Genomic DNA, 243,793 nt, shown 5'->3' with positions numbered 1-243,793 from the left:
TTTCACATCTCCCAACAGTGCCATCATTGCCACAGTAACTGAGTCCATCTGCCTTGCTATTGCTTGTCATCCTCTTCTCTTTCTTCCACTTTTCCCAGCATTAGAGTGCTTTTCAGACAGATTATTTAATAAATAATTTATGATTTAATAAAGTTGAATACATTATTATACATAGCAAAATATTCTATATTTCTACATAGTGATTTTGCTTCTTTCTCGTGGATTAACTTCATAAAAATTCTCTTTCTTATGAAGTATCATTGATTTTATGATTCACTTTATAATGAATAGAGTATATGTGTAGTTGTATAATAAACTCTCTTTCTTTCTCCCTGATGGGTATGTGGTGCATTTCATTGTATAGCTTTCAATTCGCTGTTTACCATATCCTGCTATAATTAAAACATTGGCAATTCTTCCCTAGTGCTTTCAGTTTTACTCTGTAAAAATTCTGCTGTTAATTTCCTGTTAGATACCTACTAAAGACATACTGTAGTTTTCTTTGTAGATCAATCTCAATGAAGTTATTTTCAATACATTATGCTTTTGAATATGTACATCTATTGAAATATTTTTCATATCTGAATATTCCATTTCGATTACTTTTATATAAACACAGTTTTGGCTCACTTACGTCTAATAGTGTGTTATAAATCCATTCAAAATATCCCTTAACTGTAGGAAAAGAGAACAGGCGACCTCTGCTGATCAAGTGATGGAGAATAACATGAAAATTCATAAAAGAGTTAGATTTATAATATTAAGTCATTGAACATTATACAAAGTTACTACAGATTTTTCAGGGTCAGCAATTAGTTATTGGCCAAATTGAATATACGTACGTACGTATATATATCCTTTAGTCTTTCCTTCTACACCAATCCAACCAAAGGTGGGTTCATAACTTGTAACCGGTAGTAATTTGGCAGCCTAGGGAACTGGAACTGGCAGCGACCCAGGCCTGCCACATATCCCGAACTGGTTCTCTCGGCAGCACCATTGGTGCCACCAACTTGTTTTTGTCTTCTGAACATGCGCAGAGCAATTTTTGTTGCACTGTGAAAAGTGTGTGCACGTGCACAGCGCATCCCTGAGCAAACCAACAGTAGCGGCAGCTAGAACCCACTCCTACATCCGACCATCTCCTCCTATTTTCTGGAAGTGGGGGCAGTGTTAGTCTGGGTATTCTATGTTCCAAACACTGAAAACAAAGAACAGAAATTGTTGCCATATTCCAAGCTGCCATGGATCCTGCAGTAATAAACAAACAAATAATTCACTCCTACTACTTCCACTCGAGAGGACTGTCAACAAAATGCACTCTATTGCAGGAAAAGCAAAGACTCATCTTATTGCATCGTTACAGAAAATATAGGATTATATTACACATTGCCTATTTTTTGGCTTTCCACTGACATATCACATAAGCTATGAAACTGCTAATTTTTTACATATTTAAGTCCCATCATAGGCTACTCTTTTTATATTCCTTGCTATTTCATCTTTAAACTTTGCCCCAGTGTACAAACCACTGTGAATATATACTATATACACTATTGCACTCCAAGCATTTGGTGATAGGATTTCATTTTTCATTTCATTTCATTTTTTTTAAAGCACAAGATAGCAAGCAAAAGCAAATAAACTTTGAAGGAAATTTTGAGTGTGTATCAGGATATCACATCCACTTTTAAGTTGCTGGGATGTAGGTACAAATGTTGGATTGCAATGCAGCCTATTGATTCCAGACTGCATAGAATTTTGTGAGAATGCTTGGGGCAAAATGGCTTTAGTTGCCAGTTTTGACATTCTGGCAAAAAAATATAGCCTCATTTCCAAGGTTCTTTGAGAATCACCTAGTGTGCTTGGAAGGACTTCATGCCCATTAAGTATCTGCCTGTGAAGTAAACTTCACAAACTCCCAGGACCAGACATTACCGAATTATACTGTACCCTGTTTTCCTGTACTGCTAGTGTGGAGTAAGGCTGGTAATGTATATATACTTTTTTTGTTTTACTAGAAAGCAGCATGTGAAAGCTTCGTGTGAAGGAAGTCACAATGGGTAGCAGTGATCAATGTGTATGAGGCCATCTGATGACATTTATGTCACATGAAACATTGCAGATCAGAATCTAAAAGGAATAAATTGCAAATAGCATTAATTAAAAAGCAAGATGAAAGAAAACAAAGCTGTGTGGGTATGAAAAGAAGAAAAGGGGTAATATAATAGGCCCAGTACTCTTCAACATCTTTATAAAAGACTTAGATGAGGGAATTGAAGGGAAATTTGTGGATGATACTAAGCTGGCAGGAATAGCCAACACCCTAGATGATAGGCTCAAGATATAAACACATTTCATCAAGAAATAATGCCAAATAGCCGAAACGACTATTACATGTGCTAAATTAAAATTCACAATTTAGGATGCTCAAGCATATGCCTGCTCTGGACTTATTCTACAAAATCCAATACCAGTGAAGAGTATCTAACAACATTTCCTATAATCATTATGGGACATGCACCTTTATATAAGCTATATGGAATGGTATTTATTTATGACAATTGTGTCCCAGATTCCTGTAAGGAAGGGGTGTCAAACTCATGTCGTCATGGCGGCGTCACATGACATATCATGCCTTCCCACCCCTCCTTTGCTAGCATGGGTGTGGGTGTGGCCAGCGTGTGACATATCTGGTCCATGGGCGGTGAGTTTGACAGCCATGTTGTAAGGAATTCAGCATAATATATATCAAGATTCTGCCTATCCATTAATACTCTCAACAACAACTAGGTTGAGATATAATCATTTAGTTCCCTCAACCGATAAAACTATAAGATGTTTAACTATACTTTGTTAAACAATCTAGTTGGCTGGATTTGTTCAAAACAACCACCTATAAATCATGTTCTACTAACTCCATGCTGAGTTCACACAATTTTTAAACTAAAGGCAGATAAGCTGTATTAAAGTCACATGTTATGTGAATTAGGCTAGCAGCCAATCTTTAGAAGCTTAGTGATGTTGGTAGTCAAGTGGAATTTGAACATAGTCCTCCCTAATCCCAGTCTGATTACACTAACTCAATGTTTCCTCAACTTTTTATAATTGTGGATAACTAAAGATTCAGGAAAGGTGGGGATTATCCAAATCAATAACCCCTTTGTCTATCTATATCTTTAACAGAATTTGTTAATGAAAATATATTTAAATAGAACTCTGAGAGAATTAAAGGATTAAAAGTCTAGTTTAGTCTCATTTTTTATTATTCATTATTTTACTTCCTATTCATGGTTCATTTTTCTTTATGAATTACTTGTGCACATGGGACTCATAGTTAGTAACCACACATCTGTCAATTTTCTGAGATTTAATGCTCGCGTCGCTACTTTTGTTATCACTTGACTTTTGGAGAATCCTTTTTCATATAGGGAAACCATCTGATTGTCAAGACACCTGGGAAATGAGGCAGCTTTCACTAATTGACTGTCAGTACATGGATAGAGGTAAGGACAGAGACAACTCTCAGACTCACCAGCTTTGGTACACTTAGGGAGAAGAGGCTGTGATAGAGTTCTGCCATGGCCATGAATGCAGGGACCAGGCCATCTAGGAAACCCAATAAATTGACCACACATCTTAGCAGGCTAAAGTCTGAATGGCTAATTTGTGATTTAGTGTCCTATAAAAATATAATCCACCACTGAAAATAATTGCTATCATAGCTCAATGGGTGAATTAATCCGTCACAGCATCTACCCGACTTGGCTTTTCTTGTGATTAAGAAGGATCAGACCTAGTTATTACTCGGATGAGCAAATAGCTGGAAAGCTGTTTGGGCTATAAACTAAAACAGTCTCAGAAAGCAGTCAGACAAACCGCATCTGGGTCGTGCACTAAAGCGTCACGATCTATTCACATAGGAACCAAGCGTGATTGGGAGGATTCTTATTAGAACTAACTCCAAGCAGGTGCACCTTTTTTTTTCAACAATGATTTTCAAAAGAAAGGCAAGGTCAATTAAAACCGCGCAAACTGATGTTCCCCGGAGCCCAAAACATTAAATCCAGAACCTCCGATACAACGCGTGCTCCCCTTAAGACCATCTTCCTTTCCGTTACTTCGGCGCTTTATTCCCACGCCCCGCCTCTGATGTCCATCAAGATGATGTCACCAGCCTCCTCCCGGTGAGAAGAAGCCGACAAGCGGCTAGGTAGAGGCGGGCTCAGAGCGTTGCCGGGGAAACGAGATAAGTTCTGTGCGACAGCTGCCTGTCCTTGGCAGGCCGCTTTTCTTCTTCGCGTGCAGGTTGAACCGGGATCCCCGGCGTGGCTGCCAATGCCTCCCTTCGGGCAGGTGGGAGCAGACCGGGAGTAGAAATAGAGCCACGGCGAGAAGAGGGAGACCCAGGTGCAGGAGAAAAGCGGAAACAAGCAGCCATTGGAGGTACCCAGAAAAGCTGGGGAGGGAGAGCGTATTTGGTTGCCCTTCTGCTGGTTCCTCTGGTCTGGAACCCAACTTGAGTGGTGAAACCTTCCTATCAATCATACTGGAGTTAGGAACTCCCTCATACCTATCAGGGAAAGGTACAGTGAAAGCATTTCATCAACAAGGGTTTACAACTTTTAGTGGGGTAGGGAGATTAAAATATGTATCATGTAATGGTGCTTGTGCAAAGATTTCTGTCAATGGATTTTGTCTGGTGGTATATCATCCCTTAGTGTTTTGGAGTATGCCAGGTTTGAAAAGGAATAAGAATGCATCTAAGATTTTTGTTGCATTAGTAAGAAGAGAAGTGTTGTGCTCAAAGGTTCAGCATACTTGAAGAGAACATGAAGTTGTTAGGGCATTGTGTCAAGAAAATAGGAATCTCAACATAAATGAATTGTAGAATGTGTATTGGTGGTCTGTCAGGTTTAGGTTTTAATTTATAAAATACTTTTCACAGTATAACCTCTTTAAGATTCATTAAAATTACTTGTATGCTGCTTACTACTCTAGTGACTTCTTAAGGTAGCTAACAAAATAATACTATAAAAGGTTGTGTCCTGGGTATTAATAGCATTAATAGTAACACTAAACAGATGCTACGATTGCTTAGATGCCACAACTAAAAGGAAAAGTCTTAATACTATACCTCATTATAATGTGTATATTTGTGTTAGTGCCTTTTAGTCGATATGGATTCCTGGTGACAACCCGGGCTAGTCCATGAAGTTTTCATGGCAACATTTTTAGAAATTGTTTGCCATCATCATCTTAATAGGGCTGAGAATGACTGATTCAAGGACTCTCAACTGGCTTCATGGAGAAGAAAGGACAAGAATTTGCATTCTGTAACCTGGTGCCTTGAACACCATATATCAAACTATTTCTCAACATTATAATTAGACACATTTAAAAATATGTTAAAGGAAATGTAAAAAATGCCATGTTATAAAGCAGTATGTGAAAGAACATTTTTTATTATTACTATGTGATGAAACTTGCTCTGTTTTAAATGCAAACTGTTTTTGCATGGAGATCAAGATTCAAATTCTTACATATTTTTTTCTTGCAAAAGAAAAATAATGGATAAGAAGCTGTTTTCGGTTGGGAGTTACTGATGATTTCTACCAGTCTTGTTTTGGCAATGTGCTAATTAAGTATCAAGTTATTTTTTTAATTGACAAAAGTGTCTAGCTGCATTTCAATTGAAAGCTGAGGATAGTTTAGAAAGTGGCATTAGCTACTAGTTGTCTACTGAACCAGGTTGTTTTGCTTATGATGTGTAAGAGCTAAACAATTTGGAACTAGTATATATTGTATGATGATTTAAGATAATTGTATTAATTTTTATTGTGTATGTCAAAAACTACAGAGTGCCATTTTGCAGTTGCTTGGGTAAGATTTTGGTGGCTTCTTTTCTGGTGTGATAGGCATCTGCAGGCAGAAAGGGAGGCAAGGAATAAAATATACATCAAAAGATCAAATTGCAAACTTGATTACTGGAGAATTTGTATGAAATATTACAACTCAGATATGAAAGGACAGTTTGTGTTTTGGCATTTTGGTGATCAGAATATCTAGAATATTCTAGAATATATAGCATATACATAAATCATATACATATATCTAGAATATTCTATCCTTTAAAGTTTATTAAGTGCCTGATAAGTATTTTAGGTACTGCTGTAGACTTATGTCTTAACTACATAGTAGTGCCCTATATAACAAATGTGCCAAAATTGTAGTTCTTATTTCTGAATGCTAATCTTCCTGCTAAATAATATTAGCCTGATTCCAGTCTTACAAAATATAACTACTTGATGGAGGAAAAACTATCCTAAATTAGGCTAAATTCTGCCTCATAAGAAAAAATCCTCCAGAGCAGAAAACATGGCATATAAGCAACATTTACACAAAATGTACTAGCCAATTTTGTCAGTTAGCTATCCAAAATCACATCCCAATCATACTTATTTGTTTTTCATTACAACCTTAGTTTCATTCAAGCAAAGTACATTCTGATAGGAATAGGGATGCTTTATTGTGGCTTTTGAAGCATGTGTTCTTTTTCATTTTTGGATTTGTTTACGTTTCCTTCTCTTAATATTAATTTGCAAAAGGTTCTGCACTGTAACAAGTCCTGAAGTAATGTAAACATTCTGAATTAGAAAAATTACATGACTGAAAATATTATTTGGAAATTTTATTCCATTGAAAGTTCAAACTTGTGAATTCCTAAGATTTAATTCAACAAATTTGAGGAACACTAATTGGAAAGATTAGTCTAGAGTCGGGAACCACTATCACATATGTGTGAAGGAATCCTTTAGCTTTACCTTAATTGGAAATAAATCACAGGGATATATCATTTGTTAGTTTTATATAGAGCTAATAGTCTTTAACTTTCATGTATAGGCTGCTAAAACTGTTATGATGGTATTAGCTGCTTGCTCTATATGTTCAAAAGCTGATTATAGACGATTAAGTTCTAAGATAACTTTCTACAGCCTATCTGCGGAAATATTGAACTTCAGTTTTAAAAAGGCATAATCTATACAATATAAAATGCTTGTAATTTGAAGATATATATATATATATATATATATATATATATATATATATATGTATGTAGGTAGGTAGGTAGGTAGGTAGGTAGGTAGGTAGGTAGGTAGGTAGGTAGGTAGGTATACGTATACATATATGTATATATGATTTAGGAGAAAAAATCAGTTATGATATGGGCAAGTTTGAGCTGGGAAATTGCTTTCTTTTCATCTTACCTATTGGTATCATTGGGATCTCTGGTCATGTAGGGCAGAGATACAAAACATGGGATTCTGAGTTAAATGTTCTCAGATTCTATCACTATATTGATACTACTTAAAGAAGTAAGCAGCTAGCATTAATAGTGGATTAGATTTGTTATGTGTGTCTTACTTGGAAACAATTAGTTATATTCGGAAGCTAAACTATATACTACGAACAAATAATAAATTTTCCCATTCATTTGTCTTGGGATTTTGAATATGGGAAACAATTTAAATTTGCTCAGACTATGGTAGTGATTCTTTAAAAAGATGTAAGAAGCTATGTAGAGCAAGGGTGTCAAACTGGTGCCTCTTGGGCTGGATGCTTCATGCGCAGGCCATGCCCACCCTGGTTCGTCAAAGGCAAAAATTATTGCAATACATCACATGACACATTTTGCATCCGTGATTTAGAGCAAACTAAACAGAAATTGTGATAGAATATTATATACTTAAAATATCAATACATGTATAATTTGCTTACAAGTTCAGTTGTTTATGCTCAGATCCTAAGAGTTTTTTTAGCAAGTAATTTCAGGAAAGTTCAAAAGTTAGAGGTCTAGTGTTTTTCAACGCTTTGAAACTTTTCAATGTGTCATTCCTTAGCAATGTTTTTAACCCAAATTGGTATTTAAGTTGGAACAAATCACTGTGTATCAGGAATGAACAAGAACAAACTTATTTACAAAGGTGTTTTTTTTTGGTGAAGTTTAAACTTAGAACTTCAAGTGTTAACCCTTAAAACTGAGTTAGAGGGGAAGCAGACTTCCACTAAGGATAGCCCAATTCAAGGAGAAACCCATTGTAATCCAATCTGTCACCATTCTGAAGACAAAGTGATCAAACCCAAAATGACAGATTGTATTCTCCTTCCTTGATCTGACAAAAAGCAGAAGCTGTGGCAATGCTTTTATGAACTGCTGAAAACAGTAGACTATATTAAAAATATACACTACTTTGCAATACTCAAGAAAACATTAGGTGGTTTCAATGGTTCATTGGATCAAGGAAAAAGAACATTGTATACCATTTTGAGTTGGATCATTTTGCTGGCCATTCATCCACCATTTTGTGATTTATAATAGGTCAGTTGTCATTTTGTAACAGGCAGACCCATTTATACCCTGGGTTCTCTTGAAGTTGAATATTCTTAACCTGGGGACTTCCTGCTCCTTTTTCTGACTACCTTAATGTCTTTTCTATAATGCAAGGAAATTTATGCTACACCACATTCACTGTTCCATTTTTCTGGTCTAGTCTACAGCAATTAGATTAAGTGAGTGTGAAATAGAAGTGCATACTAGATTTGAACATGGAAAGAACCACTTCTATATTTTAAAATTATGCAAATCAGGAGATGTAACAGAGTTTATCATTTCTACTCTCGAATCTATTTCCTAAATCCTTCATATCTGTAGTTTGCTTTCTTCTACCAATTCTCTTTCAACCAGGAAAGAATTTTTCATATCTGTAATAGGAAACTGGAGCCAGCTTCTTATAATGGGTTAAATTTTCAAAAAGAAACTTCACAAAGCCTGATACTGTGGTAAGGTTTCATGTAATGAGCTAAACATTTCTGCTGTGTTCTAGGTAACCTCTTATTTATTTATTTTATTTATTTATTTATTTATTTATTGCACATTTATAGGCCGCCCTTTTCCCTGAGGGGACTCAGGGCGGCTTACAATCAAAGGGGAAAGGGAGTGTAGGACAATACAAAAAAAGATGTGAACAAAAATAAATTAAACAGTAAAACTCAACATTCACTCGGCATTCGGGAGGGGCGAAAATAGAAAATAGCTTTAGTTTTAAAGCTTATTGTATCTACAAGAAATTGAGCCCTTGGGAAAAACATTCTTATTTTTTGCAGTTCTAATTTTGCAAGCCTAATGGAAAAAATAATTTCAGAAACCAATTTAAGTGGAAAATTAGAGTTCTACAGCATCAATAGTATATTTCCTAGCTATAATTTTAGTAATTTTTATGGACAGTCTATTTCATATGTTATTTGGGTTTCTGAGTACTATGGCAGTAATTGTATCCATATTTCAACTAAATAAGATTTTAGTTTACTGTTGTCAATATAGTAGACACTGCATGAGATAAAAGAAGTGCTGCTCTTGAAGCCACAGTATTGTCCAATTTTAAAGCTGGCCAGCCGAGTTCATTGGGACTTGGCTGGAGTGTATACTCACGCTTACTTGGAAGTAGATCCATTGGGCTCAAAAGGACAAACATGGGCGGCGTTTTATACCATATAAAAGAAGTACTGTATTGTTATTTATAATTTAGTTCTCATATTCTAGTTTAAATGCAATATCTTGATATTTATATTATTTATATTTCTTACAAGCTTGAGGCTTGTTATAAAGCAGTTGATTTCACAGAACAGAGGAGTTATTTCTGTGTAGTGTCAGTGAATTTTCACACAGAAACCATGTTGCATTAGCATTATTGAAGTGCTTGGTAACCTAGTCAACATCTTTATTTTTACTATGGCTTGGATGACTTGTATTTCACATTGGTTTGATGAAGAAGATTGGTATGAAGAACAACAAAGAGTAAGGTGTTTTCTTCTCTTTTATTTTTTTCAATTGCTTTGCCTTTGGTCTCACTGCAGCTTTTTTTGTTCTATTGTGTGTTCTGGGCACAATCTGCATTTTGCAATGCAGTCCCGTGATTGGATCAGAAATATTTGAGAACTAAAACCAGATCATTGTTTTGTTTTGTTTTTCATTGCAGTAGAGTACAAACCTCGGGAAATAGTTAAGAAATGGTTGTATTTTCTGTGGTTATATATCCTTAAGAATATTGTATATTTTTAAAATGCCTGTTTTATTTAGATCGATGAAATGATCCATAATAGCTAAGAAGTAAATAAGAACAGTTTACAGCTTAATGGATATTAAGCTTGTTTACAGAATTTTACTGATAGTATTCTGAAGGCTGCTGTATTCTTTAACAGTATTTTACTATAAGAAATAGTGTTGCTATGGCAATCTTTGTACAAAGGAAAACATTTAAAAGATAATGTACACTTTCATTTTATTATATTAAGTGATATTATAATTTTTATGAGTTTAAAATATGGTAAATGTTTTCAGATACTAAAGAGAAATTTGCATTTTGGTGCACTGGAGCATGTGTGATCGTGAGTTGCATATAATACTGCACACATTGTTGAAAGGTGTGTCTGAAGCCTCTTCTGTTAGTAACCTACCTCATACCTGTGTATGTATGTTGAACAAAATAAAAGCAGAAGTACTAGGGAACAATTTAGTAAATAATTGATTTCAGGGAAAAATGCTTACCTTCTACTCATTAATGTTTTCATTAATTCTCTTCCTAGCATCTTTTCTTTGCAGAGCTTATGGAAGCTTTATCGAGATACTCCTGCTATCTTTGATTGAAATAGTGATGAAAGGGTTAGTTAACTTCAACAAGGTGGTATCATTATTTGACTTCAGTTCACCATCTGAGCAACTGAATTAATCAGATGGAGATATGAACAGGCAGAAAATATTCAGATTTTCTTCTCATTATAAACAATGTAATATATTCATCTGCTTCTATGTGCTGTGAACATAAATGGACATTACTCACTAAGGAATGGATGCCCAAACTTTCTTTATAATACTACAAAGCTTTTTAATGTTGAATTTATATTTACAGACAAAGAAATAAGGGAGACTAGTATAGATCTATTTCAAGCTATTTAACTCTCATCAGCTAGTCATACCCTTCTGGGAAAGGCGAAAATGGAAGCAGTATCCTCCATCCCATATTTGGGTAGACCAGGTTGCCCTGATAGACTGGTCTCCGGGCAGGGGGGAAGCTTTTTAATGTTGTTTGTCTTTTGATGCTCTTACGTTAAACATGTCATTTTTACTCAGATGATGAACTATTTTGTGAGAGCATGCAGAAATGTCTGTATAATATTTTTGACATGCCCTATATTTAGTTCCTAAATGTAAAAAAAATTATGTGCTATTAATTGGCTACAGATTCTTAGATCCATTTTTGTTTTTCACTCTCCTTTGCTCACATGTTTTCCCTTTGAGGTAATCCAGACAAGATGCACAAACTATGAGTACCTTTATTTTAAGGTTACAGTAACTGAATCTTGAAAGTCTGAAAGAACTTCTCTTCTCCTTTGCCTTTATTTTCCAAAGAACTAGGAAGGGTCCTTTCTTTGACACTTTCTCCATTCCCATTCCTGAGTCATCTCTTTTCAGACAATTGTCTAGGCTGTGGTCTTTATCCTGATTCCCAAGGTTATTCTCACAGCCCATTATACACACACACCCATCCCAACTGTCCCTTTCTGGGCAGAAGGAATAATTGTACGAACCAAAATAAAGAATAGCTATTAAGCTATGTATATAACAGTAGTTATCAAATGATGTAGACATGCATTCACAGAGTTAACAGGGATTGGCTGACATATGCATTGTACCTTTCTACAACTGTCTCTAATTTCTCACATTGTCTGGTCATCAGTTTCTATCCTTTACTGCTTCAATACCAACTTTTAAGTCTGAAACAAATTTATAGATTTAGAAAGGTATAAAATGGGCATTCTGTTCATCCTTTTTCTAAAACTCAGCAGTATTAAAATTAGAGTTAGAATTCTTCATTAGTCAAGTGTTATTGGACACACAAGGAATGTGTCTCCAGTGCTTAAGCTCTCAGTGTACATACAAGCAATTGATAAATCATGATCATAATGATAAAATATAACACTCAGTGACAGTCATAGGATACTGAATAAACAACCAACATAAATCATACTAGGATACTAAATAAAACAATTAATATAAATTGTAAGATACAAGCAACAAAGTTATAATCATAAGAAGATGAGGAAATAGGTAATAGGAAAGATGAGAAGGATAATAGTAATGCAAACTAGGTAGTTTGACAGTGTTGTGGCAATTAATTGCTTAGCTGAGTGATGGTATGGGGGAAAAACTGTTTTTTGTCTAGTTGTTTTGGAGTACAATCCCTATAGCAGTGATGGCTAACCTTTTTGTCGTCATGTGCCAAAAGCGTGTGTGTGCGCACACCCATAATGCAATGCAGCACACCCCATGTGCCCTGCGACACCCCCCTGCATGCACCCTGCCCCCACACATGTGCACGCAATCCCAGCCACCCGCACATGCACGTGCATCTCCCACGCATGCGCACGCAACTCCCACATGTGTCCCGTGCATGCACAGCAGAGACCTAAAAACCAGCTGGCTGGTGGGAGGCACACACACATGTGCAGTGGAGTTGAGCTGAGGTGATGGCTCTCAGGCTCGCAGAGAGGACCCTGCATGCCACCTATAGCATGCATGCCTTAGGTTCACCGTCATGGGCCTATAGCATGATCTTGAGGGAAGAAGTTGAAAGTTTATGTCCGGGATGTGATGGATCTGTAGATATTTTCAGCCTTCTTTCTGACTCATTGAGTATACAGGTCCTCAATGGAAGGCAGGCTGGTAACAATGTTTTTTTATGCAGTTCTAACTACCCGTTGAAGTCTATGTCTTGTTTGGTTACAGTGCCAAATCAGACAGTTATAGAGAGATGCAAATGACAGATTCAATAATTTCTTTGTAGAACTGTATCAGCAGCTGAGTTGGTGAAGGAAGAACATTCTTTGTTCTGCTTTTTGATGACATTTTGATGTTAGGTGTCCCTTTTAAGTCTTGAGAAATTATATAGAACCTAGAAATTTGAAGATCTCTACTGTTGATACTGTGTTGTCTAGTATTGCAAGAGGTGGTAGAATACAGTTTTGAGTGTGTTCAGTTCAAGATTGTTCTGGACGCACCACGAGGCTAACTGTTCAACTTCCTATCTGTGTGCAGATTCAACATTGTCTTGAATGAGACCAATGGGTGTTGTATCATCTGCAAACTTCAGTACTTTAACAGAAGGATCCCTTTAGATGCAGTCCTTGGTATAGAGAGAGAAGAGAAGTGGCAAGAGCACACAGCAGAGTGTTAATTGTACAGGTATCTGGTATGATTTTTCAACTTGCTTCTTCCTCTCTGCTAGAAAGCTTATCATCCACTTACAAGTGTGGTCAGGCATGACTAGCTGAATTAGTTTAGTTAGAAGAATATCTGGAATAATGATATTGAATGCTCAGCTGAAAAGGACCCTTGCATAGGTCCATGGAGATTCAATATTTGCCAGGTATGAGTTTGTGTAAGTTTTATTTACACTACATTAAAATAAAATTTTGTTGTTTGGAGGTAAAATTCAAGATTATTATTAATAATAAAAAAATTATAGAATTTAAATGCTTGGATCCTGATTAATTTTAAGAACATCTCTCCCATATAGTTTAAATGGCTTGGATCCCATATAATTTTCAGAACATTTTTCCCAAGAGAAACAATGTGTCTGTTGTCTATTATGAACTAGGGGAAAAATCATGCTTTCTTTATTGGAAGATGAATAATTTGAGTCTGGAACAAGCTTTCTCTATGGTGGTTGCCACTAACAAATATTCACATAATAAGTTAAATATTGATCTTCTTTCCAATGGCCTATTTTATAAAGCCCGTATTTTATTGTTCTGCTGTTATTGCTTAATTCAGATAATGCCATCATATTATTTCCTATTTAGGGTAGTAAATGAATTTTGCATTCTTTTGTCTTGGAACACCTAATATCATGATGGTGAACCTATGGCACGCGTGCCACAGGTGGCATGGGGAGCCATATTTGCTGGAACACTAGCCATCAGCTCCGGTGCACATGTGCACACCAACCAGTGGATTTGTGGCCTTCCAGAGGGCCAGGGGAGGCCATTTTCTCCCTCCCCAGGCTTCAGGAAAGCCTCCAAAGACTGGGAAAGGCAAAAAATAGGCTCAATGGGCCAACCGGAAGTTCGTTCCCAAACTTCCGGTTGGCTTGTTGGGCCTGTTTTTCACCCTCCCCAGCCTCTGGAGGCTTTCCTGAAGCCTGGGGAGGGCGAAAACTGCCTTCCTCACTCCCCTGGAGGTCCTCCGGAAGCCAGAAATGGATTGGTTCCGAACTTCCGGTTGGCCCCTTGGGGCCGTTTTTCACCCTTCCCAGCCTCTGGAGGCTTTCCTGAAGCTTGGGGAGGGCAAAAAACAGCTGCAATGGGCCAACCAGAAAATCCTCCATTTCCACTTCCAGAGCGCCAAAGGAGACCGTTTTCGCCCTCCCCAGGCTTCAGGAAAGCCTCAGGAGCCTCGGGTGGGGTCGTGCATGCATGCGCACATGGGGGGATTGTCACACATGCATATGCAGGTGGGCGGGGAGATTGAATTGGTGTGGGTATGCATGTGCATGCGATAGCGTGCACGTGCACAATTTTGGCACACCATAAGAAAAAGATTCGCCATCACTAACCTAGTAGATAAAAGGAAAATGGAAAGACTTAGCATGGTGAATTGGACTTTCATTATGGAAGAAAGAGGGGAAAATAGGATCCCTTTCCATATCACATCACAACCAAAATAAGAGGATGGTGTATCTACTAACTGGGTAATTTGTTAATGTGTCCTTAGGGAAGGAATATAAAGAAGTCTCACAGTGCTTGACTTTTTAGACTGAAGCACTGATTCTTTGTTAGGATGCAGCACTGTCAATTTAATTTCAATTTCCAGCTTGGAAGATGAGAACTTTACTATAGTTCTGTTTAAGTTCCTTTTGTTTTAATCCTTTGGATCAAGTGTGTTATACTGTAGTTTTAAGATATTTTCTTCATTGTGGTTATTTTAAGTTTAATAAGTTGGCTACGTTTAACAAGCTACACACACATCATATATATCTACACACACACACACACAAAAAAAATAGTATACGCTGTGCAGAAATAACTATATTTTGAAGATTATTCACATTAAAAATAACCAGAGTAGTACTCTTAATGAACTAACAACAGCTTATAACAGCAAATCAACACTTAATATAAGATTGTATTCTTTCCCTTTGAGGCACAGCAGGCATTCTTACTAATGCTAATGCAATGGTGGTATATGAAGTTAGTGTATTTTGTAAATAAAGTAAAAATTGTCATTTTATAAAAGCACACATGCTTATCGAAAAGGTATGTCAGGGAACCAGTAAATTACCAGGCTATTGATATTGCTTGCCTTCACAAGACGTGCACTTTTCTTTAGCACCTTCTTTAATGTCAGCATTATTACAATTTATGCTAGAATCAATATCTTCAACAAGTAAGGTTCTTTTATTTTATAGTCAAACTGTGATAGCATAGCTGGAATCTGCAGAGTTTTAGAAAGGAAGTGGAAATCCTTAAATGGCTTACATAAAACAACTCTATGATTGTAGGAGTAATTTAGTCAATTAGCAATAAAATTTCATCATTCCAATTCATTTTATAAAAATATAATATCTACATAAGAAATTTGAAATAACTTGCAGTTTTATTACTTTTCTTTATTTGACAACTTAACATACTACTACTACTAATGCTGCCTATATTTTTCTCTCCCCCCTCCCCCTTTTCATTTTTATTTTCTTGGTATAAAAATGTCCTATCAGTTTTGTCTTTATGTGTTATGAGTATAGCAAAATACTTTCTTATTAATATATGCAATTCTGATGACACAAAATATTTATCTTGTCTGCTCACAGTTGGGGACCATAATGCACTACCTCTAAGGTTCTTTCTATGGTACCACACTAAATTAAGGATTTGTTGATTGTACATGCATTCTTTACTTGAAATTTCTGTGAACTTCAAGCCAAAGCGGCCTTTATATTTTTATTTCATGTTAGGTGACCAAATCTAATAATGGATAAAATGAACTCAATACAGATAAGTAGTATATAAGAGTTCATATGGATGTATATTCTGTTCTTGCTTAGCAGCTGCTAAAATTTTCCTATGAAAGGGGTAATTACCTTTGCTTATGATTAGCATTGAGTTCTCCAGTATTTTAATAAACAGTGTTCTTGCATGCATATATAAGGATTGATAGAAATTGATAGGACATTCATTTTTTCAGTTTAAATATAATAAAAAAACCTCAATGAAATGATTTTTAAAAATATCATGTGTGTCAAAGCAAAGATGTACCTTTTGTATGAGCAGCTATTGGTGGAATGCATTTGTACAGTGATTATCCCTGTTGTATTCAAAAGTTAGTCTTTAATTTGCCATTTCTATATTCACTCAAAGGCTTGATAATTATGAACATGATATGATATTGTCTATGAATATAATTTTCTTAGATTTTAAATCTGATTTATAGAAAAAGAGTAACTGAAGTATTTGTCTTGGAGTCATTTCCTGAAAATCCTTGTTTAATGCTTTCCAAATGTAAGTTTTACAATTTTCAGTGGGATTTACTCCAGACTTGTTTATTAGATTTCTCTTTTTATTTTTTAGGCAAAAATGGCACAGGTTAAACAAGTGGGTCTATTAGCAGCTGGCTGTCAACCATGGAATAAAGATGTATGTGCTGCTAGTGGGGATAGATTTGCCTATTGTGCAACCCTGGCTATTTATATATATCAGGTGAGAAGTATTTTAGATTTTCTTTTTTTCTTTTCTTTTCTTGCTGGTATATGAATATTTATTACACTTTTATAATTTTATATTTTTAAAAAATAACTTTTTAAAAATTATCAAATATCCTTGCTTATTTTTTCAATTCATATTATTTCTGTAGAAAATATAATAATAAACAATACCAATTTAAAATGCATCATATTTTAGTAAGCTCTCCTGAACCATATGACTGGTTCTGAAGAATGAATGTGAAACCTAAAATAGGTGAACTAAAAGGGAGCTATTCCTTTCTATGTCTGTAATCTATATGGCTCAGGACCAAGGGTGGGCTGCTGGGGGTTCACACGGGTTTGGGCGATCCTCTAGCTAGGATTCTGCCCAGTTCAGCAAATCCCCAAATGCCACCCCTGGCTGGCCAAAACCACCCCTCTCTTCCCATCCCGCCTCACTCTTCCGAAGAGTATCCATGCACCAGGTAGGGGGGAATAGGTCCACCAGTGGTTCCAAAAGTCTAGAAATGTGCCTGTTTCTAGCCTCTGGAGCCCGGGGGAAACAGCCTGGAGAGGGCGAAAAACACCCCCACTCGGTGGTGCAGGAGGCCGACAAGGCCATGCCTACCATGGCTACGCCCACCCAGCAGTGGCACAGCGAACTCATTGCTGCAATGTTTGAAGCCCAACCCTGCTCAGGACCACACTTTGAGTCTCTGAACAGATATTCCAGAAAGTGCCGAGAAAATAGAGAAAGGAATATTTTCCCAGCAAAATAGATACTATGATATTTAATTTTAATATAGCAAGATAAATATTTTATTTAAAAGTATTTAATCATTCTTTTTTTATTTTTTTTTTATTTTAGTTGGATCATCAATATAATGAATTCAAGTTATGGGCAATTATGTCTGAACACAAGAAGACCATCACAGCTATTTCTTGGTGTCCCCATAACCAGGATCTGTTTGCAAGTGCAAGTGCTGAAAACCTAGTAATAATTTGGAATGTAACTGAACAAAAAATTGCTGCAAAATTACACAATACAAAAGGTATAATATTTATTTGCAGCAAAAGCAGTCTTGTACAATACACTATGGTTTTAATGCAAGGTTAACTCTTCTGATTGAAAGAAATTTGATTCAGCAAAAGAAAATCAAAAAAGGAATGAGAGAGCTTGACTGTTTTTCCCCCAGTAGGTCACTGAGCAGGAGGTACAGATGGCAGTTTAGAAGTCAAGTAATTTATCTCTTAGCAAAAGCTAGGCTTGATCAGTCTGCATACGTAAAAAAGACATTCCATAAACAGACTGCATCTTTTGCATGCAACTTCCATTCAAAATAATATATTCAAGAACCTATCACTGCCCTGCTAATATAGTATTATTATTGTATGATAAAAAACAAGAGTCCCTCTTTTTTCCCCTGTGCTGACAAATAGTTATGTTCATTTTTGCTAGGATAATGCCAAATAAAACTATGTTTTCCATTATATGGTACAATATAATGTTTTATTTTATTACTCTGCTCTAGAAATATTCAACTATAATTGATTCCTGATTCTGAACTTTTTCATGTATTTTCTTATGATATGATTTGGCAGTAAAGTATAGATCTTTCCTTTGCCAGTCTATTTATAGTATCTGTTTTGCATCCAACTCCTATAGAATTGTTATTTAAAGTTTAAGTAATGAAAACATCTTTTTTTTAATCTTTTCAAAATGTAAATATCTTCAAAACATAAATCTTGGAAATCTCAAGTTAAACTACATCTCAGAATTTATAGCAAAGCAGAAATAATTGTGAACTGGCATTTATTTAAAATCATAGACCTAATTTTCTTTGTGTTTTATTTAATAAAGCTGGCATGTTTTGACATATTTAAAAGACTGTTATCTTTAATTCTCTAAGAGAAGTTACTCTTTAGCTGTGTGAAAAAGAGGGTGCTTGATTTTGGAAAAGAAGTACATTAAATTGGATTTTTAGTTAAATTCAGTGGAGATTTGGAAGTATATTTATTGAGTATCTTTTTATATTTCAGATATTCCTGCATCTCTTAGTTGGTGCTGGAACATACGTGATGCTGTTGCATTTGCCTCCCATAGAGGTCCATTGTATATTTGGACATTTTCAGGGGCAGAGAGTGGTGTAACGGTACATAACGAAGCTCATAGTTTTATGTCAGATATTTGTCTGTTTAGATGGCATCCAAAGAAAAAAGGAAAGGTAGTGTTTGGTCATACTGATGGAAGTCTTTCTCTGTTTCAGCCAGGTAAGAAAATTTATGCCAAGACAAGAGTCAATGCATCTTCTGATTAAAACAAAGAAAACTGTTATTATGAGATAATGTATTAAATGGTTTCCTTTTTTCAAATTTTATTCCCTTCACTCAAAATCCCAATGCCATGCATCCTTACAGTCATTTCAGATTCAGATTAAGAAGTCACCATATTTCAATAGATTTCACAAAATATAGAATGCAAGTACCATATATGCTTACTGTCAACACAAAATATATACAAATAAAATGTACAAATACAAATTAATTAATTGGCTATTGATAGTGACAGTGATGATGATGTGTGGTGTTGGAGAAGATTCTTGAGAGTCCTTTAGACTGCAAAGAGATTGAATTAGTTAATCCTAAAGGAAATCAATCCCAACTGTCCTGTGGAAGGTGAAGCTGAAGCTCAAATACTTTGGCCACCTATGAGAAGAAAGGGCTCATTGGAAAAGACCCCAATGTTGGAAAAGATTGAAGGCAAAATGAGAAAGGGATGGCAAAGATTGAGATGATTAGATAGGGTCATCAACACAGTGCTCTTGATTTTAGATAGACTCGGGGAAACAATGGAGGGGAAACGAGGATGGGGGGCTGGTGTTTTATGGTCTGTGGGGTTGCAAAGAGTTGGACAATTTAGTGACTGAGCAGCAGAAACAACTGGCAGTGAAGCAAGAGAGCTAGTTTGGTATAGTGATTAAAGCACCAGGTTAGAATGCTAATCTTGCCTCAAACACAAAGCCAGCTGGGTGCCCTGGTTCAGTGATTGTCTCTCAGCCATAGAAAGAAGGCATGGTCAACAATATCTGAAAATCTTGCCAAGAAAACTGCAGTGTCGAATCCAGAAAGTTGTTAGCAGCCAACATTGACTCAAAGGCACACATGCATAAAAACATAAAACCCACTTGACAAGGAACTTAAATTCACCTTATATGATCATTTGAGTTGTGTGATTTCATATTATGCATTAGAATGATTTAAAGAGCCGCAGTGGCGCAGTCGTTAGAGTGCAGTACTTCTGCTGATCACCAACTGACAGCAGCTTGGCAGACCAAATCACACCAGGCTCAAGGTTGACTCAGCCTTCCATCCTTCTAAGGTCAATAAAATGAGGACCCAAATTGTTGGGACCAATATGCTGACTCTGTAAATCACTTAGAGAGGGCTGTAAAGCACTATGAATTAGTCTATAAGTGTGATTGCTACTGCTAAAAATAGTGCATATGATAACCTATATTCCATAACAACTTAATTTTAACTACCATATTTTTCAGAATATAAGACACAAAAAAGAGGGTGAAAATCTGGGTACTATACACTGAATACAGCATTTTTGGCCTCCTGAAACCCCACCCCCTTTGCAAAATTTGTTATGCAGAGACTTTGGGAGGCTTGCAAAGTGCTCCTGGGGGCTAAGGAGGACAAAAATGAGCAAAAAATGGGCTGGTTTTGCTCGTTTCTGGCCCCACAGCCCCCAGGAGCATTCTACAAGCCTCCCAAAGTCTCTGCGTGCCCTTTCCCCCCCCCAAAAAATGGGCTGTTTTTTGTCATTTTTGCCCCTCCCCCATCCCCGAGGAGCACTCTACAAGCTTCCCAAAGCTCTGCATGCCTTTTGTATATGTGTGTGTGTATGTCCAAAACGAGGCATGCAAAGGGTTTGGGAGGCCTACAGAGTGCAAAACGTTTTTTTTTAAATTACCTCTTCAAAAACATGGTGCATCTTATACTCCGGTGTGTCTTATATTCTGAATAATATGGCATTTTCTCAGGCAACATTTTTTCTTTACTTATGTCAATATCTTTCAGTACTCTGAAATTGAGGAATGCTAACTAAAATCATCTGAACCTACTTGTTCTCATTCAGTACAAAATGTATGCTTGTCTATATTTAAGTTCTTACATATAATCTTTTTATAACATAATTTTGTTTTAATGTATTTTATTTATTTAAAACATTTATTTAGCCACCCATCTTATAACCAACTTTGCTTGCTTCCAATCTAAATGTACAACATGCAAAACCACATCAAAACTATAAAACTATAAAATGTATTAAAACATTAAAATAGAGATGTGTGATCATTTTTTTCTTTATTATTAAAGATAAGCTGTCTTTTTTTAGATATAAAAAGGAAATAACTAGATTTGATAGGAAAAGTCACATATTCAAAGAGCACAGCATAATTTGGAATCATATTATGTTAAAAATAGTAGATAGAAATGTAAATTATTTTGATACTACTATTTTAGGATTCAATTTCTAAATTGCTGTAATGAAGATTTGTAGGCAATGAAGCATCTGTTTAAGCATGATAGTCTCTTGAAGAGGAGAGGATTGCACATGAAAGTACCTGCTTCTTCCATTAACATCTGTGTACATATTGTATTGGGGATAGGAATTCCCCACATGTAGCAGGAAGAACACATTGCAAATATATAGTAAAATAAAATGAACAAATAAATAAATAGAATAAAATCATTCAAATATAATATGCTGCTGCAGAATTGCATGTGTTAATGCGAGTCTATTTTAAGTAAGAGATTAGTTAAAAATAAAGTGAATGTACTTTCTCATTAGGAACCCAGCATTACCAAGTATTATTTTGTCTATTCAAAATAAAAGAAGACCTCTAAACCCTATCATTGCTATAGTTTGTACCCGAGTCATTACTAAACAATTAACAGATTTAAGGCTGCCTTTTAATTATTAGTATTTAACATTTTATTCAACATGTTTACTTTATTTTAACTAATTAGACTATAGCAACTACCAACAACTGAGGCATCCAAGAAAAAAAGGGCAGTAAGTTATTTTTGAAATACAAGTAGACTTACTTCTACAATTGAGCCCAAAATTTTAGTTGCTAAGTGAATTGTTAGGTGATTACACTGACTGTCCTAAATATGACTCGTAACTGCTGAATCTTGATCACGCAACCATGGAGATGCTGCAATCGTCATGTAAAAAATGGTCATTAGTCACTTTTTTCAGTGCCATTGTAACTATTGTAAGTTGATGAGTATCTATACTAAGTGTTCTATATTTTCAGCATGAAAGTTCATAATATTTACTTGATTAATATTCTGTCAGGACATGATTTGGAGGAAAAACCAATTCACTGTATAAGGAAAATTAGTTTGCATATTTATATTTCAAATATTTGCAAGTGTAGCCATTTGAACACAGTGATTTCTGTAAATGGATAAATTGCATTTCTTTTTTAATTTTTCAAGGTTGTAAGCATCAGAAACATGTTCTGAGGCCAGAATCACTTGAAGGGACAGATGAGGAAGATCCTATTACTGCTCTGGAATGGGACCCTCTGTCAACAGATTATCTTCTTGTTGCAAATTTGCATAATGGAATCCGTCTTGTTGATTCAGAATCTTACTCCTGTATCACGGCCTTTAATCTTCCTAGTGGAGCAGCATCTGTGCAATGCTTAGCTTGGGTCCCTAGTGCACCTGGAATGTTTATCACTGGAGGTAAAAAAAAAACATTTTTTATTTATATTATAGTAACAGTAAGCAGGGCACACAACAGACTTTTTAAAGTCAAGGTTCAGGTAAGTTAAGTTTGTACCAAATTATCAAACTAATTGCATAATGTTATGTAAAGGCAAGGATAAAACTAATGTTTTAAAACAGTAATGATAGTTTTCTGACATCATTATCACTTCCTTCAGAAAGAAAGAAAGAAAGTTTTGCTTTCGTCTTTTTATCTTATCCTTAATCCAACTGTAGAAAACACAATCTGATGGGTTCAGAATGTTGGGTAAGACATTGGCATTAAGTGGACAGTATGTAAATTGGGAGAGAACTTGCATTAGCAAGTTAATATTAATATTAGCAGGCTAAATAATTAATATTAACACTGAGAGCAGAATTTTCCTACCATATTTTAATCCCTATTTCTGAAGTTCTGCTTAATGCTAATTAAAAATTCAATTAGATTTTGACTTTTGTTTTTAATTATTGCATTATGTATTATTTGATTAAAATTAAGTTAATCTTTTTTTAAAAAAATATAGATTCTCAGGTTGGTGTGTTGCGTGTCTGGAATGTATCACGAACAACACCAATAGATAATTTCAAGTTGAAGAAAACAGGTTTCCATGGCCTACATGTGCTTAATTCTCCTCCAAAGAAGGATAGTAAGTATACATATTTATTTTTGATTTGGATATATTCGTGTAAAGCTGTGTGCCAGATCAATGAACCTAACATTTAGCTCATAAGTGATTCTGTATGGCAACAAAATATGGACCAATTAATTTGTGATAGTTCTTTTGAACAGCCAGGACTTGCACATAACGCAGTTCCTAGAGCAAGGCATTCTATATGTTCCTCTTGTAATGTATCAGTAAGATCGTTAAAATTAAATTTCTTATTACAGATGAGACATCCAAACTAAATAAAATGTAATCAAATGTAGAGAACACAGTTACAAAATAGAATGTTTAAAATAGAATAGGTCATATTGAGATAAATGATGTTGCACTTATTTACTATATCAATACTAATACTGCATGTGAGTTTTACAAATTGCAAAAACAGATTTTGCAGTGGTGACGATTACCTTTGAATCCTTATCTGCCAATAAAAAATGGAACATAAAATTTTTCAGTCTATCCTGAAATTGGGGTTAGAAGAATTGCTAATAGTTATGTCTAAATGAAAATTGTAGTATGACAGAATATTAGTACAGTCTGTATTCCCTTCTTAAGAATTGCAGAGCCTTTCTGCATGTACTATTTTATGAAATGTTTCACTCAGCTTTGTTGTTCATACAACATTAAACTATAACATTAGAAAGCTATTGAACATAACATATCAAGATGCTTTCGGACAGCAATAACATTTATTGATCTCTGTGTACAGCATCATACATTTTGCTCCATCTTATCTCTGAAAGTTCTACCACACAAAAGAAAAAACAATGTTGCTTTGTTATCCTTGTATTCCCACTTGCAATCCAATGACAGGTTATTTTGGGCAGCCAAAATCTTAGGGAGCTCTGCAGGTTCCAGAAACAAGACCAAGAACACATGCAAAACTATCAACAACATATTCAAAGGTATAAAATTCACAAGCAAAGAAAACAACAACAACCCAAAATCCTACCTGGATATCCTCATTATCAGAGACAACAATGGCAAACTAGAAACCCAAGGTTATCATTAAACCACATCAGGGGTGGGTTTCAGCTGGCATTACTACCAGTTTTTTCGTGCAGGTGCTTGATATGTGCTGTGCGCGCATGTACAATTCAGTGGAAATTGGAAAACTAAAAAAAAAAGATGGTGTGACAGCAGCAACCGGTGAACCAGTTCAGGGGTGTGGCCAGCCTGGGTCGCTGCCAGTCTGTGACCCAGACTAGCATGCCACTACCGGTTTGCCCAAACTTGGCTGAACCGTTAGGAACCCACATGTGATACACATCAACCAGTGCCCCACTACCAAAGTAACAATGCAATATTCCACATGAGGAGCTGGATAAGAACACCATTCAACTGAGCACAAACCCACTGCAGCCACCCTGACCATCAGGAAGAGTAAACATCATTTATACAACAAAATGGATATTCACAAAACTTCATCAAAAAGTGCCTCAGCTCTCAACTCAATATAGCACAATCAACACAAGTTGTTAAAACAATAACATTGCCATACATCAAAAAATCTCAGAAACCATCAACAAGCTATTACAACCACATGGCAGCTTAGCACACAAACCAACTATAACCCTCAAAAAAATCCCAAGTAAACCAAAAGATCTAGCAGCTCCAGAAGAGTCATCTACAATTTACAGTGTAAAGACTACAACAGCCAATACATAGGACAAATAGGCAGAAGACAAATACAATTAGCAGAAGATTAAAACTCTTTAATTTCACAAGACATGGACAGGCTTAATCATGGTTTCAACTGGGAAACTGACCATCCTAGACCAAGCCAAGTCCAAAAAAGGCTACAGAATTCCTGGGATCCTGGCATTCTGGTAAATTGGTCATCAGCAAGCACATAGATATACAAGTGAAACTCAAAAACTCAAAAAATTAAAAAATTAGAATATCGTGCAAAAGTTCATTTATTTCAGTAATGCAACTTAAAAGGTGAAACTAATATATGAGATAGACTCATTACATGCAAAGCAAGATAGTTCAAGCCATGATTTGTCATAATTGTGATGATTATGGCTTACAGCTCTCTCTCATATATTAGTTTCATCTTTTAAGTTGCATTCCTGAAATAATTGAACTTTTGCATGATATTCTAATTTTTTGAGTTCCACTTGTAAACAAAATCTATATAGGACAAGAAGCAATGGGTAGAAACTAATCAAGGGGGGAAGCAACCTAGAACTAAGGAGAAATTTCCTGACAGTTCGAACAATTAATCAGTGGAACAACTTGCCTCCAGAAGTTGTGAATGCTACAACACTGGAAGTTTTAAAGAAGAGATTGGATAACCATTTGTCTGAAGTGGTGTAGGAGTTCCTGCCTAACCTAAGCAGGGTGTTGGACTAGAATACTTCTAAGGTCTCTTCCAACTCTGTTATTCTGCTATATACCATTCAAAAAAGGGAATCATGAAGTCACAAATGGAAGAAAAAGACCACACCACCTCCTCACCAGCAATCAACACCAGATGAGCATAGATTAACACAAAGAAAGCAAAGAAGATCCCAATCAAGGACTGCCAAGCAAGCTAACAGTAAACAGCTCAACCAAAGTACTACCTAGACCACACCCACCAAGACTAATAGGGCAAGCCACTAGAATATAAAATGAGAGCAAAACCCACTCCTTATTACCACTGATGATATTACCTAGTTTGGGTAATGCAATATCTGCAAAACAACCAAGCTCAGAGAGCACCAAGGACCCCTCAGAAAGAAGGAAGTTTTCCTCCTGCAAATGCAGATCTAATGTTTTATTTAGTGTCTGGAGATCCAAAGGAGCTGCCATATTCCTGACTTGCTCTTGGTTGTCTCCTGGACAACGGTGATGTCACCGGCTAACTCTTTCAATCTGGAAGCACTTTGGTGCTTCTGACACGAGTGCAAGAAAACCTGATGAGATCTAATAAGATCTCTGTTGTCATGTCTGTCCTTTGAACAGTTTCCTTATCCCCCAGATCTCAGCTGGATCTTGGCTGGGTTCTGTATGGGATTACATGTATTATATCATAGCATAAGGGCATTATAATTTCTTGCATCCTAGTTTGGTTTAAGGACTGTTTTGGATAGTTAGGAAATTAAACAGATAATCATTTTATAGCATCCTATGTCTCTTGTCATCCTATTTAGGATTTTTTTTTTCAGTTTCAGTATTCCAAACTTTATCCTGCTGCTTTTAAATAAAACTGATATAGGGTATAGATTGGATGCAATTCACTATAAGAAGAAAAATCACAGAGATAATCTTTGAGAAACTGCAGAAATAAAAAAGATTACAAAGATACGCAGGATAATTCCATTATAATTCAAAGTATTTAAGAAGGGAAAGAAAACTACTAGTCAATCTTCCAAGATTCACCCACTAAAGCCCATCTGAATAAATATAGTTCCAATCAAAGTTGTGAATCTTGTTTCCTGACCTGGTCTGGTTGGAAAGGTTGATTTCTAGCTGAACGATTTGTATCTTTAAACGAGCAGCAGTTAAACCTATTGTTCTCTTAAACTAAATTAACTAGGAGAGGACTTCACAGAAGCAACAAAAAATACCTATAAGAAACTCGTAGGTATACTTCCAGAAATTGTATTTCTTGCCATCCAAAATGGTAAAATCCCCAGGCACATACTTTGCTGTATTGTGCTGCTACTTCAATTTATTGTGAAATAAACCTGAAACATACTAATGAGTTTCCCTCTCCTAATTATTCCCAGTGGCCAGATATTGCATCATTCTTTGTATTGAGTTACGTTTTTGGTGTTGCCTTGTCAACTACTTTTTCATCAACATTCTTTAATAATCTTTGTTTTGATGCATCTCTGACATAATAACATGAGAATAGTGGAAAGACCATTGAGATCTTGCATTATTGCCAGTTACCCAGGCCAAAAAGAATTTTTCAGTAGCTTCTTGTTTGCATGTTTTTAGCAAAAGATGTAGAGTGATTTATTGGTAATATTTTTTTTATCTATAGTTAGCAGCAGATTTAATGAGAAGGAAGGAAAATTATGCTAATAATATTTTACCTTTTCATTCAGAATTCTTTTCACGGTCTCCTACCAAAAACCATCATACATCATCTACAAGTGAGGCTGTTCCATCTCCAAGTCTAACCCAAAATCAAGCATTTTCACTTCCTCCTGGACATGCTGTCTGCTGTTTTATGGATGGTGGAGTGGGGCTTTATAACATGGGAGCTAAGAAATGGGAATTTCTTCGAGATTTGGTATGTTTGATCTCTTACCTAAACAACAGATTCAGATCAGTTCAGCTGTGTTTTATGTAGTAATGTAATCTTATTCTAGAGATTATTTTTAGAACAGTATGCTCAATATAAGTTGTGCTTGTATACAGATCCCAGTCCTCATCTGTTGTTTCTGTCACCAAAGTTCCATTACCATGTTTGCATCTTCTACGATCATACTATGAGAATCATTCATAGGCAATTCTTGGTAGCTCCTTGCTATAGCCATTACATGTTTGCATAGTAGCTGTTCTTTTAGATATGATTATCTAATAGAAAATATATTTGCATATGTGAAACACTGTAATAAAATTACAGTCCAGTATATAGCACATATAATGGGACGCAGTGGCTCAGTGGTCGATCAGAAAGGTCAGTTGTTCAGTGGTTCGAATCCCTAACACTGTGTAACTGAGTGAGCGCCTGTTACTTGTCCCAGCTTCTGCCAACCTAGCAGTTCAAAAGCATGTAAAAATGCAAGTAGAAAAATAAGAACCACCTTTGGTGGGAAGGTAACTGTGTTCCATGCACTTTCGGCTGGCCACATGACCACAGAGACATCTTTGGATAGTGCTGCTCTTAGGCTTTGAAACGGAGATGAGCACCACCCCCTAGAGTAGGGAACAACTAGCAAGGGGAACCTTTACCTTTATATAGCACATAAAGAAAAATAGAAGAAATATAGTTCCCATTTTGATAAATATAATAAATAACATAGTGGAAGAATAGTGTCTAGTGTGATACTACACAGTAATTTTGCAGCTTTTGTTAGCAATAAGTTAACATAATTGATGTAATGATAATCAACAAGAATATTGAAAGATCCTATGTAGTTGCTGTGATGAATACTGTGAAACTTACAGAAAGCCCATTTAGTGAATTTCAGTCAGTGATGTGCGGTGAAGTTTATGGCTTGTGAGGCAAGTGGACAAAAGCTGCCCTGCTGCCCCAGCGCTATGTCTAGACTAAATGAGGCACATGGTTCTCCCGCCTCCTCCTGTAGAGGGCACTTTTTTAGAGGCTTTTTTAAACAGTCAAGCACTAAGCAGAATCATCCACTGTGACTCTGACAGCAACTACCTCAGCTTTTTTCCTTTTACATTTTTTTTTTCTTTTCATGATGACAGTGGTGAGGCCCTGCCTCCCCTGCCTCCCCTGACTGCACATCACTGATTTCAGTAGACCAAATTTCTATCTGGACAGCCCCCTAAAATAGAGCAATGATTATTGAATCTGTAGTAGTCTCAAAATAAAAGTGTGTCAATTTTATTTTAAATTAAATTTATATTATTTATATAATGTTCATATTATTTGGATCTTCAAAAGTATTTTATTTGTGCATATAGTTTTATCCGTGTGGAATAATCTGATGAAGGGCTGCCTAGAAATACAACTTCTGGTCACAAACACTTTTGACCACAACCAAATCGGATTCCAACCCAAAAAATAATAATTTTTTTTTCGCAGCCGATTTCTTCTTCCGTGTCATTTTTTTTATAAGTGCCAATTTTCCAAAATTAAGTTCGGGTCACCACCAAATTGGGTTGTGATCAAAGTTATGGATATAATTATGATCATGACCAGAGGTTCTACTATATGAGAATTAATAAATAGATTTATGCTTTGAGGTGCATTTATTTTAAGAGATAAAACTAAGAGAAAAGAAAACAAATTCTATGATATAAAGTATGCAAGAAGTGTTCTAATGAGTTTATTTTTGTTCTAGGGTCACGTTGAAACCATCTTTGACTGTAAATTCAAACCTGATAACCCTGACCTTTTAGCTACAGCATCATTTGATGGGACAATAAAAGTATGGGATATAACTACTTTAACAGCTATCTGTACCTCCCCTGGCAATGAGGGAGTCATATATTCACTTTCATGGGCCCCAGGTAAGAATATTGAACTTTAAAATTTTTGGTACACAATTGAAAAGAAAATTCTCATTGGTTGTGGGAGATGATTTTTTTTTAAAAAAAAAGTAGGATAGCTGTGTTAATATTTTGCAGAAAAACAATGTATGTGCAAACCATTAATTACTAACTTAGCAATGTTACCAATATTTCCCAACATTAGGCCTTCAAGAGATTCCCTTGAAATATTCATAGCAGATTTTGTGAAAATGTTGATATTTAGCAACAGTTCAACCTATGTATATTATGGAAAGTATATTCCAATCTGTTAAATTCATTTGCGTAGGTTTAGGATTTTTAATGTTTAGGATTTAATTTACCATTAACTATATTTGCAATGTATTGTGAACATTAATATAGTTCTTATGGATTACATGGGTAATCACAAAATATGGAGATGTGGTAAATTATTCAACTTGATTGCAAAAGAATACCAGTCTCATAAAATGTTAATAGATATATATCTTGCTTAAGAATAGAAGTTATTGTTCTAAATAAACCTTGAAAGGCAAAACAATAGTCTTCCCCTTTCCTACATAATTTTTTGACCTTATTTTTTTTTAACAATGTGACATTTTTATTTGAAACTGAACATAGTACAACTTTCTAAATCTTGTATCAATACAAAGAGAAATTAAGTCAGTGACCACATGGATACATTTTCTCCAGAAGGAGCTAAACTTCAGAACTTACAATGGTATATCCATCACTTCTGTAACTGAGCACAACTTGCTAATAAACAATTAGAGGAAGGTTTTGTCAGGTAGAAGAATGTGGGTTAGAAGTGCCCTTTAAAACTTTCAATTCAAGAAAGTCTACTTTTCACAGTGTTGCTGACTAAAATACTGAAATAGGAAAGTAAGGATAAATGTGTGTACAATGAATATTCTGTATTTTTATTACTTTATTCTATAAAGGAGACTTGAATTGTATAGCTGGTGCAACTTCAAGAAATGGTGGTTTCATCTGGGATGTGTCACGGGGCAAAATGATAGCTCGCTTCAGTGAGGTAAGTTCTTTATTTTGCTTGTTTTTACTAAAGTTTATTCAAAAAATGATGTCAATTTATACACAGTGTACTAATAATCTATTAACTAAGTGTGAATAATTGAAGGTGTCTGTATTTCTCCCAAAAAGCCTAAATATTTTACTATGTCTTTTTAATGAAAGGATTCAAGCATTTCCTGTAAAAAGAAACAGAACTAAAGTAGCTTGTAGAGGTGTCTAGGATAACTCTGCGTGGCCCATCTCAGCGCAGCCATCTCAGTGCAGTTTGGAGTATCACTGTGTTTTGCTTGAATATTAAATATTCTGAGGCTTTACCCAATATTAGTACTTTTAAGATTTCTTTTAAGGAGTTGTGGTGGTGCAGTGGTTAGAATGCAGTACTGCAGGCTACTTCTGCAGACTGCCGACTGCCTGCAGTTTGATAGTTCAAGTCTCACCGTCTCAAGGTTGACTCAGCCTTCCATTCTTCTGAGGTCGGTAAAATGGGGACCCAGATTTTGGGAAGGCAATATGCTGACTCTGTAAACCGCTTAGAGAGGGCTGTAAATCACTGGGAAGCAGTATATAAATGCTATTGCCAGTGCTATTGGTCTAATCTAATTATTTACTGGTATTCTATTTTATTTTGGCACATCTTTTCGGCTAGTTAAAAGATCCCATAATAGCTACACTGGATATTAATTCCTACTTAGCTCTATTTTACTGTTCTATTTTATTTTTAGATTGCTGAATGTGAATGGAATTAGTTTTGATTGGCAATTTTTCCAAGGCCTCCCTGGCAGGCTAATATAAGGGTTGATTATTAACGTAATAGTTAAAGTGAAATTAAAAGGATTCCACATGGTATTAATGGTATTTTTTTCTGTGTAAAACTGTTGTCTGGTCTGATTAACAAATTGGTACAGTATTTAGACGATGCTGAGAAGTAACTTGTAATTCAAAGAGGGAAATCTTTGAATAGCTTGTAGTTCAAAGAAACTTTCGGAATGCAAAGGTTTCCTGACTCTTTCAGGCCACTGAAACAAATAACCAGAGACTGCAGTTTAGCAAGGAATTCAACTGATAAGAAAGAGGACAAAGAAAAAAGTGTAATTCACAAGAAGATGAAAAAGCAATTGATTAATTGCTACTGCTGGCTGTTTCCTAGTTACTACTGATTGCTCATTGCATGTGATAGGAGCATTGTATGCTGTGGATTAGTTCAGTAATTTCAGGATGCATATATAGGTGATCTTTGATTTACAACTATAATTTGGATCAGACTTTTTATTGTGGTCATTAAGTGAGTCACATCTAATTTTACAACCTTTCTTTAGTGTGATTGTTAAGTGAATCACATAGGCATTAACTGACTTTGCTCATAACAACCCCCTGAGAAGGTTGCAAAGGGTGGTCACATGACCCAGGATGCTGCAACCCATCAGAAATACATGCCAGGTACCAAGGTGCCTGAATTTTGATCATGTGACTGGGGACACTGCAACGGTTGTAAGTGTGAGACTGGTCATAAGTAAGTTACTTTTTTAAGTGTCACTGTAATGTCAAATGGTTGTTAAACAAATAGTTGTAAGTTGAGGACTATTGTAAGGCAGCCAGTGAGCTCATTAAGACAAAGAGGAGCTTAGCAGGGCAGTTGCTTCATTCTTTCCCCCCACCCAAAAAAATATATGGTGGTGGTATTTGTTGGCCAGATAAAATTAATTTCCATTCTGAAAGAGTAAAGTAAAGAAATCAGAACCAAAACTGTTCATATGCCAGTATTCTTAAGGAAGGTAAGGCATTCTTAAAAGAGACACGGAATATTTATAGAGAGACAATACTCCAAGAAGTGTCACTAGGGATGGAAGAAAGCCAAGTAGGAGAAGTTTAAGTAATAGTCTAAGTCTTATCAAAAACTTTTAATTTTAATCACATTAAAAAATTGGGGGGGGGGGTTGTTTCTGGGAGTTCAATCTAGAGCAAGTCAGTAGAAGTAAACAGAAAGGGAGAAAAAAATATTATTTGTAGAGTAGTGCTAGAGATTATCACTTCTCTCCAAACCAGCCATTATGAAACTTTCAAGAAAATAAGCACATCGTGGGACACTTCAGTTACCTTGGCTAACTCATCCAAGTTTTCAATTTGCCCTAAATTCCCCAGACTTTGCTGATTATTTCATTTTTCAGGCAAGACGAAAAGATAAGTCGCATGGATTTTATCCTAATCAGTAGGGAAACTGAAGTAACATCACAACACGTTGAGAAGTGACAATATCACCTTGAGATTCAGGTTACTATAGATTGTGAAAGAGCATAATATACTTGTTACATATGCACTAGATTTCAGGGCAGTCAGTGTCAATGACTTTAGATAAATGTTAGGCAGGCTCAGTTGTATTGAAGTTTTCAAATCAAAGGGACAACACAAGACTGGGAACTTCCATTTCTTCTGTATGTTGTATTCCTTTTAATTCAATCAAAAGTTACCATCTACATATCCACAATGGTTTTCCAATATGTCCCTTCCTAATTTCTCATTGGAGTAATAAGCAGTTATACTTCCAGAATCTGTCCAAGAAGTTTTTTAATATGTATGTTTCTAGTTAAAAAGACATGTAACTTCCTTTATCTTATGCCCGAGTACAACATCTGCATATGTTATAAAGACTTAAATGTGTGTTTCCACCTATCTGCAAAAACCATTATTAAGTATCCATATTTATTTTTAGAATTTTTGAAATTATAGACAGAAAGTAGGTATTTACTGCATATTGCTTACATACTTGCACATTCCATTTTATATTTTGTTACTGGAATATAAAAACTTCTGTAAGAAATTGCCTCAGTTCAAGCTATCTGAACTTCCATATCAGTATGAATTGCAGATTTTTAACAGCACTCTATATACCCCAGAGTTCATTACACTCATAGGTAGAGTCTGTGAGAAAAAGTCTATAATTTAATTTGAATTTCATTGAGTAAGTTTTTTAAAGAACATCTTGTACCTCTTAAGATGCAAACATCTTCCTAAATGACAGAGTCTATAATTAGGTACTTCATTCAGAATATAGTAAAGTGTCAAATTTTTGCAGTTTCAACTAGCCATGTTTCTGGGTCTCATATTGGAAAGCCTAGATATATATATTTAAGACCCACCACTTCATCTCAGAATAAAATACTATTGTATTTAATCAGTAATTATATTTTAAATATTAATTTAAGAATTTGATAGTATTATGTATTGTATCTTACCTGACATACAAATTCCAAGTTTTGATAGGCAATTATGTGTTTTAAACTATTTTATTAAGAAATGTAATAAATGAGTATGTAACAATATCCCATAATTATAACAATTTGGGATCTGTACATATAATTGTGTTCTAATATTATTTATAAGATTATGTACAACTTTCAAAATAAGTGCTTTAGACTATATGAGAACTCAAGTAAAGCATATGTTCCAGTAATTGAAAAAGTCAGCTCTTTTTCCAAGTCCATGTGGTGGCTTCAGATATTGCTTGTAATCTTCTCATGCCTTCTCATGCACAACTGATATGCTTCATTATTTTTTGCTTCTCATATTGAAACAGCTACACATGTGTTTGCATGCCTGTATAACTGGAAACAGCTTCCAAGGCAGCTGTGTTTCCCTGAAAAAAAAGATGGAACTGTTTCCACATTTTAAAAAGAAGTGTTGTATAAATGTGCTTGGAAATGCTCACTTTTAAGAATTTTTACCACACTAGTTAGTTAGTAATTCACTTAGTCTTTTATTCCATTCAATGACTAGTATTCGGTTTAGAAAACATAAATGTTAGAACATACCAGATTAAGGATGATGCAAATATTATAAAATTGGCAATAAAATAATAAACAGAAATGTCTAAAATGTCAGTGTAATTGACTTTATAGACAATAAAACCACATTTGGCCACTTTTAAAGAAACAGAACCATACTAGTGAGCTAACAATTGTATATAAAATAAATCTGTATAAATCTACACAATTAATTAATAAGGGGATTACAAAATATAACAGTGCCTTTCATTGAATGAACAGTAAAGTAAAACATTTGTCATTTCTTCCACTACCCCTTTACCACAAGAATAGAATCTAGAGTGAAAGGACTTTCCCAAATTTTCGGTCAAACATAGCTGGTGAGAAATGAGAAAGACATATCAGCATATCAAAATCAATATGGTAATAAAGATATTTCTAAGACAAGGGAGAATGTTCATAGATACATAGATAAATAATACAAAAAGGAATGAACTATTTCTTATTGATAGGCATTTTACTTTTTTTTTTTTTTTTTTGAAGCATGGGAAGAGTGGAATCTTCTGCATTGCATGGAGTCATAAAGATTCCAAAAGGATAGCAACCTGCAGTGGTGATGGATTCTGGTAAGTCTTATAACCTAGCAGTTTGAAAGCATGTAAAAATACAAGTAGAAAAATAGGGACCACCTTTAGTAGGAAGATAACAGCGCTCCGTGCGCCTTCGGCATTTAGTCATGCCAACCACATGACCATGGAGATGTCTTCAGACAGTGCTGGCTCTTCGGCTTTGAAATGGAGATGAGCACTGCCCCCTAGAGTCAGTAACAACTAGCACATATGTGCCAGTTTACCTTTATCTTTATGGCATTTTCGGAAATAAAAAATTGATAAGGCATTTCATAACCAGGAATATCAAGTTTTTCTTCCAAATTTGCATATAATGTTAAAGAGTTTATTTGTATGTTTGTTTTATTAGACTTATACCTACTGCAATCTTACCATATGTCAGTACAGATATAATATCTCTAAAATAATTACCATATTTTTCGGAGTCTAAGATGTATATACCAGAGTATAAGATGCACCAAAGTTTTGAAGAGGCAAATTTTTAAAAAAGTAGGTAGGTAGATAGAGGGATAGAGAGGGAGAGACAGAGAGAGAAATAGAGTAGGTAGGTAGGAAGAGAGAGAGTAGTTAGGTAGGTAGGTAGATAAAGGGAGAGAGAGAGTGTCGGTAGGTAGGTAGAAGGATAGAGAGAAATAGAAAGAGAGAGAGAGAGAAATACAGTAGATAGGTAGAGAGTAGGTAGGTTGGTAGGTAGAGGGATAGAGAGAGAAATAGAGAGAGATAAAATACAGTAGGTAGGTAGGAAGAGAAGGTAGGTAGATCGGTAGATAAAGGTATATATATAGAGAGAGAAATAGAGAGAGTGTGTGTATCAGGTAGGTAGGTAGGTAGAGGGCTAGAGAGAAATAGAGAGTGAGAGAGAGAAATTAGGTAGGGAGAGAGAGAGAGAGAGTGAGTAGGTAGGCTGGTAGGTAGAGGGACAGAGAGAGCGAAATAGATAAAATACAGTAGGTAGGTAGGAAGATAGAGTAGTTAGGTAGGTAGGTAGATAAAGGGAGAGAGAGAGAGAGAAATACAGGGCGGGGCATAACCTTTTCCTAGGGGGTCACAGCAAGATCGACAGCAGTTTACAACTTCCGCGACACCTCATTTTAAAGCCCATAAAAAACTGAATTGAATGAGCTATTAAATGTTAAATTTGCTTTAAGAATGGCTGGAAAATTCGATTCGGAAGAACAAAGGATCATTGACAGAATAAAATGCATTGCCTTTCAAGAGGCTCGCGATGCTGGAGCGACGTTTATCAATCGAAAATGGATTGCAAACAAATTGAAACGTCATCCGGATTGGGTTACTGATAATTGGAACAAAACAGCCCAAGAATGTTTCACAAAATTTGGAGAAGGGCGTCCTCTGCAACTGTCCCAAGAAAGCAAAGCCATCATTGCAACTGGCAGTCGCAAACAACGAAAAGGAAACCGAAAAGTGGCCCAAGAAATCCTTCAAATTCGTGGAAAACGAGTTGATCAAAGGACAATCGGCCGATATCGAGAACGAGAAGGTTTGAAGCCATTCCACGTCATTTGCAAACCATTGAAAACTCAAACACACGTTCAAGATCGGCTTTGGTTGTGCGATTGGTTGTCTGAATGGACCGAGGAAGATTTTCTTCATTTGGCGCCATCTGACGAATTCTTCGTTTATGCCATTCGAAAACCGAATTTCCAGAACGATCGAATTTGGGCTAAAGACGTCGACGACATCGCCAAACATGAACGATATCGACAAATCGTTCGCAATCCGACTTGCATCGGGATTTTCGTCATTTTCACAGCCAAGAAACTGCATTGGGTTTTGAAGGATAAAGGGGAATCCTGGGATGGCAGTTATTTCCGTGAGAAAATTTTATTGGAGAATGTCATTCCATTTCTCAGTGATCCAGACAATGTCTTGGTGGTTGGTGAGGCTGTCTTTCTTCATGACAAAGCTCCTTGCATGCGTGCAAATGCGACTCAGCAATTGTTAAAGGAAAACAATGTCGAATTTTTGGGCAATGACGTCTGGCCGGGAAATTCGCCAGATCTCAATCCGGCAGAGAACATTGGGGCCATAATTAAGGATGAAGTGGAAGCTCTGATGATTCAGGAGCAAGGTCAAAATCGATATTCGGTTGAAACTTTGAGAATGAATTTGGAAACTGTGTTGAAAAATCTGGAAAATCGAACGGAACTGTTTGAAGATTTGTTGTGTTCTTATCCACCTCGTTTGAATGCTGTTCGAAGGGCTAATGGTGGTCATACTGACTATTAAATCGTGTCAATAAACTCAGTTTTTGATGGGCTTTCGAATGGTGTATGAATTATTTGTGTTGTTATTACAAGTGTTGCTGTGACCCCCTAGGAAAAGGTTATGCCCCGCCCTGTACAGTAGGTAGGTAGGGAGAGATAGTGTGTGTGTAGGTAGGTAGCAGTGGTGGGTTTCAATTTTTTTTAGAACCTATTCTGTGGGTGTGGCTTATTTTGTGGGCATGGCTTGGCAGTCGTGATTGTGCAGGTATGGACAACTTGACATCACTCATGCACACTCAGTCACATGACCATCACCCCCAAGCCATGTGGCAAAAAATTTTGGGACTCCTATGAAGGGTGGGGAAGAGAGGGGAAAACCTTCCAAAAATAGACAACTGGAGGATTAAGGGCCGAAATTAGTAAGATTGGAGAAGGCAGGACAGAGGGGAATCCAGTAGAAAGCTATCACACGCTGGGGAAAGAACTTTGGGAGATCGGAGGAGGCAGGACAGAGAGGAATCCAGGAGAAAATCCTGAGCTTGCCGCTGCTGTCTGGTGGATTGTGCTGCTGAACCTCTCCATGCTTCTCCGTTCACCACCTCCACTCTCAGGTATGGGACTTGACACCAAATTGGGCTGGGCTAGTGCAGAGGGTGGGGTGAGCGAGCGACAGGGCCGGGGCAGGTGTTCCGGAAGTTACTTTCGGGTCCAGTGATCGAACCTCCACTCACCGGATTGGTAAATTTCACCATCCGGTTCTCCCGAGCCAGTGCGAACCGGCAGAAACCCACCACTGGTAGGTAGGTAGGTAGGTAGAGGGATAGAGGGAGAGAAATAGAGAGATAGAGAAATACAGTAGGTAGGTGGGGAGAGAGATAGTAGGTAGGTTGATAGATAGCGGGACAGAGAGATAGAAATAGAGAGAGAAAGAAATACAGTAGATGGGCAGGTGTTTCTGCTGGCACAGCACTTGATCAATGTAATTCTCATCAATCAGTTACAGAGCTTTCCAAAAGGAAAAAAAGTTTTCGCACTCTGCTAACCTCCCCAAAACGGCCAGTTTTTCACGAAAATGGGCCCACCTTCTTTTCAAACAAAGGCATGAATAGCCTTGGGAGGTCTTGCAGAGTGCTCCTGGGGGAGGTGGGGGGGCCAAAACGAGCAAAAAAGGCCCGTTTTTCGCAAAAACTGGTCTGTATTTTGCAAAAAAAAAATGCATGCATAGCCTAGTGAAGGCTTATAGAGTGCTGCTGGGGGCTGGGAGGGCAAAAATGGGCTCATTTTGCCATTTTTTGCTCATTTCTCCCCCCCACAGCCCCAGGAACTCTCTGAAAGCCTCCATAAGGGTATGCATGGCCATTTTGGTGAAGGGGCGGGCCTTCGGGAGGCAAAAAATGCTGTATTCGGTGTATAAGATGTACCCAGAATTTCAGCCTCTTATACTCCAAAAAATATAGGAGATTTTTCCCTTATGGAAAGGTAACACAGTGGGGGCTGATCAAATTTCTGAGGAAAGATTTTTTCAAAAGCAACTGAACCAACAGGAAATCTATTTGCTTCACTTCATGGAAGTAGGTTATCACAAGCTCTTTTTTGCACTGATCAGATATATCAAAACTGATTAGAGAAGATAATCTTGCAAGTATTCTTGTGCCAAGCAGCATAGGGATGTAAAGCCAAAACTATCTTTAGCTTTGGCTTTAAATTGCATCGAGAACCTAGAGATAAGCAGTAATAGTCTCATAATGGTGATAATGAATGTAATTCTGAATTCCATTTTTTACAAGATTGCAAAATAATGGCATTTTCTCTATTAATAGGCGTGTATTGTGAAACAAAAAATATGAGGCATAGAATTTCAGCCCTTGCATGCCTTCGGATAAGTAGAATTGAAAGAAAATGAATGGCCCAAGTTGACCCAGTAAGCTTTCTTGGCTGAAGATGAACCTGGAACTCTCTGATTCTAAATCAACATTTTTTATCCCCTGCCTCTTTTATGAAGTTTATTGTATAGGCACTATTTCATAATATGATGCTCACTTTGGGATAAACTAGAGCTCCATTGCTAAATATCCTTGTCGCTTAAAAAAAAATAAGGCTATATTTTCTGATGAAATGCAGACTAATAAAAGATCATAATGCAGAATTGCATGTTACTTTGAAAAGACAATAATACAGATTTACCAATAATTAATACTACAAAAGAATGATTTCTATGTATTCACATATAAAATGCATCATAGGATTGTTTGGTTTGTTTCATGCGGTTGATAGAATAGACTTCTTTTGTTATATATGTCTAAAAATTGATAAAATTAAACATTTATTGGAGTAACTTTAGTTGCATATTCTGATAAAAACTCAATTGATGTCTGATATGTTTTTTCATGTTGTAATTCAGCATTATTCGGACAATTGATGGCAAAATTCTCCACAAATACAAACACCCAGCTGCAGTTTTTGGCTGTGACTGGAGTCAAAACAACAAGTGAGTTGTTATTACATACATAGTTCCTTATATATTAATGTCATAGCACTAAAGAGAACTAATACTAAAATCACTGTCACTTATATAATATATATTTTTTCTAGTATTGTAACATTGTTAGATAAGATCAACATAAACTTTGCTTTGTATTACCTTTTTTCCAGTGTTACCACTCTTCATTATTGTTTCATTAAGCATTACATGTTCCAGTTACTTAACAATTATGAACAAGCATTCTCTACATTTTACCATGTTCACATGTAGCATCAAGAGTTAAGGTTCATATTGATAAAAGTCGACTGAAGTATACATGATATAATTATTTCAATTAATTAAAATAGTATTCGCTGACCTAGTTAATTTAATTTTATCTTTGTCTTATGATGACTGGCAGTTAGTTATAACTGCTTGCTTAGCATCTCAGATTAGAATAGACGCTATGGGAACTTTCATTATAATACTTTAAAAAATAACAATGTAAAAAAAATGGATGCCATGTGCTGTGACATCAGAATTTTTAAAGTATGCTTTGTTTTGCCACTTGAAAGCAGATTTGCAAGCAAATAAAATCGGCTATGCTGACAAAATTATTCAAAATTATGTTTAGACTTTAGCAGCCTGATTTTTTTCTTTTTTCCTTTTGTTTTTTGGCATTGTTTGATATTCACAGTTTTGACAGAGGGTAAAGATGAAAAGAAATTTTCTTCTGATATTCTTTATTTTATTTATAAACATTTCTTAATTTTGTTCTTCATCCATGGCCAATTATAATATACAAAAATCATAAAACATAGTGTAAACACAAATAAGTATAGCAACAAATTTTTCCACTAAGGAAATTACTATTATTTTCAATTGCATGTGGCAAAAAAGGAGTTGCTGTCAACTATTGTTGAAAACTATGCCTTCCAATGTTTGTGCTGGACTAGCCTACAGAAAAAAAGTCATTTAGAAATGCTAGACTTAATTTGGTTCGGATATAACAAAAAGGAAATAATGGGATATATAAGAAAAAACTGAAAAGTGTTTCTTTATAGAGGAGTTCCTCTGTGCTTTTATATATCAGAGCTTTCAAACTGAATTGGATTAGATAATAAATAGGGAAGCTTTTGAAAAAATAGTTTTCTTTATGTTTTCAACATTATTTTAGGGGGGGGGGATTGTTTTAGCAATCAAGATCATATGCCAATAGTAAAACATTTTGTAACAATTTTGGGATTTTTCTTTCATATGTGCTGGCCCCAACAATATTGGAAAATGATTGATTGTGTGTGTGTGTGTGTGTGTGTGTGTGTGTGTAATAATTTGTATATTTGACTTATTAAAGCAAATAATGTTTCAAATGAATCTATATTTACTTTTATAAATAGTCATAGTACTTTTTCTCTATAAAGCTGAATAGCCTCAAGTGTGTATATTGTGCTGGAAGCTCAGAAGATCACTCTAAGCAATAAGAAATAGTAGGACTTCTCTGCTTCCAAAATATTTTGAGGAGGTACTTTGGAATAAATAGTGCAGTATCTCTTTAAAATACTTGCCTTTGTTTTTTGGGCTTTTCTACTTATCTAAAAAACAAATACAGTTCCTATAATGAGTTAGTTAATTAAAACTGCTATGTCTTTAAGGCACTCATTAAAATAGTGCAACTTTTTTCAAGGTTGCAGGGAAACCTGAAAAAAGATGTGGCAACTTTAATTAGATGCTGCAGTTGTATACCCGTGCATCCTTAACCACTTCTAAAACATTTTAAAGCACTTATAGTCCCAGAAAATAAGTATTACAAAGACAATTGGACAAAAGCCATTTAATAGCAATAGCAATAATAGCAATAACAGTAGACTTATATACCGCTTCATAGGGCTTTCAGCCCTCTCTAAGCGGTTTACAGAGTCAGCATATTGCCCCCAACAACAATCCGGGTCCTCATTTAAAATTATTTCCACACTGGTATACCCTTCTAGGAAAAAATATCAAAATGTCAGAAATGATTACTATGAGATAAACACAGTTTCTCTTCAATTTGGTCATCTTTTTTTTTCTTTTATTTTTTAAATGCTTTAACTTGTGAGCCATCAAGAGTCATTGGGAGTTCAGTGGCAAATCTCTCTTTTTATGACCCTGTAGGTGTGGTAAATAAAATGAATAAATAAAAAATAAAGTTGAATTTCTGTATTGTTATTATTTTATTTTATTCCACTTAATATAGGCTCCTTTATTTTTAAATATCCAAATAATGATTTGTAACAATTCATGCTGTGAATAAGCAAAATATCCCCCTTTCTATTTTCTGTCGTAAACTTGTATAATTGTCTATCCCACATCTCTTTTCATATCTGTTGCTAATACTTAGTAACCTTTATCTCAGCAATTTTAAAAGGTGAAATTCAAATATGATAATTGATTGCTGTGATTTTTCTTATAGAGATATGATAGCAACCGGATGTGAGGATAAAAATGTCCGTGTTTATTACCTAGCAACAAGTTCTGATCAGCCACTGAAAGTATTCAGTGGACACACAGCAAAAGTATTTCATGTAAGATGGTCTCCCCTAAGGGAAGGAATACTTTGCAGTGGTTCTGATGATGGGTAAGTATATTTCCTTTAAATGTAGGTCACTACATAGAACTAAATGTTTGTCTATTGCTTATATTGTAGCCTCATCATGGTCATCCAGGAAACGGATATTTTTTACTACAGTGTCCCTACAGGGCTTGCGATAGAATAAAATGAATGTTGTAATGCATTAATATTTTTGCTATAGAAGCTATTTACAGAATTTCACTACCACAATCATTTATCTCACTAGCATAAAGATGAAATACAGTATCTGTGTGTGCGCGCACACATACATTCAAGCATTTGGCTAAAATTTGAATATCAGGATAAATTTTGTGGAATTCAAATCTAGACTGCAACCAAACTGCTTTCATTAATAAAAAATGGGATTGGTGCCTGTTCTTTATATTGATACTGAATGAAACATATTAATATTTGCAGTAATGTTTTAATTATCTGAATTCTACACTATACAATAATTATTTGATGATTGACATAACTAGCCTATGTTATAAATCAGATATCTATGATCTATATGTAAGAGGCAAAAACTGGTTTCTCCAATGATTGCAAAGAAGCAAATCGTATTGTAATTTTGGCCTTTTTAATGCAGGTACCGTGATTTCAAAGGATGATTTATTTATTTACATTTCATAGTATGCTGCCTATCCTAGCAACTTAGTATTCTATAGTAATGCAGCCAATTACAATTTGGTGCGATATGATACAAGTTATTGGGAAGATGGATGTCATCAGCTGAATGCTTTTCACTCAGCATCTTTCAAGGCTACAAGAAATTGGCTGTTTGCCTCTAATTATGTCAAAATGAATGCTGGGGAAATGTTAGAAAGGCATTGCATTATTTTATATCAGGGTGAACTGCCAGAAGAAGAATAGACAAATTGGGCAGATAAAGATGGCATATAGCCCATACTACAATCTGCATTACTGGTATTTAATGTTACTTATAGCTTGAACAATGCAGTTCTATAATAGATAGTTCTGTTATAAGTATGTAGTTTTATATTACTTTCATCAGCCAAGTCAGAACACTGGTCTTATATAATCAGCTGTCCTTTTGTGGAATATCCCAATCTTTATTGCATTTGTTTTGAGTTCTAAATATGGTATCTATTCAATAACCTTAAAGCAGGCTTTAGAAGATTTCAGCTGCATTTCTACATCCATTTATAGGTCTCACAATCAGTAGGACTGAATAGGACTCAGTAGGATTGTAGTATAGCATGGCAATAGGAAAAAGCAGCAGAGAAAACCATGTTTCTTTTCCCTCTAGTGGAGAAAAGTAAAGGGGGGATACTATAAAATGGAGAAATGCTTCACATAAAATTGTGAAATGGTGATTCATATATATGTGAGTAATTATAAGATTAAACATAAATACTTCATATCATCTTTGACGGAATGAATATCTTAAGTTCCTTTAAAAAAACAGACTTTATTTTCAAATACCAGTGTGGTTATGGCAATTCCAGTTACTATGAAAAACTATTACTTCGGAACATTAGGTCTTAGTTTTTCACTAAATTGAAAAACTAAAATAATGTCCCTTAATTTATAGTAAGATAAAACTCAGAAAACAGGGTGCTGTGACAAATTCTCATCAAGATTCTTCCATGCACCACAACTAAGTTTGTGGTTTTATCTGGAGATGATCAAAATATTGCAATAAAATGCCATCTTTTTTTTATAGCACTGTTCGGATATGGGATTACACACAAGATGCTTGTATAAATATTCTTAGTGGGCATACAGCACCAGTACGAGGATTGTTGTGGAATACAGAAATACCTTATCTATTGATATCAGGCAGTTGGGATTATACAATCAAAGTATGGGACACAAGAGATGGTACATGCCTGGACACTGTATATGATCATGGTGCAGATGTTTATGGTAACATGTTTGATTTTATGTTTTTGCACATTTTATATTCCTTTTGAAAATCCTATTTTAAAATATTGCATTGAAATTCCTTAATTCTTTTTCTTTAGGATTAACTTGTCATCCTAGCTGCCCCTTCACTATGGCCTCCTGTTCCCGAGACTCAACTGTGAGACTTTGGTCTTTAACACCTCTGATAAATCCTCTCCAATTATGCATCTTGGCAGACAGATCATGGGATGAGATAATTGGAAACATTGGTGGGTAAATGATAGCCGATTATATACAAAATGATCATATTTCCACATACTTTTCTATGGCTTTTGTGAAAGGCTGTGGAATATCTCTAATAGATTTATAATCGTATCTTGGTACTCATCATTATTTGGTTCTGGAAGGCACAATGAGTAGCAAAAATGATGAGTACCAAACAAATTTTTCCCATAAGGAATAATGTAGTGAGTTACAAGGCAGCCAATACTGACAAGTTCTAGTGTGCATTGCGTACCAAGCAAATGTTGAATACCAGGACACCATTTTCACATTAAAATGTGTTGAGTTCCAAATTCGATGAGTTTCAAAACAGTTGAGTACCAAGGCATCACTGTATGTTCTTCAGGTCATACATGAGTTATATTCTCTTTTTTACTCTAAGCATCACACACAATTTCTATAGATATTGTATTTTCATTATCCCCCCAGGTCTTGCAGTTTGCTATAAGTATGTTGATAATTAAATGTGTTGATAAATTTGATACACATTTTATATCCATATTAGATACATACCCTTATTAGAGTGAACAACCATCTTGTTCTCACTGTTTGGAATTGATTTTCCTTTGAACTATTTTTAAAGTCAGATTTCCTGAAGTTTTAGAGACTTATTCTTCTCTTTAAGAAGTAGCAGTCCCTGATAGTTTTAAAAATAATGGTATTACTGGGATAATATAATGCTGTAAAATAATTAAATAACTGTTTTTATATATTTATTTATATACAAAATTAAATATCTTTAAATTTTATTGCTTTATTGTTTGTGCTTAGGTATCAACAGGTACCAAATAAAAATACTATTTTAAATACACCTTATCATTAGTGTACAAATAAATAAGAACAAACAAATTTGACAATTTCAGCTGACATAGTTTATTATGTTCATGAAGGTATACAACTTGTATCACAAATGGTTTTGCATAATTAATGGTGAAACAGAATACGAATTCTTACTGAGTAAGAAACTGTACTCAGGAACTGATACCCATTAAACATTCTATTTTCTTGTGTGAAATAAGATTTGCAATACACAAATCGTAATACCTGAAAGCAGATTTAATAGAAACAGACATAAGAAATGTTCAGGATAATTGCCCATACCACAGAACAATATAGATAGTGAAATATGTGATATGTTACTGTAGAGTACCTAGGTGAAGTTGAGATGGTAAGCAAACCAAGTTTGGCATATAATTGTCTTAATCTATGAGGTAATATATATATTGATATTATGTTCAATTCTCTTTTCAAAACTTATTGGTTTTCAATAGATCGTGCGGTTGAAATAGGCGCTCCTCCTTTGCTATGTGGGAAAGCATCTAGGGATATTAAACAAGAAATAGAGAAGCTAAACAGTAATCCTCGAGGAAGAAAACTAAGATGGTTTTCAGAATGTTTATCAGTAAGTATTAATTATTTTTAAAAAATGTATATATGCAAAATAAAATTTCCATTAATACTCTATTTACTGCATATAGATTAATATTGAATTTAGGTTCACTGAAATCAATTAGCATAGTCAGAACATAGGAATATTGATTTAAGTGGGAATTAAATGCTGCAGATTTGAATCATTCTAAAAATTAAACTCTTTATATATAATATAAAAGCCCTTGTTTAAATTAGGCAAATAATCTGCAGTTTTCTTTGTTATTTTCTATCTGTTGAAAGATTTTATTATGAAATCTTGATATACCTGAAAAATAGAGGGAAATTTGAACTGTATAAAGACTTTATTATGGTTTTAGGCTAGAATAAACTGTACATAAATAATCCAAAGGCCATATTATGCAAGTTTCATAAATCAAAGTACAATGCCAGTAAACACTTTTAAATTATATAATTTATTTATTGATATCTTCCCTATATGACTTTTACTGAGCAGCTAGTTCTTATATTATCAGCATGCGCAGAAAAATTAGTTCCAACTTAAAATAATAAAATTTTATAGTGACAGAAATTGCAAAAGATCACAGGCACTTAGAAATAAAGAGCAACCTATAGAGCCTCTCTAAAGGCCCCACATGGAATTCAGTTTTGGTCGCCACGATGTAGAAAAGATGCGGAGATTCTAGAAAGAGTGCAGAGAAGAGCAACAAAGATGATTAGGGGACTGGAGACTAAAACATATGAAGAACGGTTGCAGGAACTAGGTATGTCTAGTTTAATAAAAAGAAGGACTAGGGGAGACATGATAGCAGTGTTCCAATATCTCAGGGGTTGCCACAAAGAAGAGGAAGTCAAACTATTCTCCAAGGCACCTGAGGGTAGAACAAGAAGAACAGGTGGAAACTAATCAAAGAGAGAAGCAACTTAGAATTGAGGAGAAATTTCTTGACAGAACAATTAATCAGTGGAACAGCTTGCCTCCAGATGTTGTGAATGCCCCAACACTGGAAGTCTTTAAGAAGATGTTGGATAGCCTTTTGTCTGAAAGGATATAGGGTTTCCTGCCTAGGCAGGGGGTTGGACTAGAAGACCTCCAAGGTCCCTTCTAACTCTGCTATTGTATTATATTGTAAATACCATGAATCAGCCAATAAAATACTTTCATAAGAGCACCTTGAAAAAGACTTTAATTGCAGACTGTATTCTAATATGGCATAAACAATATTTTCTTTTTTCTTTTTTTTAATAATTCTAGCCTCGAGGAGGCAGTAAAAACTTATGGGATCTGGTTGCAGTAATAAAGGGTCAAGATGACAGTTTGCTCCCACAGAATTATTGCAAAGGAATTATGCATATGAAACATTTGGTTAAATTTAGAATGGTAAGTTAAATATTCAGACTGAATATCTTTGTATCATTTTTGGCAGTGCATATCTATGTAGCCATAGTTTTTCGCGCAGACTTGCAAAAATGAATTTGCATTGCCATATGAGACTCCTTCCCTCAGTTTGTTGGGATTGGGGAGAGAGAGAAGACAAGGCAATAAATGGAATGTCACTGAGCAAAAAAAAAGTGGAATTTCAGCTAGTCCTTATTTCCTCCTATTTCTGATTATTTCCTCTCATTATTTTCTTTGATAGCAAAGGAGAACAAATAGTAACTTAGGCAGCAAAAATGGCAAAGTCCTTCCTTTGATCACTCATTACGAATTAGAGTGATGCACTTTGGGGACTAGAATAGTTTAGCTTCAGTCCTGTAGGGAGTAATCCAAGGGGCTGGGAACTCTTGCTAATTGGAGATTATCTGCCCCCACATCTCTAGAGAAAATGTTGAAAATTGTCTTCTCAATTAAACTGGGCAGAAGTTTAATTAACAACTTCATTGGCACTGTGGGGACCCAGAATGTAACACCAATTACAGACCGGTATAGCTTGATAGAAAGAAGGCTCATAATTACTAAAAATGTCATACAAAAATTTTTTGCAAAAAATATTTATAACAAAATTCTCTAAAACAGTATGGAAGGAAGAAACATTTGAAACCCATTCTTGGATATTAATTCCGCTCTCTTTTTATATATCTCTTCTTGCACTTGAGCCATTGAATGGCAGTGATTATAGAGCTAAATGTTTTTTAGGCTATATTTAGTTTAGCTTATGTTTTTCCTTAGTAGATTAAGCATGGCAGTTACAGATGATAATCAAATCCTTAGTGTACAAATGTCAAAATATATAACAACTCTTCTCAATTACTATGCAAATTTTATTACTTTAGTTATACAAGAATAGAAATGCCATGTTTATTTTTATTTTTCAGAAGAATTTTCATTGTAATGAAACTTTTTTATTATAAAAACTACAGTATTGAGTTGAATTAATGCAAATTTTAAGAAATATTTTAAACCAACAGATCAAGGATTAGCTTTTTAAATATATGCTAGAAATTAAAGAAACCTTACCTTTTTGCATAATAATAATGTATCACCTTTTCATATATTTTAAAGTATTTACATCTGAAATATTTGGGATGTTTCTGCAAACACATCTGCAAACTGAGTTGAAACAAAGAGATGTACTTTTCTTCAGCATGACTTGCTCCAATGAATTCCAGTTAAGATTTGCTATAAATGTCCACAGAAAAAAAACATTAAAAGAAGACAGTTCCTGCAAATCAGAAATGTACTACCCACGAATATACAAGGAGCCACTGGTCATAAGGCGCACGTATTATCTTCCAGACAGCTGTCTTTGTGTAACTAAGCGATCTACCAGAAAAGATTTTGCTTAGAGGAACAAAAATAAGGTTCCTTTGAATCACAGATAGAAGCAGATTTGTTTGGATACCCATTTATATTAAGCATTCATTCTCTCTCACACATATTTCACGCATAATCATAGGAGTATTAACTACTGTATGTGATGGGAATAATTATGTTAAATATGAAAGATTCTAGAGATAAGAAAAACCTAACTATAAGACAGTTGGTCATATATTAAGAAAACAGCTATGCATGAAATGGAAAATACAGTTTCTTTCTAATTTGGTAAAAAATATAAAGTTCTACCGAACTGTTTCTTTGATTAAAAAAAACAAAACAAATATTTTTGGTTGTCTCCCACATCAGATCATATATAGAAAGATTCTGGAGTGATTTTTCAGGGTAGATAGGTTAAGAATGATAGGGCAAGACTCTCCAATTGTTTCCTCTTCCAGCTAATTTTCCCAGCACCTTGTCTTCTCTATCTGCTCTTATCCACCAAAACTGCTGATGTCCTACTTTTTCCTACATTTCTTTTCCTGAATTACTTCTATACTACCCATATTTGTATTTGTTCCCTGAACAAAACATCTTCATTTTGTTATGTATGTAAACCAAAGCACATGTATTTAAGCATGGCCTTCCGAAATATTTAAATGTTCAGAACAGTTCGTGCCTGCAACATGTCTTAGAAACAATTTATTTTGGTTTTAACTTTTTAGTCCAAAGCACAAGAACTTACAACTGTAAAGATGTCTAAATTTGGAGGAGGCATTGGTGTACCTAGCAAGGAGAAAAGGCTGAAAGAAGCAGCAGAGATACATCTGAGACTAGGTCAGATTCAGAGATACTGTGAACTTATGGTGGAGCTTGGAGAGGTAAACATCTGGACAATTTTACAGTACATAAATATATTATACTAATACTAATAATGTAAATCACTTTAAAAGAAAATATTGGAGAAATGAGAGCAAAGGACATTGCAAATAGTCTAAGGAGTAAGTTTTAAAAACTGATTGGTGGGCAACCTCTCAATTATTTTTTTATATATAAATGGTCTTCTGTTTCTATTTTTTGCATTACTTTTAACCAGAAATATTTGAGTAAAATATGTCTCTGACTATGTATTATATGGTTACTCTTAATAATTTATGCAAAAAAGATCAATTCAATTCAATTATACTCTAAGCATATAATTCTTTGATGCTTCCAGAGAAAAAAATTATTGGATATTTGACTTGTCTCAAATACTGTCAATTTATTATAGTTGTTAAGATATTAGACTACAAACTGGGAATTCTAGTCCTGCTTTAGGCACAAATCAAGCTGGGTGATTTTGGGCCAGCCACTCTAGGAAGGAACCCTAGGAAGGAGGTAATGCCAAACCACTTCTGAAATCTTGCCAAGAAAGCTGCAGAGACTTAGCCAGGCAATCATTAGGAGACACTAAATATTGTATGGACATTCCGAGACAGTTCAAATATTTTAAACTTTTATATTAATTGTTTCTAAAATATTACTTTTTCTATCTTTTTTATTATTAAAAAAGTGAAACTAACTATGTAATGATTATTAGAAGTAATAATCCATCAGGAAATTCCTAATTGTCCATCAGATTACCCCTTGAAGTAAACACAGGTTTTTTTTTTTCAATTCTATCTTGGACAGTGAGAAATACCAATTTCTTTACTGACTTTTGTTTTCCTATATAATATTATTTCCTAAATAATATTCCTTATTCCTTTTATAAGTATAACTGAAAATTTAATGTTATATATTAGCTGTCCTGTTAGAAATAAATAACACAAGTAAAAGTAAAGACTATTAAACACACACACACATACACACACACATACACAATATGTGGCAGAAGTAATATTAGGAATAATGTATTGTTTCAGTGGGACAGAGCACTATCAGTTGCACCAGGAGTATCTATGAAATACTGGAAGAAATTAATGCAAAGGTAAGATTTTGTTTTTAAAAAGTACTGCATGTTTACATTGACTGCCAAGTTTTGCAGCTGGAAGTGTAATGCTTAAATGTAGGGGTTCTTTTGCACAGTTAAATGTATACTTTTGCATAAGAAAATACATCACTTTTCACTAAGAATTATAAAGTACGCATTGTAATTACTCACTTTTCCCATCCGCCTCTATAAACACACACACACACACACACACACATACATTTTGATGAATGCTACTACAATGGTAGATCTAATTAAGAAAGAATATATGAAATGTTTGAAGGAAACATGGATGGTTAAGCCCTACATCCATACTAACTGAGAAACAGCTTGTTAACAACATTTCAACACAGTGAAGGGAAAACTGCTCTCAGAACCTCTGATCGAGCAACTACACATTATATCCTGATTGAAAAAGACCTGGAAGAACAATTGGAGGTGTAACCAACATTATCACCCCTACATTAAAGGTGAGGCATTGAACAGTAGATCAAGAACCTGAAGAGGTGGAAGGTACCCAGCCTGGACATGAGACACACCTGCTGGCTAAAGAAACTATAGCAATGCATGAACACCTAGCACCACAGATGTACCAGCTACTAACAGCAATCTCTACCATCCATAATGGGTAACACAAAGAAAAACTGCTGATCATGAAAGACCCCACTCCCCCCCCCCAAAAAAAAGACAGCATCATTCAATTATCAGAAAATAACCTGCCTCCCCATAAAATAGAAAGTCCCAGCAGGCATTATAGTTGCCAAGCTACAGGACCAAAGAAGCATCTAATATGAGCAGAGCTCAGAAGGACATTGGGTATAATACTAGAGGCTCAAAACACCAGCTGTTCATTGATAGAACAGTTCTTCAAGATTCAAGGTCTATATAACCAATCTGAGTACAGCCTTGATTGATCACGAGAAAGCCTAGCTCGGTACCACATCCATGGATCTGTGTATGCTTGGTATTATACAAAGTCAACGGAAAACTAATCGCAAGGACTAGATATAGATCCAAGGAATTACCACCAGCCACCTCTACACGGATGATCTCAAGCTGTATGTTTATCAAGATGTGGAGGCTGTCGATGTGAAGCTCCTCACAATGAATAGTTTCCATCGTTAGTTCAAAACCCAGAGACTGTACACAATCGAATAGAAAGCACTGTCAAAGCAGTGTCCTTGAATAAACCTAGAGCATCCAGGAATACATCTGTAAGATGTCATCCAAAGATGAGCTGCTGTCAACAGTAGACATGGGAGGAAGAGCAATCAGAGGGGATGCTATGGCAAGAAAAGACACTGCATGGAATGTATGAGATTTGAAATTTGAAATTGAGTAATCCTACCAAAGACTGGAAAGGGCTGAGGCACTGATCACAACAGCAAAACAATATAGTCTTCCAGACTATATAGAACCGAGGGTGCAAACTATGCAGTGATGCTTCAGAGACAATTTAACACATAATGGTAGGATATGATGAAGACAAGAACATTATACACTGAATGGCACAACCAAGTAGCTGGCATTATGTACAGGAACATCTTCACAATATATGGCTTAGATCAGGGGTCCCCAAACCTGGACCACTGTCCACTACGGGGCCATGGCCCATTCAGAACCAGGCCATCAAAGCTGCAGGGGAGTGTGCACATGTCTGCAGCTCCACTTGCATTCTCAATGGGTGAACACATGCACACAGCTTCGTTTGTGTGAGCAGTGGTCATGCATACAAGCAACAGGCATGCATGCCTGCCACTGGCACAAATAGAGTTGCTGCTCTTGCCTACCACTCACATGGAACTATCCCCTCTTCCCCCCAACTAGTCTGCAAAACTGGAAATGTTGGAGACTACTGGGCTAGACTCTCCCAAATCCAGATGGGAAATTCCACAGACTGTCTTGGAGAACAACATTAAGAACTAAATCCATACCAATGTCCAATCAACTAGACATCATAGAAATAGATATGGAACATAACACAATGGTGGTGATAGATATGCCAAGTGACAGCAACATCATGAAGAAAGAATACAAGAAGCTGGAGAAAGGCCTGAAGGAGGAACTAGAGGGGATTTGGAAAGTGAACGTCAAAGTGGTCCCACAAGTGACAAGAGTTCTTGGTACTATAACTTCTAAGCTGGACGAGTGTCCTCAGCAGACCCCAGGAATAACACCAGAGCACTCACACCATGTCAAAATTTATTTTACAAAAAGAAAGCCAAAATGGAGAAACCATATTGAAAACCTAAGTATACTCTCATTGCTTCCATAGGTATTAAGAGGCTAAAAAGCAGCCTGTGGCTGATAATCAAGTGGCCTTGATCAATTGAATAGGCCAAAATTCCTGAAAAAGTTCTACAGAAAATGATTACTTCATGCTATTGCTGCTAAGGGTGGGATAGCTTAATAGCTTTACAAGCTATTAAATCATAAGGTTTATTTATTTTTTCAGAAGGGCTTCTCCAATTTTTGTAAAATAAATGACATGGTATAATAAGTCATATGCTGCTGTTCTTCTGAGGTTGTATTTTTAAAAACTAATAAGAACCAGATGATTTTTAATGTGTCATGTGTAAAACCATAGAACTCAAAGACATTGTATTTTCTTTTTCACATGACTGTAAAAATGTTTGTGTGATTATAGCGTAAATTTTTCACTGTTCAAAAAAAAAAATACAGTTAGAAAAACAAAGGGTGACCTAAATGATAAAAAGATTGCAGGAGTTCTCTATGAAGAAATTGTCCTGTTTAGAACTTTTTAATTTAAGGAAAAGAATTAAGCTGATGTAATAGAAGTTTATTTTTTTTAAAAAAAAAACATGATTTGGAGAAAGTGAGATATAAATATATCTACTTAAAACATTACTATGTCAACATTATCTACTGAAGCTGATAATGATTCAAAATAGATACGAAAAAGTCTTTTCATTCAGCTACTAGTTAAAATGTAGAATTCCATTTCTGAATAATGACCACTACCAACTTAAATAATTTTAGAAAGGTAAGGTAAGGGTTTAAGGATTAAATACATTTTACCTTTTGGTAGCAATGATTTATGGATTTCCTTATAAGTGTTGGACATGCAACTGAAACAGTAAAAGTAATTGATGATCTAATCTTGGGACAACAATGTGATTTGTCATTAAAAAGCAACTTGCAGTGGTCATATAAAATGTTTTTCACAAGCCTATGTTCTTTAAAACAACATTAGTGAAAATAATTTTTAATTAGAATTTCTGGGTTTTTTAAAATCATTTTGAAAAAGAATAGGACACATTTGAGAAGATAGGAAAGTTATAGCATATATAAAAACTTCAAGTTCTGCAAATGAATAGATATAATATTAAACATAACTAAAATGAAAATAAATAAGTCATTTACTTTTGATTAGGAGAGCTGACCAATTAATTCAGGAAGAAAACGATGAAGTTATTCCATACTGCATAGCTATTGGTGATGTGAAGAAGCTTGTTACATTTTTCATTTCAAAAGGTCAACTTAAAGAAGCTCTATTAGTTGCACAGGTACTATTTCATGTGCTTATCATGGGCTAATAAATATTGTATATCTTACCACAAAATAAAACTTTAATGATACACTATTTACCTAGAGATTCTAGCACTTTTCTTATAGGAAAACTCTAGCATACTGTATAAGAAAATACTGTATATGTATAAATTATCTAAATAATTGAAAAATAAGCTGAGTACAAAGCACAACTGAAATAATATTTATAAAAAATACTTAATTCAGAACCTATTTGGTGTTAAAACTAATAGTAAAAAACTGATTTGCAAAAGTTAATTTTGCAAATGAATTATAAATAGTTAGTTATAGATAGAACTATCCTGTATTATTGTCACTGTGGAGTGGTGCATGTTTTAGCTATTTCATTATAAATATGGCAAGTGAAATAATGCTGATAAGTGGGGGCAAGATCTCAGAATGCCAAACTTTAAAATTCAGCATTTATTTGAGCTTCTATGTAGGCTATAAAACAAAACTTGAGAATTTGGGTTAACAATATTGTATTGTAGATAGTACTTCAGTGGAAGTAAATTGATGTCTCCCCACCTTTGATTGATAATGAATAATGTATCGTTTTGGTTCATACTATTTTATTGATTGCAGGCAGCATGTGAAGGAAATATAAAAGCATTTCAGGGTTCAGCAGCAGAAGAATCAGAACATTTTGAAGGGAATAGCATAGAAAATTACAATGAGTAAGTTTATACAGAAAATAGAAAATTCATTTTTCATATATTTTATCTTGGACATAGATTGAAAAACATTGTAGAATAATGGGTCAGTTAAAAACAAAACATTTCCTTACCTAGTCAGAATAGAATATTTATAAAAGAATATTTTCAGTGTTAATGGTATGCTAATTGTCTTTATGTTTTGTTTTAGTTAAAGTTTTAAAAAAATGTAAAAATAGCATATTTAAAAAATGTTTGTAGACTGGCAGATTAAGACTTTATATGTGAATTAATTGGTCCAAAAATAAAATGAAATCCCTCCAGGTTGGAGCTGGAAAGAGCTTAAGTGGTTCAATTTTTATGAATCTGAGTTGATTTAATCTTTTACAGTTACCACATTGAGGATATTCGTGTACCACTGAATTTGGACAGACAGATAGATTTTGTTGATTTGGTTAAAGAGTTTAAGCTAAATGTTGGTGCAATCAGAAATAAATAATCAGTGGATTTAGGAAATTTTAAAGTGAAAAAACTTGTTACATCCTTGGCTATTTTCGATTGTAATTATTAAAATAATTTCTTTCCTATAGTCTTCTATATAAAGTCAGTAAAGAACTCGCTGAGTGGTATTTTCAGGATGGCTGTGCAGTGCTGGCTGCTTGTTGTCATTTAGCTGTTGAGAATATTGAGGTAAATGATTTTTTTGTTTTTCAGAAATATGTGTATACTTTCTATGTAAGAAGTAATGTTGTTGCTTTTAAATTGTTGTTACATCCCAAGGGTATTCAGGATGTGACCCATGGGTAATATAAAAGTATACATAGAAGATTAAACCCAGCTTGGTAGACACTATTTCCAAGTCACTTTTTGTAGGAATAAACACAAAGTTACTGTTATAGGGATTAGTACTTTAAAAGTAAATATCTCTCACTGATCAAGTTTACATATAGGATTTTCATTGTTGCATGATACTGCACTTGGATCATACTATTGTCAGATAAACATGTGCTTGTCATACAAATGTATGTAAAACCATAGACAGAAGCAAGGGGAGCAGAAAGTGAGATATGGGGCATTTTGTAGGGAAGGTGCATTCTACTTTTGATGCTGTTAACTAATTAAAGATGCTTAGCATACACTCTGAAGATGAAAGTTTCACATCCATTAAAAAAATATTTAAAATGCAATCGTCTCCTAGTGGGTATTGATTGCCACCTCAATCAAACAATGAGGAAATTTGGTGAAGCTGATCATCAGTATTATAAGAAGGTACTGAAATTTATTGTTTTGCACTGTTCTACATTATAAATTTTATTTATTCATAAATATAGATATTTTTCTCTTCAGATAGCATTGGGAAGGATGCTGGTCTGAAAACCTCAGAAACTATTATGACTGCATAGACAACACTTTTCTAATGGATCTATGATCAGACTAGCAGTTACCCATCATGTTTTAAAATATGGGATCTTTTCTTTACATGTGAATCTTCTGACATTACTACATGATGGAATAACAACAACTAGCTAGTGGTTAGGATTTGGGGAGGAGAGACTCAGGAATGATAAATATCAGTGATGAACACAGTATAATAACTCATACTTTTATGTGGGCCATTATATAAGTGTGCTGGAAATATCTACATGTATTCTTTGCCTCATACTTACTTTAAGGGGAAAATATTTCCTATTTTGTATTTCCTAAAAAAACATCTGCACATTTCAAATTAATTTGAGTATTCCATGCCTTAATGTATAATTAACAAGTATGTATTAACCCTAAAATCATTCAAGGTAGTCATGTTTTTGCCAAAATTCACAAATGAAAACTTCCACTTCTGTTAAATATTCTTGCTTTTTAAAAAGTTTCCAGATCAATTCATTATATTAAAAACTTTATTTTTTAAAAATAGCCCAATGCAGTCTGTGTAGAAACCTATGGTGTTGAACATTTCATTCGGGGGATCCACAATTTTGCTGTACGTACAATTAATTTGAAATGAGTGCTTCTGGCTGTCATGCCAATAAAGTATTTATCTTAATGCTTTCTATGTGGAGGTTTGCTAGGATATTTCTATATTTCAGAAACACAGCATGTGTTCAGTATAATGGATTTATAATAGTCTGACATCTAAAAAAAGAACATACAAGTAGTATGTAACAGGAAATACACATTCAGCACCATATATAATTATTGTGGCAGCTATTTTATTCATGAAAGTATCTGAAGTTATACAGTTGCAATTAATGTTATTATTTCTGCCAGTAGTAGCAAGTGAAGTCACTGGAATAGCAGTTCTCAGATCTCCATAATGCTAGGTTAGAGATACATTTTTTTACACTTCAGCTCTCAAATTTAAGTCACTGGTAGGTGCCATAAATGTATGTATTTCAGGAATTGAAAGTGTCTGGAGAATCCATATATACAGACTGTTCCTGAAACTGCCATGCACACAGATAAAATGTTTAGTTATGAATGGTTTGGGAATATTTCCTGCTCTTTAGTGATAATATTATTACCATTGTTGTTATTAGTGATGAATAGGATGATTTGATAAGGCCCATATGAGAAGATTTGTTAAGGCTGCTATGGTAAAAACCCATATTTAGAACTGGCACTAATATTTCACCTGAATATGTCCTGGATATATAGTCTGTAGTTCCTTCCCTTGAAATATCTTTTCTGATTTGACACTCTCTGGTCATCTTTTTCTTCCTTCAGAAATTTTCATTATATTTGTTGTGTAGGTGGTGGATATAAATATGAAGCTTAAACATTTGCTAAATGTTGACGTCTTTGTGCAGGCCAACTGCTTTTCAAACCAAGTTCCTCATCTGAAAAGCAGCTGGTCTGAAAGCTGATACTTATAAAGTAAAAATTTTGTAATAGATCATGTGGAATACTTTTCAGCAGACCTTTATAAAGGATCATTGAGTGGAGAAACTGCTGTTAGGGGGAACAGTATCATTCATCCCAGTTGATAATCTCTGAAAATTGAGATGTTCAGGTCTTCACCAGTAATTCATATTTATTTGTTACAGCCCTGAGACTAGATATTAATAAGATATGGAATAAAATAAGTATTACATCCCTCTATACATATGTATATGAATATAAGAAAAAAATAATAAATTATGGACCATGAATTCTGTAATGGATTCATGGCATATATTTTGCAGTAAATAATGGTATATAGATATTTTACCTGCTTTTTATAATGTGCATGTCTTGACTGATGAGAAACCAACTTAAGGGGAAGGAAGCCCCCCCCCCAAAAAAAATCCCTACTAGTGCTGATCTAGTCTTTCTCGTTGCCTTTCATCTTATAAAAGTCAGATAAATAAAAGAAGTTCTTCACTCACTCTAGAAAGTCCGGATAATGACAGTAACTTGGCTCTAGCTATCTCTCCCATTGAAATGATTTATTCATGGTTTGTTTAGGTTGCTAGGCTATAAAGAAAAGATTTAGCCAAAATGTGTGGATCAGAATCAGTGATGCATGTTTTGTCACCCTAAAATGTGGGCTTGAAAATGAATGTTAATATGATGGTTACAATGAATCCTTGTTAGGCTTAATGGTTTTTTTTTTTAATTGAGCAAGCTTGCCATGGCAAACCTGATTCGAGGAAATGAACTGGAGTTGGCAGTCAGTGTGGGCACTGTCTTAGGAGAATGTGCAGCTCAGGCAACTCATTATGCACTTGAGTTACTGGCAAGAAAATGTATGACTATTCCAACATGGTAAGAACTGTTTAGTCCAAATTATTATTTTTTCTTTAGAAACTGGACATTTTACAGAATACAGAAGCCTCGTATATTCAAAATTCGCTTTTAAGAAATCTGTTTTTTATATCCTAGGATTTAAGCTACAGTGTCCTTAGAACAGAGAAACATTGTATAAGATTAGCGAGAGATTGTCATTTGGCTATTTTCAAGCACATTGAAATAGTAACTAAAATACCAGTAGGAAGAAGTAAGTTTATTAGAATTCTAGGACTGTGCTCTGCTTGCATACTTGAAATATATTATAATCACATTTGTCTACTAGGTTTGTTTCCCTGTACTTCTAGAATTAATTCATATACACATATTTTGAGTTTATTATTCCTGTGGTGGTGTTAAAACATTAACATGATTTTCATGGAAGTAGAAAGTGCCTGTTCATAAATAGCTCATGTAATTCACTTGTTGTAAGATTTTTCTACGTTCATTAAGAATATATTAGAAAAAAATCTATACAAATTTAAATAATCCACAAAAGTGGCCCACAATGAATATTTTATTTCCTACAGGATAGAAATAATCACTATTAATTGCTTTTCTTCCAGTGCAAATATAATTTGCATTTTTAATTTTTTCCTTGCCTCCCTCTGGTCTTTCATTTTTGTCTTATTTTAGCAGGGATTGTCATGGAGTAGCCAAGGGCAACATTAATTTGAGAAAGAGGGAATTAATCAGAAAGGTCGCTTATAGTAGGAAACAATATTTGTTTTTTGAATTCTTCTGCCTTGATTCTTTGGAGCGAGAATGTGGTACTATATAGAGCCACAGTTGCGTCAACATACCTGTAAGAAACACCCAGGAAACATAATACTTAGAAATATGAACTTTCATATGAGAAAATGTATTATATTTGCCAGTTGGCTATATCAGTTTGTACATACTGGCCTGACTTATCTAGTTATATGCCATTTCACATTATATATTTGGGTCAGAACCAAACTGATATCTCTTCATTGCTGTAAATATTTTATGATCCATTTGAGGCTTCTGCAATGAATTTTTCTTCCATTTTCTCTTTTCCAGGAGTTTCCAACTCCCATTTTATTTTGATTTCATGGGATTCTGCAACAGTGTAGGAAGTAGAGACTGTAAGGGAAGATAAAAATGATCTATTTCCCATTCTGCTAGATCATGAATCTCCTTTTTAAAATGTCATTCAAAGTGATAAGTATTTGGATCATAATCTGGACCAGAACTTTATGAAAAGACAATGTTTTCCTGTTTCACAGCTTAGTTTCCTTTCTTGGACATGTAATATTTTTAGTATTTTGGTCTCTAAGTTGGGAAATTTGATAATTTTTCTTTTTATATATAAGAGATAGTAAATTAACTTCAGTTCAGTTCAGCTGAACTGAAATTTAACTGAGTGGATGTCGATGTTAATATTTTAGTACTATTTTGTGTATTACAACTTGAATATCTTTATTATAGCTTTCCATCACCTGGATACAGGTACCTTTTTTGTTTCTAGAGATAAATATTTTAATGTCTTTTGATTACATTAAAAATAACAGTAACCCATCAGACAGATATTGATTTTTCAACTTGAATATTGAATATTATTGGTATGAAATGTATAATAGATTAGTTGGTAAAATTTTAGAAGGTATCATATAGATTCCAATGACAGCTTTCATTGTGAGAAGATGAAGGACAAATTCCCTAATACATACCATTACCCATAAGGGGCATCATTAATATTTATACAATTTAATCATTGCAATTTTTGTAGCATAAAACTACTATAATTAAAAATACTCTTGCACTGTAAACATGTCAAACCTAGAATTGAGGATTCCAATAGTAATTCTGTATGTATGTGTGGTATATGGCTGTAGATATCTAAGAAAGTCAGTTTGGTGTAGTAGTCAAGGCATCAGGCTAGAAACTGAGAGACTGAATTAAAGTGCCACCTTGGCCCCACACTAACTAGGTGACCTTGAGTCAGTCGCTGTCTCTCAGCCCTAAGAATGCACTGGCAGAAACACTTATGAAAAAGCTTACCAACAAAACTGCAGGGACTTGACCAGGCAGTCTCCAAAAATTAGATCCAATTGAATGAAAGAAAAAAAATTAGAAATATTAATATCAAAAAAAAATTGGGCTTTCACTATAGTGTCATTTATTTGTACAGAAAGTGTACAATATAGTATAAAATGCCTCAAGATCAAGGTTCAAAGGAATATGATAGACTTGAACATTGAGACCTATCCAACAAAATACAGTTCAATGATAGTTGCAAGACATATCCGGGTGTTCAAGTAGACTACAGCTTAAGCATAACCCAGACTATGAATCTAACGAAAGAGCCAATGCAGTTTTGGACCCCATCAGCAGAGATATACTGTCAGTATCTTGGGAAGTGATAGTATAGTTCTATGTTGTATTAATCAGACTGTGCCTAGAATATTATATTTAGTTGTAGTCCCTATAGTACAAAAAGTACGCTGAAGAATTGGAAAGAGCATAGAGAAGAGCAAAAAAGATGGTGAATAGCTTTAAAGCCAAAGACCAAAGAAACTTATTATAGTTAGAATAATCTTGGAGTATTGTAGACTAGAGTAAAGATATTTATTCTCCATAATTTTGGAGCATATGATAAGAACCAAAGGGCACAAAGTTTACCAATGGAGATCTAAACTTGAAAGAAGAAGGAATTTTCTGTCTGTCAAAGCTTTTAAACAGTGGCACAGCTTGTCTTCTGAAGTCATGGGTGCTCTATCAGTTGAGATTTGAAGGCGGGGAAAAGATTGGACAGCTATTTCTTCAGCATAGTATGAGAAGTCTTTCCCTGGCAGAACTTAGATTGGAAGACTTTTAGCATCCTTCCAACCTTCTGCTTCTATAATTCTAAGTTATTTATTTACATACAATACCTATTAGTATTTACTAATACTCCTAGGAATACAAAGAATGGCTTTGTATAAAAACAACACACTACCTAGTAACTTAAAGATGTCTATGTGTATTTTATGCATTAATCCCATCTAGTGTTTATTGTTTTCTGTGTAATTATTTGTGAACTGCCCAGAATTAATTGGAGTGAGGAGGAGGAGGAGGAGGAGGAGGAGGAGGAGGAATGTCTAAATTGAAATAAATAATTAATACAATTCTACAAACTCTGCTGAAAAAAACATGGATTCCTTTGTGCATGTTACTATATTATGATGGGTGGATATACATTAAGCCAAAAACATAAGATAATTTTATATGCAGAAGAGGCCAGTGGAAATAATTATTGGTCATTTTGATTGAATTGTCTTTTATAATAACAGTTTGTTTGGCTTGTGTTTTATTGGTTACACAATGCACAATGTATAAATGGATTGCTTGCAGGAAAATGTCTGCAGTCATAAAATTCATGGTTCAAAAGCATGAATTTATTTTCCAAGAGGCCATAAGAAGCTTCTTGTGTAAGGGTAAAATAAAGGTAAAATAAAATAAATTGCCTGTTTTGTAATGTTGAATATAAACTTAATTAAGCTAGCTTTTATGTATTCTCTATACTGAGATTTAAGTGAAGCATTCCTAAATAGAATAATGTTCTAACTTAGGATCAGAAAAAGGAATCATGCAAGTAGCTCAGTTATAGATATTAACAGAACAAACATTAAAGTTTATTTTTAAATGCAAGCTCTATTGTTGGGTTTGCATTTCTGTCTCTTCTATCCAAGAAAGAGAAGATACCTGCTTCCATACCAGAAAACATTTGGATAAAATGTTTTAGAACATAGTATGGTGAAATTATCCCAGGATTGCTGAAAAATTACATTTTAAACAAATAACAATTACTTGTGTTTATGTATATTAATATACTGTGCAATTGTGATTGCTCTAAGAGAAAGGGTTCACTTTCAAAAATGTAGAGGGGGAGTATGTTATCATAAGTCAATCTGAAGCTTATTCCTGGTCTCCTAGTTTAGATGCTCATTTGAAGAGGATCTGCATGTGTTTTTAGCATGTTACAGTTTAATTTAATTATCTTCTAAACCAGAATTCTGGGAGTAGAAATCCACACATCTTAAAGTTGCCAAGTTTCAATAACATTGTCTTAAATTAATCATGCTTTCTTTATTTCAAAAATGTTGTTTCGCTTTTATTTGCAAATGAATAAAAAGAAGTACAAATAGTCTTATCTTTGAACTTTCTTCTTCATTTTTGCACATTATGAAATGCCTCATTTGAGTATATTATTTCATAGGGATTTAGCAGGAGATCTTCTCAGAATGATTCCTGATAATGAACTACAATTAATAAAACTATGTGCTTTTTATCCTGGATGCACAGCAGAGATAAATGACCTACATGAAAAGGTACACTTAAGAGGCCAACTGTTTCTTAGCTATTTATGTGAGTAGCAGAAGAGGTTTTATGCTCATTAATTCCTAGTTATATTTGTTAGAAGATTCCTTCGATTACGGAGAACTGTAGATTCACTTTCACATTATTTAAATTATCCCACTTTCATTTGGTATCAAAAGTGCTGGGGAGTTAAATTAAGAATGCATGGAAAATGAATACTTCCATTTGAATTACAGAAGCAGTAGGGAAAAATATTTCAGACTATTTGTACATATGCAGTATTTGCAAATGATATTTTACTTTAGAGATTAATTCTTCAGAAATATCAATATATTCAGGACAAATACTTATTGCCCACTGAATTGGTCAATATTTTTGTAGCATAAGGCAGTGGAAAATGCCTGTGCATATTTATGCTATTGAACTGTGACCATTAGAGTTAAAGGTAATTATAGTAGTGTGAAAAGTAGATATGCAAGTTTACATCTGACATTAAACAGATTACTTTTCTGGATACATAGTATAATATACTGTATAGTGTGCACTTAATACATTTAGTCCAATTAAGCTCAGGAACAATCATCACTTGAAAAAGAGTGGCTGCACATATTAACAATGTTGTCTAATTTCTCTTCTAAAACAAATGCATAAGCATAGATGCAGTGCAAGATGGTATTATAGAAAATAAGGACATTAAGATTATTACACTGCCCTGAATTACAAGGATAAAAGGTAATTAAGGGTGCATACGCACTATATTCATCAGTAACTCCTTAAAGAGGCTACAATAAGTATAATCTTTATTGTCATTGTACTTAAATACAACGAAATTTGTTGGAAATACACCCTCTCCTGAGCTTGAAAAATGAACCTGGGAAAATGTTTGATTTAAGGTGGCACTAGCAGGTGCGGAAACACGTTTTCTTTCCCTCTTCCTCTCTCAAATACACACACACATGCACGCACACACATACAAAAACACCTCTTTGTATATGGACCGCTACACAGTTCTGAATGTTATGTTCCCAAAGCCCTATTAAATTTTTGTTAGCGTGCAAATTGTACAGAGGTACAATAGTGGCTGAAGATATGAGCAATGCAGCCACACACTGCTCTTCTGCATGGTTGGCCCACATGCTCTTGGGCCTCTGTGCTAGATGTTAGAGAAGGAAAATGGAGTTGCAAGAAAGAATTGCACTTTGTTTCAATTGTATCAGACTCACTTTGTGAACATGAACAATTCTACACCCTTCTCTGCTGATAATTGCATTAATTTTGTTTGTTTCTATTCACTATCATTTTCAGTGCAGATTACCAGATGTAGAAGAATGTATGCAATTAGCAGAGAAAGCTCAGACAGATGGAAATATATTTGAGTCAATAAAGTATTATCTGTTAACTGCAGAACCAGAAAAGGCACTTCCTATAGGGATTCAATATGTCAAAGGTAAGCCTTTAAAATAATTCTGAACCATTTTTAGAAAAAAATACTAATGTGTTTTGCTTATTTGTTCCTCTGTTCAACTTTTTAAGCATTTCCCCCCTTTTATACTGCTATTTAACAGAACAAATTAGTAGTTCAGATTGGACACTTGATGCAGTCTATCCTTTTTTGGATCTTCTCAGCTATATACGCACAGAAAAATTGTTGCTGCATAAAAGTAGTGAGTAAGTATTTTAATAATAAAATTGTGAAAATGAGTATTTTCAAATTTATCCATTGATTTTGCTTCATGGGATTTACAAATATACAAACATTCTACATCATTTGTGATCTTTAGATAACCATTTTTATTAGTCTCCGAGGCCTGGAGTGGTATCTCTTCTTATCACTCCTTTTCTTCCCTTTCCTCCTCTGCATTAAGTGTCTCACACAAGAAAGTATTTCATTAATCTGACAAAGTAGACAGAATCTGTGAAAGCTAATGTAGCAGGAAAATTGGTTAGTCTTTAAAGTAACTTTCTTAAAAAGCAGGTGAATTTGTTTTGTATTTGCAAAATACAATATGAATAATTCTTTGGAGGTTTCCTTTTCCAGATATGCCTTGTGTTATAAACAGGTGTAATACATTTTTATGCATACTTTATTTTAGCATTGTTAAACTATAAACAAGAATGGCTGTTTTACATTTCCAGATGGAGAAGAAAAACTTTAGATACTTCTAATCAAAATCAAAGTAAAATTCAGTTAGAACAAATAAAACAATTTTTTGCATTTTTTGAAGTTTATTATATATTCATTTTGCTGCTTTTAGAACATTTTGAAAGGAAATCTTTTTTTTTGACAAGCTTTATAAGGTGTGTTGTAAGGTAGTAAAATAGTACAATTATCTTAAACTCTATGCCCTCCAAATATTTAAAATTACAGTCCCATTACTACCAGCAGATACAGGCACCAACCATGCTTTCTACAAGGCATATAACTTGGACACATGGTTCTAAGGAAAGCAAACTGAATCTCTCCTTTACCTGATAAAATACCTGAACTAGTATTTTTCAAGCTTAGCAACTTTAAGATGTAATGACTTCAATTCCCATAATTCCCAGTCATCGTGGGCAATTGGCGGGGGAGTTCTAGGAGTTAAAGTCCACACATCTTAAAATTGTTAAGATTGAGAAACACTCACTTAACACTCATTTAAACCAATATTTTTTTTAAATTATTAGGCAAGCAACTGCCTTAAAAAAAACCAAAATAGATTTTATTCAAATTAAATAACTTGTTAGCACCTCAGATTAACCAAGAAAATAGATCTAACATAAATAATCAGCACTCTAATTACACGATTGTTTTTTTAGTATATAATGATGGTAGAAAATACTCCAATTGTCACAACACAAAATTTCAAAGTACTCTGAAGACACCTAGAATTAATGTTGAGATAAAACAAATATAATGTTGAAGGCTTTTTTAAAAAAAACCTATACGAGCAAAATAAAATATATGTGGAAAGACATCTGTAATTTCTCTCACTATCAGCAGGATAATGCAGCATTGACATTTGCTTAAAAGTTAGCATTTCATTAAAAGCAAAAACAACAAAAATTGTTGTTCGTACAGTATCTGAATAATCCATAAAATACCATGATTGTAAATATCTACTGACATATGTTATTGTCATATCCTTTGATAAACTGTACCGTGGTTAATATCAGTTTCAAAAGAATGAAATGACCAGAATAATTTTATGACACTGTGTAATAAAGAGAAAGAATAACCTTATTAAACATATATGTGCAGTTGTGTATGTTTTCAAGCTTTTCAATTATTCTACTTTGAGTGTTCTTGACATCTCTGGCATTTATAAACATATTCCTGTGATTTCTATGGAAACTGATACCTAAAAATGAAAAAATAATGTAACCAGATTTTTTAAAAGAATTAGAATTACTGTATTTTTCAGAGTATAAAGTGCACCTTTCTTCATTCTAAAGAGGGTGAACATCTGGGTGTGTCTTATACAGTGAATACAGTATTTTTGGCCTACTGAAGCCCCGCCCCTTTGCAAAAATGGACATGCAGAGGGTTTGGGAGGCTTGCAAAGTACTCCTGGGGGCTGAGGAGGGCAAAAGCGATCAAAAAATGGGCCATTTTTTGCTCATTCCCCCCCCCCCAGCCCCTAGGAGCACTATACAAGCCTCCCAAGCTCTTTCCCCCCCCCTTTTTTTTTTGTAAAAACGAAGCGTGCAGGATTTGGGAGGCCTGCAGAATGCATTTTTTTTAAAAAAAAAATTACCTCTTCAAAATCATGGTGCATCTTATACTCTGGTGCATCTTATAGTTCGAAAAATATGGTACCTTTTAATCCATGTTAATCTCAATAACACAGAATACTGTAGTTTCTTTTTCTTATATTCTTTTTTTGCCTTCCAACTATTGTTTTTATAGCTAGATTCCTAACAAATAGAACAGAACAGAACAGAACAATAGAACAGAACAGAATAGAATTCTTTATTGGCTAAATGTGATTGGGCACACAAGGAACAGTAAATGAACTGTATTAAGATGCAGAAAAGAAACAGTGAAAGGAACAAAGCAATACTAAGACAATAAATTACAACAAAACAAAACCACTAAGCAGTACCAAGAAATAGAAAAGGAAAAAAAATCCAGGTAGTAATACAAAACATGCCAATCTCTTATAGAAATCACTGTTTACAAAAGATATATAAATTGTTATCAAATAGCAAAGTTTTAAAAAACTAAAAACACTACTCTGTTTTAAAATACTGTAAACTCTATATTAAAAAAATCACCAAAACAGTAAGTTGCACATTTCCAAAGGCCATTATTCAAATATTTGGAATAATAACAGTGGTTTAATTTACTGAACTTGCAAAAAAAAGTCATTGGTCTTATATTTTATCAACCAAAAGTAGAACGAAAAATTATTATAATATACTTCTCTAAGGATCCTATTACCTTCTTGGCAATTTCTTGGATCAACATGTAGGTGTTTTATTTCCTGGAGAACGTGCTGTAAGAAATCTTTGGGATTTATTATAGTGTAGATTGGATTTTAATATTGAGCCTCATGAATATATGCGTAACTCTTTGCTAAAGAGAAAAGATGGTAAATGTTTTCTTCAAAGGTATGGGAGGAAGTCAGGGTTAGCAGTTTTAAATCAATTCTATATAATAACTACATTAAGGATTGTTTTCACCTTCAAATTCAATTTGGATCCCTAGTCCACAACAATGGCTTCAAGATCCATATGATCTTGAATTTACAGTGAGTATCTTGTCAGCATTTCAAAGTACAGAAGTGTATGCATTTCAAAGTACAGAAGTGTATGGGGAATTCCAAACTAATAAAGATGTTAATATAATGTTGAATTATGTCCTCAAACCTTGAGATCTGTCTTTGATAAATTATGTTTGTACCAGGTATGAGAGATTACTAAAAGCATTCCAAGAAATTAGGAAAGTGGTATCATTCCAGAAGTCAAATACATGGAAATGTCAAAGCTCATTTAAAAAGATGTCTTTAAGATAGCATAAAAATAGGTTAGTTTGGGGTTGTTCGTTTTCATTTGAAGAAAATATATTCTAATAACCTAACTAGATTTGTTTCTATGTGCTTAACTTTATTTATACCAGTAGTAACTTCATTTTTATGGCATATTTGATTTTGTTCATTTGTCTGCTTTTAAAATATCTTTTTTAATGTTCTGTACATCCCTTAAATTTCTAATGTGAATAAGACATATACATGCATGCAATAGTAATTAGGAAAAGTAATGAAAATATTTTTTCCAGATTTAGAAATGAATTGTTAATATTATGTGGCTACATTGGGGCTTTACTGGCTATTCGAAGACAATATAACAGCATTGTACCAGCTCTTTATGAGTATACAAGGTAATTCTTCTGTAATAACTTAATTAAAAGTCCTCCTAGGAATTATGAGAGCTCCATTTCTTTTTTTATTTCTAAAATCTGTCATTCTAAATGTTCTAATTTTTCACATCTGTGTGGACAGTTTGTGACTGTCATTAGTATTTGATCAATGTACCTTCCCTTTGAAATGTATCTAGTTTTCCTAATGAAAAATACAGTTTGAGTAAAAGAATGACATTTGTTCAATAGTTGTTCACAGTTGTTTTAAACCTTGTAGCAACGTTCCGACTGATGAATCCAACCAAAGCAAGCACAACTGAGACGATCCAATTTCTTAATACAAAACTTTATTGACTACATCACTTTAGTACCAAAAAGGACAAAACCAGATCTGACCATTTCCCTCATAAACCTACACAGTCAAAATTCAGGTTCTTCTCCCCACAATTAGATCAGGTCACATTGTTCAATGGAGTCTCCTGGTATTGTGAGAAAGTCTTTTGGCTCTGATAAACACCTGCCAAAACATGCTTGGTTCTCATGGCTGGCATCTTGACGTTTAGAATCTAAGTTCTAGCTCCCCCTTCCCTCCCCCCCCCCCCATAGTTCATTGGCAAGTTAAGAAGCAATAATAGTTGCAACAGAAAAAAGGACCTTTTGAAGCTTGACACCTTGTTTGAATTATTATCAAACCCCTCACTTTTATATTAGATAGAAATTGAAACAAGAGTATAGACAAACCTTCTTCAATTCTACTTTCCAGTATGTTGTATTTGAATTTCTTTATCTCAGCTTGAAATCACTAGATTGGGGAAAGTTGGAAAAAATTGTCATAGTTTAGGTTCTAAACATTTTACATTTAAACTTTTTTTGGACTATGACAGGTATTGATCCATATAGACTATATGTTGCTATCATGGATCACCATCCATATTAAATGTATACTGATCCATATGGAATGGAGTGTAATCTATATAGAACTAACTTGTGTTACTCTATATTTTTTTCCAGTCAGCTTTTAAAAAGAAGAGACGTATGTGTACCTCTGAAAATCGAGCAACTCTCTGAGGAACTAGATGCTTGGAGAGCTTGTAGCCAATCATTAAACAAGTAGGTGTATGGTACTTTATTTAACATGGTGTGAATTTATGACATTTTGCTTTATGTGGAAAAATTGCATGGCATTTTTAAAATATTATTTTTCAATTGTGAAATTTTATGATTATTCTTACAAATACTAGCATGCCTACATTTTATAGGTCTTCTGATGAATTACTACAGATACCATCATCTGAATTGCAACAACAGATTTATGCAACAATGCTTTCACGAATTAAAGAAGAGCCTCTTCAAGTAACCATTGGAACAAATTACGTTTCTGGATCTAACCTTCCTGGTCATTCAGATATTCATATCTCTTGTTTGACAGGATTAAGAATACAGGTATTAGAACTGGAGTACATTCTGTAAGAACTTACAAGTATTAGTATTTCTGGTTATGTCCAACCATAACACAAATGGAAAGTCACTTACACTCTGGTGCTTCCCCATCTCCCTATTTGGCAGTGGTTAGAATGCAGTACTGCAGGCTACTTCTGCTGACTGCCAGCTGCCAGCAATTTGGCATTCAGCCTTCTATCTTTCTCAGGTCAGTAAAATGAGGACCCAGATTGTTGGGAGCAATATACTGACTTTGTAAATCATTTAGAGAGGGCTGTAAAGCACTGTCAAGCGGTATATAAGTCTAAGTGCTATTGCTATATTCTTTCAATAGAAGATTTTGAATCTCCTGCAAGGATAGTATCCTAGATAGCATTATTTTAGTGCCTGGAGGCAGTTGGGTCTAGATGAGGATAAACAGGCTGAAGCATAACTGTTCATCCGGGCTGTGCATGGATGAATCATTTGATTTCAGGAATTTAGCAGCTTTTGTTCTTGGCAGAGTTATATTTCCTCAGACAGATCTGATATGCAGTTTGGATTTTTTTTTTTTTTGAGCAGGTGGCAGTTGTGGAAACCCCTTATTTGCATTTCTACCTTTTCCTAGGAGGCTTTACTCAGTCACTCACACCTTGTAGATGGTCCACTGCAATGTATTCTGAATACAGCTGCCTTGGAGGCCACTCAGAAGATATAGTTGATCAAAAATATGATGGGATGAGCAATGAGATGTGTACCTAATGCCCATGTAACATCTCTGATATATTAATTGTAGTGGTTATCTGTGAGTTTTGATCGGAATTCAAAGTGTTTGTTGGCATCTATTAAGCTTTACCTGGTTTTTGTAGGACTTCTTGTCGCCAATTGTACCTCCTTCTCTGATAAATTCTGAAGTTCAGCATTCTTCAAGTTCCAATTGTTAAAAAATGTGTGACCTAAGAAATGCATCTTCTCTGTCATTGCCATTGCAATATTTCCCCTTAAATCTATATGAATCCTGTCAATTGCCTACCTGCTTCAAACATTACAGATAATTCTTATATAAGATTTTCTTGAAAAAGATGAAGAATTATCCTAGAAGGGAATCCTCTATATTTGAGGGTGATTGTTAGAAGAATAAGTTGCAGTAGAAATCTCTTACTTGATTTCAGGAAACAAATATCTTGTCCCCTTGTTTCATTACAATGTATTATGATGCATGTGTTAGATTTCAATTAAAACACAGAATTTTAATTCTCTAAACAAAGCTTCATGAAATGAAATCTGCTCACCTTTCCTTCCTTCCCTTCTTCACTTGTTCACTCAAAATCTGCTCATAGTAGCAAGACTCTGAGGCATAAATACAGAAGGAAGCTATATGTGTTAGCATAAAAGATCATGTTTCTAGGCATAAACAAGAAATTATTTAATATCTAAACTTTTTTGCTTTACTAATTATTTCTCCTAAACTTGTAAAATATTTTATTTTTAAAGTTGTAAATGAATATATACTTATTTTTAATGTATTTTAATACAAAAAGTATAATTTTTGTATGTCTTATTTTATAGGGTCCTGTATTTTTCCTTGAAGATGGAAAGTCAACAATTTCATTAAATGATGCATTGATGTGGGCAAAAGTGAATCCTTTCTCTCCACTGGGGACAGGAATACGACTCAATCCATTCTGATAAAGAAATCTTTCTATCAATAATGATAGTTGCTTTTATTTTATTTGTGGAAAGATTTGAGGTTGATACTTGAACAGTTTTATAAACCTTGTGAATTATAACTTTAATTTTTTATATTAAAATAGATAACCCAAAGAGAATTTCATATATCATTGGCAGCCACGGGCTTTTAGAAGAAGATTGAAATTAGGTATCTGTGAACACTCTTGTGAAGCACATTGCTGGGTCATACAATAGCAATTTATGCTTTGAATTATTCCTTAGATGACACATGCATCCTATTTTAAATGAAGTGTATTTGTCTCCTCCTAGTGGAAATTAAGGGCATAGCCTAACGAGTACTGTTTTGGAAAAAAGATCCATTGAAACAAGTAGACATTTTACAGCTGTGATGCATGATGGATTGTGTTTTCATATTTATAATAAATTATTAATGTGTGTAAATTTAATAGTTGTATAGTAAATTGGGAAGCAGGTATTTTGGGATACTTAGCTTATACTGAGCATAAGAACGTTTTTAAAATATATTTTGAATATCTGGATTTGCATTTAACATTATTTATTTTAAAAGATTAAGCATATTTCTAAAATTTATTTTCCAATAGATCTCTTTTAAGTAAACTATTCATTGTATCAAAATAAACTATGTAAATTTACAAGGAATTAACTATTTTCATTTTAGTGTTTGTAAATATATGACATTTAAAGTTTCAGCATCTAAATAAATTAGGTTTGTTTTAAATAAAAGTTTTTTTCTGAACATATGTAATTAAGTTTCAGTTTATTATCACTATCTCTTCTTTAGGTTACAACTTCTACAGGACCTATATGGTCAGGATATTGGGAGGAAGAGTACACTTTACCAAAGCATTCTGTCTGTGAAAGTGAAACACGATCTCTGCTAAAATAAGTTGCTTTTCCATAGTGGATGTGTGTGAAGCTCCTTCCTGAAATTAAATACTGAAAGATACCTAACAGCAAGTAGATAAATGTGCTTTATTGCACATTGGATGTGTTTCTTTTCAGCTTCTATGTTGAACATACATGAACCATTGACTTTTACACATTGAAAAATGTGCAAAAGTCAAAGGTTCATGTTTGTTCAGCACAGATACCAAAAAGAGTGGTTCAAGAATCAGCAATGACTAGCTTTAGTTAAACTTTCTTTAGTTCTAGATTTTACTTAGCAAGGCTTTTCATCAGCATTCCCTAGAAAAATGTATTACGGTAATAATATGCAATGGTTATTTTGCTTTGTTATGTGTTCAGTTCATTAAACTTTTCAGTCAACAAGCCCTGTTTCTTGCTGTCTACAATTGATTTTTTTTATCCTTTTGTTTCTAGAATTTTCTTTGTAGGAATTTAAGACTAATCTGTACAAAACAGTTTAATTGAATTTCTAGTTTTAGTTAAGATAAGGGGACCTTTAAAACATATTAAAAGAATAAATTTTACTTCTTTTAAACTTAGATCTTCAACATTTTGTAAAGTATGATATTTTGTTCTATATACAGACAGCTAGTTTAGTGTTGTGGTTAAAGGTGCTGGCCTAGAAACTAGGAGATGTGAGTTCTAGTCCTGTCTTTGGGACTAATTTTCATCCTCTTTTTTTCTTACTTCCCAAGACATTAAAAATGTTTCAGAGCATTTAGAAACTGAATAGTGGCAGAAAATTTGAACATTCGGTTTCCTGATTAACAATTTTAACTGACACCACACAGTCAATTGTCTATTAAATTATGAAATGGACAGTTTCTCCACAAATATACACATGCATTAACAAGAAACACAGGTTTCTTGTTAATGCATGTGTAAATCTGATAGCCGCTAATTGTTTAATAAGTCTTCTCATTTCAGTCTTTTCATTTGGAGGCATTATATGAAACTATTATTTGTATTATATGAAGTAAATCATAAGATTTCCATGATAATGTAGTAAGTCTTCGGTTAGGAATTTAAGTTAGAAAAACAGCCCTACGGGCAAACTGGAAGTCTGTTCCTGAACTTCCAGGTTGCTTCTAAGGCCGTTTTTCACCCTACGGGGGGTGGGGGAGGCCATTTTCGGCCACCCCAGGCTCCTAGAAAGCCTCTGGCACCTGGGGAGGGCGGAAAACGTGTCCATCAGGTGCCAAAAGCGGGGGGAGGGCGGGAGTCACATCTGCATGCGCACGGGAGTGGGTTGTGCACATAGAATTATGCCTGTGGGCACACGTACGACACCACCACCCCTCGCTCACCACGCTTTTGGCACGTGATGGGGAAAAGGTTAGCCATCACTGCTCTAGCCCATTCAATCTAACATTCCATTGGTGAATTAATGTTGTACACTAATGTAACATACAAAAAATAATTTGACTGGTTCTAAAGTTCTGAAAGATTAATTCTAAGAAGCTTCCTTGGTTGATGATAATTTTTTACAATGACCAATTGATTTCCATCAATTTATAAGTGTACTCTAGAGCAGTGGTCTCCAACCTTGGCAACTTTAAGACATGTGGACTTCAACTCCCAGAGTTCCTCAGCCAGCAAAGCTGGCTGAGGAACTCTGGGAGTTGAAGTCCACAGGTCTTAAAGTTCCCAAGGTTGGAGACCACTGCTCTAGAGTATATGTTTAGCTATATTGAACATTTTACATTGTTTCTAAACGATTAAGAAAACACTTGACAATGAGACTGGAGCTGATTCATTTTATTAAAATTATATTGACTAAGAGTTCTAGGTTCTGCATTACTGTATAATAAAAATTTACATTATAGCATGACGAGGTAAACTTCCAGTAATTGATAAAATTATTTGGATTTGTTGTATTTTCTTATACCTGTGTAAATAACATGTTAGCAATATGTCTTTTATGTCAATATTAATTTTTGCTGGCTTATCTGTAAGGTTCATGTTCCTCAAAATAGGACTCATATTTGATTATAAATCTTCTTTTGTATTTCTAAATTTCTTTTCTGTAGTTCTTTAAAATGTGTACTTGAAACTTCAGTATTCATGTTCACATCAAATGCGAATTTCTCGGGTTGTTTCACTTGAATAGTTTTGAAATGAACATCTGTTTTACCTCTGATTTTTGTGGATGGTACATCTAAGAAAGTGGGAGGGGGATTTGAACCACACAATTTCATTAATAACATAAAAAACTGTTTTAGCTTCTAAAACATTTTTTAAAAATGTGAATTATTAAGATTCCTCTACCTGTGAATATTTGAGAAAATTAAATACTTGGGCACACATTTTCAGCAATATATCAGTTTCTAATTATTAACACGATCCATTTAAACTCAAAAATGGCTCATTGAAATATGCTAAATATTGTTAAAAAAATGAAAATGTAGGACATAATTTCAATAAATACATTCAAGTGCAGTTCACTCTAAGAACATTAGCAGGAGAGAATATAAAATGCAGTAAAATATTAATTTAAAAAACTGTCAGAAAACTAAGTTTCCATTTCAACCAAGTTTATTTCTGATTACTAATCAGTCCTAACAATCCAATTGCTGGTAAGACTGGGTAAACAATTTGATCTAAGAAGTGAGCAGTGCAACCTACTTTACTATACATAATGATAAATAGATATTAAGCATTAATTAGGAGAAGATTAGAGAACAAGAAACAAATAGAAATTCTATTTCCCTTGATTTTCAGTAAAGGATGAAAGGGAATGAATATTTACTCATAAATTCCTGGGAATCTCTTCTCCAACCTCCAAATAGTGTCATTTACTATCAATTGCTGGTGTCCAAGAATAAATAAATTTATAGGCAAGAATAAGATAAGCTTCTTTTTGGAAACTGGCATGAAGCAGTTGGCTAGTTGAAGTGAATTCAAGATCTGTCTGCTAATTTATATCCACACAGAGAGCTCACACTGAAAAAGCAATTTCTTCTTCCTCTTACCTGCCTGAAATTATCCTTCAAGGGGTTTGACACAACTAGAGAAAGTAACCCTTTTTATGTTTCATAAGAATGTACAAGGGGCAACATGCAAGAGAAAGTAGTAATTGCTTTGTCTCCTGCTTATATCTCCTGACATGAAACAAATAGGTTCAACCTGTGAGGTTGCCTGAAATGATATTCAGAAGACAATTCTGACATTTCACTCAATAGCAATAGCAGTTAGACTTATATATCGCTTCATAGGGCTTTCAGCCCTCTCTAAGCGGTTTACAGAGTCAGCATATTGCCCCCACAGTCTGGGTCCTCATTTTACCCACTTTGGAAAGATGGAAGGCTGAGTCAACCTTGAGCCGGTGAGATTTGAACCGCCGAACTGCAGTTTAGCAGTCAGCTGAAGTGGCTGCAGTACTGCACTCTAACCACTGCGCCACCTCGGCTCTATACTATACAACTATTAACCTCCCTTTCCTTTTCTCCCTAATAATACAAACGATAGTGGCAGTTATGGAAGGTGCAGCTATATTTTTCTTCTGCTAGAGAAGCAAGAGATGAACTCAAAGAGGTTGCAGACGCTTTTTTGTGGTAAAAGCCATTGTCTCAAAACTACTTTTGCCTCTTCTACCTTCATAGTCATTATATATATGTTTGTATCCTGTTATAAGCAACAAGGACAACTTTGCTTTATAGGGAAAGTGGGAAAGTGACCAAGCAAAAAGGGCTTATCACATTTCCAGCTGATTATTGTTCTTTCACTGAATGGCTTGGTAGATGAGATATTGAGAGAATAAAGAAGGCTGATTACTAAGAGGCTCATTATTATGGGTAATTTGAGACCTGTATCTGCTTTCCAATAAGTCAGAGGCAGCCTTAAGATACTTTAATGAGAACAATCTTTTCTGCTCCACCTTTAGGGTATGCATAAATAGGTGTGTGGGCAGATGATCAGTTATGCAAACTCACTTCAGGAATCATTATGGAACCAACACTCCCTACTTTGATGCTGACAGAGGATGAGTAACCTAGAGGCAATAGTGGAACTCACTCTTCATCAGCTTTCAATATTGCTCCAAGAAAAAAGCTCAAAAGAAACAAAATGGGGAAAATAAATGTGTAGACATTTCCTAAATGGCTGTCGGGGGGGAAAAAAGATGAAAAGCAACTAATTGTAAATTAAATAAAAATATGAAAGAAGAAGTATGACATGGTAGGAAAATAAACATTCTAGAAAGGAAAAAAGGATATAAGTATAGAATGAAAAAAGACGGATAAATCACAGATTAGTATAGAGAAAGAAAGACAGAATTAAGAAATGTGGAGATGAATTATACAAAAACAAAAAATGAAGTATATTCTGCTCAAAGTTTTGTTACACTGTTAACAGAAGTTACAATTCGGTTAAACGTCTAAAAGGAAAAAAGACATAAGCTTGAATCAAACCATGTATATTCAGTAATAACTATTTCAATAGAACTTATTCCTTTAAAAGTATTTCTTAAGTTTATCTAATCCATTTGAATAGAACTGTAACCTTTGAGTTTCAGATCGGAAATAGAATGCTTACTATTTAGCGCAGGAATAGATTTTTCCTTTGGAAGTCTAGTTGTACCAAACGAACGAACCAAAATAGAAGAGTGATCAATGGCAAGTTGTCTCGGTGTTGGTTTAATACCAAACCGTGCTACAAAATAAACAGAATCATTTATCTTAAGCAACAAGTATGTTATTACATATTCCAGCTACACTGTATAAAAATTATATTTCTAAACTACCCATCTCCCTCATAAATTATTAAATTCTAATTATGATTATTAAAGAAAATATTTCATTAATGAGACAATTGAAAAAGATATAGCTGGAGATTTTGCAGACATTGATATTCTAAGAACTCATAAATCTATTAAAATTTAAAAATAAAGCAAGTCTAAAGTATATACACGGTGATAATATTTTTAGTTAAGATCTGCTCTTTTTAATGCACGAAGTTTAAAATAGAAAACAAAATTAATAAAATGAGATGATAGAAAGCAATCTAACAATGCAAATAAATAGTCAGCTGATCAATATTAAATATTTTCCATTTCAAATGTGGGCCTTCTCAAAACAAAACTAACAAACTAGAAAACCTGTACCCTGTTGTGTCATGGTTTCAGAAATATGTCATTACCTAAACTGAAAAAGAATGATCAACAGATGGTCCCCAAAAATAAGAGCAGGAGTGACTTCCAACTTCCCCACTGATTTTCTTTGTGGGTAGCTGACAGGGAGCATTGGAAATCTTCCTTCATGTTCCTCCCTCCCTCCCCTTGCCAAGAGGCTGGTAAGTAGCTGCTGCCAGGTAAGGTTGGAGTAAGGGAATGCATGAGTGGCCAGTGTGCTGCAGGTTCAAAGAGACTGGTGGTGTATGCATCATTTCTCTATTGGCTTTTTCCCTGCAAGATTGGAAGATGGTAAGGAGTATCAACAATCGTATCAGTTCCTTCTCAGTTCTCACTGACTTGTGGAAAGCTATCAGGAAATCATCAAAATCATGTGACCACAGCCAAGTGCAGCCGTACAGTGTCAAAGGGGAACCAGCAAAAAATATCCCCAAATTTTATTCTCTCAAGACTAATGGGTCCCAGTGTTCTGTAAGTTGGCCTATTTGAAGTATTTCTTGAAAATATTTTGCTTTATGTAGAGTTTCAAAGAATTGAAGCTTACTAAGTTTCAAACAGACACAAGAGTTTTTGTAGTATATAGATGAAAAGCAAACCGGATCTCCTGCAACAGGTAGCCCTATAACTCTCTGAGTTCTTATCAAATTGATTCGGGATAAAGGGCAAGCCATGGAAAGTCCTTTTAAGGTAAGTTTGAAAAGTGCAGCTAACTTTATTGTTTTTTTTAAAATACATGTATTCCTATTAAGTTATGCTGACGGAAATTCTTATGTTATTCAAAAAGATGCTCTCAAAAAGATACTTACATGGATGTTGTTCTCTCTCTATTAACCTTCGCTGCCTATGTATATCAAGGATGGCATTTATTTTTTGTTTATTTCTATAAATATCAGGTTCTGCCATTATTTCTGACAGACCGATATTGTTTTTAATAGCCCTTGAAGCAGTTGATCTAGCAACTAGTGGTAAATTGTCCTGGTAAATACGATCAGTAAAATCAATCTGTTCATCTTGAATATGTTTTATACTACAAGAGAAAAAGAAAACATATTACAGTTTCTTTCGCTAATGAAGCAATAAGGCAATGCTGGGTTGTCTGTGTGCTTATATATACAGGTGAAACTCAAAAAATTAGAATATCGTGCAAAAGTTCATTTATTTCAGTAATGCAACTTAAAAGGTGAAACTAATATATGAGATAGACGCATTACATGCAAAGCAAGATAGTTCAAGCCGTGATTTGTCATAATTGTGATGATTATGGCTTACAGCTCATGAAAATCCCAAATCCACAATCTCAATAAATTAGAATATTACATGCAATAAAACAAGGATTGTACATAGAACAATATTGGACCTCTGAAAAGTATAAGCATGCATATGTACTCAGTATTTGGTTTGGGCCCCTTTTGCAGCAATTACTGCCTCAATGCGGTGTGGCATGGAAGCTATCAACCTGTGACACTGCTGAGGTGTTATGGAAGACCAGGATGCTTCAATAGCGGCCTTCAGCTCTTCTGTATTGTTCAGTCTCATGTCTCTCATCTTTCTCTTGGCAATGCACCATAGATTCTCTATGGGGTTCAGGTCAGGCAAGTTTACTGACCAATCAAGCACAGTAATCCCACATCAATCCCACCTGGTCATTGGACCAGGTTTTGGTGCTTTTGGCAGTGTGGGCAGCTGTCAAGTCCTGCTGGAAAATGAAGTCAGCATCCCCATAAAGCTCATCTGCAAAGGAAGCATGAAATGCTCCAAATCTCCTGGTAGATAGTGGACCAATACCAGCAGATGATATGGCTCCCCAAATCAACACAGACTGTGGAAACTTCACCCTGGACTTCAACCATCTTGCAGTGTGTGCCTCTCCATTCCTCCTCCATACTCTGGGTCCTTGGTTTCCAAATGAGAAGCAAAAATTGCTCTCCTCAGAAAAGAGGACTTTGGACCACTGAGCAACAGACCAGGTCTGTTTTTCTTTAGCCCAGGTGAGACGCCTCTGACGTTTGAGCTGAGGTGGCGCAGTGGTTAAATGGAGCACTGCAGGCTACTTCAGCTGACTGCAGTTCTGCCATTCGGCTGTTCAAATCTCACCGGCTCAGGGTTGACTCAGCCTTCCATCCTTCCGAGGTGGGTAAAATGAGGACCCGGATTGTTGTTGGGGGCAATATGCTGACTCTGTAAACCACTTAGAGAGGGCTGAAAGCCCTATGAAGTGGTATATAAGTCTAACTGCTATTGCTATTGCTATTGTTGTTCAGGAGCGACTTGACAAGAGGAATATGACATTTGAAGCCCATGTCCAGGATCCGTCTGTGTGTGGTGGCTTTTGATGCACTGACTCCAGCCTCAGTCCACTCCTTGTGAAAGTCCCCCATACTTTTGAATGGCCTTTTCCTGACAATCCTCTCCAGGCTGCGGTCATCCCTGGTGCTTGTGCACCTTTTTCTTCCACACTTTTTCCTTCCACATAACTTTCTATTAATGTGCTTTGGGAACATCCAACTTCTTTTGCAATTACTTTTTGAGGCTCTCCCTCCTTATGGAGGGTGTCAATGATGGTTTTCTGCACAACTGTCAGGTCAGCAGTCTCCCATGATTGTGATTCCTACTGAACCAGACTGAGAGACCATTTAAAGGCTCAGGAACCCTTTGCAGGTGTTATGGCTTAATTAGCTGATTAGAGTGGGACACTTTGAGCCTAGAATATTGCACCTTTTCACAATATTCTAATTTTCTGAGATTGTGGATTTGAGGTTTTCATGAGCTGTAAGCCATAATCATCACAATTATGACAAATCACGGCTTGAACTATCTTGCTTTGCATGTAATGAGTCTATCTCATATATTAGTTACACCTTTTAAGTTGCATTACTGAAATAAATGAACTTTTGCACGATATTCTAATTTTTTGAGTTTCACCTGTATATTTTTAAACTGAAACTCAAAATAACTTGAAATTCTATAGATTCACAAATCAATGATGACATTTATTTGGCTTTTTCCCCCTTCCCATCTAATTTAGTTTTTCCTGGGAAAAAGTATAGTAGTTGATTATCTTGTCTTTTATGTTATTTAATGCTAACATTTAGGTATTAACATACAAATTTCAAATATAGCACTGAAGAAACATACCGACTGTTTGTCAGCATTGTATAAATATCTTGTACAAATATTTCTGCAGCTCCTGGTTTACAATGAATTGTCCCATCTATTAGCTCTCGTACAGGCTTCAGGTTTCTTTTTGTAAAAAACTTTAACAAAGGATAAAAATACATGAATTCATTTTCTTATCCTCAGTTATTTATCACAAAGGGATAAACAATTTATTTTACATAATGCAACAATTGCCATCAGTATAGATTACAATGCCTGACATAATATCTATGTAACAGAACTGGAAAGACACCATTATTAAAAATATAAATATGTAGTACTTCCCTGGAGTCGCTATAAATACCATTATTATATTCCACTTGAAAAACAATAGCATAGTAGTAATTTGTCAATTACTACTGACTGTATACTGATTAATTGCCAGTAGTCTAAACAAGAAATAAGAAACCTGTCTTTTATTGTAACTTTTAAATACATTAAAAATGATAGAAGATTGATAATTGCATTTATTATTTACCTTTTCCAGCATTGCCCAGTTACTGAGTTTGATACTTAGGGAGGTTCCATTTACAAAGGAATGCATATGAATGTCTTCTGGGAAGTACCGAGAGAATATTTCAGCAATAAGGTAGCCATTTGAAAAATCCCTATTTGAAATAAAATTAAAGAATTGAATGAAAGACTAATTTTTGTAAGATTTGTCTTAATTTAATTATGTCATTCCCTAACTGTAGATTCTTACTTAAAAAGGATGATTGTTTTTGGTGACTTGTTCAATTTTTATACTTATTTATACTTTCTTTTTCTAAAGGAAATCAACCTTGACTGTTCTTTGGAAGGACAGATACTGAAGCTGAAACTCAAATACTTTAGCCACCAAATGAGAAGAGAGGAGTTTTTGGAAAAGACTGATGTTTGGGAAAGATTGAAGGCAACAGAAGAAGGGGATGGTAGAGAATGAATAGTTATTGTAGATAGTTTCATTAATGCAGTGGGCATGAGTTTGGGCAGGCTTGGTGAGACAGTGAGGGTAAAGAGGCCTGGTATGCTTTGGTCCAGGAGGTTACAAAGAGTCGAACATGGCTGAACAATAGCAAAATACTTCCTTTTAGAAAAAGGACTAATAAAAATCATTTCCCATTGTAGTCCTCATATCTCAGATAAATAAAACAATTTATTTTGTTATACAACACCAAATTCAAATTTCCCTTCCTGAAAAAGGATCAGAAAGCAAGAATTAAATGATAATAATCATAAGATATAACCAATTTCCATTTTTTTCCTTCCTATCATTTTCTTACAAGTGCAAGGTCCATTTTTTCCAGATCAATTGAGTTTTGATCCAATGTTTATAATAGGAACTGACCAACTGGCTCGGTATCTAAGCCCTTTCTGTGTCTCCTAAAAGTTCACCCTTTGTCTTTGGAGTTAAGACCTGCATTCATCAGGAATCAGTTCAATACAGGTACAGGGTTTAATCTGAAGGAAAAAGTTCTGGAGTCAGTTTTTCAATAACTGCATAATGGTTTCAATAAATGTACAAATTGCCTTCAAACACCACAAGTCTCAGGTCACACATTTTAAAGAAAACTTGCGTTTTAAAATAGCCAAATTGTAGAAATTCGATAACTAGCGAAATAAATTTCCAAGTAAACAACTTAAAAAGTCACTATGGTTCATTCAAATAAGAACACAAGGACACTATATGCAAGGATAAATCTATGTGTTTCTTTGTAAAAAAGAGAAAGTATATTGGGGTCAGAGCACAACTATGGGACATATGTGAATTTTGTTGAGATTCTTTGGCTATTTCTAACAAACAAACCTATTAGCCATTTTGGATTTTAAAAAAAAAACCCTGGCATTTAAAATATATTTTCTATTTCCTCAGTATGCCAAGTACCATCAGATTCTTGGCCATCTGATCAAGAGCAAGGCAAGTCTTCAGGAGGAAGAAAAATAATGCCAATCCTCTTCCTGAAGTTATTTGTCTTACCTACGGAAGTTCCTTGGTGAAAAAGTGAGGTCAAGACTCTGAAGCCATCGCAGTACTATCAGGGGCAATCCAGTACGCCCTGGACATGTGGAGTATGACATGAAGGCAAGATAATTCTTCCAAACTGAGGACTTCTTAAGTTCTTAATATTTTTTCCACTTGTTCACCTGTCACATTTGTCATTAAAACACCACAAGAATTAAGACACTATTACAGCTACCTACTTTATCTTATCAATTTTGTCACATTACTTAAAACATTTATAAGCTATAAACTCTCCTTAAATTGGGCAGCATTGATTCCCAAGGTTTTTTTTATTTAGACATTGTCTTGCATATGAAATTATATCTTCCTCAGCAAATATTTAAAGAAAATAGTATCTCTCTACTTAGCACTACCACTCCTTATAGTGATTCTGAGAATTACAATTGCAATATAGCTGATCATTATCACAGTACTCTAGAGAGGACCAGGCGGCCATTCCTGGTGTGACTAGAAATACTTCCTCGGTACCCACTAGACTTCTTTACCCCGTTAAATTTTTTTTTTAGAAAATCATAAAAAATTGAAATACTGTAAAAATAAGACAAGATTAAACTAGTGTGTGGTTTTCATTTTTTTCTTCTTTTCTTCTGATAGATATTCATCTATAGAGCTCAGTCATTCCAAAATAAAAATGGTGAGTGGCTACAGCACAGGGCTTTGTTTGAATATTCGCCCAATTGCTTAGCAAAAATATAAAAGATTAAAATGTGATGATAGAAAATGTCCTGAATGTTAAAAAGAATCTTGGGAATAACCTTGCTAATTTATGTACAATAAAAGGGGAAAAATAGAGAAAAATAATAGAAGAAAGAATGTTTTGAGATAGGAGTGGCAATGGGAAAGAATAAATATGAGAAACATTTTTATTTAGAAATTATGGGTTTGTTCATTCTGTCTAAAATTGAGAGCTGAGACATTTTACTCTCTTCTGTATTAAACCAATGACTATATTTAATTTGGAGAACAGTGAATTGTGGATCCCTCCAACATGTGAAAATAGCTGCAGCAATGAATTCAGCAAGTTGCAAATATGTATTAGATCACAATAGAAAAAGCTGCTACGGTAGCAGGAGTTGCTAGCCAATTCTGTGAGCCCTTCCTTTATCAAATGCTAGTTTATGATTAGAATATCACTGGATATTTTCAGCTCTTTAAACAACTAAAGAGTTAAGTGCCTTTCACCTGTAAGTTACCTGATCTATTATTATGTACTTTATTGTTATTATTCCTTTCAAAATCACTCCAAGAATTTCCTAGACTTATCACATCCATTGAAAGTTTGCAACATTCTCCAAATTGTAAAAGCCCACCAAGCAAAGCTTAACAGACCTTTGTTGAACCCCTAAATCTTGCTAGACCAAGATCTACTTATCATTTGCAAATCCTAGTGCTGTAGATTAAGCTAGAGACCTTAGTAGGGAAAAAAAAAACAACCCGGGAAAAGGCGATAGTAAATCACGTCCATCCCAGAACTCGAGCTGGATTATTTGAAATTGGCTTTCTCCCCTCTCCCTGTAAGAAAATTCAACTTTGCACCCCGATTCAGCCGCTTCTTCCTTTCGAGTCCTGTTCTGAACTACCCCATTCTCGGTCTCCAATCTCGGTCTTTCCATCTACACGCGCGATTCCAGCTCTTACTTGAGAAGGGCCTCAGGCTCCTCGGTTGCCGCGTCTTGGATTGCCATAACAACCATCACCAGAGCAACCTCTGGAGCGGAAGTCCCACCCACCAACGCTAAAAAAATTCAGAAGGGCAGGTACGCATGCGTTTGAATGACGACTGGGCAAGTATGTACCGTTTTGAACCGTAAACTTTTTTAGTCGTTGCTCTCTTTTTCGTAGCAGTGGGTTCGTTTTCGATATCATGTTGTACTAAATCAGGAAGTCGTTTACCAGGAGTGCAAAGTTAAACGAACCAACCCACCCACTCCTACCGCTTAACACAGTCAAACTTCCCGGTCACTTGTGTTCCAGTTATCTTTTCTTGGGGTCGCGTGTTTCTTTTTATTTTCCAAATCTAAAAAGCGACTTTTCCGACTCCGAGTCAGTGGTCGCCTGGCCGTCTCATTTTTTTTGATCTGACAATGCTCTGGTTCCCCTCCTTTTCTGTATGTAGGAATAACCTGTTCCCAGTCAACGTGATAGTTGTACAGACTGTTCAAACTCCGTTTCTGCATTGTCTCGAAATGCCGAAATACTTCCCGTGAAGAGGAAAGACAAAATTGGCTCTGGGATTCATTTTTAAAATCAGTTTCAGGGAAATTGAAAGCAGAATTGTTTCTGTGACGCTTTGCTTTTGTTTTAAGTTGGGGAACTAATTTGATAAGTAATATGATACAAAAAGTTTCATTGTACATTTTAAATTGATAAAGGACTAAAGTTATCTGAATTTTAGTGCCCTCCGAAGTTTTGCCCATTCACGTGACTTTGGAAAATATTTGCTCTTGAACATACAAATTTCCAGCTCTGATGCTTGTAGGAATTATTTTTAAAAAAATATTTTCTACGGGTGTGCCTGTCTGTCTTGACTCAGGGTGAAAAAAGCCTTTCTTTGACAATACAAAGGGTGTGGAATTATGCATACTATTGGAGGTTTTTTGAGACTTGCAAAAAAGAAAAAGCTGCATAAAGCTTCTTGAAAACCAGTTTCTAATTGATGGGAACAAAAATTGTCAAATTTCAAACCAATCTGCTTGGGGGGAGGGGGTTGGACTAGATGACCTATATTCCTACAAGGAATATTTCAGCTCTTGTTAATTTGTATCTGTATCAGACTAAAAGGTCATAAATACAGCAGGTGAAATTTTTTTTTTAGGAAATATTCCTGAAGTTGGAATAGATACAAACCATCTGTCCAAAGGTTCAAATTTGGCCACATTTTGTTTGTATTGTTGGAAGGTGGCTTCCCAGAGTTTAATGAAATTTTTAACCAGGCATTCAGTGATTGCTGAAATGTTCTTGTCCTAAGGGATAAACTGTTGGAAAGTTATAGCATTATATTAGTTTAAAAACATGCAATTTTATATGAATATTATATTTCATCTGACATTAAAGTGCGGCACTGATGTAATTAATTTTTGGGTTGAAGAGAAACTTGTTTTTGTTTTAATGGGAGATGATAGGCTTAATTGGTGGCATTAAACATTAGTCTCCATAGAGCAGTGATAGCTAACTTTTTGTCCTTGCGTACCGAAAGCATGTGACAAACCCCACCCCCATACATACACCCATAATGCAGAACTCTCCCTGGAGGTCCTGCCCCCTTGAGCATGCCTGCTAGGCCCGTTTTGGGCCTAGTAGGCCTCTCTGAATCCTCCTGGAACTAAGCACGGAGGAGGGTCCCCCCATGGCCCATTTTTGGTTTCAAGAGGCCAAAAATTGGGTGCCAGGTAAAGTGCTCCACCCCCACCCACCCCGTGTTCTCCCGTTCCCCCATGCATGTGAGTGTGACCCCCACACGCATGCACGCACGTCTCCCACATGCTGGCCGGCAGGAAATGCAGTGGAGCTGAGGTGGGCGACGGCTCGTGTGTCCATAGAGAGGGCTCTGCGTGCCATCTGTGGCATGCGTGCCATAGGTTCGCCATCACGGCCATAGAGCATGAATGAACCACACACCCTTTGGCCTTAATAAATTTAGAGGAGAAGTTTGAAAATGAACAAAAATCATAGGTATGGAAAATAAAAATAGAAAGTACATCCAGATAACATTAACAATAGCTGTCAGGCTACAGGTCAGAATCCATTCTGTCTTAAGCAAAATATTTCAATAAATGTGGATTGGATGGCATAATGATAGATGTTGGTTCAGAATACATAATTCAAGTATGCTAATCAGTAGTTCTTAGAGAATTAACTCAGTAGAACTTAGAGAGAGCTATGGGACAGTCCTAGATCTTATATTCTTCAATATTTTCATTAATTGTTTGGAGAAATATGTGTCAGCCTCTACTTTCCTTGCCTGCTATCGGCTGTCATAGAAACAGGGAGTGGGGAAGCGTGAGATATTTGGGAGGGGGAAATTACTGGTGATGGAGGAGTTATGAAGAAGGGAGTTTAGTTCTCACCATCTTCTGTGCATGCTGATGACTGATGTTTGGACTTGGTCAAGGCCAACCGTCTCACATACCAACTTAATGAGGCTGTTTGAAAATGCACCCCACATGACACCTTAGGGAGTTGCAGATTGGACATTGGGTTGGGGAATTGGAGGGAGGGTGCTGGGTAACATTTGATATGTACATGTTCATGCCTTTTTGGCTCAGATCTTGCTTTCCTTTTTGCTGCTTTCAATTCATATCTAGTAAAAGTTACTTTATTTCTATTCAAATGGAGTTGAGGTTTTTCTTGCTTGGATATTGAAGGAGGCATGCCTGACAATATGCTTTTAACTGGAGATGACACAAAATAGAGTGTAATAGCTCATGGACTGCTGGAGAGTAGCTACTGGACAGAAATCCAATCCAAAACGATCTTGCTAGGAAGTATGGCCTGACATATGCAAAGCTCTTCATATAGGAAACATAAATCAAATGTAGATGTATAAGATGGAACACTAAAATTTTAAAGATTTCCCATCCAGTCATGACCGACTGAAGGGTGCAGTGTTTATCTGATTCTCAGCCGAGGGAACCTCTATTGTCTGAGAGACGTTTCTATCATCATGTGGCCAGCATGAAAATATGGAATGCAGTAACCTTCCCAATGAACTGGTACCTATTTATCTACCGACCAGGGATGTGCAGTCAGGGGAGGCGGGGCCTCACCAGTGTCATGAGGAAAAGAAAAAAATTAAAAGGAAAAAGGCTAAGGTAGTTGCTGACAGAGTCGCAGTGGATGACTGCTTAGTGCTAACTGCAGGGGTAGGCGAGAGAACTACGTGCATTTGAAATCCAGTGGCATCAAATCTGTTTTGTACTATTTATTTATTTATTTATTTATTTATTTATTTATTTATTTAATCTTTTATAATAATCTTATTATTTATAAGTGCCCATATTTAATTTCTGTGCATTTTAAAGTAATATGCAAACATATATGATATTCTTTTGTAGTGACTAAAGTAGTAGTAGTTAAATCCTTGTTTTGTCCTGAAATTTCCTTGGTGACCCCAGGACAATTAGGGGCTAGATGACAAAAGAAAAACAAACACATTTACAATAGTAGATCTTCATAAAGTATGTATGCCAGAGACGTCTGAAAATAAAATGACACTTATTTGTTTAACCATCTTTCAAGTTTTATATATGTGTTTCTGTTTTAGAGAAAAAATAAAATAAAATGTACTTAACACATAGTCATTCATCTTTACTCAGTATATATCAAACAATAATTAAACTAAACAATAGATTTTATGCAAAATTTACACGTTCTAGACATTCTCCCCTATTCCCATTATCTACATTATTACTTACATAGCATTTCATGAAATTTTTAAAGACAGGCATACATTGTAGGATCATTCCATTCCAGCTCTCAAAAGACCAAAAATCTAAAAAGCAGTAGCTACTCTCATTCTTTCAACTGCAGTAGGAACATAAAGAAAGTAGCTTCTGTGGGAACAGCAGTATTTGAATAGGCAACCTGCTACTAAGAGCTGCATATTATTTCTTTACAAATGAAGTAACTGAAATTTTTTCAACTAAACTTAATTCTTACAGAAAATGATGATCTTTATTAGGCCAAAAGTTTGGGCATATAGCAGAAAATGGGCACACCTAGGACAAAAATTGAGTGATCTGATTTCATTTAAATTTAGCCTTCTAGATATGAATGTTACTTAATGGCTGTTCAAAGTTACGACAGACCTCCTCCCTCCCAAAGCTACTTATGACCCCTTTTAGAAGTTATGGCCATTGCAGCCCCTGTGGTCATTCATCCTTACACCCAACCTCAGGGATATTGCAGTACGTTCCCCCACCATCCCATCCCACCCACTGGGACCACACAGGCTTTGGGCCTCTTCTTCACACAACCATCATCCATTGCACACTTAGCTTTTGAAGATCTCCAGATGTCAGGCTATCGAGATCACATTAAGAAACAAAATGGAGTGGTTTGTCCCTTGCTCATGGCTTTGTGAAAGCAGTGGAGAAAATGATGGGCACTTCCGGGAGGCATGGCTCACCCTCTTTCCCCATGGAGATCTTCAGGGGACAGCAAGCAGAGCATAAGATGATTTATTGGGGGGGGGGCTTTGGGACAGGCAGGCAGGCCTGGGCATATGCTAGACCTCCAAAGACCATTCCCACTTCTGCTTAACAACCCAAGTGTTGATTTAATGGCCCCGTCTGGGGGGACAGAGGGTGGCAGTTGTTAAGCAAGACCATTTCCCTTAATGGCCATCACCACTTGCTGGTATAATGGGCAGCTGTATCTCAAGGATTACCTGTATTGCAATTAAATTATTAAATGAAATTAGTATAATCATCTCCCAATCTTATGCCTAATAGCCTCTTGTTTCAGTTGCAGTTTAAGAAGAAGAAAAAATAGTCTAGAACTGCATCCAAACCTTGGAAAGCTCCTTGTGACCTGGGATCACAAGTTGGGGAATTTATACAGAGAAGAAATATGGAAACGATTAGAGGCATTAATTTATTTGAAATCCCGCTTCTCTTTCTCTCCACTGCCATTCCAATACTTTTAAGAAAGAAAGAAGATATTCAAACAGAATTTATAATTTGCAGTGCAATATACAGTCTCCTGAAAATAGCAATAGCCCTTAGACTTATATATTGCTTCACAGTGCTTTACAGTCCTCTCTAAACAGTTTTACAGAGTCAGCATATTGTCCCCAACAATCTGGGTCCTCATTTTACTGATCTTGGAAGGGTGGAAGGCTGAATCAACCTTGAGCCACTTAGAATCAAATTCCTGGAGTGAACAGTGAGTTAACCTATGATACCGCATTCTAACCACTGCACCACCACAGATCTTAGACTGAACAAAAGTAAATTTTGAATGGAGTGACTAATCAGTAAGGACTATATTGTAAAAACAAAAAAATACAACATTTTCAAAATATTAGGTCTGTGTAAGTCCTTCCTAAAACATGCTTCGGAACAGGCAAAGGAGTGCACAAAGCCCAACTTTTTAAATTGCTAAGATAGTTGTGGAGAAAGTTGCTGCCTCCTCTGTCTGCATTTGTGTGCATCTATAGCCATTGCATAAGTGGAAATGGTTGAAAGCAGCTTCTTAAATATTTGGTTGCTATAATCATTTAAAAAAGGCCTTCACACATATTTGCATTCAAGATTACTTTTTTCAAAAGATTTGTATAGCTCTGTAAAATATGAACACATTTATGTTTCATTTTAGTAGTACTTCAAGGAATTCCAAATTATGTTTGGCATGATTTTAAATTTTAATGAGCAGGCAAGCTTGTTTAGGCTGCTCCCTATCATTTAATTTTCATGTGTAACATGTTGTAGAATATTTCTTTAAGTTCTGATTCGATTCACTATTTTATTGGTACTGTAAGAAATTTTTCAAGATGTTTGGCAGTTGAAGTTGTGGTACAAGATGCAATCTAGACTTTCCTATATAATTTCGGATTCGTAGTCGACACAGCTGGCAAAGAGAACATGGAGTAACTGCAATTGAATAAAAATGACATTAGGTATCATTAGATAGTATTCTCAAGAACTTACATTTTATACTTACTACATTATATATTTTTATCATATTCAAACAGACATTTTAGTTGAATAAATTTCTTGGGTGCACTGACATGCATCTAAGAGATATGTAGTACATATGTATATTTTTCACAAAGAAAATTAAGGAATGTTTGCAAAGTTCAACAAAACCTTGAATGATTTGGGAAAGAAAATAGATTTATGGTAAAAAAAAAAAAAGTATTTCCAAAGAAAGTGAAGCTTACAACCTGCTGTAGTCAGAGAGGAGGATGAAAAATTCTTCTCCCCTCATTCTAAATCTAATATATGTGCTTCCTCAGCACTGAGAAAGAGAAAAATAAGCAGCTTGGGCTTGATACTGTCATCCAAAACCCAATAGCAACAAAGAAAGAAAAAATACAAACTTTACCTTCATGTAATAGCAGTATTTTTTCCACCAAGCTGCTTGAAACAGCGACATCTACAGGTCGTTCAAATTCAGAATTTTTGGCATTTATATCTGCTCCAAAGTCAAGAAGTATGTTTACTATTTCAGTATTAGGTAGCCTTGCAGCTGCATGCAATGGAGTTTCCAAAAACTTTCCTTTTTGAACATTTGCCCCTAGGGATTTATAATAAGAGCACATTTTACATTAACTTAAAGATATTTTAACAAAGAATCATAATCAAATCACAGTTTTGTTTCTCAGAAATAAACAATTTGTTAGAAATTTATTTCATTTATATTCTCTTTTTCCACATCAGTGAGTATTAAAGACAGTTAATATAACTTGGAAATAATAGTAAAACTAATTAAAGTATAAAAGCCCAGTAAAATAGATGCATATTAGTTGCTTTTCTAAAGCAGAAACTAAAGAGAGCTTTGCCAAAGTCAGATAATACATTAAATATCTTGGGAAAACTGCAGGAGTAAACCTCCTGTATGTCAGAGAAATGAGTCTAGCTAGTGGGGACATCTTTAGAAGTGTGTGTCTTATAGGTATTACCAGTCACATAGTTTCGTATCAGAGGTACTTACTTCAAGAATCTAGGTATACATCACATCAGACTAGATTACATTAGACTAATATATCTAGCATTTTGATATATAATGATGAGTAGAATGTGTGCATATGCAGTGGTGAGATGAGGGATTGAAGAAATCTATTGATGGAAGTGGGGAACCAATCACAAAAATAATGGGTTCAGGAAGATATGGAAGGGGACACATTGGTGACAGGCCCCACTTCTGGACCTGTGGTCTTGATGTTTAGAACACTGATAACCTTAACTTCTTGCTGCTGTTAGTAAATAATAGGTCTGACTGTAGATATTGTTCATCCATAACTTGATGAATAAAGAAAGTAATTGGTGTGTATATTTCTAGAACCTGGTTGGGTTAAGGTAGCAATGTCACTCTTTTGGAGATATGGCCCAACCCACATTAAGAATACATGTTCAATACTCATATTACAATGATATCTTGTTGTTGATAAATAATTTTAATAAGGGAATAATTGAAAATTGGTATATATATGTAGCGACTATTTAGAATATTTTGTTGAAAAATGAAGGAATAAGATTTCTGTTTGAATGTATGATGTACAAGGATAATAATGAACATAAGCATACCTGATAGTTGATTGGTGGAATTATGCATAATTGAAAATAGTGATATACAAATATAAATGGTTGGTAAAAAAAATTTTTTTTCTATTACATGGGATAAAGGTATACTGTTATCAAATAGACAATCAAGAATGTAAGGGAATCATGATTTACTGGAAAAATAATAATACTAATTGTAACTGAACATATACTGTACAATGAAAGTGAGGTATTTAGTTATACTAGATGAAAAATCTGAGATGGTAAATATTATTCGAGAATATGGATGTTAAAACACCTGTAACCAAACGACATGCTTTATGTGATGATGGTTTTTTTTTTTTGGTTTTCTTTGTTTTGTTTTTTTATTATTGTGTGTATGTGTTGTCTATGTAATAAAAATAAAAAATTATATATAAAAAAAAGAATACATGTTCAATTCCTAATTTGTTAACTGGTCACCTTGAACTTAGATTGTTGGACATCAATTAACTTAGATACTGCTGCCAGACAAAGGCATTCTTCGGCTATGAAAGATTTTGTTCCTGTTTTTTTTTTTAAACTCTTATGTTTGTTTTGGTTTTTACCTTGATATTTTATTTATCACACTAGCTGGCAGCATTTATATACTTGATTACATTTAAAAAAATAAATAGGATCAGACCTGATATTAGATGGGAGATCAGCATGAATTCATTCCCAAGAGTGTATACTAAACTGGGAAGTAAAGAAAACATCCTAAAAATGTATTGATAAATCACTTGGAAATTATTACTGAGGAAGTTCTTGTGCATGTGGAAGTTCTCCTGCAATCTCCAAGAACCGAATTGAAGGAAGACTTTGCTTTTTTGTTATAGAAATAAAATATAATCAGTCAGACAATATATAGCCTGAGCTGATTTTGCAGAGGTATAACAATCCTAGCCAGAGTAATCAGACAGAACAATGCAAGTTTATAAATAAATAATCAATGAATCTTAAAGAAAAATGACACTCCGTTAATAAGAATTAAGTTATAAAAGTATGGGTCTTTAAAACAAGGGACCTCACTATATTTTTGTAGATATAATATGGATAGTGATCCATGTATTGCTGAGTTGCATATATAACTGAATTAAAAAGTGGCTAAATTTGAAATACACAGTATATTTGATATCATAGGGATTAATTATAACAAGTATCATTTGAAACATATTAAAATAATACATTTTTTATCATCTTTGTAAATTAATGACTTCCAGAAATCTTCTGATAATGTTGATCATAATGAGAAATAAGTAATATTTTTTTTCAGGAATAAACTACACTTAAAATAATGTTCTTTTTTGTTTATCTTAAATCAATGCAGAGCTACTTAAAGTGGCCTAATTTAAAAAATGTGTTGGTTTTATTTATAGCAAATAAACACTGTAAGAGGTATAGTGAAAGCCTGGTTGAGTTCAAGAAGAAATAAAATAAAAATACATCAAACAATATATATTACCTGAATGCAGAAGTTTGTGAACACATTGTTTCTGCTGTGAAAAGCAAGCCACATATAGAGGTGTTCCTAGGTGAGGAACATCTAGATCAACTTCTATGCCCCAAGAAATCAGCAATTCTAGACAATCACTGTGACCTTAAGAAAGCATAATGTAATTAATCCCTAAAACAAAATCTTAATTTTTTTAATGGCTGATACATTTTGTAATGTACCTATTCTAAGGCTTACCTCTACTGGCTGCTTCATGAGTTGGTGAAGGAAAACATCTCTCCCATTGAATTGTTGCACCATATTCCAATAGAAGTTGTACACAAGATGCACTTCCTCTTGAGCAGGCATTAAATAAGGGTGTTATCCCATCAATAGTTGTGGCATTCACCTAAAATATTGGTTACATTTATTGGTGGGGATAAAATACATGTTTACAAATTATACTTTGTATCTATTGCTCTCTTGCATCCAAATAAGGCCAGGGTTTGCAGGGTAACATTTTGGTAACATTGCATAATTTTCTCACCTCAAGATGTACCAAACATCTAGGTATTGTACCTCTTTTCCTATGCTCAAACAATTCAGAATGCAATTAAGTAAAGTAAACTGATGTATGTAATTTTAGTAAAATGTCATTTTAGTAAAAAAATAAAAACAAATACGGTAGTAATAATTTGGACTTCCAGTAGGTATGAAACATTTTACCTAATGTTTCTAAAAAAAGCTTTCTAGCTTTTAACCACAGTTTAAAGTAATATCAGTGTGATCACTTACATTTGCTCCTGCTTCGAGAAGTATCCGAGCACATCCTACATGATCTCCAAGGCATGCCTCGTGCAATGGTGTCACTTGATCAATAGTTAAAGCATCTACATTGTATCCCTAAGCAGAAAACAAAAAATTAACATTCAAAACAAGTCTCCCAACTATTCAGTTTCTTAATGAAAGATAAATTATATAACAAGAAGTCTTTATTCAATATTTGTGTAACATATACATTTAACAATTTTTCAAGAGCAGGGGTGTCAAATTCAATTTCATTGAAGGCCGCATCAGGGTTGTGGTTGACCTCAGGGGGCCGGGCAGGTTTGGCTGACTTGGTGGGTGTGACCAGCTTGATGCCACTCCCCAAATTGCTGAATGTTTCCTCTTACATTGGATAGACCGGGACGAAGTGACATGGGCTGGTTCCTTATATTTTCCAGGATGGTCCCATGGACCAGATCCGACATCATGGGCCACATCCGGCCTGCGGGCCTTGTGTTTGACACCCCTGTTCAATAGGAATGTAATTATGAAAAAAAAATCATACTTCAAGACATTTTGGGGTTTGATTAAATACTGGAAACCACAGTATAAAAACCATGTTGTTTACCAGCTAATACTATTTTTACAGTCATTTGGCTTACTCTTTGTTTTTTGTCCCATGCCAGATTTCAGAAAAAATCTGATAGAGGTTCAAAGCAAATCTGTCTTTTAATATGTGGAAACAGAATCAGTCACACAGAATCCAATTGCTTTGTCTGTCAAAAAGACAGTCTGGGTTGTGCTACAACATGATTTATTTAACCACAGATTATAGGAGAAATCAATGATTCAGTTCAGGATTCTCAAACTTTTTTCTGAGCTCATTTATTTGTGGCTTCCCCTCATTGTCACTGATAGCTGAACACAAGCAATTTTACCATTTGCATTACTTATTAACTAAATTGTATCGTATAAAAACTAGAAATGCTCTGAGGCCCACACTCAGACCACTTCTAGTTTCTAGAAGTTATAGAAACAGATTCTACTTCATTTATAATGCCAAGTCATAAATGTTGACTTATAAATCTGAGTCCACAGATTGTGCTAAGCCAAAAGTAAACTACCTTAGGACTATACGTGAACCCAGCCATACTGTCATTTCTGGCTTGCTCAATAAATCATGGCGTATATGAATGCAAATAGCCAAAGACCATGATTCTGCATTGCTAAAATCTAATTCACAGCAACAAAGAAAGATTCAGCAGGGATTCTCAAACTCTTGGCTATGACTCCTAGAAAAAAATGGCAAATATGAAGGGAGTTGTAAGTTTTTGGATGACCAGGATGATTGAACGATAGTTGAGCAAGGAGTACAACATCTAAGAGATCTGATTCCCAGAAAAGATAGGAGGCAAGGAATTTGTGTCATATATAGCACATGACATACAGGGAGAAGCAGCTCATCCCAAGTGGAGGCTCATTGTTAGAATTAGGAAGAGAGGGCACTACCAAGCTCACCTCTAGGTATCTCTAATTAAAACACTGCAAGGTGATGCAGCATTGGAAGCCAAATGGCTTACTCAAGACCAAGGTTTCAGCAGCCGCCTTCCCCACATCCAGCTGGTTCAGACATGGGGAGGACCTCAGATCCCATCGTATTGACTCAGCTGGCTGGAGGGCTTGGCCTGTGGAACCTCTAGAACTGCAATGTATAAACCCAAAACTACTGCAGAAATGGTAATTCTGGAAACAGATATCAGTGTTGTTGATGATAATGTTGTTAGCGGCATCATTACTCATGGAGGTAATTACATACATTTTTGACATCAGGGGAGTTCCCAGCACTGCAAATTTGGAGATCCTCTGAAATATAGAAAATTCTAAAGTTTTACTGCCATGGGCACTTAAGAGTTTTTCAAGCTTTTAGCTATCTTAAACATGAAAAGATAGCAGTCTATACTTAGAATATTTTTTGAGTTGGCTTGTGGCATGGGGATATGCATGCTGAAATTGTTTTAAGTCACCTTAAAGATTTTCCCATGCAGAATTATGGGATGTAACTTTAATAAGAAAAATAAAAATACAGTGAAAAATCTGTTCCACAATTTAAACTAGCCATAAATTGCACATAATATCTACAGCAAATATTTAGTATATGAAGCGCAGTGTCTGGGTATTAAAAGATTCAGTAGTAGAAGGCAGAGGGGTAAGTAGCATATCCTTCCTCATCAATTTTAACTACTTCAACTAGAAAGCAATTCTTGGATAAATTGGAGTAATGAGCAGTTCTGGGTTATGTAGCCTGCAGAATCATATTAGAGTGTCATCCAACCTGAGACCACATTGTGGTTAAGATAATCTCATCTGTAACCACATCATGATTCTGGTTACCTACAGCCTTGTACCTGTTGGGTGTGTGGTTGTTATTTAAAAATCATGTTGGGTGGCTATGCCCTGCAAATGTAGCTAGAATACTGATTTTAGAACAGGGATACGTATAAATATCTATCACAAAACAAAGCTCATGTGTACAGTTATCATAGAACCTGTAACAACAATATGAATTAGATGATTTTATCACCTAAGCCTAGATAGCAGTTACTTGATTAGTTTTTATATTGTAAAATTGATAGTGTTCAGAGCCCTAAAACACTATGCCTGGATATTTATTACTTCATTAAAGTTGGCGCTTGGAGGCAATGTATCTACCATATTTTTCGGACTATAAGACACACCGGAGTATAAAACGCACCATGATTTTGAACAAGTAAATTAAAAAAAAGTTTTTGCACTCTGCAGGCCTCCCAAATCCTCTGCAGGTCTCATTTTTTGCAAAAAAGAAAAAAAAGAAAAAGGGTGGGGGGCAGAGCTTAGAGTGCTCCTGGGGGCTAGTGCAGAGCAAAAACAATCCATTTTTTGCTCATTTTTGCCCTCCTCCACCTCCCAGGAGTACTTTGCAAGCCTCCCAAATCCTCTGCACCTCCATTTTTGCAAAGGGGGCAGGGTTTCGGTGGGCCAAAAATTCTATATTCAGTGTACAAGATGCAATTAGATTTTCACCCTCTTTTGGGGGGGGGGGAAAGGTGCATCTTATACTCCAAAAAATATGGTAATCCTGATCACTGTCATATTTACTGTGGCGAGATTCTTGGAACTGTATAAACAAGTAAAGAAACCATAGAAACCAAAACTTGTGATTAATGAAGAATGAAGTAATATCTTTTTCATGTTTAACAAAGCAGTAAAATGCTTTTACAGTTAACAGAATGAACATTGATTTTAGTTACATTTTCACATTTTACCTGTGCAATTAATGTTTTGAGAGAAAGAAGGCGCCCTTGGCTTGCTGCTTCATGCAGGGGTGAGCGGTCTGCCCAAGAGCCTATGGAACAATATCATGGCATAGTTTAAATTAAATAACTTTCATTAATATAAAAGAACTAATACAAACAATGTACCATACATAACTATGTGAATCACATTAAATGAACAAGCCTGTTCCCTGCTCTCCCCAGTTCATTCATTAATCGAATGTGTAGGTCATTAAGTGCACATGGGATACCGCAGAGGTGGGGAAGACCATGGGAGGCCCTAGTGCAGGAACAAGACCACTTGCCTCTGGTCACCCATCTACTGAAATACCTCATGCTCCTCTTCCCATCATTTGGGGTTCCCACAGCTGCTTGGAGCTTCTCCACACAAACGCCTTTATCATCAATCACTCACTTACTTTTCGAAGGTCTCCAGAGCTCCAGAACTTGCTGAGCCACATGGCAGAAAAGGCCTTTTTTCAGATGCTAGCAAAGCTGTTTTCCTTAAATCTCGTATTCTTAACACACACTCACATTTGTTCAGAGGATGGTATCGTCTATAAGAACACAAAATCTATTGCATCTCTGAAGGCCTTGTCAGGTCCCAGCCTGGGCAGTGCGCAGGCACCCTCTGTACACTGCTGGGCAGTTTGAATGAACTGTTTCAGGGATTGTAGTGCAAAGGCGGCAGAAACAATCAATTCAGAGCATTTTTCATGCTAGTTTTGACTGCGAGGTGGATGGGCAGCTGTAGCAGGAGAGTGAAACGAAGCAGCTGCACTGTCACTGGGGATGGCTGAGCACCTCACAATGAGCCAGTTGAGGGCAGTTGTAGAGCACCATGCCTGGGAACTCTGTACCGTCTGTTCTCACTCACCTCCTGCAGTGTCTTGGGTACCAGAACCTTGGGCGTACTCCCTGGTCTGGTGGGTGGGTACCCCCACAACTGCCAGTATTGCCAGAAAAGTCCTCTTACTCTGGGTAACCCCTGCAGCCTGTAGTTGCCTGCCTATCCAACTGATCTTCCCCAGGGCGCACCTGGCAAGTGTGCTGGTGCACCAAGCTCTCCATCCATCTCCATGGAGGCCAGCATTTGAGAAAAAGACAGCTGCTTTTTTGTCATGTTGCCCAGTCTTTTCTGGAGCTCTAGATATCTTCGAAAGTGAGGGACCAGTATCAGGTTTGGGAGGAGCACGTGGAACCCAGTGCGCTACCAAAGCAGACTGTGGAGACTGATGGGACAGGATAGAGGGAGTGAAGAGGTGGGGGTATGTTGTAGTGCCTCTGTGATTGGTTGCAAGGGCAAATGATGCCCTTGATGCTGCAATGTACTAACTTAGGGACTTTGGGAGGGTTATCATAATTTTGAACTGTCACTGTCATAACTCAAGGACCATCTATACTATCAAAGCTCTCATTGTCACGACCTTTAACTGGTTGAAACAGTGCATCATAGGGCAACAATGTTTGAACCAAGTACCTTCAAAGGACTAATTTACAGACTATATATAAAATCTGGGATCTGTGACTCCCTAGGGAATAACATTGAGAATATTTGAGGTACATTGTTCAAACATTGTTGTCCTGCTTCAGTGCTACTAACTGCTGCTGTGCTGCTGTGCTCACATCATTTTCATTTTCATTATTCCATTTCCCAACCAGTTTTGCAATCCTTCAATCCTTGCTCCATCTAGCAAAAGCTACTTATTTGCCTGCTAAAAAAGAAAGGGAAGAGGAGGGGAAGGGGAAGGGGAAGGAAGGATTTCTGATGCTCCCTGCCAGATCCCCACAAGAAAACTCAATGAAGCAGCCAGTGGGAAATTGGAAGTTGCTCCTGCTCCCACTGCTTTTTTGCGCAATCATTCTGTTTCTTTTTTTAGGAAATGAAGTATCTCTGAAACAATGATCCAATGGGCCATGGGGTTGTCTAGTTCTTACTAAATCTAAATCTCAACCCTCAGTATACATCTGGTGAATCATTCTCTGAATAGAAAAAGATGCTAATGGTATTCACTTTTTTTCATTTATCCACACATGGAAATGCTTTCAAGTTGTTAACCTAAGAATGAATGAAATATTAGAACTGAGCTGCAAGTTCCATTAGCTGCAAGTCAATTAATGGAAATCACTTAATATAGTGCTGTAGCCAGGGGGAAATGGCGCCTATTTCTTTTACCATATCAAAATACTGGTGTGTTATTCAGCTCTTGCCCTATTGCGCAAACTAAGCAATTCAATGCATGGGTTCAAAACATATTGCTAAACAGCTGAAGAGAAATCCACAAATACATATGAGCTTTCCAGTGTTCATTCCCTGCAGTAAATAAACTTTCTGATTTAAATTAGATGTACATGTGTACATAGTATTTGATTTTAGCACTGCACAAAATTCTACCACAGTAAAAGGAACAATATACTATTTATATCAGAAAATGAAATATAAGCCACATATCTTGCAACAAATTATTGTGTGAGCAACAGACCCCAAGATGTATGGTTGCTATTTACAACTTCCTTCATCCATCTTCTGCAGAGAATTCATTACACTTTTGTGCCAATTTGTTTTGCTGCCAAATTAGCTTTAAGAGCTGCAGCATTGGGGAAAGTGTACCAAGCATATAAAGTGCCTGATTAGTATCCCTAAGGCATTCCGAGTTTGCACTGGTACTATTAATTTTGTTAAAAGTAGAATACTGCAGTCAAAATCTTTCCTACTGTTTTCATTTCATTTCATTGTTTTCATTTTCTCTTGCAAGACATATTGATTCATGTCCTCGCTAACTTTCTGTTTCCTCCCATGCCTCCCTTTAAATGTACATACTATGCTTCTTAGAAAATTGTGGCATGTGCCATTATTGTAAAGCCATGACATTCATTATCTCAATGTCAGGATAGAATCCAAAACACTACACTGAACTAAGCCTCCATGTCCAGGGTCTCTATTGTAGCTATACTAAGAGCAAAGACATCTCACTTCAAAAATACTCCCTGTGGGTCTCCTTTTCCTATTTATTAGAACTAAAGGTTATCGCCCATATTTTATATTGGATTTTAATCTACCTTGCAGTACTTTGTTATGTTTACATTTACAAAGAAAAAGGGATTGTAAAATGTTCATATAATTCATTTGAAAATACAGTAAGTTACTTCTTAGAGGAATGATTTATCCTGCATTCCCTCCCCCTTCTTCCATTTAATTTCTGCAGGCTATTGGAAAAATATGAATATAAAGCTGTACTCTTAGTATTTTAAAACACCATACATAAGACGCCAAAACAATCATGATTTCTATACTTCTAAGACAAAGTGCAACAAGAGACAGATTTCATCAGTTATGTGATTAATTCTTGTAGTTTAATGATTGGTGGCAGAATTGTAAGTACGCTAGAAGTAATAGATGTGATTTTTATATACAAAAGCCTTTCAGTACCGTACTTGACTTTATCAAGTTTTCACAGCATGGCATGCACTGTATAATAATGGAAAGAGAATCAAGTTCCAATTTAATCTAGCTCTTTAAATTTAAGGAGAACATATTAAAGGTTAGTTGGAGAAAAAAATACAATCGCTAACATTTCCTTATGATTTTTTTTTCTCAGTGACTGAAATGCAAAGTACTAGTGGCTATATTTAGATTCTGCATTGCAAGTCATATGGTATCTAATTTACCAGGAACAAGAGCTACAGTTCTGTAAATATTGCAGAGATCAAAGTTAAAATGCTACCATAAACAGATAAAAATAAGGAAAGTTTTAAACACTGTATACAGTACCTAAATCTCCATCTCCCCATGGCATTTCCAGCCAATTTTGACTATAAATCCTGCTCATTTTAAATAAGAAACACTGTCTCTTTAGCTGACTCTTGTTAATAACACATCAGCCATATTTGGAAAGAGCTTATTGCACTCAGTACAAAATGAACTTTCACCTGTAAAGACACTGCAGAAAACAAATATCCAAAAACCTAAGTTTAATAATATTTCAGCTTTCATTGCCAAGTCCTGTATAGTAGAAATGCTATTTGCAACATTGCATCATTTAAAATATATACAGTATTTCATTTTATAATCAACTATGTGATCTAAACTATAATGATTTGAATTTGGCTATGAATTCAAATATCTTCTGTGAATTTATTAAATAAATTTTGAACAATAATCTCAAACTCATTTACATCTTTAAAAGAGAAAGATGTATTTTATTTTATACAACTTTGTAATAAAACAACTAATCATTACAGAAGTTAAATGTTTAATTAAATTTAAATGTTGCAATATCATGTTATGAACTCATAGACTAGATCTCTATCATGTATTGTAAAAATGGTCACATGTAATTGGAGAATAAACTCAATTTCCTAAAAAATGTCACTTGGATAAAAGTATTTCTGAAAAATTCCATGCCCTCATATTATTACACAAACAACCATCTACAGTATTATCTTTAAATATTTTGTAAGAAATTACTCTTAATTTCCTGATTTATACATAAGATATAATTTTTCTATACTTCAGAGATTGATTTAAGGCTTTGTGGTAACTTATATGTTCTGTCAATGAAACATTACTTATTTGAATAGACTTTTTTGACTAAAATATCTGAATCAGTCTAAGAAAGGAGAGAGAAGGGCATCTTCCCTACAATCCCTAAAAATGGAAATGTATTTAGCATTTTAACAAAATTTAAGAGCTTACAAAACTTTTTTTCTTTTTTGCTTTAAATGATCTGACACTTCATCTGAATACAGATGAGTTAGTTTACAATAACAAAATGGACATACTGCTTACAATCTTCAAGTTTTCATAGTAAAACCTCACTTCTCAACTAGAGTAACTCTTGCTTCTCTTTTTCAGAGTTCTCCTTCCCAGGGAAATATTAAAAAAATATTTGGTGACTAGAACTTAATTGTAGTGTAGATCTTATTACAGACCTACAAAATAATAGCCCTGACATATTTGGGAAGTTTTGCAACAGCATAAAGAATACATTATGAATGTGACAGAATTATGATTTTTCAATGGACTTTCAGAATGTTATTGACTAATCATTCAGTCTCTTTTTTATTGATTGAATATATGTTAAAAGAGAAAACATTACAAAAACACTCTGGGAAATACTCCCAGTCCTACCCAGGCAATATTTTAAAGATACAGAAAATGATTTATGCTAATATTTAAATACATTTTGACCACATAAAATAATACTGATTAATGTATATATTATGTTGACAAATAGAAGGTCAGAAACACAATGCATATACATATTATGTATCAATGTTTCAGGTAAGCATCTGGGATTGCACTGTCTTTCCAAAATTGAAGGATATAGAAACATAACAGGAAGCTGACAGCAGAAAAAGTCCCAGTGGTTCACTGAGACTGCCCTTTTTGTTTTCTTTTTAATTTATACATTTATTATTTTAAATTATTATTTATTTATATTTTTTGGATCATCATACAATCACCCAGATGTTCAGACTGGATCTGGCATTTTTGTCTACTATCGAGTTCTTTCCAAGGACCTCGGATAGGCAGATCTGGATGTCTGATGGTGTTGCGATATTGTCACACAATGGAAGCTGTTCCAAGTAAAGCCACCTTTTGCAATTGACTGGTGAATTTTGTCAATGTTGATGGTGCTCAAATGGTGCTCCAGTTGTTTTGGGATTGCATCCAAGATGCCCACATGTTGTAATATAGTTCCTTGTGTAGGTGTGTGTCCTCCATGGCCTAGTTCATACTAGGGCCTGCAGGGTCACGCTGAATCACACAGGAGACAACTGGCGCCGAGAAAGCCATAACATCCTGATAGTGAATAACATAACATTCTGAGATGTGCCCTACCATTGACGTCCAGGATTTGACCATATATAGAGAGAACTTTCCTGAAGCAGTAGATTAGAAATTGTACTTTTACAGGCTGTTTTCTATCACATGTTATTGCTCCTCCTGCCTTTGTCCTGTCTCAATAAAAGGGGCTCTCAGGTTCCCATCTGGGTCGCTCCATCCCGAGAAAATTTGTCTCCTGTCTTTTCTCAACATTGGCCTCATGGACGACCCACGGGAACATCACATTTGGTAGCAGAAGATGGTTACTTCACACCCACTACCATTGGAATTACACCATTGCTCGCTTTTGCCACAGTTGTATTTCTTTTTGCAGTTCTTTGTACTTTGTTATCTTCTCTGGTTCTTTCTTTCTATTCTGCTGTCTCCAGGTACTGTTCCATCCACTAGCCAAACTATTTCATCTTTGGTTCTAGCACTATACCCTCTCTGGCGCTGGATGGGATTGCCTTGCCACAAACAGACCCAGTGCAAAATCTGGGGGTCCTCCTGGATTCAGAATTCCTGTTCAAGGAGAAGGTGGCAGTTGTGGCTAAGAAGGCCTTCATACCCTGTGCCGCTTGCATCCATTCTTTACAACATTCTCCAGAAAGGGAAAGTTAGAATCTGTACAGCAGCAATTTAGATAATGGAAGGTCTGCTGATGATCACTCTGTCCTTCAAAACCAGGGAAACAATACTCTCCTTCAAAGAAACCAATACAATCACATAAGCCTATCAACTAGTCACCTTATTGGCTACGTAATAATCCAGAGAGACCAGACTAACAAACTGGTGTCTGAATTTACAATTGGAAGGATATTGTCCACTTCATCATAAATGTGTGAGACTAGGCTGAAGCCACCATATCTAAAAGCGATGAAAGCATGTAAGCAGGATCAACAAAAGTCAGGAAAAGTTCCCTCAGAGAAAGGAACCAAGTATTTAAGGAAACAACTGGACAAAAATTGGGCCTCAGCACATAGGAATGCCCTCCCCAAATCGCACCAACAGCTAACAAACAAAGGAGCACATGAAAGGCCCCTCATGACCACGAAGCAAAGATTTGGAAGGATAAAAGGGGTCCTGAAGCCTGCCCAGTTTTTAAAGTCATTTTTGGATCCAGACTTCCATCCCTGGCAACCTAGTGAGGAATTTTGGGTAAAGTGGATGAGCACAAGTGTGTGTGTGTGTGTGTGTGTGTGTGTGTGTGTGTGTGTGTGTGTGTGTGTGTGTGTAAGAACAAATATACGGTACATTAACCAGTAAAGTTGCTGTTATTTTATAGCAATATAGCAATAGCAGTAGACTTATATACCGCTTCATAGAGCTTTCAGCCCTCTCTAAGCGGTTTACAGAGAGTCAGCATATTGCCCCCAACAATCTGGGTCCTCATTTTACCCACCTCGGAAGGATGGAAGGCTGAGTCAACCCTGAGCCGGTGAGATTTGAACCGCTTTTAAATTCACTCCGAGTCTCTGTGTATTCTAAAGAACCATTTGTTTCTCAGTATTCAGTTGAAAATGATTTAAATATGGCAATTTTCCAGGGCTGTGAGTGTGTAAGTGAATGCCCATAAACTGAACTTGAGAGGACATGTGTGTAACAAGTCACAGAACCAAATTGAATCTAAATAACATCCCAACAATGCAACTCATTTGAATCTTTCTAGTGAAAGTCCTAGTACAATTCCAAGTGAATTCAAATGATTTTAACTGCCCAAATAATGTGAGTGTTCCTTACTTAGCCCTGTAGAAGATCCCGAGACCAATATTTCCCCAATAGGGAATGGATCACTATAAACAGAGCCCCTGAGCAGTTATAAAAAGTGGAATAAGAATAGAGAAATAAACATTTTGTCCACTTTATCCCCATGATGTAGGCCCAAACATGGATACTTGTGTTTGGTTGGATTCACTTTTTGTCTTTCTGATGCTCATCTCTTGGAGCTCTTCAGAAAACCAAGGTGTAGCCCAACATTGGCATAAAAACAAATATAACCTTAAACAAAAATAAACAATATCCCCACTTTGACATAGATCTTTCTCAATCTCCCACAAGGGCCTTCCTGTACAGTCAGCCCTTAATTGTTTTCTGGAAGATCATACTGTAAGATTGGATACTATTCTCACCTCAGGTTAAACTATCTCAAAGTAGGAAGAATTAAGAATGAGCTTCCCTAGTCTCACTTCTGCTTGACTAAGATAGATCATTTTAATTGTTCCAGCGTAGTTCCAGAAGACAACAAATATCAACTAAGGTTAGAAATGATTTGACTGACAGAAGTTTCAGAATAACATCCTCCATCTTTAAATCAACTGCTCTAAAGTAATGATGAGATCTAGCATATGTTTAAATGTGCAGTGATCCAGGCAGTGGTTACCAGGAAAGCAATTAATTTCTAAGCCTTCCAGGTGCTACCTTTGAGAATGGAGGTTGAAGTTCCCATTACTAGTAGTATTGGGGATTCCAATACCAATCCAGAGACAAAACCTGGGGTTTCAGTAAGGGGCTATGCTGAAAAGCAGGTTGGACTGTACTGTACATAACCAAGATCTCCAGCTGACAAACTACAGTTTGAGTAATCCCTCCAAAACAAAGATTGCAAATTGGGACCAAATTGTATTTTGCAATCATGATTTAACATTGGAGGAGTGGGGGAAGAATCTCTGCATTTAGCTTTTCCCCAACCCTTAAACTATGATTGAAGGAAATGTCAGTGTCTTTACATTTCCTTATTTAGTTTATGCACTCTAAATGATCAATTTACTAAAATGAATGAATATAAAGTATTTAAATGAAAACATGTTTTTCTACCATTTATTAATCTTAATCAGTGATAATGTAAAATATTAAAAACAACTTCTTTTGAGATGAAAAAATTACAATGCAATTCTATAAATATCAGTTAACAAGTAATTTGAGCTCAGTGGCATTCTAGGTGAATTTGTGCAATTTTAAACATTCTTCGGATGAAAAGGAGTACCCATATTAATGTCTTAAATACAAAATAAATGTGATCTCTAAATTAAATATACTTCTATTCTGGATAGTAAAAGGAGTATCTTCTATACATAGTTTTTACTTTAAAGACAAAAAAGTAGTGGCAATACCTGATTATTTTAAGGAAGGTTTCTATCAAGAAAATGGCATAATGGAAAGTATTAAATCTGTTTTCCTTTGCAGGTTAATATTTCTCTGGATCAAAATCTGCTTTTAAAATATAATCATTCAGCTATATGGTTAACATATCTGGTTTTAATCCAAAATGAACAAAGTCTGTAATAATCTTTATATTTGAACAATGACTATACAATTTCAGAATATCTTAAATCAGATCAGTTGAATTGTGAAATACAAGGAGGTAGATTTGTTGTTGTTGTTAAATATGTAAGCAATAAGCAGTGCAAGATGTACTGTTTATAAGAGGTTTCACAGCTCCATGCTGTAAGACTATTTTACAGAACAGCTTAGATATTGACTCATTTCTGCAATTATATTTACCTGCAGTCCTTCTTTTCATTTGCACATAAGATATATTTATTACTATATTTGTATTTACATGTAAACATTCTCCTTCCTTCTTCCCTTTAAATATTACTTAGCAATCTTACTTAGCTATATTATATATTAATGCACATGGACATACATAAACACACACAAATATACATTTTGCCTATCGCAAAACCATCTCATACAAAATGCACATGGCTTGTTTTTAAATAGTCTACTAAAATTGCACATTTGTCCTAACATATACAATAAAAATTCATATTTACATTGAAATTTTACTTGAGTCTTAACAAAAAGTGGACATGCCAGTAAACACTAGTGTCCTACAAGCTGCTAAAACAATGAGTTTACTAACCTTGACTGGTGAGAATGCCCCAGTTAGCCTTCCGTTTCACAGGACGCTCCTCTGTGCATTCTAGGTTTCTCTTTGAGAGATTCTGTTTAATGCTGCGTCTCTCAACAGCAGCATCTGTGGACATTTTTTTTTTAAACTCCTGCCAAGGCCTGTGTCATCAACACTATTCCCTGCAGAACATTCATATCTGCTAACTAATTTCTTTCTTCCTTGACATTCTGGCTGTACTTATTTTAGAATAGCTTCCCGTAGAACAGTCACTACAGTTAAACTCATTCAGCAACATTTACTAACAGAACAGGCAGCTAGCATGAGGGAAAGAAAAGATTGCATTGGCATGTTCTATTTATAAAGTAAGAAAGAATCAGCTTAGCTATGACATGGGTCTGTTTACATTATTTAAATGGAAGACACTCTTGGATTTTTATTCAAAGCTGTGCTAGAAACACTGGCCCATGATGACCCTAATAAAGACCTATCTAATCCCAAATATCCTTTGAAAAAAATGGGATTAACACCCCCCCCCCGCATCTAAATACATGTTTGTATACAGATACTGAGCTTCTAACAGTCCCTTAACACTTGGTTATGCCAGCAAGGCTGGGGACCCCAGGAGAAAGCTGAACTTGTAATGTAGCTCTGCTATTATTAACATCTCTTTACCTATCATTTTTCTTTTTGTTCTGTTTTTATAGTTTTAATATTTTTATAATTAATAATAAACATTTTTGTATTTATTCGGTTTTAGCTTTGTTACACTATCCAGAGTTGCTTTTGATGAAATGAGCATCTAGGATGGATCGATAGATGTATGTATGTATGCATGCATGCATTCATGCATGGACATACGGATGGATGGATGGACAGATGAAGGTAGGTATGGCAGAAGAATAGATCTACTATCTTTTCCTTGAACTTGTTGCTGTTGGAAACAACTGGTATGTAAATTTTCTGAGTATTGTCTGGTTTTCAACCTATCTCAAATATTACATATATTTTAAATATATTTTAAAACATATGCTTATCCTGAATGACCGGAGGGACTTAAAGGATATATGCATATTTGTAATCCCAACATTAGAACAGACTAATTCAGATTAAGTGAAATGATTTATATACTACAATCCCAAATTTTCTAATTTCCCAACAGAATGTCAGGTTCACTGTTCTACTGTTAACTGACTTTAGATGAGGGTGAAGTAAAACAGTAATTAGGTGCAGAGGAAGCTCAGAAACTGGGCTGCTTGACTGACATATTCTACTTGCCTGAGCCAGCAAATCAGCAGAACTCTTTGCCTGCTCTCCACCTTGTATGACTTAGCAACCACTTCTGTCTTACTTAGCAAAACCACATGTGTGTGTAGCATGGGTGCTCTTTGTAAGAAAATTGATTCTCTTGAAAATAAGTGTAAAATATATTTTTACCATGTATTTAAAAATTTAAAAAAAATGTTTTCTGGAATAGGTAGAGAGACTTCAAATGTTAAATTCAAGTCTACATTTAACAGCCAGAGCCAAAGGTCAATATGGTGTTTAAGAAAGAAAAGCAGACATATGTTTAAAATTAAGGAATATGGCATCTCTGAAATGCATCATAGCCTAGGAATTTTCCATAGCAGAATTCTTTTGTAGTTCCTTCTCATAAACACTCTCTTCTATTTTTTTATTACAGCATATAGGGGCGACACTTATTTTTATTATATTTAGAACAACCAGGACTCAGAAATAATGAGTAATCTACTTTAAATAACTCTGAGGTCTACTAATAGATTCCAATCTACCTCTTGTTCTCCATTCTTCTCAAATACACCCATAATGCTTATTTATGAATAATATGTGGCATAGATTTGCACTATATGTAGGGCTTGAGACAAATTACTTGTTTGTTTAAAGCATTTATACTGAACACTTAGTTACACATTAATAGACAAATCTAAATATCTAATTTACTATCAGGCCAGTCAGCCCCATGAAACCAGGACAGTCTGGGGTAATATAGCTATGGTTGTTTCCATAGGTTTTCACTGAAAAACCTTTTTTTTTGCCTCCAAACATGGAGGAAGCAAGAAATATAAAATATGGGAAATATCTTATATCACTTATACAAAAAAGGAAAGAAAAAAACCTAAACAGCAATTTAAACTCAGGCATCCATTTAATCTGGGGAGCATTAGGACATTTAATATATGTGGCCAGATGATACCCTCCGGGGGATAACCTGGCATAATAATTGTCTGATGGAAAGTCTTAGGCTATCCTAATCATCTTATCACAGTATAATCTCCAAGACACAAACTGGCACCAAAATGGTACATTTAAAATAGTGTATGCTTTATTAGAAAACACAGCAGCAGGAAAAAAAATACAGATGGGTGACGTATGAGCCACGGTGGTGCAGTGGTTAGAGTTCAGTACTACAGGCTACTTTTGCTGACTGCTGGCTACTTGTAATTTGGCAGTTCAAATCTCACCAGGCTCAAGGTTGACTCAGCCTTCCATCCTTTCAAGGTGGGTAAAATGATGACCCAAATTGTTGGGGGCAATATGCTGACTCTGTAAACCGCTTAGAGAGGGCTGTAAAGCACTGTAAAGCGGTATATAAGTCTAAGGGCTATTGCTATTTGCAGAAAGGGTTTGAAGTTCATTAGCAGCGGACATAAAGGGACTATAGATAGTTTCCTCAAGAATGGAGATGGAGCTTCTGGAAAAATAGTTGTGAGATGAATCATAGGAAGCTTTGTACACATCCAAAATTATCTAACATAAATTAACACTCTTTCCCATTGGCTCCTTACTACCTATGGAAGCCAGAGTAGGTTGAATTTATTCAGCCACTCCATCTTTGAGTGGGTTGGTTTTCTTCCCACTACCATGTTGCTCTCAGAAAGACTGAAGAGAAATATCTAGCAGGGTCCTCTTTCCTGTTTTACTTGAGGGAAGAGGAAGGAGATATGTTTTCTCAAGCTGTACAACCAACTATATCTCTTGGGCTTCCTTCCTAGAAGTAGAACATGCTAAGATACAATTTTGTGTGTGTGTGTGTGTGTGTGTGTGTGTGTGTGTGTGTACACACACATTGATTTAATAGACTTGCTTCTAGAGACTTGCTTATGCAGAGGTGGCCATTACAATCACGCTTAAAATCTTAAGTGAGACAACAAAAAAAGAAAACAGAACTAAGGAGAAAAAACAAAAGCAAAAATTATTCTGTATAAAGTCTCAGTGTTAAGATAAAACTGACAACAGCTAGCTATAATTTTAAAGCTATCATACTGCCAACAATTGGTCTCACCATGATGAGAAAGGAAAAAAGCTAATGGGTTTGCTTAACAAACCGAGTGTTTGCTTTACAATAGCAGTATTCACTTAACAACCACCACGAAAAAGATTATAAAATTGGGTGCCATCATGTGTTGACCTGCTTTATGTCTGTCATTATTATACCACTGAAACTACGTTCGATTTGATTTGAATGATTTGAGGGAATCTATTGACCATCTTGCAGCCTATTCTATTTCACAGGGTAAAAATATGAAAGGAGGATAAAACTGGAGAGTAACTGTTAAAACTGTAGTTGCAGTACAATATGCTCTAGGGATCAGCCTCACAGCTGTGTGGGCTGCCTGAGCACCTTGACTTCATCTGTAGAGCTTTTGGTGTCCTTCTTGTCATGGTTAGATCACATCCTGATTACTATGGGATTATCTGGTGCTACTACCCACTACGGAAGCTAGACCTATTAGTTTGAGCCACATGCAGCTACTGATGGATCTGGATTTCAGAGAGAACTGGGGTTGTTCCTGTTGGTCTGTTGCATGATCTATCCAAGGCCTTAATGGTGGCTTGGAATGGGGGAGGGCAGTGGAGGCTTTTGATCATATCCTTATGGGATTACTTTTCCCTCTCGTGGAACAGATCCCTCCCTGTAATTTACAGAAGCGATACAATAGACATCTAGAGCAGTAGTTGAAGCAATACAATAGACATCTAGAGCATTGCTGGTGATCTACAAGGGATGAACTTAACCATACATGGGTTATTGCCGTGATTAAGGCTTTCACCTACCTCAGAGTGTTAACAATGGCGAAGTGCCATTTTCTGCCCTTATTACATTGATGGCTAGCTGTCCTACACTCCTGTTTGACACAGTATCTCTTGGCTAAAGGAACTCAGAGAGCCCTTTGTAGGGCTATGTGTAAGAATCTGTTAAAGTTTGCTCACAATTGGTTGCCAGCCTTGTTATAGCTCCAAAGCTATAATGAGTAAAGTATATAATAATAATAATAATAATAATAATAATAATAACAACAACAACAACAACAACAACAACAACTCCGCCGTTGCCGGTCCCAAGCCCGGATGAGAAAGGAGGAGGGTTGGGGTCAGGTTGGCAACTGGCCCCATAAAAAACCCCGCCAACCCATCATACAATATGGTGAAAGAAACGAATAAAATTTTTATTCCGCATTGGTCGTCGTGCAGGTTAACAAGGGCCGTGGCGGATGTTGGGGTCCCTGGACATCCGTCAACAAGTGGGCTACAAGTGGACCAGCCAACAAAATGACAAAAATATAGTGCAGATGAAAACCGTGCCATAATGGCCTATTACTACAACTCAGAGCCAGAAAAAAAGAGGTTATTTAAAGCGAATGTATGAATTATGGAAAGAACAATATCCAGATTCAAATGTTAGTGAAAATACCAGGACTTAAAAATCGAAATTCAACTATTATGGCACAAACCAGCAGTGGTAATTCCAGTGGTAATTGGCACACTGGGTGCTATTCCAAAAGCACTGGAATTACATTTAAAACAGTTAAAAATTGACAAAATCACCATCAGTCAAATGCAAAAAGCTGCACTGCTTGGATCTGCACACATATTACGAAAATACGTTACGACGTCCTAGGCCCCTGGGTGAGGCCCGACTAGTAACCAATGCCAAATCCGGCGAAACAACTGGCCGCTGTGATACAATTGTATAATAATAATAATAACAACAACAACAACAACAACAACAACAATAATAATAGCAGCACCCAGTGTGCCGATTATCCATGGCATAAACCAGCAGTGGTAATTCCAGTGGTAATTGGCACACTGGGTGCTATTCCAAAAGTACTGGAATTACATTTAAAACAGTTAAAAATTGACAAAATCATCATCAGTCAAATGCAAAAAGCTGCACTGCTTGGATCTGCATGCATATTACGAAAATATGTTACGACATCCTAGGCCCCTGGGTGGGGCCCAACTAGTAATCAATGCCAAATCCAGCGAAACAACTGGCCACTGTGATACAATTCTGTTGTTGTGATAATAATAATAATAATAATAACAACAACAACAATGATGACAGCCATTTATTTTGTGAGAAAGATAACTAAATAATATGAAATATAAATAAAAAATATGCACAGTTTGGACTTGGGGAATGGTGGCATATAAATACAATAAATAAATGATACAATAATAAAATCAAGAAAATAATCCCATATTGAAAGGAAGAGATAGTTATCCAGAGATTATATCAAAACACATTTCTTAGGCACTTGGACTAGATACATCATTTTGCATGCATACTGTATGCTAGTTTAGTAGCTCAACAGTTCATCATAATGCTAGATAAAAAATATACTGAATCCTTAGTATCATATATATTGAGTTGAATAGTCTATATGGCATTCCTTTCATAGCCATCAAAACTTATTGTACTTAGAAAGCCTGGGTGAGTCGCTATTGTTTTTATTAATAGAACTCTGTTCCTTCTGGAATGTGAATTGAGAAAACATGTACTATTTTCATTCTCCAAGCAACTGTTGTTGAGTGACATTATCAGTTGCAATTATTAAATGGTACACTATGAAAATATTTAGAGCTGAAGGGTCAGATAATTGGGCATGACCATAAAAGGGAAAATGGTAGAGAGGGCAAACCTGATCCTTTATCAGCACACTTCAATACTTTAATATTTCTAAATCCCTGTGACAAAAAATACCTAGATTTAATCAAGACTTTTAAGTTTCCAATTTTTTAAAAAAATAAAGAACAGTAAACATTTTTCCTTACATATGAAATCCAACAATTAGTCTGAATTTCCAAGCCTTCTCTGGCATATCTCCTCTGTCATTTATTTTCCTGATAAGGAATAGTTGGGAAAAAAAACTTGAGCAGAGTTTATTTTTCCTTCCTGCCTATATTTCAAATCAGTACATGAACAAAAAACTGTAAATAAAAGAAAGGGAACAGAAAAAAAATTGCACTAGAGCACTGCTAGAGGAAAATAACGCTTGGGAATATAGAAGTACATGTGTAATCTTAAAAAATATAGAAAACTGTAAAACTTCCATATTCAATATTTATGCCTAGAAAGATTAATAGCATGCAATTTAGAGAAATAATTATAAATTATTCTTATAAAAGATTTGAGGGATCACACAAGGAATTCCATATATATCATACAAGGAACTCCATAAGTCCATATTTTCTAAGTATGTTCAAGAAAACACAGCTTATATGTCTTTGTATGTGCACATTGAGTTTTGTAAAGATTCATTTGTATTCACTATTATATGATACTTGCTAATACACATTGTTTATAACATGTGATATTAATATATTTATGAACTTGTGACCAATTCATTTATATGATGTATTTCCAAAAGATTTCCCACCAATAATCAAATTGGGAGGTCTGCTCTTCACTTTTAGTTTTCATATTGTTGTTAAGCCACTTCATTTACTAGCTAACATAATAAACACGTGCATGACTTAAATTTTACACTACGTAAGTTGTTTGAACTGCAAGGTCTTACATCTGCCAATTTTTCAAAAATTTTCACTCTAGGACCCACATAATATTTTCCTATCCATCACAAAAATCTTCAGGTATGAAATGAATTAAGTTCACTTCCATACTTAGTCAAAATAATGCATCTTTAGGGCTTTCTTAAAGGTCACCGGAGATTCTTAGACCTCTTACTGCAGCAGTCCCCAATCTTTTTGACAGCAAGGACCAGTTTTCTGGAATGTTGTACAATTTTTTTCATGGACTGGGGTGGTGGGGGTTTTACTTCTGCTTGCTTGCACGCAGTTCATTTCCAGCTGTGTGGCCTGATTCCTAACAGGCCAAGGACCGGTACCAGCCCGAAGGACCCATCTTACAATATTTTGGTTGAGTACTTACAGAAGTTCAAACAGCAACTCTAAGCAGCTCTTCCCCAAAGTCCCCCAAAAGTCTTAATGAGTAGTAGTGATCATGTAGAACAAAGTACTCTCTGGGCTGCTTTGGATGGAGACTTTTAAGGGCGTTCAAGATAATTATTTATATTATGCTGCAAAGCAAACTGGGAACCAATCCAATCATTTTAATAGTGGAATAATCAGTCTTAGTCACTCTAGAGATCAACCAGTTTAATTAACTAGTTTATAATAAACTAGCATTAAAACTCATTGTAAGAAAACATACCTGAGACATATCTCAGCTGAACTTAATAGGAATATACTTTTTCAAGTATTCACACTATAGAGTGGCATTGTTGTATAAGAACAGTGATGGTGGACAAGATTTATTTTGCTTGTATGCATGTTTTTAGCAGATAAGCGCAAGACATTTAAGTGGTATCATAAGGCATTCAGTAGTTTTTAAAATGGAAGAGTATGGGGAAGGAATCACTTGAGATATCAATTATGCAATTAATATGTTTACATTTAATTGATATAATTGAACTTAGTATATAGGACTATCAGATCTGGGATGCAAAACTCCAGATGGTCACTAGATGGCAATACACAATAGGTTTTTAATCTGCATATTTGCCACCTAATTCTGGTACTCCTATTATTAGGTTGGAGAAAATACCAGGATCAAAAGTCAGAGTTGAACGGAACCTCAGAGGCCCTCTAATCCAACATAGTGCTCAGTACAGATCCACTATGCATTTCACCAACAGTCACCAATATCTTTTCAAAGTTATCAAGCAATAAGGAACACAGCACCATGAAACACAGCTCCATGAAACAACTTATTTGATTGGTTAACAGTTCTTAACATTAGAAAGCTCTCTAATATCTAACCTGAATTTATTTCCCCTTCATTCCAACATATTCCTCTCAATCTTTTGCAGGTTAAACATATCCAATTCCTGAAGCTGCTGCTCTTCACATTACTTTGTGCCAACCTCCTCAGCAGACATTCTTGGTCACCTTCCTATTGTGAATCAAATATTAGCAGATCCCTTTGTTTCTTCTTTCACCTTCTGACAAATGAAGTTGTCAGTAAGGGAACACAGGAATTATTGGACCTCTGCCTCTTCACAGTTAGATTTCCAGCTGGAATTTGGAAACCTTTCATTGTTGTCATCATATGCCTTCTTGGAAAGTGGGGTCATCTATTAAAGAAAGGCCATATCTTCTGCTTGCCCAAACCATCTATAATAAACTTACAGAAAAATTTACTTTTGTTTCTCTAGGAGTATCTAGATGGAGTCTGATATGAGTTTTATTCTGTTCATCAATTTGATCCAGTTCAAACCTTTTGGGAAAACTGAATCAACTTGATTCACTGCTTCAGTTTGATATGACATTCTGTTTTGCTTCAGAAATAACATTTAATTTAACATTAAATTAAAGCATTTTCAAATTGAATGAGAATTTTCCTATAGTCTTATAAATAATATTTCCTGCCTCGTAAAAATATTTTTGCATGCTATGGAGAAATTTGTATTTTTAAAGGTAAAGTGTTGATTATAAAACAGGCATATACATAGAAATACTCTTGCAACATTGATGACCAATTGTGCATGTATTGTGTACAAAGCAATATTCCAAGGATTAAAATAGGATTCATTCTTCTGATAATATATTATTAATGGGAGACACATAGTTTCAGAGCAACCATGAGTAGAATCTGGGATATATGATAGAAAATTTCTCCCCAAATTGACATTCGTCTTAGGATTTTTTTCATAAAGGTTAAACATACATACATTCATTATATTCTACCAAAAGATATGTTCTCAACATTTTAGCATTTGCCCATACTGTTAATTATTGCTGTCAGTTCCCAGGCAACACTTGTTCATAAGAACCTGCATTAAGTTACATATAAATTATAATCTTGCTAATTTAATCATTTTGCTACATACTTGTCAGATCTTTTTGAATATTAGAATATATATTTAAAATATTTATGATTTGCTGTGTTTTTAAATTTTAACACAACAGACAAAATAACTGTATATATCCATTGAATTGACTCCTCAATTCAAAGGCTTGTGCGGGGAGTTTATTTGGCAATAATAAGAAAGCCCTGACATTCCCCCCCCCCCCAAAGACGTATAGACTACAATGCAGCCTATGAGATTTCCTCGTAGTCTCCCATCCAAGTACCTACATACAGTTATGGGAGAAGATACTGTCAAAAAGTCAGCTATAAATCTAGTATAAAACTATATGGCTATTTATTAGAATGAAATAATTGGCTATTCTAAATTCAGCACTTACTAATAATTCTGAAAGATTGCAGTATTGCTTGCTATATATATATAGAAGTAAGACTTGAGGTGGATATTAACTGAAAAGATGATTAATTAAATTTTGGAAATTTTATTAATGCCAATTATTAGTATATTTTATAGAAAATTAATAAATATATATTTACAATACACAAAGAATAGAAATATTAGATTCTATCAGTTTCATTTAAGTTCTTTCCTATTAAATGGTCTGCTATACATGAGGAGCAGAACACTGCATGAAGACAACTGATACTTCTGAGTGTAAAAACAAATGTATGAATGCAGATAACAAAAATCGATATGGATAGTATGGAGAACAAATGCTTAACAAGGTATTTTTATAAACCTGGCAGATCAGTAACAACAAATAATAGAAAGAAGCATACCTTGTCCTTGAGGAGTTCCATAAAACTCAGCAGCTATTCTTGCTGCCTCTTTACGATTCCCCTTTACAATATAGAAATGACTGAGTATTGCAAGACTGATTTTTACAAAAAGTTTAAAGCAGAAAAGTGAAAGTATTGTAAAGTAGACATTGGATAGTTGTTGGGCAAAAGGCCGATTTTCCTCTACAACAGTCATTGCTGCACAAGTGTCTTTGTCAGTGTTTAGAAACAGCTCTGAAATATGTTGCTAAGATCATATGGCTCCAGCCAGACACTCCTAGGGAACAGCTGGTCCTGAGGAAAGAAAATATCAGCTGGTCATGATGTGTGCAGCTCAAAATATGAGGATTATTTATACTGTAAAGAGCATTGAGTTCAGTAGCACTCCCACTAGCTTGGTGGTATTCAACTGAAGAATACATACAAACAGCTTCAAGAAATCAATTATAAGGGGCTGGTTTAAAAGGATAAGTGCAAGTACATCAGCTTTTGTGCTGTTGAAGAATGGATCTCAAATTGTATTATTTACATTATATAACGTCAGAAGGAAGAGCAGCCAAAAATGTACCATTCTCAGTTCAGCTAGCATTCAATTCTCTTTCTCAAGATATTCTAGCTCCCGTTGTTCTTTTTAAGTATCCTGTATCCATGAGAACTTCTGCTTCATCGATCAGCTATACACATTTGAATAGCATAAAGCATATTAAAATGCCCCTTATGAGCTGTCACTGTTGTTTTAAATCTTTGGCCTAGATGAGAATGTTCTCAATGAGTTACTCATACAGATACAAGTATACCTACTCTGATACAGGATTGTCTATTCTTATATTGCTGTGCATAGTCATGGTTTTTCTCCATGGTCTTAATTTTACTCACCAGAATTTTAGACAGGATTCCTTAATACCCTCAAAGGATGGTATGGCAGTTGATGCTGAATAGATCTTTTTTTTGGCTACATTCTACTGCTTATTTTATTATAATTTTAAAATGTATATGGGATCCTTCAAAATGAAATTTTCCTTGCAACTTAAGCTGCTGAAAATTCCAATAACAAAGGTTATTGCACAGTAGATGATTAAGGAAAAATTAAATAAAAGAAGGCCAAACTAATGACAAAAGATATAGTTACCAGCTTCAGAACTAATAATAAAGCTATTGTGGTGGATATCTTCTGTCTTTGGGATTGACTATTAACAGTAAATGAATCAGCAGTTAAGAAATATGCAGCAGATTAGCCCTCAGTTTCCAAGGCCTAGCAATGAAGGCCTTGGAAAAGATCAATATGTCAAGAGGTACCAATACCTACAAAGATCGGGATCATGCAGGCAATGTTTTTTGTGTACTGCTATATGGAGGCAAAAGTTAAGACTTTGGAAAACAAGACAAAAACAGTATTGGCACTTCTGCAGACTAATGAGAATTCATACTGAGAGCCAGTTTGATATAGTGGTTAAGGCACTGAAAGCAGAAAACCATGACTTCGTGTCCAATTTAGCTATGAAAGCCAGCTGGGTGACTGCGCCAGCCACTCTTTCGCAGCCCAACTCACCTCCCAGATGGTTGTGGGGAAACTAGGAGAATGAAAGGGTATTAAATGTTTGCTGCCTTGAGTTACTTTTATAAATAAAAAAAATAAATACATACATGCTACATATCTCTAAAATCGTGGGAAGAGCACTGTAGCAGAGATAGATGGCCACAGGGTAAAATTTTGGCCATGGAAAATTCTCTGGAAAAGGAGAGATAATGAGATTTGCCCACATGTAGCTTCTAATGTAGCCTGTATGGATAAGATTTGCTGAATTTCATTTCTTAATTGCTTTTAAAAGTTTCCCCTTAACTGCTTTTTAGACACTTGGAGCCTTTGAAATGGCAAGTTCTAGAACACCAGGGGAGTTTCCTTCAATCCTTACTGAAAGTAATTTTAAATAAATGGTTAATAAAAAAATAATAATAATGTTAGAATGAACAACAAAAGGGTAATTTAGAATGCTGATTTTAGGTTATAAATGAACTAAGACTCCAGATGAATTTGAAATAATTATAAAATAAATTAAGTAGTAATTGATTATAAGAATCTTCTAACGAAAAAAATGATATTGTTTTGAATTATTTAAAAAAAACATAAGATGGGGCTTTGAAGTTGGATACTAGAAGGAACCAGAAGGAACTAAAGAGTATAATTAAATTTTGCTTACTAATATAGAATGGAGGAGATCAGTTGTATTAGAGGATATTTGTGAATATGGACCTATGTGTTAATTTTAAAAATGTCTGCCACTACATATACTGTAGATTGTGTTTAAAAGATATTATGGAAAAGGAACATGTTTTATTGGACAAGACTGAAACTGATCTGAAAGCAGATGTAAAAGTGATAGGTACAAAATGATACAGAAAAAGACCATGGGATAATTTCCCCCAGCCAACTTCCTGTGGCTAACTCACCATGGCCAACTCGTCGCAGCCAATTCAATACAGCCATTTCAGCTGGGACAACTCGCTGAGGGACAATTTAACAATTCTATTAAATTATAAAATAAAACATTTTAAATTTTGCCATTCACATTTCAGTCTGTCCCTCCTTTTGCACCTTTTTTAAAATGATTATTCCACCATTTCTTTGATATTAATGTAACTCTTGTCCCGCAGAGACTTGACCATGGCAAGTTGGCTGCAACAAATTGTCATAGACCCGGAAAAAGATGCTACAATGGATATACAAATGAAATTTGCTGATAACTTAATAATCGAAATAGATTTATTCTCATAATTGCAAATACAAGCAAGATATGGAAAAGATAAGTGAGAGTTTTAATATGGGAAGCAGAGTTGATACTCATGGGAACAGAAGAAAAAATGATCAAGAAGTTATTTAGCTATCTATTACAAATTAGATTGGAAGAAGAAGAGGTTAAGGAAATAATGATAGCATAGGCAAAAAAAATTTGGTTACATGATCAAGTTAGAAAAATGGCAACAACTATGGGAAAGGAATTATAAATTAACTATGTCAACAGCATATAAAGAAAATTTGTATAAAATGTTTTACAGATGGCACATGCCACTTTAAAGATTAGCAAAGATGTTTAAAGATAAATCAGCAAAATGTTGGATATGTCAATAACTTCCAGGCTAGTCCACATGTGGTGGACATGTTCAAAAGCAAGGAATTATTGGATTGAAATAAGAACATGGTTAGACAAAATGTTACATTAAAGTATAGAGTTAAGACCAGAGGCATTTTTATTAGGTATCTTAGCAAAGAAATATAAGGAAGAAGATACATATTTTTTATCATACACGGTGGACATACAATGAGGCCAAAAGATAATGGAAAATGATTCAATCATGGTTGGAACAAATGGTGGGAGATCAAATTTTGTTTAAACCAGAAATTTTTCTCCTAGGCATAATACCGGAGGGGTTTAAGAAAAATGTACTCTATCTAATTATACATGTACTAACTGCGGCGCACATAACTTTTGCGCAGTATTGGAAAAAAGAAAATACACCATCAGAGCTAGATATAATCAGAAAAGTGTTGGCCTGTGCGGAAGCAGATAGCCACACTCTTGAACTTAAAAATAAAGGGGCATCAGAATATTTTGAAGTCTGGAACAGATTTTATGACTGGTATAAGACAAGGTGGCAAGACTGGAACAAACTGTATATATTGTGATTGGACAGAAGGATAGATAATGCACTAAGTAGGCTAATAGTTAATGGTTGAGACTAATTGTGTATAATGTGAATGTATGGTCACTTCGACTCTGCGGTACTGCATTGTTTTAAATGTAAAAATAATAAAAAATATATTTTAAAAAAAGAATTGTATTTGCACAAAATTGGAAAGCAGATAAGATCCCTTTGGAAGGAAAGATAATTTTAAAAATTGGACTGTGAAGAATTGAATAGGTTAACTCAGAGAATAAAGGATATAGAGGAATCAGTATACTTCAAGACGTGGGGAAGATTTTATGATTGGTTAGAGAAAGAATATGAATAAGATAGAAAAGGAAGCAAGAGAGAGGAATAGAAACTCAGACAACAAACTATTAAATGAAAAAGGGTGGAAGAGGGGGAAACTAGAAAAGTAGCAAAGTACTAATATATAAGTATATATTCAAAGAATGAGACACAGGTAAAAAAACAAATTGGAAAATATAATAAGGAAAAAGGAATGTAAAATGGCAAATATAAAGTCAGAACCGGGTTTGCTGGAATACCATCCCAAAAATACACCAGATGGAAGAGGAAAATAGGCAACCACAACAATAGAAGAGAAAAAGGAAGAAAGAGGAGAGGAAAGAGAAAGAAGAAAGAGGAAAGGAGAGGAAGATTGGGAGGGAAAGGAAGAGGCGGAGAGAAGGTATGAAGGGGAAAGGTTAGAGAGGAGTAGGGGAGAGGAAGGAGAAGAAGGAAAAGGAAAGGAGAGGAGGAAAGAAGAAAGTAGAGAAGGGAAGGAGAAAAGGAAAGGAAAGGAAAGGAAAGTAGGGAGGCAATAAAACAAAATAGGTGTATGGGATGGTAAGCAAAGCAATCCCGATGATATATTTTAATTTTTTATATGGAAAAATGAATGTTTAAAAGTGTTAAAATGTGATAATAATAACTATGAGAATGTATACTTGTAAATGTGTGTATGAGACTAAAATAAAAAAAACTTTTAAAATAATAATAAATGAAATACATTTACAAATAACAATCCAAAAAAGTGACCTGGATAACTCTCCTATATTGGATTTGCAAAAGTCTTGCTAAAGCTTTGAAGCGTTTTGTGGGAAGAGACAAAGAAAAAATGAAAATAAATAAATTCTAGAAAAATAGTTGAAAGATGAAAGTTCAAGATTGTTAAAAGGAAGGTAATGTTGCTTTATATGATCAAGATTAAAATAGTTATGTTAATTCTGATAATCCTTATATATAGTATAAAGAGAATTTATAGTGTATTTGCATAATACCCAGCTTTTTTGAGGTAGGAAACTTGTTTTAAGGGAAATCCACTTCAGTGGTTGACAGGTAAATGATGCTTCAAGTGGTGGGTTACCATTTTTTTTACTACTGGTTTGGGCACCCTTCTGGGAGCACTCACGCTCGCAATGCTTCTGCGTATGCACGGAAGCGTCTAAGCACGTGGGCGGAGCCTCCTGCCACCGCTACTATCGGTTTGGCCGAACTGGGAGCAACCCACCTCTGGATAGTTTCAATGTCTCTGATTTCATTCCCCTTTATCCCAAGCTGTCCTTTATTTGACATATGTTTGCATAATTCTGTCTTGGGGCAAGAGTTGCCAAGCATTCCAGCAATATCAGATCAGACAGGTGACTTATCTATACAGATAATCCTCGACTTCCAACAGTTTGTTGAGTGACCAAAGTTGCGGCACTAAAAGTGTAACTTATGATCATTTTTTACACTTTTAACTATTGCAGCATCACCATGGTCATGTGATCAAAATTCAGACACTTGGCAACTGACTCATATTTATGACTGTTGCAGTGTCTCAGGGCCATGTGATCGCCTTTTGCGACTTTCTGACAAGCAAAGTCAATGGGGAAGCCAGATTCACTTAACCATGTTACTAAATAACTATAATGATTCACTTAACAATTGTTAACAAGAAAGGTTGTCAAATGGGACAAAACTCACTTAACAAATGTCTTGCTTAGCAACATAAATGTTGGACTCAATTGTAATCACACATTGAGGGCTACCTGTATGTGATGAAGGAAACAGGCTTTTAATCAGATCAAGGTCATAGAATAAATAAATTTAGACTCTTAGCTACCCTTAGCTAAAAAAAGCATGACACCAATTCTATTTTGGACTTTTCTGCAAATTTCATGGTGGGAAAGAAGAAGCTGAAACATGGGAGAATAAGTTAAAGACAACAACAATAAAATTGTCTCACGTTAAGACTGTAGTGGAAAGGATAATTAATATTCACCAGAATGAAGAGGAAATTGCTCCAAGAAGAAAACTAACTGAAATATCACAAGGAGGATTAGCCAATCATTTCTTCTGAAACTCATGGATATGTTTTCTCTAAAGATATTCTAATGTTCATCCCTCTTCCTACAAACTTTGGAAAAGTCTTCTTGAAAGATTGGACTGAATTATTCCTTACAGATATAGAAAAGGCACTATTGTGTTCGTGGACACTCCGCTGCTAGCGAAGGAGGAACACTTTTTTTCTTGCAGAATTACCTCATAAACATAATTTGTTGCAGAATCACACACCCAGATATGTTGTGACTATAGCCCTAAGAATGTACAAGTCAGCTGTCATCAATATCGTATGTCTATTGTTCCACTCAGTTTCCATCTGTCATTGGCTGGGTAGCAAAGAAATTTTTCACTGGTGTATCATGCCACATGGAATTTTCTGAGAGCTTTCTTTCCCCCTAGCATTAGTTTCCTCTCTACATGTAAAAAATGTTGGACTATTTTCTTTTTTAGTGGACTTCAGTTGTACTTCCTGCTCTGTACTCTGGTCTACCAGCTATTATCAGTGTGTATGTGTAATTATGTTTGTTATAGTTGTCTTTTTAGTAAAAGACAATTCCTTTGAGATGTTATTGAAACAGATTTTCCAGTAGTTTTCCAGTAGTGGTCAATATGTAATCATAGTCAGATCTTCAAAACCTATAGCTAAGAACTATTGCTTTAAAATATAAATAAGAAGCCAAAGTACTGTGTCTTTGTTGGCAAAACTTTAGGTACGTTAAGATAATCTGAGCTGTCCAGATCAACAGGAGATGGCAATTAATAGTTTTCTGCACTTCTTTGCTACCATCTGGTGTTTATTTGGAGTTTTTCTGGGTAACTTCTAAACCAGTTTAGTGAGATTGACAGGTGTTCCCCTTTAAAGCATATGAAAGGTTGAGAAAAATTAGAGTAAAATACAAAATCCATTTTATATGAGCCATGGTCACCCAGTGGCTAGAGTGCTGTACTGCAGGCTACTTCTGCCGATTGCCAGCTGCTGGCAGTTCAAATCTCACCAGGCTCAAGGTTGACTCAGCATTCCATCCTTCTGAGGTGGGTGAAATGACCCAAATTGTTGGGGGAAATATGCTGACTCTGTAAACTGCTTAGAGAGGGCTGTAAAGCAGTATATACGTCTAAGTGCTATTGCTACTATAACTGTGCTTTATATTTGTGAGATATAACCTGCCCCCCCCCCCAAAATCTTTCAGCTAATGGAGTTTTTCTCCCCCCAAAGTATTTAGGATTACATCTATAGTCTTAACACTTACTTTGGCAAGCATAAAGGTAGCACCACCGGTTCCTGGAAAACTATTTGCCTCCTTACTCGATTTCCATAGTTACTTTTGACACCATGAGAAACTACAGTATTAATGCATTGCAGTACTGTATTAAAAAATATCTTTTTAAAAGGAATATAAAGTTCCATTATTTAGTAAGCTTGCAACCGAACTCTCCACACCGAAGTTGGAGACAGATTTCTTTTCTCTTTAAAACGCATTTTATTGTGCCGAGAAAGATAAGTAGCTGCGTTCCCTGTCGAAAACTTGCCATTTCAATGTCAGCATGTTTAACTGGGTTACTGCAGCAGTGAACATAGCCGGGAGGGGGGGAAGCTCAACCACAACTTCACAGTAAGCTCCTCCTCGCTATTTTAGATTGAGGCAGGTCCTCCCCAATAAGCTGCGCCCAGTGTCTTTCCAGGAGCATCCCAGAAATAAACGAAAGCAAGGCAGTTAAGAGCCTTTTGCGTCGCAAGGGGGTGAACTTTCCGCTACGACCCTGCTCGCGGCAACAACCCTCTCCGAGGGAGAGAAAGAGGCCGTTCACAGGCGGTGCAGACGGTGTAGAGAAACTCCGCCTTCTCCAACCAGCGCCTTCCCAAATGTGTTAGGGTAAATAAAAATAGTCTCCAATGAGCCTTAATGCGTTTGGAGTTTTTAGTTTTCTTAGCAATCATTCCGAAATGACTTGACATTGTTTCCCCAATGCTGTTAAGAACTCCATAGCAGCGAAGCAAGAGATCTCAAAAATAAACCTGGGGCTGTATCAAGGGCAAATACCCTGGATTTCCTTATCTGCCAAAAGCTTCCTTACTCAATTCGGTGTTCGCGCAGGTCGCGTCTGGGGTCACCTAACTAAGCTTGAAAGCAGTATTTCGCTTCAGGCGGACTTCCGGTCATTCTTAACTTTGCTATCTCTATGGAGGAAGTGGAGCGAAAGATGGATGCTGAGGCTCATGGGACTTGTAGGCAGTGGAATCGAGAGGGGATTTCCGCCTATGGGCGGGCTGAGGCGGACGAGTGCTCTTTGGGCCCTCCTCTCGCGGGGTGGTTGGGCGGGTTCGTTACCAGGCAAGGTGCTACGTTTGGCCTCCCTTTCTCTTCAATCGCAGGCAGCGGCGGTCCCAGCGGCAGCCTTTTCCTTTCAGATTCAGGTCCTCGTGCCTCTGCCTAAGTCGAGCCTGCCTGCCTGCCTCCCTTTCCGTTACTCCGGAGCTGAGGCCTGTCCTTCCCGGAGGGCAAGAAGCAGCAGCAGCAGCAACGGGCAATTAATTGCTAGCTCGTACGCGTGTGTGTCGTGAGGGCTGGAGGGACGGCGGGGAGATGAACACCGTCCTAACTCGAGCCAACTCGCTCTTCGCCTTCTCGCTGAGCGTGATGGCGGCGCTGACCTTCGGCTGCTTCATCACCACCGCTTTCAAAGAGCGCTCCGTGCCCGTCAGCATCGCCGTCTCCCGTGTCATGCTGTGAGTGTGTGGATGAGGGCGGGCAGCGGCACAGGCGGCCCTTCTCTGTCCCCAGAGACGGAGATCAGCAGCCCTTGTTCCCGCGTGAAGAGGGGGGGAATGGAGGAAAAACACAATCAGATGCGCGTTTCTGCTCCTCAAAATTCTTTAGGGCGTTTGTGAGTCTTTGTGGAACCATGATGCTTCGGCTGCTCCAGCTGTCATAGAGTGACCTGAGTTTTCCGGCTGCTGAGTTGCATTGTGGAGTAACGCCCCCCCCCTTTGTTTAATCCGTTTTCTAGATTTCTGTCCTTGCCCGGTGCTTGCTTTTAATATAAAGCCTTTATATAGTCTCACAGGAGTTGATGGAGAATAATACTGAGAACAGCCTCTCCTCCTGGTTGGTTGTTGACTTACATTTTATTCCACTTCTTTAATCTATAGCTGCTTAGTTCACATTTATATATTGCCCTTGCAAACTTCTCTAGCTCTTTATTTTCTTTCAGTTAGGTCTTTAATCTAATTTTTCTTCAGATTGTCAGTTTCAGAAGTGTGGCCTTTCCTTCCTGTTCTGTCATTTCCTTTTTCTTTAAGCCAATGAATGAACAACACGAACCCTCCAGTGCTGTAATCTGCCTTCTGGCAAGCTCCCTTGAGAGTGTATGCACAGAAAGGCAATTCAGTTTAAACATCAGTTGCTGTTTATATTGACAGCTTATTGGCTAAGCATATCCTAGTTTCTAAGAAGTTAGAAAAGTGTAAGATGAGTGTTATTTTGTAATATATTAACCACTGCATGAATGAAACAACGGAAATGCAGAGAAAATACCTTTATGATCTTTTCTTATAGTGAGCCATTTGGGTGAAAAATGTAAAAATATGTCCAGATTCTGATTGTATAGTAATAGTAAAAATTGTAAGTGCTAAGAAAACTAAATTATATGCTTGGCTATCACAGATATTAAATTCACATTTACTTGGCATGTTTTGAATAGGTTTTTTTAAAAACAGCTGCTTAATTTAATGTTGATTCCCAGTTAACTAGCAATTTACATTGTGTTGATTATACTGGATATTTATAATTGCTTGTTGATTATAAGAAATATTTAAGATATTTTACAAAAGCAAAAATTATTTTTGCCTACAAATCTACAAATAAATGTCATGCTTCTTAGGGTTATTTAACAGAATAAATTACATCTAAAAGAGACTGTAAGAAAGGAATACATGAATAATATTGAATAATACTTTTATTTTATTTCATAGAAAAAATGTAGAAGATTTCACTGGACCAGGCGAAAGAAGTGACCTTGGAATCATTACTTTTGACATTAGTGCAGATATCCTTTATGGCAAATGTTAGCATTAAGAGAATAGAATGTCTTATTAGCTTGAATAGAACAGGTAAACTGACATAAACTCTACCTCCTTCATTTGTAGCAAGCAGTGCGAGGGACACATCCTCCAAAATTGACAGATGTGAATATTAATGTGTGAACAAAACTCTATAATGTTTTTAATTTCAAATGTGATGGTCCATTCAGATGCTTATGAAGTTTCAAATTGGTTGTACTTGAAATCTTATATTGAGTTTTCTGCAATATGTAATAATGGGAATTGAACACTTGGATTTTGCTTTCTCATTTATAAGAAAAAGTGGAAGCAATAGTTAAGCATAATTCTTTGATGCCATAACCATAGAACTGAATACAGCAAAGATGCAGTAGTAGTAGATTTATTTCTATGCAAGTTTAGTGAACAATATAACACCAATATTCATTTCTTTGGCTATTGTTTTGACACTTTTTCCTGATGAATATTCTTACACTGCATACTTCCTGCATTTGACTGTCTGCTAACAAAGTTCAATGAACAAAGTAACAAAGTTTTGCACATGGCAACTTGAAAGTTCAGCAACATAATAGCATTGTTATTAATCATGTTTGGAAAAAAGGAGGAAAAATAGTCAGTTGCATTCATTGTAAATAGAAAATAATGCAAAAAAAAGGAAATAGCACAGAATTTAAAAAGCAGAAAAATTGAAAAATAATAATCTTAATACCAACTAGATAACAGTCTTTTTTCTTAAGTACATAATGATTCTCATGCTTTCCCCCTTTCCCTCCAACTAGGTCTAATCAATGGCAGGAACAGATCTACTTGCTGTTTCATTGAATAATACCAGTCTCTATGGCATTGAGGTTTTTTTTTTTTTAAAAAAAGCTAAGTACAGGATACTAGGGTGCTCAAAACACTGTGTAATGAAATTATCTTTTTCAGTTCCCAAATCAAAGTAAACTTGTGGACTGTATGTTCTGAACTCGTTCAGAATATTTTGTATACTTCTCGTGAGCACTTTCTCTTTTTTCATTTATACTCTCATTTATATTTATACCAGCTTGTAACCAGCAGGGCTTTAGGGCTTGTTGGAATGCTTTGAGTTTGAATAATGTTCTGGCTTGCCAATCTGTATGTATAGTTTTTTCTTTCTTTAAATAGCAGCTTGGCTTGTTGAGATTTGTACTGAATGTGAATGTTTGAAAAGAATCATATTCTGAAACAGCATATGTTCCTTACCTTTTTCACATCTGCAAAGTATATTTGATTGGAACGTGAAACAGTTATTTCTATATTTATCAGCAGAATATTCAACAAAAAACAATGTAAGTGTGCATTTAACAATGTATAAATGGGAAATCATACTAGATTTCATGCTATTAGAATTACTGATCTGCATAACAGTAATACATAGACAGATATTTTACATTCTCCTCAATCATTAAAATAAAACGTAAAATATATTCTGGCAATAATTAAAAAGCAGCAGTTGATTACATTTTGAGGTTGTTCTTTGATAGACAATTACGTATAATGCATTGCAATTTGCACCATTTCATTTTCCTGAATTAACTATTTATTTATTTAGGAGAATTTATATGGCCGCCCACTCACTATCAGTGACTCTGAGTGGCTTACAAAAATAGACTATAAAATGTGTATAAAAGTTTATCCATATTCTGAAAATTAATTTACCTGACAGTTCTAGCTTGAATACTGTTTGAAAAATTTTCTTAATAGAAAGGAAGCAATTTGGATTTCATGTATTGGCATTACAATACCATCTAACTTCTGTTTCCAAAATTTAACTCTATCTTAATCAGAAAGGACAGCAATATTTTATATGATAGAGATTAGCCATTTAATCCCTCAAATCAGAGGGCCCCAAGGGATCACCACAGCCTGATGGCGACCACAGTTTATTCAGAATCAGTCCAAATCTGCATTTGTGAAAGTAGCGCATGCACATGAAACCATCCCCTCTGCGTCCCCTTGCACTGCTACCACTACCAGTCTGCCATGTTAGAAAGTTTGGAGACTTTGCTTCAAGTGGTCTTATAAAAACAGACTTCTGCATAATTTTAATTTGCATAGTTTTAAATTTTTAACTGTTTTTCTATATATATATATATTTTACAATCTGTAGTTCACCATGACTTATTAAGGAGATGAGTGACATATCAATTTAATAAATTAATTAATACCTAATCTTTATGTTTACAATATTATGGCTTGAATCATGATACTATCCATAGCATCATTGCAACTATTTATAATTTTTCTTCATTTATTACAATTTTCCCATGCCACTGTTTCTAACGAAAGGTATTTTTCTAACGAAAAATACCTTTCGTTAGAAAAAAGTTTCTAATATGATACTTCCATACTTTTGTACATTTTGCCAGATACTGCTGTATTTGCATAGTAAACGTGTAAACATTTATTTAATTTCATTTTCTGAATAATATTGTAAGCAACTTTGAGTAAGGTACACCTACTGTAATAATGTTTTTCATAGTACTTACTTTTATACTAATATCTCAAAACAAATAGGCTTTAGCATTAAGCATTTAGTTTATTTCTTTATTGATTTTTTATGATGCTTCCAGAGAAATTATATAGAAAAAAGTATGGCTACTGTTGTTATATGTAGGTTCAACCAAATCTGTATATCCAGAGAAAGACAGTATATAACAATGTATATAACATAACAATGTATGCTAGATGAAACATTTTTAATCTCTTTGGTGATGCTATAGTTTTGCTGAAATAAGCAGTAGTTGCTTTTTGGCTCAGAAAAACAGTTCTAATTCTAGAAACTCTTAAGATAATATTTTCAAGTATTACTTCTAAGCTTTTAATGGTCCTAGAAAATGCTGCACTTCAAGAGTGCAAGAGTAACCTGCAAATTGCATGTGGCCTCCTTTTTTTAAATGACAATTTTATTGATTTTCATGTAGAAGACGCACATAAAATCAGAACTTATAAAAAGTATTAAAACAATTGAAGGTAAACCATGCATATAAAAGGTATAAAATAATGATCCTGCAAAGAAAAGCAAGTAAGTTAGAAAACAATACATTAGTAATAAGATTTTTAGCAGTGCATTTTTTTCTTCTTTTTAAAGGTTTTATGTACCTATTTTTAATCATCATTATTTAGAATATGTCCCTTCAGCTCTCAATTGTCTGTGAATATGTGAATAGGAAGCCCTTCAAAAAAACCCTTTCTGCCTCTGTTTCAGTGGTTGCATACAGCTTGATATTAAACATATTTGTTTAATTTACCTGAAATTACTTTAAATGTTGCAGAAAAGATTTAAAAATTGCAGATTAATGTTCTACTTCCAAGTGTACTGCATTGTACTTACTAGCTGACTTTATTTAAAATTGTACTGTGAACAAAATCATCAAATGATGCTTTCTTAACATATATATTTTATATTGGTTTTGTTGATAATAACTTTTTAGTTTTTATTGTAGGCATTGAATCAAGTTGTCCTTTGGGACAAAATTATCTTGAGAGGAGATAGCCCAAAGCTGCTTTTGAAAGATATGAAATCAAAATATTTTTTCTTTGATGATGGAAATGGCCTCAAGTGAGTAAATTTCCCCTTACATTATTTATTGATATATATCCCAGAATAAAACTATAAGCAGTCATACAGTCTTCAACAGTATATTTCTATTACATCTGAGCCTCTTCAGCAGAATATAAGTAATCCTCTAACAACAATAATTGGGACTGGAATTTTCATTGCTAATCAATGCACTTGTAAAGAGCATCATCATGCGATAGTATCACTTAACAATGCCACTTTTGGCAGTCCCCATTGCTGTGGTTAAGCAAGGATCACAAGTCATTAAGCAAGGACCTCCTTGATACTTCCTGCCAGCTTCTAACAAATGAAGTCAATGGATAAGCTGGCATAGCTAGGCCCCATGGGAATGACTGCTGCTTCCTGTGGGAAGGTGCACAGGTAACTGCCACAGTGCTGCAGACTCATGTAATTCATAGCCAGCTTTTCAGCAGATAAAGTGTAGGAGAGCAACTTTTCTTGTGGGAAGCTGGCAGGAAAGTCACAAAATGGTAATCGTGACCATGGGACACTGCAACTGTCAAAAGTGCAAGTTGGTTGCCAAGCACCTGGATTGCAATCACATAACAGTTGTTGTGCTGGAATGCCTAGAACTTTGAGGACTGGTCATAAGTACCATTGTTCAGCACTGTCTTAAGTTAGGACAGTTATTGAATGAGTGGTCATTAACTGAGGGCTATTTGTAAATAGATACTTTTTCTTTCGAGATAACTCACTATGTTGACCATCTATTTAGAAATGCTGAAGTATCTATTGTATCTAATATAATTTACAGAAGTTATCTTTATGTATTTTATAGACTTGCTTATGAATATTAAACTGACTATAAGTCTTGAATGTCTAGTGAGTTCCCCCGCATTACATGACCACAATAAAGAGATGAAGGTTTCATTGTTTCTCAATATGAAAACTGAACATTACAGCTCACAATCAAATTCTTATTGATTGGAATTAATTATTTTTTATGATGACATGCATATAAGGCTATGTAAAGCATTTAAAGGCATGTTTCATGAATTGTAAAGACACAAACAAGGTGCTTCTCAAAGGTCTGACAAAGGTTTAGTTGCTTCAAGGACATTCCTGGGTATATGTACTTGTTTGTATACAGGCAGAAGCCTCTGAGTGAATGTGCATGCATGTGCATGAATAAATTAAGACCCTTGAATCAGCCATACCAAGTGTTCTAGAAACATTGATGCCTCAATATTTTGAGGAGGGGCCCTTACACAAATGCCATGTCATGACACACATCCTTTAAATGATTTGCAGAGCAGTTATGCATCATTTTACTTACTGTAGCTTTTCTTGTAGCTTAAAGTAATTAAATGTTTTTTTTTAACTCTGTTCTAATTGCAGGGGCAACAGGAATGTCACTTTGACTCTCTCATGGAATGTCGTACCAAATGCAGGAATCCTACCTCTCGTAACAGGAGCAGGACACATATCTGTTCCGTTTCCAGATACTTATAAAACGGCCAAAAGCTATTAAATTATTGGGCTGTACCTTGAGTAACATATTTTTATACTTGTACATTATAAATTTTATCAATTTTTAGTCTCTTGCCCGCTGCAATTCAAAGGTACTGTACTTAATTTCTTTAGGCTTAGCTGAGAGGGAGGGACATTTTGTCAGATTTGTTTTCAGTTAAAAAAGATAAAATTCCAATCTCGAGGAAAGGTGGTTGTTTAAATTTGAGCAAATGGTTTTGTGTTTACTATTGGGAGAAAATACCTTTCTTATGAATAAACTTTTTGAAATCACAAACAGTTTGGTTTTGGTATAGTATGAGTTATTTTTTCTTCCATTCTTCTATCTATCTATCCTTATTTGAAATTTCAGTATTGCCACCATGGCATATTGTTATGCAGAAACAAATTTTGAGTAACTAGTCAAACTGAGCATTTACTGAAACTCATTCCTTTATTAAAAAAAGCTTTTATAAATGAAATGGAACATGAATAAACTTTCTTAAAATGATGCAGCATCCTTTATAAAAGAAAAAAAAATACGTTACACTTTTTAGGAGTTGTATTCCGGATTGATATTGCTACAAAAAATTCAGGTGGCGTATTTTTGTGGAATCAATTTTGAATCTTAGGGCAAAGATTAAAGTAGCTTTCACAAAAGCTGTAGTGGTTGAGATTAGAGTAGATACACCATATATCATTTAATTTAAAAATAAAATTCCAATTCTTAGATAAAACTGAGCAAAAATTTAACTTGTGCAGTATTGACTATGTAAAATATTTTTATTTTGTTAAAAAATCTTATACTTTCCATTTTTTTATTTGTTTCATTCTTGTTTTGCTCTTCAAAGCATTGATCAAACTATGTATTCTGATTCCTAATCTATTTGGATAGTATTTTTAATTCATCCCTATTGACAAATGAGATATTTAAAAACTACACATTTTCTCTTACATTACAACTACACACATTCTCTTACTTACATTATACTCCACCTAACACACTTCATGTAACCCACACAATTAATTAAATCATAACATACCCCAATCTTAATATAGAATCAGAGGCTTGTAGAATCTCTTGTACCCACGTGTAGCTGATAGATCAGAATAAACAATATTTTCTGTATACATGCATAGATGAAGGACAAAGTATGTGTAAATTCTGAAAAGTATTTTTTCTGAACCATTTCAACACTTGCCATGATCTAACCTTTAGATTTCTCTAAGGCACTGTTGCTTATTGTTTCTAAGGAAAACCTTTTGGCTGCATAGAATCATTTTATTTCACTTCAGATGCTTCCCAAGTGCCTGCTTTCCTTTTATACAGCATTTTTGTACTATAATATGCTATTCATTCTTTTAAACATTTTGTCCTTATATCACTGCATCTTTATATTACAATGAGCATGAACAAAAGTCTTAATGTAATTAAGTACAGGTTACTTACTATAAGTGGTCTAATTAGTTTTAATGTTTTAGCTTACATATATAAGGGAGATTAGAAACATGGATGGAAGGTTACTAAGAACCCTGTTTAAGAACAGTTTATGCCGTGTCTAGGCATATAAGGCAAAAAGTCAAAAAAACCCTTTTATAAAATCAGTTCATTCAAATAGTTCTTATTGGTGCCCCATAATTCACACTATTGTGGCCCTCAGAAACACATAGAGTAGCAGCTCATTACATAGGATTGCATAATAATCCTATGTAAGATGATTCAACCTCCGTAATTTCCTATTGAGCAGGTTTATATATCTAAAATATTTATTATTCTGCAGATGGAACTCATATTCACATTTCAAATACACAATATTAGTTCTATTTTGGTATTGACAAAAACATTTAATTACAGGTTTGGTGAGGATTTTTCTTCTGTCCATTCATTCTTCTGATATAATGGATAAAACACATTTGTTAACAACAAGAGACTTGTATGTCAAGCTGGAAGGGTAAGCAATGCTAGGTTTCTCTGAAGATTTAAGTGAAAGTAGGGGTACTCTGGGTGTACAAAGAGAAAAGGTGTCATTTATTTTTATAAAGTGGACTAGAAAATGAATAAATAAAAACAAATGGACTGTAGACTGAATGCAAGATGGTTTTGTGTAGCTTCTGATTATGGTTACTGACAATATGTATATATATATCAGTGTTGAATATTAGGTTCTAAGTATGTTGGCTACATTGAGTAACTTTTTGTGCATTCTATATAAGACTACAGTTTATTAATTGGGATATAGTTACAATAATGAACAACTGGATTAGTGACAAAAGTACAAGATATAAAAATAAATAGATCATATAGAAAGAGTAGGATAGATGTAAACTAATTTGTAGCAAATACTAATCAAACTGATAGGTTAATAGTTGGCAGAGTTTGTTTTCTTTCTTTCCATATACATGGAAATTTCATTATTTATATAACCACGAGGAATTTGTCTTATTGCAGGAAGCAAGCTGATAGAATGCATCAGTAAGAAAAGATTGAAAGTATTTCTGTTGGAATGTATCTTCCTTCTGTATTTTTTCCCTGGCTGTAATTGGTTGAACCTTTTATTTCCTGTGTTGCAACAGGGAGGGTTCTTTTTAATGATTTCATTTTATTTTTTTCTGAGAATTCTCTTCTTCTAAAATATTTTGAAAGAGCAAAGCCTATCTTGTGGAAACAACTTTGCCTTAGTTAAGATTCCAGACACTCTATATCCTGGAGAAATTAACTTTAAAATATGTTATACATATGCTGTCCAATTTTTGCTGAAGATAAACTGATATTTCCACTTTTTTCTTAATTATTTTTTCCCTAAGAAAATGTAATGTTTACCCACTAAAATGTTGTTAAGTGTTTTTGGCTTTCTTATAGAGTTAGCCAGATCTTTATTGGCATATCTTCATCAGATGAAATGGCCTTTTTTAAATTGGCTTTTGAGATTTAGTTTGAACAATTTATCACCCATGCATTAATTACTTGTATATTGCCAAATCAGCCACAAAAGTATAGCAGTTTCCAGTAACAATCAGCAATGAAAACAACCACAGGAGAAAATCAAAATTAAAACATCCAAAATAAAATATAACTGATATACTAACCAATTTGTAAAAAATACACAAGATGATTATTCTAATATTAATTGAATAATAAAAATAAAAGTGAGTAGAATGGATAAATAATGAAATAAAATAACTATAGTTATAGTAAAATAAAGTTGTCAACAGCAGTCTTATAATGGGCTTGAAGCTATCAAAGGGTACATCACTATATGTTTAAATTATTTTTCAATTCCATTTTTCAATTTTCTTTCTTTTAAGAATTTTTGCCTATTTTTTAAATATTTACAATCACAATCATGAGGTTTTGATTGTAGAATTCCACTTGTATCGTTTAACTGGATGTTAAAGATAAATTTAGCACAATCTGTTGGGTGCAGCAACTACCAGTATGAAAATTCTGGGAGCAGAGGGCATAATGAAGGCACCTCACTCCATTCTGGATGCTCTTTCACAGTAGAACTATAGGAATATAGACTTTCTCAGCTATTTATTTATTTTCTAATTGTTTAAGATGGTGATAACTTTTTCATCTGTTCTTCATTGCTTCTATTTGAAACAAGATATGCAAAGCATACAGAGCATGGTATCCCCCCCCCCATTCCTTAATTGCAGCTTCACTCTGTTGGAGGTGACTGCAAGGGAGGTAGGGGATTTAAAATGGAGCAGTCAGCAGCTTTCCAATCCATTGTCAAGTTGTGGATAGCTTCATTGATTCACTGCCTTGACATTTTTTTTTCTGGATCTTTTTCCTCTGGTCCTGTTCTATACATGTGTGTGTCTGTGTGTGTGTGCGTGTATAATTACAGAGTCCCAAGCACTTTAAACAATTCTTTCCGCTAGATAATTCCGCTAGATAAGAAGGTAAGGAAAACATGCATGGCGTCTTTTCAACCCCTGTACCAGCAGTGACCAGTGATCATCTACATTGGTGTTGCCTTATTGGTGAGGGGACGATATATAAAATAAATATTTTTTCTTCTATGTGGTGAAATAACAGTATGAGTTGTAGTTGTCTACATACAGGCAGTGGCTATATGGTGTATACTGGTCTAGGCTATGAATTGAGGGAGTTAGAATGGAGTTGTTAGTGACATTTAAAGTAGCTGCCCAAGTGCCCAACCCATAGAGTTGTGTTTGATGAAATTGTTCGTATTCAGGTAAAATGACTGGTCTGTAATCTCTGTTTTACTGACAGGCAAGTTTACAGATATTGACATTTTGGCACCTGACGTACCTTATTTCAACAGCTGTGGCGGGTGGGTTTCAAAACTTTTTACTATCTGTTCTGTGGGTGTGGCCTATTTTGTGGCTGTGGCCTGGTGGTCATGTGACTGGGTGGGCATGGCCAACTTGATGTCACTCACCAGGAGATATCATAGATTGGATAAAATGTAGTGAAGTTCACTTAACGCTCTTGCTTAGCACCAACATTTTGGGCTCAATTGTAGTCATAAGTCAAGGACTATCTCTGCCTTCCTCTGCAGGGCAGTCTTGTCTTAGTAAACTCCTTCTCCTTTCTGGCAATTTTCCTCTCTATTAGAGGCACCAAAATAATCTAGTCAATGTAAGGTTTCCTGCTGCAGCAAGGGGTTGGACTAGATGACCTCTGAGTAGCCTTCTAACCCTAATTTTTGTACTGTTTTTCTTTCCTCCCTTCTTTCTTTCTTTCCCTCTTTCTTTCCCTTCCTTCCTTCCCTCCTTCCATCCATCCATCCATCTGTGGGAAGCAACACCCCCCCAAATAACTTCTGAATGTCACTTACAAATCTCCTTCTGAGCAGCTTTTCAATTTAAAGCAGGATTCTAAAGTTTGCAGCTTTAAGACTTGTGGACCTTATTTCCCAGAATTCCACAGACAGGCATGCTCAGTTCCGATTTAAATCAACAGCATTTGTTTTTCTCCTTTGCTGAATCTCCCGGCTGAAAAGTGAGTTTCCTTTCTTTCTTTCTTTCTTTCTTTCTTTCTTTCTTTCTTTCTTTCTTTCTTTCTTTCTCTTTCTCCCTTCCCTTCCTTTCTCCCTCCCTCCCTCTCTCTGTCTCTTACTTTTTAAAGCTTTTTTTCCCCCTCGCCTGAACCGGCCCGGGAAAAAAACTTTTAAAAAATGCTTCTGACGAAGCTTCTGACGGGAGAACAGGTTTGGGGTCATGGCTAAGCCACCATTACTACCAGTCCTATCCGGTACGCCAGATTTTCACTACATCTTCTGGTATACTGGACTGTACAGGGAGGAACTGTGGTGAGCTGTGGTGAGGATAACATGAAAACGAGCAGTGGTGTCATAGTAGTTAGAAGGCAGTATTGCAAGCTAACTCTGCTCACACTGCCAGGAGTTCAATTCCTTTGATCTGAACAGACAGCAAAGAACAGACAAAGAAGAGAACAATAAACAAAGCAACGTTGCCATTCCACACACTGCAGGAATAGCGGAAAAGCTCAGGAGGATCTTCAGACAGCACAATATATATGCATACTTCAAACCCAAGAATACACTAAGGCAGAAGCTTCTCTACCCCAAGGATAAAACACTCAGACACAAACTGAGCAAATGGTATATGCGGTACAATGCAGTGAGTCATGTGCAGATCTGTATATTGGGGAAGCAAAGCAACCACTTCATAAACGCATGGCACAACGTAAGAACAAACTCATCAGGACAAGGTTCAGCAGTCCACCTGTATTTAAAAGAGAAAGGCCACCTGTTTGAAGACGACAAACTCTGCATTTTGAACAGAGAGAACCGCTGGTTTGAAAAGGGGTCAAAGAGTCCATCTATGTCAAAATTGAACAGCCCTTTCTCAACACAGTCCTTTCAAGAGTTCCAAGAAGTCATTTGCACTATTCACGTGACCCTGATGGCACAGATAAAGCTTCAGGTGGCCTCAACAACTCTCTAAAAGGATGCAACTGACCAAATGTCTGCAAGGAGTATAAATCCTTCCATTCCCCATGATCCAGGTAGACTCAAAGAAGCTTCTTGGATGAGAAGTTAAACACCTTAAAAGAAAAACAAGAAAGTCCAGTTGCCTCTTGAGAAAGCACTTTTAGAACAACTATGACCTGGATGGTAGAATTGTCATAGACATTTACACAGCTAGAATTTTGCAATGCTAACTCCTAAACAAAATATAACCATTAGGTGGCATCATTGCATTGCTAAATAAGAAAAGCAGGCAAGGCTTATTTCTGGACAAATTTCTTCCTCTTCTAAAGTTGCTGCATTGTTTATTGGGTTGTTTACAGATAAATATCCTTATGATCTGCTCTGGAATCTTCCTAGGTATCATGTCATGGCAACAATCTCTTGTTGCTGGATCTTATACCCCTCCCCTTTTTTGATAGGGACATTTTGTTTTTTACAATTGTTTGGCATTTCTTTAATTGCCAATTCTATGATAATACTAGAGATCTCGGCAGATGATCAGATTTATTTTTATTGCCTTGGGATGCCATTTATCTGACATTGGAGTTTTAAACTAATTAGAGAGGTTTACTTTAACCATGTTTTTTTTATCAATCTTTAATCCTGCTCACCAAACTTTTATGGCTCATAAAATATTTTTGTTGAAAAAGACAACTGAAATAAAAATTAAGTAGCTTTCTTTCTTTTTTAGCTGTTACCATTGGGCAATCCTCAAGGAGCAGATTGTATACTAATTATTTTACTTTTATTTTGAGTCTTTCCAACCCAATGAAATGTTGGGAAAGAATTATGTAAAACCTTGGCTACTTTAAGAGGTGTGACTCATGTTGGCTGGGGAATTCTGGGAACTGAAGAAGCTTCTTGAATGAGAAGGAAAATGTTTTCAAGGAAACCAGTTGCCTTTTGGAAAAGCACCTTTGGGACAATTAAGGAAAAAAAATGCTCAAAGAGAAGCTTCTAGACAGTGTCTTAGAATGTTATTGAATCCTATATTTTAAGATTCTTTCTCACTTTCTTCCCAGTGTAGAGCTGTTTGTAAGAAAATAGAAACAATTTAGACTTTTCCTTAGATATTTGTTCTTCTTAGCATCCTTTGCTAATCTCATCATCATCTGAGTTTTTACTTTCATGACACCAGATTTCTATGGTAAATATCTGTAGCCTTTCTTCGTGACCTACTCTTTGTTTAATTTCTTATATCAGTACTTTTCTGCTATCAGACTTTCCATAGGGATTTAAGATAACCATATTTGTGTCTTCCACACGAGGTTTCCCCTTTTTGGATGCTTTTAGTATCCAATTAAAATTCCATAACTGATTTAATTTTACTAACTCTCTTGTTTTTCCTCCCATTATTTTCTGCTGCAACACAACCAAACTTAAAATTCTTTGGGTGTGTTAAAATTTATATTTTTAGTGTCCAAGAAATATTGCCTATGATTTATCTTTTCCTATTAAGTTCTATTAAGAACTCCAGCATTGCACAACTATTTGATTTGAAGTAGATATGTTTAAGAGTTACTTTGAGGTAAGATGGGTGACTGATACTTTTTATATGTAAATAAATAATAAATAAATATGTCTGAGCTGCTGTGTTTCCCGGAAAACAAGACAGGGTCTTATTTTCTTTTGACCCACGAAATAAGTACTTGGCCTTATTTTCGGGAAGGTCTTATTATTTTTGAGGTGCAGGAGGCGGTGTCATGGTCATCTCATAGCTGCGGATGTGTTGCAATATTTTCAGGGAGGGCTTATTTTTGAAGGAGGGGTCATTTTAGCACATGCGCTCAAAAGCCTGATTGAGCTTATTATCCTGGGAGGTCTTATTTTTGGGGAAACAGGTCAGTGATTACATAATAGAAAAATGATTTTTTAAAACCACCTTTTTCTCTTCTCATGCCTTTTATTACTGTTTTTGGAACATACATAGTTTTCTTACATCAGGTGCCTTCAATATGGCAGTCATGCAAAAATAACATGACAAATAAAAAATAGAGAATTAAATCTTCATGTTTGATGCACCATTTATTTAAATAGTTCAAAGTAATTAAAAGTGAAAGCAAAATTGTACATTATTTGCAAACTTGTTCATTACATTTCTAGGTTTCACCAGTAGATGTCAGCCCATTTGTCAGATCCTTAAAAGTGATACTGCCATTCACTTGGGAGGAGGGGAGCCTCAAAGTTAAATCATTAGCTACATCTGAAACAACTGAGTTTTACAACTTTACAACTGGTTTCCTGTCATCAGGAGACTGAAGGCCCCAACATCCCTGGAGGGATGTTTATGGTAGCCATGTGGGATATATAACTTTGATGTCTTAACTAGAGATAGCAGTGGGAACTGTGCTTTATTGACTCCCAGGGCAGAAGAGTTAAGGAAGCATCTTCACTTGTGGATTGGTCAGAATCTGTGTTCGGACAAAGGGGAGGGGTCATTATCAGCTTAATCCCATTTGCATGGCCTAAAGGTTTTCAGATGCTGCTTTGCTTCTAATGGTTTCCATCCTGCTTGATTAAAGGTTCCTTTTGAAAAAATCCATTTCAAGAGTGTTTACTTTCTCAAGTTAGGAGCCATTATATAAAGCAGCATCTTTCTGCAAAATGGTCAACCAGGAGAGAAACATTTTTACTCTACCGAGGAGACCCAACAAACCATGTCTGAGCATAACAGTGAACAAGGGGAAACTGACTGCTGGAGGGAGATGGAAACACCTCCACAACCAGAGACCTGTTCCTTGTATCCTGGCGGAGAGAATGCAGTGAGCTTGGAGGACCCCAGAAAGCCCTGTTGGTCAATCGGAATAGGGATGAAAGAAGGCTGGGAAGGGAAGACCAGGGGAGTCACTCTTACCCAAGGTAGATGAAAACCAGGGTGGAAATTGGAGTTAGAAGCCCCCTCTGGAGCTAAATGAAGCTGTGCTGAGAGAGGATCCTCTGAAGAGGCATGTAACCCAGTTGGTGATGGAACGTCTGGGGGGAGCCAGCGTTGGAAGGGCGGCAAATGGGGGTGATGCCAGGGGAACTAAGCCCCCCTCTGGTCCCTTCTGATCAAGCTGATGGCACAGCACCAACAGCTAGGAACCCAGAAAACCCTACCCCCCAATTGGCTCATGGGTTGGGGGCCACTCCGAAGCAACCCTGAAACCTGCAGTTAGAAAGGAAAACTCCTTCCCTGGGGGTAAAATTTGATGGGAACCTGAAAAAATTGGGATTCTTTGTGGCACACGTGCTCACCTACATGCAAGAATATGGGTGTGATTTTCGAACCCAAGGAGCCCGAGTGCGAGTGGTCACCCTAGCCCTGGAAGGAGCCGCTGCCAGATGGATGGTGACTTTACATGACGGCGATGCACCAGAACTGCAGGACTTTAATCAGTTCATGATGGCCCTGTGGTGATGGTTCGAGGCACCCCTCGCAGACTGCAAAGCACATGACCACATTAAAGTTGTGAAGCAGGGACACTGGCCAGTGGCAGAGTATACCAAAGAATTCCGAAAGCTGACATGTCATGTGAACTGGCCAGACGATAACCTGGTAAGCTGGTTCAAGGATGGGCTGAGTGATGAACTCTACAATGCTTGTGTGGCCCGAGGTGCCCCAAACCACCTACATGAGTGGTATCTCATGGCTGAAGAGGCAGAGATTGACATGGCCAGAAATCAGTACCGAGCAGAACGAATGTGGAAGAAATCCCCACCCCAATGGAAACAAGAACCTTTTAAACCTCAAACGACACCTTCTCCAAAATCCTTAGTCTGTTTCAAGTGTGGAAAAGAGGGGCACCGAGCTGCAGAATGCCATTCTCAGGCACTAGCTAAGAAACCAGATCCCACTGGGTGGGTGCGGCCAACTTGATGTTACTCACCAGGAGATGTCATGGATTGGGTAAAATGTGATGAAGCTCACTTAATAACGCTCTTGCTTAGCACCAAAACTTTGGGCTCAATTGTAGTCAAAAGTCAAGGACTATATCTGCCTTCCTCTGCAGGGCAGTCTTGTCCTAATAAACTCCTTCTCCTTTCTGGCAATTTTCCTCTATGTTAGAGGCACCAAAATAATCAAGACTGTAAGTTTTCCTGCTGCAACAAGGGGTTGGACTAGATGACCTCTGAGTAGACTTCTAGCCCTAAATTGCTGTGCTGCTTTCCTTCCTTCCTTCCTCCTCCCTCCCCTCCCTCCCTCCCTCCCTCCCCTTCCCTCCCTCCCTTCTTTCTTTCTTTCTTTTACTTTCTGTTTCTTTCTTCCTTCCCTTCCTTCCTTCCTCTCTCCCTCCCCTCCTCTCTCTCTTACTTTTTAAAGCTTTTTTTCCCCCTTGCCTGAACCGGCAGGAGAAAAAAACTTTTTTTAAAAAAAGTTTCTGATGAAGCTTCTGATGGAAGAACAGGTTCAGGGGTGTGGTCAAGCCATCATTATTACTACCAGTCCTATCCAGTATGCCAGATTTTCACTACCTCTTCTGGTGTACTGGGTCGTACAGGGAGAAACCCACCTCTGGTGCCTTGACTGTAGACCAATTAGAATTCTCAGGCTTCTAAGATGGAAATTCTCAGGGAATTTGAAAAACATATACCAGAAGAAGACATGACAACTCATTTTCATTCTGTTGCCAAGAAAAGTATATGGATGGATACATGTAGACATCAGAAGTTGAGCTTAGTTCAAGAGATTTTACTTTTCTCTAGAGGGCATTCCTAAACCATGGTATAATGCCTTATCCTGAGTTATTCTGATTCCTTTTTCAAGGTGAACATTCAGTTAACTGACTAGACCTAATTGGGCCGCAAGGATCACATCAAGCTCTCACTTTGGTATTTTAATTCATAATGCCCTAAGTACCTGAATGACTGAAAGATCATGCAATGGCCAACAGAATAAATTCCATAAAAGTAAATGAAAAGGTTTTTTTAACGTATGTTAACATAAACCTATTCTCCACCCCATTTCCTGTTCTGTTTCTATTTTGTTCTTTTAATCTGAAAAAAGGTTTTTTAAAACTTTACGATCTTATCTTTTTATTTTGATCAAGTGTTATCATTTCTGTTTTGTGTCTGTGTCCCCTTTTTCCTATTTTTTTCTTTCCTCTATCCTTCTCTTATTCAACCTTGTCCTTATTTTATTCTCTGTTTTCTCTTAGATTCTTTCCTTATTATTTTATATGCCATTGTTTATTATGTTTACTCCTTATTTTCCCTCATGTTTTCTTTTCTGTTCACTTTTCTATACTTTCTCTCCATTTCAATCTTTCCTTTCCGTCAATACTTATTCCTTTATTTAAACATTCTTGTTATCTTTGAGATATGAAGGGGAAGAAATAATAATGAGAGAGAGAAGGTGTTAGATACCAGAAACATTGGTAATGGTTTACACCAAGGTCCTCTGTTCCAGTGGGAACAGAGTTTCAATCTGATTGGTCAAAGGGTCTGACAGCTCCCTATAAAAGGGCTGCTGTCAGACTAAACCTTTGCTGGATTGTACAGAGTTGACTTGTGGTAATAAAGAGCTGTTTGTTACTCTGAAACCTGAGTGTGCCTTCATTCACCCGATCTAGAAGAAGGGAAGAAGGAGGGGAAAACATTGTCTCCTAGAAATTCTGAAGGTTGTATTCTATGCCTTAAAGGGGATCAGATTGAAGATATTTGTAATAAGTGGTCTTTGCATTACTTAACAATGTAAAACAAAACTAGGTATCTAACTTCAGTCTAATGGAATTTGGGAGTCAATGGAAATGAGATAATTTCAATCAGACTATATTAATAACATATTTTAAAATACTTATTCTTCTCTTATGTTTTTCATTCATGCAAAGAAGGGAAATGGGGCAGGATAAGATGCTGAGGAAAAGCAGAAGAAAACAATAGTAGTGAGTCATATTTAGGAGTCTGTTGAATAGTTTCCCATTATACCAGACCTTTAATGTGAAATAAAATTGCAAACAAAATTCAGGGAATTATTTTTAATTAGAGTTATATTGCCCAAAACAAATCCTTTCTTTTCAAATGGGCAGACTAGAGTTCCTGCCTTTATGCTGTTCACTTGAATTATTATAGAGATAACACTACATTTTCCTGTAGATAGGAATCATGGTTCTGTTTTCTAAGCAGTCATAATTAATTTTTAAAACCTTAGGAGACAATTTTCTAGGTTCACCTCCTTTTCTCCAAGTTTAGATTTATCAGGATGCTCCCAGCTCTTCTCCACACTTTTCTTTTTCTTCCAGCATTAGCTTTTTTGGGGCCTCTGTGATCACCATGACATTTCCAAAATGGCTCCAATAATTCATGCAGCATACTTTCAGGACAGCAAGGCAAGGCAAACAAGGCAAAAATAATGATTCACTGAACATTTTAGTTTCAAATTTAAGAAACTGTTTCCTAGCAGTAGATTTATTGTGAATATTTGTTTTTTTCTTTTTTCTTCCTTTTTTAGCACAGTATTCCTTTGATGAAGAAATTGCTATGACATTTTTATGAAAAAAAAAACATTTTGGTGAAAATATGTAGGGTCCAAATTATGTCCCTGTAAGTTCATTCATTGTCTAATATTTGCTCTCTTTTGGCTTCTCATGCTTCCCTTAGATCTGGAAGGGAATCTTTATAAAACCCATTTTGCGTTCCACTAGGTAAAATTGCCAACCCACCTTCTCTATTCTCAAGGTTGATGCTGAATTTTGATTTTTTTTCAAAAACTAAATTTCTTTTATAAATGAATGTCATTGGATATCCCATTTATTCTATCAAGATGAAGATTTTTACCATGAGAATACTCGAATCAAATACTGAATAATGTTATTACATGATTATTACAGTGCATTCAGATGCACTTCACTTTTGTCAATTTTGTTATGCTGCAGCCTGACTCTACTGTTGTTGAAATTAATTTTTCCTCATTAATCTACACACAGTACTGCATATTGACAAAGTGAAAACAGAAGTTTAGAAATGTCTGTAAATTTATTTACAAGAAAAAACTGAAATATCACTTTGGCATAAATATTCAGACCTTTTATTCAGTACTTTGTTGAAGCACCTTTGGCAGCAATTACAGCCTCAGTCTTTTGGGATATGACACAACAAATTTTGTGTTTCCCCCTAGTCTGCGGAATTTTCTGCCCTTCCTCCTTGCAAATCCTCTCAAGCTCAGTCAGGTTGGATGGCGACCATTGATGGACAGCCATTTTCAGGTCCCTCCAGAGGCATTGAATAGGGTTCACCCCTCAGAGAGGGTCCGTAACTTGGGTGTCCTCCTGGATTCTCAGCTGACATTAGACCACCACCTGTTGGCTGTGACCAGGGGGGCTTTTGCCCAGGTTCGCCTGGTGCACCAGTTGCGGCCCTACCTGGACCAGGAGGCACTTCAAATGGTCACTCATGCTCTCGTCACCTGTAAGCTTGATTACTGTAATGCGCTTTACTTGGGACTGCCCCTGAAGAGTGTTCGGAGACTACAATTGGTCCAGAATGCGGCCGCATTAGCGATATCGGGTGTACCTAGGTACACCCATGTTACACCCATCCTCCGCGAGCTGCACTGGCTTCCCATTGGTCTCCAAATGCGCTTCAAGGTGCTGGTCATTACCTTTAAAGCCCTACATGGCTTGGGACCTGGATATCTACGGGACCGCCTCCTGCCACATACCTCCCAATGACCTATAAGATCCCACAGGCTGGGCCTCCTTCGGGTTCCGTCGACTGGGCAATGCCGGTTGGCGACTACTCGGGGGAGGTCTTTCTCTGTAGCTGCCCCGGCCCTGTGGAATGATCTACTCACAGAGATCCGGACCCTTCCCTCTCTCTTGGTCTTCCGTAAAGCCACTAAAACCTGGCTGTTCCGGCAGGCCTGGGGCTGTTGACCCCAAAATACGGTCCAGCCCCACTTAGAACGGAGTGTATGGTGTGTCTTTTAAATCTATCTTTTCTTTTCTTCTATTCTTTTTTGATTTATTTTGTATTGTAAGCTGCCTGGAGTCCTACGGGATTGGGCGGCATATAAATGTTATTAAACTTTAAACTTTAAACTTAAACATTCAAGTCAGGGCTCTGGCTAGGTCAGTCTAGGACAGTGATGGCAAATCTTTTCAGCACTGAATGCCCAAAACGGAATACATATGTATATGTTTATGCCGGAGTGCCATAAACCCAAAGACCAGCTGGCCCGCATACATATGCCTGTTTTTTGTCCATTTTTGGCTGTTTTCAGACTGTTTTTAGCCCATAAAATAGCCTGAAAATGGCCTGGAAAATGGCTGGAAAATGCCCCAGAAAAGGCCTGGAAAAGGCCCGGAAACCGGCCTGAAAAACTGCCTGTTTTTTGGCCTATTTTATGGTGCTCTGGCGCCCGTGAAGACCAGCTGGCCAGTGTGCATGTGCACACCAGAAACCAGAAGAGCAGCTGGTGACAGCACGCATGCCCACATAGAGGTCTCTGCGTGCCAGCTCTGGCACACGTGTCATAGGTTCGCCATCACGGGTCTAGGACATTCACAGAGTGGTCCCAAGTCACTCCTGTGTTGTCTTGGCTTTGTGTTTAGGATTGTTGTCATGATGGAAAGTGAACCTTTGGCCCAGTCTGAGGTCCTGAGTGCTATGGAAAAGGTTTTCATTGAGAATATCCATGTACTTTGCTCCATTCAGGTTTCCTTCAACGCTGACCAATCTTCCAGTCTCTGCTGCTGAAAAACACACCAACAGCACGATGCTGCAACCACCATGCTTCACTTTGGAATGATATTGCACAGATGATGAGCAGTGCTGGGTTTCCTGCATATGTAATGATTAGAATTGAAGGCAAATAGTTGGTTTCATCAGACCAGAGAATCTTGTTTCTCACAGTCTGAGAGTCCTTCAGGTGCTTTTTTGCAAACTCCAAGCAGATTCTTGTGTGTTTTGCACTGAAGAAAGGCTTCCATCTGGACCATAAAGCCCAGATCGGTGGAGGGCTGCAGTGATGGTCCTGGAACTTTGGGCCATCTCTACACAGGATCTCTGAAGCTCAGTCATGACCATCAAGTTCTTGGTTATGTCTCTTACTAAGGTCCTTCTCTATTGATTGCTCAGTTTGTCAGGTCATGCCAAACTTCTGTGAATTATGGAGATTGCTGTGCTCTTAGGAAATCTTCAGTGCAGCAGAAATTTTATTGTACCTTTCGGTGCCTTCCAAGAATCCTGCTATAAAGTTAGGATTATAAAGGTATAAATTTGAATATGGAAATGTAATATTTAATTAATTATATCTAAACATAAATTATTTTACTTTTATTGATACATGTGCTTTCTATTTATTGTGTATTAGATCAGTGGTCCCCAACCTTTTTATCGCCGCGGACCAGTCAGACGAGCCTCCCTCGGCCTTCCGGACCGGCGGGTGGGAAGGCGGCCATCCTGGGCGCGCGTTCCGCAGGGGGGGGGGGGCTTCCTTCACGCCAAGGCCGACAGCCCGCGAGGCCGCCCCGCCTCCTCCTCCTCGGCTGCCGGGGGAAGGGAGGGGGAACCGACCCCGCGATCCGCTCGCTCGGGCAGCCCTTTTTCCTCGCTGCAGTTCGGCGGGGGAAAAAGATGGCCCTGTGTCCTACTTCGGGCGGGCGGGCGGCTGGCGCGGCAGAGGCCGGCTGCTTCCGAGTGGGTGGGCCTCCGCGCCGCGCTCCATGAAGGGAAGAGGGGGAGAAGGCGGGCTGCGGCCGAAGGGTCCCCGAGAGCCCCGCCGGCCTGACACAAAAAGCGCTTCGGCGGAGCGGCGGGGGGGAGGGGCGGGAGGCAGGTGACACTCCAGGAGGGGGGGCAGAGCTGCGCCGCGAGTCTTACGTAAAGCCCCCCCTCCCCGCCTCGGTGGAGGAAAACATCTCCCACCTGGGTGGGGCTGCGCGCGAAGCGCCTCTCGGAACGGCGAAGCTCCCCAAGTTCCCCCGAAACGGCCGCGCTGCGCCCCTCCCCCCCGCAACCTTAGTTTCTCCTTGGGAGGAAAATGCAGCGCCGCCGCCCCCTCCTGCCACCCCCCTCGTCATTCCACGGGGCAGGCGGGCCGGGTGAGTCCGCGGACAAAGTTTCGTCTCCCAGGCAGCCTCCGCCAGCAGCATCCCAAGTTCGGGCCGAGGCCGCCGCCGCCGCCCCCTCCCTCCCGGGGCGAGCAGAGCAAGAGGGCGGGGGGGAGATCGGGCCTCCCCTCGCCCCCCCAGCCCCGCACATCTGGGGCGGCGGGGGGGGCAGAGAAAGGGCGCGTTCATGAGGACTACAAAGTTGCAAATATGGCCCCCGGCGCTGCAGCGATCATGGCCCCCGGCCGCTGCGCGGCCCGGTGCCAGGTACTCCACGGCCCGGCACCGGTCCGCGGACCGGGGGTTGGGGACCACTGTATTAGATAATCCCATCTTCTTATATATAATGCCCCAGTACTATTTTAAATGTTTTAATTTCTCAGTTACATATAAATTATTTGCACTGATTTGGTCTCTCTTTTTTCAAATAATGGCACAATAATGCTATGGATTAATCAAGCTATGTGAAGTTAATTCACTGATTCCTAAGGGTAATTATCCTCACAAATGACCCTTTACCCACATGGAGTAATAACTGCCTGTTCTCACAAACCACATTTAGATTCTTGAAATATTTGTTCAGTTCAGGGGTCTTAGTTACTTTGAGTTATGAGTTCCTGAGTCTCCAAAGGGCCAGTTTTCATTGTCATTATTCATGTGATGGTTTTCACACAGAGAAGAATTGAACAGAAATTCTTATACAGTTATGAGTGTTTGCTTGCATGTATATACATCATAAATCTTTAAGTCAACACTTATTCCTTAAGGGATTTTGGCAGCATGTAGAAGTTTCTATGAGGAACATAGAAAACTTCCATTTAAAACGGAAACATGTTTCAAGCACACATGTTTAAAGTATTTAGGTGTATTCAGTTGTATTTGTACAATATAATTTTTGTTCTCTTATTTAGTTCACCAATTGCCCTATAATATAATAATAATTTATATTATACCTATTACGACAACCTGGAAACTATAATAAAAGCAGAGCTCAGACTAAGCACAAGGAAATAATAGCTGCTGATAAAGGAGCACTTTATCTCAGGAAATATGGTATATCCTTCTCTGGTTAAACAGAAGCTGAATACTTATTGGCCAAATATGCTCTAACTACATCATATATTGCAAATCTGGGCAAATCCAGGCCATCAAATCACCATAAAACAGAAAAAGCCATGTTAATAAAGCCACTTTATTAATAATGGTGACAGCAGTTAAGAATCTACATAGTTTAAAGTTCATGTTTCATTACACGTGCAGAATGAGAAGAAGGAGAAGAGGAAGAACAACGGATTTTCAAAAAGCCTTTGTAATTCTATTTTCTCCTTGGGTTTCTGTGTATCTTATATTTAGTTTAATTTCATAACCATTTTCTGCAGGCTGATTCTATTTATTATAGAAAAATAGTATGCAGTAGCAAGTTCAAGGATGAACAACCAATGACTATATTTGGAACCCAGGTTAGTGGTGGGATTCAAATAATTCTACAACTAGTTCTCTGCTCTAATGACCGGCTGGCTGGGTGTGGCTGGGTGGCCATGGTGGGTGTGGTCAGGGGGTGTGACAATACTCAGCCTACTGCAGCACTCTACCAGCCAAAATGGGACGCAGTGGTTAATTACAAAATGCGGGCTTTGCTTTGTGATATCCAGATCCGGCGAGCAAGGGGTGTGAACTGCACAGAAAATACACTTTTGTTCAGTTATGAAGAAATAACCCAAAGTCAGATATACACTAAATGTAGACTGACTTTTAGCTACACACCTTCCCCGCAAATAGCAAATTTTGAAGCTGAAGGTTACAAAACGAATGCTGGGAAACTTTGTATTTTAAAGAATATATTGATTCAGTGTGTGGCTGCCATGAAAAATGTAAACTTGAATATCATTAGGAAATTAGTTGAAATAAGACTGTACACACTATATAACTTGATAGAAATGATAGTATTATCATTTGTTCCATCCTGATTACCATATTTTAAAAATATTATATTTATATAATATATATAAATAGGATCAATGCATAAAAGAATAATCAAATTCATTTAAAAAGTGAATTAATTTTCCTTTCCTATAATACTAAAACCTGGTCATCTAAATGAGATTCAGAATAAATAAAGGAAGTATTTTCCAAACAGCACAGCTTAGATTTTCAAATATGCATGATGAAATCAATTTAGATATATTTAAAATAAGATTATAAAGACTATTAGCTCTATGCCAGTGTTGGATGAAATAGAACCCTTAATAATTGGGAAGAACATAACAAAGATAATATAATTGCATTTATCTGCTGTTCGTAAGCTTCCCACAAATATCTTATTAATCACTATGAGATCTTCCAAGTCAGGACTTATAGTGAGTTAAACATTCCTGTGAGTGGCTCTATGACTAGGACAACACTGTGGTAATATCAATAGATAGGATATGGGTTATAGCTGATTAAAATCTCCCCAGGAAAATGAAAAATCCTTGAATTGTCCACTTGTGCATTTGAGAATTGCTCCTCATAAGAAAATCACAGGAATTAAGTTTCTTATGGTCAATTGTGAATTGGGTGGCTTGGAGATGAGGATTATTAACACACCCTGAACTACTGAGAAACTTTTACAGACCTATGGCTCACAAAATTCTCATTTATTTAAACACCTTTGGATTTAACTTAATTTATAATCTAAGAGAGAAATTCCAAAAGGCAGGAAAAAAAATCAAAGACTCTTGGTGAGTTGCTTTCCATTGAGAATTAAGAAGAAGGAAAAGGTTTATCTTAGAGCATATCTTTAATTTAAAAGAATCGTAATTCAAAAAAGTTTTAAACAGATAAAGGAAACAGTAATTTTGGAAAAGTGGATAATGAATATTTTTGTGTTAGAAGTATATTTGAATATAGTAAAATTAGTTAGAAAAACAGACCACCAATATGCTGATAGTTTATTATTAGGAATAGTAGATAATTGGTGGATTTTACAAAATAAGAATATAAAGGTAAGATAAGGCTAAGCTATAAGGCTAACTTTGGAGAGCTAATTTATACTGAAGGGTTAAAGACAGGAAAGCAAAACAGGAAAAAAAAGGGGGAAACTTTGCCTTTTACTTTCAGCATGGTAATTGCCATATTTTCATTTCCTTATGGCAACCACAAGAAAAGCTGTAATGTTAGGAAAAGGAGAGAGAGTTTCACAAGAACAACTTGCATATAAAAGCATTTCACCAGATTTATTGCAGAAAATGTTTGAGGAATTTAGCAAAAGAATTGACTGCAATAGTTGCCAATTGTTTGGATTAAAAAAAGAAGATAGAAAGATTTGGCACTACTCACTATGGAGGAATGTTTGGTGAATTACAGATCTAGCTGAAATAAATAAATTGGCCTCTTTGATTAGAAAAATATCTATATTTATTGGTGACTGGAATTTTTTGCATACAAATGAAAAAATAAACTTCTGATTTATGGTTTTTATAATTACACAAAAAAGAATTATGATGTAACTTTAGACATAGAGGTTAAAATATAATTGTACTTATAATTGCTGGGAAGAATATGAAAAACCACATCTTTATGGCTATGTATCTTTCTTTATAGATTGTCCTTTTTAAATTTTCTTCTATTTTCTTATTGCACATTTAGCTTTTTAATTTCTTTCTTTGTATTTAACTTCTTTTCTATTTAGTTTCTAATCATTATTATTATTGTTCTTAATTTTTTAAATAAAAGTTTATAGGCTATTGTGAGAACAAATTGTTGGCTTTTTAACTAAATCCAGCCTGAGGTTTTATGTTGCTAATCTTTATGTAAGCATAATATATTAGTTTATCAATATATTTGTTTACTGATTACAAGCACCTTATATGTTCCTTGTTTTATGAACATATTTATAAAAAGTGTAAGTAACTTAGGTATAAAGCTGTTCTTTCTTGATTTGAAATAGTGTGCTTTGTGGCTGAAATTTAGACCAGCATCTGGTTTTGACTGATTAAATAAACTCATTGGTATTAATGTACATAAATTTGCAGGATGGAATTTTCCTTTAAAGTTAAGCCAGATACATAATAACTGCCAATGTACATAAAATAAATATGATAATATTAAGGAGTCTTTGGTGCAATGATTTCCAAGAAGTTTGGGTCAATGGGACTGAGTTTTGTAACTAGGTTACTTTCTAACTATAAATGTTTTTAAACTATAAATGGAACAAATATTTAGTCTATAAATCTGGTGATTTGTCTTTAATGTCAGTGCCAAAATCCTTGATAATTGATTAAATGCCTGTTTTGGAATGATCATTAGTCAATTTTAGTACATTTTGGAAGAAATTCTACCCTTTGGAGGCTCTGTACTTGGAATGCATGGGTTATATTGCTACATATTCATATAGGAAACATAAGGTGGTGTCCAAGCAGCTAATTCAACTGAAAATTAGATAAATAATATCCAGTTGTTAAAAGCATATAGAAAAGAATACAACATTTGTACATACAGTAGCTACCAAAATCCTACTGAACAAACTATTCAGTGCTCTGCATGCTTATAACCAGAACATTCAGCTGTCACATTGCTCTTTAGATGTTGTTATGAAAGACAACGTCATTTCTTCATAAACTTAATCAGTGGTGGGTTTCAAAAATTGTTTGAACCTACTCTGTGGGTGTGGCCTCCTTTATGGTGCCCATGTGACCGGATGGGAGTGACTTGCCACCCATATGACCAGATATGAAGATGCCGACGACACTTGACAGAACTACCTTAAATTACCCCACACACAGCACTGGCATGCATAAGAATATGATGTAAACTTGTTTTTTAAAAGGCATCTTTGGTTTGCGTTAAAACAACTTCAACACACGCAATGTTCTGATTGCACCACAAACGCAGTAGTCATCCTTACCTTTCACAGGGGCACTGAGTTTTATAAATATGAGCATGATAGTGTAGAATAATCATGTCCAAGGACCAGCGGTGGGTTTCAAATTTTTTTGGAACCTCTTCTGTAGGTGTGGCCTGCTTTCCGGGTCCACTGGTGGAAACTCTTCTAACTGGTTTGGTAGATTTGACGAACCGGTTCTACCGAATAGGTGCGAACTGGTAGGAACCCACCTCTGAACTTAATCTTCTATTATTCTTTTGTGGCTCATAACTAAGGTGACCAGATTTTCAGATTGGTAAAGAGGGACACCGTTGACCGGGGGAGGGGGGGGGGCTTGATTAAAAATTTTATACGGAGCAACAAAATTTTTCATACAATGCAAAAATAGTATTGTAATGTTTTTTTTATTTCAACATAACTACAATTTACAAATATAAATTGTAACTGTTGCCAAACATCCAAATTTTGATCACGTGACCATGAGGATGCTGCAACAGTCGCTAAGTGTGAAAATGGTCCTAAGTGTGAAAAATGGTCATCAGTCACTTTTTTCAATGCCATTGTAACTTTGGTCACTAAGCCCATTATACCACCTTTCTTGCCACAGTTCTTAAGTGAATAAATGCAGCTGATAAGTTAGTAGCATAAGTGAATCTGGTTTCCCCATTTGACTTGTCAAAAGGTGATTATATGACCCCAGAACACTGAAACCATCATAAATACGAATCTGTTGCCAAACATCAAAATTTTGATCGTGTGACCATGAGGATGCTGCAACGGTCGCTAAGTGTGAAAATGGTCGCTAAGTGTGAAAAATGGTCATCAGTCACTTTTTTCAATGCCATTGTAACTTTGGTCACTATACCATCTTTCTTGCCACAGTTCTTAAGTGAATCTTAGGTGAAGATGTTATATCTTAAGTGAATCTTAAGTCTTAAGTGAAGATGTTATACAGTAGAACCTCTGGTCACGAACGCTTCTGACCAAAATATTCACATTCTCCCCGCTGCTGATTTCCCCTTCTGCACCATTTTTTTTGTAAGCGCCAAATTTCCAAAATTAGGTTTGATTCATGACCAAATCAGTTTGCGGCCAAAGTTATGGAACAAATTATGGTTGTGACCAGAGGTTCTACTGTATTCATGCCTTTATATACTCTATATCACCTCAAAATGTTGCACAGCCTTCATAAGTTTCTAATACAGATAAAATTAAATACAACATCAAAACCATAAAAAAGTAAAATTAACCTGGCTGGAAAATCCTATGCCTGTCTTGCTATTATTACTGACACACTTGCTGCAGTATTTGATGGCTAAAAGAAAAAATATATTGTTAAAGTGTGTATTATGTTCACTCCCATGTCTTGTCTGCTGCATTGATTTTGAATTTATTAAAAGAGCTTATTTTACATCAAATCCCTGTCATATTATTCTCCTATGTTCAATAAACCCTAAGAGACAACATACTATACATGAAATTCCTGTAACTGTATATTTAGTAAATTGTGGAGCTGAGTTTATCCAATTAACTCAATTTTTGGACTTGAGTAATCACATACAATAAAGGAAATAAAACTATTTAGAATGAAGTGTAGTTGGCTATTTGTGATTAAGGGTGTCATGCAGAAACAATTATAGTTTTGATCAAGAAAATACCCTAAAAACCCCTTTTGTTCTTTTGGGTTTTTTTTTAATGATTTTTCCATGGCACATCATAGTGTTATACATATTGTTTTGAATAAAAAAAACAGCAGCTGCACATTTTTAAAAACCTACATTATTTTAAAATGCATTAAAAAATAAAAGAAAAAAACCCAGCACACTTACCAGCAGGCAGAAACTCCAAGTCAATCCAAAATGATATAGATGTTAATACAAAGAATTGAGCAAATTGAAACTTTCCCACCATTTTGGAGCAGTCCTCCAATCTCCGTGCCCCTCCCCTCCGGAAAATCCAGGAAGTAACACTGGCGACCTCTCTAGCCATTTCCTGCAGCTCTATGGTACTAGATCATTTTTTTCTTATAAAATGAGGTAAACGCGGCGCAGCGCGGGGGGGATCCGTTTTGTTGCTTTAATGTTTTAATATCTTCAATGAAAGTACTGAGACAGAGAGAGAGGGGGATTACACAGGGTGTCTTTTGTCTTGCCCCGGTTAGGATTTCTTAAGCAAATCCACTGGGCTTTCAACATGAAGCCAGAAAATTGGGACTGTTTTAAAACGTGGAGGGACACGGGAAAAATTGTTATAAAGCGTGCTTGCCACGCTGAAATCGGTACGTCTGGTCACCTTATTTATGGATCCTAAATTCCAAAATATCTGGAGAACATCAGATTGCTTATCTGTAACCGTGGTTTCTTGAATGAGTTGTATTACATCTGATTATAATTTGGAGCAGCACTTCCCAAATTTTTCCTTCATTACCCAAAACCACTTTGGAAAATCCATTTTGCCCAATGTAGGTAAAACACTTAAGTCAATTTAAATATTTCTGATGTGATTGGGTAATGGGTTCATATGTCATTACCTAAAGAAAAACCCGCTTTCATCCAATTGGGTAGTTTACCGATTTTGGAATCGTTAGTTTAAGAGCGTTGGGTAAACCCAACTTATATTAGAGAATGAAAACAGCAAACATATCAGCTCTACATCTGGTAGACTGCTTTTTCTCTTCTCCTTTTTCAAAACCACATAAACAAAGGCTGAAACCTGCTTTAGCTGACACAACAATTTTAGATATTAGCTATGTTATACAGGTAGTCCTCAACTTCTGACCACAATGGAACCCAAAATTTGTCGCTAAGTGACACATGTTAGTGAGTTTTGCCCTATTTTCTTGCAACAGTTGTTAAGTGAATCACTGCAATTGTTAAGTTAATAACACGTTTATTAAATGAAAAAGTCCACATTGATTTTGTCAGAAAATTGCAAAAAGTGATCACATGACCTGGGACACTAACACTCATAAATATGAGTCAATTGTGTCTGAATTTTGATGACATAACCATGAGGATGCTGCAACAGTCATTAAGTGAGAAAAATTGTCATGTCACTTTTTTTAGTGCCATTGTACCTTTGAATGATCACTAAACAAACTAAGTCAAAAAACACCTGTATAACAAGGCCAAAATGTAGTTGCCTGATTTTGAACACATTAGCTGTGTTTGTATTATGTACTTAAGGTAAAGATAAAGGTTCTGCACATGCGTGCTAGTCATTTCCAGCTCTAAGGGTGGTGCTCATCTCCGTTTCAAAGCTGAAGAGCCAGCACTGTCCGAAGACGTCTCCGTGGTCCTGTGGCCAGCATGACTAAATGCCAAAGGTGCATGGAATGCTGTTACCTTTCCCCCAAAGGTGGTCCCTGTGTTTCTACTTGCATTTTTTATGTGCTTTCGAGCTCCTAGATTGGCAGAAGCTGGGACAAGTAACGGGAGTTCATTATGTGGTGCTAGGGATTTGAACTGTTGAACTTCTGACCTTCTGATCGACAAGTGTGTCTTAGCCACTGTGCATAGCCATGCTTAATTGATCTAATTTTCTTGGTTCATGTGTGACATGCTGAATTAGAAATTAACCAAGAACTGGAATAATATGTATATTTATGTTAAGATAAAATTTGATTGGTTATATTGTTATTCACTAGGTCAAACTCAATTTTATTGAGGGCTTCATTAGCTTTGTGTTTTATCTCGGAGGTCCAGGGTGGGCATGGCCAGCTCAACGTCACTCATGTCAGGGGTCCCTTTGGTGGCCCGGCGCTCTGCCAGTGAAAACGGGCTCCCGAGCTCCATTTTTGACTGCAATGGCATCCTGCAACCCTCTGCCAGCAAAAATGGAGCTCGGGAAGGCTGCATGCAGCCCGCCCCCCCAAAAGCTGCATTTTCACTGGCAGAGGCACCACAGGCCAGTTCTTCATTGTTTCCAGGATGGCCCCACAAGCCCAATCTAAGAACTCTGTGGACTGGATGCAGCCAGTGGGCCTAGAGTTTGACACCCCTGCACTATGTTGTACAAAGCCCATTTTGTTGCAGGCACAGCAAATGCAGTTAGTTTATGGTGCTACATGTGTTTCCCAAACCATGTCTTGCTTCTCCCTCTGCCCTAAGCAATAGCAAATGTATTTCCTTGCCACACAGCAGGCTGGGCAGTCCCTATCAAAGCCAATTTTAGTCAAGAGGACACCTGCCAGGCTTTTCCTATCTTGTTGCCTAGCACTTGCAGGTACTACAGCTGGAAGAAAAAGGGTAGGCAACAGATGTGGGTGTCTTGCGCACTCTTCCCAGGGTCTCACCAGCCTAGAGAGAGATACATTGTCTTTGAAGGTCTTGGGGATGGGAAGCAGAGGTGGTATTCTGCCAGTCTGCCCCAGTTCCGGCGAACAGGTAGTGGTGGCAGTGGGTGGCTCCACCCACCCGTCCAGACTCTATCACAGACACTATGCGCAGAAGCACTGCACGTGAGTGAAGCAAGTGCGCACACGCGCACGCTCCCGGTTCTGAACCAGTAGCGAAGATAAGAGGAAACCAGTCAATGGTTTACCAGAATATAAAATTTCCAGATGACCCAGGATTAACAAAATAAAGATTATTCTAACACTTTTACAATCACTATCTGCTTTTCACAGCAACATAAATCTGCAGGTAAAGCAACTCTTAAAGTCACAGGATTTTATTTTTTTCCACTTTTGTGGACCTGGAGCCTTTCTGCTTCATATCCCATGCTTAGAATTAAGGAACAAAATGGTTGGGCAGCTGTATCAAAAGGAATTCTTCCTAGGAAGTATTTGTCACAGAAAACATTAGCTGCATTTCTTGGATACAGTAGTTGATCTTGGCCAAATGAAGCATGGGACTGCCATATAGCTTGCAATGCCATACTGTGGTTTGTCTTGTTTAGGAGGGTGGGACGGACATATTGTGGTTTATAATTCACAGTTCATCATATGCAAACTCAGCTAACTGTGGTTTACATTAAACCATAAAAAACCTGGCTAGTTTTTACTAACTTCCTTTTAAAAAACATTTTTTTTAATTTAAAAAGTTTACCAAACTAGTTTATAAAACCCTGGCAAAATAATCAGATGATTCAAAAAGATATGGCAGACCATAAATTTGGACAGTTTGAAGAAGGAATTGGACATCTACATTATCAATAAAGCCATCAAAGAATTGCAGTCATAAAATGGCATTGTATGCTGTGTTCTAGATGAAGAATCAGATTACTCATGAGAAAAACATGAGTGCAATAAAAAGATTTGACTCACCCGGCTTTTGATTTAATCCTTGAGCCTGTTTTATGTTCAGTGCAGCCATTTAAGCCAATGGACATTTTTTTAAAAAGCATATTGTATGAGGTTCTGATTCACCCAGGATTCCTTTTCAGGTAAGATCAAGTCCTCCTTGGTTGATGCAAATTATAGCTTTCAGACAATTAACAGGAAGAGGCATAATTAGATTAGCTCTGAACAATTTAACAGCCCTCTGGGGTTATTTTAGACCTCTTTTGCCTGGCAGGATTATGTTAAGGTTTCTGTACTTAGCTTCTTGAAAATTATAATTTAGTCACACAATTTCCATAAGCAACACCACTCCTCCTTCCTTTTTAAAAATATTTTTTATTAAGAAAGTATTCAACAGAATTAAAACAATGCAAATTGTGAACAAGAGAAAAAAGGGTAAAAGTAATAAGAACATTTTTCTTTTCTATTTCTTTTTTACAAAGTAATAAGTGGTCTTCTAAACGTGTTTTAAAGACAAAGTAGCTCCCTGCATGTTCTGCTCCGGGCAATGAGGGTTCTGCTCGGGCAGCCAGTTAACTCCACGCTTGGGAATATTTTTCAGATCAAGTTTATTGTCAGGAATCCTTAATAACAAAACTTACAGTTCAGTAATGAGGTTCTTCTGACTTTCCCTGATCTTTCCCTTCACGTAGTCTAAAAAGACATTAATGCCTCTAACCCATGCTGCTGGTACAAAGCTGCTTCTGCTAGTGCTGACAGGGATTCAGTGAGTGCGAAGTAACAAACAATTTCCCGGGCAAAATACCCACTGCCCAATCAGGGAGCCCAGATATGGTCACATGATATGGGACTACATTTCCCACAAGGTAGTTGCATTTCCCATGAGATAGCTGCTTAAAGGAGACAGCTTCTAATTTTTAAATTAACTATATACTGTTGGGACAGCACACTCCCCACCTGGAATTATAAATTCCACTATCAACTAGCCTTTAACTAAAAATAAACAAAGGCATGGCATAAAAATGCAAACTGACTGCCTAACTAACTGAGATACACAAGGCATAGCATCAGAACAGTGCAAACAATTATGTAAACACAAAGCATGCAAAGTTTGAGGTTCGAACTTCTAGTTCAGTCTTTTAGTTCATTGTTATAGGGTGGGGCTTGTTGCACAAGTCCCATAGGCCATGAGTTCCCGTGGACAGGGTGGGGCTTGTTGCACAAGTCCCATAGGCCATGAGTTCCCGTGGACACAAGTCCCTTAGGCCACAAGTTCCAGTACATATATTTAGGAATGAAGTTCCCTGCTGGTTCTGGCCAGTCACCTGTCTTCTGGGTCAGTAAGGTGGCTGGGGTGAGGGCAGTTGGTATCTCAGGATCCAAAAACTCTGGAACCAAGGCTTGAGAGTTGATGATGCTTGCACCCTCTACCACGAGGGTGGTGAAGATGATTACTGCTAAGCCCAACATGAGAGGCTTCCGTCTGGAGAGTTGTTTGAAGCGAGTCGATTCTTGGGACTGGTTGACGGGTAGTTGTGGTGCTAGTTTGACTCTTCCCATGATGAGACTGATGTGGACGTTGTTCTCCCCACCGTAGACGATGTGAACGTTGCTCTCCCCACCGTAGACGATGTGAACGTTGCTCTCCCCACCGTAGATCTTGATGTATACTACATTTGTTACCGCCTTCGTTGTGGCGATAGGCAAGGTGGGAACATACTTGCGCTGGATAGGAACGCCTTGGAGACAACTCACGGATTCTTGCCATACTGGCCGTTCTTGCTTCTGTTGGTTGTGCTGTTCGTTGCTGGACCACATGAAACATAGACAACTTTGATGGTTTTCTCTGACACAGAATAAGTTGAACATCTGCTGGATGTTGTCAGCTTCCTTTCTGGGCTGAATGAGCATGCTGAGTCGATTGTTGGTGAGGTTGGAACTTTTGAAGAGCACTTTATTCAGAGAGAGACCTTGGGATTGCACGCTGGTATCGAAAGGTGCTCGAATCTGGTCTGGCTCTTGTGGCTGGCACTTTCTAAAGGATGGTGGGTGCCAGCATTCTTCATCAAGTTCCCTTGGTATGCAAAGAGGTATTGGAGCCATCCAAATCTTGGTGGCCTCCTGTAGGAATTCCTTGACCATGAACCTCAGAAATTCTTTGTTGGTCTGGAACACTGTTGCTCCTAAAACTGGCTCAATCGATGAGGTTGTGAAGACGTTTGACTGGGTTGGTACCTGCGGCCGATCGACACACACCATCCCAAAGATGCCCCTTCCAAGTTCTGTCTCGAGGGCGGATGGGGAGTCCTTTGGACCTTTGACCACTTGTTGAGGGGTGAAAGCGTTGAGGGAGTCTGTTCCTGGCAAGAGCAGGATTTCGGCTTTGGGATCTAGAACAGGAGAGTGACTACTCATATGCTTCAGGTGAGGTGGGATGCTTGCTACCTCTGGTGTCGCCATCTGACTGCGATCATCTGGTGGGTTGTCCCATTCTAGTAATGGTGGCAGTGGGAGCTGAGCACTGCCATCTAATGCTTCTCTGCAGAATCCATTGACTTCCCTCCTCACCATGCACTGGGACCCGGTGCCTGTTGATGGCATGACGTGCGTTTCTTCATTTTGGACATTGATGAGACTGTCGAGTATTGAGTCTCGTGATCCAGATTGAGATTTTCCACCTTGTTCCTGTTGTGGTGGACTTGGGTCATCCATGTAGGCCTTCACATGCTTGTGCTGGTTATCTTTTTCCAGCTTCCTAGGACTGCAGTCGAGGGAGGAACAGTTAGCCTTCATCTGTAGAACTTTGGCCCGTATTAGTTTTCTTTTGCTTCCCGCTTGCGCTGAAGGTATTCTAGTTGAGCCTTAACTTTGGCACTCTCTGCTTCTGCTGCTGCCTTCTCTGCTTCCATGGTTGCCAACTTTTCCTTCAGCAGCTGCTTTTCCTTTGCTGTCTCTAGTTCTATCTCTGCCATCCCAGCTTCTATTAGTGCCTCTCCAGCTGTAGATATCCGTGACCTGTGGCTGTAACGGGAAGGTTGCTGTGAGACGCTGCTACCTGCCTTTGATCGGAAAGATGAGGCCTCTCTGGAGGCGTGGGAGGAAGCTGCGTGTGACTGTTGAGATGTCGTGTGTGAATGATGAGACTTCACTGATGCGGTCTTCTCTCCCTGTGTAACTTTTGGACTAGATGAGGATGTCCTCTTAGAAGCGTGAGAGGGGGCTGCATCTGACCACTGAGATGGTGCTCGCGAACGATGAGACACTTCAGATCTGGCGTTTGTTTCTGATGTGTCTTTAGGGTGGGATGAGGACGTTCTCCTGGAAGCATGAGAGTGAGCTACATATGACTGTCGAAATGCTTTAGACTCAGACTTCTCATATGGGTCTGTCTCCCTCTTCAGATTGGATTGTATAAGGTCTTTGCTGCGTTGGATCTGCTTTTTGCGCTCTTTGTTTAACATCTGAATGCACGACATTTTCTTCTGGAATGCTTCATCATCATTTAATTGTAATTGGATATCAGTGAGGTGGATTCCATAAATTTTCCATAGTTGGTAGATTTTGTCCATATCTTTATATAAAGAACGAAGGCGTTTTGGGGGTAAATCGTCTTCGAGTTTGTCGCAGAGATGCTGCAACTGCTTCCAGCTACTTTCCTGCTTTCGATAAACCCTGTCCCATTCCTTCAAGAGGTATGGCCGCTTAATCTGCGTAATGTGCTGTCTTAGGTCATAGTCTATTTGACGTGTTTCTGCCTTTTCTGATACTAGGACATTTGACCCTCCTGCCATGGTTAGAAAGGTTCACCTGCCAGCCACTAGAGTGCGTTGAGGAGCTTTGGAGATGCAGGCGCATTCACCTGCCAGCCACTAGAGCGCGTTGAGAGGCTTTGGACATGCAGGCGCAGTTCACCTGCCAGCCACTAGAGTGCGTTGAGAAGCTTTGGTGGTGCAGGCAGAGTTCACCTGCCAGCCACTAGAGTGCGTTGAGAAGCTTTGGTGGTGCAGGCACAGTTCACCTGCCAGCCACTAGAGTGCGTTGAGAAGCTTTGGAGATGCAGGCGCAGTTCACCTGCCAGCCACTAGAGTGCGTTGAGAAGCTTTGGTGGTGCAGGTGCAGTTCAACTGCCAGCCACTAGAGTGCGTTGAGAAGCTTTGGAGATGCAGGCGCAGTTCACCTGCCAGCCACTAGAGTGCGTTTAGAAGCTTTGGTGGTGCAGGCAGAGTTCACCTGCAAGCCACTAGAGTGCGTTGAGAAGCTTTTGTGGTGCAGGCACAGTTCACCTGCCAGCCACTAGAGTGCGTTGAGAAGCTTTGAAGATGCAGGCTCAGTTCACCAGCCAGCCACTAGAGTGTGTTGAGAAGCTTTAGAGATGCAGGCGCCGTTCACCTGCCAGCCATTAGAGTGCATTGAGAAGCTTTGAAGATGCAGGCTCAGTTCACCAGCCAGCCACTAGAGTGTGTTGAGAAGCTTTGGAGATGCAGGCGCCGTTCACCTGCCAGCCATTAGAATGCGTTGAGAAATTTGGAGATGCAGGCGCAGTTCACCTGCCAGCCACTAGAGTGCGTTGAGAAGTTTGGAGATGCAGGCGCAGTTCACCTGCCAGCCACTAGAGTGCGTTGAGAAGCTTTGGAGATGCAGGCACAGTTCACCTGCCAGCCACAGGAGTGTGTTGAGAAGCTTTGGTGGTGCAGGCACAGTTCACCTGCTAGCCACTAGAGTGTGTTGAGAAGCTTTGGAGATGCAGGCGCAGTTCACCTGCCAGCCACTAGAGTGCGTTGAGAAGCTTTGGTGGTACAGGCACAGTTCACCTGCCAGCCACTAGAGTGCGTTGAGAGGCTTTGGAGATGCAGGCTCAGTTCACCTGCCAGCCACTAGAGTGCGTTGAGAAGCTTTGGTGGTGCAGGCGCAGTTCACCTGCCAGCCACTAGAGTGCGTTGAGAAGCTTTGGTGGTGCAGGCACAGTTCACCTGCCAGCCACTAGAGTGCGTTGAGAGGCTTTGGAGATGCAGACGCAGTTCACCTGCCAGCCACTAGAGTGCGTTGAGAGGCTTTGGAGATGCAGGCGCAGATCACCTGCCAGCCACTAGAGTGCGTTGAGAAGCTTTGGAGATGCAGGCGCAGTTCACCTGCCAGCCATTAGAGTGCGTTGAGAAATTTGGAGATGCAGACGCAGTTCACCTGCCAGCCACTAGAGTGCATTGAGAGGGTTTGGAGATGCAGGCGCAGTTCATCTGACAGCTACTAGAGTGCGTTGAGAAGCTTTGGAGATGCAGGCACAGTTCACCTGCCAGCCACAGGAGTGCGTTGAGAAGCTTTGGTGGTGCAGGCACAGTTCACCTGCTAGCCACTAGAGTGCGTTGAGAAGCTTTGGTGGTGCAGGCACAGTTCACCTGCCAGCCACTAGAGTGCGTTGAGAAGCTTTGGTGGTACAGGCAGAGTTCACCTGCCAGCCATTAGAGTGCGTTGAGAAGCTTTGGTGGTGCAGGCACAGTTCACCTGCCAGCCACTAGAGTGCATTGAGAAGCTTTGGAGATGCAGGCACAGCTCACCAGCCAGCCACTAGAGTGTGTTGAGAAGCTTTGGAGATGCAGGCGCCGTTCACCTGCCAGCCATTAGAGTGCGTTGAGAAGTTTGGAGATGCAGGCGCAGTTCACCTGCCAGCCACTAGAGTGCGTTGAGAAGCTTTGGAGATGCAGGCACAGTTCACCTGCCAGCCACAGGAGTGTGTTGAGAAGCTTTGGTGGTGCAGGCACAGTTCACCTGCTAGACACTAGAGTGCATTGAGAAGCTTTGGAGATGCAGGCGGAGTTCACCTGCCAGCCACTAGAGTGCGTTGAGAAGCTTTGGTGGTACAGGCACAGTTCACCTGCCAGCCACTAGAGTGCGTTGAGAAGCTTTGGAGATGCAGGCGCCGTTCACCTGCCAGCCGCTAGAGTGCGTTGAGAAGCTTTGAAGATGCAGGCACAGTTCACCAGCCAGCCACTAGAGTGTGTTGAGAAGCTTTGGAGATGCAGGCGCAGTTCACCTGCCAGCCACTAGAGTGCGTTTAGAAGCTTTGGTGGTGCAGGCAGAGTTCACCTGCAAGCCACTAGAGTGCGTTGAGAAGTTTTGTGGTGCAGGCACAGTTCACCTGCCAGCCACTAGAGTGCGTTGAGAAGCTTTGAAGATGCAGGCTCAGTTCACCAGCCAGCCACTAGAGTGTGTTGAGAAGCTTTGGAGATGCAGGCGCCGTTCACCTGCCAGCCATTAGAGTGCGTTGAGAAGCTTTGAAGATGCAGGCTCAGTTCACCAGCCAGCCACTAGAGTGTGTTGAGAAGCTTTGGAGATGCAGGCGCCGTTCACCTGCCAGCCATTAGAGTGCGTTGAGAAATTTGGAGATGCAGGCGCAGTTCACCTGCCAGCCACTAGAGTGCGTTGAGAAGTTTGGAGATGCAGGCGCAGTTCACCTGCCAGCCACTAGAGTGCGTTGAGAAGCTTTGGAGATGCAGGCACAGTTCACCTGCCAGCCACAGGAGTGCGTTGAGAAGCTTTGGTGGTGCAGGCACAGTTCACCTGCTAGCCACTAGAGTGTGTTGAGAAGCTTTGGAGATGCAGGCGCAGTTCACCTGCCAGCCACTAGAGTGCGTTGAGAAGTTTGGAGATGCAGGCGCAGTTCACCTGCCAGCCACTAGAGTGCGTTGAGAAGCTTTGGAGATGCAGGCACAGTTCACCTGCCAGCCACAGGAGTGCGTTGAGAAGCTTTGGTGGTGCAGGCACAGTTCACCTGCTAGCCACTAGAGTGTGTTGAGAAGCTTTGGAGATGCAGGCGCAGTTCACCTGCCAGCCACTAGAGTGCGTTGAGAAGCTTTGGTGGTACAGGCACAGTTCACCTGCCAGCCACTAGAGTGCGTTGAGAAGCTTTGGTGGTACAGGCACAGTTCACCTGCCAGCCACTAGAGTGCGTTGAGAAGCTTTGGTGGTGCAGGCACAGTTCACCTGCCAGCCACTAGAGTGCGTTGAGAAGCTTTGGTGGTCAGGCACAGTTCACCTGCCAGCCACTAGAGTGCGTTGAGAGGCTTTGGAGATGCAGGCTCAGTTCACCTGCCAGCCACTAGAGTGCGTTGAGAAGCTTTGGTGGTGCAGGCGCAGTTCACCTGCCAGCCACTAGAGTGCCTTGAGAAGCTTTGGTGGTGCAGGCACAGTTCACCTGCCAGCCACTAGAGTGCGTTGAGAGGCTTTGGAGATGCAGACGCAGTTCACCTGCCAGCCACTAGAGTGCGTTGAGAGGCTTTGGAGATGCAGGCGCAGATCACCTGCCAGCCACTAGAGTGCGTTGAGAAGCTTTGGAGATGCAGGCGCAGTTCACCTGCCAGCCATTAGAGTGCGTTGAGAGGCTTTGGAGATGCAGGCGCAGATCACCTGCCAGCCACTAGAGTGCGTTGAGAAGCTTTGGAGATGCAGGCGCAGTTCACCTGCCAGCCATTAGAGTGCGTTGAGAAATTTGGAGATGCAGACGCAGTTCACCTGCCAGCCACTAGAGTGCATTGAGAGGGTTTGGAGATGCAGGCGCAGTTCATCTGACAGCTACTAGAGTGCGTTGAGAAGCTTTGGAGATGCAGGCACAGTTCACCTGCCAGCCACAGGAGTGCGTTGAGAAGCTTTGGTGGTGCAGGCACAGTTCACCTGCTAGCCACTAGAGTGCGTTGAGAAGCTTTGGTGGTGCAGGCACAGTTCACCTGCCAGCCACTAGAGTGCGTTGAGAAGCTTTGGTGGTACAGGCAGAGTTCACCTGCCAGCCACTAGAGTGCGTTGAGAAGCTTTGGTGGTGCAGGCACAGTTCACCTGCCAGCCACTAGAGTGCATTGAGAAGCTTTGGAGATGCAGGCACAGCTCACCAGCCAGCCACTAGAGTGTGTTGAGAAGCTTTGGAGATGCAGGCGCCGTTCACCTGCCAGCCATTAGAGTGCGTTGAGAAGTTTGGAGATGCAGGCGCAGTTCACCTGCCAGCCACTAGAGTGCGTTGAGAAGCTTTGGAGATGCAGGCACAGTTCACCTGCCAGCCACAGGAGTGCGTTGAGAAGCTTTGGTGGTGCAGGCACAGTTCACCTGCTAGACACTAGAGTGCGTTGAGAAGCTTTGGAGATGCAGGCGGAGTTCACCTGCCAGCCACTAGAGTGCGTTGAGAAGCTTTGGTGGTACAGGCACAGTTCACCTGCCAGCCACTAGAGTGTGTTGAGAAGCTTTGGAGATGCAGGCGCAGTTCACCTGCCAGCCACTAGAGTGCGTTTAGAAGCTTTGGTGGTGCAGGCAGAGTTCACCTGCAAGCCACTAGAGTGCGTTGAGAAGCTTTTGTGGTGCAGGCACAGTTCACCTGCCAGCCACTAGAGTGCGTTGAGAAGCTTTGAAGATGCAGGCTCAGTTCACCAGCCAGCCACTAGAGTGTGTTGAGAAGCTTTGGAGATGCAGGCGCCGTTCACCTGCCAGCCATTAGAGTGCGTTGAGAAGCTTTGAAGATGCAGGCTCAGTTCACCAGCCAGCCACTAGAGTGTGTTGAGAAGCTTTGGAGATGCAGGCGCCGTTCACCTGCCAGCCATTAGAGTGCGTTGAGAAATTTGGAGATGCAGGCGCAGTTCACCTGCCAGCCACTAGAGTGCGTTGAGAAGTTTGGAGATGCAGGCGCAGTTCACCTGCCAGCCACTAGAGTGCGTTGAGAAGCTTTGGAGATGCAGGCACAGTTCACCTGCCAGCCACAGGAGTGCGTTGAGAAGCTTTGGTGGTGCAGGCACAGTTCACCTGCTAGCCACTAGAGTGTGTTGAGAAGCTTTGGAGATGCAGGCGCAGTTCACCTGCCAGCCACTAGAGTGCGTTGAGAAGTTTGGAGATGCAGGCGCAGTTCACCTGCCAGCCACTAGAGTGCGTTGAGAAGCTTTGGAGATGCAGGCACAGTTCACCTGCCAGCCACAGGAGTGCGTTGAGAAGCTTTGGTGGTGCAGGCACAGTTCACCTGCCAGCCACTAGAGTGCGTTGAGAGGCTTTGGAGATGCAGGCTCAGTTCACCTGCCAGCCACTAGAGTGCGTTGAGAAGCTTTGGTGGTGCAGGCGCAGTTCACCTGCCAGCCACTAGAGTGCGTTGAGAAGCTTTGGTGGTGCAGGCACAGTTCACCTGCCAGCCACTAGAGTGCGTTGAGAGGCTTTGGAGATGCAGACGCAGTTCACCTGCCAGCCACTAGAGTGCGTTGAGAGGCTTTGGAGATGCAGGCGCAGATCACCTGCCAGCCACTAGAGTGCGTTGAGAAGCTTTGGAGATGCAGGCGCAGTTCACCTGCCAGCCATTAGAGTGCGTTGAGAGGCTTTGGAGATGCAGGCGCAGATCACCTGCCAGCCACTAGAGTGCGTTGAGAAGCTTTGGAGATGCAGGCGCAGTTCACCTGCCAGCCATTAGAGTGCGTTGAGAAATTTGGAGATGCAGACGCAGTTCACCTGCCAGCCACTAGAGTGCATTGAGAGGGTTTGGAGATGCAGGCGCAGTTCATCTGACAGCTACTAGAGTGCGTTGAGAAGCTTTGGAGATGCAGGCACAGTTCACCTGCCAGCCACAGGAGTGCGTTGAGAAGCTTTGGTGGTGCAGGCACAGTTCACCTGCTAGCCACTAGAGTGCGTTGAGAAGCTTTGGTGGTGCAGGCACAGTTCACCTGCCAGCCACTAGAGTGCGTTGAGAAGCTTTGGTGGTACAGGCAGAGTTCACCTGCCAGCCACTAGAGTGCGTTGAGAAGCTTTGGTGGTGCAGGCACAGTTCACCTGCCAGCCACTAGAGTGCATTGAGAAGCTTTGGAGATGCAGGCACAGCTCACCAGCCAGCCACTAGAGTGTGTTGAGAAGCTTTGGAGATGCAGGCGCCGTTCACCTGCCAGCCATTAGAGTGCGTTGAGAAGTTTGGAGATGCAGGCGCAGTTCACCTGCCAGCCACTAGAGTGCGTTGAGAAGCTTTGGAGATGCAGGCACAGTTCACCTGCCAGCCACAGGAGTGCGTTGAGAAGCTTTGGTGGTGCAGGCACAGTTCACCTGCTAGACACTAGAGTGCGTTGAGAAGCTTTGGAGATGCAGGCGGAGTTCACCTGCCAGCCACTAGAGTGCGTTGAGAAGCTTTGGTGGTACAGGCGCCGTTCACCTGCCAGCCACTAGAGTGCGTTGAGAGGCTTTGGAGATGCAGGCTCAGTTCACCTGCCAGCCACTAGAGTGCGTTGAGAAGCTTTGAAGATGCAGGCACAGTTCACCAGCCAGCCACTAGAGTGTGTTGAGAAGCTTTGGAAATGCAGGCGCCGTTCACCTGCCAGCCACTAGTGTGCATTGAGACATTTGGAGATCCAGATACAGTTCACCTGCCAGCCACTAGAGTGCGTTGCTAGTGTTGGCTTAAGGGTGATGGGATTAAGGCATTATAGTAGTATTAGCCCTTTACCCAACTCACCACATGGCATCTGAGAACTCAACCAAACTTGAGACTCGGCATTTGCACGGCATTTTCTTACACCGGAACAGGAAACAGAGAGGTGGGGCCGAACAGAGAGTGTAAATCCAGGAACTTTCCGCATTTCGTCCTCTCTTCTTCTTCATCCAACATTGACGCATGTGATCACCTTTTCTGTTCAGGACTCAAGCCATGTGGTCCAGTCCATCATTAAACCAATTTTGCAAGCAGCCTCCATGTCTCCAGTATCTTTTTCCCCACTTGGAGCCGAACCCAGAAGGACAGCTGTTATTATGGCCTGGAAACACCTTTCCAAAAAGATTGGCTATTCAGCTTGTGAAAGGGTGCCACTGGGCCAGCTGATGGCATAGGTGATTGAGGTCATCTGTAAGACATACATACAGAAGAACATCTTTATTCATTCATTAGAGCCATGGTGACACAGTGGTTAGAGTGCAGTACTGCAGGCTACTTCAGCTGATTGCCTGTTGACTGCAATTTGGCATTTGGAATCCCATCAGGCTCAAGCCTTCCATCCTTCCGAGGTCAGTAAAATGAGCAGCCAGATTGTTGGAGACAATATGCTGACTCTGTAAACCACTTAGACAAGGCTGTAAAGCACTGTGAAATGGTAGATATGTACGTCTAAGTGCTATTGCTATTGCTATCTTTGCATCAGCCCTACCATGTATTATTATTTCCTGCCCTGTCCACCCCACTACTGAAACAGAATGGCTTGAAACCTCTTACCTTGGACAGCTGTTGTTTGACACTGTCCAAGATGAAATGGTTGCCACTCAGCTAGCCAGTGGCACAGCTCATTCAATTCATCTGAAAGACAAAAGAAACAAGGATTTTAGTCATTCCTAACATATTCTTTTACTTTGTTATGATTGCTGGAAAACATTCACCTTCAAAAAGGGAAGATGAACCAGTAAAGGGGTGCCATCCTGCCAGCTGAGTGCAGAGTTCATTTACGTCCTCTGTAAGACACAACAAAAAGCAAGTCCATTAGTCCATCATCTCTGGAACAGCCCAAATAATATTTTTATCCAGGGTTATTCTTACCTTGGGACTGGCTACTAGCGTATGGCTGCCACCCAGCTAGCAGGGCACACAAGTTGTCTATATCTGTAAGAGACACAAAAAAGGAGCTAAGTCATTAGTACTTCATCCCCTGAGATGCTTTAGACATGGCTCAACCCATTGGTTTTCTTCTGATTTCCTTTTCACCACGGCTTCCGTGGTTTTTCTTTTACAGCCCATCCCCAAATCTTCTACTCTCCGCAGCTCTCGTCTTAATGAAACTATTTCCCTCTGACTAAGTCTTCTGGAGAAACAGCCCAAATAATATTTTTATCTAGGGTTATTCTTACCTTGGGACTGGCTACAAGCGAATGGCTGCCACTCAGCTAGCAGCTCACACAAGTTGTCTATTTCTGTAAGAGACACAAAAAAGGAGCTAGGTCATTAGTACTTCATCTCTTGAGATGCTTTAGACATGGCTCAACCCATTGGTTTTCTTCTGATTTCCTTTTCACCACGGCTTCCGTGGCTTTTCTTTTACAGCCCATCCCCAAATCTTCTACTCTCCACAGCTCTCGTCTTAATGAAACTATTTCCCTCTGACTAAGTCTTCTGGAGAAACAGCACAAATAATATTTTTATCTAGGGTTATTCTTACCTTGGGACTGGCTACAAGCGAATGGCTGCCACCCAGCTAGCAGCTCACATAAGTTGTCTATATCTGTAAGAGACACAAAAAAGGAGCTAGGTCATTAGTACTTCATCCCCTGAGATGCTTTAGACATGGCTCAACCCATTGGTTTTCTTCTGATTTCCTTTTCACCATGGCTTCCGTGGCTTTTCTTTTACAGCCCATCCCCAAATCTTCTACTCTCCGCAGCTCTCGTCTTAATGAAACTATTTCCCTCTGACTAAGTCTTCTGGAGAAACAAGGGATTCCTTCAATGGGTGAGATGGCCCAATTCCTACCTGTCATATTGGAAGAATTGACTTTCCAAAACTACGAGTAGTACTGGCACTATCTCCTATCGAGTCAGCGTCCGGTAAAAAGTGGTCAGTAAAAGTAGAATCATTTAAAAGTGTTTACTCCTGTCCCTACGGTAACCCTGGACATTCTGAGATGCAAAGAGAATTTTCAGAGTAGAAGCTGATGTCACCGCAGAAGCCAAGGAGCACATCAGCAATTTCTATCAAGAGCTAAGCCTGGGAGGAAAGAAAATGCCCAGTCCTTCTCATGACCACCCACCTTCCCTGGTAGCCAATCATCACTTTCAGAGATGTGGGAAATAACTTTCATTTGGGCAGTAGATGACTTCTTTCTTCTTGAATAAAGTTTTCCTGAATGGCCCAAAGTTAGCAATCCTCAGTCTGTTCCAGCTGGGCGGGAACAAGGAGCTGTTAACCCCATAGCTGTAATGTTTTTAAACCTTCTTCATGGCTAAAGTGCTATAAAGAGTTTATACCAGGGAAGAGATGTATAAAAGTCAACATCAGGGATCAGTTTCGCTGTCATGTAGGACAGGCCTAAGTGATAAAGTCAGTCCAACATCCATTGATGGTTTGGTGAGTATATCACTGCCCTACATTTCAGGACTATCACAAAAAATATGGAACCCAAAATGTTTGGCTTTCTAGGTCCACCCCTATGTAGATCTTTGGATGTTGGCAAAATCCAAAGCCTTGCTAGATGGCCTTCCAGCCAGCTATGCCCACGATAGAATATAAATTGTGATGCTAAAGGCACAGTTGCCCATCTGCTGTAATTCAAATCCTGTTTCTATGAAGACTAGGAAGGAGGACAAGCAGAGCTCTGGTTGATTCTGGGTGGACTGGTGAAGGCTAAACATCAACTATCCCTGAAAAATTGAGATGACGGGATAATCAGGAAGATACTAGATTATGCAGGAATGGATAGATTGATATTGAGAATTAAACAGAAAGAAGTAGAATGTTATCAAACATGGAATTTATTTCACCAATGGTTGGAAAAACGGGGTAGAGATTAAGAATGTAAATTTGTATTGTTAAACAAACCACCCAGACAACATGAAGTTTATTAAGCACTAACAAATGTATTTAATAGAAAATCAATAAAATAAAAATAGTAATAATAATAACCTATCCCTGAAAAATCTCAGGGAAGCATATTGTGTAGTGATGACACCACCTTGGAAGTGTGCAGTAAATACCTGCTACAAAATGACGATGATGGCAACCGAGGGATGGCTGTCAGATAAGAGATGACATTGCATTGTTAGAGATCCCTAACACCCACTTTACGATCTGATTCTGTGAGAGGAGGTTTTGAAGTATTTCTAGCAGGACTATCAGATTCTACAACAGCTTTGTTCCCTAGACCACCCGTCTGGTAAACTCGTAAGATTTGTTTTTCTTACCATAAATATGTGTACATCTGAACTAGACTATGTTGTTTCTCTGTGTCATATATGTGGGTATATGGATAATTTTGTATTTATCCTGTTATTGGAGGTGGTTATCCTTTGAGACCTGTATGCAACAAAATTTCATTTTTAATGTATGCTGATTAGTGTACATTCAAAGTGACAATTAAGTTTTTTATTCTATTCTATTTTATTCTATTCATTCCAATAGCCTATCCTATCCTGTCCTGTCTTATCATATCCTATTCTTCATTCCAATATCTATCCTATCCTTCATTCCAATATCTATTCTATTCTATTCTACTCTATTCTAGTCTAGTCTAGTCTATTATTCATTCCAATATTTATTCTATTCTATTCCTGTTCTGTTCTAGTCTATTTTATTCTATTCTATTCTTCATTCCAATATCCTATTCTATCCTTTCCTATCCTTCATTCCAATATCTATTCTATTCTATTCTATTCATTCCAATAGCCTATCCTATCCTATCCTATCCTATCCTGTCCTATCTTATCATATCCTATTCTTCATTCCAATATCTATCCTATCCTATCCTTCATTCCAATATCTATTCTATTCTATTATTATTCATTCCAATATTTATTCTATTCTATTCCTGTTCTGTTCTGTTCTGTTCTATTCTATTCTTCATTCCAATATCCTATTCTATCCTATCTTTCATTCCAACATCTAGTCTATTCTATCCTATCCTTCATTCCAATATCTATTTTATTCTATTCTATTCTTCATTCCAATATTTATTCTATTCTATTCCTGTTCTGTTCTATTCTATTTTATTCTATTCTATTCTTCATTCCAATATCCTATTCTATCCTTCATTCCAATATCTATTCTATTCATTCCAATAGCCTATCCTATCCTGTCTTATCCTATCCTATTCTTCATTCCAATATCTATCCTATCCTACATTCCAATATCTATTCTATTCTATTCTATTATTATTCATTCCAATATTTATTCTATTCTATTCCTGTTCTGTTCTATTCTATTCTTCATTCCAATATCCTATTCTATTTTATCCTATCCTATCTTTCATTCCAATATCTATTCTATTCTATTCTATTCTTCATTCCAATATTTATTCTATTCTATTCCTGTTCTGTTCTATTTTATTTTATTCTATTCTATTCTTCATTCCAATATCCTATTCTATTCTATTCTTTTTATTCTATTCATTCCAATAGCCTATCCTATCCTGTCCTGTCTTATCATATCCTATTATTCATTCCAATATCTATCCTATCCTATCTTTCATTCCAATATCTATTCTATTCTATTATTCATTCCAATATTTCTTCTGTTCTATTCCTGTTCTGTTCTGTTCTATTCTATTCTTCATTCCAATATCCTATTCTATTCTATTCTATCCTTCATTCCAATATCTATTATATTCTATCCTATCCTATTCTTCATTTCAATATCTATTCTATTCTATTCTATTTGTGAAATTGAATCTGATCAGAGGGCATATTCTTCATTCCAATATCCTATTCTATTTTATCCTATCTTTCATTCCAATATCTATTCTATTCTATTCTTCATTCCAATATCTATTATATTCTATCCTATCCTATTCTTCATTTCAATATCTATTCTATTCTATTTCTGTTCTGTTCTATTTTATTTTATTCTATTCTATTCTTCATTCCAATATCCTATTCTATTCTATTCTTTTTATTCTATTCATTCCAATAGCCTATCCTATCCTGTCCTGTCTTATCATATCCTATTATTCATTCCAATATCTATCCTATCCTATCTTTCATTCCAATATCTATTCTATTCTATTATTCATTCCAATATTTCTTCTGTTCTATTCCTGTTCTGTTCTGCTCTATTCTATTTTATTCTATTCTATTCTTCATTCCAATATCCTATTCTATTCTATTCTATCCTTCATTCCAATATCTATTATATTCTATCCTATCCTATTCTTCATTTCAATATCTATTCTATTCTATTCTATTCTATTTGTGAAATTGAATCTGATCAGAGGGCATATTTGGATGGAGACCATAGCATACCACACCAGTGAGGGGGTGCTAAGATATACGACAATTAATAGCTGGAGCAGGAAGGGTTGGACAGCGAGTAACAGCACACAGTTATAACCAATTGGCTGAAGAGAGCCAGCCACTGAATGCGGGAATCTGAGCTGTAATTGGTTGCTGTGAGAGTAAAGGGGGAGTTTCCTTGTTTCCCGCCATTTTCCTGTGTGCTGTGTGTGGTCTGTGATTTACCTCATGATGTTCCTGTCGTGTTGATTTTCCTGATGATGCTTCTGTTTGTCTCCTGTAAATATATTTATTTACATAAAATTGCCAATTTGTGTCAATGACTCTGACTCCATTTGAACACCGGTTGCGCAATTCCCTGACAAATCTGATCAGAGGACATATTTGAATGGAGACCATATCACACCACACCAGTCAGGAGGTCCTCACTGTTAAGCTTCCCCTGCAAAGGCTCTTTGCTGCCAATTCACAGCTTTCCCACCTCATGATCCATTCCACACATGAACGTGTCACCTGAACAGGTATATCCCTTAAGAAATCTAACTAAAACTGAAAAGCTACCCACCCAAAGCAGCAACTGAACTTTGTCTTCATGAAGCCAAAGCTACAGATACAGAGATGAGGATTGATTAGAATGTCTTTTGAATAGTACATCAACTGCATCTCATCTTTTGAGATGGAAAAACCCAAAAGGTTAAAGGAACCTGCACATGTTGTGGTCCAAGGGAACCAGCTGTGCAACTTGTCCCATATTCACAATAGCCCCATAGTTTGTGACGAGGAAGGGATGGATGAGGAGAGCATAGGTGACAGAAGAACAGATGTTCCCATAAACATCAGCCACTTGTTTGATCAGGCAAAACTAAAAGGTGTATTGGCATCATTTTTGAAACCTTTTACCCAATATTAGGAGTACAGACTAGATAAAACTGATTTTACAGAAGTTGTGAGTGCTCCATCACTGGAGGTTTTTTAAGAAAAGATTGGACAACCACTTGGACAACCATTTAAATATGAGCCAGCAGTGTGCAGCAGCTGCCAAAAAAGCCAACACAGTTCTAGGCTACATAAACAGAGGGATAGAATCAAGATCACATGAAGTCTTAATACCACTTTATAAGGCCTTGGTTAGGCCACACTTGGAATACTGCATTCAGTTTTGGTCGCCACGATGTAGAAAAGATGTGGAGATCCTAGAAAGAGTGCAGAGAAGAGAAACAAAGATGATTAGGGCACTGGAGACTAAAACATATGAAGAACGGTTGCAGGGACTGGGTATGTCTAGTTTAATGAAAAGAAGGACTAGGGGAGACATGATAGCAATGTTCCAATATCTCAGGGGTTGCCACAAAGAAGAGGGAGTCAAATTGTTCTCCAAGGCACCTGAGGATAGAACAAGAAGCAATGGGTGGAAACTAATCAAGGAGAGAAGCAACTTAGAACTGACAGTTAGAACAATCAATCTGTGGAACAGCTTGCCTCCAGAAGTTGTGAATGCCCCAACACTGGAAGTCTTTAAATAGATGTTGGATAGCCATTTGTCTGGAAAGGTATAGGGTTTCCTGCCTAGTCAGGGGGTTGGACTAGAAGACCTCCAAGGTCCTTTCCAACTCTGCTATTGTATTGTATTGTTTAATGAAAAGAAGGACTAGAGGAGACATGATAGCAGTGTTCCAATATCTCAGGGGCTGACGCAAAGAAGAGGGAGTCAAGCTATTCTCCAAGGCACCTGAGGGCAGGGCAAGAAGGAATGGGTGGAAACTAATCAAGGAGAGAAGCAACTTAGAACTGAGGAGAAATTTCCTGTCAGTTAGAACAATTTATCAGTGGAATGATTTGCCTCCAGAAGTTGTGAATGCTCCAACACTGGAAGTTTTTAAGAAGATGTTGGATAGTCATTTGTCTGAAATCGTATAGGGTTTCCTGTCTAGGCAGGGGGTTGGACTAGAAGACCTCCAAGGTCCCTTCCAACTCTGTTATTCTATTTTATTCTATTGTCTGGAATGATATAAGGTCTCCTGCTCAGCAGGAAGTTGGACTATTGAAGACCTCCAAGGTCCCTTCCAATTCTGCTCTTCTGTTGTTGTTGCTGTTGTTGTTATTGAGAGAAAAAGAAAATTATTAGCCTAGAAACCTGTTGACCCTTACTTAAATTTGCCTGGGTATGGACTTTGATTTAAGATATTTTGTATCTGATTATTATGTTTCATTTATCTCCCAACCCTTACCTTTAGCCTAATGATGAAATTCAGCAGAAACTTTGTATTTAGGGAGTGTCATGGGTTCACCTTTTGCAATCTGACAAGCAAAGTGAATATGGCAAGAAAAGTCATAAAATGGAGTAATAGTCACTTAACAAATGTTTCACATAGCAACTTAAATTTTGGGCTCAATCGTGGTTGTAACTCAAGGACTACCTGTAAAAGTTATCTGTCATTTTTTCCAAGGCTATCGTAACTTTGAATCATTGTTAAAAGATCAATCTTCTGCCAAGATTGTCAGCTGTAAATATTTCAATGATGGTGGCGTATGAAAAGAGCTCGGATGGCATCTCGATTCCATGCTTGCTCACATGCATGTTCATATTGTGAGTTTTCATTTGGGATTTCGGAGCCAAGGGCACAGAGGAAAAGCTGCTTTTGTTTCATAAATAAGGATCAAGAGATATGGTTTAGTAACAAATTTTCATATGCCCTGGAACTAGAGCTACCAGATTCAGGCTGCAGAAATCCAGCTAGCAGTAAGGAGTTAATACATTCTGACCTTTTTTTCTCTGTCATCCAGTGGCTGTTCAGATGTTTGCAGTTTAAATTTCATATTTTTACCAGGAACCATCACATATCTGCTCATTTCTTTCAGTCATTGGCTACCAAAATTACAAAACACTTAGAGCAAAGGACAACATAAAGTCATTGAGTTCCATAAGGGGCCATTTGTTAGGGTTTATGGATCCTAAATTCCAAAATATCTGGACAACATCAGATTGCTTATCTGTAACCGTGGTTTCTTGAATGAATTGTATTACATCTGATTATCATTTGGAGCAGTACTTCCCAAATTTTTCCTTCATTACCCAAAACCACCTTGGAAAATCCATTTTGCCCAATGTAGGTAAAACACTTAAGTCAATTTAAATATTTCTGATGTGATTGGGTAATGGGTTCATATGTCATTACCTAAAGAAAAACCCGCTTTCATCCAATTGGGTAGTTTACCGATTTTGGAATTGTTAGTTTAAGAGCGTTGGGTAAACCCAACTTATATTAGAGAATGAAAACAGCAAACATATCAGCTCTACATCTGGTAGACTGCTTTTTCTCTTCTCCTTTTTCAAAACCACATAAACAAAGGCTGAAACCTGCTTTAGCTGACATAACAATTTTAGATATTAGCTATGTTATATAGGTAGTCCTCAACTTCTGACCACAATGGAACCCAAATTTTGTCGCTAAGTGACACATGTTAGTGAGTTTTGCCCTATTTTCTTCCAACAGTTGTTAAGTGAATCACTGCAATTGTTAAGTTAATAACACGTTTGTTAAATGACAAAGTCCACATTGATTTTGTCAGAAAATTGCAAAAAGTGATCACATGACCTGGGACACTAACACTCATAAATATGAGTCAATTGTGTCTGAATTTTGATGACATAACCATGGAGATGCTGCAACAGTCATTAAGTGAGAAAAATTGTCATGTCACTTTTTTTAGTGCCATTGTACCTTTGAATGATCACTAAACAAACTAAGTCAAAAAACACCTGTATAACAAGGCCAAAATGCAGTTGCCTGATTTTGAACACATTAGCTGTGTTTGTATTATGTACTTAAGGTAAAGATAAAGGTTCTGCACATGCGTGCTAGTCATTTCCAGCTCTAAGGGCGGTGCTCATCTCCGTTTCAAAGCTGAAGAGCCAGCACTGTCCGAAGACGTCTCCGTGGTCCTGTGGCCAGCATGACTAAATGCCAAAGGTGCATGGAATGCTGTTACCTTTCCCCCAAAGGTGATCCCTGTGTTTCTACTTGCATTTTTTATGTGCTTTCGAGCTCCTAGGTTGGCAGAAGCTGGGACAAGTAACGGGAGTTCATTACGCGGTGCTAGGGATTTGAACTGTTGAACTGCCGACCTTCTGATCGACAAGCTCAGTGTCTTGGGGCTGACAGCCCTCTGGGGTTATTTTAGACCTCTTTTGCCTGGCAGGATTATGTTAAGGTTTCTGTACTTAGCTTCTTGAAAATTATAATTTAGTCACACAATTTCCATAAGCAACACCACTCCTCCTTCCTTTTTAAAAATATTTTTTATTAAGAAAGTATTCAACAGAATTAAAACAATGCAAATTGTGAACAAGAGAAAAAAGGGTAAAAGTAATAAGAACATTTTTCTTTTCTATTTCTTTTTTACAAAGTAATAAGTGGTCTTCTAAACGTGTTTTAAAGACAAAGTAGCTCCCTGCATGTTCTGCTCCGGGCAATGAGGGTTCTGCTCGGGCAGCCAGTTAACTCCACGCTTGGGAATATTTTTCAGATCAAGTTTATTGTCAGGAATCCTTAATAACAAAACTTACAGTTCAGTAATGAGGTTCTTCTGACTTTCCCTGATCTTTCCCTTCACGTAGTCTAAAAAGACATTAATGCCTCTAACCCATGCTGCTGGTACAAAGCTGCTTCTGCTAGTGCTGACAGGGATTCAGTGAGTGCGAAGTAACAAACAATTTCCCGGGCAAAATACCCACTGCCCAATCAGGGAGCCCAGATATGGTCACATGATATGGGACTACATTTCCCACAAGGTAGTTGCATTTCCCATGAGATAGCTGCTTAAAGGAGACAGCTTCTAATTTTTAAATTAACTATATACTGTTGGGACAGCACACTCCCCACCTGGAATTATAAATTCCACTATCAACTAGCCTTTAACTAAAAATAAACAAAGGCATGGCATAAAAATGCAAACTGACTGCCTAACTAACTGAGATACACAAGGCATAGCATCAGAACAGTGCAAACAATCATGTAAACACAAAGCATGCAAAGTTTGAGGTTCGAACTTCTAGTTCAGTCTTTTAGTTCATCGTTACAGGGTGGGGCTTGTTGCACAAGTCCCATAGGCCATGAGTTCCCGTGGACACAAGTCCCTTAGGCCACAAGTTCCAGTACATGTATTTAGGAATGAAGTTCCCTGCTGGTTCTGGCCAGTCACCTGTCTTCTGGGTCAGTAAGGTGGCTGGGGTGAGGGCAGTTGGTATCTCAGGATCCAAAAACTCTGGAACCAAGGCTTGAGAATTGATGATGGTTGCACCCTCTACCACGAGGGTGGTGAAGATGATTACTGCTAAGCCCAACATGAGAGGCTTCCGTCTGGAGAGTTGTTTGAAGCGAGTCGATTCTTGGGACTGGTTGACGGGTAGTTGTGGTGCTAGTTTCACCCTTCCCATGATGAGACTGATGTGGACGTTGTTCTCCCCACCGTAGACGATGTGAACGTTGTTCTCCCCACCGTAGATGATGTGAACGTTGTTCTCCCCACCGTAGACAATGTGAACGTTGCTCTCCCCACCGTAGATCTTGATGTATACTACAGTTGTTACCGCCTTCGTTGGGCGATAGGCAAGGTGGGAACATACTTGCGCTGGATAGGAACGCCTTGGAGACAACTCAGGGATTCTTGCCATACTGGCCGTTCTTGCTTCTGTTGGTTGTGCTGTTCGTTGCTGGACCACATGAAACATAGACAACTTTGATGGTTTTCTCTGACACAGAATAAGTTGAACATCTGCTGGATGTTGTCAGCTTCCTTTCTGGGCTGAATGAGCATGCTGAGTCGACTGTTGGTGAGGTTGGGACTTTTGAAGAGCACTTTATTCAGAGAGAGACCTTGGGATTGCACGCTGGTATCGAAAGGTGCTCGAATCTGGTCTGGCTCTTGTGGCTGGCACTTTCTAAAGGATGGTGGGTGCCAGCATTCTTCATCAAGTTGCCTTGGTATGCAAAGAGGTATTGGAGCCATCCAAATCTTGGTGGCCTCCTGTAGGAATTCCTTGACCATGAACCTCAGAAATTCTTTGTTGGTCTGGAACACTGTTGCTCCTAAAACTGGCTCAATCGATGAGGTTGTGAAGACGTTTGTCTGGGTTGGTACCTGCGGCCGATCGACACACACCATCCCAAAGATGCCCCTTCCAAGTTCTGTCTCGAGGGCGGATGGGGAGTCCTTTGGACCTTTGACCACTTGTTGAGGGGTGAAAGCGTTGGGGGAGTCTGTTCCTGGCAAGAGCAGGATTTCGGCTTTGGGATCTAGAACAGGAGAGCGACTACTCATGTGCTTCAGGTGAGGTGGGATGCTTGCTACCTCTGGTGTCACCATCTGACTGCGATCATCTGGTGGGTTGTCCCATTCTAGTAATGGTGGCAGTGGGAGCTGAGCACTGCCATCTAATGCTTCTCTGCAGAATCCATTGACTTCCCTCCTCACCATGCACTGGGACCCGGTGCCTGTTGATGGCATGACGTGCGTTTCTTCATTTTGGACATTGATGAGACTGTCGAGTATTGAGTCTCGTGATCCAGATCGAGATTTTCCACCTTGTTCCTGTTGTGGTGGACTTGGGTCATCCATGTAGGCCTTCACATGCTTGTGCTGGTTATCTTTTTCCAGCTTCCTAGGACTGCAGTCGAGGGAGGAACAGTTAGCCTTCATCTGTAGAACTTTGGCCCGTATTAGTTTTTCTTTCGCTTCCCGCTTGCGCTGAAGGTATTCCAGTTGAGCCTTAACTTTGGCACTTTCTGCTTCTGCTGCTGCCTTCTCTGCTTCCATGGTTGCCAACTTTTCCTTCAGCAGCTGCTTTTCCTTTGCTGTCTCTAGTTCTATCTCTGCCATCCCAGCTTCTATTAGTGCCTCTCCAGCTGTAGATATCCGTGACCTGTGGCTGTAACGGGAAGGTTGCTGTGAGACGCTGCTACCTGCCTTTGATCGGAAAGATGAGGCCTCTCTGGAGGCGTGGGAGGAAGCTGCGTGTGACTGTTGAGATGTCGTGTGTGAATGATGAGACTTCACTGATGCGGTCTTCTCTCCCTGTGTAACTTTTGGACTAGATGAGGATGTCCTCTTAGAAGCATGAGAGGGTGCTGCATCTGACCACTGAGATGGTGCTCGCGAACGATGAGACACTTCAGATCTGGCGTTTGTTTCTGATGTGTCTTTAGGGTGGGATGAGGACGCTCTCCTGGAAGCATGAGAGTGAGCTACATATGACTGTCAAAATGCTTTAGACTCAGACTTCTCATATGGGGCTGTCTCCCTCTTCAGATTGGATTGTATAAGGTCTTTGCTGCGTTGGATCTGCTTTTTGCGCTCTTTGTTTAACATCTGAATGCACAACATTTTCTTCTGGAATGCTTCATCATCATTTAATTGTAATTGGATACCAGTGTGGCGGATTCCATAAATTTTCCATAGTTGGTAGATTTTGTCCATATCTTTATATAAAGAACGAAGGCGTTTTGGGGGTAAATCGTCTTCGAGTTTGTCGCAGAGATGCTGCAACTGCTTCCAGCTACTTTCCTGCTTTCGATAAACCCTGTCCCATTCCTTCAAGAGGTATGGCCGCTTAATCTGCGTAATGTGCTGTCTTAGGTCATAGTCTATTTGACGTGTTTCTGCCTTTTCTGATACTAGGACATTTGACCCTCCTGCCATGGTTAGAAAGGTTCACCTGCCAGCCACTAGAGTGCGTTGAGGAGCTTTGGAGATGCAGGCCCAGTTCACCTGAAAGCCACTAGAGTGCATTGAGAAGCTTTGGAGATGCAGGCACAGTTCACCTGCCAGCCACTAGAGTGCGTTGAGAAGCTTTGGTGGTGCAGGCACAGTTCACCTGCCAGCCACTAGAGTGCGTTGAGAAGCTTTGGTGGTGCAGGCACAGTTCACCTGCCAGCCACTAGAGTGCGTTGAGAAGCTGTGGTGGTCAGGCACAGTTCACCTGCCAGCCACTAGAGTGCGTTGAGAATCTTTGGTGGTGCAGGCACAGTTCACCTGCCAGCCACTAGAGTGCGTTGAGAAGCTTTGGAGATGCAGGCACAGTTCACCTGCCAGCCACTAGAGTGCGTTGAGAATCTTTGGTGGTGCAGGCACAGTTCACCTGCCAGCCACTAGAGTGCGTTGAGAGGCTTTGGAGATGCAGACGCAGTTCACCTGCCAGCCACTAGAGTGCGTTGAGAAGCTTTGGAGATGCAGACGCAGTTCACCTGACAGCCACTAGAGTGCGTTGAGAGGCTTTGGAGATGCAGGCGCAGTTCACCTGCCAGCCACTAGAGTGCGTTGAGAAGCTTTGGAGATGCAGGCACAGTTCACCTGCCAGCCACTAGAGTGCCTTGAGAAGCTTTGGAGATCCAGGTACAGTTCACCTGCCAGCCACTAGAGTGCGTTGCTAGTGTTGGCTTAAGGGTGATGGGATTAAGGCATGATAGTAGTATTAGCCCTTTACCCAACTCACTAAATGGCATCTGAGAACTCAACCAAACTTGAGACTCAAAACACAGCCTAGAGAGTTGCCCCTGCACGGCATTTTCTTACACCGGAACAGGAAACAGAGAGGTGGGGCCGAACAGAGAGTATAAATCCAGGAACTTTCCGCATTTCGTCCTCTCTTCTTCTTCATCCAACATTGAAGCATGTGATCACCTTTTCTGTTCAGGACTCAAGCCATGTGGTCCAGTCCATCATTAAACCAATTTTGCAAGCAGCCTCCATGTCTCCAGTATCTTTTTCCCCACTTGGAGCCGAACCCAGAAGGACAGCTGTTATTATGGCCTGGAAACACCTTTCCAAAAAGATTGGCTATTCAGCTTGTGAAAGGGTGCCACTGGGCCAGCTGATGGCATAGGTGATTGAGGTCATCTGTAAGACATACATACAGAAGAAGATCTTTATTCATTCATTAGAGCCATGGTGACACAGTGGTTAGAGTGCAGTACTGCAGGCTACTTCAGCTGATTGCCTGTTGACTGCAATTTGGCATTTGGAATCCCATCAGGCTCAAGCCTTCCATCCTTCCGAGGTCAGTAAAATGAGCAGCCAGATTGTTGGAGACAATATGCTGACTCTGTAAACCACTTAGACAAGGCTGTAAAGCACTGTGAAATGGTAGATATGTACGTCTAAGTGCTATTGCTATTGCTATCTTTGCATCAGCCCTACCATGTATTATTTCCTGATTTCCTTTTCACCATGGCTTCCGTGGCTTTTCTTTTACAGCCCATCCCCAAATCTTCTACTCTCCACAGCTCTCGTCTTAATGAAACTATTTCCCTCTGACTAAGTCTTCTGGAGAAACAGCCCAAAAAATATTTTTATCCAGGGTTATTCTTACCTTGGGACTGGCTACAAGCGTATGGCTGCCACCCAGCTAGCAGGGCACATACGTTGTCTATATCTGTAAGAGACACAAAAAAGGAGCTAGGTCATTAGTACTTCATCCCCTGAGATGCTTTAGACATGGCTCAACCCATTGGTTTTCTTCTGATTTCCTTTTCACCACGGCTTCCGTGGCTTTTCTTTTACAGCCCATCCCCAAATCTTCTACTCTCCGCAGCTCTCGTCTTAATGAAACTATTTCCCTCTGACTAAGTCTTCTGGAGAAACAGCTCAAATAATATTTTTATCTAGGGTTATTCTTACCTTGGGACTGGCTACAAGCGAATGGCTGCCACTCAGCTAGCAGCTCACACAAGTTGTCTATATCTGTAAGAGACACAAAAAAGGAGCTAGGTCATTAGTACTTCATCCCTTGAGATGCTTTAGACATGGCTCAACCCATTGGTTTTCTTCTGATTTCCTTTTCACCACGGCTTCCGTGGCTTTTCTTTTACAGCCCATCCCCAAATCTTCTACTCTCCACAGCTCTCGTCTTAATGAAACTATTTCCCTCTGACTAAGTCTTCTGGAGAAACAGCCCAAATAATATTTTTATCTAGGGTTATTCTTACCTTGGGACTGGCTACAAGCGAATGGCTGCCACCCAGCTAGCAGCTCACATAAGTTGTCTATATCTGTAAGAGACACAAAAAAGGAGCTAGGTCATTAGTACTTCATCCCCTGAGATGCTTTAGACATGGCTCAACCCATTGGTTTTCTTCTGATTTCCTTTCCACCATGGCTTCCGTGGCTTTTCTTTTACAGCCCATCCCCAAATCTTCTACTCTCCGCAGCTCTCGTCTTAATGAAACTATTTCCCTCTGACTAAGTCTTCTGGAGAAACAAGGGATTCCTTCAATGGGTGAGATGGCCCAATTCCTACCTGTCATATTGGAAGAATTGACTTTCCAAAAGTACGAGTAGTACTGGCACTATCTCCTATCGAGTCAGCGTCCGGTAAAAAGTGGTCAGTAAAAGTAGAATCATTTAAAAGTGTTTATTCCTGTCCCTACGGTAACTCTGGACATTCTGAGATGCAAAGAGAATTTTCAGAGTAGAAGCTGATGATGAAACGTGATGTCACCACAGAAGCCAAGGAGCACATCAGCAATTTCTATCAAGAGCTAAGCCTGGGAGGAAAGAAAATGCCCAGTCCTTCTCCTGACTACCCACCTTCCCTGGTAGCCAATCATCACTTTCAGAGATGTGGGAAATAGCTTTCATTTGGGCAGTAGATGACTTCTTTCTTCTTGAATAAAGTTTTCCTGAATGGCCCAAAGTTAGCAATCCTCAGTCTGTTCCAGCTGGGCGGGAACAAGGAGCTGTTAACCCCATAGCTGTAATGTTTTTAAACCTTCTTCATGGCTAAAGTGCTATAAAGAGTTTATACCAGGGAAGAGATGTATAAAAGTCAACATCAGGGATCAGTTTCGCTGTCATGCAGGACAGGCCTAAGTGATAAAGTCAGTCCAACATCCATTGATGGTTTGGTGATTATATCACTGCCCTACATTTCAGGACTATCACAAAAAAATATGGACCCCAAAATGTTTGGCTTTCTAGGTCCACTCCTATGTAGATCTTTGGAAGTTGGCAAAATCCAAAGCCTTGCTAGATGGCCTTCCAGCCAGCTATGCCCACGATAGAATATAAATTGTGATGCTAAAGGCACAGTTGCCCATCTGCTGTAATTCAAATCCTGTTTCTATGAAGACTAGGAAGGAGGACAAGCAGAGCTCTGGTTGATTCTGGGTGGACTGGTGAAGGCTAAACATCAACTATCCCTGAAAAATTGAGTTGACGGGATAATCAGGAAGATACTAGATTATGCAGGAATGGATAGATTGATATTGAGAATTAAACAGAAAGAAGTAGAATGTTATCAAACATGGAATTTATTTCACCAATGGTTGGAAAAACGGGGTAGAGATTAAGAATGTAAATTTGTATTGTTAAACAAACCACCCAGACAACATGAAGTTTATTAAGCACTAACAAATGTATTTAATAGAAAATCAATAAAATAAAAATAGTAATAATAATAACCTATCCCTGAAAAATCTCAGGGAAGCATATTGTGTAGTGATGACGGCCAAAAACACCTGACACCACCTTGGAAGTGTGCAGTAAATACCTGCTACAAAATGACGATGATGGCAACCGAGGGATGGCTGTCAGATAAGAGATGACATTGCATTGTTAGAGATCCCTAACACCCACTTTATGATCTGATTCTGTGAGAGGAGGTTTTGAAGTATTTCTAGCAGGACTATCAGATTCTACAACAGCTTTGTTCCCTAGACCACCTGTCTGGTAAACTCGTAAGATTTGTTTTTCTTACCATAAATATGTATACATCTGAACTAGACTATGTTGTTTCTCTGTGTCATATATGTGGGTATATGGATAATTTTGTATTTATCCTGTTATTGGAGGTGGTTATCCTTTGAGACCTGTATGCAACAAAATTTCATTTTTAATGTATGCTGATTAGTGTACATTCAAAGTGACAATTGTTTTTTATTCTATTCTATTCTATTTTATTCTATTCATTCCAATAGCCTATCCTATCCTGTCCTGTCTTATCATATCCTATTCTTCATTCCAATATCTATCCTATCCTTCATTCCAATATCTATTCTATTCTATTCTATTCTATTCTACTCTATTGTAGTCTAGTCTAGTCTATTATTCATTCCAATATTTATTCTATTCTATTCCTGTTCTGTTCTAGTCTATTTTATTCTATTCTATTCTTCATTCCAATATCCTATTCTATCCTTTCCTATCCTTCATTCCAATATCTATTCTATTCTATTCATTCCAATAGCCTATCCTATCCTGTCCTATCTTATCATATCCTATTCTTCATTCCAATATCTATCCTATCCTATCCTTCATTCCAATATCTATTCTATTCTATTATTATTCATTCCAATATTTATTCTATTCTATTCCTGTTCTGTTCTATTCTGTTCTATTCTATTCTTCATTCCAATATCCTATTCTATCCTATCTTTCATTCCAACATCTAGTCTATTCTATCCTATCCTTCATTCCAATATCTATTTTATTCTATTCTATTCTTCATTCCAATATCCTATTCTATCCTTCATTCCAATATCTATTTTATTCATTCCAATAGCCTATCCTATCCTGTCTTATCATATCCTATTCTTCATTCCAATATCTATCCTATCCTATCCTTCATTCCAATATCTATTCTATTCTATTATTATTCATTCCAATATTTATTCTATTCTATTCCTGTTCTGTTCTATTCTATTCTTCATTCTAATATCCTATTCTATTTTATCCTATCCTATCTTTCATTCCAATATCTATTCTATTCTATTCTTCATTCCAATATTTATTCTATTCTATTCCTGTTCTGTTCTATTTTATTTTATTTTATTTTATTCTATTCTTCATTCCAATATCTATTCTATTCTATTCTATTCATTCCAATAGCCTATCCTATCCTGTCCTGTCTTATCATATACTATTATTCATTCCAATATCTATCCTATCCTATCTTTCATTCCAATATCTATTCTATTCTATTATTCATTCCAATATTTCTTCTGTTCTATTCCTGTTCTGTTCTGTTCTATTCTATTTTATTCTATTCTATTCTTCATTCCAATATCCTATTCTATTCTATTCTATCCTTCATTCCAATATCTATTCTATCCTATCCTATTCTTCATTTCAATATCTATTCTATTCTATTCTATTCTATTTGTGAAATTGAATCTGATCAGAGGGCATATTTGGATGGAGACCATAGCATACCACACCAGTGAGGGGGTGCTAAGATATACGACAATTAATAGCTGGAGCAGGAAGGGTTGGACAGCGAGTAACAGCACACAGTTATAACCAATTGGCTGAAGAGAGCCAGCCACTGAATGCGGGAATCTGAGCTGTAATTGGTTGCTGTGAAAAGGGGGAGTTTCCTTGTTTCCCGCCATTTTCCTGTGTGCTGTGTGTGGTCTGTGTTCCTGTCGTGTTGATTTTCCTGATGATGCTTCTGTTTGTCTCCTGTAAATATATTTATTTACATAAAATTGCCAATTTGTGTCAATGACTCTGACTCCATTTGAACACCGGTTGCGCAATTCCCTGACAAATCTGATCAGAGGACATATTTGAATGGAGACCATATCACACCACACCAGTCAGGAGGTCCTCACTGTTAAGCTTCCCCTGCAAAGGCTCTTTGCTGCCAATTCACAGCTTTCCCACCTCATGATCCATTCCACACATGAACGTGTCACCTGAACAGGTATATCCCTTAAGAAATCTAACTAAAACTGAAAAGCTACCCACCCAAAGCAGCAACTGAACTTTGTCTTCATGAAGCCAAAGCTACAGATACAGAGATGAGGATTGATTAGAATGTCTTTTGAACAGTACATCAACTGCATCTCATCTTTTGAGATGGAAAAACCCAAAAGGTTAAAGGAACCTGCACATGTTGTGGTCCAAGGGAACCAGCTGTGCAACTTGTCCCATATTCACAATAGCCCCATAGTTTGTGACGAGGAAGGGATGGATGAGGAGAGCATAGGTGACAGAAGAACAGATGTTCCCATAAACATCAGCCACTTGTTTGATCAGGCAAAACTAAAAGGTGTATTGGCATCATTTTTGAAACCTTTTACCCAATATTAGGAGTACAGACTAGATAAAACTGATTTTACAGAAGTTGTGAGTGCTCCATCACTGGAGGTTTTTTAAGAAAAGATTGGACAACCACTTGGACAACCATTTAAATATGAGCCAGCAGTGTGCAGCAGCTGCCAAAAAAGCCAACACAGTTCTAGGCTACATAAACAGAGGGATAGAATCAAGATCACATGAAGTCTTAATACCACTTTATAAGGCCTTGGTTAGGCCACACTTGGAATACTGCATTCAGTTTTGGTCGCCACGATGTAGAAAAGATGTGGAGATCCTAGAAAGAGTGCAGAGAAGAGAAACAAAGATGATTAGGGCACTGGAGACTAAAACATATGAAGAACGGTTGCAGGGACTGGGTATGTCTAGTTTAATGAAAAGAAGGACTAGGGGAGACATGATAGCAATGTTCCAATATCTCAGGGGTTGCCACAAAGAAGAGGGAGTCAAATTGTTCTCCAAGGCACCTGAGGATAGAACAAGAAGCAATGGGTGGAAACTAATCAAGGAGAGAAGCAACTTAGAACTGACAGTTAGAACAATCAATCTGTGGAACAGCTTGCCTCCAGAAGTTGTGAATGCCCCAACACTGGAAGTCTTTAAATAGATGTTGGATAGCCATTTGTCTGGAAAGGTATAGGGTTTCCTGCCTAGTCAGGGGGTTGGACTAGAAGACCTCCAAGGTCCTTTCCAACTCTGCTATTGTATTGTATTGTTTAATGAAAAGAAGGACTAGAGGAGACATGATAGCAGTGTTCCAATATCTCAGGGGCTGACGCAAAGAAGAGGGAGTCAAGCTATTCTCCAAGGCACCTGAGGGCAGGGCAAGAAGGAATGGGTGGAAACTAATCAAGGAGAGAAGCAACTTAGAACTGAGGAGAAATTTCCTGTCAGTTAGAACAATTTATCAGTGGAATGATTTGCCTCCAGAAGTTGTGAATGCTCCAACACTGGAAGTTTTTAAGAAGATGTTGGATAGTCATTTGTCTGAAATCGTATAGGGTTTCCTGTCTAGGCAGGGGGTTGGACTAGAAGACCTCCAAGGTCCCTTCCAACTCTGTTATTCTATTCTATTCTATTGTCTGGAATGATATAAGGTCTCCTGCTCAGCAGGAAGTTGGACTATTGAAGACCTCCAAGGTCCCTTCCAATTCTGCTCTTCTGTTGTTGTTGTTGCTGTTGTTGTTATTGAGAGAAAAAGAAAATTATTAGCCTAGAAACCTGTTGACCCTTACTTAAATTTGCCTGGGTATGGACTTTGATTTAAGATATTTTGTATCTGATTATTATGTTTCATTTATCTCCCAACCCTTACCTTTAGCCTAATGATGAAATTCAGCAGAAACTTTGTATTTAGGGAGTGTCATGGGATCACCTTTTGCAATCTGACAAGCAAAGTGAATATGGCAAGAAAAGTCATAAAATGGAGTAATAGTCACTTAACAAATGTTTCACATAGCAACTTAAATTTTGGGCTCAATCGTGGTTGTAACTCAAGGACTACCTGTACAAGTTATCTGTCATTTTTTCCAAGGCTATCGTAACTTTGAATCATTGTTAAAAGATCAATCTTCTGCCAAGATTGTCAGCTGTAAATATTTCAATGATGGTGGCGTATGAAAAGAGCTCGGATGGCATCTCGATTCCATGCTTGCTCACATGCATGTTCATATTGTGAGTTTTCATTTGGGATTTCGGAGCCAAGGGCACAGAGGAAAAGCTGCTTTTGTTTCATAAATAAGGATCAAGAGATATGGTTTAGTAACAAATTTTCATATGCCCTGGAACTAGAGCTACCAGATTCAGGCTGCAGAAATCCAGCTAGCAGTAAGGAGTTAATACATTCTGACCTTTTTTTCTCTGTCATCCAGTGGCTGTTCAGATGTTTGCAGTTTAAATTTCATATTTTTACCAGGAACCATCACATATCTGCTCATTTCTTTCAGTCATTGGCTACCAAAATTACAAAACACTTAGAGCAAAGGACAACATAAAGTCATTGAGTTCCATAAGGGGCCATTTGTTAGGGTTTATGGATCCTAAATTCCAAAATATCTGGACAACATCAGATTGCTTATCTGTAACCGTGGTTTCTTGAATGAGTTGTATTACATCTGATTATAATTTGGAGCAGTACTTCCCAAATTTTTCCTTCATTACCCAAAACCACCTTAGAAAATCCATTTTGCCCAATGTAGGTAAAACACTTAAGTCAATTTAAATATTTCTGATGTGATTGGGTAATGGGTTCATGTGTCATTACCTAAAGAAAAACCCGCTTCACCCAATTTCATCCAATCGTTGTTGTAACTCGAGGACTACCTGTCCAAGTTATCGGTCATTTTTTCCAAGGCTATCATAACTTTGAATCATTGTTAAATGATTGTAAATTGAGGACTACCTGTATTTTACCTTCTCTAAGGTTACAACATAATTTTCTACTTTCCATAATCTACCTTTCTAATCATAAAATCCATAAATCAGGTTTTTCTCCCTTTTTCCCCTGGGAAAACACGTAGAAGGGTTTTCCATTCATTAACAATTGTAATTGTTAATCTAAGCAAACAGTTTTGCCATCTCTGCTAGTTCCAACATCTTCATTCCTCTCTTGTGAATATTTCAGACTTTCTTTTTTGCACATATTACACATCAGGCAGCAGTGATCATATATAAAAATGGCACTTCTCTAATTGTCCATTAGCCCCACCCAAAAAACGTCTGATTTCAGCTGAATATTCATCTTTAAAACTTTTAGTATTGCATTGCCCCAACATTTTCTGCTTCTTTCACAAGACTACCAGACATGATAAAATGACCATGTTGGCCACCTTTCCAATATAAATTTGAAGTATCTTTTATATATTCTTGATATTTTTCTTGTAACTATATACCAATGGTACGTTATTTTATAAACATTCTCTTTTAAATTATAATGTAGTATGAATTTCAATCTTTTTAACCACATGTTTTCCAACCATCTCAACATTACATTATCACAAAAGTTCTTAGCCCATTTTATCATGCCAGCTTTCAATTGTTCTTTGTTTCAAATTTCATGTACAAAAATGTGTACGTTTTAATCAAGTACATAATCAGCTTCAAATTCTGTCTTCTGCTGCTCAGTTCCAGATGCCCTATTATCTGCTTTAAATCTTTCTTTTTAACTGTCTATACAAAAACCATATCCTCTGCAACCAGTTGCTCTTTTGGTTTCATCTTTGGTTCTTGCATCTTCCAACAGGTTAACTATCATAGTTCTCTTTCCTGCTGTTTCCTCCTCCTGAAAAAGAGGTGTCCGTGCCTTTAAAACCAGGATATTCAAGAGAGGCATCTTTTTATTTTGGGAGGCTTCTGATGTTGCCAGGAGCTTTTCTTTTTTTAAAGAGCGAGAAATAGCAAGTTGTCATAAAACCATGCCGAAGGAATATCTTTAAATTAAGCAGCATTCTAGAGGGGAGAAAATCTTTCTCCTGCAAGGCCAAAGGAAAAAACTGCAGAAATTAACAGCTCAACACGTTTTTTAAAAATAAAAAATGAAAGGTATGTATAATGCCATGATTGTCCAAAGTTCCTAGGTAAAAGGTTGCAAATTAAAAAACAAATGAAATTAAGATTCACATGACAGATGCCATTGACTTTTCTCTTTAGCTGCCATTCCTCTATAATCTATGCAGTTCTTCTGTTTTCCGAAATGCCTATGGCAAATTCAGAAAATTAATCTTATACAAACGCATCACAATCCGATTAGGATTTGGCTCCTTAATAAGTAAAAGTTAATATGTAAAGAAAAGTATCAAGGAAGTCTGCTCATATGCAAAGTATATTCCTATAAAGCAGCTTTCCCACAATATGTGATTTGCCTGTTTTGGACTATTCTTCCCATTAATGTTTACCATAATCTTTGAGAGCCAGTTGGTGTACTGATCAGGCATCAGACTAAAACTCAGGAAACTGTGAGTGGGTGATTTTTGGCCAGTCTCTCTTTCTCAGCTGTAGAAAGCAGGCAAGTGATTAGTGCAAGCTGCCAGAAGGACCCAGGACTGATTCAAAGGCATATATAATGATGGGTACGTAATATATAAATAAATATAAATATATAATACAAAATGTATTATAAATATATTATATAAATAACATCTGGGGCATCACTGAACTACCATTGGCATTGACAAAATCATCCCCAATCAATTGCAAAAGGCAGCTTTACTTGGTACAGATAAAAGGTATCCTGCAACGATACCTTTAATCCTATTCATCAATATCTTCCTGTCCCAGGTCCTTGGGAAAGAGTTAACAGGTAGACAAAAATGCCAAATCCAGTTTGAACATCTGACTGTGTGACAAGCATAATGATGACGATGATGACAAAAATCACCATCAGTCAATTGCAAAAGACAGCTTAATATGGAACAGCTTACATCCTGTGACAGTTCCTTCCGTCAAGTGACATCTACTTATCCCAGGTTCTTGAGAAGGGCTCATTAGTAAGGTGACCAGATTTTCAGATTGGAAAAGAGGGACACCTTTGATCGGGGGGGGGGGGGGGGGTTGATTAAAAATTTTATACTGAGCAAAAAAAATTTCATACAACACAAAAATAGTATTGTAATGTTTTTTTTATTTCAACATAACTACAATTTACAAATATAAATTGTAACTGTTGCCAAACATCCAAATTTTGATCACGTGACCATGAGGATGCTGCAACGGTCTCTAAGTGTGAAAATGGTCGCTAAATGTGAAGAATGGTCATCAGTCACTTTTTTCAATGCCATTGTAACTTTGGTCACTATATCACCTTTCTTGCCACAGTTCTTAAGTGAATAAATGCAGCTGATAAGTTAGTAACATAAGTGAATCTGGTTTCCCCATTTGACTTTGTCAAAAGGTGATTATATGACCTCAGGACACTGAAACCATCATAAATACGAATCTGTTGCCAAACATCAAAATTTTGATCGCGTGACCATGAGGATGCTGCAATGGTCGCTAAGTGTGAAAATGGTCGCTAAGTGTGAAATATGGTCATCAGTCACTTTTTTCAATCCCATTGTAACTTTGGTCACTAAATATTTTCCCCCTCCTTGAGACACCTCACTTCTTCCTTCATGCCTCTTGCTTATCTACCTTCACCTTATCCGTCTTCTGCTCTTTCCTTCTCTTCCTTCCTTTCTCCTTCCATCCTCTCTTCTTTCCTCACTCACTCCCTTCCTCCTTTTCTCTTCCTTCCTCCTTCCATTCTTTCAACTTCCTTTCTTTTGCCTATCTATCTTCTCTGTCTTTCGGCTCTTTCCATTTCTCTCTTCCTCTTCGCTTCTGTTCCTTCCTCCTTCCATCCTTTCACCTTCCCTCCTTCCTATTTCTTCCTTCCTTCTGCCTATCTACCTTCACCTTCTCTGTCTTTCTGCTCTTTCCCTGTCTTCCCCTTTCCTTCCTCCCTTCTTTCCTTTCTAGTTCCATCTTTTCTGCTTTCCTCTCTCCCTCCCTTTTTCTTTCTTCCTTCCTCCTTCCTCTTGCCTATCAACTTCATCCTCCTTGTCTTTCTGCTCTTCCCCTCTCTTCCCCTTTTCTTCCCACCTCCTTCCCTCTTTTCTCCCTCCCTTCTTCTTTTTCTTCCTTTCTTCTTCCATCTTCCTCCTTCTTTCTCCTTCCTTCCATCTTTTCTCCTTCCATCTTCTCCCCCCTCCCTTCTTCTTTTCCTTCCCCCCTCCCTCCCCCCTTCCTCTCCTTCCCACTCTCTCCTTGGGAGGGGTTGGGGGAGGCAGCAGAGACCAAATAAAGTCAGAAAATCTTATTAAAACTTTCCTATTTGTTGGATTGCCTTGCTGCGAACTTATAAACCAAATCAGGGGAACATTTTGCAACCGAGGGTGCTGCAAGGAGAGGCAGCCCTGCCCCAGTTTTGCAAGGAATGAGAAACGGTGCTTTAAACCGAAGCAACTGCAATCGGAACTGCAGACAGGGAAAGAAAGAAAGAAAGAAAGAAAGAACCTTGTAGCACAAAACCCACCTTTGCATGGTTGTGAGAACATAAACAAAACAAAAAAAAGCACAGCGTCCCTCCGCCCTCTGAATGGGACTCAGCATGACTCCGAGCCGGGCGGGGAGATAAGCACCTTCATTTGCATTCTCTGCGACCATGATGCTTTGCAAGGAACATTTCCCCGGACTTTTTGCAGATTTTTCCTTTCGTGCTTAAAAAAAAAGAATGGGACTTCTTTAAAACGCCACAGGGCTTTCAGCCTAACAAAAATGCAACCTCTTCCTTCGTCCTTCTCCTCCTCCATCACTAACAGCTGGGGGCTCAGAAATCGGAGTGAAAAGGCAGTCCTCCATCTCTTCCCTCTTCCCGGATTCACTCCGAAGTTTTAAATCTTCCTTCTGTGCATAAACACTCCCTCCCTTTCTTTCTTTCTTTCTTTCTCTCTCTCTCTCTTTCTCTCTCTCTCTTTCTCTCTCTCTCTCTCTGTATCTGTTTGTCTCTCACTCTCTGTGTGGCTCTTTGCCTCTCTCTCCCTCCCTCCCTCTCTCTCTCTGTCTCTCTCTCTGTCATTCTCTGTGTGTGTCTGTCTCTCTCTCTGTCTCTCCTCCCTCCCTGTGTGTGTGTGTGTGTGTGTGTGTGTGTGTGTGATCCCTGCCACTGCGGATGGGCTCCGGACTAGTTGAGCCTCCTCTTCCTCCTTTTTAACCAGGCGATCTTCGGCTGCTGCACAATCCCAAGGTTTGCTAAATCCGGCGCGGCTTCAAAGAAAGAAGGTGTGCGAGAAAGCCCCCCCCCCATCCCCGCTGCCTGAACATTTGAATGAAGGAGGCTGCAGGCTCCTTTGTCCTCGGCTATGCAATTTTCTTTCGTTCTCTGCTGCCCAAACGAGTGAATGAGGCAGGGGGAGAATGAAAGGAGATTGCATCCCTTCTGTCTCCCCGTTGCTCAGAAAAGCAACTGCGGGAAGGTCCTTTGGTGGTGGCAGGCATCCTAGAATCTGCCTGCTAGCAAAGGACCTTCCCAGAATTGAATTGAATTGAATTGAATAAGTTTATTTATAGGCCGCCCTTTTCCCTGAGGGGACTCAGGGCGGCTAACAACTTATAGGGAGGGGGATACAGACAGTAACATATAACATAACACATAATTAAAAAGTAAACAACATTCGGGTGGGGGCGGATCATCCAACATTCGGGTGGGGGCGGATCAGATCTTTACCCCCAGGCCTGGCAGGATAGCCAGTTTTTGAGGGCTGCACGGAAGGTCTGAAGGGTGGTGAGGGTACGAATCTCCACAGGGAGATCGTTCCAGAGGGTCGGAGCTGCCACTGAAAAGGCTCTCCTCCGCGTAGTAGCCAGACGGCACTGGCTGGCAGATGGCACTCGGAGGAGGCCTAATCTATGAGATCTAATCGGTCTCGAGGAGGTAATCGGCAGGAGGCGGTCTCCCAAGTACCCAGATCCACTACCATGGAGGGCTTTATAGGTGGTAAGAAGCACCTTGAAGCGCACACGGAGATCAACAGGTAGCCAGCGCAGCTCGCGGAGGATAGGTGTTATGTGGGTGAACAGAGGTGCACCCACAATCACTCTCGCGGCCGCATTCTGGACTAGCTGAAGTCGCCGGATGCTCTTCAAGGGCAGCCCCATGTAGAGCACGTTGCAGTATTCCAGCCTAGAGGTCACGAGGGCGCGAGTGATTGTTGTGAGTGCCTCCCGATTCAGGTAGGGTCGCAACTGGTGCACCAGGCGAACCTGGGCGAATGCCCCCCTGGTCACAGCCGACAGGTGGTGATCAAAGATCAGCTGTGGATCCAGGAGTTGCTTTTCTGAGCAACGGGGAGACAGAAGGGACAAAATACCGGCCGGCTGGGACGAGTATACACAATGATGACAGACCAAGATTCCTCCATGATCCCCAGGAAGAGGCAGAGAAGCGAAAAGCAGCCACAGCATCGGCGGGCGGAGAGAGGAAAGGAAGCTGCAGCCGAAGGAGGAGATGCTCGCTATGGTTCCCTGCTAGAAGCCGCCAAGGGTTGCGTCCACCGCTCGTGGCTTCCAGGCGCCGTTTGGCAACGGGAGGCCAGCAACCACCGCAGCAGCAACATATTCCCTTGGCAAAGGCAGACGCAACTCCCCGGCGGCTGGTCTGCGCGCGTGCACACACACATGGCCCCGCACACTCCCTTCCCTTCCACGGCTGGCTCCCTTCCCTAAAGGCTCCGCTTCGCGGGAGCCAGTACTGTCGCCCACTTTCCTTCTCTCTCCATTGTGCTCCAAGCTCCGCCTACCACACAACACTGTGACCTTTCCTCTGACAGAAATGTAAATTTTTAGGGAAGGAAGCACGGAGTGATAGTCTCGGCCAATCGGACCTTCCTGGCCGCCTTTGCCGTTTCCAGCCTTGGTGCAGGGGTAAATGCGGTGCCCTTGCGGTGGCTCCTCCCCCACCCTTCCCCCACCTTCAGCCCCCCCTGGCCTGGGGGTGGGTGTCTCCCGGGGGAGCCCGGCTCGTTTCTCCCGCACAGGAGTTGTCGGCCAGCACGGATGTGCTTTGTTTGCGGCAGGCATGCGGTGCTCTTGCTCCACTGGGCTCCTGGTTCCCTCCCATCAGCCCCGTTCAGACAAGCTCTTTGGCTGCGCCCACGTTTGCTTTGATAGAAATCACTGCAGCCCCAAGTGCGCCGATCTCAGCGTTTTTCGCATCAGGGGTGCTGCAAGAAGAGGGAGTGAGTGAAGACCTTTTCTAGCCGGCGCAAAGGACTCCCCAAGACTTGCTTTGCAGCAATCCAGACTCACTCCCTCCCTCTTGCAGCCCGCCCATGCAAATTCCCCCCCTCCCCGCATCTTCTCCCGGCTTTCTCTCTCAGGGTAGGGAGGTCGCGGGCTGGTAGTAGCCGCCACAGTCTGGCTTTCCCTCCCCCCACCCCGCCTCCTCCACTAGCCTTTGTCCCTCCACAGTAGGGTGGCTGGGGGGAGGAGACAGCCTGCCCGCCCAACTCCGCAAAGGGGGAGAAGGAGAGGAGGGCCGTCTCCTCCCCCCAGCCGCTCTACTGTGGAGGGACAAAGGCTAGTAGAGGAGGCGGGGCGGGGGGGAAGCCAGACTCCCTAGGGAAGGCCTTCCCTTGTTAAAGGCCACCGCCGCTCACCCGAAACGGCGAAGCCTCCTGATTCCCACCGGTTACTCACCAGTGAAGCAGCAAAAGCAAACGGCGAAGGCGAAATGAAATGGAGACTCGGCGGCGTGCTTAAGCGGACTCCAGCCAATCAGTGAGCTGGCTGGGATGCCACGTGCTTAAAGTTTTCCATCCCAGCCAGCTCACTGATTGGCTGGAGTCCAGGCCAATCAGTGAGCGGCAGGCTGGGCTGGCTTAGATTTTTAGTGTAGAATGGAATAGATGGGGGAACGGAACAAGCGAGCTAGCGGCAGCTGATGGGCGGGGGAGCCAGCGAGCGCCAAAATAAAGCGGGGTTTTTTGAGAACTGGGCGGGATGCGGGAAAAATGATGAAAACGCGTGCCTGTCCTGCCAGATGCGGGACGTCTGGTCACCCTACTCATAACGCAGACAATCTAAAATGGCTTTCAACTGGCTTTCAAGAGTATTTTTTTTTTACTTCAATGTTTTATTTTGTGTTCAATCTTTATTCCTTAATTTTAAGTAGAGGGAAGGTTGTTAAGATCACCTTTATCACCTTTATCTTACATCATTGTGTGAAGTGCCACATATAAAGCACTTAATTGATTTTACAAGGAAAAAGAAGTAGGAGAAGAATTTCATGGATTTATATCAATTATGAGGGGTCCTTGGTGCTTTCTGAGCTTGCCTGTTTTCTGCAGACATTTCATTACTCAAACTACCATAGGTAACAATATCATGAGCACTCAACCCTGAGCTACACATATTTTCCTTTATTATATCAATTATCACAAGTGAAATTAACACTCATAAATGTTTCAGGGATCTTGCCCTTGATTCTGCTCAGTTTATTGGACAGTTATTATTAATAACACAGCTTCATTAACATCAGCCGTAAGCTTATGGGGAAGTTTTGGCTATGAACTATTAGGTTCTGCTCCTTCCCCTCCATTGGATATTGGATATTATGATAAAGACTACGGGCAATTGTTGTAAGGCTTTTTTCTTTTTGATTATTTATTTTTTAAATTGTATTATTAGTGTGCATGCCCTTTGGGAATATTTAATATGTGGTTTTTGTATTTTGTATTTTTGAAATGGTTTATTCTTTTTATTACTATTATTAAAATTATTATATATTATATAAATAGGTTGAAATTTGAGTTGTTACACTGGCATCCAGTTCTGTGAATAGCTTGCAACAATGTAAGTACCTGCTTACATTTCCACAGTAGAATTAAATTGGAGACTGGAGGTGGGACCTGGAAAACTTCTAGACTTTATTTTATCAAAGCAAGTAAAAGCTTTGGTGTATACAGAGGGTGTAATTTATTTATCTGTTTATCTAATTTCTAAACAGCCCATCTAATCTAAGTGACTCTGAGCAGTTTGCAATAATTGAACTGAAAAGAACATAACTTTTCTCTACCACAGAAAAGTGATGTTTTTTCAATGGAAAACCTATAAACGTAGAGGTACTAATGCTGTATTCTGTCATTAGAAAAGGATATAGGGAGCCGAAGTGGCGCAGTGGTTAGGGTGCAGTACTGCAGGCCACTTCAGCTGACTGTTATCTGCAGTTCAGCAGTTCTAATCTCACCGGCTCAAGGTTGACTCAGCCTTCCATCCTTCCGAGGTGGGTGAAATGAGGACCCAGGCTGTGGGGATGATATGCTGACTCTGTAAACCGCTTAGAGAGGGCTGAAAGCCCTATGAAGCAGTATATAAGTCTAACTGCTATTGCTATTGCTATATCATCAATCCTGGAATAAGATTTATAGTATGTGATAGGTTTTATTTCTTTGCATATTCATATTCTTTAGTAATTTACAGATTTGCTGTTGTATAGGATCTATTGGCTAACTAACTGGTCCTTTAAGAAAAAGAGGTAAATGTTTTAATAGCTTTTTTAAAAAAAATTCTGAAAATTTGACTCTTTTGTGAATTTTTAATCAGGGTTTTTCTCATGCCCAACAGCTGGGAACTATCTAAAATACATCAGTGCAAAACAAATTGTGGAGCAGACTGCTTGGGATTAAGAATGGGGCTGGTTTTCAAGATAGTTTCAACTACATGTCCCATTTCGCATATAATTAAAAAGGAAAGATATCTATCTATCATCTATCTATCTATCTATCCATCCATCCATACATACATACATACATACATACATACATACATACATACATAGATATGTATGTATGTATGTATGTATGTATGTATGTATGTATAACATATAACCTAGGACTGATAATTAGAGATGCATATGATCCCACTTGCTAATTGTCTATTTTTTAAGGAAGAGACACATGAAACATTCAATAGGCTAAGGGTTTTGCAGAAGACAGGTTATTCATTTTGCATTATGGGTCATTTTACAGGAATAAATTTATTGTCAATATCTAAAAGAATAATTTATTCAAATAATCATCTTCATTATGACTTACTTCAATTCCAATCAAGGAACAGATCCCAAAGAGAGAGAAAGAGAAAGAGAAGGAGGGAGGGAGAGAAAGAGAGAGAGAATACTATACCATACTTCACTGGCATAGCATAATGAAAGAATAGCAAAGCCAGCACAGGAGTCCAGAGGTCCTTGTTCCCGCTTATTAATTTAGGCTATAAAAACGTCTTCCCAAGCAGTGGTGTGATTAAAATTTGTTTACTACTGGTTCTGTGGCCATGGCTGTGTGGGCATGGCAGGGGAAGTATACTGTAAAATCTCCATTCCCACCCCACTCCAGGTGAAGGTTACTGCAAAATCTCCATTTCTTCCCAATCAGCTGGGACTCGGGAGGCTGAGAATAGATGGGGGCAGGGGCAGTCAGAGATGGTAATTACCGGTTCTCCGAACTACTCAAAATTTCCATTCCCGGTTCTCCAGAACTGGTCAGAACCTGCTGAATACCACCTCTGCTCCCAAGACTTTTCCAATTTTAATTATGTAAATAATTGTATATATAAATAATTGTATATATAAATATGTTACATATAATTTATGTATACATTAATCATCTCTTAAACAGATGATGATCATAATCATTTTAAAGCTACAATAAATAATGCAACAATAGACATAATGATAATTTGACTTTTTGTGTATTTTTGTGACTTGTGACTGATTGTGTTCATTTTATAGATATAAAGTATTGAACAAGTGTGAGATAACTCTGTATTTAATCTGTGCATGAAATGTATGGGAAAGCAGAAGTTGCTTAAAGAGCAGTGGAAAAGCATTTTGTGTGGGTAGGGATTTTTTTCCCCTAGAGTCCAAGTGGTAAGTCTATTAGATATTTCCTGCTATTATTTTGACTTGTAAATACTATTATTGTGCTTTGGAAAGTGTACTGTTGTGTACTGACAGATTTATAATTTATTTAAGATGAAGACTTTGACAAGTAATAAACAATAACATATTAATACTTATTGAATGTGCTATGGGTAGATGTTTTGGATTCCACAACTTTTTCTTTAACATTTTCTTCAGTGACAAATCATACACTGGGATTTTCTTAAATATATGTTTCTGGCAGAGAAGTTATTAAATGTCAATTCATATTCTCTTATAACAATAATTGGCATTCGGCTTTGTTGATATATCTTGCTTTTGAATTTTGTCTAGTATACAAGTGCAGATGTTTTTGTTTTAAAATTCAATTGTTTCTTTGGCTCCTGCAAATGTATGTCCTGAAATGCAGAATCTGAAACATAGTGTATGTTGTGTGATATTTACAGCAGGAAGTCTCTGATTGAAAAATAAGAAGTTGCAAACCAATCTAACTATAAAGAGGACCTCCCATGCAGAAGACACGTGTGGTGAATATTTCTTTTACTTTAGGAATTCATCTGAATTGCAGTATCTCTCTAGAATTTAACAATAAACCTAGTAATAATTTACATCTTTCTTTGAAGTTCTGCTTCAAATTTAGCAAACCTCTATGACTTTAATACATTAACTTTATTTGAGAATTGAACAGTGTGATTTGGGATAGGTGGATTTATACCTATAAATTTAAGTTTATGGTGGATTTATACCTATAAGTTTATCAGAATGTCACAGACATCAGTGGGTTATTGCTTTGTGATTTAAAAGATAGCCATATGCATCATTCTCAGTGGTGGGTTTCAAAAAATTTTGGAACCTCTTCTGTAGGTGTGGCCTGCTTTGTGGGAGTGGCTTGGCAGCCATATGACTGGGTGGGAGTGGCTTGGCAGTTATATGATTGGGTGGGAGTGGCTTGGCAGTCATGTGATTGGGTGGGAGTGGCTTGACAGTCATGTGACCAGGTAGGAGTGGCCAACACGATGTCACTGAATTCTTTGTCCCAATGGATGAACTACAATAAGATTAAAATAAGTACACAAAACAATAAAAGAGCTACTTACAGAAGGAAGATCACTGTCCTTGCCATTCTTCAATATCACTGACTCCAATGAATGGCCTGCACAAAGAAGAGACACAGAAATGAACTCTTCCATTGCATGCACTGCATTAGGATGAAACCAGCTCACAAAACAATAAAGACAGCTACTTACAAAGGGAAGATTACTGCCTTGCTGGTCTTCTGCACCACCAGGACTTCTTAAAGCTGCCATGCCGCTATGTCCAATATAGAGGTTTCCCGCCTCTATGTCGGACATAGCGACAGGGCGGCTTTTGCCCGCTTTCAAGAAAGCTTTCTTGAAAGCGGCTTTTGCCCGCTTTCTTGAAAGCGAGCAAAAGCCGCCCTGCCTCTATGTTGGACATAGCACCGGGGCGGCCAAAAGCCACTTTCTAGAAAGAAAAAAAAGTGCCAGCCCACCAGCAGAGACGGGTAAAAGACCCACCTCTGCTGGCGGGCTTCCCCGACACAGAGAAAGAAAGCTGGCAGGCTGCCCTCCCTGCCTCTTCCTCTGAGTGAAGAAAAGCACACACACACACACACACACACACACACACTACTTACAATTACTTATAAATTACATTAATTTTGAATTCCTCCCCCTCCCTCCGACCCACATACCTTTTCCAGCTGTTTCACAATCACAGATGATTTCAACTCTGCTCTTGTCTGCCATGATGAAAATGTAAAAATATAAAAAGAAAAAGGCAAGAGCTGCTGAGATCAGGCTGGGTTAGCTGCTGCCAGAGTCCCCAATGGATGACTGCTTAACTGTTTAAAAAAGCCTCTAAAAAAACGCCCTCTATAGGAGGAGGCGAGAGAACCACGTGCCTCATCTACATAAGATGAGCCGAGGTGGCGCAGTGGTTAAATGCAGCACTGCAGGCTACCTCAGCTGACTGCAGTTCTGCAGTTCGGCTGTTCAAATCTCACCGGCTCAGGGTTGACTCAGCCTTCCATCCTTCCGAGGTGGGTAAAATGAGGACCCAGATTGTGGGGGCGATATGCTGACTCTGTAAACCACTTAGAGAGGGCTGAAAGCCTATGAAGCGGTATTTAAGTCTAACTGCTATAAGGAATTTTTCGGCTTTTAACCCTTGCTCAACTCTGTTCGAGTGATCATAAAGATAGACTAAATGAGGCATGTGGTTCTCCCACCTTCTCCTGTAGAGGGCACTTTTTAGAGGCTTTTTTAAACAGTTAAGCACTAAGCAGAGTCATCCACTGTGACTCTGGCAGCAACTACCCTCAGCCTTTTTCCTTTTACATTTTTTTTCTTTTCATGATAACAGTGGTGAGGCTCTGCCTCCCCTGCCTCCCCTGACTGCACGTCACTGCACCATGCGGCTAGTTGTTCAACCTCCCATTTGTATGCAGATCCATCATTGTCTCGAATGAGACCAATCGCTGTTGTATCAAACTTCAGTAGTTTAACAGATGGATAATTTGAAATGCAGTCATTGGTAAATATAGAGAAGAGAAGTGGAAAGAACACACAGCCCTGGGGGCTCCTGTGGTAATTGTACAAGTATCTGATGTGATTTTGCCTAGCTTCACCTGCTGATTCCTGTCTGCTAGGAAACTTGTGATCCATTTTCAAGTGTGTTCAGGTACCACTAACTGATTTAGTATCTATTTTACTATAACATATTTAATCAAAATATTTTGATATGCTCAATAGTAGTAACTGTGAGAGGGATCTTGGAATCCTAGTGGACAACCATTTAAATTTGAGCCAGCAGTGTGCAGCAGCGGCCAAAAAAGCCAACACAGTTCTAGGCTACATAAACAGAGGGATAGAATCAAGATCACGTGAAGTGTTAATACTACTTTATAATGCCTTGGTAAGTCACACTTGGAATACTGCATTCAGTTTTGGTTGCCACGATGTAGAAAAGATGTGGAGACTCTAGAAAGAGTGCAGAGAAGAGCAACAAAGATGATTAGGGGACTAGAGACTAAAACATATGAAGAACGGTTGCAGGAACTGGGTATGTCTAGTTTAATGAAAAGAAGGACTAGGGAAGACATGATAGCAGTGTTCCAATATCTCAGGGGTTGCCACAAAAAAGAGAGAGTCAAACTATTCTTCAAAGCACCTGAGGGTAGAACAAGAAGCAATGGGTGGAAACTAATCAAGGAGAGAACTGAGGAAAAAATTCCTGACAGAACAATTAATCAATGGAACATCTTGCCTCCAGAAGATGTGAATGCCCCAACACTGGAAGTCTTTAAGAAGATGTTGGATAGCCATTTGTCTGAAATGGTATAGGATGTCCTGCCTAGGCAGGGGGTTGGACTAGAAGACCTCCAAGGTCCCTTCCAACTCTGCTATTGTATTGTATTGTATTGTATGTTGGGCTATGACTTATAATAAAGTACAAGTGAAATTGAAAAGGATTTTTGAGCTTTTTCAAACATTACTAGGAGGCCCTATAGGGAGAAGTACCAATCAGGATACTGACCAATAAGGAAACAAGATAACTCCAAGGCAGACATGGGTGTTATTCATTTCATGAAAAACATGCAGGCTCTGAAGTGCAACATACCAGCTTTGATATATAAGATGTGTCAAGGCTTTCATAGTTATTCCAACAAACTGACACTGTGGAAAGAGAGATAAGCACTGTACATCCATGAATCTACTGCCTCTGTTCTAGGCATTCATTCTATAAGGATTTAATAATAAATTGGTACCATAACAAGAATTCTATACTTACCAGAGGTTTTAAGGTAATATGAAAATACCCATGCAAAGCCACGTGATGAAATAATTATAACACAGTATGATTAATACAGACTAAATTCTTATTCAAAATCACCATGATGTTAACACAAACATTTCTTAGTTTTCTGGAAGTGTTTGTGACATTTGTTGCAATCTACTGTGAAACACCACATCCAAGTGTCAACCCTTTAAAAAATTCTTGAGAAGGAAGCTAGGCTTCATTCTTCCTTGAACTGTTGAATAGATTTAACGTCAATAAAAGTAGAAACAATAAGTTGTTAACAGCTAAAGCTGTGTACTTCTAGACAGAAATTGCTGCTGAGAGGATTCACACTTCTGTGAGTTTGAAGAATATGGAAGGCAAGAATTTTATTACCAGCACAGCTAGTGCTATACCAGTCAAATCCCCTGCTCAAACAGGAGACCCTATACCATTTCTGACAAGTGGCTGTCCAGTCTCTTCTTGAAAACTTCCAGTGATGAAGCTCCTGCAACTTCTGAAGGCAAGCTATTCCATTGGTTGATTGTTCTCACTGTCAGAAAATTTCTCCTTATGTCTAGGTTAAATCTCTCTCTCAGGTCCCTGCCAGGAAGCTGCCATTGTGAAGGGGAAGGGGTTGTTTTGTGGGCTTGGATGCTTTGAATACTTTCACTTTTGTTGTAATTGTGTAGGAATTAGGGAGGGGAATTGAGTCAACAATATGGACATCTTCCCAGCCAATTCCATCCTGTTACCAAGGTCGCAGCATCCTGAGGATCAGCCATTATCCCCTTCCCGCTTCAGAGTTCTCATAACACATTCATGGCATTATATTGGCTACTGGTAGATTGGAGAATTGGGGTAGGGATGAATGAGGGACAATTAGTGCTTCGTACGGGAGTTTTCAGATTCCACCTGACTTCTCTGCAAACACTTTCTATCAGTAAAAGTTCCTTTTGAAATACCACTTGTTTCAAGAGTCATGCTTTCCTGAGAAGATAGCTGAGGCAGGTTACACTCTACTTGATCAGTTACCATCCATTGTTCCTTGTCTGGCAAATGGGTTCTTTGGAAAATAGGTTGACACCTTTCCTCTGTGACAACCCCTCAAATATTGGAACCAGTGACGTGCAGTGAGGTTTATGGCTGGTGAGGCACTGACACAGGGGTTTCAAATTTTTTTAGACTTGTGGACTTCAACTCCCAGAATTCCACAGCCAGGCATGCTCAGTTCTGATTTAAAGCGATAGCATTTGTTTTTCTCCTTTGCAAAAAAGTTTCCTTCATTCTTTTTCTTCTCCCTCCCCCTCCTTCCTCCCTCTCTCAAACAGACATACGCACACAGAGATGTTGGATTGGACTGTCTCTCATACCTCCTTCCCTCTCTCACTCACTCTCTCTCAAACAAACACAAACACAGAAGTTGGATTGGAGCTGATCCAAGCCTTTGATTGCAGGTGGAGCTACGTTGCCTTTTCAAACTTGTAATCAGTGAAGCTGGGCTTATATAGTTTTATCCAGTTGTGTGTTTGTGTGTGTGTGTGTGTGTGTGTGTGTGTTTGAAAAGGCAACGTGGCTCTGGCTGCAATCAAACTACACTTGGGGAGGGATGTACACTTGAGGATGAAGTTTGAATTCCTCCCCCTCTCTCTGACCCACACATACCTTTTCCAGCTGTTTCAGAGAGGATTTCAACTCTGCTCTTGCCTGTCATCATGAAAAGAAAAAAATGTAAAAGGAAAAAGGCAAGAGCTGAGGTCAGGCTGAGCTAGTTGCTGCCAGAGTCACCATGGATGACTCTGCTTAACTGTTTAAAAAAGCCTCTAAAAAGTGCCCTCTATAGGAGGAGACAGGAGAACGACGTGCCTCACCCACGTCAGGAATTTTTAGGCTTTTTACCCTCGCTTAACTCTGCTCGAGTGATCATAAAACACCTAAAGTCAGACTAGATGAGGCACGTTGTTCTCCTGCCTCCTCCTGTATTGGGTGCTTTTTTAGAGGCTTTTTTAAACAGTTAAGCACTAAGCAGAGTCATCCATGGTGACTCTGGCAGCAACTAGCTCAGCCTGACCTCAGCTCTTGCCTTTTTCCTTTTACATTTTTTTTCTTTTCATGATGACAGTGGTGAGGCTCTGCCTCCCCTGCCTCCCCTGTCTGCATGTCCCTGCTCTTCTCCAACAGAGAAGATGCCTCACCATATTGCATTGTGCAAGTTGGAGAGTTTTGGGAGACTGAGCTCTTGGAAGTGTAATGTCAGGCTTCACAGCTAGCTCCTGAAAAAAGTTTTATTCTATAAACTAGGCAACATTTATCTTAAAGAACAAAGCATATCCACTGTGAGTTAAAAAGAGAAGAACTCCATATTCAGTACAAGGAAAACACAGCTGTACCTGTCAACCTTGGAGGCCTAAGCAAGCAGATTGGATCTTTCTATATACCTTTGAACATTTGTGACTCCTAAACATCTTGATTCATAAAAATACATATAAATATATGAATCTGTCTTATAAACTTTGGTCCATTTAACTTAATATTATTATTGATAGTGATTGATAGGGGTTAAAGCATTGTAAGATTTAACGGCTAATCTTAGTTTAAACAACAGCATCAGCTGTTCTAATATATAATTTTATTAAGAGTTTTGATTATAATAGTAAAACCTACAAACTACCATTAAAAGGAAGAAAAAAAGGAAAAAATAAAAGGAAAAAAGAAAGAGAATAAAGAAAAATAAGAATATAATAAAGAGAAAAGAGATTTATAAAGAAGTGACTTTTAGTCTTTATCACAAGTACAAAGCACATTTAGTGATTCTCCTCACCCCCATAAGATTACAACAATTATCTCTACATCACATATCCCTTCACTTCACAATAAACAAATCCATAAAGAACCATCTTTTCAGCCCTGTTGTCAGCAGAAAGCAATAAAGGGGTGCCAGAAGTAACGTTTTCTTTCTATCTTGATCAAATAAATAACTTTATATTCCTTCCTTTTACTTCTAATAATCTTTAGTTTATTCAAATATTATCACATGAATTGGTCTTCATTTCTTCTTCGTACTGTTAAACAAGACTCTTTTTTTAAATTCAAAAAGAAAAATGGTCTCTTTTGGTTTATCATATGTATTTCTCTTTTGAATTTTAAAACATTAGCCAATTTCTTTTGTAGATTGAGAGAAACATCTTTCCAAATGATTTATACTTTTGATATCACCTCTATTTCATCAGATAAAAATTGTTCTATACCTGTCATTTCTTGAATAATATACAGTATTTGGGACATAGTCTATCTATAGAAGCAGACATTATTACTGACATTGATAATATTCTGGCTCCTCATATCTAACTATTTTACAAAAGTTTGCCTCAGTATTTTCATGGAAGAAAGAAAGAAGGAAGGAAGGAAGGAAGGAAGGAAGGAAGGAAGGACTGACTTTAAAAGGCCATGCACTTTGGTAACCAATAGTAACAGATATTTCATTTGAATTGTGTTTTTTTCCCTATCTTATGTTCTGTCACCAAATAGTCAGACATTCAAGCAACTATTCTTTTTGGGGGGACATTTAATATAGTCTCTTTTCTGATCACCAACCCATGGCAGGGAGTAGGTTTTGAGTATCCTATCCTCATTTTGGTAACTTACCAAATTAGCTATTTACCATATTCAGTCAACTGCAATTCTATCAATTACACAAACCAATTTCTCCAGTGAATTAATAAAAATCCACTCTAATTAGCTTCAGTTTCTGCTAATAAAACTGATGTTTGGTGAAAACTGTTCATATTGTGTTTTATACTTATATAAATTGATGGACCTTTCCAGTGGTGGGTTGTGGATCCCGCTCAAACCGGTACAGTTGGAATGGGCCTGGCAGCATCCACATGGATGGGTGCAATGCGCGCATGCATCTTACCGCCTCTGCGAGCCTCTGCAACGCTCCAGCTGCTCAGCGGAGTGTCGTGCAGGTGCTGTATGCGCCATGCACGTGTGCGGAAGCACGGAAGCCTTAAAAAAAGGTAAGGAGCTCAAGCAGGCAGGTGGGCCCTCCGAAGCACCATACCGGAATGGTATGCAGTGCTCCAGGAAGGCTCCGGTATGCCCGTACCAGGGCGTACTACCTGCAACCCACCACTGGACCTTTCCCAAACTGAATCCTAAAAACAAAACTGATAATACTATAAAATATATTGCGCTTGATTGCATACAATAGTGTAATTGTTTAAACTAGCACCCAAATAACCGGTTGGGAGTACGAGCAGAATTTTGAGGGAAAGTAGTATCAGGTGGGCTAAATAACATATGTGTGACATATTTAATAAACAAGGAAGTTGAAACTCCAATAGGTTAGAACACCTGTATAATTTTAATCCCTTAATACTTGAATGAATGTCTTATTTTCTGTCACATGGGTCTTCAACGTGCTAGCCACACATTCCTTGGCACAAAACAAATATCCTAAGTTCTTCAAATAATTACATTAAAAGAATGTCCAAGTTTATTCTTGTCATTGGTGTATGTTTTACACAATTCAAGAATTATCAAGGATATAACTCTGGAAAGAATCAGAGGAAAGGGTAAAATAAATACATGAAGTACACAAAAAGAATGTAAGAATTGTCCTCAAAATATTAAAAAGAGAATGAAACAATATTAAAAATAAGTTGTTAACAATAGTATATTAATATAATTAATTGCACATTAAAAATAAATTAAGAGTTTATTGAAGAAGGCGGGGCTTAGCAGTGAGAAGATGGAGTTTCAGGCTACTCCTGAAATTCCTCTATACCAAAGGATTTTTGGACGGGTTCTTTGAACCCTAGCTGTCCCGGAGACGACAGTGAAGGTGAGGAGAGACCCAGGACCTCAGAGATACCCGCAAATCTCGGGGGGGGTATTAACTCCTTGTGCCAATTCCTTTCTGGATTAGCTGCGTGCTAACTGAAACTGCAGGTTGCCCCTAAGAATGCTAGAAGTGATGTCATCTGGTAAGCTGATTTTATTATCCAAGAGAGACTGTTCGCGTTAAAAACTTAAGATAACTGAAACCAAAGAACAGGGAAATTTAGCGGCGAATTGGCTTTTTCTAATGGATTTATGGCTGGTGGTTACTTTACTTCTTAAATGCTTCAAGAAACTCCTCGACACCCTCCCCCCTCTGAATCTCCTTAAGTGGATCGTAAAATTTATTTTCTACTAATTAGCCCGTCACGATTCGACACTTTTATTACTTTACTACTCGGCTTTGTTTACAATCACAGCCTGTGAGAGACTAAGAAGTCTGTGGAAAAAAAAAAGAGTTTGCAATTTTTAACTGCGACACACATCATGGCGTCCCAAAATACCTCTAAGATTTCATTTCAGAGACTTTTTTCCGCATGTAGAGGACTCTTTGATTCTTATCAAAGACTGGAAAGAAAATTGGATCATCTGATTCTAAAATATGAAGCAAAAACTGAGATTGTTGAATGTTTAAATGCTCCTGAAATACAAACGGAAAATGTGAGAAATGGTGTCTGGTCTATCTCAGAGGAAGAAAGGAGGGGGGAAGCTATAAAGAAGACTCATTTAAAAAGATAAAGTGCAGGAGGAATGGAAAATCCACCCTTGAGAATTAAAGTTAATTTGGAAAATTTTACAAGCCCAGGACAACATTATTATTATTTCATCACTGACATTCAGAGTCCAAAGGTGCCAAAATATCTTTGTCTGGATTTGATTATGAAAACATTTGGTAAATTTATCCAACGCGTGGCAATTGGCTGGAGAGGATCTTGCTATTGGAGAGACACTGGTTGATAGATGGAAGAACGTAATTTAAAATTTAGCTAAATCTGATTACCTTAATGTGTAATAGATATAGCTGAATAATGACTGATATGGATAGTAATATATATAATTTGGAACTGGCTGATAGATTGAAGAACACAATTGAAAACTAGTTAAACCTAATTGCTTTTTCTTGTAACAGATATAGTTGAATAATAATTGATATTGATAGTAATGTATATAATGTGGAGTTGATATGATAACTAACAATTGGAAGATTATACATAAAGAGTATTAACTACAATAATTATCACTATTAAAAACTAAATAAAATACATACAATCAAATGTTAATCAATACTGGGAAAATGTTATGATATATGATATAATTAAATATTATGGATGTCCAGCTAAAATAGAATATGAGGATTTGATGATAATAGAGGATTTTATAAATAAGTAAATGAATTGTCAGCATGTGTTATGGATTAATTATGTAATGCATAGCTAAGGATGAAGGATGTTTAAATAACCATAGGTAATTAAAACTGGAGGTATAATGATGTTGATATGGTAAATATTCGAGTTAAGATATTTGAATTAATATGAGTTAATGGAAGAGAAGCACCAAAGCATGTTGTAACCAGTTGATATACTTCTTTTTTTTCTCATGATAGACACCTGTGTTTTGTTTCGTTTTCCTGCCTTGTCTCTTGTCGCTTTTTTCTTTTTTTTGTATTATTTTTATTTTTTATTTTAATTTTTATTTTTTATCTGTTCTTTTTTTTTCTTTTTTTTTTTATTTTTTCCTCTCCCACCGGTGTGGGCAGGGATTGTTCAAGATTATTACTTTCATCAATATTGCTAAATAATAATTACAGTTAAATGAAAATGGATATATAATAACGCCTTAGTTAATATGAGTTATGTTGGTTGACTGTGGAGGAGATGTACCAAAACTTATCTGTAATTGATTGATATATTTTTTACAGATGTAAAGAAAGATGTGTACCTGTTTTAAACTAAAATTAAAAAACATTTATTAAAAAAAAATTAAGAGTTTATTCATTTAAATAATTTATATGGCTACTCTTCTGATTATAGTGACTCTAGGCAGTTAAAACTCAGCAGTTAAAAACAGTAGCTCATGATACCTGAGATAAATAATACATTTCAATCCAAAAATAATTTTAATAACAGAAATCTCCTCACCTCAGGCTCAAATGCTTGAGGAAACAGCCTTCAGGCTCAAGGCCTTCAGAACCTTGAGCCTTAAGAGCCTGACAGCTAGCAAGGTTGGGGACATTGGATCTCCAAGGGAATACTGTTCTTCCAGACAGGCACTGCCATTAGAAGGTATGACTCACAGGTCCAATAAGATGACTTTGTTTAATAGAGGGTTACAAGACCCTGCAAACTACCCACACACTACTATATTCTGGATCATCAAAGGCTACTGAGAGATCAAGAAGAGCCAGAATGGCACTGCCTCCATTTGGAACCTGCCAGAATACATCTACAAGATTTATCAATTGCCATGTCAGTCCTATAACCAGGCTTGAATCATTATGAAAAGGGACTGACTGGAACCAATCACTTGTCATTTCCTGCAAAACCTGTTCCTAACAGATATGCATGCTTAGTTGTGTGTTGTGGCCCAGGAGGAGCTGTTGGAGCTGCCACCAGACTCCGACAGCGAGGGGCCCAATGAGTCGGCTCTGGAGGATGTGGAGGACCCTAGACAGGGTTCCGACTCCGAGCAGGGCACAGAGAGGTTGGTTGGCCACCAGGAGGCGCCTGAGCCTTGGACCAGTGGGGAGGAGACAAGGGAGAGTGAGCCGGACGCCAGTAGTAAGTTGTTCCTGGATGCACGGCACTGAAGAGCTAATAGGCATCAGGAACAGTTGCGCAGTTACAGGAGGTAATTGCACTCAGCTGGTGATCATTAGGCTCCTCTCCAGACTATAAAAAGACTACTTGTGCACACACACTTCTTGCAGAAGTCAACACAGGAATGAATGTCGGAGAACATTGTTATGACCTTGGCAGGCTGGATTGCTGCCAAGCCTTATCTGTGTTTATTGCTGCCCAAGCTTGTCTGTGCCTGTTTGCTGCCAAGGACCTGTCTGTCTGTTAATTAAATGCCGTAACTTATCTTTGGCTCGGAGTGTGCTTTGGTGTGGAACGAGGGTGGTCAGAACAGTTGTTTATGTTAAATTATCTTGTGTTAAGTTACTAGTACTTTAACCCTAATCCTAACCCTATCAGAATATTATCTGTGTTCTGATTAATTAACCTCTTCTTTCTAATTAATCAGAGGTGGTATTCAGCAGGTTGTGACCAGTTCTGTAGAACTAGTAGCGGAAATTTTGAGTAGTTCAGAGAACAGGTGAGTACCACTTCTGACTGGCCCCACCCCATCTATTCTCTGCCTCCTGAGTCCCAGCTGATCAGGAGGAAATGGGGAGTTTGCAGTAACCTTCCCCTTGAGTGGGAAGGGAATGGAGATTTTACAGTATCCTTCCCCTGCCATGCCCACCAAGCCATGCCCACAGAACCGGTAGTAAAAAAAATTGAATCCCAGCGCTATAATTAATGATTTGCTTTTCACTCCAAAAGATAATAAATAAGTGTTCTTGTGGATATTCAGACTCTTCACATTTATGATATAGGTCAATTGGTTGGTCTACCCAATCCCAGGTCAGTTATAACAAGATTCCCTTAGGTTTGGTAAATGAACTCATTCTTTGAACATCCATAGGTAGATATTGTGTTTCATAAATTGCATCTCCCTGTAAGTCAAAGACCATTTGTGATCTATCACACGTGTTTAATATCTCCTAGTGTTTTTTACTATTGGCTAGTTATCTAAGTGCTGAAATTCGGTATTATTTGGACTGCTATTGGCTGTTATTTCCTGTTCTGTATAATGTAGATTAACAAATGTTTAATGTTTACTTTATTTTCAAAATAGCTGCATATTTTCCTATTTCGTTTTTTCTATACTTCTTAATACTTACTTTTTATCTGAGTCTAGAGGTTTTTTGGGTGTATGTTTCTGGCAAAATCCCAAGGAGAGTTTTATTTTGATCTGCTTCTTAGTCTTTTTGAATCACTTTATTGGGCACCAAGCTGTAAGATAGGTGGTTGGTTTTTAAAGAGGAACAACTGCTGAGACTTTACCAATTGGACATCAGTAGGTTTGTTGTTGTTTCCTTATTTTAAAGCTGTTGCCCATTCCAAATGAATATAATAGGCTTAAAAACATGTGGAAATTTATGAATTTATAATCAAGGATCAAAACCAAACAAAATATGTTATATCTTATAAAACACTATGAACTAAAATATATTGAAAGTCAAAATTAAAATTGCTAAAGTCACATTATTAAAGGTTGAATAATAATGCAGACATAAAAGAATTTGCTGATTCTTTTAGAGATCTTTTAAATAGCAAAAAAGAGAGAATATACTCTTCCTCTAAACTACAATCACTATGAATTAGTAGAGGCATTTTTAAATATATTAGCTTGAATATCTGTGTCAAAAACAGTACAGAAACTTCAGAAATTTTATTTTATTTCCTTTGTGAATGGCAAAATTTTACAAAAATGTTGTTAAATCTTACTTCCAACAGCAGGGACAATAAGCTATTAACCTGAATGAGTGTAGGGATTTTTCTTATCCAGGCAAGCATAGTTTACATGGTAAAAGGAACCTTCAGAGAGCTGAAACATACATTAAATCATAAAGAGAGAAGATGGCAAGAAAGTAAAAGGCAGTACAGAGAGAGCTGCTAAACCCAATCTTTGTACCCATCTTCATGAAACTGTATCCCAGCCTACCAAAAACATAACTGTAAAAGACAGAGTCAAAATAAAAATTAAAATAAACATATATCGGCATACCAGGACCTCTGGGGCCAGCGCGGAGCCACCAGGAGGACCTCTGCTTCCTCTGTGATGACCTTGCGGAGCACCTGTGGTAGGATTGGTAGGGACAGAAAAGCATATAAGAGACCCTTGGGCCACTTGCAATGGAGGGCGTTGGTCTCCTCCACCCGGGGAAGAGTAGAATCAGGAGAAGAAGCCGGGGGCTGTGTGTTCTCAGCGTCCCTGAGCTGCCTGCTGCCCGGGGCTTGACACCCAGTTGGGTGACAGCTTTGGCCTTGTGAAGAATAGATTTGAAGGTGGTGGGCTTGAAAAGCTTAGAGAAAGCAGAGGGGAGAGATCCTCATCCTGTGAGAGTTCCTGCTCATCCTGATCTTGCCCCTCCCAGGTGGACACCTCACTGACCACCAATGATTCTAGGGAGGGGTGTCTTGCTCTGCGAGTGCCTTCCCCAGTACGGCTCTTCCTGGGCCTAGATGTAGAGGCCTGCGCAGACGTGCAATCCTTCTGTTGCAGCGCTTCAGCTATTCCCTGAGATATAACTCAGAGCCAAGGTGGCGCAGTGGTTAAATGCAGCACTGCAGGCTACTGCTAGATCAGCAGGTCAGCGGTTCAAATCTCACCGGCTCAGGGTTGACTCAGCCTTCCATCCTTCCGAGGTGGGTAAAATGAGGACCCAGATTGTTGGGGGCAATATGCTGACTCTCTGTAAACCGCTTAGAGAGGCCTGAAAGGCCTATGAAGCGGTATATAAGTCTACTGCTATTGAACTCGGGCAATGACCTCCTGCATCTCCATTGAAAGCTGTAGGCCACAGTCCTTTGACCTGCACTGGGGTTTGGAGGCCAAGGAGGATGGGCCAGGTTGGGATGCATTAGATTGAATGTCCATTTCATACTGACTGACTCCTGGACTGTCTGGTTCTGACCCTGAGGAAGGAACAGGTGAAGCCATAACAACTACAGAATTGTCAGGGGACAAATCCTGTGGTTCAATTTCCTCCTCTATGCCCAGTGGAGGTGGCACAGAAGGAGAGAGAGACAGGGGCCTCCTCTCCTGTGTGGTAGTTCGCTGGCTAGGACCCCTGACTGGTGTTGGGCCTTCAGAATTTGTTTTTCTATAGCACGCTGGCAGCACTCAGCGTCCTTTTCAGCAACCTTTGAAGAATGATTCCTATTCTTCCTTGCTGCCTTTCCTCTGCCTGCCTTCCTGCCCCTCACTGCAGCAGCTATGGAGCTGGAGGCTCTAGAGGGACCCGATCTACCCTGTATGGAGGTGGAAGGGCCAGGCTGCTCAGAATCTCCCTGTACCTCTGACATGATGATAGGGTCAGTAAATGAGGCGGTCATCATAGTCCAAGGATGTTGGTGGACAGAAACTGCTCGCGCCAAAGGAAGGCTATCTGGCTAGGCAGATCAGCCCCTTGCTAGGAGGGGATGGACAATGACCACGTGGTGGCCAAACCTTTGTAGCTGCCACACCACAAGGCAAAGTTCCTAGAGATGAGTTGCAGCAACCTTCTGGCGACCTGAAAAGGGCAGCTAACCACTTGGTGGCAATCTGCTTGAGCGGACTGCGGCAATAATAACAAGGCAGCAAAATGCGCAAAGTGGCTGTTTTAAAATGGCCACCGCACACGTTGGGGGTGATTTCAAAATGGCGGCCATCAGTAAATGGCACAAAAAACCTCAAATAAATGGCAGCTGAGTCGGTGGCAGTAGTTCAATGTCAAAAATGGTAGCCATCAGTAAACGGTGCCAAAAAAACTCACAGAAACGGCAGCTGAGACGGCGGCAGTGGCAACAGCAGTTCCAAAGCTTAGACACCAGTCTTCACTGACAACAAGAGGCACTGAACAGCTGATAGTTAATTAACCATTTCCCTCCGACCTGTGAGGTGAGGAAGGCAGACAGCCCTCAACAGATCGCTCCTACCTCGAACTGACAGTTCAGGAGAAATTCAAATACAAGGAAAAAAAATGCAAAGTTAAATAAACAAACAAACAAACAAACAAAACAAACAAACTAAACTAAACTAAACTAAACTAAACTAAACTAAACTAAACTAAACTAAACTAAACTAAACTAAACTAAACTAAACTAAACTAAACTATGCTAATTGGAGAGTCCAAGCCTGAATTAAATAGCTGGAGCTCACATAACCATGTCCTGTTGGGCAGACTGAGTTGAAAAAACTGGCCTCGAGGAACAGGAGGTGTGTTTAAACAAAATTCAAACTCAGTCCTAGGGCAAGCAGTCTAATTTAACCCATGCTCGGACTCTCCAAGCAGCGCACAGGAGAATGGTAAGACAACAAGTGTTTGATCTTGATGAATATAAACCACCGGAATCTGATGAATTACATCCCAGAGTTGTGAAGGAGCTAGCAGATGTCATCTCAGAGCCATTGTATTATATCTTTAAAAAATCCTGGAGCACCCAGGAAATACCTGAGGATTGGAAAACAGCTGATATGATTCCTATCATCAAAAAAAGGGGAACAGAGACAGGAAACCACAGACCAATCAGTCTAACGTCAATACCTGGGAAGATACTGGAAAAGATCATCAAAAAACAGATCTGCTAATATCTAGAAACAAATAAAGTTACCATTAGATGCCAGTATGAGTTTGTTAAAAACAGATCATACCAAACCAATCTTATTTCATTCTTTGCTAAAGTCACTAAATTAGTAGACCAGCGAAATGAAATGGACATAATTTACTTAGATTTCAGTAAGGCATTTGACAAAGTAGGCCACAACCTGCTTCTTGGTAAGCTATAAAAAAGTGGGATAAATAGCATCACTGCCAAATGGATTTATAACTGGCCAACAAACCATATTCAATGAGAAGGTCTTAATGGTACTCCATCTACATGGAAGGAAGGAAGCAGTGGTGTACCACAAGGTTCTGTCTTAGGCCCAATACTCTTCAATATTTTCATAAATGATTTGGATGAGGGAATAGAAGGGGAACTCATCAAATTTTCAAATGATACTAAACTGGTAGGAATAGCAAACACTCTAGATCAGGGGTGACAAACTCGAGTCACCACGGCTTTGTCATGTGATGTATTGTGACTTTTTCCCCCTTTCCTAAACCAGGCATGGGCATGGCCAGCGTGTGATGCATCTGGCCCAAGGGCCATGAGTTTGACACCCCTGCTCTAGATGATAGGCTTATGATACAGATGGATCTCAACAGACTTGAACACTGAGTCCAATCAACATAAAGAAAAGTAAGGTCTTGCACTTAGGCAAGAAAAACGAAAACCATACAGATTAGGTGAAACCTGGCTTAATAGCAGTAATCATGAAAGGGATCTTGGAGTCCTGGTGGACAATCAACTAAATATGAGCTAACAGTGTGTGCCAGCAGCCAAAAAAGCCAATGCAATCTTAAATTGCATTAACAGAGGGATTGAATCAAGATCACATGAGGTACTAGTACCACTCTATAAAGCCTTAGTAAGGCCATACCTAAAATAATGCATCCAGTTACCACACTATGAAATATGTTGAAACTCTAGAAAGAGTGTAGAGAACAGCAACAAAGATTATTAGGGCCTGGAGACTAAAACATTTGCAAGAACTGGGCATAGCTAGTCTAGTGAAGAGAAGGACCCGGGTGACATGGAAGCAGTGTTCCAATCAGTGACGTGCAGTCAGGGGAGGCAGGGGAGGCAGAGCCTCACCACTGTCATAATGAAAAAGAAAAACAAATTTAAAAGGAAAAAGGCTGAGGTAATTGCTGCCAGAGTCACAGTGGATGACTCTGCTTAGTGCTTAACTGCAGGAGGAGGCGAGAGAACCACATGCCTCCTTTATTCTATCTTTATTATCACTTGAGCAAAGTTAAGCAAGGGTTAAAAGGTGAAAAATTCCTTATGCAAAGGAGGCACGTGGTTCTCTCACCTCCTCCTGCAGAGGGCACTTTTTTAGAGGTTTTTTAAACAGTTAAGCAGAGCCGAGGTGGCGCAGTGGTTAAATGCAGTACTGCAGGCTACTTCAGCTGACTGCAGTTCTGCAATTCGGCTGTTCAAATCTCACCGGCTCAGGGTTGACTCAGCCTTCCATCCTTCCGAGGTGGGTAAAATGAGGACCCGGATTGTTGTTGGGGGCAATATGCTGACTCTGTAAACGGCTTAGAGAGGGCTGAAAGCCCTATGAAGCGGTATATAAGTCTAACTGCTATTGCTATTGCTATTGCTATCCATTGGGGACTCTGGCAGCAGCAGCTTTTGCCTTTTTCTTTTTACATTTTTTACATTTTAAACATGGCAGTCAAGAGGAAAGTTGAAATCCTCTGTGACACAGCTGGAAAAGGTATGTGGGTCGAACGGAGGGAGGGGGCAGGAATTCAAAATTATTGTAATTTGTAAGTAATTTTTTATTGTGAGTAATTTGTGTGTGTGTGTGCGTGTGTTTCTTTCTTCACTTCACTCAAACAAACTTTTGTTTGAGAAGAGAGGGAAGGGGGAGAGGCAGGGAGGGCAGCTTGTTTGAGAAGAGAGGGGCAGCCTTGTTTGAGAAGAGAGGGGCATCCCGCCAGCAGAGGCTAGTCTTTTACCCACCTCTGCTGGCAGGCTGGCGCTTTCTTTCTTTTGCCTGCTGTGTCCCCTTCCCTTTGTCCTCTCCCCCACACCGGGAGCCCTGTCCTGCTCCCCTTTCCCTTTCCTCCTCCTCCTCTCCCCCTTCTTTGCTGGCTGCCACCTCGCCCCCCACCTCCTCCATCCCCACCGCTGTGTCCGACAGAGGCGTCTCGCATCTATGGCGGACATAAACACAAGATGCCTCTGTCAGGGACAGCGGTGGGGACGCTGCTTCTCGCTGTCGCCACACTCCACAGCCTTGTCCCCCACCTCACCCCCGCCTCCTCCATCCCCACCGCTCTGTCCAACAGAGGCGTCTTGCATCTATGGTGGACATAAACGCGAGACGCCTCTGTTGGGGACAGCAGTGGGGATGCTGCTTTCTTCTGCCGCCGCACTCCGCCACCTTGCCCCCCGCCTCCTCTGTCCCCGCCGCTGTGTCTGACAGAGGCGTCTTGCGTCTATGGCAGATATAAACACGAGATGCCTCTGTCGGGGACAGCAGTGGGGATGCTGCTTCAAGCCGCTGCCGCGCTCTTGCCTCACCAACCATAAACCTGACCGCACGTAACTGATGATCACCAAATACATGATTGATAAATACTTTTTGGCAACTGAACAGCCAACTACCACTAGCAATCCAATTGGTAAAAAGAAATGAGTTGATACATTTTACCATTAAAAAACCTGAAAGGTCAGTTCTTCAAAATATTTCCCTCCAATTTTATCAGAACTTTTTGGGAATAAATATAATACTTTTAGTAAAATATTTATTTTTATAGTAGCTTTTCTTCCTGTTAATGACAATTTCAGATCTTTCCATTTCTCCAAATCTAGTTTAATTTGTCCCATCAGCTTCATATAATTGTCCTCTTTAATTGTTGCACGTTTTGCTGTTAATTATATTCCTAGATACTTCACTTTTTAAACTATCCGTATATCAATTCTTTCCATCAACACTCTTTTTTGTGTATCTGTGAGATTAACTAAAATCTTTGTCTTATCTATATTTTCAGTCCTGCAACTTCCCCATATTCTTCTGTCTTTCTGATTAACTTTGGTCCAGTTTCTAATGGGTCTTTTAACATAAAAACCAAGTCATCTGCAAATGCCTGTAACATATTTCTCTTTTTAAAATTTCCATTCCTTTTATTTCTTCATCTTGTCGAATATTTCTGGCTAAGACTTCCAAAATCAGTATAATAGTGGACATCCCTGTCTGATGCCTTTTTTAATGTCAAAGTTTATAGAGTAGATTGTTTGTGATATATTGCTTTAATCGTATTAATAAATATCTCCCCAAAGTCCACTTATTTTAACTGTAATAGCATAAATTTCCAATAATATTGTCAAATGATTTCTGTGCATCTAGAAAAATTAACACCATTTGTTTTCCAGGGTGTGTTTCATAATACTCCAATGTATTTAAAATCATTCTCATGTTATTTTTAATCTGTCTCTTTGGCAACTTATCTTTGGAAGTTATTTTACCAAGAGTTAGACAATAAAAACAGAAGTTAGAAATGCAGGGACATAAAAAGGATAAATGTTAAAATGGAAATTTTATACAATAGACAAGCCAAATATTATTGTTATTATAGTATCAATGTTATTGTGATGACTGTTATTGTAAGCATTTTGATTATAATTGCCTAAAAACAACTGTATCCAGACAACACACTGTTTGATTGAAATAGAATTTTTGCATGTTATTCAAATAAAGTAAATAAAACATAAAGAAATATAAAGAAAAAAAACCCTGAAAGGCGAGATTAGGGACAGATAATTATGGAGAAAAACTATCTATGCGTCACTAAGAGTTGACACCAACTTGATGGCACTCAGTCAATCAATCAACCAACCAACATAAGGTTAAAAAAAACCTTGATTTTTTTGAAAACTAATTTGTTGAAACTTAGAGAAACATTTACAGTTCCTCTGGGCACTATCTGGCCCTCTCCTCAAACTATCTTTTATCTGTCTCTACATGCTAACCTGCTCATAGAAACAAATGCATTTACATGCAAGTTTTTGACATTTAAGGCTACTATATTATACTTTATACTACTCAAGTGACCTTTTATTTCTCAAAGGTAGATGGCAGTGTTCAAATATAACAAAGAAGAGACAAGCTAATTAAAGCAATATATTTTGCCACTTTAGCAGGAGTACAGGAAGATATAGTAACTTATCCTCTTTTTCCATCTAAATCATATATTTAATTTTTTCTTGTTTTTTTAAATCAGGACACAAAAGCCAAAGAATAATGAAGCACTTAAAAGAGGCATAATGCAAATTATTAATGTAAATTATTCATGTGGAATCTCTAGTCATCAGTGCACTTTAATAATAACTGATTTATCCATTATATGACAAGCTTGCTTCCATAAGAACATAGGAAAAAGCTTTTTATTCTGAAGAGAGAGAAGAGGTGGGGACTTTTTTCACTCCTTTTCACTTATTTGTATTCATGCTACCACTTCTAATGTGGAGGTTTAAATAAAATTTCAAAACTGGTATCTCTTAATAAATCTGCTCTCCAGGAAATTATCTTACTGTAAAGCCATTCAAGTTATCGCATAACACTTATGATAAAAATTTCATAAGCTAATTATAGCAATAGCAATAGCAGTTAGACTTATATACTGCTTCATAGGGCTTTCAGCCCTCTCTAAGCCATTTACAGAGTCAGCATATTGCCCCCACAGTCTGGGTCCTCATTTCACCCACCTCGGAAGGATGGAAGGCTGAGTCAACCTTGAGCCGGTGAGATTTGAACAGCCAAACTGCAGAACTGCAGTCAGCTGAAGTAGCCTGCAGTGCTGCATTTAACCACTGCGCCACCTCGGCTCTTTTTAATTATTTTCTGTTTGAAAAAAATTGCATACTTTCTTTGGTGTTCTCTGAACTCAGAAAGATCTACACCTAAATGTCATGACTGCTGCAGGTGTTTCATTATATGTTTCAGCAAAGTTTCACCAAACCAATGGTCCAGAAATTGGAGTTGTCTCATCACCTTTGTAATCTGGCCAGGTTTCAGTTATGTGGGGTTGGTTGGTGGCTTGGTGCTTTTTTGGGGTAGTTCCATTGATTGGTGATTGCCTATGGTGTTATTTTTGTAGTTCTGTTCTGATTGGTCTGCCTTGTCAATCTGATATGAATGGCTTGGATCCTGCATCTGATTGGTTAAAATTATCCCCAATTCAACTGGTCTCTTTATCTGAGTGCTGGTCTTCCAGGAATTCTCTGCCTTTTCTGCATTTGTTTGACTGTATTTCTGTATTATTCCAGTTAAAGAGGTCAGGGATGGCTGTTAGGTATTCTTGATCTTCCTTCTTTCATGCAGTTATGTGCTCCTTGACTCTTTGCTGTGATTGATGTCTTGTTTGTCCTAACTAGTGTTGGTGGTAATCTTGACAGAAGAACAAATTACCTCCATAAGCTACAAAGAATGAGATAAAGAGACCCCAATGTAACCAAGTTCTAGAGATGCCCTAAAATCCACAAGGCAGCCTCTTGTACTCCATTGTTGGACTACTCAACATTGCAATATACTCTCTCTGCCACTTTTTTTCACCTTGATTAAAATTCTTTTCAATATATACCAATATATAATATTACCAATATATAATATTATAAATGCAGATAGAAATGGATCTATATTAAGGCATTACAATGCTGTTGCTTCCCTTTTTAAATTTTCCCTACTGCTTTACTAATGAAAAGGGAGCTTGTATTTTCTACGACTGATAGGCACTGAACTGATGTTGACGTCAAGCATCACTTATGGCTCCATTAACTGTTTCTTAGTGATGAACACAGGCAGCTCAAGGTGTAGTAGACTGAAGCTTTTTTTGCCTTGGTGCCCACTGTTACATTGACTACAGTTGAACTATATCTGCCATTGCTTGATGATTTACCAGCATAAAAAGATCCTTTGATCATGCTTTATTATTAGTTTCAGTTTACCTGAATAGTTCGGTTTTACTGGCAAATCTAAGCGGTTTATTGCTTATCTTTCCCTATATCATTTATGAACAAATTAAAAATAGTCTATCTCAACACAAATTCTTATGGGACTTCTCTTCCTTGAGAAAAGTACTAATTGATTGCCATGTCTTACTTTCCTATTTTTTACTAGCTTGCAATCCAGAAAAACAAGTGATCTCATCCCATTATTAAGCTATTATTAAGCATTATTAATGTCAAGCAGGCCTCCCTCAGCAACCAAGATAGAAACCACTTAACTCCATTTTGCAGAATTAAGAGTACTTTTACTGGTTATGAAAAGGTAGCAGCTAAGTAAAGCAAGGTCTGAGGCAAAAGCACGCGAAATCATACATATCAACATTTGTCCAACCTCTTCCCCCCGGTAACCCCCATCCAATCTGCAAATCTCTCAGGTGTCACGTGGGTTTCATCTCCATGGAGCATCATCAGGTTGGTATGCAGAATGGTTGGCCTTGACCAACTCTAAACACCAGTCTTCAGCATGCGCAGTAGATGGTGAGAACAAAACTCCCTTTTAACAATCTCTCCTGTACCAAATATCCCCCTTCCAAATACCAGGCCCCCCTTCCCATTTTAATGGCCGAAAACAAATAGCAAAGCAGAGGCTGACATCCGACCCTCCTTCAGGAAAAGAAGTCATCCCTGTAAGAAAAAAAACAATAGAAAAGATAACATAAAATATGTACATTTCAGATATAATCAAGGCTTATCAGGGTACGTGGCATAGAACCTCTGTAAAAGAGCCCTAACATGAGATTTATCCACCCATTCAGTCTGGGAGGGGGGGGAATGCTTCCAGGATACTAGATACTGAATTTGATTCCTATGTTTCCTGGAGTCCAAGATTTCTTTAACTTCAAAATGCTGTTCTCCCTCAATAAGAAGAGGAGCAGGGGGTGCAGGTAGAGGCACACGAAAGGAAGAAGTGTGTTCTGGCTTCAACAGGTTCACATGAAACACAGGATAAATCTGCTTAAGATGCTTTGGCAACTCAATCGTACAGAAACAGGATTAATGATTTTCACAATGGGGAAAGGACTGACATACTTGGGTCCCAGTTTTTTCAATTTTGGGGTGGTTTGCAGAAACTTAGTGGACAAAAACATGTGATCTCCCACTTTTTACTCCTTTGGTTTCACCCTCTTTCTATCAGCCTGTTTCTTGTGCACCGGGTGAGCAGCCTCCAATGCCTTGCGGGTCATGGGCCAAAATTGGTGAAGTTGATCACTCCACTCAGAGAGGGACAAAATTTGTGGTTTCTCTCGAGGTAACTCAGGAATCGGTACAAAGTTATGCCCAAACACAACTCTAAAAGGGGTCAAGCCGGTACTGCTGTGCACAGAGTTGTTGTACGCCACCTCAGCATGTGGTAACAGTTCAGCCCAGTTATCTTGCTAATAGTTGATGAAACACCGGAGATACTGTTCCAAAACAGAATTAGTCCGTTCACAAGTCCCATTAGTTTGTGCATGGTGGGCAGAGCTTAGTCCCGGGATGGAAACTTCAGAAACTCCTTCCAAAAGAGGGAGGTGAATTGGACCCCCTATCCAAAATTATGGGTTTAGGCACTCCATGTAATCGGTACACATGTGAAATAAATAACTTAGCCAACGACTTAGCTGATAGGATTTTGGAACAGGGCACAAAATGAATTTGTTTGGAAAACAGGTCGGTCATTGCCCAAATCACGGTCCATTGATATCTCCTTCCATGGAGCCTCAGGGCGGGCCACACTTTGGAGAAGATCCTGGGGTTTCCCTGGTGGTTGTTTTGCGGCTGCACAAACGGGACAACTGGCTATGTAGGACTCAATGTCTTTTTTCAACGAAGGCCATCAAAATTGCCTCTTAATGAGATGCAAAGCCTTTACAAAGACTTTTGTAAAGCCATTCTTGAATTGTGGGCCCATTGAAGAACAATAGTCTTCAGGTTAGCAGGAACATATAATTTAGCCCCTACCCAAGCCAGTCCATCTTTCATGGTACATTCATTTGAATGTTCTTTGAACCAGTCATCAGACTCAAGGTGGCGCAGTGGTTAAATGCAGCACTGCAGGCTACTTCAGCTGACTGCAGTTCTGCAGTTCGGCTGTTCAAATCTCACCAGCTCAGGGTTGACTCAGCCTTCCATCCTTCCGAGGTGGGTAAAATGAGGACCCGGATTGTTGTTGGGGGCAATATGCTGACTCTGTAAACCGCTTAGAGAGGGCTGAAAGCCTTATGAAGCGGTATATAAGTCTAACTGCTATTGCTATTGTTTGTACATGAGGTCCATAGTGACCTATAAATTCTCTGTGCCTTGGTTTCTAGTAACTACCAGGGCAGCTAGACATTTTGCTGGGATCACTGGGTGAACCACGCTCAGCTTAGAGCTGTTGTACTGGGGAAGCCTAGACAAGGCATTGGCCATGAAGTCCCCCCCCTCCGGAATGTACTTGAGGGTAACGTTGAAATGGTTGAAGTGTTATGCCAAACGCACCTGTTTAGGAGATAGCTTACGTGGGGTCTTCAATGCTTCCAAATTTTAATGATCAGTCCATACTTCAAAAGGTTGTTTCGCCCCTTCTACGAAATGTTCCCAGGTCACCAAAGCCCATCTGACCGCAAAAGCTTCCTTTTCCCATATAGCCCATCTCCTCTCCGTCTCTGTTAGTTTACGTGAAGTGTAAGCGCATGGCTGCAATTTTCCATCAGCGTTCATTTGAAGAAATACTGCCCCCACCGCCACATCACTGGTGTCTGCTTGAATGATAAATGGTGCCTCCATATCCCGGTGTTTCAAAACAGGTTCAGCTGCAAAGAGTCACTTTAATTTTTTGAAAGCGGCTTGATACTCCATAGTCCAATTCAAAGCCTTTAGTACTGATTGCACTAAAGTCACATGTTCATCACGTGTTTCCATGTAGATAATGATGTCATCAAGGTAGACCACCATGCCTTTGTACTGGTGTTCGTGTAAAACTTTGTTTATTAATTGCATGAAAACTGCTGGCGCCCCCTGTAGACCAAATGGGAGTACTCTGAATTGAAAACATCCCAGAAGACAGTTGAAAGCAGTTTTCCATTCATCCCCCTCTTTGATTCTGACTCTGTAGTACACCTCTCTTAGGTCCAATTTCGTGAAGATCTTCCCTTTACCCAATTGGGCCAACATATCCTTCATCAGCGGGAAGGTGTATACATTTTCCACACCCTATTATACACACCTATTATAGTCTCTCAGCAGGGGGAGTCATCATTATGCAGGGCAACCATCCATGATGCCGTCTTGTTTTCCAACGCCATGGTAACAACTCTTACCTTGGCTTCTTCGGTGGAGAGATCATCTCCGAACTGTTGCATGAAATTCCAGACTTGGACCAGGAAAAATACTAGCTCCTTTGGGTCACCTCCAAATTTCACACCAAGCGGAGAAACTTTTGCCATCCAGCATCTGCGGGGCTGGCACCCTCCTCCTCTTGGAAGGCTCTTATAGCTGCTGCTGCTGAGGCTCCCCCATCTTGATCAGCTCCACTGTCTGCCCCCTTGGGCAAAACAGGTCTTCTGCAGGTCTCTCCTCTAGATCTGGGAGATCAGCTTCTCTATTGGACCTGCTCTCATGGAAACATTGTCTCTCCCAAGCCTCCTGGAAGAGTTTCATAGCATGGGACATCATAAAGTCCTCTTTGTCGGCGTCTTGCCAGGCAGCTGCTGGTCACCAATGTCACCTTGTGGTAACTCCAGCCAGAATTTCTCCAGGGTCATACTTCTGTCCCACTCCCAACGACCACCTGGGGAGGATGGACCTGTCCTCCAAATTTAGTTCCGCCATCCACTCCATCTCCAAGGGACACAAGGATCCAGCCGCCCCCATGTCGTCCTCCTGGTTGCTGCCTGGGTTGGACATTCCTTTGAAGGTTTTGGTTTTATTCACACTCCCCTCGGAAGGTGTTAGCTCCGGAATGAGTGCGAAAGCGATACCTTGCTTAATGTCAAGCTGGCCTTCCTCAACAACCAAGAAAAAAACCACTTAACTCCATTTTGTAGAATTAAGAGTACTTTTACTGGTTATGAAAAGATAGCAGCTAAGTAAAGCAAGGTCTGAGGCAAAAGCACGCAAAATCATACATATCAATATTTGTCCAACCCCCTCCCCTCAGTAACCCCCATCCCATTGTCCAATCTGCAAATTCCTCAGGTGTCATGTGGGTTTTATCTCCATGGAGCATCATCAGGTTGGTATGCAGGACGGTTGGCCTTGACCAACTCTAAACACCAGTCTTTAGCATGCACAGTAGATGGTGAGAACAAAATTCCCTTTTAACAATCTCTCCTGTACCAAATCTTCCCCTCCCAAATATCAGCCCTCCGTTTCAATGGCAGCCAAAAACAAATAGTGAAGCAGAGGCTGACAATTAAGCTATTAAGTTATATCTTTGAGGATAAATTATAACAAAGATTTTTGGGAAGTCCAAGTATACAATTCCTCTGCATCAATGTACTTCTTATCACTCTCAAAGAATTTTAAAAAAAATCAATTCAAAAAAATAGGTGAAAATGATTTGTCTTTGCAGAATTCATGCTGACTTTCTTTCAGGAAAGTTTGTTCCTTTATAGTTCCTTTTACTGGTTTCACTAATTTGCTCAGAGTAGAAATTAAACTGACCAGTCCCAATCCTGTGAATATTTTCCATAGTTGTTACCATTTCATCAAACTTTTTAAAGAAGCTTTCAATTAAAGATTGTGTGTTACGAAGCAGTCTTTTCAGCCAGCTCTGTTTATTTGTAATTTGATCTACTGTTGCTATGTGTAAGTTAGTCAGGAAACAAAGAACACTAAAGCGAAGTGAAGATATAAATTAAAAAAAACAGGGAAGATATTTTCTGGTTATCTCTGGTCAGATCCAAAGTTAAAATAAAAAAATAGGTTCCAAATATTTTGCAAATTAATAAAGTACAGAAACTCTGTGGTGAAAGTCGAATATTGATGTAAATCAAATAAAAGCACTTTACCATCTAAGGACATGCTATAATTCCATATGGAAAAGCAAAAGTTATTCAAAATAACAACACACCGTATTTTTCGGAGTATAAGATGTACCGGAGTATAATATGCACCAAGATTTTGAAGAGGCATTTTTTAAAAAAAGGGTTTGCACTCCTAGACATTCCAAAAATGGCCCATTTTTCACGAAAACAAGTTCGTTTTGTTAAAAAATGGGCGTGAGTAGTCTTTAGAAGGCTTATAAAGTGCTCCTTGGGGCTGGGGGGAATTGAGCAAAAAGTGGCCTGTTTTTGCTCATTTCTGCCCTCCCCAACCCCCAGGAGGACTCTGAAAGCCTCCTAAAGGTAATGCATGGCCATTTTGATGAAGGGGATGGGGTTTTGGGAAGCAAAAAAATGCTGTATTCAGTATATAAGATGCACGCAGATTTTCAGCTTCTTTTTTGAGGGAAAAAGGTGCAACTTATACTCCAAAAATATGGTAAATCAAAAGGAAGAACAAGAAAACAGTTAAAATGCAGCAAGGAGTTAAAGAAGGTCACATTCAAACAGCCAATCAACTTTAAGCAATAAATGTAAAAAGTGAAAGTTAATACTCAGGCAGGCTTAGAAAATGAAATCCTGAAATGAAGATGGATGCTCTGACTTTCTGACTACTCCAAAAGGGAATTGGAATATTCAAGACTCCCCTTCCCAGATGGGTCCAGGGTCATTCATAAATACTCCCATTCGAATCCAAGGAGCAGCACTGCCAGGGAACCAGCTCTGGCAGCAAAATCAGTAGATCGTCATCAGGAAAAAATCATACTGTTCAGCAGCCATCTTGGGGAGGGGGTGTCCAGAAAGTTCTTCTTTTGTAGACAAAGGGGAATGTGTTGGTGCTAACTCATAATTTCCAATTTGCATTTATATAAATGTAATGATATTATGATCACTCTTTTCTATTCATTATGCACGTAAACATTTGCATGTAATTTTTATCAGCTTTTAATAAGTTTAAATGAGTTTTGGTAACATTTAAGGATCCACTCTAGTTCTGGAAATATTCTCCATGGTGAACTTGAATGGTATTCATTAAATCCTCAATTTTCTGAGTTTTTTCCCCCCAAGTCATTAGTTCCTGACAAATGAATGAGAGGTTCTATTTCTCCTTTTCAGGAAAAAAGAATAAACTGTGAGAGCTGGTGAAGCATAAGCTGTTTTTAATCTGTAAATACTATTGTACCACTGTGCCATAGAGAAGACAGTAGGGTTTCAGTTTCATTTGTGTTGTCATATTGATGGATTAGCAAATATTATTCATGGGTTGCATGCCAAATGACGCCTTTTGAATTTGAGTCCAAGGAAAACAGCAGGAATCCCACCTGATGAAAGGCCTAAAGGAGTTGTTAATTCTGGCTATTTTAGAGAAGTAATAGGTGACTGCAAAACTGAAACATATCAAAATATGCAACCATTCCTTTCAAAATAGCTTGCCTATTAGATTGAGTATAATGGAGGAAGTAAAAGACTTTCATTGCATCCTGGACATCTCAGAAACATTTCTGTAGATAAACCCTTTGAAAGACTGCTATGTACAAAAGAAACCGAATAGTAATATGAATGGCAATTTACAATACAGACAAAGAAACTCTCTCTTTCCCCTTGTTCCACAATTATTGAAACTTACTTTCTGTAGTTTAGTAAGATAAATTAGTTCTTGGTAATTTCTATACAGCCTTATGATTAAATGCAGACCACGACAAGCATATTTGCTGGCAAAACTGTAATGATAAAGTACAAGACTTTTTATTTTGACATTACAGTGTATTTCTGCCTTAATCATAAGTATAAAGTATTCAATATATTGCCAGTTCTGATTAAAAACAATAAGAAACTATTGCCTTTATAGAATAGCTTTTGTATAGTATTAAAAAGCAGTTGTGGGTCTTTATTAGTACTTGGATCCAAGCATGAGAGAAGGGGATTAACAATTTTCCCCTATGACATTTTCTTGATCCAGTCCCTTAATCTCCAGCTGCTAATAGCAGCAGGGAGAAAACAATATAGGCACAATATGCCTCTTAGAACTGGAAGAAAGAGGATAAGAATTCTTTTTTCTAAACTAACTTAAAGAAGTAAATGGTAAAGAAGTTTCCCAGCCCCCCCCTTGCGCCCCTCCCCCCCAATATTCTCTCTCACATAATTCAGGAAAAACCCTGATCAGAACTTTCTTCAACAAAGGAAGAAAGATGATTACAGGAGAAGTGGATAGAAACTCTCTTCCTACGTATGTCAATTAATGCTTAATTAATGGGCTGCTGTTAAGGTTTCAGGAAAATTCTGTCTCCTAATTTGTCTTGCTCCCAAGGATGTGTTTTGTACCATAGAATTCATTACTTTTGCAGACTATTATGTAATTGATTCTGGAACAACAATGAGCTAAGGGAAATGACTGAGGAAATAGGAGTTCCTTCTCCAGTGCCTGCACTAAAAGAACCAGGAGATGAGTAGCTGCTGCAGTTCAGTTCAGTGCTGAGAACTACAGAGTATAATCAGTCCCAAGTAGCATTAATGTCTGTCCTTCCTGAGGCAAATTAACAGAGAGGTTATTGAGGTCAAATATTACACTAGGTCTAAACTAGGTCTAAACTAAATACAAAGCAGAGGTTTTAATCTTCCAAGGGCAACCTGCAACTTTCCTGCAACTCCATTAGGCATCCAAAGATACCTCATCACCTCAGTCTTTCTTCTGGCAAATTTCCAAACTGAATGAGAGCTAGCCACATTTTAATTTCCAAGAATGTTTATTTGAAACCCCAAATCCATATTTGGAAATAAAAGTAACGTTAAAGGCATTTAGATCCCAAAAAGCTAGCTTGTATGTATCCGAATTTACAATCCAAATGTTGGAGATGTGATTGTGTTAACGCTACGTATTGTCATGTATGGTGGACTTGTAAAAAAGTTAAAGCATTTTGGATAAAAATATGGTGGATTATTCAAAATATTCTTAAAGGATAAAGTTTACTCCTCAGTTGTTCTTGCTAGGTATAATTACAGACTGTACAGTTATAGAGACTAATTTGATTCTGAACTTAATAACGGCAGCAAGATTGTTGGTGGCGCAATACTGGAAGAAGGAAGAATTGCCTACTATTCAAGAATGCAAGAATGGATGTTAAAAGTAGTAAATTTAGCAGAGATGGCCAAAATCTCAGCATATTTGAAGGACTATTCAGATGAGAAATATAAGTTGGAATGGAGAAGATGGATTGATTACATTCAAAATAAATATTGGACTAAGAAATTTCAATTAGCTTATGAATGAATAAGGAATGTTATAATTTATCTAAATTTAGTTTAATAAAAGGGGAGTTAAAGTACAAGAGAGGTAGGATGCTATAGTTAGTTAGCTTATGTTAGTGTATGATTGTTAAATGTTTATACCTTGTATTTTGCTCTGGGAGATTGGGGGGAGGGAGGGTTGGAGGGGGGAGGGTTGGGATTGGGGGAGCGAAGGGGAAGGGGAAATATTTGTAAAATTTATTAAAACTTTTTTTTAAAAAAAAGAAATCTCAGAAATAAAATAATATTCCGGCAGATCACTGAGCTTGAGGGGTAACAATGGGCATATTGCATAGTTGCCTGCAGATTCAGGGACTCAGAGAATTCAAACTAAAAAAGAGGAAGAGGAGGAGGGAGAGGAAGCAATCCAAGTGTTTATCCTGCTTTACCTATGCTCTTTCATCTGTCTTCCAGAATTTTTAAAAGTTTCATACAGTATCCAGAATTGCATTTAGAACATAGAACAGGGGTTTCAAATTTAAATTCATTGACCACTACATAAGCATTATGGTTACTCTCAAAGGGTCAGTTGCATGCAAGACTCTCACAACTCACAGCAGCCAGGTGGGTGTAGCTGGGTAGGCATGACTGGGTGGTCACATCCGGGTCTCCATGATTAGGTGGGCATGGCTGGGTGAGCATGGCTGGGATGCCAGTCAATAATAATCAATTATTTTCATACGATTATACTTCTTTCTAAAAACAAGCATTGATTTCTTTTAAAAAAAACCTTGTCTTTTAACAAAGCTCAATGAGGAAGCTAATTAAAGTGATCCTTCTGGAACACGATAGATTCTGTTGGGTGCTAGGAGTGGTTATATCAGCCTTTTGGGAATTCTGTTTGGGCTCCATTTAGCCACCAGTAATAGGAGGTGACACAGGTATTTTCACGCTTGATCCCAAACATGGCTTCTGTCTGTTTGTCAGTCTTGGATGTCTCTCTGTTTACTTAGGAACTCTGATAAATAAAGCTGCAGGAGTAAAGACTAGATGACCAATAAAGACTGAAATGTGATTCTGATCAGGTAGGGATATAAACTCAAGTTTTAGCTTATATCTTGGTGAAAATGGAAGTGAATCACTGTTACTTCTCTCTTATTAACAAGCTTTAACAAGCTTTTGGTCAAAAGCCTTGTTTAGAGTGCCAGTCCCTTTCTGTTGAGAGTGCAACAGTTAGATTTCTGACCTGACTTCAATGAGTGGATTACAAAGCATTTTGCCAAAATGTCACTCAAATTTACCAACAAATTGATTTGTCATGGGTAGAGTGATGATTCATTGTCACATTATCTGGAATTCTTTAGATCTGTAGACCCTAGAAGATAAATGAGGGGAAGGTTCTGGGTTGTACACAGTCATTTATGGGTGCAATCCTTCATGCAACCCTATCTTGAAGGTGGCTATGATGTTATGGTTATTGCTGGAAAGTATTTTCCAGATTTCAAATAGGATTTAGCCTGAGTACAGATCAATGATAGCATTGGTTGATCTTGGTGTGCTACCTAGATGGAGTTAACGTAACCATCCTGATCATTTTAGATGGTTTGGCAATTTTTGGTACCAGTTTGTGATATCTTTCTGGACTGTCTGCAAGTGTTGGGATTAGAGGTGCTCTTTTTACAGTGGTTATTTTCTTATTTACATATTCAGACAGTGCAATGATGAAGGAGAAATTATCCATGTGGTTACTCTTTTGTGATGTAAAATAGAATTCAATCTGATCGCCCATGAAATTTATGGAAGCCACTGGAAACTATCTTTTCATTTGGGAATACAATTTACAATTTGGTTCATCTTGATATCAACTGAATTTTTGGAAGAGAGCAGGATTGTATCCTCCTATGCTTACTGGTATAAATTGTAAAAGAAAAACTGTGGATGAAGGATCAATGTGTTGCTTTGAAAACCTTGTCAATGCAGATATACAAGTACAGTATCATGGATAGGGTTAGCAGAGTTATCTAAGAGATAAGGAATAGCCCTCTGAATGATGGCATCATCAAGAAGTATTAGAAAAATCCAGACTATTAGATAGCACAGCTGACAAATTATGGAAGTTTTAATCCTAACACTAAGACAGTATTAGGTTATAAAGGGTTCAGTCAATAGTGAAACTCTAGTAATGAGTTTTAGATCAATTCTTCATCATTACCATAGTTTGGCTTCTTTGATAGAGAAGCACATATTCCCCAGTGATTATTTTAAGAAGGCATCGGAAAGTAGAAATTGCAGGGCAGTCAGAATAGAGGCCTTTGTAATTACATTTAGTTGCATTCTATTGTTTTTCCCCCCATAATTCAGTCACTATTAATATATCCCTATGTGATACTGAAATTAGAATCTCTTTAGGCTAAGACACAGGAACCTAAAGTGATTGGCAGGACTCAAACTTGAAGAATAATTGAAAGATGTAAGTTTTTTTTAAAAAAACTTGTTTATACCAACAAGTTATACTTGTTTATATCTATCTATCTATCTATCTATCTATCTATCTATCTATCTATCTATCCATCCATCCATCCATCCATCCATCCATCCATCCATCCATCCATCCATCTATCTATCTATCTATCTATCTATCTATCTATCTATCTATCTATCTATCTATCTATCTATCTATTATCTATTGTCTCCATCCAACACTTTTCAGTGATATTACATAGTTTCTAGCCAAAATCCCTAAAGCCATCAGGAAGTTACAGTGCAGCTTCCAAATGAATATAGGTGTTCATCTTAGAGATGCAGCCAACATCAGTAGACATAATGTGGGGGGGAGACATAATAGAGGTTTTTTAGGGTAAAAAGAGAGGATACATAGAATATGAATGCATGAATAACTCCCGCCTGAGGTGGGACAGGAAATGCTATCTCAACTTTAAATTAAAGTATATATTATCTGAGGCCAAGGAATTTACTGCAGGATGTTCATCAGAAACTCCCACCAGCATCTCTTTTACAATAGTAAGATTCTATTTGCTCTCCCCATTCAGCTGCTGAAGAAGTCATATCCTTCTCCTGATTGCAAGGCCAGCCTTGTTGGGAAGAATTACAATAATTGACTAATTCTTATAAGTACAGTATTTTGCCTTATTTTCTACAGATTGATTCAATAATCATAAAGTCCATGTCTATGAAGCATGTGTTGTGTACCACTCTTGCCTGAAGAATGTATATCCTTTAAAAGAAAAAGGTTTAGAATGACACGAAGAACAGCTCTGCTTCTGAAACATAAGCTTAATAGACTAGGCCATGCTTTCTTGTAACTATGACAACACGGCATTGCCTTTCTTTTTCTTTCCAAGTTTTATTTCAATATTTTGCCTACCAGAACAAAAAAATTGCCTGGTTCCTAGTATAATTAAAATGGAATGAAAGAATTTTTAGGCAACTGTCCCAATAAGCATACATTAATAGTAGTAGTAATAGAAGTTGTTTTGAGAAACTACTTTTCAATTAATCAATCAATTGAGGTGCAATCGAATTTAAAACCAAGTGTGAGTAGCTCACAGTATAAACTACAAAACCAAAATACAATGTAAGTAAAATACAAAACAAAGACAGATGTGATCCAGTTCCTTGATACAAAATTACTGGAAAAACCACATCCAACAAGAGGCTTCATTCATCTTAACACAAGATCTGGGAGAACCACCAGGTCTTTAAGGTCATATAGAATACAGAATTTAATACCAGTAGAGATATCTTTTCATTTTAACTCTAGTGGATGGAATGCAAAGAAGCTTTAAGCATTGGGATGCTATGCACAGTTGTCTGCGTATTAGATATTTGTAGACATTATATAAGTAATATTGGTAAGATGCAGTGGGGTTGGGTGTTCTTGACCTTTGATAAATATTTTTCATTGAATTCATTCACATCATCCAGAAATTGCTGCTTATGAGAATGATAGGCAGAATATATTGCTTTTCAGCCAATGTTGAAAGAATTGGCCTGATTAGGATAGGCAAACATGGAACTGTCAGCTCTTCAAGGTAAACACTGTAGACAATTATGCCATGTATGTCAGTACTACTTTAACTGTAAACTATAAAACAGAATCTTGCAAGTATTAATCTAAGATTCATACTTCCCATGTATCCTTTATTTTTATAAATAAATCAAAGAGGTAAACAGACCTAGTACTCCTTCCTCCTTCTATTTTCCCACAATAACAACAACCCTCTGAGTTAGGTTGGACTGATAAAAATGAGTGGCACAAAATTACCCAACTGGAGCGATCGTGGGTGTACCTCGGTTCACCACGTAACACCTATCCTCCGCGAGCTGCACTGGCTGCCTATTGGTCCTCCGGATACGCTTCAAGGTGCTAGTCGTCATTTATAAAGCCCTTCATGGTATTGGACCTGGGTACTTGAGAGACCGCCTGCTGCCAATTACCTCCACTAGACCGATTAGATCCCACAGATTAGGCCTCCTCCGAATTCCATCCGCCGGCCAGTGTCGACTGGCAACTACCCGGAGGAGAGCCTTCTCTGTGGCTGCTCCAACCCTCTGGAACGAACTCCCCGTGGAGATTCGAACCCTCACCACCCTCCAGGCCTTCCGCAAAGCCCTCAAAACCTGGCTGTTCCGACAGGCCTGGGGCTAAAGAGCTGTTGCCCCCGTCTCGAATGGTATGACTGTTGTGAGTTTTAAATTATATATTGTTATGTTTGTTTTTTAAATTTTTGTTTGTATCCCCCTTCCCCGGTTCGAGTTGTGGGCCGCCCTGAGTCCCGCTTCGGGGGAAAAGGGCAGCATACAAGTACAATAAACTGAACTGAACTGAACTGAACTGTTTAAGATAGAATTAGAACTACAATTTCCTAGTTTTTAGCTCAGTGCTTTAACCACTATACCAAACTGGAATATTATCTTCTCCTTTATCTTTGTGTGAACTAGGGATAGGCCTGACATGTTTATCACACTACTTTCTTGGGGTGGGTTCAGTTTCCTTTTATCTGACTATAATAAGTATATTATGTCCACAGTATTTTGCTGATCTATTAATTTAGTCACTATGTTGAAGAATGAATTAAGATAGGTTTGGCATGATCTGTTTTTAACAAACTCATGCTGGCTACTAGTTATAACTTTATTTGCTTCCAATTATTCACAGATCTGTTTTTTTTTAATTATCTTTTCCAGGATCTTTCCACGTATTGATGTTAAGAGTGATTGGTCTGTAGTTTTTTTACCTTTCTTGAAAATGGGAATCACATCAGCCCTTTTCCAATTCCCAGGTACTTTCCCAGTGCTCCAGGATCTTTGAAAGATATGGTACAGTGGTTCTGACATAACATCTGCTAGGTCCTTTAGAACTCTGGGATGTAATCTGTCAGGTCCCGATGATTTATATACATCAAGATCAGATAGGTGTTCTCATATCATTTTCTTGCTTATTTTAATTTTTATTTCGGGTTTGTCTTTTACAGTAGGTTTTTTGGTAGGTAGGGCTATAGTTTCTTTTTTTCATGAAGATTTAAGTGAAGAATGAGTTAAGCAGCTCTGCTTTTTTCCTACTGCCAGTTACTTCCTTACCTTCTATCTTCTCTGTTTAGTGGACCTACTGTTTCATTGGCTTTTTTTTCTTGTTATTAATATGTTGAAAGAAACTTTTTTTATTATATTTTACTTTTGTAGCAAGCCTTAGTTTGTTCTAAGCCTTTGCTTTCCTGACTTTATCTTTGCATGTTCTGGCTATCTGCTGATGATCAGCCTTAGTTATAAGTCCCTCTTTCCATTTTTTGTGCTTGTCCTTTTTGTTTTTCAGTTTGTCAGAAAGATCTTTGTGCAGCCATGCTGGTTTCTTGTTGAATTTCTTGTTTTTCTTTTTCAGTGGTATTGTGCTGGACTGGGCTTTTATGACACATTTTTCAGAGTTTCCCATACATCTTGAGTTACTTTCCCCTTTAGCATTTTCATTCGTGGAATCTTTCGTACACTCTCTCTCAGTTTGTTAAAATCAGCTTTTAAAGTTTAAGACAGTTTAATTGTTTTTTTTTCTATAGTGTCTGTTTGCATTATATTGAATTCCAGTATGACATAGTCACTTTCACCCAAAGTTCTGGAAACTTCTACTCCCTCTATCACTTCTTTACTATTAGTAAGAATTATGTCCAGTATAGCTTTACTTTTAGTTCCCTCCTCTACCTTTTAGATGATAAAGCTGTTAGTTAGGAATATGTTTGATCTCCCACTTGCTACAGAGTTGGTCTCCCAGTTGCTATCTGGAAAGTTAAAGTATCTCATTACTACTGTGGTATGCTTCCTACATACATTTGTTAGCTGGTTGGCAAAGAGTTCCTCTATTTCTTCTGATTGGTTGGGTGGCCTGTAATATACGCCTATGGCAATGATCCATGTAATCTGTGTGATGGATGGAATGGGATGGGATGTATAAGTTATCTCTTGGCAGCTATGCAGAAATTGTCTGTCATATGCTGGGCCTTAACAGTGTCATATTGTAGATATTTAAAAACCCAAATAAATATTGCTGAATTATATTGCTTGCATTTTTAAAATCAGCATTTATTGCATAGAATACTTTCCCAGGAAGATAGTGGACTCAAGGCGGGTCCATGAATGTAGAGTTGAAGATTACAGCTAAGAACAAAAAGCCAAAAAGTAGATCAGCTTCTTTGACCCTTTCTGGTGAAAGGGAGGATGTGAGATCGCCCCTGTTGTTCTCCATACATTTATTTCTTATGAGAAGATTGAAAGGCAGCAGTTTTCACAGGATGGGAAAACTTGGATATGAGGGAATTTATCATCTTCTCCCACCCTTAGTCAGAAATTTGAAAGGACACAAAGTTTGTCCTTCCTTTGCTAATGACTTTAGGAAATTGCCTATTAAGTGCTTTAAAGAAGTTTAAATGATACAGTTGAAAACAGTCTGACTGCTTTCAATCCTTAATATAAGAAAAAGAAACTGTATCTTTATAAACTGTATGGATTGAAAATAAAGACAGGGTTTTAGCTATAGAAAGTTTTAAATGGACCAAGAGCCCAGAAAATGTTGGAATATTTGATTTTAAATATTAACTTTGAAATTATGTTTTAAAAAATAAATGCATTTTGATGAATTTTCAACATTGGAGTTATAACAAGATGAACACCTTATAGTGACATTCAGAGATATTTTTGAGGAATTGTACTGGAACCTTGACTCAATAACACTGTGTATTCTTATAAACAATCTGTTCCCAGAATAATCTGTTACAGAAAATGATTTGGAGTAAAACTTATCTGACTTAAATATGGAGAATAATGTGAAAAAGAATTTCTTACTGGGTGGAGATATATTTTGTCCCTGTCTCTATCATTTCTATCACTATCAACTCTACCTCTATCATCTCACTATCATCTCTCTCTCTTTCTCTCTCTCTCTCTCTCTCTCCCTCTCTCTCTTTCTTCCTCTCTCTCATCTATCTATCTACCTACCCAACCATCCATCCATCATCCATCCTCCCATCTATCATCCATCCACCCACCCACCCACCCACCCATATATCTGTCTGTCTATCTGTCTGTCTATCTTTGTTTCTTTCTTTCATCTATCATCTATCTATTATCTCATGAAACTTTAAAAATTAAGAATAAAATTAAAATACCAATCCTAGAGAGCAATTGGAACAATTTCTTCTTGCTGCATTTACAAAAGAGTTCGTTAAAGTTTTGCAGAAATTTGAGACAAGGGTCAATAATTATTTGAATTGATTAATGAACAACACTCATCTCATCTATCCTATATAACACATGAAAAAGCTTTTGCAATATGAAATAAGAAATGAAAAAAGATAGAAGACATTAAAGAGGACATAAAGACAATACATGAAGATCAGTATGGATTGGCAATTATGGAATCTTTAACCCAGGCCTATGCCATGCCTAAGTCTTTAACTAAGCTTAAACATTTTCTGTCTATTTATTTTGACTTTTGTTTTGCTTGACTTTTGGAAAGATTTTACCACCTTTTGAAGGTTTTATTTATAATTCACTTGGGTGTCCACTTTTGGTAATACATTGGTTCAAAAATTTGTGCTTTTGCTTGTCCATTTAAAAATTCTTCAATTCAACTACTATGTATGGTAACACTGAAAGTTACAATGAGAAATTTACTATGCAATCCTCTCAGTAGATGAATTGAATCTGATGAGAAATAGCATCCACTTCAGTTAAGTTTATTTTGGCACCAAATTCAACAAAATATATGTCCATTTAATGACATATTGAGATGTGGAAAAACCAAAATAGCCAATACTAATCAAACACTTTCCCTGTGTAAAAGTGTTTTTTTTTCTTTTAATACAATGATTACAAAAACGTAGACATTTGAAGCAAAGCCAACATAGCAATTAAAAGTAATAGCAATATCAGAACAATCTTTTACACAAGGATTGAATTCCACAGTTTTCTTCTCCTTATATTTTGTTCTATTAATTATGACTAATGGAGCAAAATCTAAATAGATAATTGAGAATATGGATATTAAACAGAACATTCATGGAGAAAATGTGCTTTCAGAGAAAAAATATTTCCCTCAAATTATTTTGATATGGATTTTTCTTTAATATAGTTTTCCCTGAAAAGTGAAAAGAGGAAACAGAAGACCAACATGAACAAGGTGATTTGGGATGACATTTGTATAATGAAATGAAAGGAGACCCATGCTTATAAAAATATATCATTATCTTTTTATACAGAAGAGTCAACTATTGTTACGTAAGTAAATCTTTATTGCAGTCAAAGACCAGCAATACACATTAGTTTTTACAATTTTTTCTTATGGACATTGCAGGCAGCACAGAACTTTGCCACTGCATGCGTGGCAACCGGGTTAGTGTCCTGGAGGAGAAAGCCTAGATAAAAATTGTCTGCCTTCCCTGGCAATCTCTCTAATAAGGGGAGAATATGTGCAGACCTACAAGCTCTGTATAGCTCGCAGTGTAATAGAACATGTGAATTATCTTCCGCTTCTCCTTTACCACATATACCAACCCATTCTGCTATAGGTGTTCTCTTATACCTGCCCTGGAGAAGTGCTGAAGGAAGAATGTTAAATCTGGCTCTGAAGAAAGCTATTCTTTGTTTTGGGAAGATCAGGTCATTTAGATATCTTGCCGATTCCCACACACCCTGTTTGATTCTGTCCCTACTGTGGAGAGGCAACCTATTCAGTTCTTCTTGGAACTCCATGTCCCTCATTCTATTAATTACTACTTGCTTTTCTTGATCAAAGCCTAGGGACATTAAGAATAACGGTGAGAGCCCATAAGAGCCCAGCTTGTGATCAATTGTCTGTTTCTAGGGGAGGGGAAATTGTCAGTCAACACTAGTGGGGACAGACCCTCTGGAAAGAAATGCATTTTAAGCCAATGAATGATCATCATCTTCCAGGCTCTTACCTGAATTTGAGGCATGCCTGTCTCAATTCTCAACTGGGCATTTGGAGTTCCATTGGGTGCAGCTAAGATGGCTAACAGGAATTTGGTTTGTATGGTTTAGTCTTTCTTTGCAAGGATTCCTGTTTGTGCCCCATATAGAATTTGTGTCAATGTTTTGGCCTCAAAAAGTTTTAAGGCAGGCTTCGGGGGGAGGAGCCTGCCGCCGCTCCTCTCAGGGTTCTGGTCTGTATATCTTATAAGATCTATAGATATCTCCCCTTTCTGGCAGAAAGGGGCAGGGAGAAGGTCAGTCGTTAGGATCTCTTTGTAATTCATAGCTTTTTTTTTTTGCTGTGAATGGAGAAGAGGTTCAACATTAGCTGAGCTTTTACTCCAGCCAGTTCTCCGCAGCTGCTTTTTTTGCAGCCCTAGGCAGATTGCCCCCCCCCCCAGGACAAAGCTAAGCTATTTAAAAATTAATCCGGGCGGGGACCATTCCTGAGGAATTTCTTCTATTACTATCTAAAATACCAGCTTCAAATTTGCAAAAGGCTCCCTTTTCTAGCTGCGTCACAAGATGGTGATCTTATAGCTTTTGTGTTTGATGTGACGTACTTAGTCAGCCCTACTCTCCTGAAGGCTTCTCCGTATTAATTGTTAAAAGATTAACTGAGGGGAGCAGAGACTTTGATTCTTGGCTAGCCTGATTGCTTGTCTTTTATTTTTATTCTGGAATGGCTCCCAAATCTAAGCAGAAGCGCTTCCTTAATAACATATCTCAAAAAACTGCTATGAAGCCGCTACCCTTGCCTCCTACGTCCTCCACTGGAGATTTGTTAACACAAGAATTTCTTCTCAAAACGCTTAATAATTTCAGACAGGAAATTAATCAACTGATATCGGATTTATATGATCAATTTGATGCTAAAATTGCTCAAGCAAAGGAGGATAGGATCGGAGTAATGACAGTCATGACAGATTATATTGCTGAAAACGGAGGATAAATTGGAACCTTTTGGAAGAAACTAACTTTAAATTTGACATCCAAAATTCAAACGTTACAACAGGAAATTGAAAATGCTCAAAAACACTTGTCATGATAATTATAATAAGACTGCCTTCGCAATAAGAGTTAGAGGACTGCGTGAAAACGAACAGGAGAATTTGAAACAGTTCTTCTTTGAGGCTCTTAGCCGCTCGGTGGGAAGTCCGGGACTTAACTTGATTGGCAGATTCAAAAAATTTACCCGCCAGAATTCGTGGGTAGCAAAACAGCGACAGCTTCCGAGGGACATAATTATATACTTTACCACAAGGGAATCCAGAAATGTGATAATACAGAAGCTTTACAACAAGAGGTTGAGAATTGATGGACAGGACTTGATTGTTTTTAAAGAGATACCATCTCAAATATTAAGAGCAAGGAGAGATTACATTTTCTTAACTGAAGAACTCAGAAATTCTCAGATTCCATACAAATGGGAAGTCCCAGCTGGCATTACAGTTACATTGGCAATCAAAAACACCGCATTAATTCTGTCTGTGAAGCCCGAGAATTTTATTACAAGACCCTGAAGGCAGGACTTCCTGATTCAATCCGGACCTGGAGAGAGACAGGAGAAGGAGAAGACAAGCAGCGAGACATGTGGCTACAAGGCGGAGGGTGTTGCTTTCCTCTTCCGGAAGGGGCAGAAGAGTAAAGAATAAAGACTTAGCGATGTTCTTAAAACTTTATGATTTCTGCCTGGGATAAAATGGAAAAGTTGTATATCGATGATGAGACATGGAGACTGAAAGAAGCGTTGCTGATTGTGGACACATATTGTATATAAGATTGTTTGAACTCTAACTCAAATTGCGCATGAATTATTTTCCTAGGCGAGGAGAGCGGAGATCGCGATCTTTTTGAGTTGTGGTCTGGGACGAACGGAGTTGGGAGGGGAGCGTGGGAGAGGGAAGGGTAGCGAAAGCTTAACTAGACTACTTGGGGCTAGAATGCAAGCTGATGTTTGTATCAGTTGCTATTTCAATATAAGGTTAAGAAAGATTAGTCAGAGAGTCTCCAGGAAGGTGGAGTAAATATGTGAGGAGCAATGGACGCGGATAAAATATATATGTGGATATGGATAAAGGCAGGGTGGAAGGTAAAAAATTTACATGTGGATGTGGGTAAGGATAGAATGGGAGGTGTTGGAAATGAAAAATGAAAGAAGTACTTGAGTTTAATGGTTTTATAGAAAGGTTTGGATATTCGGATAAAAAAGAGATAAATTAAAGGTCTGAATAGATAGATAAAGCAATGAGACTTTTAGTTGGGGAATCCTAATTGATTAACTTACCTGGCTCTAACACAGTTTGAAACCCTGCAAGTAGTAAAATAACCGAAATTTGGAATGAGCTACATTGTTTAGATTTACAGATGATGGGAAGCTGTGTAATGTAGTTGGGTTATTGATCTTTCTTGTTTTTCTTTTTTTTTTTTTCTGTGTGTGTTTTTTTCTTTTCTATTTTTACTATTCCCTTTTTTTGTTTTTTCTTTTATTTTTTTTAACTTTAAAGTTAGCTGGCTTATTATACTCAAGTGCTTGTTAAAGAACTATGCCGGGTATGGGACCTGGGAAGCCGTAAGGGGGTTAGGGAGGGGGGATTATAGGGGGGAGGGGGGAGGGTGGAATTACAGTTTCAATTCTTAGAACAATAAGAATTCACTTGTATACTGCGGCTCATTTTTCTTTTTTTTCTTTTTCTCTTTTATTTTCTAAAAAATAAACTGAATAGATTAATTGTAGGGATACACCAAAGTGAGGAGAAGAGGGAAAGAAGAGGGAGAAGTAAAGAGGGAGAGAGAGGGGAATGTAAGGAGGGTGAGATGGAGGGAGGGGGAGATGTCTGAGGGGGAAGGGAAGTAGAAGAGGGGAATGCTGGAGGGGAGAAATGAAAGTTGGAGGGGGAGAAGAAAGGGTGTATGGGGGATTGAAGTGTCATGTTGGGTTTTTTTTTTATGGTGGATTTTTTCCCTTTTTTTGTTATTTGTTACGCACAGTATATAAGTGATTGTATAAAATGAAAATGAAAATGAAATAAAGAATTATTGATGTAAAAAAAAAAAGTTTTAAGGCAGCAGGTACTAATTGACCCCCACCTGTATAAAATAAATGTTTAATTGCATTTGAGGATCTACTGGCTACTTGCAATGGTGTGATCCAGGTGTGACGTCCATGTCCCTTGTGAGTGGAAAACCACCCCAAGGTATCTAAATGTTCTAACCTGTTCCTTCTATTTCTATGTCCTTCTATTTTCCAGGAGTATTTGGCTTGGTCTTTTAGCAAAAACTAAATTTTTTGATTTATCAAAATTAAGGACCAGCTTGTTTTGCGTGCAATAGCCGAGTCTTGCCCTAATTGCTGTCTTTAGTCCTACAGGGGTTTGTGAAATGATAGCAGCAGCAGCAGCATATAAGAGAATTGGCAGTTTGTGTTGTCAACTATTGTTGAAATCAGGAGTGTCAAATCTTGGCAATTTTAAAACTTATGGACTTCAACTCCCAGAATTCCCTAGCCAGTCATGGAAGTTGAAGTCCACAAGTCTTAAAATTGTCAGGGTTGGATACTCCTTGTTTAAATCATGATTGCAAAATGTTTCCATTGAAGTCAGTTAAATGGAAATTGACAAATATTTTAAAATGCACAGACATTTTCACAGGTTTTCTGCT

General features: G+C 37.8%; 4 protein-coding genes across 11 annotated transcripts; 2 read left to right on the top strand and 2 right to left on the bottom strand.

The window, feature by feature from the left end:
• Window positions 1–4,245: 4,245 nt before the first annotated feature.
• WDR17 (WD repeat domain 17) lies at window positions 4,246–71,865 on the top strand. 5 transcript variants are annotated; one of them, XM_032224283.1, is made up of 29 exons: window positions 4,246–4,446; window positions 16,681–16,809; window positions 17,662–17,845; window positions 18,834–19,064; window positions 22,308–22,559; window positions 23,105–23,227; window positions 27,289–27,476; window positions 29,221–29,389; window positions 30,328–30,419; window positions 34,720–34,802; window positions 39,435–39,521; window positions 41,944–42,108; window positions 43,790–43,992; window positions 44,091–44,240; window positions 45,525–45,655; window positions 46,898–47,023; window positions 49,123–49,278; window positions 50,302–50,366; window positions 53,764–53,896; window positions 54,504–54,595; window positions 55,162–55,261; window positions 58,173–58,312; window positions 62,556–62,667; window positions 63,962–64,103; window positions 64,222–64,324; window positions 67,917–68,018; window positions 69,009–69,107; window positions 69,257–69,440; window positions 70,986–71,865. In XM_032224283.1, exons 2-29 carry the CDS (start codon window positions 16,687–16,689, stop codon window positions 71,103–71,105), a joined length of 3,855 nt encoding a protein of 1,284 aa, XP_032080174.1. In that variant the 5' UTR covers window positions 4,246–4,446; window positions 16,681–16,686; the 3' UTR covers window positions 71,106–71,865. The 5 variants fall into 5 exon arrangements, with proteins under 5 accessions (XP_032080174.1, XP_032080177.1, XP_032080178.1 ...); XM_032224285.1 differs by lacking the exon at window positions 4,246–4,446 and adding an exon at window positions 4,455–4,586; XM_032224284.1 differs by lacking the exon at window positions 4,246–4,446 and adding an exon at window positions 13,177–13,300.
• A 1,859-nt stretch (window positions 71,866–73,724) lies between these two features.
• SPATA4 (spermatogenesis associated 4) lies at window positions 73,725–84,033 on the bottom strand. Its single transcript, XM_032224416.1, has 7 exons — window positions 83,960–84,033; window positions 82,277–82,443; window positions 80,798–80,927; window positions 80,299–80,417; window positions 77,970–78,190; window positions 76,569–76,685; window positions 73,725–74,193 (listed from the first exon to the last, which is right to left on the bottom strand). Exons 2-7 carry the CDS (start codon window positions 82,375–82,377, stop codon window positions 74,015–74,017), a joined length of 867 nt encoding a protein of 288 aa, XP_032080307.1. The 5' UTR covers window positions 82,378–82,443; window positions 83,960–84,033; the 3' UTR covers window positions 73,725–74,014.
• A 5,738-nt stretch (window positions 84,034–89,771) lies between these two features.
• On the bottom strand, window positions 89,772–124,821 carry ASB5 (ankyrin repeat and SOCS box containing 5). Of its 4 annotated transcripts, none has more exons than XM_032224374.1 (8): window positions 124,765–124,821; window positions 116,677–116,970; window positions 97,069–97,148; window positions 93,794–93,901; window positions 93,257–93,407; window positions 93,029–93,163; window positions 90,368–90,559; window positions 89,772–89,913 (listed from the first exon to the last, which is right to left on the bottom strand). In XM_032224374.1, the coding sequence occupies exons 2-8, from the start codon at window positions 116,870–116,872 to the stop codon at window positions 89,786–89,788; spliced, it is 990 nt and encodes a 329-aa protein (XP_032080265.1). In that variant the 5' UTR covers window positions 116,873–116,970; window positions 124,765–124,821; the 3' UTR covers window positions 89,772–89,785. The 4 variants fall into 4 exon arrangements, with proteins under 4 accessions (XP_032080265.1, XP_032080263.1, XP_032080264.1 ...); XM_032224372.1 differs by having other exon boundaries at window positions 123,939–124,782; XM_032224373.1 differs by lacking the exon at window positions 124,765–124,821 and having other exon boundaries at window positions 116,677–118,432.
• Window positions 124,822–124,971: 150 nt separating this feature from the next.
• On the top strand, window positions 124,972–132,101 carry SPCS3 (signal peptidase complex subunit 3). Its single transcript, XM_032224548.1, has 5 exons — window positions 124,972–125,416; window positions 126,662–126,735; window positions 127,982–128,058; window positions 130,216–130,331; window positions 131,691–132,101. The coding sequence occupies exons 1-5, from the start codon at window positions 125,274–125,276 to the stop codon at window positions 131,821–131,823; spliced, it is 543 nt and encodes a 180-aa protein (XP_032080439.1). The 5' UTR covers window positions 124,972–125,273; the 3' UTR covers window positions 131,824–132,101.
• Window positions 132,102–243,793: the final 111,692 nt, after the last annotated feature.

This window comes from Thamnophis elegans, chromosome 9 (assembly GCF_009769535.1).
Source record: "Thamnophis elegans isolate rThaEle1 chromosome 9, rThaEle1.pri, whole genome shotgun sequence".
NCBI classification, from domain to species: Eukaryota; Metazoa; Chordata; class Lepidosauria; order Squamata; family Colubridae; genus Thamnophis; species Thamnophis elegans.
This window is presented reverse-complemented; position numbering and strand designations above follow the sequence as displayed.

Excerpts from the sequence above, each read along its gene's own strand:
- WDR17 (XM_032224283.1), top strand. The coding sequence starts at position 16,687 with ATGGCACAGGTTAAACAAGTGGGTCTATTAGCAGCTGGCTGTCAACCA. Across the intron at positions 16,810-17,661 it reads TGGCTATTTATATATATCAG|TTGGATCATCAATATAATGA; the intron begins GTGAGAAGTATT and ends TTTTTATTTTAG. Across the intron at positions 30,420-34,719 it reads TGATAGCTCGCTTCAGTGAG|CATGGGAAGAGTGGAATCTT; the intron begins GTAAGTTCTTTA and ends TTTTTTTTGAAG.
- SPATA4 (XM_032224416.1), bottom strand. The coding sequence starts at position 82,377 with ATGTCATACTCCACATGTCCAGGGCGTACTGGATTGCCCCTGATAGTA. Across the intron at positions 80,928-82,276 it reads TCACCAAGGAACTTCCGTAG|GGATTTTTCAAATGGCTACC; the intron begins GTAAGACAAATA and ends TATTTCAAATAG. Across the intron at positions 78,191-80,298 it reads ACAATGCTGACAAACAGTCG|TATAAAACATATTCAAGATG; the intron begins GTATGTTTCTTC and ends TTTCTCTTGTAG.
- ASB5 (XM_032224374.1), bottom strand. The coding sequence starts at position 116,872 with ATGACTGTTGTAGAGGAAAATCGGCCTTTTGCCCAACAACTATCCAAT. Across the intron at positions 93,408-93,793 it reads TTCTCGAAGCAGGAGCAAAT|GTGAATGCCACAACTATTGA; the intron begins GTAAGTGATCAC and ends CCAATATTTTAG. Across the intron at positions 90,560-93,028 it reads TCACAAACTTCTGCATTCAG|GGGCAAATGTTCAAAAAGGA; the intron begins GTAATATATATT and ends ATAAATCCCTAG.
- SPCS3 (XM_032224548.1), top strand. The coding sequence starts at position 125,274 with ATGAACACCGTCCTAACTCGAGCCAACTCGCTCTTCGCCTTCTCGCTG. Across the intron at positions 126,736-127,981 it reads TACTTTTGACATTAGTGCAG|ATCTGCAAAGTATATTTGAT; the intron begins ATATCCTTTATG and ends TACCTTTTTCAC. Across the intron at positions 128,059-130,215 it reads AATATTCAACAAAAAACAAT|GCATTGAATCAAGTTGTCCT; the intron begins GTAAGTGTGCAT and ends TTTTTATTGTAG.